We start from the raw sequence: 216,523 nt of genomic DNA, 5'->3' as shown, positions 1-216,523 counted from the left end.
GCGCCTGAACATAAGCCTCAATGTTTTGTTTGTCTCTTTTCTCCCAGTCTAGTAGCAATTTATAGTTTTTTTCCGGACATGTAGACACACCCAGGCAAACAAATAATTCACATTTTACCACAGCTTAATAGCCCAATTTTGTTTAACTCTCAGGGTGTACACTTAGTTTTAAATAGAATCTTACTCACCATCTAAGTTTCCCTCCATGAACAGCCAAAGCAGAGCATTGTACACATCAGCATACATATCCACAGGAAACAGGAAGTGACTTCACATGTCAGAATGTTTGTTTGTTTGTTTTTTGCTTCCATTGCGGTCTAATTGATTTTGTTTCAATTATTTCTGCATTTCATTTGTTACAATCGTTTTTTTTAAATAACTGTGATTTTGGGGTTGTGTTCAAGAAACCTCCATGTTGGAAGGCAAGAATTTCTTTTAAAGAAATGTGTGGTTAATTGGTCTGTGGGAGGAGCTAAGCCTTTATAAAGGGTCAACTTTTCCCAGTTTGAAGAGAGCAGTCTTGGTTGCAGATTTATTTTGGGAACAATATAATTCCATTGTTTTATCTATAACGTCTGCTGGCTTGGTCATCTTATTTTTGAGTGTTGTATTTTTTTCACAGCTAAGAAGAACCCCTTTTATCAACAGAACCTGCTCAATCGCTCTTGGGTTAACGGGGTCGCTGGAGCCAACCCAGCTACTGTATAGTGAAGGCAGGGTGCACCCTAAAGGGGGCCAGTCGGTTGCAGGACCACACAAGCACACACAAAATCACACCTAGAGTCATCAATTAATCTATGAAGCATATTTGTGGATTGTGAGGAATAGTGGAGTGCCTGGAGGAAACCCACACACACGCAAGAACATACAAACTCCACACGGAAAGGTCCCATATGAGATTTGAACCAGTGCGTTCTCACTGTGAGGCAAAAGCGTTAACCACTGCGCCACAGTGCAGCCCATAATGAACATTTTAATTCATTTATTCTGTCACAAGTGTCACCCAAAAATTGTTCAATTAGATATTTTGTGTGAACTCTTTGCTCATGCCATTAGTTGTTAGTCAAGCTGTATTGATTCGCAGCATCAAAATGATAATTCTGGGGCCTGAAAAATGACAAAGGAAAACGTTTTCTTCATTTTCCAGGAATGAATCAATTTCCATTATCTTTTCATTATCTCAATCACATGCTTCCAACATTATTAATTCACTTGAAGTTCTACTGTGACGAGTTCAAGTTGCTAACTTAAACTCAAGCAGGTGCAAAAGGAAACTGTCTATCTAACAGATGACAGTAATGTGGCCACATTTCCTTGACCTGATGGGGACTTCTACTGAGGAATCCTTCCCATGATCGTAACAGAATTATGCTAGGACTGATGACAGGCAGCCTATCCTTAACTTTTGACCATAGAATGGATCTGTCTGCAAACAGCTGCAGAGGAATCGTCTTTAGTGCTGCACATCTGCTTAACCCTTCAGTGACGTGCGGTGACGTCAATCCATACCTTATATGCATTTTCCAATTATGCGTCTGTAATATGCCTATTTCTCTGAGCTGGTGCTTCATACATGTTTTTGAATACTTTTTTAAACCTAGCTGGTGTAAGGTTTTTAATAATTTTGTGTGGGATTTACCTCACTAAAAACCTTTTGTCAGCTACGTGCCATCATAAAGTAACTGCGCTGTCCGTATTTTCTATTCTTTACCTGCAGCTAGTACATACTCACTACACAGCTTCTAGGCAACCCTTTGTGCCCCCACTTCCCTTGTGATGGGAAGTAGGGCAGGCGTACTCCAAGCCAACAGTCCCACCCACAACCCAGAGGCAAATTTCGAATGAACTACTGCCACTCGGTGTGAGCTATGTGCTAAAAAAAATCCTGTTTAAAAACTGTAAAATCATGATTAAAAGACGGAGTGGGACTTTTATTATCTGTTTGCTCCATTTTTGATTTATTACATAAATAGGAAAATAAGAAAAAAAAGATACATTTTAAACTCGTCTATAGTGGTTTATTAATCATTATACCATGGTCCGGTTGAATACTCGATTCTGATTGGCTGCTGGGTGTGCATTAAGTAAGGGTTAATGGCCGACGAAGTGTGCAGGTATTACTTTTTAACGCTCGCCGTCCGGAGCTTCGCGTCGGACGGTTCAGATGCGCCGCATTACGTAACATATAGGCCGCGTCGCGCAGCACCACCGCTGCAGTCAAGATTCGGCGATATGTATATGCTGATCATTCCAATGGGTTGAATAAAGCATCAGTTCAGAGAGAAAGTTCTCCTCTTACCGCTTGTTTTTGTCCAAATGATGAAGCAAAAGTTTGTTTTAAAGAAGCCGGCGCAGTGATACAAAACATTTAAGCTAGCTGACCAGAACTTCTTTTTTTACCGTGCGGTTATCAGGTTTTAATGCATACCCAGCAGCCAATCAGAATCGAGTATTCACTCGGACCATGGTATAAAACCTGATAACCTCCGCTTTGCGTCGGGCGGTTCAGGCTTCGACGGCGTGCTTTAAAAAGTAACAACACACACTTCGGCCATTAACCCTTACTTAAATAAAGCTGTCATGGTCCTTGTTTCCACCTGTGATGAGCAGGCAGGTAATCTGCATTATTTCCCTTTACCTGAGTGACTGTAAAGCAGGTTCTTCCAGAACCTTCATGATCTCAAGTCCTGTTTTTGACCACATCTCTGTTTTGGACCACGGAGCTTGCCTGCCTCTTTGCTGCACCTGCGACTAACCTTTGGGTGAGAATGCATCCCGCTCCCTGAGGATATGCAACGAATCCCATTCTCAGGCCAATCATCGTTACCCCCCCCCCCCCCCTTAATTTTTTCACGGATGTGCCTGTCTTCCACTTCCTTTGTACCAAACGCCATCTGCTGGACTAAGGACTTATATCTTTAGACTCGAATTACCCGGTACTTCAACTTTTCTTATGAACTCTGAGCAGTGTGAATTCCGGGATCCCTTTCTCTCACCCTGACTAAAGTGGCAGTTTTTGTTTTTTAACTATGGATTTTAGTTTGAAAAACAAATGAACAAATTATACAGGGACTGGACATGACCTAAAACTGCTTGTCTTAAGCAGATATTGACGTAAAAGATGTAAAAAATGATTCACTGTCCTTTAAGCAGCCTGATTTGGCCTCTTTAAATAAACAGGTTTTTAGGTAATGACCGCAGCTGTCAAATTTTCTTCGTTTAGATTTAGTGTGAACAAACAATCTGAATGTTTTAATAATTTTCCTCAATAATTTAAAAATCTCACATTTCAAACTTTGTAAATTCCGTTTATGAGCATTTATTTGTTTACATCTAAGTCTGAAGCACCAAACATACTCATTTAATAACTTTTGCAAGCTGTTGATGTAGTTGGGACAAAAAATAACTAATAAATGGTTTATAATTCTGATTTAATAATAATTTTTATACTATTATGGATTTTTCTTTGTTTATTTGTCCTGTTAATTTTGATTTGCACCTATCTGTAAATAATTATTTCAACATTACCCTCTGAAGTGCTCCATGAGTAAATATATCAAAAACAAATTTAATCTATTTCTTTTGTGTGTCCATGCAAGAACCAATTTGCAGAATCCTTTTAAGAATAATAATAAAGTATCAGCAAACACAATGCTTTAAAAACAAGCACTGCATCACACTTTGACTATGAGGGCTGTTGCAAATCATCCAAAGTGTTTGTAGATTCCTGGTTATTATTAATCACAGGGTTTGCAAAGAATCAGCAGTCAGACCTGTCAGGGGGGGAGAAGGTTGATAAGAAACAATGGCTGAAATAACCAGAGGGTCTTTTAATCTGGAGTAGTAGACTAAAAATGCTTAATTATTTAATCCAGCTGCAGCAACATTTCACCATAACCCATAAAAAACACACATTGGAACAGAGTCAAGATCATTAATTCTGGTGCAAGGAAACATGCATAATACTTTTAGTTAATCGCATGAAGAGTTTTATTCTGATTAAAAACACTGGCATTAAGTTCAAGCAAACCAGCTATGCAATGCCACATGGGACCTTCTTTCATCATGCATAGACTGTCAAGTAACATACTTAAAAACATGAAAATAAACTATGAATTAAAAGAGTATTTCAGCATGTTTTCAAATTCATAAGCAAGAAACATGTTTTACAGCTTTTAACAGTTTCACACAAACATATCCAAACAAATAGACCTTTTTTTTTCTTTTCTGTAAACTGTACTCATCCATCATCTGAGCTAATGTCACATGAATATACTGTCTTTGACAAAATATTATGTTAATGTATTATTCACCCCAGGGGTGCATGTGTTCAACCCTTCATTGTTTTTACTCCCCTTCTTGTCCTCTTTCATTTTTCAGTGATAATGCGTTCCATCTTTTTCACATTATGACATAACTGAGACAGTGTGCTGGGCTCTGTGCAAGATGGATTTAATCCAGTGCTACATGCAAACATTGATGTGATGTGGGAGTCCTGAACGAATCGTTTAATACTCGAGTGTCACTTTATTGACTTGTAAATCCCGATTCATGACTCATTAACCCTTTAACACCGGAGTTCTAGCTCCAGCATTGACATTCTTTTGACAACCGTAACTATTCAACTGTTTACGCAGTTGGCGTAATTCCAGCGGATTCTGAGGCGGAAAAAAAGCAGCCTTGTGCAGATATGCAACACTTTACAGTATTGAGGTGTTCACGCAATCGACGAAAACCAGCTGATTCTGTTGCAGAGAAAAGGGGGTTTTGAACTAGAATGCAACACTTTAGCATTTGTGCTGCATGTCAGCGCAAAGCTGAGAAACGAAACCGATTCTTTAATGGTCAGATTTGGCTGATTTAAGTTGATTGTGTAAGGTCAAAGAGCGTGTGTTATTAGGGTGTTGCCAGTGACATTTCCTACGGTGCAGGGGTAACTGCCTGTTAAAGTTAGCAAACTAACTGTCTCTGTAGAAAAATATTTAGCTCACGGGGAAAATCAGCAGCTGGTTTTAACATAACCTAATTTTCCTGCCTGCTCTGAACTATAAAGAAAATTAATGTTTCTCTTTTGAAATGTAATGATTTTTTAGTTTTTTCCTCCCATGTGAAATGGATTGGTTTTCTTTTTTAACCCTTGTGCTATGTTAGATGACCCCACCCTTACATTGACGTGTTCTCCCTATGACAAAGGTGGATAAAGGTGGAAAGATTTCATGTAATCCATGGACACCAGTGAGGATCACAAATCGTTGAAGAAAAAAGGTTCAGCGCACTGTCTAATGGGTCTAGATGACCCAACTCCCAATGTGAAAGTGCCCAGGATAGCACAAGGGTTAATCATTATTTCAGTTGCATAAATAATTTGGATTTGAGAACAAGTAAAGCTTGTGTGAGCATGTCGTTTTCACGCTCTGGGTAGCTGACTCACTGACTCAAATGACTCAGAGATTTCGATTCACTTTTCTGAGTGACTCAAACCCAAGTCAATAAAAAGAACCAAGTGAAGTATCACTGCATTGCAATGCTAATGTAATTACTCTTAATCATATTTAGGCTTATATATACACATAATACATTATACATTAAGGGACTTTCTGATGTCTTCGATTTCCTTAGTTGCTGGGCTTTTTCTTTGGGACCATGGTTGGATCGCTTTTGTAATAAATCATGCTAATTCAGTTTTAAGATGGTGCTAATTGCTGGGTGCTACTAGTGCACTACCGTGGTGTTGACCTGGTATCAGAATTTTTTTTTATCTTAAGAGCTTTGAATAATCAAGTATACTACAGAGGTCAGTAAAGAACATTAGACCATTAAGCTCTGTGGTGTTACTCCAGGTTACAATGTACAGAATGTCCACATCATGAGGGAATAAGTTATGTTTTTATTTAATACGTTTAGCTTTTTGTTGTTGCAGAAATGTCAAAATGGGTTGCCAAAGCCTTTGAATTTAGAGGCATTATTCATTGCACCTCCATATAAAAACCCTAGGTTCCATCTTCCTTCAACCCCCCATCTCTTTACTTTTTCTCTTCCTCAACTCATCTGAATACTATCATCCTCTCTACTGGTCAGAACAGTGACACTTCCATGCAGACTGCGTTTGAGAATGGTAATAAGGAGTCTTGTCTGTGCGTGTGCAACAAAAAGTTGATGACGATGATGCATAAAGCTCCAGAGAAAAGGTGGAGATTACTTCTGAGCATAAGGGAATGAAATACAGAGGGAAAGAAGGATGGGGGAAAAAAAAAGGAGACATTGCATTTAAGTGATAACGTGATAAGACTTAGTGAAAGAAAGGGTAAAATAAAAAGAAAACTCAGAAAGGGGTTGGCGTATGAAAGACAGGAAGCACTAAGAGAGACAGAGATACTACAGTCAAAGGTGTGAGCATGTCTCAGGATGCCCAAGTTGTTTTGGATTGTGAAAGAAAGGATGAAATGAGATGGATAGGATGTAATCAGATTTTCTGTGGTGTCTGCACGTTTTGGGAATCCCAAGTTACTTTTTGGCTCAGGCAACAAATTGAGAGTAAAACTACAAGCAGAGATGACGGGTGAAAATGTAAGATAGTATTCAAACGTGTCCCCTTTGGAATATTTTCTTATAAGTCATAGAATGTGTTAGTAGACTAAAAGAAAATCAGAGAAAAATGCAGCTGGAGGGGACAGTACAACAGATGAATCACTTACAAGACTAAATATAAAGTTCTAGTAAAATTCCTGTAAGAACAATATTTTAAAGTCTTTTAATTGTGCAGTTTTTAGACGAAATTGAAAAAAACCTGCAGTTTTCTCAGACATAGTTTCTGTAAAGCGGCAGTAGTTCATTGGATGTTTGCCTTTGAGTTGTGGGTGGGACCATTTACAAAACCACCCCTTCCCTCCTTGTTACTGAGAGCTCTCTGTTTATATGCTCTCCTTCTAGGTTCATGGCCTCTCACACTCCCAAGAATTAGTGGTGCAACAAAAATGGCGAGCACTATCGAAGCTGTCAGTTTTGAACCAGATACCAGTTCAGACGAGGCTTAGTTGACTGGGTGTAGGATTGGCGTGTAGGAAATCAGGGCTGCTTCCCAGGAGGTGCCATGAGCTTCATCCAATGTAGGTTCTTAGCCAAGACCCTAGTGCCTTACTGTTTAGCAACAAGGGGGCCCAAGTTTGGGTTCCCTTGTTCTGCTCCCCAGTCCGGATTAAATACAGGGTTGTGACAGGAAGAGCATTCGGTGTAAAAATCTCTGCCAAACCACCTGTGCGAATCAGTGAATTCAATTTTATTTCTATAGCCCAATATTACAATAACAGTTGTCTCAATGGGCTTCATACCAGTAAGTGTAAAGTGAACATAAAATCATAAGAATCATGAATGCGTAGATTTCAATAGGAAAATTCTAAACTGAACAAACTAAAAAGACTGAACTAAACTTGGCATCCCTGCCCTTAGACCTCCATCATGGTAAGGAAAAACTACTAAAGGAACTATAGAAAAAAACTCCACAAAAAAAATGGATTTCGGAAAAAAAGGCAGAAAACCTCAGGGGTGTCCACATGAAGGAAGGATCCTCCCCCAATGAAGGACAGGCAACGTACCAGTACTCTTAGAGTTAAACCGTTTACCATCACCGCGCTGGTCCAAACCAATGTTTCTCTCTCAAGGAACAGACAGAGTGGCCACAAGTGATACAAATTTCTCCTTTTTGGCTAACTACACCCCATGGGACTTCCCCCTGTTGGGATCAGTTGTCAATGTGTTATAACCTTCCTGTAAATACAGGGTCTGATTCTAGCAATACTTATTGGTTTATCAGATGTTTAATGTGAGTTGTAGCGGTGTGATGCAGAAGGGCATTAGGAATGATCAAATAATTTCCTTTAAGTTTAAAAAAAAAAACCTTCTGCAACACTATATAAAATGTTCTGAATAGTCCATTCATATTAGTGCACACATTATTGCTTCTGTGTGTTTCAGAAAGCTTAGAGACTAAATTATTCTCTATGTCTAAATAAAATATCGCTTTACCATTACGGTCAGGATATACATATATCTTGGAATAACTTCTGTGGAGTTGGGCCTTCAAAAGCGCAGTGGAGGGAGACACCTTCTAAAGTGAGGGGGTGGCAGTGAAGTTGGACAGTGTTGGCGTGACAAACCTGACAGTTATAATTCTTATTTAAAGTAAACTTAAACCCTTTACATTTTGACGTTGTTTTTAATGCACGTAATAAGTTGTGAATTACATTAAAATAACAAGAAGAAAGTGAGAACGAATTTGTATATATGAACAGAAATATAGGAGAAGTGTATATTTGGAGAAACATTGATAAAAACCTAAAAGAATAACAAGTACATTTCACTAAAAAAATTTAGCTCAAATTTTATAGACATTAATAAAATAATGTCAAAAATATTACAACTCCTAAGGGGCCTAAAGAGAGTAGAAAGAAAGTTGCACTAATGTAGTCCTACCCCCTCGTGTATTTTTTTAGATTAGTAAACACTTCTTGTTAGACTGAATATAACCTACTTTGTGGCATTCCAATTAACTTCCATTTGTAGTTATTTTATATTTAACATTCATCCTTCCAAAATTATGGCTAATTCGATTTATGGCACCCAATTCTTTCCATACAATAAGAACTCCTTTGTAATCTACTTTATAAAAACAAATAAACAACATTTAAAATGGATAAATAGTGAGGTTAGGAAGTGATCTTTTGTAAGTATTTCCCAAATTCTCATGACAATACCCCAGCTAAGGCAAAATCATTGAGCAGTACAACCATTGACTGCCTATGAGGGTTGGATCAAGTGAGTGTGATGTTACCCATAGAAAAGGACTTACTATGAAATCAATTTAGTCGCCGCATTTTATTTTGGAAGTAAACAATGTCAAGAAGCAGCGATTAGTCTGAGTCAGGCAATATTTCTATGGCAACCACTATCACCAATCAGGAGTGAGCTGGCTGGAAGGTCACACCCCTTACACTTGAATGTGGGCTTCAGGGAATCTGTAAATCAAACGTTGATTGCGTAAATGATCAAAGAGTTACCCTGAATTTATACGGGCCGGTCTGCGGTGCATCTCCGTTGCGTTGCATGGGGAGTCCATCTCAATTGGTTAAATGTCCGTCAGTTAATTTACATGGATTATGTTGTTGTCTCCCGTCTGTCCTGCCTCCTCCCTGGCTCCAAACTAGGAGTGGCCTGTCCTGCCACCCCCGTGTCCAGTAGTTTGTCGCAATCACGCACTAGGTCCTCTCCTTCATCACTGAGTTCTTGCAAAATACATGTTTTATATAGTACATGTTATTTTTTCGTACTTACAAAAGTAAACTGGCGTCATCCATGGAAAAAAATGGACGCTGGTGCTCTCTGCTGAGGTAACGTGATATCGCGTAGGCACGTCACCTTAAATATAAAAAAACTTTTTTTTTTGAAAGTACAATGGAAGAGTTTTTTTTTTTTTTAAACCCAGACCTGGGCGTGGATAGCAAACATGACGGATGCGATGTAAATATTCTGATTGATTAACGATTGTTCAATTTTTTTGTGGCAGCGCAACGCATTGCAATGCAAAGAGAAGTACTGCAAACTGACCAGTGGAAAACAATATGTCAAAGAACATGTCATTTAGGCCAGTGGTCCCCCGGGGTCATTTGGTACCGGGCCGCACAGAAAGAAAAAAGAACTTACATTACTTCCGTTTTATTTATTTCGGAATCTGAAAGATGTTTTATTTTGAAAAATTGCCCGATTCTCTGTTACATCCATCTATGTCACTCTTGACGCAGGCCAAGGCGCTCTTCTCGGTCACGTCATAGGTTACCGCTAAAATAAAATCCAGGAGCTAACAAAATTAGTAAAATAAAAACGTCTTTAGAAAGTTTGTTTGCCATGGGGAAAATGGCCAGCTAGGAGACAGAAGAGGAGCCTTCCATTACTAAAAAAAGAAAGCAACATTTAATAGGTAGCCATTCTTTTTGAGTGTGGGAAGTCCGTGAAATGTTTGCCTGACATCATACCGGTCCGCGGCGTTAAAAAGTTTGGGGACAGCTGATTCAGGCACCACAGAAGACTAGCAAAGACTTGAAAAAAAGCTACTTTTTTTGCATCTTTGCCTGTGCTCCTTTTAAAACAGTCTGTTTTGCTTGCGATCAGGCATAAAGTAGTCAACAGTTTTAGTTATACAGCACTTTTCAGACGAATTCTATCACTGAAATTGAACTTTCACCACACATTTACCACGTACACTTTGACAAATTATACAAGTGTAAACCTGAAGCATTTCACCCCATTCGTCAAAACATTCCTTCCTAGAAAGTTGAAATTTTTATGAATACAAAGAAAATGCTGTATGGTATACAAAAACACAGCTGTAAAAGTACAGCATTGATGCTGTTTGATGTGTTTTTCCCTCCTTCAAGGCATAAAGCTACTGTATGTGTTTAAGGAACACAACTTTTTATGTATCAGAACAAAGTAACTGAGAACATTGTTGATTCTGTTTTCATAATTAGTCTGAGTGTTTTTGACCACTAATGGATTCTCAATGGAAGTTTCTCTAAGTGCAGCAAAGAGCACAATCCTAATGATTGTGTGTGCGTGTTTGTGTGTGTGCATGAATCCAGCTACACACTCAGCGGTAACTGGAGAGAGGAATGTATTGAACGAGGCGCAGAGCAGAGACAGAGGCTCTAATTGCAGAATGCTGTTGTTCCCCCTAAATGACTGGAACATCCTAATCACTTATCACTGATTACATTTCTCTCTCTGTCTTCATGCATTCGACTGTTCTCATTTCTTTTTTATGAATAGGTTGTTCTTACTGAATGCAGGATGCCTGATTCTTGTGCTTTGTTACCTTATTGCTAGGAGATTAACCACAAACTTGGAGGGCCAAACGCCTGCTGTTTGATTAAAATTATATGGATGGAACACAAAGGGAAATCTCAACCTGCACAGGCTCCACTCTGCATAGATTGTCCTCCTGTGGAATTGTGTCAAGCTCTGGGCAAACATTCTGGTGGCAGCTGAAGGGATTCATTTGAAGGATTTGATGGCCATAGGAGTGGACTCATGAGTAAAAATACAAACTGCGTTATAACATCAAAGCACAAACAATAGGGTAATGTTGGTCAGGATATACATTAAAAGGTTTAACCCTTTAACACTCGAGGATGACGCGGGCGACACCTTAAAAACATGCGTCCTTCAACGAATCGTCATTTTTCAACCGTGTACACGATTAATGTGAGTCAGCGGATTCTGACATGGATATGAGAGATGTTGCACTAAAATGCAACACTTTACTATAGTTAAGTTCGTACAAGTGTTGCATAACGGCACAAAGCCGCTGTTCTCTGCAACAGAATCAGCTGATTTTCATTGATTGCATAAACACTTCCATACTGTAACTTGTTTCACATCAGCTATTTTGGAATGACGTTAATTGCAAAAACGGTTAAAGAGTTACAGTAGTCCAAATAATGTCGAGCTCCAGTGTCAAAGGGTTAATCAGTATACATGAATAGAACACTAGCATGCAGTCAAGAGCGGAGTTGTGTGTAAAAGCCAAATACAATGCCAGTATTTCCAACTCCAGGACCCGCTGAATTCCCTTTAGGGTTCCTGGAATCAACCCAACTGCTCTTTGTCGAAGGTGGGCTACAACTACAGTCTGTTGCAAGTCGACACACACCCACATGTAACCCTAGGAACAATTTAGAGTAATATATGAAGCATGTTTTTGGACTGTGGGAGGGAGCTGGAGTACCTGGAGAACATGCAACCTCCTTGATTCAGGGGGCCTTTTTGTAAACTGTAACTAATATCCTTGGAAATAAAATCTGTGACACATTTTGTTTTGTGTTTTTTATTTTTATTTTTATTTTAAACTGCCATTTTGGAATTAGTAAATCCTGCTCAAATCTGGTTTTCAATTTTTTTTAATGTTATGTGGAAACTATGAGTTACACTCCTGCTGAGAATGTGTCAGTTTTAGACTAAGTTGTGCTTCTGGCCATATAGGGGTGGATAAATTTGGTGCTTATTATTTTCCATTTAAGGAAATTTACAACAACACCTACTTTTTCAGGCATATGTGTTGTGTACCCTGACTTCACTCACAGATAGCTGGGATAAGCTTTAGCAGAAAAAAGCCAGGAAAAGGCAGGTATAGAAAGTGAATGCATACTTTCAAGCACAAGTTACGGGAACAAGTGGTATTTTTCAAATTAAAATGCGTTTTACATATAACGTCCATAAATGTTTTTCATTTAAATAAAGTGAATGAATTGCCTTCTGAGACTTGTATTGCAGAAACTTCTCTTTTTTTTCAAGTATATGTCATTTAACATTTTCTTTCTAGATTGGCAACCCCCCCCCCCCCCCCCCCCCCCCATAATTTCTGTATTTTCATCTATTTCAAATTTAATATTTGAGTAAATATTTGGCAGGTCGAATGCAGCAGAGTATTTAAATAATTAGAAGGAGAGGCCAAGAGGAAAGTCATTCAGGCATTTTTTTTAAAATATCTAAATTGTTCTTGCTCAGGCAAAACCATGAAATTCCCCTTTAAATCCCACCAACTTTAAACACATTTTGAAATTTTGTTTTTACTGCATCTCTTTTTATGAAGAATTATACTGTAACTTTAGATGCTCACATGAAATTTGGTCAGTACACAATTTGGTTTCAGTTTTAAAATTATTACAGTAAAAGGAGGTGGTGTCTTAAAGATCACCCACTGAAATAAACTGAATTTTTGTTCTTTGCTATTAAGCTATTTTATAAAGGGTAACCTCTATTGGAAACAAGGTCACATTTACAAGACAGAAAGAAAAATGTAGCCCGTGTGCATAAAACCAAAACAAATAAGATAGTTTGACTAGTAAATTAACAAAAAGCATACATACATGGTTTCTAGTATAATTTATTTATTTATTTATTTTTTTTTTTTATTCTTTTTTTTTTAACTTGTCCTGTCCAACAGCTAGGCAGACAGATGAGAGCTGAGGGCCTCTTGGGTTGGACATATTTTACTTTAACAAGAGGGGTTATTAATCTTCAGACAAACCAAAGGTATGTCTGAATAAACCCCTTTTGTAATTGAGGCCAAACTTTATTAATTTCAAACATGTCTGAATATCTTTGGTGTTGGACCGGACGGAAAAGGAAAGAGGGGAAGAAGAGAGAGGGACGTTAGAGAGAGGGGGGGTAGGGGGTGATAATAGGAGGGGAAGGGGGATAAGACCATGAAGCAGCATAAAGCAACAAGTTTACTGGTTGTTAATCATTATGGTAAGGTTCAAATGTAAAAAAAAAAAAAAAAAAAAAAGGGCGGAGCCTGTCCACACACACACTCAAATGTTATAAACACACCTGTTAGTTGCAAAAATGTCCACCTGTCGACATGTACACAAAACAGATAGTGTTCACACGCATACTTATGCCTTAAAACCAACTAGTGTGAAATATTTCAGTCATTCAGTCTGTTGAGCTAACACCTGTGCTCAGGTGAGTGTTTATGTTCTTCTAAAATGGATGGTGGAACGTGAAAAGAAGGAGGGAGAGTGCCCAGCCATCCCCACCCCAAGACCCCCACCGCACCAGCAGCGGCAGCCGGAATCCCCCCAACGCCACACGGGAACCGGCAGGGAACAACCGCCGCCCGGGCGACCAAGCCCGCCACCCAGGCCAGGGCCAGCAGGGCCGCCACAAGGCCCCCAGAGCCAGAGAGCACAGAGGCACGGAGGGAAAGAGGGCGCCGCCCCAGCCCAACCAGAAGAGCAGCCCCCCCGCCGCGCCGGGAGAACCCAACGCAGGGCCCCACCGGAGAAGGACGCCCACAGCCCCAGACGAGCACCCCACCACCACCCAGGAGTTCCGGGCATCCCCCCGCCCCAACCCCAGGTACGAGCCAGGACCCCCCAAGGGAGACCCACTCCGCACTCCAGGCAGCCATCCGCCCGGCCCACGGTTGGTCCAGGGAGGAGCGAGGCAGGGGCCCGCCGCCCCCACCCAGAAGGGGGGAACCCCGGGGAAAAAAGAGGGCCCACAAGGGGTGTTGTAAATATGGCCCGACCAGGCTCGGCCACAGTTGGAAATTTAGCGGGGCCCAGCACTCAGGAGCAAGGACCAGAACCCACCCCCCAGGGACACGAACACCCCCGGCTCAGATGTAATGTGAACCCCCCCACCGCGCGGAGAGAGCACCGCCGGGCCCAGGAAGCCGGCACCCCGGGGACACAGCCGCCGTTGCAAAGGGGCCCGTACCCCCCACCAGGGAAGAGGCAGGGGACAGATGGTCCTAGGTCCCACCTTCCTTGCAAAATGTGTGTGCGTGTATGTGTGTTTGAGAGAGTGTGTGTGTGCATGTGTGTGTGTTTATGTTGGGATGTATATATTGAGGGGGGAGTGGTGTGTGTACTAAGGGGGGTGCGGTTAAAATTGGCGGGTAGGGCACTAAGGGGACGTCTCCTGATTACTCACAGTGACGTCCCCTCACCCTCCCCACCAAGGGGCCCTAAATGTCTAAGGTGCGGTTAAAATTGGCGGGTAGGGTGCTAGGAGGACATCCGCTGCTTGCTGGCAGTGATGTCCAAGCACCCCCCCTACCAAGGGCCCTACATGTCTAAGGTGCAAATAAAACCGAAAGAGGGGGGGCCCACTCCATACGGCAACCACAGGAGGGGGGTCAAGTGGTTTCTAGTATAATTTATATACACATTTTTTTTGTAATGATTTTAATCAGGAATAGGAAAGCAGCAAAGTCTTGCCAGTTTATTTTCCTGCCTTAAACCTGACTTTCATAACAAATATAAAGCTGGTATCATATCCATCCAATGAGAACCTAAACCAACACTTGTGTCACAGAATGAAACAGAAAATAAATAGTGTAGCACTTAGCAACAAACCAGCAGATTTATGTTTCTGTTTATATATTTACATTTTGTTTTATTATTTCAAACTGATAGAAAATCAACATGATTTAAAGCAATCAAGGACAATATGCAAAGTTCCAAAGGAGCTTTGGATGAAGTTTACCAGCTTATTGAGTCTAAGCCTGTTATTTTATTTAGCATTTTAATCAGCACGCTTTCGAATGAGATTTTCTTTTAATGAATTTTAACAAAGTTAATAAAAATGCAGCATGTATTAGAAAATCTGAAAAAACTGTCAGTAACTTTTTTTTTGCTGAACTTAAACATTCGGCGCGACATAGTAAAACGTCTTAGTACTCAGAAGAAGTAGTTTAATGATTATGTTGTCAGACATGTTGCACTACAGTAGTTTAATTCTTCTTTTGAGTGCATCCAAGATTAACAACTGAGGCAGACAGGACATGCATTTCTTCTAGACCACAAGGGAGGAGTAGAGGACAAATAACAGCAGCTTCTGCACTTTTCTTTTGCTGCATGCATCCTCATGTGAAAATCATCACATGAAACCAGTTAGGAAAGGATTTTATCACAGTATAAGAAACAAACGTAAAGGTTAAAGGTGTGATTCTTTATATCTAACGGTTAACCAAAAAGATACACAACTCATAATCGGTTTTTGGTTATTTTCCATGGCAGATTCCTAATTTGTGTTGAGGCCAGTAGGTTACTATAGTTTTCTTTTTTGGTCTGTTTAATCATCATCATGCTCTTTTCTCAATGGCATTTTTTCATCTGTTCCTGATTCCTAAAGATTTAAATAAAGAAATGCAACTTCTTTATTTTAATTTAAGTTCTTTTATATGTCCGCCATCATATAAAAATTGCCACAGGAACAAGTTAAAAACAACAAAAACACAATTTTCATTGAAGTTTAATTCCTTGAATGAACAGGCAACATCACTGCTGCTAACATATAGGTTCGAAGAGAGTGTGTTATTTAGGGGGTTTCTGCGTCATCCCGGTGCTAAAGCGTTAAAGTTAAAACTGTCGTGACTGTTGTTTAAAGTCAGTAAATATTGTTTTTTCTTAAATGCTCTGATCCTTTCAGGTTCAGATAAAAAAATGTTTTAAATATATATAGACTAAAAGAAACTAAATGGGAAGACAGGCTTTTCCAAGATTATTAAGGAAAGTGTCTGTTGCTATTGTAACTGTTAGAACGACAGAGAAAAAAAGTAATATTACGAGATTTAAAGTCGTATTTTTATGTCCTTTTTCTCGTACATTTATTAAATTTACTAGAAACATGACATTAATTTAGCATAGTCATAAATATATTACTTTAGTCTTGTAATTTAACAGTTAGGCTTTTCATAAACTGACCCTAAAACTCCCTTGTAGACCAACTCCAATGAAAATGGTGTTTTTATCAAATTCTTCTGTTTCTTCTAAAGAAAATTAAAATTGAAATAGCTTTTCTGAGTATTTCTTTATTCAAATTGTGGTGATCAGAAGCAGATGAAATAATGCTGTTTGAAAAAGGTTTGTGGCAGTGATGTAAAAGCTATGGGTAAGCTACAAGCTTCCTGCTTTGCTCTATTCTGATGCATCCACTTGTAGACAAATAGATTCATGTACGTCTTTGTTTTCCTTGCCTGAGATGGTATCATAACTCTGCAGCTGGATAGCTCAGATATTGCTCGCCATTTTTGTTGCAATGCTAATAATAGGTTGGGGTGTGTAATATAGGAGGAGAGTGCAAACAGATTGGAGTGACTGAAAGTGGGGGCGGACCTGCCCACAACTGCGAAGCAAATTTGTAATGAACCCCTGCCTCCCTGCAGAAACTATGTCCTAGAAAACGACAGGTTTTTTGATTTTGGCTAAAAACAGCACAATAATAATTAAAAGATCACAATAGATCAAGAAATGATTGGAGTGGGACTTTAAACAAACAGTGTTTCCAGCATACATTTGGCTTTTTTGGGGACAAAGATTCCATTTGAATGTCCATTACTCTTGGAACCAGAACAGGACTTGAAATGTTTCTCCTTCTCAAAGTCAAAGTCCTGTGAACAAAAAACTGACTTTACAGGTCATTAAATAAGACCACATTGACACACAGTCAAAACTTTGGCCAAACCAGTTACTGCTTGTTAGTTGAGGTAATGTTTATGTAGCATTGTGCCGACCCACACCCACACAAGCACACAGATTTTTAGACATGGCTCAACTTTGGTGAAAAACTGTTAAAAAAAGAGCGGCAAAAAAGAGTGATCAAGATGTAAAGTTATATTTGAGTCAGATGTAATAGCTGTAATTATATTGGCGATTTGGCAGACTGAAGTTTGGCTCTGTGGTGTGTGTGTGTGTGTGTGTGTTGGGGTGTCTGCACTCGAACAAAGGGCCACTTGTGTCAGGGGCCCACTAGCTGCAGCTCTTACCGTAATGATATTCCAGTTCTGCTGTTTGCATATTGCATATTCTGCCAGTGTGTGTTTCTGTTTGCAGGAGGGAAAATGATTTGCATGCTCCACCAGAAACCCCCCCTCTCACACATGCAGCCACACCACACCCACTACACTGCAAACCATTTTATTTGCAAAGATTTTGTCATTATTTTGGAAACAGAAAAATTGACCCACGCTCCAAGAATAAGTGTTACTTTTATATTTGAAAAAGACTTCTTGAGATGGGCCAACTTGTACGAAGATCGTGTTCTCAGTTTGTCCCCATCGGTCCAAACTGACTTATTTCCACTTATTACACTAGTTTTTGTCACTGTAATCAATATGAACTACAATAAGTACATAAAAACTTAAAAAATACAAACCATTGAGGTTTGGGCTATATTGCATTCAGTTTTCAGTGAGCCTTTTTTTAAATCTTATTTTTCTCTTTTTTAATGCTTATGTAGAACTCTGAGTTTCTAGATTTTGATATCTAATACAATTTCTTGATTTGAATAATGACTTCCTGCATGAACAGATCATTTTGCTACTTTCTAGAGATTTTCTTCTTAGGATTTGTGCTATTTTCCTATTTCAGGTTACCTGTTTTTTTGCAGTGGCAATGTATCCTTCATACACGTGTGATTTGTTGTCACTAAATAATGGAGTATGATATTTATGTATGAGGATGAAAAGGTTCAGGGTGGGCATTTCCAGACTGATTAAGTGTGAGCCTGGATCCAGAAGTAAGACTGCAAATCTTTGCTGTCATGTGTCTTTTTTTCTAGGTCTACCTAGCTCTCCTCTCCTTTTCTCCACTTTAATCGCTTTTTTGGGCTCAGTTTTACATCATTTTTCTCATCTCCTCTTCTTCTTCTGGATGACTGAGTTTAATCTGTGTAACTTTTACTTCCAATTTAGAAACAAAAATAAAAGGGTTGTGCATGAGTGTATGTGTGAGAGAGCGATGGAGACAGAGAGAGGGAAACCTCATGATGTATGTGTCATCTACATGCATTTTCCAGTAAGAGGGAAGTAGTATGCGAGGTGACTTGCCAGTCTGCTCTCTTTCACATTGCTGTTATTTAATCCCTGGACATGTGATTCCTTTTAGTCTGCGTACGATCCAGCGCAGAACACCACTCATCTGTAATTCTGTGTATTATTATCCAATTGAAAAACTGACAACTACTAAGTCAGATTCTGTAGCCAACAGTGAATTGATAAAACTATTCTGATCAAGAACAAGATTTCAGGTGACATTTTATTTTGTCATCTTACAGTACTGTCCAATAACAACAACAAAATTGTCCATTTCTAAATCTCTGTACTTCTTGGACCTTATCCATCCTTCATAGCTGTGTTTGTCTGTTCTCATTAAAAGGAACCAAACAACAAAAAAATAAATGTGAAAAGTTTAAAAATGTGTTGCACCACAGGCCAATCATCTATTAAACCACATGTAACCACTGCGACTCAATGGGAATAGATAGATAGATGCATAGATCTTTATTTGTCATTTCAGAAGTGCTCTTTGGTCCATGCAACATTCATATACAAAAACTAGGTTGCTACAACCGTGTGCACTGCCTAATCAACCAAAAAACTAAAAAATAGCAGCAGCCCTCCTAAGTCCTAAACAGTGTATGTCACAATTCACTTCTTTTGTTTTATTTTGTTCTCATTTTTTCTTTTCCTGTGCAGGCTGGCTGTGACAGTCACAGCTGCCTGTACTTTGATAACTAGCCTCACTGCAGTTAGGGAACTTTCCCTCAGTCCTCTGTGTTGGCTCAGCATGTATCTTGGCTAGTTTTTGTATTTGTAAATTATGGGTTTTGTAAATAAACTCTAGGAACGTTTTCACATCTTCACTCAGGGTTCACTCTTGCTTGCCAGACCATGACAGTGGAATCAAAAAAAGATAAAACCACAGTTATTTATTATATATATATATATGCATGAGTTACTGTTTCTTGCAATATATTGAAACAAAAAACCTCACAGAATAACCTCCATGGCTGATAGCCACAGGGTTGACTTGTGAGTCCAGAAAAGTCTAAAAAACAGACAAGGCAGCAACAGAGAAAGACAGAAGTTGTGATGTGGACTGGGAAAAAAAAAAGAGATTCCGCAGAGATTTAGGGCGAGTCTCCAAAGTGGAGAGATTAGGAGACAGAAACAAGAGAATAGAGAAGTTTTTCTAAAAAAAGGAAGGGATACAGAGTTGTCAACCAATCTATCACCTAAACAAGAGTAATGTTAAGGCCTTAAGGGTCTTTCTCCCACTTGATGGATGGTTTTGTGTGTGCATGTCAGGAGTGTGTTTCTGTGCATGAAAGAGAGACTGTGGGAACTGCTGCTGCCTCTTGTGGCAGAAAATGGTGGAATTAGGACTGTTTTTGTGTGATCTTTGCTGTAAGTAAAAAAATATATTCAGTAGATTCCTTTTCTGTTTCTCAGAGGAGGTTTCATCTCTTTAGTGTGTATCTGTAACACTTTGTTAACTTTAATTATTCTTATCTCATTTTTATTTATTGCGTTTTATGGGGTCAAATTAGGATAAACTGAAACCAGATTATAACTTTGTAATTTTTGTTTTATTATATTTTTTCAAATTCTGAACTTGTAAATAAATATGGAAAATTTTAAAAACAAATTTTGTAATTTTGAAAAATTACATCTCTTAAATTTGAATTAATAGTGAAAGCTCAAATAAAAAACTATGAACCTGAAACTGTTACAAAATTTGTTTCATTTGTTTACGGCTTCTTTTTTGTATTTTCCATCCTTTTTCTCTTTCTCATTTTCTCCTTTTTTATTTTCAGTCCTGAATTTATAATTTCAATTTGAACTTTTCAGTTTGGGTGATTACCGTAATTTTACGTTGGGGTGGGGGTTTGAGCCCATTGGACATTATCTGCATTAGATGACAGATGTTATGGGAACATCATTTCTGCTCCCAAACAGCGTGTGTTGTCGATGATAATGCTCTCCCCAATTTTTGTTCATAGGAGGAAGGATGACCTCTTTGACCTCTGTCAATACCAACTAGAGTTTAATTACTAAGTACTTATTTATTTATATAATGTATTGAGATAATCTTTTGTTACTGACCAAATACTTATTTTCTTTAAAATAATACTAGCATAAAATAAATCGTACAAAATAATTTTCTGGATTCAATTTTAAACTTTCCCTCCCACAGTTGATCATAGGTATCTTTTTCAGCAAAACACAAGCAGAATCTACGACTGCCAAATTCTTTTTTGCCCCGCTGTTCTTATAAATCATTCAGACTTTTTCAGCCAGTAAAAGTCATTAAGAGCTTCTTCTGCATCCTTACACGCCAGTGATGAATTTTAAACCACAAATCTTAGTTTTTTTCCCCCCCTTTTTCCATCTTGATGTCTTTTTTCATTCGTTCCCTCTTGACTTCTTTTAGAGTTTGTAAATCATGTTGAGTTTAAAACTCCAAAAACAAGTTTGGTCTTAGATACTTGGATACATTTAAGTTCTAGTCAGTTTATTATAAATCTGTTTGTTTTTCCTTTGTAAAATTTAAAGGCTTGTTTTTCTCATGAATTGAACCACAAAAGACAACAGAGCCACAAAAAAAGACACATGCATGAGAATCCACAAGAAATCCATTGCCAATCATGCATTTTCACACACAAACACAGACACACATGTGTGCTAAAAGAATCACAGATAAATGGTATTTCTGCTTTAAATTAAGGAGTTTTTGCTCGGATCTCCTCTTTCCCAGAATCTTGTTTACCTCTTTATGTTTGCATGAAAGTTTTTTTTTTTTTATGATGATTTTGTTTGATTTTCTAAAAGATGTTTGCATCTTGTTTACCTTTTTCCCACTCATAGATTATTTTAACTCAAAATAACAATACTTTACACTTTACAATGTGGTGGCATGAATTACTTTGTCATTTGGTCAGGTATTTACCGAAATCCTGGCAATAACATTTTCTTATAGGCAGAAAATATTATATGCCCTAAAAAAATATACATGTATTTTATAAAAATAAAAAAAAGGTGTTGTCAGAAAAGTCTGGGAGTGTGGGGGTCCTACGCCATACCTTTGCTGTTCTTCTGCACTGAGATGTCTGAGGTTTTTCCAAGGATCTGCTGCAGCTACTTCTCCTGTTGAGGGTAGTTTCATGGTTTGGCAGGTCCCTGTCCCTCTGTCTCCCTCGTTTGGTTATTTTTGTAACTGCTGTCCTCTGGTTTCTTTCTGCTGGTTTCTGTTTTGTTTCCATGGGTGTGCTGGTTCACTGGTGGGGACTCCTGACACAACTCATCTACACTCACCCTGACTGTATTGAAGACTGGTTCACCAGCACCTATACCACACACCAGTCCATCAGCTAACGTCTTGTGGTATTACGCACATAAAGATTAACTCTGGTCTTAATTATATTACTGTTCCAGTTTTTTTCTTCATCTTCTAGCCTGACCTACCTCTTGGACTATCTTCAGTTTTTGGACAGTACTGGGCACCTGCCACACCAGTTTCTGGACTTCATGACCTTCCTACAGAGATCAATAAACTGCTCTCCCTTCCTCACTCTTCATTATGACACAGATTGCTCCAATCACCATGGGAACCACTGTCACCTTCACCTTTCAAGCACACTCCATTTCTTCCAAGAATCCTTGGTATTTCTCTAGTCTATTCCTCCTTCCTGATGTTCGCTCATGTGGCATCCATCTATCTTCATCCATTCTCCTCAACATTGTAAAGCATTCACTCAAAAGTAAGATGGAACAGCCAAAAATAACATGGGATTTTATTGCTCTCAAATAAAACAAAGACGACATCAACTGTTTCTGGAAGAGCTTGTTACCGCTGCTGTAACCAACCTCTCCAGTGGCGGTTTTACACTGACTTACTCCCCGGGCATAAGTCGGTGTGCCTCAGGAAAAAGTGCCCCACTTCTATAAGGTTTATCCCCTCGCACAAGCTAATTAAACAAACATTTACACATTTCCTTCTTAATGTCATGGTGTCGTAGACATTGCAGACCCAGATGTTGAAACCCGTAAGTAACTCGCTACAAGGAAGTGCTTGACAATGGTTTATTTTACCAGAGTAAAATAAAGTTTGTAGTTGAATGTGATAATCCGTTCCTTCGTGGAGTGATCCAGAAGTCCTTAGAGCTGATATCGCTGAGGACAGCAGAGCCAGAGAGAGGAGACACGTCGGACTGTGGAACCAGAGGGAGCGAGGCGTGGGCGCTGAGGACAGCGGGACCAGCTTGAGGCGAGGAGTGGACACCGAGCATGGCGTAATCAGCGTGGACGAGGAACCAGCGTGACCATTGGATGAAACCTGAAGGTGAGTACAAGACGAGGTAAGTAACATGAACTTGGTAACTAGAGCAAAGACTAAAAGGCCAGGCATAAGCGCCGGCATGAGTATAACAGACTGGCGCTGGATACTGGTGAGAAGCTCCCTTATGAAGGCCGGCAGGGTGATGAGGAGATGAAGGTCAGATGGTTCCAATCAGTAGAGCAGGTGAGAGGGGGAGGTGAACTGACAGGCACCGTGACACTTAAATTTTTATTCTTGCCTTGCAAACATAGAACAGAAAACTTTAAAACATAAACCAAAAAATTTGAAAAATATTCTAAGCAGGATTTTAGCTTTTGAAATGAAAAAATAAGCTTCATTTGTAAACATCAAAATAATTTGCACAAAAGAAAAAAAGGAACAAGTTTGACCTGTTGCATCACTTCCTATTTTGAGTATAAATGAATAGAAGAAGCAGAAGCTTTATTAATACGGGAGAAAATTAAAAGCGGCCAGCTGCTTGCATTCAACGCACACAATAAAATAAAGAATAAAGCTATAAAACTCACCTATATTAAAAGCTATTACTTAAAAATAGTAAATTATTTAATATATATAATAAATCCATAAAATATTCAGAAATTAAAATCTACTACAGTCAAACCATAAACATTTTAAAGCTTAATATTCAACGACCTTCTCAACTTTTGATGCTCAGTCAGGGAGTTGTACTTCCTCAGTCTGTCTGTGGAGCTGCGTTGGGACAGTAGTTTACTGCTGAACACGCTCCTCCTCCCGGTGAAGGCCTGGTGCAGTGGGAGTGATGAAGGATTGGTCACAATGGCCCTGAACTTAAACAAAGTCCTGTGCTCCGCCACGTTCTCTGCTGGGGCCAGTTTCAGTCCAACCATGGAGTTCGCCGTATGGATTAACTTGTTCAGCCGGGAGATGTTCTTCTTACTGGTGCTGCACCAGCACACCGCAGCACAGAGGAGGGCACTTGCTACCACAGACTGATAAAACGTGCAGCAGTTTGGAGCAGATGTTAAATGAGCACAGCTTACGAAGGAAGTACAGCCTGGACTGGCTTTTTTTTTTTTAAAGGTGGTCTGTATTGGTAATAATAATAATATTAATGGATTGGATTTATCTGCGCTTGGTGGTCCAGTCCAGCTTGTTATCCATCACGACCCCCAGGTACTTGTATGACTTAACCAACTCCACGCTGTCTCCCTCAATGTATATGGGTTGAGGTGTTGGAGGCTTTCTTCTGAAGTTCAGGACCATTTCTTTGGTCTTCAGGACATTCAATTGCAGCTGATTCTTCCTGCTCAAGGCCACAAAGTCCTCTAGAAGCCACCTGTACTTCCCCTCCTCTCCCCCTTTTATGCAGGCCATACTGGCAGTCTCGTCTGAAAACTTCTGCATATGGCAGGTTGAGGTGTTATGGCAGCAGTCAGACATAGTACAGATTAGGAGACAATACAGTTCCTTGCGGTGCCCTGACACTGTATATGAATATGACTGGGTAAGTATGATGTGTACCATGCTCCGGTTAAAAAGTTTGTGCTGGGCGGAGCTTGACGGTGGGTACAGTTTTATTTAAAACCAAGTGTGCACCCAAACAAAGTTGACTATATGGTTGGGTGAAAAACAAATGATTTGTGTGTGGATGTGCAGCGTGCACACATAAAAAAGGTGGGTGTGTCCGGTGCAAACTATAGAGACATTGCTGATGGACTGAGAGATTAAAAAAAAATAAAAATAAGGCTGGGATTCAGGCCCTGTCCTGCAAACTTTGACCCCGCTTTGTCACACTATCTATCCATCAAATTGATCGATCACGTTTTCTTGAATATGTAGCCACTACAGGGTCTGTGCATATGGACAGTGCCAAAGTCCAACCCACAGCGGTTCCAACAGTGCGAAAAACAAGATTTTGTTTAAATATATCATGTAGATAAAGCAACAACAAAAAACAGTCATTGAAACTGAATACAACTTCATGTTACATGTTTTTGCATTTTTTTTCTTGAGATATTAAACTTCAACAAATGCTTCAAATTATTTTAACTTTTGAAAATGTCGATACATACAGCGCTACAAATGTTTGCTTCTTTTTTCAAAAGTGTTAACAAGCAAGAACTATATGAACTTTTTTGTATCTGCTTTAAGACTGCAGCACCCGTAAAATCAACTGCACAGCATAAGGAGTCATTTGAAGAAGAGGCTCTCAGATCACAGAGCTCAGATGAGTGTATGCAGTCACTTTGGTGATAAGGATTCATTAAAATGTATTATATTTCCTGTTGTGTAGGGAGCAGACCTGAATAGATGCAGCATTTCACTTTGGGATTCAGTCTCATTAAAATATAATAGCACTTTTGCCATGTAGAGGCTCAGCAAAAGCACTCTGTGACCTGTGTAGAGCTTTTGATTATCAGAAAGAAGTTGTGCTTAAACCTATGACAGAAATGTCTTTCATTTCAGAGTCAAGCACATTTAAAAAATTTTTTTTTTTTTTTTTAACTTTCAGGATTGATCACCAATTGTCTATTGATATTTTCTTTTCCATTGATTATTTTTGTGTACTCTACAGCTGTGGTCCCAAACACCTCGGCAGCGGATCGGTTCTGGTCCGTGGATCACTTGGTACCAGACCGAAAAAACACAGCTTACATAAAATCCTTTATTTATTAGCTTTTTTATATTTTTTTATGTTGGAAAATTCCAATGCATCCGTCTTTTTTTACCTTAAAGGGGCAGCTCCAACTAGTAAAATTACTATAAAATTACTCGTTTGTATCATATTCATTTGGTTGTACTCATTTGTCTCACCTTAAAAGGGATGAGGCTAGAGTTGCGACCAGTTTTATAGTTAAGGGTAATGTTGAGCAAAACTATTTCACATTTTAATGGGTTGTAGTTGAAATCCAGTGTACAGAAACAGTTACAGCCTAAGATCCTGCTGCTGTCCTGTTACTTGGCTAATATCTAGACCCTGTCAAACAAAACAGATGATATACTGAGCTGAATCCGGTTCCAAAGTGTGTCCAGACTTCTCTGTGTTCTGTCTTACAGAGACATGGTTTCATGGTGACACGCCAACTCAGCTTTTCAACCACTGGGTTCAAAGAGTGCACCAAGCAAGAAATAAGTGGAAATGGTCACAGCCAATCTCCATGAGTGATTTCAAACTGGAAAAGTCCGTTGGTGCGGACCGAGTCCGGTTAATTTGGTCCAAATCGAGTCCTGAACCTTGGGTTGGTCTGTATTCATACTGCCTTCGACCAGACTATTTTGTTTCAAACCAAAGCTTGTAAACAAAGCCATGTAACTAAAGATCTCTTCAGTCATAGGCCAATGCAGGGCAAAGCAACGAAAGAAATTCCTTTTGCAATACTTGTCGGGATAGTTCACTTATTTAAACTTTATATTTTGCTGACCAAATCTAGCCACAGGGGTTGCAAGCCAGTTACTTCTGTGCCGGTCCCAAGCCCGGATAAATAGAGAGGGTTGCGTCAGGAAGGGCATCCGGCGTAAAAATTGCCAAAATAACCATGCGAATCATCAACAACACTTTAGACATACCGGATCGGTCGAGGCCCGGGTTAACAACGACCGCCACCGATGCTGTTAACCTACAGGGTGTCGGTGGAAATTTGACTACTGTTGGTCGAAGAAAGAGGGGAGGCAGAAGGGTCCGTGGCCAGAGAGAGAAGGGAAAAGGCAGGAACATAGGTTTGAGAATAGGGACTCTTAACGTTGGCACAATGACAGGGAAAGGCAGAGAGCTGGCAGACATGATGGAGAGAAGGAAGGTAGATGTACTGTGTGTGCAGGAGACAAGGTGGAAGGGCAACAAGGCACGTAGTATTGGAGGAGGATACAAACTGTTCTATCATGGTGTTGATAGGAAGAGAAACGGGGTAGGAGTGATTCTGAAGGGGGAGTTTGTAAACAGTGTTCTAGAGGTGAAAAGAGTCTCAGACAGGATGATGAGCCTAAAGTTAGAAATTGAAGGGGTGATGGTGAATGTAGTCAGTGGGTATGCGCCACAGGTTGGCTGTGAGTTAGAAGTGAAGGAGAGATTCTGGAGTGAGTTGGATGAGGTCATAGAGAGTTTTCCCAGAGGAGAGAGAGTTGTTATTGGAGCAGACTTTAATGGGCATGTTGGTGAGGGCAACAGAGGTGATGAGGAGGTGATGGGCAGGTTTGGTGTGAAGGAAAGGAATCTGGAGGGACAGATGGTGGTGGACTTTGCGAAGAGGATGGAAATGGCTGTAGTCAACACTTACTTCCAGAAGAGAGAGGAACATAGAGTGACATACAGAAGTGGAGGTAGGAGTACTCAGGTGGACTACATCCTATGTAGACGAGGTCATTTGAGAGAGGTTAATGACTGCAAAGTGGTGGTAGGAGAGAGTGTAGCCAGACAGCACCGCATGGTGGTGTGTAAGATGACTCTGGAGGTCAGGAAGAAGAAGAGAGGGAAAACAGAAAAGAAGACCAAGTGGTGGAAGCTACAGAATGAAGAAACTTGTGAGGAATTTAGGCAGAAGTTGAGGCAGGTCCTGGGTGGTCAGGATGAGCTTCCAGATGACTGGGAAACTACAGCAGAGATTATCAGGGAAACAGGTAGGAAGGTGCTAGGTGTGTCATCTGGAAAGAGGAAAGACGGTAAAGAGACTTGGTGGTGGAATGAGGAAGTACAGGAATGCGTCCAGAGGAAGAGGTTGGCTAAAAGGAAGTGGGATGTAGAAAGGACTGAGGAAGGTAGACAGGAGTACAAGGAAGCGCAGCGTAGAGTGAAGAGAGAGGTGGCAAAGGCCAAACAGAAAGCTTACGATGAGCTATATGACAGGTTAGACACAAAGGAAGGAGAGAAGGACTTGTACAGGCTAGCCAGACAGAGAGACAGAGATGGGAAGGACGTGCAACAGATAAGGGTGATTAAGGACAGAGATGGAAAGGTGCTAACAACCCAAGAGAGTGTACAGAAAAGATGGAAGGAGTATTTTGAGGAGCTGATGAACGAGGAAAATGACAGGGAAAGAAGGGAGGAAGATGTGGTTGCTGTGGAGCAGGAAGTAGCAGAGATTGGAAAGGATGAGGTTAGGAAGGCTCTGAAAAGGATGAAGAGCGGAAAGGCCGTTGGTCCTGATGACCTACCTGTGGAGGTATGGAAGTGCTTAGGAGAGACAGCAGTGGAATTTCTAACAAGGTTGTTCAATAGGATTTTAGAGAGTGAGAAGATGCCTGAGGAATGGAGGAGAAGCGTTCTGGTTCCGATCTTTAAGAACAAGGGTGACACGCAGAACTGCAGCAACTATAGAGGAATAAAGTTGATGAGCCACACAATGAAGCTGTGGGAAAGAGTAGTGGAAGCCAGGCTTAGGAAGAAGGTGGAGATCTGTGAGCAGCAGTATGGTTTCATGCCCCGTAAGAGCACCACTGATGCCATTTTTGCTTTGAGAATGTTGATGGAAAAGTACAGAGAAGGTCAGAAGGAGCTGCATTGTGTGTTCGTAGATTTAGAGAAGGCGTATGACAGGGTGCCGAGGGAGGAGCTGTGGTACTGTATGAGGTCGTCTGGAGTGGCAGAGAAGTATGTCAGAGTAGTTCAGGACATGTATGAGAGTAGTATGACGGTGGTGAGATGTCCTGTAGGTCAGACAGAGGAGTTCAAGGTGGAGGTGGGACTACACCAAGGATCAGCTTTGAGTCCTTTTTTGTTTGCTATGCTGATGGACAGGCTGACAGACGAGGTAAGACAGGAATCTCCCTGGACAATGATGTTTGCGGATGACATCGTAATTTGCAGTGAGAGTAGAGAGCAGGTGGAGGAACAGCTAGAGAGGTGGAGGTTTGCTCTGGAAAGAAGAGGCATGAAGGTCAGTCGTAGTAAGACAGAATACATGTGTCTGAACGAGAGGGATCAAGGTAGAAGCGTTAGGTTACAGGGGGCTGAGGTGAAGAAGGTGCAGGAGTTTAAGTACTTGGGGTCAACAGTCCAGTGTGATGGGGAGTGTGGAAAAGAGGTGAAGAGGCGAGTGCAGGCAGGTTGGAGCGGTTGGAGGAAAGTGTCAGGAGTGTTGTGTGACAGAAGAGTGTCAACAAGACTCAAAGGAAAGGTGTACAAGACAGTGGTGAGACCAGCTCTGCTCTATGGGTTAGAGACGGTAGCAGTGAGACAGAGACAAGAGGCTGAGATGGAGGTAGCGGAGATGAAGATGTTGAGGTTCTCCTTAGGAGTGACCAGGTTAGACAGGATAAGGAACGAGTACATCAGAGGGACGGCTCATGTTGCCTGTGTTAGCGACAAAGTCAGAGAAGCCAGACTGAGATGGTTTGGACATGTTCAGAGGAGGGATAGTGGATTTATTGGTAGAAGGATGTTGGAGATGGAGCTGCCTGGCAGGAGGGCAAGAGGACGGCCAAAGAGGAGATATATGGATGTCTTAACAGAGGACATGAAGTTGGCTAACGTTAGGGTAGAAGATGTTCATGATAGAGTGAGGTGGAAAAGGATGATTCGCTGTGGCGACCCCTGATGGGAAAAGCCGAAAGAGAAAGAAGATTTTGCTGACCAATTACGAACAACTGTATCAAGATCAGGTACAACACTGTTTACTTGCCACACTGATATGGCGGAGGCATGCTGTGAGGCAGTTACTGAGGAATCGATTGAGGAATCATATAGATTGTCTGGTAAACAGTGACAAATGTTTATCACGTTAAAAGTTGTTTTAGTGACCCTGCATTTATCCAATCACATTTCAATGAGTTGCTATGTCTCATCATCATGGATACTGTCTTCCTACTTTGCCTACATCCCGAAATGTCCGGCTATGGTGGTCGTTTGGTCCAGTTGTTCCGCTCTGAGCTCGGAGCATATTCAGATTGAGAAAAACTCAGTCCAATTGGAAACAAACCGAGACCACCTCCAAAGATAGTTTATTGAGTGGATCTGGGTCCCGGACCAGGGTCAGATAATCTTCGGAAACAAACTCTGGTTCATGTTGAACGAACCAAATATGTCCAGTCTGAATACACCTATGATTAACCAAACCTGCACCACCAATCTGGAATACGGCGGTCCCTCACAATAACGCAGTTCACTTTTTGCAGTCTTGCTGGTTCATGGATTATTTTTGCCAAAATTGTGCTTTTGTTTTAACATCCCATTGTGTTGTGATTGGCTGTAGACCATTGTCACTCCAAAATCAGGAGGCCTTCAATCCAGTCAGGAATCCAATATTTATCCGACAATAGCAACAGTCTTATCCATAAGTTTAACAGAGAGACAGGCAAGATGCAGCTATGCAAACAGATGACTCCTTACAAGCAATCAGCTTGTAGTCCCCCTTTGTTTGTATGGTGCTTTCACTTATACAAAGAGTAAAAAAAAGCTATGATTTTCATAAGCAACAACAAAGGATGGAACAGGATTCTGTGACAAACCAAACTCTGGCATCTGTGCTGAACATGTGAGTCTAACCCTACTGGTTACAGTGATGTGAACTTCCCAAAACCAAAGAAAGGAGCTCCCACTGCTGGTGAGGAAAAATCTTGTCCAGCTCAAAAGGTGTGAAGAACTGCCCTGCTAAAGCAGATAGGACAGTATATTTGTGCTTTAATGATCTCCAAGACTGTTCAGAAATTAGGCCATCACAAATCAAACATAAATTAACAGAAAGAGGCCTGCTCTGGATTTGAAGAAACATAAGAAATGTTGTGAAATATCAAAATGCAAAGGTAACAAATTTGTATAAATCTTCCACTTTTCGTGTTTTTTTTCTCCTCATGCCACTCTCCCTGGCCATCTCTTTGCCCTTTGGTGTCACTTCTCTGTTCTGGCATTTAGAAGACAAATGCTAGTGTGTCACACCTTGTCACTCATGCCTCACACAATCACACCAACACACACACACACACACACACATGCATGCATGCATAACCCCCTCCCACCTTCTCCCACACATACACACTTGAAGGGCTAAATGCTAGAGTGTCAGCCGGCCTGTCAAATGCAGAGTCACTGCGTAGAGACCTCTCAGTCTGGCAGGACACAACCTGACACGCAAACTCACACGCTGCGACACAAATAACATCCGAACATGCAGGGACACCCAGCCAGACACTGTGAGAAGGGAAATTAACAATATGCAAACAAGACACTCACCATGTTTTGTTGACACCTAAACAAAGCGAACACAATTATCTCAGCTCTCCATCAAGCACACACATCCACACAAAACAGCGTCAGGTACAAAAACAAATACAAATTCTTCTGATTTTAGGGTTTAAAATAGATTGATAATTTTTTTGTAATTTTACGTCTCGTGTAATATAGATGGACAATTTCTTTTGCAGGTAAAAAGAATTTCTCAGCAAATTAAGAACTATGTATTTTTATTGGAAAAACATTCCTAAATGTGGATGACCAGCTTTTTTGTAAAGAAAACTGACAAATAAAACATGTGGAAAGAAAAATGCATTTCTATTATCTGTGGAAGACAAGATAAGACATTTTTAGTATTCTTTAAGCAAGACAAATATTTGACTGTTTTCAAAGCATTTTTGATCTGATCACTTAATCATTTTATTTCAAAAACTTTTTTAAATTCCCAAAGTATTTCTTAGCCCTTGTGCTTTCTTAGATGACCCCACCCTTACATTGACGTGTTCTCCCTACCATGACAAAGGTGGATAAAGGTGGAAAGATTTCATGTAATCCATGGACACCAGTGAAGATCACAAATCATTGAAGAAAAAAGGTTCAGCCTACTGTCTTGTGGGGTCTAGATGACCCCACTCCCAATGTTAAAGTGCCTATGATAGCTCAAATTGTTCATTTATGGCTAAACTGATAAAGTATATATATAAACTATGATTTCATAGAGGACAGCATTGACATTTTTACCATAAATTTATGTTAATTGTACTGTCACCTCACATCTAGAAGTCGTGGCTGGAATTTCTCTGAAGTTTGCATGTTACCGGCACACATTGGGGAATTTTCCCTGGAGACTCCTGCTTTTTCTTTAAAATTTTGATCACTTGAATAGAAATTGCAGCGTCATATAGTTTCAAAGTAATGCAAGGAACCTTGTAACCAAGAACCTGAGTTAGTTTTACCGAGACCTACTAGCTAGCCAGCAGAAGGGAGCCCAGTCGCAAGAAGAACTCATACAAAATTGGTAAAAAATCTTAAAATATTTAATAATTAATTAATTTAATAACCAAAAAAATAAAAATTAAAATTCTGGGTATGAAAAGATGGAGAAACAGATAGAAAATTCCAAGCAACCCAGGAAGAGGACAAGGCATAAAGGAGAAAGCATTACCAACTTGCACAGAAACAAATCAAATGTTGAATGCAGAAACCAAAATCAAGAGGCAAACATAACAAGTTGTGCTTTCATTTTAAGATGTTAAACAGGTCCACACAACCCATGTCATAACTCCGAAATGCTATTTTGGTCCCCATTTCAGGTCCCAGGTCTTGAATTTTTCTCATGCTTCTCCTCTGGATTGCCACCCAGAACAAAGAAACACTGTCAATAAACAGTTGAGGTCTGCAACCTGCAGCTTCAGAGCGGCATGCGACTCTTCCATCTCTGTGATTATGTTTTAAGATTGTCGTGATGCCTTTAAAACCATCCGAAGAGCAAGAGAGCAGGAAGAAGAGAGGGGCGTGAACGCGCGGCGTGTCTGCGTCTGTGATCGTGGAGTCTTTTAAGGAATGAAAAGTATGAAGGTAAATATGCTCCAAAAAGAAGGCACTTGTAGATTTGATCTGAGAACTTGTAATATTGAATGTGAGAACTTGCACACCAAAAATCTGCATCTGTGTGTAAAAATCTTCTGCTGTGAACTTACAAATTCCTATTTGCATGTGTTCATTTAGAGTTACAACTTCAAATCTGTGATTACAACTGCTCCAACGTTCTTCTGCGTGTGCTCGAATCTGCTGGTGCAAATCACAAGGGCGCTACAATGCAGATCTGTGTCCAAAAATGGAACTACGGGGGGAGGGAGGGTAAGAGGAGGCGGAGTCAACCAATCAGAGTGCAGCACTTAGAGGACTTGGTAAAGTTAGAAAAGTCTTCACAGATTCGGACTTCCTGCTTCAATAACTCTTCTGATAAACGTTCAAATGTGTCAGCAAGTATCTCAATCATTTTGTATTAACACAGAGAATGAACCACAAATGCATTTCTAAAGAAAAAAGTCTGTTTTCTTCCTGCATTTTGATGAGAAATGATCTCTTCGAAATGCAGACATGCAGCGAGATGGCGACACGGCATCGCCGTGCTGTGCCGTCTACGTGGCAGATCCACTAAGCCGCCGTGCTCCGCGGAGGAAGGAGAGGCGAGGATCCTGCTGACCGAGCAGGAAGTCCGAATCTGTGAAAACCTTTCTAACTTTACCAAGTCCTCTGAGTGCTGCACTCTGATTGGTTGACTCCGCCTCCTCTAACCCTCCCTCCCCCCTTAATTCCATTTTTGGACACAGATCAGTTTTGACACAAGTTCCTCGCAAGGAATGTGACAGTAGTCAGGGCGCAGTTGTAGCGCACTTGTGATTTGCGCCAGCAGATTCGAGCACACGCAGAAGCACATTTGAGCAGTTGTAATCACAGATTTGAAGTTGTAACTCTAAATGAACACATGCAAATGGGAATTTGTTGGTTCACAGCAGAAGATTTTCACACACAGATGCAGATTTTTGGTGTGCAAGTTCTCACATTCTATACGAAAGGTTCTCAGATCAAATCTACAAGTGCCTTCTTTTTGGAGCATGTTTACCTTCATAGAAAGGTTCTTCTAAAAAGACAGTCAGTGGCGATTTCGTAGGGGATACATGAGCATCCCCCCAAAAAAATGCCAGTTTTTTATTTTTTCCCCACAGTTTTCCTAGACTAAAACCGCCCATTCATATAAAATTAATTACATTTGCGTTAGGCCGTCCCTACTATCGTGTTAACTTGCTGCTACGATGACCGTATTTTGCACTCTCTGGATTTTATGAAAAGACGAAGAAAAATAGAAAGGAGTCTGCATCAAAGTGAATGTGTTTCCATCATCTCACTCATCTTAACTCTGGGTGTTTGACAGATGGAAAAGTCTATTCTAGGTCGTGGAAAATGGACAAAAGATCAAACGAAACATCAGCCTACAGTTTAGAAAGAAGAGGAAGAAAAACAGTCCAAGGATAAATGAATGCAGGCAGTGTCCAAAATTAATACTTTTCATGTTACTGTTTAAGGGGTAATATTTTGAGCAACATTTGGCTAATGAAGGTTTGCACTTAATTAGACTAGTCTTGTTTATTTGCTCATTGGTGGATTTCATCTAAGCTTCTCTACCGTTCTCATATACAATCAATGCTTCAGATTCAATGAACACAATCGTTTGTCTTTTTTTTTCAGTCTTATGTGACACTTACGCACACAAACAGAAGAACCTGTCCTTTAGTTTCCATTGATGTTCATTCATGAAGCCAATGAAAATAACCGGTATTAAGTATTGTATTCAGCTCAAGAAACAAAACAACAGAAAAATGTGGCAATTTTTACCAGAAGCCAGCCAGCTTTCAAAAAGAAAACACAAATTGATGGTTAAATGTGAACTAACTACATACTATATCTTAATTATAAAATCCACAATTTCAGTATTTTTTACTTAAGTTTTATATTAAAGTAAAATAAATCATGTTTTGGTTCCCCCAGGGCATCAAACTAGCCAGGACCGCTTTAAAAATGAATGAAATGAGGCCATTCACTGGAAACACTGGGTTTTCCAAAGGGTGTTGCGACTCCGTGTGTTTTCATTTCTGTGGGAAACTAATACAAATGGCTCTTTGAATGGTAAAGGTTTCAGACCCCTGCTCTAGCCTGTGTAACGCTAAGATTCCTGTCGCCTAATTTGGTCAAAAGTTTTAAGGATAGTATAACTACTGGTCATAATTTTGCCACAGCAAAGTCTTCGACCCATTGACCTGCTTCATCCTCTGATGGTTCCGGAGATCCCCAGGTCTCACATGTCTTCAAAACCTCTTCCTTGAAACATTTTGCCATTCAAATACTTTATAAACTCACTTCATCCTGGTCACTAGGATGCTGGATCTTATCCCAGGCATTGTTGGGGTAAACCCTGGATGGTTGGCCAGTCCACCACAGAGACAAACAGACTCACATTTACGCAAAAATGGCAATTTAGAGACATCCAAGTGACCTATAAAGCATACGTTTGAACCGTGGGAGGAAGCCGGAGTGCCAAGAAAAAACCCACATGTGCACTGAGAACTGTAAATACCACAACAGAGAAAGTTCCAGCCGGGATTCGAACCAGGCTCTTCACGCTGTGAGAGCTAATCATCACATTAACCAATGTTGTAGTCCAAAAACCATTCATTTTAAATGTTGCATTTTATCACTTTAATATTTTAATCTCTCTACTACTTTCTTACTTGAAGGTGCCACACGCCCATAACACTAAGGTTAATGTCACTGCAATGTTATGATCAATTTTGTTAACCATTTTTTGAGCAATTATACTTCTGCCATTTTACCTTTTTTCTTTTAATCAATGAAAACCATTAGCTTGGCTGTTATAAATCATGGTACTGTACCACCATCAAAGCAATAAATTACACTCGGGTTCATTGAGCATGCAAGTGGACGTTGGTCAGCAGCACAAAAATGACAAAAAAAAAAATGTTCCTGTTTTTTTAGCCTTTAAATTTACTCCTGTAAAAATGTCTCAGTCCTGTCGACGCTCAAAGGTTGAAAACAAAACTGCGCGGCTGTGACAAAGACTGTGAAGACATGAGTGGGGGGAGGTGGAATTGACTGACATTGAAGCTTTAACAGGATGAACTCAAATCCCTGTGTGTCAAACATGGCACAGGGCAGAAGAGGTAGGAAATGAGGGAGTGTGAGTGATAAGACAAAAAAAAGTGGAGCAAGTACACAAGGCTTTGTCTGATGATTTTATGAAGGATGATCAATCACAAGCATCGTCAGTAGCACAAATAGAAGGCAGTTGTGAATGCACCACCGGCTATATACATAAAAGACAACTGCTGTCACTGAGCAGTCACTTTGGGCATAAATGCACCACTATCAAGTGTATATGCGTGTGCCTAAATAGGAAAGAAAAATACATTAGAATAATAAAATTAAGTTTTAGCTTTAAATGCTCAAATGAAATGATTGATTTGTTGACTTTTTTTTCATCCAACTCACTTAAGTCGGGTCACCTACCATTTTTAAAAAGTTTTTGCTTTCAGATCCTACTTAGATCCTTAAGTGAAAAAAACACCTTCTAGAAAACCTCCAGAATCCACCAAAATCTCTAGCAATTGAATATGAATATTCCTGTACAGAAAAGCAGCTTTACAGGTTCATACATCAACAAAGCTGGTTTTCCTACTAATCCTTTCACTAGATATGCTCAAATGAGGTATTTCTTTATGTTAAGTAGGGGAATTTATGCAATGCTCCCAGCATTTATTTGCAAATAAAAAAAAGGTAGAAGGTATCGTCAATTAAAACTAAAACAATATGTGGACTGTCAGAAACCAGTGGCATAGGACCCAACATGCAGGAGATCAGGCTTGGTGGCAGAAACTTAAACTTTTAATACAAAGCTAAACATTACAAAACTAGAAGAAAAGGTGACAAAGCAGATAACATGGCAAGACTGACCGGAAAACAAGACACTTAAATACACTGAGGGTAATTACTGCAACTGAAAATGGCTGTGGATGATTAACAACACAAACCTGGTGTGACTGACGGGAAAACAACTCAAAACAATAGATGATTAAAACATCAGTGAAACACCAAACTCAAGTACACAATCATCACATTAACTACCCAAGTTTACCTGCTAATCACGTGGTGGAGTTGTGGGCAGTGTGGCAGTGTTTAGTTTCAAACATCTGTGTTTTTGTGAACAAAAGCTTATGGCCAGTCATACTCCTATAAATTACCCTATGACTTACCCTATGTATGTATATACCCTATATATATGTACATATATACCCTATGTTTATGTATATATATATATATACAGTATGTATATATACATATATCACTTTCACCTACAAGAGCTAGTTATTTATTACTAAATGGTGAATGGTAAATGGTGATTTGTATAGCGCTTTCTACCTTCCTCTCAGGCCCAAAGCGCTTTAGAGTCACACACACATTCACACACTGGTGGCAGCTTTGCTGTCTAACACTGGCACCAACCATTTCACCAGAGGCAAGGTGAGGTTCAGTGTCTTGCCCAAGGACACTTTGACACTTGGGCGGACAAGGCGGGAATCGAACCTGCAAGCTTCCGTTCAGAGGTCGACTGCACCACGGCCTGTTTGTTAGTATATTTTTAAATTTCACTTAATTGCTGTATTATTTAAAAGACAAAAACCAAGTGTTTCCTTTGCCCGTTTTCCGACTTCTGCGCACGTTGCTGTTGTCCAGTGTGAACACCATGGTCTAAACGCAAACTCAAGAATGCGCATTCAGCCCATTTCAGAACGTGCGTCACATGCCCAGTGTCAACATAGCATTAAAAGACAAAGAGAAAGAGTGGCTGGACTGTGGTGCTTTGTCTGTTGTTTTAATCTGTCTGTAGCGTTCACTTTGGGAGCCTCATTGAACAGCATATTTTGCTGCCCCCGCGACCCGGTTAAACGGAGGATGGATGGATGGATGGATGGATGGATGGATGGATGGATGGATGGATGGATGGGAAAGATTTTGTAATTATTTAATCCAGGCCAGGAACATCAGCAAATTTAGGATTACTGCAGACAGCCTCTTGGATTTTTATTTTGGGTTTGATATGTTTTCATTACTTGGAAAAATCCTTTCTCAATACAGGTACAGTAAGAAAACTAGCAATTTTCTTTCACAAACACACATTAACCACACTCATGGATGTCTTTCCTCTTTAGCACATGCCAGAGCTGTAATGTTCATTATAAATATTCTCATAGTCCCACACAAAACATCCTGCAAACATCCCTCAGGCTCACACACACTGCTAAAACAGTCTCTTTCCATGGTTAAACTGTGATGAATGGGGCTCAGTAGAAGTCAATGAGTTAGCGCAATGCCATAATTCAAATCAACACACTCATAAACACACATAACAGCAACACACACTCAACCAAATATTGGCCATATTTCAAGATTTATGAACATAAACACTTGGAGACACACACATACACACATTTGTGCAGAGTCAATGATACCACAGTGAACCATAATTCATTGTGCAGATTAATGCCCAGTCTGCATTATAACTGAGGAGGCTCAGCTAGTTGCCAGTGTAAATGTGTGTTTATGTGTGTGTGTTGGGGGGGCGGGGCGGGGGTTAACAAAAAAAAATAGACCTTATATAACAAAATAACAGATCATCAGCATTAATATTACAACCAATTTACAGTTTCCTGTCTGCAAATGTTTTATTTACCTTCTTTTCCCTATAAATAGAGCTAATAGAGTTGTTGACATTGAGTTTTGAATTAGCATGTTTGTGAAATACAATTACATACAATTAACATATTTTTCGGACTATAAGTCACCCCGAAGTATAAGTCACAGCAGCACAAAAAAATATAAAATAAAAAAAAAGCGTAATAAAGAAGAAAAAATCAAATACATGTTCCTCTGGATGATAAGTTGCACTTTTGGGAAAAACCAACAAGAGCGGCATAATGCTGCATTCACACTGAACGCAATTCACGCATCACATTTGAGTTCCCTGCCTTTCTTGAATCACATCAAATTAACAGGAATCTTGTAAAAAAATAAGCTTGACGCTCTACAAAGGCTTTTAGCTTCATCACTATATGGAATCATTGACTGTATGTCTCTTTTACAATGCATGGAAGACACAAAATGTTGAGCGATCAGGTTTATTTATTTTGTAGAGCTCAACAAAAGCACCGGTAAGCACATGTCCATATCTGGATTGTTGATATCATTCTGTGTTTCTTTTCATAGTGAGGTTCACTCTCTGCTGCAGGAGCTGCGGACAGCGCGTTCAGCGGTACTTCTGTCTCCCAGTTTGAGGGCTTGCTGTCCCAAATTAGTCTGAGGAAGGAAAAAATACAAACAAGAATAATATTGTCTCAACACATCACACACACACACCTGACTTTCTGTTTGTGCCTTTCTAGAGGATAAACTGTATAACCTCTGAGTAGGATTTGTTCTTTGCAATAAAAAGAAAACATGAGTTATACAGCAATCTAAACTGATCCTTCACTCGCACTGCACCATAATCCTTTTGTTATGCAGAGGCATGACTGTTATTGAAGCAAAAAAGTCCTAAATTTGTCCTAACTGAGAATGTTGAGGGAAGAAAATGTCAAGAAAAATAATAAATCCAGTATATTGTATTTAAATTGTGATCCTTCAATCAAAATTCTTCAAGTAGTTGAAATGGAAAAAGAGTGAGGCATAAAAAAAGTTTAGATGGAAGAAAAGTAATTTAAATCAACATCAATGTCAATTAGGAGAAGGCAATTGTTAAAGTAGACCTGCCATTAACATTATGTGGATCAAACTTCATTATTAACTTTTATTATTAGGATGTGGCTTTTTTGTGTTGTTTGCTGCAATCACTTTTAGCATTAGAAGTCTGTGGAAATTTTTTCCCCATCAGGACTACAAAAATGCACACACACTGACACACACACTATCTTTACCATTGGAGATAAAACTAATTATTCCAAAGGAACATAAGTATTATATTTGGTTCACCTTTGTGTTACTGTTTTCTCCCCCATTTCTCTGCTCTTCTCTCCATCAACTAGATAGTACATTTTTTTTATTAAATCTGCCATGCCTGCTTCCATCAGTGCGAGAAATGAATTTGACCATATTTTAAAGTTAAGGAATTTGCAATGAGACAGGTTGGAATACAGAGAACCTGTGCACATAGCTTTTATTTTTAAGACTCTGCACCTCCTGTTTCTTTTACATTTTTACCATGTTACCAGTCGATTTGTTATTTGTTATCTTTTAGCACAAAATATGTTGGGTTTTTTGTATCATCTTTTTGAAGTAGTATTTTTTTTAAACATTTTTAAAATGACACGCTTCTATCATGTACTCAATAGTTGGACGAGGTTGTTGGGGTCAATTGTTAACACGCCGCCGGCGTTTGGGGGGGTCGACGCTTTCTGGCTCCTCTCTCTCTGTGTGGGGTGGGTGGTGCTGGGCCTGGGGTGTCGGCGCCTCCGGGGGTGGGGCCCCTTTGCTGGGGGGGGGGGGGGGGGGACAGCTGTTTGACCACCGGGGGACAGTCTACCAGCTGTCCCCAACTTACCCCCTTCCTCATATAACCTCATATTAGGGTGAGGGGGTGGGGGGTCTAGCCTGCGATGCGCCTTGGGGGGGGGCTACTTGGCAGTGGCCCCCCTCCTATGGTTGCCGTTTGGAGTGGGCCCCCCCTCTTTCGGTTTTATTTGCACCTTAGGCATGTAGGGTCCTTGGTAGGGGGGGTGCTTGGACATCACTGCCAGCAAGCAGCAGATGTCCTCCTGGCACCCTACCCGCCAATTTTAACCGCACCTTAGACATTTAGGGCCCCTTGGTGGGGAGGGTGAGGGGACATCACTGTGAGTAATCAGGAGATGTCCCCTTAGTGCCCTACTCGCCAATTTTAACTGCACCCCCCTTAGTACACACACCCCTCCCCCTTCAATATATACATTCCAACATAAACACACACACATGCACACACACACCCTTTCAAACACACATACACGCACACACATTTTGCAAGGAAGATGGGACCTGGGTCCATCTGTCCCCTACCCCTTCCCTGGGGGGGGGGTGCGGGCCCCTTGGCAATGGCGGCCGTGTCCCTTGGGTGCTGGCTCCCTGGGCCCGGCGGTGCTCTCTCCGCACGGTGGGGGGGTTCATATTACACCTGAGCCGGGGGTGTTCGTGTCCCTGGGGTATGGGTCCTGGTCCTTGCCCCTGAGCGCTGGGCCCCGCCAAACTTCCAACATGGCCGAGTCTGGTCGGGCCATATTTATAACACCCCTTGTGGGCCCTCTTTTTTCCCCGGGGTTCCGCCCTCCTGGGCGGGGGCGGCGGGCCCCTGCCTTGCTCCTCCCTGGACCAACCGTGGGCCGGGCGGGTGGCTGCCTGGAGTGCGGAGTGGGTCTCCCTTGGGGGGTCCTGGCTCGTACCTGGGGTGGGGGCGGGGGGATGCCCGGAACTCCTGGGTGGTGGTGGGGTGCTCGTCTGGGGCTGTGGGCGTCCTTCTCCGGTGGGGCCCTGCGTTGGGCGCTCCCGGCGCGGCGGGGGGGCTGCTCTCCTGGTTGGGCTGGGGCGGCGCTCTCTTTCCCTCCGTGCCTCCCTGCTCTCTGGCTCTGGGGGCCTTGCGTCGGTCCTGCTGGCCCTGGCCTGGGTGGCGGTCTTGGTCGCCCGGGCGGCGGTTGTTCCCTGCCGGTTCCCGTGTGGCGTTGGGGGGATTTCGGCTGCCGCTGCTGCTGCGGTGGGGGTCTTGGGGTGGGGATGGCTGGGCACTCTCCCTCCTTCTTGTCACGTTCCACCATCCATTTTAGAAGAACATAAACACTCACCTGAGCACAGGTGTTAGCTCACCTTTGCACTAACAGTTTGCATGATTGAATGACTGAAATATTTCACACTAGTTGTTTTTAAGGCATAAGTATGCGTGTGAACACTATCTGTTTTGTGTACATGTCGACAGGTGGACATTTTTGCAGCTAGCAGGTGGGTTTATAACATTTGAGTGTGTGTGTGGATAGGCCCCACCCTTTTTGTACTACATTTGAACCTTACCATAATGATTAACAACCAGTAAACTTGTTGCCTTATGCTGCTTCATGGTCTTACCCCCCTTACCCTCCTATTATCACCCTCCTACCCCCCCCTCTCTCTAACGTCCCTCTCTCTTCTTCCCCTCTTTCCTTTTCCGTCCGGTCCAACACCAAAGATTTTCAAACATGATTGAAATTAATAAAGTTTGGCCTCAATTACAAAAGGGGTTTATTCAGACATACCTTTGGTTTGTCTGAAGATTAATAACCCCTCTTGTTAAAGTAAAATATGTCCAACACAAGAGGCCCTCAGCTCCCATCTGTCTGCCTAGCTGTTGGACAGGACAAGTTAAAAAAAAAAAAAGAAATTGTTAACACGCTTAAGCATGCATTTTACTAGAGAAAAACCTATAATCTTTAAAAGCTCCAAAACTCTAAAACAGGGGTGCCCACACTTTATGGCATATAGATATAGATATATAGATAAAGAGAGAAACAGAGTTTTGGAGCTTTAAAGATTTTACATTTTTCTTTAGTAGAATGCATTCTTGAAGTGTATGTTAACAATTGACCCCAACAACCTCGAATATATATATGTATATATATCTATATATATATATAGATATATATAAATAAGATGAATAATTTTACAACTTTTTCCTCCTTTACTGTCACCTATAACATATGCAATGCAATAAAAAAAGACTAAAACCTTTAAAGGGGAAAACATAAAATAAAAACCTTAAAATAAACTTGTTTTGATATAAATTTTAGCTTTTATTTAAGCACTTAGTCTTATTGTGTATGTGTGTTTTAGAGAGAGTCTTCAGTAAACTGCCCCAAATCTGACAGGTTGCAAGGGCATTTACTGTGCAAAGCCCTATTCAGATCAACCCATAGATGTTCAATGGAATTCAGGTCTCCACTCTGGCTGGGCCATTCCAAAGCCTCAATCTTGTCCGGTGAAACCATTTTTTGTTTATTCAGATGGTGCTTTCAGGTGTTGTTGTGCCGAAAGATGACATTCTTCTTCCTCTTCAGCTTCCTAATAGAAGACTGAAGGTTTTTTGCCAACACTGGTATTTAAAACTGTTCACAATTCCTGCCACCCAGCCAAAGAATAACAGCCCTAAAGCTTGATGCCTTCACCGCTATGCTTCACTGTAAGTATGGTGCTATTTTGATGATGTGCAGTGTCGTCATAGGCCAAATATACCAAATCAGATCAAAACACATTTTCCCACATCCATTTGAGAGACTTCAGGTGTCTTTTTGCAAAATTGAGCCAGGCTTGGATGTTTTTCTTTTGAAGATAAGGTTTCCGTCTTGCCACCCTTCCCTGTATTCCTGTCATGAGAAGAAGACAGAGATTGTTGTCACATGTGTTACACAGCCAGTACTTGCCGGAAATTCCTGCAGCTCCCTCAGTGTTATTGTAGGCCTCTTAGCAGTGTCCCTGACTAGTTTTCTTCTCATCTTGTCATCAGTTTGGGCTGGACGTCTTGATCTTGGTAATGTCATTGTTGTGTCGTAGTTTCTTCACTTGAGAAGGAGGCTCTAAGGGCTGGGATGTCCAGGGTCTCTCTAGGAAATAGCTATTGTTCATATTTTTGGCTGATTCTACATTTTTGTGCTATTACTGGTGTGGAGGCCATTGAGAAAACTGTGTTGTTATACAGGGCTGTATAAATAAAATTGAATTGAACTAAATTGAATTAAAATGAATTGAATTGATGGCAGTTTTTAGTGTGTTCCACGATATATTTCTTTCCCTGGAAATTCTTTTGTAATCTCCACCTCACTGACATCTTTGATATTTTTGGAATTTTTCTGCGGATCAAGGCTTGTGCTGAAAGATGGGGCTACAAAAATGTCAGGCAAGCCTTCTAGAACAGCTATATTTTATTTAGGCTTGATCCGAAGTTTTGTGGTGATAGGTTAAATTAAGATCTACCATTTAGATTTACTATTGACATATACACTCACTGGCTACTTTATTAGGTACACCTTGCTAGTACAAGCTTGGACATCATGGATGGTCATGGATTCATCAAGGTACTGGAAACTCCTGTTTCATCACATCCCAAAGAGGATCTACTGGGTTGAGATCTGGTGACTGTGGAGGCCATTTGAGTCCAGTGAACTCACTAGCTGCGTTTACATGGGCAAAAGTAATCGGAAAGAATGCCTGCTCGGAAGGAAAATGCGTCATGTAAACACGCCGTTCGGAATAGTCTGCCCCGGTCAGACTCGTTCTGATCAAAATTTCTTTCCGATCGAGATAGGTGGGTTGTACCGATTGTTTATCCGATCGTGGAGCATGTAAATGGTCATTCCGATCGTGCGTCACTAATGCTTTGGTTTACGTCATGCATAGATGGTGTTTCGCTGAAAGAAAGCTTTGGAGTGCACACGGGACCGATCAGCTGCTCTGCGGACACCCCGTGAAAAGCGCCGCTCCGCTATCGCCCCGCTCTCGCCCCGCTGGCTCTTCGCCTCTCTTACACCCCTCATGAGGGAGCTCTGGGCTCGGGTGCCAGTGGACCGAGTGAGCAGGGCAGCCGGCTTAATAACTTTCTGTTTGAGGGGAGGGAGGATGCTTTGTTACGTGTGCGTTTGGTTGTTTTGTTATGTGTGGGAGAATTCAGACTGCGAGCCGTCCCGCCGCTCTGGGTTACCGGCTGCAGGACTCAGGAGAACCGCGTCCGAGCAGAACTCGGGCCGCCAGCTCACAAAGCGGCTTTGGGGCGGTGTGTAAACTTTTCAGAGCAGAAATAAATGTCGCTCAGTCCTTAGAAACTGTTCAAACAATCACATGGATTTGTGTTTCCAGTTGTGTCCCGACAAAATAAAGAATGATGTTATCCCCACACATTCACATGCAGCCAAGATGCAGATTGCCAGATGCAGACAGCGTTTCATGGTCCTGGATTTTTTGTCCACGAGGCTAATGTTGTTAGCCCGTGTTAGCCTGTCCTAGCCCTTCTTCCAGCTCTGTTCTTCCACAAAAAAGCACTGACCATACGGATTAAATAAAATGACATTAATAAAAAGCACGTTTGGAAGATCGTCTCGTCTTACCGAGCTGCTGCATGAATGAATGTGGCAGCTGTTTGTTTACAACGGGACCTATTTCCTCTTCTGGGATTTTATAACACTACTGCGCATGCCCAAATGATTTATTCCGACAGAAAGTGTGAGCCATGGGAATGTTTGTTCTAATCGGAAAAAGGTTTTCTGGGCCCATGTGCACGGTTGAATTTTAACCCGACCATTGATCTGATCAAGATATTTTGCTCATGTAACTGCGGCTTTTGTCATGTTCAAGGAACCAGTCTGAGATGATTCCAGCTTTTTGAAATGGCGCCTTATCCTGCTGGATGAAGCCATCAGAAGATGATAGACTATGGTCATAAAGGGATGGACATGGTCAGCAACAATAGTCAGGTAGGCTGTGGCATTGGAACCACAGCCTAGCAAGGGGTCAAAAGTTTAAGAAAATATCCCCCACACCATTAAACCACTACCACCAACCTAAACCGCTGATACAAGGCAGGATGGATCCATGCTTTCATGTTGTTGATGCCAAATTCTAACCCTACCATCTGAATGTCGCGACAGAAACTCATCAGACCAGAGAATGTTTTTTCAATCTTCTATATTCCAGTTTTGATGAGTCTGTGTGAACTGTAGCCTCAGTTTTCTGTTCTTAGCTGGTATGAACGGCACGCTGTGTTGTCTTCTGCTGCTGTAGTCCATCTGCCTCAAGGTTGGACGTGTTCAATTCAATTCAATTCAATTTTATTTATGTAGCCCAAATCACAACAACAGTCGTCTCAATGGTCTTCGTACCGGTAATTGTAAAGTAAACATAAAATCAAAAGGATCATGAATACATAGAATTCAATAAAAAATTTCTAAACTGAACTAACTAAACAGACTAAACTAAACTAAACTGGGCATCCCTGCCCTTAAACCAGTGCTTCTCAAATAGCGGGGCAGGTGGAATCAAAACTAATTTTGATTCCACCTGTCACTCTGAAAAGGCTTTTTCACAGATAAAAAAATCAACACAACACACGAAACTTCCCTGATTGAGAGCCATTTTGCTGATTCTGTTAGACTCTTTGTGTCTTAACTGTCAACCTACCTACAGTCTATGTCATTATCTGGGATTTTTGGCTCAGTTTGAGGTTCTAATGTGATTTTAGCTTGGAATCATTTTGAACAGAATGGAAGGACTTGCACTGTTTTAAACAGGTTTCTGAGGAAGGGCCATCAATCTGAAAATGCTGCCAAATGAAATGTTGACTTTCCAGAGACGTTAGGGTTTTGTCTGTCAGCAACACTTAGTGTGTGTGTTGCAGTTTCAGAGTTAGCATGATTTCTAGCTGGCACACATGCATTTCCCCCGTTAAAAAAAAAATGGTGTGTCTCTTTTGGTCAGGGGCTGTTTGTTGTTAGAACCTGGCAGCGTGTGATCTTTTAGGTGTATTTTCAGGAAAAGGCCTGTCAGACATGATGACTAACGTAACCCTTATTATTCACTCCCACACACACACATACACACGCACACACACACACACACACTTGCATGCAAAAATTGCAAGTTGGCAGGTTAAAGCAGTTAGCTACTTTGAAAACAGAGGACTCATTCAGAGAGAAAGCACCTACTTTTAAAACAGCTAAATAAACGCACACACATGCACACACACCCACAGAAAAAAGGCAGTTCCAGGCACACTGTTGGGGTGGGGGGTGGCCAGGGTAATTACTGATATTACTAGCAAAGAAAATTGGAGAAAAAGACATTCTGAAAGGGATAAATGATTGAAGAGTGAAAGAAACAAGTTCATGACATCTGAATTTAACTGAGGAGCTCTTCCCCAGTTGTATATGCATGTTTTTTGTAAAAGACAGATGATGCATGTGGAATAGATTTTTCTTCAGGCAGCAATTAAAATATGCAAATCCTGCACGTGTTGGGGCAAAATCTAATAGGCTATGCTTAAACGAGCTTAGAGATGATTGATCATGAATATACATATGTAGAGATGGATAGACAGGCAGACGGTGGTAAAAAACCAAAAAGACGCTGTGTTTGTGCTGAGCTCTGGTAACTGGAAACTGTGATTCAGGTTTATAGAATTATTGACATTCTTATCCTGATCAATGAACATACCTGCTGGGTGCCTGATGCCCAACATACTTGGGCTGATATATTAAATGCTTTGGTGCTTAAAAGTCCAACAAGCCACTAAATCAAGTTATTCAAAATAATATGAAAATGTAGGATTATTTTGAAGATGATCCATAATCTCATGTGACTTGAAATACAAATGCAGATAAAATCTTTGTCAATGTGGCAAGGTAATACATACAACATGTAGAATATTCAATTGGTACAATTTATTCTGATTCTGGAATTTAAATCTGATGGCAGTTATTTTTTGCATTGGCGCAGAGCAAGAGAAGAAATAAAAAATGCACAATATGAAAAAAGGTTTTGAAAATAGGCTTGCAGAATAGTTTTCTCTTCACGTCCCAGACGAAGGTGTAAGGTTGCCATCATAACATGTTAGCTGTAACTCGTTATCCATCTTTCCTTGTAACCCTTGTGCTATCAGGCACTTTAACATTGGGAGCTGGGTCATCTAGACCCACTAGACAGTGCTCTAAACCTTTTTTCTTCAATGATTTGTGATCTTCACTGGTGTCCATGAATTACATGAAATCTTTCCACCACCTTTGTCATGGTAGGGAGAACACGTCAATGCAAGGGTGGGGCCATCTAAGATAGCACAAGGGTTAAAGACACTGTATCAAGAGGTACACACTTGCTTCGCCATGTTAAAACCCATTTTACAAGAAAAAAAAACAGCTACTCCAAATATTAAATGTTTTAGTTTTTTAGACAACTCTTAACATTGGTATTTTGTGATGTTCGTTTTCTTTTAAAAATGTTAGATTTTGTGGTGAGCAGCTTACGAAGCAGCAATTCAGATTCTCCGTGGTCCAAATTACATTGGCCTTTCCACTGTTTATGCTTTGACACAGAATCAGTTAACATCATTTGTGTTAGAAAGCTTGTAGGGTTACATCATTGCCAAGTGACATTTTATGTTGCTATTTTGCAGTTATATAGATACTTTTCCAGAAATAAGCAGCTCAAAATATTGCAAATTCATATTCTTCTCTGCAGGCAGGGAGACCATGCACGGATATATTAAAGCAATAAGAATGAAATGCCATCATTTCTATGCAAGAACTGTCGGTAAAATAGGAAAATGGAAAATAAATGGTGTAATCCTTAGAAAATGTCACCAAATGAAGAAGATCAACGAAAATAGGGAACCTATTTCTGAAGCAGTGACATTTTAGTTGAAATGGGTTGGTTTAGGGTTTTTAGGTGTGTGGCAATTTCGGCGCATTTTCAACACCAGCAATACTGGAGTGTTGAACAGAGTTTAGGATTTGAGATTAAATTAATCTCGTTTTGGAGTGATGGGTAGACCAGATTAGTAATAAAACAAACCGTTTTTTGATTAATTATATTCTTATATTTGGTGTACTGGTAAACAAAGACAATCACACATGTTTAATTCAATTCCACTCTATGGGGAACAGCTGGTATAGAGAGTGTAGTTCACCAGTCTTGCCACAAGGTGGGGTAGGCTCCATGGTCACATGGTAGTAGTATAAGTGCAGTCCCAGTACACTACTGTGAAACACCATGGCCAATCAGATCGCTAGTTGCTCATGCTGTCACTGTGCTCTTATTGACATATTTGAATGCCACGATAGTGTACAAGTGTTGTGTATGTAGAGAAACAAAGAGTGACAGAATGAGTGAGAATGTCCTCCATTTACTCCTGTTGGTCAATAAGAATGGTAAGGGCTAAAGGCCATTTGCTAGTTGTATATGGTGGCGAAACTCATGTCGGATCCAAGCAGGTTGTGAAGTTGTGTAAATAAGATGGATAACTGGAAACAGAAATCCTTATACACATCTGTTTTTTACCTGTTGTTGGTGTATTGAGTTAAATAAACCAAATGTGTTTGTTAAGGTGTAAGACAAAACCTGTGTATTCCTGAGAACCACCATGACTAAGGTAGGGGCGAGTTCCTCCAGGCTCTTTCTGAGCTTTAGTTAACAGACTCTGCTAATAAAAAACATATTTGGTAAGCTTGAAATGTTCAACATTAACTGTATTCCTTTTAGTGTGGCTCACTGTCATCACCATATTAGGCAGACATTTCTTCTAAAATCTGGGAAGAACAGAGATTAAGAAAACTAATGTGAAGCAATATTTCCACAAAAACTTACTGATATCAACTTACTTATCTTATTAAGGCTGATTTCCACTAGTCTGTCTGTGGTGCATCTCTTTTGTGTTGACACAAAAAATAAACTGTTCATTAATCAATCGGAACGTTTACATCGCCTCCGTAATGTCTGCGTCTGACATCTATCTCTCTGCAACGCAAACTTCACACAGAAGTTCTGTTTTTAGTCCTCTTATGCCTCAATGTTGCGGCAGAAAGCTGGAGAAATGAGAAACAGGTTCAGGTTGCAAAATAGAAATTTCGGTTGTACGTTCAAAATAAAACTCTATAATTGTATTTTATATTTAAGGTGACATGCCCACGCGGTAACGCACGTTAACACCATCAATGCGACAAGTTTAATTTTGGAAGTACAAAGCATAACATATTTTTAACCCAAAACCTGGATTTTACAAGGATTCAGTGAGGAGGGAGAGGGGATGGGACCCGATTCCTTAAGTTTTGGTTGAGTGAAGAGAGCAGGATGAACTACTTGAAACGGGCGGCAGGACAAACCGCTCCTCCAGAAGCCAGGGGGGAGGGGGAATCAACTGGAGACCCAAAGGAGACAATGTAAACTAACTGACGGTCATGAGACGGACTCCCCACGCAGCGCAACAAGCCAGATTCCAGCTCAGATGAGGAAAACAAAGACGTACATGAATCGATTTGTCTGCAAGTGGATGCATTGAAGTGGCCTGCCCATTGTAGTTTGTATATAACAACACCAAGCCTTTTCAAACAGCATTTTTCATCTGCTCCATATTTAAAACCATTTGAATAAAGAAATACTCAGTGACACAGTTTAAGTTGAATTTTCTTTATACGTGTCCTCAATCACACTACAAGAACATGTTAAATTTTATTATTTATTTTCCATAGGGCGCACTGGATTGGAAGGCGCGCCATCAATGAATTGTCAATTTTTGTCATACATAAGACACACTAAACTATAGTGTGTGTGCCGGTAATTTTGCGGGGTCGTGGCGGAAGCGGAAGTAGTCATTTTGCAGGAAGGTGGAAGTGGAGCTGAAACGGCAGAGTCGGAAAATTGTCCCGTTAATCCTAATAATGTTTGTTTCATACCATCTAGGCAACGGAATAGATCCTGTTGGGCGGACCCCATTTGTGTCAAAGCGTCCGTTTGACGTCCCAACACGATGCCCTGCTGGTTAACTGCAAGGCAGAGACCTTCCGGGTCAGCTGGGTACCTTTGATGAATATTACAGGCCTCTCTCATCTTTTTATATGAGACACACACACCTTGATATGCATTCTAAAAAAAAGGGAGGCTCTTTACAAAAAACACTTCACAGCTAAGCACAGCAAACGAACAACAATGATGGGGAGGAAGACGGCATCTCTGAAGAAATAAAGCTGAGCTCCAGGAAGCCTCCAACCAAGCCTGGGGACCCAGCCGCCCTAACCTTTGCAATCCTGCCTGCAGAGACTGCATATCCTGGGTCTTCCCCAGGAAGGTATCCAGAAGCCATGCGTACCAGATGTCTGAGCCACTTCAACCCCTCTCGATGTGGAGCGGACAGCCTCTGTCGACGCCTCACCAATACGCCTGTCAATCTCCCGCTTTGATCTTTCCTAACTTGTGAACAAGACCCCTAGATACTTAAACTTCTACACCTTTTTTATGACTTATATATGACATATTTTATTTTATTCTTATACTTATTTTACTTTATTCTTAAACTCTTAGGTATAACTTAGATTTTTTGTTGTTTTTAGAAACAGAACAAATGAGGCACTGTCAGAGAACATTTTTTAAATTTCATTGTGCGTGTGACAATGACTATAACAAATCTATTCTATTCTATTGTATTCTACTCATCTGAGGCAGGAGCACTCCACCCACCAAGAGCTGGCAAACTACCATTCTCTGGTTAAGAACCATGGGCTCAGATTTAGTGATGCTGAACTCTCATCCCAGCTGCTTTACACTGAGCTGTAAACCGCTGCAATGCACGCTGGAGGTCAGGGGTCGATGAAGCCAACAGGACAACATCATCTACAAAGAGCAGAGACGAAATCATGTGGCCCCAAAACTAGACAACCTCCAGCCCCTGGCTGCCCCCTTGAAATTCTTTCCATAAAGATAATGAACAGAACCGGTGTTAAAGGGCAGCCTGCCGGAATCCAACATGTACCGGGAACAGTTCCGACTTACTGACCGCTATGCGAACCAAGCTCCTACTCCGCTCATACAGACACCGGACCGGACCACAAGGAGGAGAAAGAGGCAAAGAGACAACTACAGCTGCAGTCACTTTGGGCCAGTTGTTCAAAGGTAAGCTGATCGGACTTTGGTGATGGGATTGGATCAAATCATGAAAATGGGTTGTTCAAAAGGGAAAGAAGGAATCTGAAATCAGATTAGATCACAGAATCCAATCCTAGTTCTAATCTGGATCAAACCTTCAGTTTGTGTTGTTCAAAACTTGTCAGTAGGATTTGGATGACTTTGATCCAAAAAAACTGGATTATCCTGATCCCAACAGTGGGTAGGATTTAAAGGTGGATTCCAGGAGGGAAATGTAGAAAAACTTTAAAATTGGTCAAATAATACATTTGTTTCATTTAGTGTTTAGACTTTTATTTATATTTTGCACTTGACTTGTGTAACCGTTGTAACAGTGATGAAGTAGATACAGTAGACATAGGCTACCAATTAAGCTATTCAGTAAAGTAAAAACAACCAAAGCAGAACTGCAGATCCGCCTCCTAAAAGCAGAGCTTGGAAATGCTGGTCTCTCCTCCTCAGATAAAAAAACTCCCTGAAAATTCTTTATTTTGTCAACTATTGGACATTTAGCCATTTTGATTCAATGAAGTTCATTGTGTCTATAAGTTCTATTAAGCACTTAAATTGTTTTTTTTTTTTTATCAGACACTGGGTTTGTTTTGTGTAAAACCTACCGACATGTTTCGGCGGAATGCCTTCCACCTTCGGCAGGGTCGTCATCAGATGGTGGCGTGTGACGTCTTTAAAAACAGCTGATTTGTGACTGAGGCGGAGTCACCTGTCAAACTTTGACAAGTGACTCCGCCCCTTGATGTCCGTCTTTCTCTGGAGGATGTTGCTCCAGGTGTGAGAGAGCAGGAAAGCCCCCTCATCCCGGTTCATGGAAGTGTGGGCTCGTTTTCTGATCTCCACCGCCTCCATGATCCATCTGCGGTGTCTGTTGTCTTCGGTGCGGAGGACTTTGGCCTTTTCCCAGTCCATGATATGGTTTTCTTGTTTGCAGTGATCCGTTATGGCTGATTTCATGTTTTCTTGAACTGCCTGTTGTCGTCTGGCTCTTGTTAGTATTTTGTTTGTTTCCTTTTCGCATTCTTTTTGATGTTCTGTTTTTCTTGTGATGAAGGAGCGTCCTGTTTCTCCGATGTATGTTTTATTGCAGGTGTGACATGGGATTTCATAAATGACATTGCATTTTTTATTTTGTTCAATCTTATCTTTTGGGTGAACCAGTAGTTGCCTGAGTTTTTTATACGGTTTCACTGGGGTGCTGATGTGATGTGATGTGATCAAGGGGCGGAGTCACTTGTCAAAGTTTGACAGTCACAAATCAGCTGTTTTTAAAGACGTCACACGCCACCATCTGATGACGACCCTGACGAAGGTGGAAGGCATTCCGCCGAAACATGTCGGTAGGTTTTACACAAAACAAACCCAGTGTCTGATAAAAAAAAACAATTTAAGTGCTTAATAGAACTTATAGACACAATGAACTTCATTGAATCATTACGAAAAAGTTTCGGACAATTATGCATGAGAGAACTCCGGCGTCTGGAAAAACTGGAACGTAAACGGGCGCGCCAGAGGAACCATTTGCGGTTTAACCTCCGCTGCCGGGATGAAGGGATTATTCCAGCCAGTCTCAACATAAAGAACCCGATCAGAACCGACAACGCAGAGCGGATGATCAAAAGAGTGCGGAGGGCTTTGGTCAAAGAAAGAATCCGGTGCACAACGAACAAGATCAACATTTTGGAAACACAGCTGGAGCGGGAACTGCAGGACTTCACACAGCGACACTCGCTTGACAAAGAAACAGAGGAAAACCTGAGAGGACATCTACGCAACGTGCACAGCAGTGAGTACGAAAAAACAAAAACACGCCACATAGAAAAACTTGAAAAACTAATAGCCAAAGCAGGAAAAAAGCAAGAACTAAAAAATACCATAAATGATAAATGGATTTCCAACCTATCAAAACACACACTATCCGAAGCTGAACGCAGTGCATTATCACACGGATTAAACTACGCCATAACCCCAAAACAGATCCCGCATGAGGAGTTCATCGTAGCCACCGAATTAGCATGTGAAAAAATACAGGACCCAGGAGAAAAAGCAGCACTACGCAATGAAATAGCAGGCATTCTCAAAACCGCAAAACTACCACCTAGTAACATAACCAAAGAAGAAATGGCAGCCATCCACAATCTGAAAAACAATAGAGAAATCACAATACTACCAGCAGACAAAGGCAGAACCACAGTCATCATGGACACAGAACAATATGAAAAACAAATGAATGAGATGCTTCAAGACCGGAACACCTATGAGGTCCTGAAAAGAGACCCCACAGAAGCAAAGAAGAGAAAACTCAAGACTGTACTCAAACAGTTACAGGAGGAAAAGAAAATAGACAAACAAACCTATAACCATCTCATACCAACAGCCAGCATCATCCCCCGGATCTATGGCACTCCAAAAATACACAAACCTGGAGCACCACTAAGGCCCATAATAGACAGCATGGGATCAGTAACATACAACCTATCCAAATTCATCGCAAATATTTTGAAACCCCTCCTAGGAAACACAGATTACCATTGTGAAAATGCAAAACAGCTGGCAGAAGAACTCAAAAACACAAAGATGGAAGCAAACGAGATATTCATTTCACATGACGTAATATCATTATTCACCAGGACTCCAGTAGAAGCCACACTACAAATAGTGCAGGAACAGTTAACAGCAGACAAATCACTAAGGAAACGCACAAACCTTACAGTTAATGACATTACACAACTCCTCCAGTTAATTACTACATCCACGTATTTCCAATACCGCAACACAATTTACAGACAAAAAGAAGGCTTTCCCATGGGCGACCCACTATCAGCCACAATGTGCAGCTTTTTCATGGAGGACCTGGAAAAGAGAGCAATAACATCCGCACCAGAGCACTGCCGTCCAACCTTGTGGAAACGCTACGTCGACGACATTCTGGAAACGATCAAAGCAGGACACACGCAGGAGATCACAGACCATTTGAACACGATGGACGATACGGGACAAATCAAATTCACACATGAAGAGGAAAAAGACAACTCCATCAACTTCCTGGACATCAACATCAGACACATGGAAAACAAAGACATAAAAATAAAAATACACAGGAAACCAACTCACACAGACCAATATTTATTATGGACCTCAGAACATCCTACCACTCACAAAATATCTGTCGTAAGAACCTTGTTTGAGCGTGCAGAGCTGGTAACGAACGGGGAGGACAAAACGGAGGAGAAGAAACACATAAAAAATGCACTAACCAGGTGTCAATATCCTCAATGGGCCATAAAAAAGGGACAAACACAGGTGGAGCAGAGGAAATGCAAGGAAGTAGAGAAGGAAAAACTGAGGAAAAAACCAGAAAACAAAGGAATGGTTACATTGCCATACATCAGAGGAATCACAGAACGCATCCAAGAGCCATGAAAAAGCATCACATCAGCACCCCAGTGAAACCGTATAAAAAACTCAGGCAACTACTGGTTCACCCAAAAGATAAGATTGAACAAAATAAAAAATGCAATGTCATTTATGAAATCCCATGTCACACCTGCAATAAAACATACATCGGAGAAACAGGACGCTCCTTCATCACAAGAAAAACAGAACATCAAAAAGAATGCGAAAAGGAAACAAACAAAATACTAACAAGAGCCAGACGACAACAGGCAGTTCAAGAAAACATGAAATCAGCCATAACGGATCACTGCAAACAAGAAAACCATATCATGGACTGGGAAAAGGCCAAAATCAGCTGTTTTTAAAGACGTCACACGCCACCATCTGATGACGACCCTGACGAAGGTGGAAGGCATTCCGCCGAAACATGTCGGTAGGTTTTACACAAAACAAACCCAGTGTCTGATTAAAAAAAAAACAATTTAAGTGCTTAATTTAGCCATTTTGTTTAAGAAGTTTTCAAAATATCCACAATGTATTTGTTAATGTATATTTGTTTTTTTTATCTTTTGTGACTCAGATGAGGGATCATAAAAGAAATTATGAATGGAAGTGGATGTTTGTTATTTTTGTGTTTTGTCTCAAAATAACAAACTCTCACAGTGACCCCATGTTGGCTCTTCTACCTGTTCTTTACATAGCTGGTAGCCCGTGTTGTGATATGTTGTCCCATTTAGAGCACAGGTATTCTGGATTTGGTAATCTTGAAAACTGTGTATCTGGATCACGGTGATCCAGTCCAATGTTGCTTTGAAAAACCGGCATAAAAGTAAGACTTGATCCTGCATAGGAAAAAATGTGATTTCCAAATCCGGATCATTTTGATCCAGATTAAACTTTTTGAACAACTGGCCCTTCATGATTAAAAATAATTATCCTGAACGTTAAACTACTGACACTAAAGAAATAGATACTCTTTTAAAATCCATTGCTAAAAGAAAAAACGAATTCATTGGAGGCCAGAAACAGTAGTAGCTTGTTGGCCAGATTTCTTTTCAGTACCAAACAACTCAAAACATGTGTCCTAACAAACAAAACTTGAGAAAAAAGCAGTAAAAAAAAGAAATAAAAAGCAGGAGGGACAAAACTTCAATGTATCCTTTCATGTGATCTGTTTACAATTTCAAAATCAGGAGTCCAAATTCATCAAAACAAAGAGTTGAAACACTAATCCGATAATAGAAGCAATGTTGGGCAGAGAGATGTTTCTGGATTATTTCGATTTTTACTTGATTGCTGAAGTGAAATGTGGTCAAAGCCTGACACAATGTTTGATTTAGGCAGATTTCTTTATTTATATTTTGAGGGGTTTTCTCCAGCTTTATACATTTGCCTGCATAAGTGTGTGGAAGGTTGCCTTTTGCTTAAGAGGGAGGTTAGAAAACGTTTCACGGCCTCTTTGATCACTTTTACTAGTAAGCATAGGAATAGGCAGACGTTAATCAGCTAAATACATTTAACTGACAGAAAATCAAGAAAGCTTTGATGTTTCTTTATCTTGGGTGCATTTGCTATCTATAAATATTACAGGAGTACAGATTTGCTGTTTATAAAAAAACTGCCGGTTAATAGGTGCAACGCCTAAGAGCGATACATTGAGTTTGATGACTCAAGTAAAACTGCAAAAAGGTTTCTTCAATAGAGACGTGGTGTAAATGAGAGGTTTTCAAGATGTCAAAGAGTCTGTTGACCTGATTTCCTCCGGCAGTTTCTTCCACAGCTTAAGGGCACTGACTCCAAATGCTCCTCAGACGCTCTTCGAGAACCGATGAAAAGCTTTTGCCAGAGGATATCAGCATATGTACAGGCACATATGAAAAGGAAAATGGCCAAATTGGCCTAAAATGTAAATGTTTGAGGAGGAATGACAACTAAATTTAGAAATTATTCAGTTTCATGTGAACACTAAAAAATGAGATTTAAACCAAGCACGAGTTACCTTTTTACTTTTGTGATCTAGATCAATTTAAATATAAACATGTAGAGGCTTGGAAAAAGTTCCAAATATCGTGAACAACTACAAAGAGGGTACACAAAAGTCTTAAGTTAACCCTTGTGTTATCCTAGGCACTTTAACGTTGGGAGTTGGGTCATCTAGACCCACAAGACAGTGCTCTGAACCTTTTTTCTTCAATGATTTGTGATCTTCACTGGTGTCCATGGATTACATGAAATCTTTCCACATTTATCCACCTTTGTCATGGTAGGGAGAACACGTCAATGTAAGGGTGGGGTCATCTAAGATAGCACAAGGGATAAAAAGTGACAGCCTTACAATTTTTTTTATTTTCTTTTATCTTCATTTATTTGTCACTAATTTGAGTTTAGTGCTATTCCATAACTGCCCACTAGTTGGCACACATCGCAGAGCTGTACCGACAAGATGAAGGAAGATTAAATCCTCTCATTGTGAAGCTACCAGCAGCTCAATATGTGTGCTGTCTCTTTATTCTATACCACAGCTTAGTAAAGACTATATGTCAAATGATCTCTAAACTTTGAGTCTGAAGATCTCACAGACAACATGATTTAATATAGTGAGAGTTAAAATATCTGTTACAAGGAAATGTACTGTTTTCTCACACTGAGGCGCTAAGATGTGATGTTTCGTTATTACGTGGTTTCTGAAGGTCGTGATCAACACCGTACAATTTACACCAACACACTTTTAACAAAAGAACACTCCCTAAAGTCTCAATTCCCTGAACACTGACCATTCTCATCATTCAACCAATAACTGAACCCTATAAGTCTGAACCACGACAACAGGCTGAAGGACAGGCCCCAGGGCCAACAACACTGCAGGTCCAGAACACCAACACCCACCCGGCCAATCTTAGTCTGTTACAGTGTGTATAAAAAGTAAACTGTGTTAAAAGCGAACCAGCTAATGCTAGTAGTCCAGTCATGGGCAATAAAAGGTGCTAGAAGCTAGTTTAAACCCAAAAAATGGTACAATGAACTTTTTTTTATGTATTAAGTTGAATAACTTATGAAACGTGTTTCATTCACAAACACATAATGTGTCACTGAATGTTCATGAGGTTCAATAACAGGCACCAGAAACGATATTGGGAAATTGTATTAGCTACATCACAGAATGTTAAAGACTTTTTGCTATAAATCATGTATATTATTATAATTATTACTATTACTATTATAGTTATTATTATTATTTGATGTTAAAAATGTATTTTTTTTTACAATTTAATCATAAAAATATACAAAAAAACATGAATATTTGTCTTGTTAAAATACATGATTGTATTACAAAGTGTGTCCATTGAGAACATATAGCAAAAAAGGCTAGAAAGGATGATTTTCACATAGAGAAATATAGGATTTTAGAGTATTTGAAGTCATATCATTGTTGTATTGCTATTGGAAATGTTTGTATTTTAAATATGGAAAAGGATTAATCCTCTCATCCTGTCTCTCTATTCTATACCACAGACCACCTTCCCTCTGAGCCGCAATTTAGAGGGACAAAAAATATAACTACTTGACTGCCAAATTTCTCTGTTTTATGGGAACATGTTTTCAATTTACTCAAAGCTGAATTTGTCCTTTTCAAAAGTGCGTAGCTATAGTGCAGTTCCTACAGGCATCCACAAATGTTTCACGTCGGCAATGGAAACTGAGGCTATCTTTGTTATTGCTCCCACATCCTGTCTGTATTTCTCTGTTTATATTCACTCTGAAGTGGTCATACCTACCATTGGCTGGTGGTGTTGATGCTCTAATGAATAGACTGCTTTCATGTGGAAAATGGAAATTTAGAGTTTGCCTGTCTTCATCAGTCCTCATGTTATTTACCCAAAGCATTACTCTTCATCCATACTGTCATCTTCAATCAGTTTGGATCAGCCATCCAAATATTTTTCTAGAATTAGCCTCGAAATGTCCTTTTCTGATCTCTTTCCTTCATTTATTTTGTCTTTTACCAAACTATTGATCCTCTCCTTCATACCTAATCAACATCACCAAATATGCTTATCAGATTTTCTTCCTTCTTGTTTTTCTCTGTTGTTGGTTAGCTTTAAAGATAAATGGAGTTGCCACAAAGTCATTGGTCTCCATACTGTATTCTTCATGTGTGAATGTGGTTTTCTTTCTTTACTGTAACAGCAGGATTCCAACACGCAGGGCATCATGCTGTGCCCTTCATCATATTTGTTTGCACCGGTCTTAAACAGAGCGCTGTAATGATTAAAATCATAGATCAAAAACAGAAAAAACTTGTTACAAGTTCGTCATATAACAACCTATTTATATTTGCAAGAAAATTGTGTGCCATGCTGTGGTTACAGGTTAGCTATGAAGTGTTTTTCTGTAAAAGAATTTCCTCGTATAAATACAGATTGAGATTTTTTTGTTTTGAGACTTTTACTCTGGATTTTTGCATTCATGCAGCTTTGAACATATTCTTTTATGCAAGTATGGCTTCATTACACCACAACTAATATCTACAATACTGTAGGAGCTTTTTTAAAACTAATTTTCACTTTTTTAATTTGGCTTTGCAAGTACAAGTCCTTGTCTGTTTTGCCTAATGGCCTGACTGGAACAAGAGCGTATTCTAATAGGACGGTTTTTACTCTGTATAACTAAGACACGTTTGCCAGAATATAAATATATTACAACCACAGGCTTCAAAATAAACAGTATATTTATTTCTGCTGCTGCCTTTGGCAAAGTCACAGGAAAGAAGTATTGGTCAAAATTTCCTCAGATGTCAGATCTGTGGGCTTGTATGGTTTTGTAACAAACAGGGCAGTGGGAAGAGCGCTTGTGTGTTTCTTGTTTTTGTGTGCATGAGACTGCTTTGCTTCTGTGTTGTGCTATTAGTTTAGACTCTTTTACATTGAAAGTTATTGATTCATTTTGTTCTGTAAATCAGTACATAAAGACTGTAGCTTTATAAAAAATTAAATAAAACAAAGATGCACACTTAAACATTTCTCCAAAAATGGAGCAGCGTGTACAGCTGCCAATAATTTGTCTGTCCTGGAACCGTAGTAATCAAGAACACACATGAACGTACCTGCACTCACACATGGTAAAACATATGCAGCAGGAACGCCCTTCATTAGGGCTGAGATTAGATTTGAGGGATTTAATTAGATTCATACTTTTGACCTTAAGCATATATATATATATATATATATATATATATATATATATATATATATATATATATATATATATATATATATGTGTAAAAACAAAAAACGCCCCTCTCACCCTCCGCGGGTGGTTTCTCCTCCAAGCTCGGGTCCTCTACCAGAGGCCTGGGAGCTTGAGGGTCCTGCAGTATCTTAGCTGTTCCTAGCACTGCGCTTTTCTGGACTGAGAGGTCTGAGGTCTTTCCAGGTATCTGTTGTAGCCACTCCTCCAGCTTGGGGGTTACTGCCCCGAGTGCTCCAATTACCACAGGCACCACTGTCACATTCACTTTCCATGCTTTCTCCAGTTCTTCTCTGACTCCCCAGTATTTCTCCAGTTTCTCATGTTCCTTCTTCCTGATGTTTCCATCGCTTGGCACTGCCACATCCACCACAACGGCTTTCCTCTGTTCTTTATCCACCACTAAAATGTCTGGTTGGTTCGCCATTACCATCCTATCAGTCTGGATCTGGAAGTCCCAGGATCTTTGCCCCTCTCATTCTCTACCACCTTCGGAGGGGTTTCCCATTTTGACCTTGGGGTTTCCAGTTCATATTCTGCACCTGTATATTCCTGTATATTATTCCTGTATAATATTCCAGCCACTTGATTGTGGCACTCCATGTATGCTTTCCTTGCCAGCATCTTACATCCTGCAGTTATGTGCTGGATTGTTTCAGGCGCCTCTTTGCACAGCCTACACCTTGGGTCTTGTCTGGTGCGGTAGATCTGAGCCTCTATGGCTCTGGTGCTCAGGGCTTGTTCCTGAGCTGCCAGGATGAGCGCTTCAGTACTGTCCTGTAGGCCAGCCCTTTCTAGCCATTGGTAGGACTTCTTGATATCAGCCACTTCAGTTATGGTCCGGTGGTACATCCCATGCAGGGGTTTGTCGTCCCATGAGGATCTTTCCTCCAGCACTGTATCCTCTGCTCTCCATTGCCTGAGACATTCACTGAGCACACTGTCAGTTGGGGCCTTGAGCTTGATGTACTCATGAATCTTGGATGTTTGATCCTGGATAGTGGCTTCTACGCTCACTAGTCCTCGGCCTCCTTCTTTGCGGCTAGCATACAGTCTCAGGGTGCTGGATTTGGGATGGAGCCCTCCAAGCATGGTGAGGAGTTTTCGTGTTTTAACATCCGTGGTCTGTATGTTTTCCTTTGGCCATCTTATTATTCCTGCAGGGTATCTGATAACTGGCAGTGCGTAGCTGTTTATTGCCTGGGTCTTATTTTTGCCATTGAGCTAGCTTCTCAGGACTTGCCTTACTTGTTGGAGGTATTTAGCTGTTGCAGCTTTCCTTGTTGCCTGCTCCAGGTTGCCATTTGCCTGCGGAATTCCTAGGTACTTGTAACTGTCCTCGATGTCTGCTAATGTTCCTTCTGGGAGTGAGACCCCTCCTGTGTGGACTGCCTTGCCTCTCTTTGTCACCATCCGGCTACATTTCTCGAGCCCGAATGACATCCCAATGTCAGTACTGTAGATCCTGGTGGTGTGGATCAGGGAGTCAATGTCACGCTCGCTCTTAGCATATATTGTTTTCTTTGTGCTGCCAGGCGTTCGTGGAGTGCGGTAAGCTTCTTTAGCCAGCAGGCATGTATCATGTCAGGGCCCTGGTGCTGTCCAGTTGAGACTGAGACTCTTTCTTGGATGTCTGCCTATATATATATATATATATAGTATATAAGTATACAATTGCAGTGTAGGACCAAACAAAAATCCAGAAATAAACACCTGCAGGCATCAAACAAGAGCTTTGCAATCAGTTCAGCAAATGAAAAAGAACCCATGATTTGTTTATATCTTTGGTTAATAAGATCTAAATCAAATATAAATACAATACCGACGATATATCAGAGACCTTCGGTTCATTGAAAGGCGCCTAACAAATTAAATTTGTTATTATTGTAAAACTATTATAAAATGCAGTAATGTTAGTGGAAAAAGACTTGCTGGTTGGTTTGTTGTAATTTTTACAAAATAATATTAAAATTATAAAAAGCACATTATATTCTGACATGTATTCTATTCATTGAGGGGCCTTTTTTTGCCAAAGGATAACTTTGATTAATATTTGAGTTTGAGGGAAATGAAAATTCTTTTAAACAAGTTAACCCTTGTGCTATCCTAGGCACTTTGACATTGGGAGTTGGGTCATCTAGACCCACTAGACAGTGCGCTGAACCTTTTTTTTTCAATGATTCTTGATCTTCACTGGTGTCCATGGATTACATGAAATCTTTCCACCTTTATCCACCTTTGTCATGGTAGGGAGAACACGTCAATGTAAGGGTGGGGTCATAGGATAGCACAAGGGTTTAGGCATTTTTAAGAATCAGATTGAAATGAAAACCACGTTGTTGGTGTTTTTAACATGCACATTTTTTTTCATAATGGAGGACATGTAAAAGAATTTAAGATTAAATCTGCACTTCTGAATATTTACTCATTTAAATCGCGTTGGACCAGGAGCAGATGATGTTTGAAAAAGCTCAGACTTGTGAAGCAGCTATTGCCGTGGGTGGACAAAAGTATTGCTTTCTCCGCTTCTGATCAACTCTATGCCAAGGAGATGTGTTGCAATGCAGATGGTGGTCACACCGGTTACTGACTGGTTTCTTAAGTCCCCAGACCCTCCCCTAATAAAACAAAACATTTCAGAGTGGTCTTTTATTGTGGCCAGCGTAAGGAACACCTATGCAATAATGCTGCTCTCTAATCAGCATCTTGATATGGTACACATGTAATGATTATCTCAGGAAAGTGCTCATTATGACGGATTTAGACACATTAGACAACAATATTTGGGAGAAATGGTTCGTTAGTGTTTGTAGAAAAGGTGTCAGATCTTTGAATTAATCTTATTACAAATGAGAGCAAAAACAAGTGATGCATTTATATTTTTGTTTAGTGTTAATGCATTTTTTTATGAGCTGTTTACTAAATATCTGTAAATGTTACTATTTCAGAAGTAAATATGCCAAATTGTTTTACCAGCTATAGTCTAGGGAAGTTATTAGGCAGCAAAACAAACAGAGTACATTTGATGAACAGCCTGACAAGCTTTAAATGATGGAAAAGTAAGAGTAGCTTACCTTTAACATCCAAAAGATAAACTATATCAAACAAAATTTAATAAATTCAAAATGGAAACTAAGGCACCAGAAACAAAAATAACTTGTTTTGCTAGCTGTTATACAACAATTCAAACGTTAATTATTGCAGAACAAGAGACACAGACTCAGTAAAATGCCTCGGGATGACTTCAGGATCTCTAAATCTAAAAGAAGCAGAGAAAAAAAGGGGAAACTGAGAAGGAGATAAGCAGGGATGTCAAGTAGGGATGAAAATAAAGGAAAAATTCAAGGTAAAGACTATGGAATTCAGACAAGGGTTAAAAAAAACTTAGAGCAGCGGATGGAGAAGTCAGAACTGATAAGTGATTTTACTAGTGTAAAAGTTTTACCTCTACAATTTTTACTAACGTGTTCACCATGATAAGCATTGATTTAGTAAAGTGAATTGTGGGACACCCAAAAAGGGACAATCAGAGCTTGTGACATCAAATGATGCTCCAACACCCATCGGAGGTACCAATAGGAAGACAAATCGCTTCATTGGGAGCGCAAATCTCATGCCCCATCCTAGAAAGCTAAACTATTCCACTATGCTAAGCAGTTAGGGCTGAAAACCTTTCATTTTGAAGTACAAAACTTATCACACTGGTGCCAAATAGTGATATTTTGAGAGATAAAACAAAGAGCTCTGAACTCTTTAATTCAAGAGTTGTCGCATTACCGAAACTCCTCAACCGTCTACGTAATTACTACAATTCTAACAGATTCTGAAACCGAGAAATGCAGCTTTTCACCAATATGCAACATTTGAAGTAGAAAAGCAAGTAAAGCTGCTATTCTCTGTGTTAGCCTCAGTTGGTTTGTGCTATTTCCAAAAAACTGTATTAATGTTAAATTTTGCATGTCAGTGTAAAGCCGCTTCCCTGAGCTTCAGAATCCATTAGAATTACGCTAATTGTATAAACAGTTAAAGAGATTTGATAATTCAAAGAACATGGGGCTAAAGGTCTGGTGTTAAAGGGTTAAACAGTTCTGCTTGGTGTGGCACTAAACCATTGACTGTATAAAAGAACTGGACTGAGTGTCTGTGACGTCACCCATGGAAAATGACTTGCTTCCGGTTCCAACAAAATTAAGTAAATTCAGTCGCCATATTGTCGATACGGCTGTCGCCAAGTCTGAACCAGACGTTGTCAGTAAACAGTGATTAGTCCCAGTCAGTCTGAGTCATCGTGTCCATGGCAACCAGCAGTTTCACCATTCAGGTGTGAGCATGTAAGAAGACCACACCCCTACCACTGAAAGCGGGGTCAGGAGAGTGTGTCACTCAAATGCTTTGAACATTCGATGTAACACCATAAACTTTAATTGAGGCATCTGATTGGCCAGTTTATAACATGAATAACCTAAACTACAGCAAAAATATCATTAAAAACAATTGGGATTAGTAAGAACTGTTTTTTTTTTAAATGGTAGCAGAGCAAGAATGGTTATTCTGGTTATTTGGGGTGAATAAATTGTTTAATTTTAGTTTGAATATGTCTGTGTGGCCACTTCACCTTAATTCTGTTTCTTTTATGTTGTTATTACTTATATTTAAACTTAACTGCAAGTTTTTCAAAAGTGAATAAGGTCTAAATATTGAATAAGTCGTTTAATCCAGACATTATTAGAAACTAGCTCTTTCTTTTACACAGATAACTTGAACCAAACACTGGAATCTCTGACTTTAATTCCTTTGATCTCCAACACAAACCTTCAAGGTTTACCTTAAAATTTGCAAAATTGCTAACAACAGATGTTTGCGTTTGTTGTGGTTCGTGACAGTTAACAGCAGTGCAGTAAGAGACGCCATTGCATTAACCCAGTGCATCATGGGAGATTGTTAGGAATGATTAGAAACAGAATAGTTAGACACTCCCTTTTGCATTTTATTAAACTAACTTTGACCTTTTATTACATTAATGGCTTAACCTCGATTTACTATGTATTATCATCTCAAAATTATATTACACTCCAGACAGAGCACAACCAAGACTATTGTCTCGCAACATTCCTTTAACATCCTCCCTTTTTCATCTTTGTGTGTTCTGGCAAATGTCTGCAAGAGATCTGACACTTTAGGTGCTCTGACCTTCGAGCATCTAGCCTGCAACAGTCTGTGGGTGTGTTTTTCACACCATGATCCATCGAATGAGGTCCTGAATATGCAAATGCAAGGTATATATGCCAGGCCTTTTGCTGAACCCCTTTGTTCAGACTTTGAATGCACTTTGTTCATCTGTCTGTAACCCTGCGTACAAATCTGTGGTCTTTGTGCGGAGTTAATCTACAAAAGCTAAGTAGCTGTCTCTGAGTCGTTATTCATTATTTCTGTGTGCAAGAAACTGACAGGGTTACGAACTAATACAAATACAGTCCTTTCTAGAGAATCCAGTTTCTTCACAGAGATGTAGTGAAAATTGGTTGCAATGATGCCGGACAGACTCGCGTCTCCGAGCTTCATTATTTTATTCACTTTTAACACAGATGATCCTTGATCCATACGTATCACTAGTCATGGTTCAGCACATGTTCCGCTGACTGTCACCCTCCAGGCGCTTAATTTAAATCGATTGTCTGTTCACACCTAACGCAATTTAAGCATTAGTCGTGTCCTCCGCCTTTGTTTTAACCTGCGTCAAAGTTGCAGCTGGACGCTTGTCCAAAAGTGTGTTTAGAAACACGTGGAACAGCGTGGAAGCGAGGAAACGGCAGGATGCTTCTTCAAACAACTCGTTGTGTGGACGGCTGACCACGACATGCCAGATCGCGCGGTGGAAGAAGCCACCATACAAGCAAACGCCAGGACAGACAGCGGAGGATTGCTGTGGGAGGAGCAGGCGCAGGACCGACAGTGGAGGAGTCCCTTGGAAGAACGCCCACTGGGTGAAGCAGCTCTGAAGTGGTGATCAGAGAGAGACGCCCTGTGAGACGGACGATCGAGCGCCGAGGAGCAGCGGAGCCAGGAGCCAAACAGCGGTCAGAGGGTGAAGCCACGTCGGAACCGAGAAGGGTGTGGTTATGATCTGCCCTCTTCGAGCTAAGTAAAACCCTCTGTTGTTTTTTACAACAGAGGGTTGTTTTTTTTTCGATAACCCAGGGAGATTTTTTAATGTAGTCGCCAGGGCCGTATTTTAAATATTGCTAGTATTCATTATGTAGTAGGTTTAGGGGCTGTCATCTGGACTTAGTTTTAAGGTTAGAAGACGTTTCACCTCTTATCCAAGAGGCTTAGTCAATTCTAAATAGCTGGTCGTAGAGCTGGTATATATGCCCTCATGTGGGAGGAGTCAGACCTGAAACTGGATGATATTGTCAACTTAGCCTGCATGGTTTCGGGTCGTTAAAAGTCCTTTGTCCTTAGCTGGGGGTTGGGGAGCCAGTGACTCCCTCCCCAAGCTGGTCATCTCTTTCAGCTGTTAACGACCCAGGTGGATCTGGTTCGGCTTGTTTGGGTTTCAGAACACTGCCATAGATGGATGGAAGAATAAACCTGAGACCACCATTCTTATTAAGAGAAGGTTTATCCTTCTTGACAAAGATGGCTTCTTTCACTCCTCGCTCAAACCATCCTTTCTCTCTGGCTAGAATTCGGACTTCACTGTCCTCGAACGAGTGGTTTGTGGCCTTCAGGTGGAGATGCACTGCAGACTCAGGTCCACTCTGCAATGTTGGTAAAGCCGCTTTTGTAGAGGTTGTTTGGTTTCTCCTATATACTGTTCATTGCGGTTCTCTTTGCAGTGGATAGAGTACACAACATTACTCTGTTTGTAGCTAGGAATTTTGTCCTTTGGATGAACCAGTTTTTGTCTGAGGGTATTAACTGGTTTGAGATGAACTGGGATGTTATGTTGTCTGAAAATACTTTTTAGTTTTTTAGGCCTGAGATATAGGGAATTGAAAAACTGTTCCCTTTCGGCTCTTGTTCCTTCTTGTTTTGTTTTCCTGTATGTAGGGATCTGGTGAATGCCAAGTTGGGATATCTACAAGTTTGGAGGGCTTGACGGATATGTTGCTCTTCTTTTGTCTTTCCATCAGAGCTTGTGGGCACCTCCTGGGCTCTGTGTTGTAATGTTCTGATAACGCCTAGTTTGTGCTGTAAAGGGTGGTTTGAATCAAATAACAGGTACTGATCTGTGTGAGTAGGCTTCCTGTACACTTCAACCTGGAGCTGTCTGTCATCTCTAATGATCACTGCACAGTCTAGAAAAGCTAGGGTGTTGTCCTTTGTGTCTTCCCTGGTGAACTTGATGTTCTTGTCGACTGCGTTGATATGTTCAGTGAAAGTCTCCACTTCCTGGATCTTGATCTTGACCCAAGTGTCGTCCACATATCTGAACCAGTGGCTTGGAGTAGTACCTGGGAAAGAGTCCAGGGCTCTTCTCTCGAATTCTTCCATGTACAAATTGGCCACAATGGGCGAGTATTCATTATTTTACGAATTGCATGGTTTTGTTGATTTTATTCAGCTTTGTATTTAGCTTGCATGGTTTTATTGACTTTATTCAGATTTGTGTTTTAGCTTGCATGGTTTTATTGTTTTTTTTAAGCCTGGTGTTTTAGTTTATTTTAAGTTCTCTCTGGGTTTTTTTCTGTTCTTTAGAGAGGCTCCTGGCTCCAACGAAAGGACAGAACCAAAAAGACTCCGCCAACATTCCTCATTTATTTTTAATAAACTCTTTGTGCTCCCCTTTTGAACTGGGTCCCGAGTGTCATGTCTCCACACACATCCAAATCCAGAACTCTGCATGGCTACACATTGATCACAGTGTGTGATTCCATTATGTGGAAAACTCAAAGTGAAGTGTCTATATCTCCCCAATACCATTGACTCACTATCCTTAAAATTGGAAAAGTGAAACAAACACTGTATACAGCATCCACTATTTTTTTCCCCCCAAACCTAATGTGAAGATTGTATTTAAATTACAGTATAAATAAAAACTATTTCACAATTGAATTATAGCCATTTTCTATAAGCAGGAGTTGGCCTTGATCTGGTAACGATGAGTGTGGAACAGAAGCAACATTTGGAACAGCTGGTGGGAACAATTACACTGTGGAAGTCCTAAATGTTTCCCACCACGCCCAATCTGATTGTCATGCACTGTCTGTTCACTTTTCCATCGAGCATCAGGTAAGTGACAGTTCTCTGCCTCCTTAGACCTGCTGCTTCACTCCATTTCTCTAGTTTTTCCTTGAAATTCTTAAAAATAAACAAACTTTCTGACAAAAAATGTACTCTAGGGAGCTGACATGCTCATAAGAATGTTTCTGTGCTGCTCATTTTTTCTTTAGCCCATCTAGCAGATTCGGGGCTTAGCCTACCTAATTGGGCTCCTATATTTTAGAAAATTATTCAGTTGTCTTCCTGCCAGCATGAAGAAAATTTGTCCTATGATGAGAAAATTTACAATTCTGTGGCGAAAGGACGGCGAAAGGTGATGTCTTTTAGCAGCACAGTTTTATTTCAGGGTTTAATTCATACTTTTGTATTTGCCTCCAGTTTCATAGACACGTGGTACGTGTTATTCCTCCTTCCATCAAAACTCAGAAAATGTATGAAAAAAAACTTTGAGGCAATTACCTAAAATCGGTCTGCACAGAAGTGTGATGATCAGCGCTCTTGTCTCACAGCAAGAATCCTGGCTCTTTTTTCCCCGGGGTTCCCCCCTCCTGGGCGGGGGCGGCGGGCCCCTGCCTTGCTCCTCCCTGGACCAACCGTGGGCCAGGCGGATGGCTGCCTGGAGTGCGGAGCGGGTCTCCCTTGGGGGGTCCTGGCTCGTACCTGGGGTAGGGGCGGGGGGATGCCCGGAAGTCCTGGGTGGTGGTGGGGTGCTCGTCTGGGGCTGTGGGCGTCCTTCTCCGGTGGGGCCCTGCGTTGGGCGCTCCCGGCGCGGCGGGGGGGCTGCTCTCCTGGTTGGGCTGGGGCGGCGCTCTCTTTCCCTCCGTGCCTCCCTGCTCTCTGGCTCTGGGGGCCTTGCGGCGGTCCTGCTGGCCCTGGCCTGGGTGGCGGGCTTGGTCGCCCGGGCGGCGGTTGTTCCCTGCCGGTTCCCGTGTGGCGTTGGGGGGATTTCGGCTGCCGCTGCTGCTGCGGTGGGGGTCTTGGGGTGGGGATGGCTGGGCACTCTCCCTCTTTCTTGTCACGTTCCACCATCCATTTTAGAAGAATATAAACACTCACCTGAGCACAGGTGTTAGCTCACCTTTGCACTAACAGTTTGCATGATTGAATGAATGAAAGATTTCACACTAGTTGGTTTTAAGGCATAAGTATGCGTGTGAACACTATTCATTCTTCAGACATACCTTTGGTTTGTCTGAAGATTAATAACCCCTCTTGTTAAAGTAAAATATGTCCAACACAAGAGGCCCTCAGCTCTCATCTGTCTGCCTAGCTGTTGGACAGGACAAGTTAAAAAAAAAAAAAAAAAAAAACAATGGATGTCAACAACAGTGTTGTCAACAGCGGAGCTCTTTTTGCATTATTACATTTATTTTCACAAAGGAGTCAGCACAATTACAATCTTCTCATTTTGAGAAGGCATTGGAGCAAGGATCGTCTGTATACACTGTTGTGGAGTGGGGATGTTTATGTGCTGGGGCTGCGCGTATGGAAGCGATTGTGTAGCATAAATAAAAAGAAAAGTCAAAACCAGAAATGCTTTTTCATTTTCAAAATGAAGCTGCATTTTTGACTCAAAATTTAAATGAAATAGCAATCCACCAAATTGCTTCTTCATTTCCTTCCTCAACACTGCTTATTCTGTCACTTAATTAAAATGATAATGAAAATGGTATTTGAAATTTCATTTTCAAAATTTTCTCTGCTAAATGTGTAGCATAATTCATTTAGAAATGTCTAATTTGACAATTAAAATGGATTAATAGAAACGCTTTTTAATATTCAAAATGAAGCTGCATCAACTGGCTGTCCTAACTGATGGGAAGTAAACCTTAACTTTGGCTTTTTCCCTCTGAAAGGATACTTTCCTTCCTTAGCAAGTGACAGTTGGCCCTCTTCTTGATGACTGCTTTCTGTTTCAGGCTGACTGAGACTGGCACCTTGAGAACATTCATCTTTGGCTCATTCTCATCTTGATATTTAGCTGCAGTGTTTCCTTGATCAGTTGGAGGTTCCAATTCACACTGACGCTCCTGATGATCTGTTGGCCATCCTGTGATTCCTGTCCAGTCATCATCATCCCCTCTACAGTCCTCTTGCTCTGTTTGTAGAGATCGTCCTTTTTCTGGGTCTCTTTTTGTTTTGGTCTGCTCATAAGGGTTCTTCATCCACCGGCAAGAAGTTGCATGGCAAGAGAAGATTTCTGTGGACCACACATACTCGACCTCTTCCATTTTCAGCTTTGATCTCATACACTGGACTGTCCTGATATTGTCTCTGTGTCACTACAAACAGTGTCTTCCCAGAAAGATCTCAGTATCCCTGGTCCTCCCTTTTGATTGAGATTTGTGACCAGCATTCTGCATCCTGGCTCCAGCTCAGCACCATAAACCTTCTTGTCATAGAATATCTTTCCTCGTCTTCCCTCTTTGTGTACTGTCTCTGAGGCCAGCCTGTAAGCATCACTCAAGCGAGCTCGCCACTTCTCAGCATAATCTCTGTGTGAATGGCTTTGGTCTTTTACGGTGAGGTCAAAAATCAGGTCAATTGGAAGTCTGGCATTCCTTCCGAACAACAAGAAGTAAGGTGCATATCCGGTAACTTCGTTGCGTGTGCAATTGTAAGCGTGGACTGCTTTTGCCATGGATGGTTTCCAGTCAACTTTAGCTGTTTTGGGAAGGTTTCGAAGCAGGGCCAGCATTGTTCGATTAAAGCGCTCCACCTGACCGCTCCCCTGAGGATGGTATGGCGTAGTCCTCAACCCTTTGACTCCACTGTGTTGTTGTAGTTTTTCAAACAGCTTATTTTCAAACTCGCTGCCCTGGTCGTGATGAAGGTGGGTGGGAAAACCAAATTTCAAGACAAAATCTCCAAATATTTTTTCTGTCGCTGTTCTGGAAATCTTGTTTCTGCAGGGGTAAGCCTGGGCAAACCGCGTAAAGTGGTCCATCACAACCAGGATGTATTCAAATTCTCCCTTACATTTCTCCAAATATAAGAAATCAACAGAGATCAGTTCAAATGGGTAGGTGGTAGTAATGTTGACGAGGGGTGCTCTGGTTGCCTTATTGGGGCGCTTGTTTTTTCAGACAGCTGCATCCCTGAGCTACATAGTGCGCAATGTCCTTCTGCATGACCCCACCCTTACATTTAGGTGTTCTCCCTACCATGACAAAGGTGGATAAAGGTGGAAAGATTTCATGTAATCCATGGACACCAGTGAAGATCACAAATCATTGAAGAAAAAAGGCTCAGCGCACTGTCTAGTGGGTCTAGATGACCCAACTCCCAATGGTAAAGTGCCCTATGATAGCACAAGGGTTAATGAGGCAAACCTGTGTTCCAGTATCCCACAATGCTTTTGTTTCTATGCCATCCAACAGACAGGGCTCAGCTCCTGAACCTCATCGGAAAGACGCATATAATTTCCTAACAGTGACTGTCTCGTGTATCTGATCTTGGGCATTAAATGTTACTTTGGTCTCCAAGTGTTTAATACTGTCTGTGAGAATCTTGTGAGTGCATTGTTGCAGTTTGCTTTGTTGACCAGGTGTGGGCTGGCATGCTACCACTGTGCTGGCCAGCATGTCAATTTGCTCTGATCTGTCTGAAGGTCTCCTCTGCATTCTACATCCTTTAGACAGGTGACTGCTCTGTCCACATTTAAAACGATGGTTACATTTTTACCCCATGTTTCTGTCCTGACAGTCTCTGCAGCCCCGTTTCCTTACCTCATGGCGTGGTCTGGAAGGTCGGTGTGAATTCTGGATGGCTCCTTTAATTTCAGCAATTTCCCCCTTTAACTGGCTGATGATCTCTAGAAGCTCAGTTTCTTTTTGGCTTGATGTTGAATGTGTTTTTACAGCTTTACTCTTTGCTGGTGTGGGAGATGGCTGTCTGTGTCTGCCTACTGCACCAATTGTTGTTTGATGGACCGGTGGTGTCTCAACTTTTACTTCTCTCACTCTTGGTTCTCTGCTCTTGAATTTTTGTTGTCTCTCCCATTCCAAACTTGCTGCCTCATTTATCTTTGTTATTAGGACATCATTGGTGATGGACGGATCATCTAGATAGTTTTTAATCTGATATTTCACATTGTCACTGATTAAGCCTGTAGCAACAGCTCAGTATCAGTTCAGCACTGTACTGTTCATCCGTGCCTGGTTCCTTTCATGAAGTCACTCCTTCAGTTCTATTGCACGGAAAAGGAAGTTCTGTGGAGACTCGTTGCTTTCTTGGGTGATATTTATCAGCCGATGATACAGATCTTCCTTGTAATGCCCTCGCAGGATTTTATGTAGCTGTGGGAGTGTGAGGTCTGTTTTAAATTCTAGCCTTTCACGGAGGTTTAAACCAGGACTGATGGCTTTCACGACAACTTAAATAATTTTTTGCCTCACTGTGGCTTCTCTTAAGTCCCTTTTCAATATGATGGATCAAGTTTGAACATGAGAGTTTGTCTTTTTAGCCTCGTTCTCCTATTTGGCCATTAATACTGAACTCGCGACGGATCGTCAGTTCAGGTGGCGCCACTGCTGTTGGACCAGTAAAGTCAAAACTTGAATGATGGCTTTGTGCTTGGGAGGACGTTTTGTTGGTCAGCCTTGACATCTCTTCCTCTAATTTCTTGCTTGCAGCCTCAATACGTAGCTCTAAAGCTGCATACTGCTCTTTCAGACTGGTTAAGGCAGCTGTGTCTTGACTGATATCATCCCTAACTTTCGTTTGGCTGTCTCTTTCTTTCACTTAATTTGCACGTTTAATTAAGCTGTCATGGTGCCTCTGGCAGCTCTCCTCCCCCTCCCCTCTCTGCTTGGTTCCTGATTCGTCTCAGCTGTGTCCACTCACCTCATCATCCACCAGACCTTCAAAAAGAGATCCCGAACCAGTATTTGTTGCCAGTTTGTTGCCCCAGATGGTGCCTAGTCTGGTCTCATGTTATTTCTAGTCCATATGTTCATGTTCTCGCCTAACGTTTTTATGCCTCGCCTTCAGGACATTCAGGCCACGAGTGGCCACCTGAGTCTCCTGTTCGCCTGACCCGAAGAACCTCACGGAAATCCAAGAACCCTCAAGCCACGCCACGAGCCAACTCTGACCTCCAGCCACATCACGAGCCATAGCTACCTGCAACAAAGTCATCTGTCGCTCTCCAGCCTCCAGCCACATCAAGATCTCAAGCAACTCCGAATAATATTAAAACACTTACTTACCATCATACTCTTACCTGTGTTTTCCTTCCGGGTTCCAGCGCCTGGGTCTGCCTCGGCTAGCTTGCCATGACATATGCGGTCCAAATATGCATGTGCTGCCTCCTCATTTTCATTCTTTGTCATATCAACTGCTTCACTAATGGCTCAGATCAGCGTATGCTTTCTTGTTTCTTTCTCAGTTGAGATTTCGGCTTGAAAACCAACACTTGCAGTTGGTCCAGCTTTAGCTGCAGCAGAACTTCACTCAGCTGGTCCTGTAGTTCTTCCAACTCCATCTTTGTGTGTTGTCCTCCAATCTCCGCTCTTCAACAGCCCAGCTGATCCCACTTCTGACACCAGTTTTTGTTGCACTCTTGAAAGGGTGACCCGGACAAATGTGGCTTTTTTTCAAAAGTTAGCCTTTAGTGAGCAGCTGGAACACAAACAGCACACAGCCAACTTCTGTCTCGGTGTCTCATTAAACAGGCTCAGTAGACGCTGCTCTTCAGGCCTGCTCTATTCTTGTCAGTAATACCCATCTCATTCCCGTGTAATCATGGTGTTACCCACGTTTGCAGAGCTTCAACTCCACCAATGCCAACTCGTTTCTGTTTTCCTGTTAGCTTTAGCTGCTAAGTGCTAGCAATCTCGGTCATTCCGTTTCAAAGCATCATGAACGATTAGCGACACAAACAATATCAATTTATTCTGCGAACAATATAAACGGCCCAACTTCCTGTATTGTCTTCGATCTGGTGGTTAATTTCCTGTCTCTGTTTCACCGTTATTTTGCCTACCTGGAACACATACAGCACACAGTCAACTTCTGTCTCCTTGTCTCATTAAACAGGCTCAGTAGACGCTGCTCTTCTGTCCTGCTCCATAGAGGAAATCTCTAAGTTGAGTGCCGTTCTATAATCATGAGCATCACTGATTTTACAAATAAAAGATAAAAAACAGAAAAATATGGATGTGTATTACAAATTTGGCAACATTTATCCCTTACCCTTACACATGCAACTTGCATAGTCCTTACAAATACCTCACGATGATGAACTTACCACATGCACAACTATGGTATGTTTCATTTTCATAACGACCCTTGAGGTGGCCGCTCCTAAATACGACCCTCCACAGGCCCAGATGACAGGTCTATCCCCCATACAGGTGTAAGTGATAGCTTTCGAATACTATTAAAGTACAAGTAGAGTTAAAAAGATTTATTATGTGTGATTTGATTTGATTTGATTTGATTTGATTGATGTATTCATTTCAAGCATTGTAGTCAAACCAATAAAGAATGTACCCAGATTTATCAAACTCATCACAGAAATGATGAAATGTATAAAAGAAAAAAACAGAAAATAAAACAAACAAAAGACCAAAAAAGTCACATTTGCTCAATTAAATATAGTGATCATTACCGAAAAACATGCTGAGCTTGATTAATTGCTTGAAAAGGAGTGGGAAGAGGCGATCTTATATAATCCCACCCCTACTGAGTTCATTCATTTTATAGTTTTACATAGTTTTTGTAATCTGGTTCTGATCCAATAGATTCTTTTCAAGTCACAAAATCCAGTGCCTAGTAATTATTATCATGAAGGAAGATTATCAATAACGGTAACCGTTATGTAATAATGATTGATTACTATTAGAACACATTATCACATTAAACCAGTAATTATTGGTAAACATTGCAGATGAATTAAAAAAAAATCAATAGCTCATTGATTGTAATTTAAACATTTCAGTAATCATAATTGCACATTATTATGCAATACTCATTGGTTGTAATTAAAAGATCTTTGATCATTTCACCACAATAAAGTTCTCTCATGTATTTGGAATTATTCAAACACTTGTTGATTCTTAACTCTTTTCCTTATATCACGAAACCAGAGTTTCTTTATAAATTTTCTTGAATATTTGGATATTTGGACATTGTTGGAGCTCATTACTTGATCTGTTCCAAAGTGTATCTACCGCTAATGTGTTTTTTCCATTTAAATTACTAGTGACCCTCAGCAACATCTATAAAAACTGTATTAATCAGCATCCACACACCTCTTTACTGCAGCCTTGAAAAGGCAGCGATAACGCTGGCCTCCAGGTCCTTGGGGGCCAAAAAGAATCACAAAATAGAAGATTTGGCAACAAAGCCAGCTAGCTAACACATAGCGGCCTATTAAGTGTTCTTAGCACACCTCTGCCAGAACACTGGTGGAAAGCCTCTGTAGTCAGTTGATTTTCCCTGCTTGGCTTCAATAAAGTTTTACTCTATTCTATTCCATTAGATTTTTAAATAAAGGTTCAAATTCTCTTTAAACAAACTATATTTACAAGCATTTTTCAATAATTTTCGTTTAAATCGGGATCGAGGGGAAAAAATGAGAGAACGGCAGAAAGAGTTGATGGATGCAGCAAAAGGGGGAGTGAAAGAAGAAATGATGCAGAAGAGTGACAGCTGTGGGAGCTGGGGAAGGAGGGATTAAGGGAGCGCAAAGAGACTGAAGAAAAAAGGAGAGAAAGACAAGGGATGCATTGTACTGTGTGGCAGCCCCTGGTTGCTGTTTTTGTTGGTTACCAGGGCAACCACAAGAGAAGGCTGATGAGTTAACCAGATGGTTAGAGACTTTTGGAAGAAGCAGAGTGTGTTTTTGTGTTTTCGTGTGCACATATGTGCAAAGCTCAGCTGTTGCTGTGATGTTCAGGCCGTTCAGAGTCTCTGGTGACTGATGATGAGTGACAGTTCTTCATATTTCATATTCATATTATAATTTCTTCATATTCCACCAGCAAGGAAACAAGAAGAGCTGGAAAAACAAATGTTTTTTTCTTCGACCATTTTTCTGTTTCTTTTCTGGCATATAGGAGTGTGTAATCTGTTCTTTATATGGTGGCCCTGAAGTGCAAATCCCACCAACAAATCACTCAGAGCAAAAACATATTAAAGATCACACAAATAACCAAAAAACGACATGATCAAAACAAAAAATCAAAGCAAAATCCCAAAAACCAAAACTTGATTTCAAAAAAATGAAGTGTAATAAAAATGAAACATTTCAGAAAACAAAAGTAATTCCCACAAATCAAAATAAAATATTAAAAACTAAACAATAAGAAACCAGAAAAGAAACAAAAGAGAAACCTCTACTACAAGCTTCAGAATTCCAAAACAGATAATTGTAGGACAACTCCAGGCCTCGAGGGCATTACTCCTGGATGCTTTGCAACATATCTTGGTCTGGTATGTTCTAATTGGCTGGACACACTTGAGCCAGACAATCAGTCACGAGTATGACTTGGATATCTCTAAATCATGAAAACTCACCAGCCGTCGAGGCCTTGAGTTTCTCATCCCTACTTTAGATTGTTGACTCTGGGTTCTTAAAGCCCTTTACTTTCTCCATCTATGGTAACTGTTAACTCACCATTCCATACACCTGCTGCAGCTGTCCTCCATTTCTTCTTCTTTCCAGAGCAAACCTCCATCTCTCTAGACCAGGGGTATCAAACTCCAGGCCTCGAAGGCCAGTTTGCTGCTGGTTTTCCAGAAATCCTGCCTTATCTACCTCTAATTACCTGAATCAGATGTGTTGGGCCAATGAGAAGCTTCAATGGGAGGTTGGTTGGAAAACATGTTAGGCTGACCCTTACTGGCCCTCCACGTTTGGATTCTGACACCCCTGCTCTAGACGTTCCTCCCCTGCTCCCTGCTCTAGAGGTCACAAGACCATGTTCAAACATCACGGTCCATGTGGACTCCTCCTGTCTGACCACATGTGTCAGGGAGGGCTCACAGCTGATCCACCTCCACCCTGAACTCCTCTGTCACACCTACAGCACATCTTACCACTGTCTTACAGCCCTCTTGCATGTCCTAGGCAACAAAAATTACCTTCTCTACCCTTCCAGTTTTCCTCATACAAATTCACTGCTCTGATCTCAGAATTACAAAAACACCCTGCAGCTCTTTCTAAACTTCTGTGTCCTTCTTCACAAAAATCCTCAAGGTAAATATTGTATCTGTGGTCCTCTTAATTGACATGAAACCATACCCACGAATGCTCACCTGTGACATCAGCCAAGCTTCCATTACTCTTTCCCATAGTTATTTGAGGACTCATCAGCTTTATTCGTCTGTTGTTTTCACACCTGTGCATGTCTTCATTGTTTTTAGAAGACAAGCGTGTCCCCAGAAGGCGTGTGTATTCTCCAGGTATCCTTTGTTAAACAGCCCAGTCTGAAACTCTACTGGAACTTCATTTGAGCTCATCCATACCTCTCTAGTACCTTGTCAGGACCAACTCCCTATTTACTCATCATCCTCTTCAGTGCCTTCCTCACTTCATCCTTAAGATCTGTAAGGATGAAACAAATATCATTTGCTATTTCCTGCTCCACAAAAGCTACCAATTTATTCTGTGCTTGCTGTATGTTTTCTTATTTATCCACCCTTTTAAAATACACCCTTCCATCTCTCCATCACGCATATGGAAACCGGTCAACAGATTTTCATCCCTGTCCTTGATCACCATAACCCCTTTGCACATCCTTCCGATCTATGTTTGTTTGCTCTGCTTCCTTCAACGTGTCCAACATATCAAAATAAACAATTTTAATGTCCAGTAAATCAGCAACTATTTGTTTCTTACTTTCCTTATATGTTAAAATTATTGTTAAAGGATGTCAAGTAAGGGACTTTTATTTTATGATGTCCAATAAACAAAGAGTTCAACTGCAGACACGTGAAGCTGCAATAATAGAGTAAAATGTGCAAACTGATTATAGACAAAGCAACTCAGTTAAAGGTGCGTTTCTGTATGACAATGGTGCTGTTGATTCATCAAATAAAAATAAGAGAAAATAGACAAATAAGATCATAATCAGAATAGTATTGATAAACCAAAACTTACAGACAGTGAGGTCTCTGGCACAAACAGGAGGAAGATGGCAACAGATGACAAGACTGAATTTGGCTGACACAGACTTCCTGTCATAAACACAAACGTACCTTTCAAAACAAAAGTCTGAAAGTAAAAATGGCAAATTTCATCAAGTGAAAAAGCAAGGCAAAACTAACTAGGGGTTAAACAGCGTTTTACAATGTTATCTTTCTGTTTTAGTCTTACCAATTGTAGAAGCAACACTGCCGCTCACATCCTGGATGGTGTCAATCTCTGCAATGAGGCTCCATGTTTGTTAAATCATAGTTTGTCTTTGCGGACAGACAATTTCCAAAAACAATGCTCAAATGAACCTCTTTACTTTGAGAACACATACGAGAAGAGAGGCATCCAAAAATCCTCACCCAGAGTTTATTTAGGCATTGGCAGGAACAAAATCTGAGGCCTACGGAGGCTGAACTGGCTGGACTGGCTGGGATAGAACATATTCTAGAAATGCAAAGCTGTCCCACTCTAATCCATAGTGAATCTAAATTATTTAAATTTCCAATAAATCCAATTTATACATTGGTTTTGTGTTAATGCTTGGGTGTTTTCCTGGAATTTTGAATTTCGATGTTTGCTTTCATGTTTTGGAGTCTGAGAACTGGATGTCATATTGTTTTCTGCTGGAGGATAGTAAGAAAAGAAAAAAAGCAAGCATCTTTATTTAATTCTCTTCCCCATTGCTTATTTATGTGAAGCATGTCGCCGGTGCTGCACTGTGTTTGGACGTTTGTGTGCACCGGAGAGTGCAGGTTTTTGTCAAGGCTAAGTAGGAAGAGAATTTTATCATTTTAATGTAAAAATGAAAATGGGTGTGTGTATGTGGGGGGGGGGGGGTATCTGCACTGATGTGTGTATCTTTGTAAAAAGGAAGAGAAAAAAAGACCAAGGAACATGAAAGAAGATACTTTGTTTTTTGTTTATATGATGATTAATTTTTACAACCTGAAGGCTCAAAGCAGAGAGAGAAGAAAAGCACACAGCTGAGGTTAAGGGAACAGATGAAGGTGGTAGAAAGACAGGGATGAAGGGGTAATAATGTATTGAAGACAACTAAATAGAAAGAAAAAAACAAGAGAAGCTGACAGTGTTCTGGTAAAATGAAATAAAATAAAAACAAAAAAATACATTTCTTTATCTTCATGCTTTCAATGGCTAAACATGCATTCAAGGAGGCAGAGAAGTCCTGCAGGGATTGGATGAGGTGCACTCTGGACAGGTCACAAAACTAACTCAAACAGACAGACCGTAGAGATCACGCTCACCGTGACAAACTCCAAACTTTACTAAGGAGGGAATCAAACCCTTTGGCTGTCACAGTTCAGAAAAATTAGTAAAAAGTTTCATCATGTCCAGCAACTTTCTATGTATTGTTTAATGCTATGTTCACTTAGGGCATGTAAAACCATTTTTGAACACGTGTTTAGCCGATGGTGTTCATATTGGCCAAGCAGGGAGGGGCTTCTTCTTGTTGTTCGTTTGCTACTGTTCACGAGCGCATGGCCGCCACCTACAGCTGGAAGAGGCTTGATGTGAAATGTCAAAAGTGGTGCAAAATCTTGTAAATCTGGCTCCAGGCTTTTAATTTGACAGCTCCATTACGATAAATGAAAGACTTGGTGTCCTAGAATTCCACAATTATTATTTTTTCCACCAAGATCAATTTTCAAACGGTTGACACTTCTGTGAATCAAAGGGGACGCCATGCATCCCTCACTGCCAAATCTGACCCAATGATTGGTCAAAGGTGGATCTGGTTTAACTTCTAATGTATTTTGTTAGTAGAGCCCCAAAACGGTCATAGAAACTCGATTAGCCATGCGTGAACGCAAGATTTTGAAAAAGCTGTTCATTGGACGATAGCTGGAGACTTGATTAGCAGTGTTTATAATATTGTTTAAATGAAAGGTGGTAGGCAGGGGCAGAGCTACAGAGGAACAAGCTTTGCCCCCCCGACTTTTGAGTCAATATTAGTATTATCCTTGATAAAGATTAAGAAATCATCAATACAAGCATTGAAAAAATAACAAAAGTAACATTTTTAAATGAAATAAAAACAACAATAATAATAACTGTTAGTAAGATGTATTTTTGATCCTTTCATTTGTAATGGCCTTCCACTCTGGTGTTTCCTTCCAAAGTCTTCTGCCCTCTCCCGCCCCCTTTTATAAAATGTTCTAGCTCCACCCCTGGTGTTTGGTCGTGTTTTTTGTAGTGGGTTTTTCCAACTAATTACTGTTTTGCTTTATAATGCTGTTACTTTTGCTAAATTAACTGTTTAAACTAGATTTTCTACCTGTGAATTAAGGAATTCAGCAGAGTTCTGAACTTAGTAAAGGTATGAAGTTCAAATACTGTGTTAATGTCTGTGCAATGGAAAAATAATCAAGTCTTCCATCCAGTGTTTTCCATTCTCTGCATTCAGCAAACGAAGACATAAATCTTAGGTTGAGATCTCAATTTCAATCACATATATACAAAAAACTTTATCAAAATTCTACAAATGCTGAAAATACCCACAATTTCTCAAGTACGTACAATGTTTTCATTAAATCATAATTATGTGAATAAACAGAAACCAACTCACACGATAAGTCATTTAAAAACACGGCAACAGATGTGAACAATAATTTGATTTACAGAAGATTCATCCAAATGTCTGCCACAGCACTAGCGCTCATCATCATCTATCAAAGGATGATCTTATTCAGGCCATGGAGCGGCAAACTCCTTACATGTGGAAATGACAACGGATGAAGTGATTTTGGGAAATTGTGGTTGGTGATTTTACATTGGAGCTGTGGATCCAATTCTGCATGACTCGCTTAACTTTTGATGAGCTGTGTGATGCTGTGGAACCTGTGAAAAACTCTTTACCAGTAGACGAATTTTAGTATCAGAAATCCACAATCTTATAGGCAATGGAAACGCAGCTACTGTGCTGCCCTCCACAGGCCAGCAATATGAAGGTGTTGGGTGGAAAAAATACTTGGTATCATTCCAAATCAATGTAAATCATCTGATTCTGACAGAAAAATAACAATATGTCAAAGGTCATTTGTCACCTGCGACTTCTCTGATGTTAAAGGGTTTACTAGTAAAATCAAGAAGGCAGGAGATGAAAGACAAAGCAGAACTAAAGTTTGGCCAAAATTGGACATTTTAGCCTGCTTTGACAAGATATGATGCTTATGCGGTGATGCAAGTAAAAGCATGGGAGTCAGGCGGAAAGAGTGTTGGCGAGAACAGAAAAAGAAAGCAAAAATCCTAGTGAGAAAGATTTGGGGGGTGCACAGCAACAGAGAACGAGTGTTAACACTATGGGAGCAGTAGCAGCAACATTCCTGGCTGAACAGATCAGTTGGCCTGAGGAGAAAAACAAACACTAGAGAGGAAACCATGTCTAGACTGCTGCTAGACACATAGGCTACATATTACAGAAACACACACTCAGACAGTGTGAAGAGAAAATACACACACTCACAGACCAACATCAACCTGCTGGTTAAACAAAAAGGTGGGCCACGGCCAAGCGCTGCCGAGAACCTGTATAGGAGGTATAGGAAAGATTTAAAAAAAAAATAGGAGGAATAAAACATACACAGAAAATCAAGTGGCATAAACAGTTGATTCATGTTTATTATTGTATCTACAAAATACCAGAGCACGGAGGCAGTCCTGCCAACGGGCAGGTGGGTGAGGTGGATAATGTCATTACCAAAACGGAGGTTTCCGGGATTTCTTTTTCACTTACGTAATTCAATGTTACAGACAGTTTCCTATCATCCAAAGAACAGGACAAACTTTTCCCTCTTCATTGTAACACCAGATCCAGGTCGAAGTACATTCATAACCTTATTTTTTTATGTTGAGGTAATTGACAGCAGCTCTGACAAATAATGTCTTTTATCCCTTGATGCCTGAATTTATCTCCAGCAATGAAAACAAATCCCTTATGCTTTTGCTTTCATGTAGATGCTAAATTAAGTTGAGTTTGGAGCAGGTTTGATGCACATTTGCATCAGTAGACATGAAGGGGTTAACAGCGCTCTGGATTTTCTCTTGTTTTTTTTTTTTTTTTTTTAAAGTGGTGGACATTTAGAAGCCTTCTTCCTTTTAGCTGCCATTGATCAGGTAAAACGGAATTTCTGCATCACCAACTCCTCCCATCCACGAAACGGAAAACCGTTGAAGGAGAAAGTCAGCAGCCTGTGGGAGTTAATGCAGGACCAGTCTGAAGCCACGCTGCGCTGGTCACTGGTGAAGGAAAGCTGTAAGGGTTTTTACTATTTAATGTACGTGACTGTGGAAAAACTGATTCTGGAGCAAAAAAAGTTATGTCCAAAAAGACCCATCCATTCATTTTCTGAACCTGCTAAATCCCCTTTGAGGTCACAGGGTTGCTGGAGCCTATCTCAGCTAGTGTTGAGGAAGGCGGGGTACACCCTGGACCTTTCTTTTTGTTTGTTTGTTTTGTGTTGTTATTAATACACAACATATTAGCAAGTTATTAAATTTTCACTATTGTGTGTAATTTTATTTTGTTAATCAGTGGCCACAAGTGAGGTTGCCTACAAATTTCTGAAAGCTGGTTTTGTGACCTTTTAGCTTGGGTTATATTTTGTTCACACAGGTCAAGACTAAGAGTCATTCTCACACCAAAATCGAGTAATCCTCTCTTTCTATTGCCAGGAGAAGAAAACGTGAAGAAAAGCTTTGAGAAGAGGAATTCAGAAACAACTTCATGACATTTAAAGGCTACAAGAAGGACCTGCAGTTCCAAAAAAATAAAGATTGTTTGTGTTTTTGCAGTTACAAACTCAATTATAAATAAATAATAAGAGTTGGTTGTGTCTTTTATGGGTGTACCATGCCCTCGTCCAGCAGTTGCTGGAAAATGTCCTAGCAGCCAGATAGGGTCATTTAGGGGGTTCAGAATGGATGGATGAGAGTTTTAAATAATTTTAATGAATGAACAGTTAAAAAATAAGTTAAAACATATATATTTGTTTCCTCTTAGTTCATTTGTCTTCTAGAATTTGTACTAAACTGTAAAAAGTATTTGACACATTGGAAAAGTAAACAAATTTGGTCTGTGTTAGGGTTATGTAATTAACATTTGCTTACACGCTATTATCACCATGATATGTTCGTGTCAGTTTTATCTTTTAGTAAGAAAACAATGACCTGAAAAGTTCTGATTATACATGAATATGATGTTCCTGTACTGCTTGATTGAATGACCTACTTTTATGTTATCAATCCTGGCCACCAATAAAACCAGACTGAATACACGGGGAAGGCAGAACTCCTCTGTGACAGTTCGCGCTGTCACAGACCGATTCTCCTTCTGCAGAAGTCTGGCAAAGGTTCTCATCTCCTGTGTGGTTCTTCTCTTTATTAAGGAAAAAGTCAGAACCCTGACAGTCTGTGTGTGCATTCTCAGTTTGTGCACACTGGAAACACAAGAAAATAAACGGCTGAAGAAATTTACATGTATTAGAAAATATATTTTCTGTGCATCCAAGCACCTTATGAGCTTCTCACAGTCCACCACTTTAATTATCATAGCAGACAACAAATCTTTGGGCTTAAGATTATCAATGAAAATGTAAACCGGATTTCATTCCCTTACTCTGACTCTGGTTTGAGTTGACACAAGTAAACATTTAACCATTACAACTTTTCATTACAAACGTGAAAAAAGAGTATTGTTATCTGGTTATTTGATGAATAAAACAACTATTTTCCATTATGTTGCCCCAAGCACACTCATATTATTTAATAAACACACAATGCTGCATTCTGATTGCTTTGATGATTAAATCTGGTTCCCTGGGCTGTGGAACAGTGGCGTGGGTTTACAATCAGCAAGTTGTGGGTTAGAGTACAGGTGTAATTATAGTCCATTAGTGCCAGAAAGCGCATTCCAGTGGTCCCACGCTATCATGGGATTCACTTTCGTAGCCTCGTAGATTGTTCCATGCATACTTATACGTTGTTTTCTTTTTTTTTTTTTAACAGGAAATCCTGTTCCCCGTCCTAATTGGCTGTAGACCACTGTCAATCAAATTTCCTCTGTGCCATGTTTCCCATACAGTACAGCAGTGGTCCCCAACCTTTTTCAGGCCACGGACCCCAAAGAAACTTTTTAAACCTGTTCTTTTTTTGAGCTTTTAAGCTGCCCAGTGGCCCACGGACCGGTACCGGTTTGCAACCCGGGGGTTGGCAACCACTGCAGTACAGGATACGTTTGGCTTGCAAACATTTCACTCTATTTTGCTGAGTGGCATACCAGGAACACCACACTCACTGTGAAGCATGAGAATGGAAACATCATGGTTTGATGTCGCGCTTCTGCAAAAGTAACTGGATAATTAATCCATGTTAAAGCCTCAGTCACTATTGCCTTACGTGTGGACACGGGCTGTCGGAGGGCAAAAAAATTAGGAAACCTGTGAAGGATACGCAAGTGGCCCGCACAAAATAGCAATGCTGTAAACTTTGAGATTGGTATTTATTGTAAAAACATGTGCTGCTGTACAACTTTATAAAAGTTTCCCCTCTTAGTGAAAAATATTCTCAAAAATGTTCTCAAAAATAAATAGCTATTTATGTTTCAATGACAAAATAAAGTACAGAAACAGCTGAATTATGAAGTCACTTTCACATTGCAGTCTGAGCTTTCAAGTTCTGTTTTTTGCTCTCTAGTTATAGTTTTACATTAACTGTAAAGTTCTCTGCTGTGAAATTCAGAGGAGGCAAATGATCAGATTTTCCTCAGCTGAATAAATCATTTTTTATTGCTAAAAATGCCTCTATCCAATAAAAGTGATAGGACCAGAGTCACTGTAGCACTGTGGGCCAGAACAGGATCCATATATAAGGTGCACTGACATTTTATGAAAATAAATTAGTCTTTAAGTGCACTTTATAGTGTGGAACACACAGTATTGGGATAATGTTGGGATGGAGGTCTTGGACATCAGAAGTAGAATCTAGTCAAGACCAAACAGGAACAGAGTCAATCTTAAACGTTTTGACACAGGCAGGAGCCAAATGTAACAGTCCTCATAGAAGATGAATGGTAGCAGCTATCTGTGATGTCACATTAGGCCCACGCTGAGCTGCTGCAGGACCTCCCAGCTGTTAGCGTGAAGACTGCGGGAGCTGCTACTCGCTCTGAAAAAGAATCTTGATCCACACTCTGCCTTTACCTAGTGAATACTGAGGGCTTAAATACACGCTCAGAACAGAGCAGGGTAATAATACACATGCAGACAAATCTGATATCCACAATCTTGGGATCCTACTTGGGAACTTTTGGGAACTTTTGTTTTGAAACATTGTTCCAAGCTCTGTTCAAACATTGTTTCATTTTGTGTTTTCATATGCAGTCCATGGACTGTATATAAGAACTGGACTGAGTGACCCCTCCCCCCTCATGTTCCAAACAGGAAGTACCCACTGGCTCCAAGAAATAAACTATGGTAGGGGTATGGACGTCCTGTAAGCTCACTCCTGATTGTTGAAAGTGGTTGCCTCAGAAACTATGACTCAGACCAATCACTGCTTACTGAGGTTGTCTGCCTCCAGTAATGTGGCGTCCGTATTATGAAAAATTGAAATGACTTTGTTTTGTTGGAGCCGGTAGTAAAGTTGTTGCACTTGCTTCCATGAACGGCAGAATTATAATTCAATCAAAGGCAACAGCGTGGAAATCTTGTTGATCTGAAGACGTCACATGTACTTTCACACAATGAAAATTATTTCCAGGGCTGCACGCTGTACAGTGGTTAACGCTCTTATCTCACAGGAAGGAACCAAGCAGACACGAAAGGTGTTATTTATATGTTAGTTATATGTCATTACTTTGCTCCTCCCTTTACACAGACACTCTTACACACTTTCTTATCACTGTTGCTACTTTAGTCCTAATCTTGTTATAAATAGCAAAAAGGCATCTGTTGTCTATCCTGCTGTATTTGTCTGTGACGAAGTAGCGTCACAGGTTGCAGGACAGCGCCTGAACATGAGCCTTAGTTGTTTGTTTTTTTCTGTTTTCTCCCAGCCCAGTAACAGTTTATAGTTTTGTGGGACAAATCATTCACATTTCATGTTTTGTTTAATTCTAAGGGTGCACACTTGGTTTTAAACAGAATCTCCCTCACCATCAAAGTTTTCTTCCACCAACAGCCAAACCAGAGCAATGGACACATCAGCATTTATATCCACAGGAAACAGGAAGTGACTTCACATGTCAGAATTTTTTTTTTCTTTGTTCCCCTTTTTGTCTAATTGATTTTGTTTCAAACCTATTTCCGTATTTCAATTGTTTTTTCCTGTTAAATATCTGTAAGTTTGAAGTTGTGTTGATTCTTCCAGTAATTTGTTTTAAGGAATTGTTTGGATAATTGGCCTGTGGGAGGGGCTAAGCCTTTATAAGGGGTGAACTTTTCTCAGTTGGGATGGAGCAGTCTTGGTTGCAGTGGTGGCAACAAGCTCTTCCAGAATCAGCTGAATTCTTTGTCTGATATTTTTTTTTGGGGGGGATCAATAAAATCCCATTTTTGAAATTTTGAGTCTGCTGGCTTGGCCATCTTATTTCCGAGTTATTTATTTTTTCGCTGCTGAGAAGAACCCCGTCACATTGTCATTAGGTCCCTTAGAAGATCAATTATAGCCTGAAGCTTTGGGTTTGATCAATTTTTAAACTGATAAATTCTCATCAATAAGTAATTTATCATTCCATTGAGGTCCCATTTTGATCATCTTTTGATGTATTTATAAAATCGTTCATGGTGCTCTCTCCTTCTATGGTGATCAATATTGGAGATGTCCAATCGTACAGTTTTGAGCCAAATTCCTCAGACGAGGAAAGCAAGGATATGCATGGATCTATTTGTCTGCAAGTGGATGCATCAGAATGGAGCGGAGCAGGGAGCTTGTGACCCACCCAGCGTACATCATAAATACACTTTTTTTCAAATGGCTTTTTACGTCTGCTCCCGTTTGTCAGATAAATGCATCTAGACATTAAAGAAAAACACAATTATAAACAACAGACCACAACAACAACCAAGTTTCTCATGGACAAGGGAGAAAAACAAGTGTGACAGAAAACGTCTACCACGCTTCTCTTCTCAAAAGTCTGCCGCTCCCTGTGCTGCCTTTATTAAGAATTCTAGTGGGAGGTAACAAATTCAAAACAAAGAGAAAAGTTCATTAGGGGGTGTCATATAATGACCCCTTTTGGTGGATTCAAACTTCAAACAGTATCCCTTATCAACTCAGGACAGTGTGTCGTAAAACCCCCTTATCCTTGCTGGGAATGGGATGAGAAGCAGATGAACAAACACACAACTGTTTTATAAAAAGATAAAGAGGTCAATCTGAGTAAACATTTAAACGAATACATTTAAACAATGATAATAATAAAACAATTTCCTTCACACCGTTTCACAATCATTAAACCCTTGTGCTATCTTATTTTTATTTATTTATTTATTTTTTTTAACTTGTCCTGTCCAACAGCTAGGCAGGCAGATGAGAGCTGAGGGCCTCTTGTGTTGGACATATTTTACTTTAACAAGAGGGGTTATTAATCTTCAGACAAACCAAAGGTGTGACTGAACTTACCCCTTTTGTAATTGAGGCCAAACTTTATTAATTTCAACCATGATTGAAAATCTTTGGTGTTGGACCGGACGGAAAAGGAAAGAAGGGAAGAAGAGAGAGGGATGTCAGGGGGGGGGGGGGGGGGGGGTGATAGTGAGAGGGGGGGGGGGGGGTAAGACCATGAAGCAGCATAGAGCAGACAGGTTTACTGGTTGTTTATCGTTACGGTACAGTTAAAATGTAGTACGAAAAGGGCGGGGCCTGTTCACACACACTCAAATATTATCAACACACCTGCTAGCTGCAAGAAATGTTCACATGTCAACATGTACACAAAACAGATAGTGTTCACACACGCATACTTATGCCTTTAAACCAACTAGTGTGAAATCTTTCATTCATTCAATCATGCAAACTATAAGTGCAAAGGTGAGCTAACACCTGTGCTCAGGTGAGTGTTTATGTTCTTCTAAAATGGATGGTGGAATGTGTAAAGAAGGAGGAGGAGCGCCCAGCCACCCCCACACCCAGACCCCCGCCGCAGCAGCAGCGGCAGCCGGAATTCCCCCAACGCCACACGGGAACAGGCAGGGAACAACCGCCCCCCGGGCGACCAAGACCGCCACCCAGGCCAGGGCCAGCAGGACCGCCGCGAGGCCCCCAGAGCCAGAGAGCAGGGAGGCGCGGAGGGAAAGAGAGCGCCGCCCCAGCCCAACCAGGAAAGCAGCCCCCCCGCCGCGCCGGAAGAGCCCAACGCAGGGCCCCACCGGAGAAGGACGCCCACAGCCCCAGACGAGCACCCCACCACCACCCAGGAGTTCCGGGCATCCCCCCGCCCCAACCCCAGGTACGAGCCAGGACCCCCCAAGGGAGACCCGCTCCGCACTCCAGGCAGCCACCCACCCGGCCCACGGTTGGTCCAGGGAGGAGCAAGGCAGGGGCCCGCCGCCCCCGCCCAGGAGGGGGGAACCCCGTGGAAAAAAGGGTGGCCCACAAGGGGTGTTATAAATATGGCCCGACCAGGCTCGGCCATGTTGGAAGTTTGGCGGGGCCCAGCGCTCAGGGGCAAGGACCAGGACCCACCCCCCAGGGACACGAACACCCCCGGCTCAGGTGTAATATGAACCCCCCCACCGTGCGGAGAGAGCACCGCCGGGCCCAGGGAGCCGGCACCCAAGGGACACGGCCGCCATCGCCAAGGGGCCCGCACCCCCCACCAGGGAAGGGGTAGGGGACAGATGGACCCAGGTCCCCCCTTTCCTTGCAAAATGTGTGTGCGTGTGTGTGTGTTTGAGAGGGTGTGTGTGTGCATGTGTGTGTGTTTATGTTGGAATGTATATATTGAAGGGGGAGGGGTGTGTGTACTAAGGGGGGTGCAGTTAAAATTGGCGAGTAGGGCACTAAGGGGACATCTCCTGATTACTCACAGTGATGTCCCCTCACCCTCCCCACCAAGGGGCCCTAAATGTCTAAGGTGCGGTTAAAATTGGCGGGTAGGGTGCCAGGAAGACATCTGCTGCTTGCTTGCAGTGATGTCCAAGCACCCCCCCTACCAAGGACCCTACATGTCTAAGGTGCAAATAAAACCGAAAGAGGGGGGGCCCACTCCATACGGCAACCATAGGAGGGGGGCCACTGCCAAGTAACCCCCCCCCCCAAGGCGCATCGCAGGCTAGACCCCCCACCCCCTCACCCTAATATGAGGTTATATGAGGAAGGGGGTAAGTTGGGGATAGCTGGTCGACTGTGCCCCGGTGGTCAAACAGCTGTCACCCAGCCCCCCCCCCCCAGCAAAGGGGCCAGGGCCACCCAGCCCAGGGGCCCCACCCCCGGAGGCGCCGACACCCCAAGCCCGGCACCACCCACCCCACACAGAGAGAGAGGAGCCAGAAAGCGTCGCCCCCCCCGGAGCAAGCCCAGGCCCCCACCCCCAGACGCCGGCCCTAGAGGAGCTCTGGTCAGACCTTGACGGGACCGAGGAGGCCAACCGGCCGAGGCAACCACTGATTGCCCTTGTGCTATCTTAGATGACCCCACCCTTACTTTGACGTGTTTTCCCTACCATGACAAAGGTGGATAAAGGTGGAAAGATTTCATGTAATCCATGGACACCAGTGAAGATCACAAATCATTGAAGAAAAAAGGTTCAGAGCACTGTCTAGTGGGTCTAGATGACCCAACTCCCAATGGTAAAGTGCCTAGGATAGCACAAGGGTTAACACAGCAACGTGTGAAAAAGCATCCAGTGCTGTTGCTTTCGTTTGAGATTTTCTGCACACCAGAGCTTTCACCTTGTGCGGGGAATTCTAATATTTCAAACGTGGATAACCAAGTACCAGACACGATTACTTGCTGAGTTCCAGCTCTTTTCTTCTATGTCTCCCTCTCAGATACAGACACACTTGACTGAAGTGCAATCCATGTGCCATGAGGGCAATAACAAATTCACACAAACAGCTCATATCTGATTTAGCCCTCCGTTTCATCGACCGTTCTTAAAAAAAAAGGAAGTGATTTGGTGACCTGGTAGATAACACCTAAAATCCCCATGGGGAGAATAAATGGTGGGAGTAGGGACAGAGAGGTAATCCACTCCTCTGAAGTGCAGAGCACCTCACTAAAAAGAAAGAAATGTTCCACTGTACACGACACAACCACAAGGAGAGGGTCTCTGAAACGGATGAAAATCCGGTGAAAACGGTGTGTCAGAGCCGCTCTGTGTCTTCATTTCACCAGTCCCAGTCAGCCGCATACCTTTTCGGTCTGCTACAACACTGATCCGAAAGTGATGAGGTGTCTGTTTTTGTAATAATTCTTGCATCAAAGCGGATGAACAGAGAAAGGAGAGGAGCTTGAGAGGCAAAACAGAACAGCCGGTTCAGAGAAGAAGGAACAGAAAGTGCCTCTCCATCTCTGCAATCCATGGAAAGAAAGCGTCGTGTGTGCCAATCTGCTTATTTATGCGTGTTACATTAGATGTGGCAATAGTGCCATCTAGTGTTTGAACACATGTATCTCTCACTGCAGAGCATATGAGAATGCAAAGTAATATTTTTGAAGCTTTATGAAGCCGCAAGTAGGTTTCTGATACTAGTTTTGTTATTAAGAAAAAAACTAAGAGTATATGATCCATCAGAAAAGCATTTAATCATCCTTTTATCTTTCAAAGCTCAAATGTATTTGTATATGAGTGTAGCTGTGAGTGGATGCTGAACATAACATTAATTCCTGGATGTCTTCATATGCTCAGTTTGATGCATTAAATTGATCATGCATGTTGTTTGTTTTGAAGCTGATGCTGGAAGTACACTTTTTTGCTATTTTGTTGCAAAATATAAAAGTCGTTCTCTTGAACAAACTTTTTTACCCTTACTGCCACACCTCAATTCTCATTCTTCCATTTTACTAACCTTGAAACAAACACCACCTACTGGCCAGTTGTTGTTTTTTTTATTTTTATTTTTTACTTGTCCTGTCCAACAGCTGGGCAAACACATGAGAGCTGACGGCCTCTTGTGTTGGACATATTTTACTTTAACAATAGGGGTTATGAATCTTCTGACAAACCAGAGGTATGTCTGAATAAACCCCTTTTGTAATCGAGGCCAAACTTTATTAATTTTAATCATATTTGAAAATCTTTTGTGTTGGACCGGACGGAAAAGGAAAGAAGGGAAGAAGAGAGAGAGGTGTTAAAGAGGGGGGATAGGAGGGTAATAATAGGAGGGGGGGGGGTAAGACCATGAAGTAGCATAAAGCAACAAGCTACTGGTTGTTTATCATTACGGTAAGGTTCAAATGTAGTACAAAAAGGGCGGGGCCTGTCCACACACACACTCAAATGTTATAAACACACCTGCTAACTGCAAAAATGTCCACATGTCAACATGTACACAAAACAGATAGTGTTCACACACGCATACTTTTGCCTTCAAACCAACTAGGCGGTGTGTCCCCCCCCCCCCCCCCGTTAAATTGGCGCCCCGGACAATTGCCTGTATTACCTGTGCATAAAACCGCCACTAACAACCCAGTGTTAGTTCACCAACACTGGGTTAGGGTACTGTGTGACAGCATCACCTGCACATCCCAAGTGCATGCCACTTATATCATCCTTACAAAAACCTCGTGATACACTTACCGCATGCACAACAATGGTTCTGCGGAGAACAACGCGTCACGTGACGGTTATATCGGCAAGTTTAAATTCATTACAATATCAATGAATTATGTTTCATTGCTTTCATAAAATTAAAGAAATGTAATAAAGAAATACGATTTTTTATGTCATTTTTATTTTGAGGATTCGAACACAAAAAAATAAAATGGAACGTGCGTGCCCTATGACAGTCAGCTTGCGCTCGGATGACAAAACAGCTTCAAGCATTTGCGGCACCTGGAGTCTTTCATTCAGTTCGTTTATGTGGCTTGTCACAGTCATATCCACCAAAAAGTGCAGCTTTTCGAGCCACTCATCTGCCAGTTGCGGGAAGTTCAGGTCTTTGCTTTTCAGGAATGTTTTCACGTGTTCGAAACAGACGACAAAGTGACGCAAAACGTCCCCCCTGGACAGCCATTGGACTTTGTTGTGTAGCAGGAGATCAGAATATTCGCTTTCAACTTCATCAAGCAATGCACAGAACTGACGGTGGATCAATTTACATCAGCCACCTGCCTAGCGGTCCGCTAAAAGTTAAAAAAAAAATTTAAAAAAGCCCTGCTGGTAGAAACGTGTGTCGCAGGCTATGACGCAAATCTCCGTTGACAGAAATGTTGAAATTTAATAATGTAGTGGCGGTCATGTGCATTTTAGGTCTGTTAGCAGCAGGGGATTGTGGGGTGCGGTCTCCTGATCTAATTAGGGCTCAGCATGAGCGTTTCTGTTTGCCCACGTTTCTTGTCATATGTCAGTTTTGTTGTTCCACCTTAGTTTATTCTTCCTGTTATGTTGTTTCTTTATGTTGCACCATGAGTGTGGGAGGGGGAGAGGTTGATGAGCCCTGTGCAATGTTCAATGTTGTGTGCGTTTAACGTAATTGGATTGTAAAGCCAGGAAGGGGACTGCGTTTTCAGCTTCTCCTTCTGCCCCCTTTTCTCTGAGACTATATGAATGCATGTGGTTTATGGGACAGGGACAGTTCTCCAGCACAGCCAGTCAATAGACAGTTCAATTTGTTGACAGCTTGGCTCCCGTATATCCCGCTCCAAGTGACGTACCTGCTGGGCGTCACAATATTTATTCCACACATTCTTACAGCTTTGGAAAATGTTAAGAATGTTTGTATTAAAAACAAAAATATATTTATCTCCCCCATCTTTTTACATTTTCAAACATTTTCAAAAATGCTGGAGGGAGCCACTAGGGCAGCGCTAAAGAGCCGCATGCGGCTCCTGAGATTGCGGGTTGCCGACCCCCGGTCTAGTGGGTCTAGATGACTCCATTCCCAATGTTAAAGTACCTTGGATAGCTCAAGGGTTCCAGAAGCCACACGTGCCTGAAGGGAAATGCAAGACACACCTGCGCTCACCATAACCCCTTGTGCTATCCTATGGGGTCAAGATGACCATTGACGTGTTCTCCCTACCATGACAAAGGTAGATAAAGGTGAAGAGGATTTCATGTAATCCATGGAAACCAGTGAAGATCACAAATCATTGAAGAAAAAAGTTCAGCGCACTGTCTGGTGGGTCTACATGACCTCACTCCCAATTTCAAAGTGCCTAAGATAGCACAAGGGTTAAGATGCAACTACCTGCAAAAACCTGCAGCACCTGTACATGGGTGTACATGTGACTAAAGCTTTAGTTGGGCAATACCACCCAAACGTGAGCACTGGTCTATTACTAGACATCATCTTGAAGTTCATGCAACTTGCCTGCCAGCTTCGACCACGAGTCAAAGATGCCATTGTCACGTCTGAACCGCGTGCATGCCTTCCTAACAAATCTACAAGACCCACAAGAGTTTTTTTTGTTTTTTGTTGTTTTCTAAGCCCTTTAACACTATCAGCCTTTTCATGACCAACCTTTTGGGTCCTTGATTGAGGATTGCTTGGCTGGCAGACCAGAATGTGTGTGTTTAAAGCTCTGCCATTCATATGCTATGTTCTCACCGGGCTAGGAAACAAGCGTTCAAGAGACCACTTTCAATGAAAAGTCTATGTAAACATTCGTACGTGAGCATTTCCAGGCTTCTGCGTTCAAAACTCTTGTGATCATGCGTCACTAGAAGTCCGTTTTTGAGTTCTACGTACACAATGCACGGCCATTGAACAGACGTTAAACGGTAAACCAGTTGAACTTTGACCAATCCGGGGCTCGGATTTGGCAGTGATGTATGGGTGGTGTCCTTTTCAAAGCACAGAAGTGCCAACTATTTGAAAATTAATAACCGTGTTTTGTGCCTAGTCGGAACTATGACACAAAGTTTTTCTTATATTTGAATAGAGCTGTGGGAAAAAAACAAAAAGCCTGCAGAAAGATTCACAAGATTTGCATTGCTTCCACATTTCATACCAAGCCTCTTCTAGCTGAACGGTCTATGCGCTGGTATCTGGTAGCAACAGCCCAGTGTGAACACCATCAAATGGTAAAAGGCCGTTCAAGAATACCCCTTTTGCAAAGACGCTTATCAAATGCCCCCGGTGTGTGTGTATGAAGCAACATAGGTTGAGTCATGTTATCTTCAGAAGTAATCCGATTACTCATATGACATTAAAAAAAGCAGTTTTTCCAATCTTTAATGCAAACAGCAGGTTTAGGGAGCTTGGAAAAATCCCAAAGAAAAATATAAGAAGGCATTTATAGGTAAGGGAAAATATAGATCATAATAGAAAAAACAACTACGATCTGTATTGAAATAAATAAAAATGCTTAAATTTGCAACTATCAATACTAAAAATGACTAAATGACAATCTTTTAACACACGTCCAGTTAAAAGCTCAAATATTTCTGATACAGCAGTGTTTACAATGACTGAGGCAAATTAGGGAGACAAGTGTGTTTCACAAAGGTGGTGCTTTTATGGTCGGCAAAGCCACATGTGTAGGAGTGTACAAGAAGCAAAAAGCAGCAGTGTGGCAAGAACATTGATTTTCAAAAACAGGAGCATTTTTCACTTCAGGACAGGGACGTTTGTTTCTTTTAACAGTTTTAAGTAAAAGTAGGAGATCAATGTGACAAAAAAATGTTTTCACACAAGACGTATTGGTTCATCGAGTGTAATCAGGTTTCATGTTAGACATTTAGCTGCCACAAAGTTCACTGGAATGTGACAGAAAATAAATAACATTGGAAAAAAATGACATAAAAAAAAACATATCGTCTCTCCCCACAAAAATAAAATCCCAGAGGAAAACCAACAAAATAACAGCAAAAAACAGGATAATGTTAGCATTTTTTTCTAAGCACTTGTCTACAACATTTCTGAAGCAAACTGACGGGATGTGGTTGGGTCTCGATGCCTGGAAAGATCAGAGACACAAAGAGGGCAAAGAAAGAGTCAAGCAAGGTTTCACCACAGCCCAAACAAATGCTGCCTTTCTTATCTCCATGGCAACACGAGGTCTGATCTGGCCTTTAGGTCTCTCAAGTGCAATGATTATTGATGATATGCACCACTTTCTCTTTTCGAAAGGTTTAGTAAGAACAGTTCAGTGAATCCTTTCAGTTGCAGTTTTTTTTTTCATTTTGTGTTTTCTTTTTTCTATTCTTGCTCCAGTTTCTAAGAAAATAATTGGTCCAGTGAATACAGAAGGTGCCGGGTTCGTTCGGGTTTAAACATTTAATTACAGTCATAAACAAAGTCATAATTGCTAGGTTCTTTGGGAATTGGGGGCGGGGCGTCTGGAATCTGGATGTTCTCTAGATCCAAGAGCCGGAGCTTCATCTCCATGGAGAGCAGGGTGTCCAGGTCAGATTTGGTGTAATCGCTGGTCATCTCCTTACCCAGGAGAGCATTTAGACCATCAGTCCACACGCAGTACTGAAAAAAAGGAGAAAAACTTAGTTGTATTTATTATGTCTACATTTTATGCTTAAATTAATTAAGATACTGTATACTATACACAAATGAAATCATAAGAAAGTAAAGATTAAAATAATCTTATTATTAAAGTTATTTGATAGAGAAAAAAAACGTGAAAACATGTACAGAAGCTGAGAACGACATACCCTGTTTTTGTGTGTGTGCTCTTTTTCTCGTGATAACATCCACTATCTGGTTATCACCAAAAAAACAACGTTTGTTTGGTCGTGATAACGAAATAAAGAATATACTGTAGCGTCCCTCTCTCCCTGTCCATTAATCTGTTTTCAGTCTATTTGTTTTGTGGTTACTCCAGGCCGTAACCAACGGCGTACAGTTTATACCAACACATCTCAACAACAGCAGAAGAAACGCTCCCCAAAAGTTGTTTCTTTTGAGGCAATTTTTGATTTATTACGCTACACAAACACCTTAATTCCATCTAATCCACCAGCCCTCCCTCCCTTTCTTCAGCCAACAACTGGACCCTATAAGCCCAAACACTCAACAACAGGTTGAATGACCCAGAGCCAGAGCTACTAACAAAAGCTACGCAGGCGGCTGCAGTTCAGTGATCCTGCGGTTGTTGTCAATTTCATCAGTGACCAGATGAGGGGATCGGACCGTCAACGCCAGGGGTCTGCAACCTGAGGCTCCGGAGCCACATGCGACTCTTTTATTCCTCCACTGTGGCTCTTTAAATTCAAAGACAAATGTTAAATACATTATTTTTTTGTAGTTTTAGTTCTTTTTGTTAAGTTTACTAGGTTTTGTGGTGGAACATTATTAGAATGTGCTTAAAACACACAGTATGTTCTGCAGCACAACAGTATAGTTGCTGTCCAGAGCCAATGAAAGTACTTGAAGTATAGAATAAGATTTTTATTTATTTAGATATGTTTCTAAAAGTAGAATTTGAACTTAATGTAGTCATGCTTATATTTAATAGTAAAAGGAGAATAAGGATGATGGTGTACCACAGTTATAATGATAGAAAATACTATCTTTGACTTTCCTGCATTCTTAGTTCAAATAAATCCGCTGCAGCAGGAGGATCTTATTTGACACAGGGTGTATTTTATTTTGAAAAGAAACTTGTATATGCTGCTGTTATAGTAAAATGAAATATTTATATATAGGAAAAATATAACATTGAAATACTATTGTAAATATCACAAAGCTACCTTTTCAGAATGTACGGCTTAATGGCCACAAAAACACAAGTTAAGTATATTTTTCTAAACAATAGTGTGGAGTTCGTGGATTTTGCTTCCATAAGAAACTGACCTAAATGGCTTTTAACGTTAAAGGTTGCAGACCCCTGTTCTACGCGGTCACAGAATTATGCATGAGAGGGGCAGGATGGAATCAACTTGTTTTCTTGTAATAACGAGATAGTAGATGTCGTTATCATGACAAAACAGGGGGGGGGGGGCACAGTAGAGTAGCTCTTGGCTTCTCTATCTTAGTGACTAGAATTTTTCTTCTTAAAATAAGAATACTTGGTAAAACCACTTTTCTTACTCTAATGGCAGATTTTCTTTTGCTTATTTGAAAAAAAATCTGCCAAAGGGGTGAGAATTTCTGACTCATTTCTAGGAGGCTTGTTTTTAAAGTGCAGAGGAAGCTGTTGAATTCTCTCAGACCAAATCTAGACATCATCAATCTAAATGAAGCTAACCAGCATTTTTTCATTCTCCTATGCTTAGGGGTAAACAGGGCAGAGACATTGCATCGGTCGTGTGCAATGGAATACATTTCTATTTCACAATTAATAATTTAACAGGGGTGAGAGAACATTTTTGTGACATTTACAATAAACATTTTGGTGGGAATGATCTCTGAGCTGGTGTCAACAGTCATTTCCACCTGGCTTACCTCGTGCTTGTCAGGAGCAATGAAGTTCAGGTATTCATCTGACTCATATAGAACAGAGAAAGCCAGCTCCAGCACCTCCTGCAGAAAGAAGAGGCAGAGGGTAAGGAGTGGGAAAAACAAATAGTGGACGGATTGACAGTACAGGGCAGAAGGAAGTGAGGGACTCCTCCCCCTCAAGTTCCAAACAGGAAGTACTCCAAGAAGCCAAAATCCCATAGACTTCTCTTAAGAAATAAACAGCATTATATTTGTCAAAAAAACCCATTCTGCCTGAAATGACTTGGATAAACACACACACACACACACACACCTTGTTTTGCTTCAGGGCTCCCTTTTCCTTCATGTGAGGACAGTCTTTGCCGGTGATAACAGCTTTGATGTCAGCCACAGGCACTGCAGAGAGACCCAACAACAACAACTTTATGAAACCGGTGTCATCACAGATAGAAGGTCTTGTCTGTTTGAGTTTTTTAGATTTTATAGATTTATCAGGATCTGTCATTTCTGAAGTTTTCTGCATCTTCAAATGACAAATGGATGGCTCCAAAACTACTCAGCATTTTTGCTGCACCGGTAATGTTAGGTTGTGAGGTGTAAACAGAGAGCTCTCCGAAATGGGGGGGGCTGCTCCATGAAAATGCTCGCGCCTATCACTTGGAGATAAATTTCTAATGAACTACTGCCGCTCTGCAGAGACCATGTCCAAGACAATGATACAGGATTTTTGATTTTGGCTCAAAAACAGCATAATCCAAATTAAAATTTCACTAGGAACACTTTTAAAATAGATCAAAAGATGATCAGAGTGAGTCTTAACATCTCGATGCATCTTTGCAAAGTTTGTTTTGGGATATAAGGTCTTAAGGCTGTTGCCACAGCAACAAAATTGAATCGGTTAGTTCAAAAGGGGCCCAAGTACAAGAGGTTTGTTTTTCCAGGACATAATTTTAATTGCATAGGTTAAAGGGAGGCTACATCAAATGATTAAGACTTTATCCAGATTTAGCACCAGCTCATAGCTTATAAATGCTATAATATAAAGCACCTCACTTTTATCATTTCAGAGGACTAGCAAACTAAAGTCTCTGGACTTGGGCCCTTCTTGAATTAAACAGGGTCGCTGCCATATTGGATAACTAGTGCTGCCATCTATGGGATAAAGCTAAACCCGTGCAAGAGAGGCCCAAGTCCAGGAATTTTGCATTACAGTGATCCCTCGCTATAACGCGGTTTACTTTTCACGGTTTCGCTACTTCACGGATTTGCATCGTGCATTGTGTTCTGCATTCTGATTGGCTAAAAAGTCACTCCGCTTCTTCTCTACCTGTGCGTCAATAACGTTGCAGTTTAATCTGAGCATGTACGTAAAACAGCTTTTCAAATTTACATTACGTACGTGCAAATTCTCTTGCAATTTCGAGTTTCTCTAAACCCCATAGAAAAAAGAGCGACAACAACTGCCTATCACTATGTCCTTCTACCGAACAAACACAGCTGCACCGCGGGCTTTAAAAGAAGAAAACACTGCAGAGCGGAGTCAGGATGCAGCGGCTCAGTCTGAAAATCAGTGAAATACACCTGAGTCACTATTTGTCTGACTGTACTTTGTATGTTTTTCATAATCATTTTAAAATTTCTCCCGTTTAATCCTATTACTCGGGTCGCGGTGGGCCGTGCTAATCTTAGCAATTTGAAGCCTTCTGTTCACATTGATGATTCAAATGATTATTTGACAGTGCAGTACAGAAGTTATTTGTTGAAAAAAACTTTTCTAAAGTACTTTGATTTGTGAAACAAATGCTTGAGCCTGTAAAATGGTTTTTTCTTTCTTTTCAATCTATAATAGAGTATTTAATTGTATAATAATTGTAAGAAAAAATAAAGGTTTCTACTTCACGGATTTTGCCTATCATGGGTTCTGTTTGGAACGTAACCCCCGCGAAAAACAAGGGTTTACTGTATAGAATTTTAAATGTCAAGCATAGTCAATACATAACAACGGACCTGGGACTTTTTTGCACATTATCAGATAGCTTTTCCCTTGAAGACCAAAGCACATATAATATCTCTATTTCAAAAAATTGTGGACTTGGGCCACTTTTGAACTAACCGATTCAACTGATACTCTAAAACAAAAGTAAAGATCAAACAAGATACAGAAGTTATTTTTTCTAGTCCAGATAACACTTTTGTCATTTATTGCAAAACAAATGACAAAAACAAACAAACAAATAAATATTTCATGAGTGTCCTTGACCATTTTTGCCCAGTGAGTGCCTAGTAACGCCCATTCATCAAAAGTATTGGTCTGTCACGTTGAGAACATTTACATCTCTAAAATCTTTTTTTTTTTTTTAAATCAGTGCTACAAATAACTAATATATTTTCAGCAGCAAACACTATTTTATACGTTGGAGCTCTAGACTGATCGAATTACTTTAAAACACATATATTACAACAAAAACAAGTTCACTTCTTAACGAATGTGCAAATTTCAGAAGATATTTAAAACATTACACTTTTACTATTAACTATAAATTGCCTTAATATGGTTCTTACTAAACTAGTGCAGTTTTTCTCACATACAGTGTTAATAAGCTCAGAATAAATCAGTAAAATTGGAGAAAATGAAGCCTGGTGCACGCCTGCAAGACACAACACAGGTGAAAGAAATCCAAATACGCGCACTGTAGACTTTCCAGAGCTATATATTAAGTCCATTTGAGATGCTCATAATGACACCAAAGTCTTTTCATAACACTCTTTCATAAAATATTAGTCACAGTAACCACATTAGCCATTTTTGTCATTTCCTAACGTGCTAAATTAGGTGAAGCAACAATCGGGACACATGCAAGCATCATTTGTTGGCGATTTAATACCTGGGCCTAAGGGGTCTCTACATCTGCTCAATTTTTTTTTATAAGAGTCATAGAATAATAACTCTGTAGTAAAAATGAACTAAATTGTAAGTCAAGGAAATAAACTACAAAAGTGCCCAATTTAGTGGAGTGTGACACATGAAACTGGGTTCCAACATTTACAAACAATACTTCAACTTTCCTTAGCTACACAAACTCTCAATACATAAGAATATGCAAAAGAACAAACAAACCCCTCAACTTTAATGTAAATTTGTAACATTTAGGACTCACTGACACTGCATAGAATTAGCTGCTGGTGGATTAAAAGGACAAATGATGGGTTTCAATTGAATTGGATGAAAATATGGTTGTGGGTTTTGGTATGTTGACTACTGTGGGTTCTGTAGAAACTGTATGGTGATGCTTGGCTGATAGTTGTACTGACAAAGGGAGGTTTAAGTGTACCAGCCAGTATGTCTATCTCTTTTATATCTTAGTTTAGGTACAGAGTTGAGCTTTTTACTTGCCTATCTGGGTTCTCAGCTTGAGGCGATTCTTCTTCATCCTCTGGCTGATGTTTTTCATGATTTGATGCATTTTTAATTTGCTCCTGTTTTTCACCAAAGATTTGGGGCGTAACCATTAATCGACTTTATCTATGTTTGTTTTAATTTTTAAAGTCCTACGATGCAACTAGAGTGACCTGTCGAAGGCAAGACTTTAACCCTTGTGCAATCTTAGATGGCCCCACCCTTACATTGACGTGTTTTCCCTACCATGACAAAGGTGGATAAAGGTGGAAAGATTTCATGTAATCCATGGACACCAGTGAAGATCACAAATCATTGAAGAAAAAAGGTTCAGCACACTGTCTAGTGGGTCTAGATGACCCAACTCCCAATGTTAAAGTGCCTAGGATAGCACAAGGGTTACTCAAATCAACCTATACAACCTATATAATATCAAATCATTTCAAAAGGAAATAAACTTAATTTTATTAATCTTGGTAAACAAAACATTTGGATTGAGAAACGGTAGTTTTATTTCACCAAAAACAACATAGTACCATCACAGTGGACAACACACACATGTGATAGCAGCAAAAACTGATCAATCCATCATTACAGTCCAATGTGTGGAAACACTGAATTTTGCAAGGACGTGTCCATACAGTGTGCTGGAATGTTCTAATAATGATATTTTAAAATATCTTATAATTTTGCAAAGATTTCAAGTGGGGCACTCACATTTGTCCTGTAAAGAGTCGTGGGGCACCTCTCCCTGGGGACTCTCTTCCAGATCCCCGTAGTGCAGGACTTTATGATTCGGGGACAGACGACAGTACCAGAACTTATCTAAAGAAAATAAAAAAATAAAAAAGACAAGAGTGACATGAGCAGCAGCTTCCAAAAAGCATCATATGGACCCAGATTCGAATTAGTCATCATCAAGAAAGGGAGTTTAGCCGGAAGTGAAAGTGTTGTCTGGAGTCACAACTAAGAGCCAAAAAAAACTGAGTTCTGATATCAAAACTGACATCCAATGACGATCAAATGGTTAACACATTTCATCTATGAGTGTTAATTTTTAGATCAGAAGCTGCACAACATTTGAAACCTTTTTGTTAGAGATCATCCAAGTAAATTTAAAACAAACACAAAAGCGAACATGGCTTAGATCTGGGGTGCCCACACTTTTTTGGCATGTGAGCTACTTTTGAGACGACGATGTCTTAAAGATCTACCTATATATATGCATGTATGTATGTATGCATGCATGTATCCATGCATATATATATATATATGCATGCATACATATATATATATATATATATATATATATATATATATATATATATATATATATATATATATATATATATATATATTCATTTCTAACATTGCTGAGGATGACAAATGTACAGCCAATAATCTCAAGGACGTTGACAGGGTTTGTTTGTTTACTTGCTCCATCTTGGTTAAAACCAGAACTGAGAATCACTGTAAAATATTTTGGACTAATATGTAATATTAGCTAGTTTAAAACCTCCTGAGAGCTGTTTTTTGGGTAGTGAGCAGGTATAGGGATTTTGCTTTATATGCTTTATAGTATTCAAAGAATACTAAGCACACATTTGCATTTCTGTGTATTACTTATATCCTTGTGATTTAGGAGCAGATGAAAAAATGCCATTTGACAGCAAACAATGAAAAGGGAATAAAGAAATAAGAGGAACTGGAAATGTCTTGAATATAGAGCCAGAGCCCCATGCCTATTAGTGCTAAGTGTGTGAACATTCTTCCACCTTGTCTTCTGCGGCTGCTGATTTTCCTGAAGCAGGTTCCATCACACAACCTGTTGAGTCTCTGCTGTTTGATCAGCTCCATGATCTCTGGCTGGATCTTCTCTCTCAGCTCCCTGAAGATAATCAAACACATAGACCAGGTCAGAACTCCTGTTAACCAATTCCAGTAATAGATCATAAACAAGAACCAGCACCCCACAGGGTCATAGGAGAATGCAGACCAAATAAGGGGTTTTCGTGACTCAGCCGTGGTAGTCCCCTTTTTAGAAGAAAACACAACATTCTCCTGCTCAGAAATAAGAGATTTATCATCTTGGAGGCTGATCAGAGAAATGTTATCCAGCTTTTTACATCTGATATTATTCATAAGGCTATGGTTAGGATTAATTATTCATCCCACAGCCTGAGCAGCGCTATACTACTGATAAAACAGGATCATCTTAAAGTGGATTAAAAATCAGATTACAAATTTTAGAAATAGACTATGTCAGAGGTGGCCAACCCTGGTCCTCAAGAGCCTCAACCCTGCCAGTTTTCCATCTCTCCCTGGACTGCTTGATGCTGATAACCTAAATCAGGTGTGTTCAGTCTATCAGGATGTGAAATCACTTGAGTCAGCTAATCAACAGCAAGTTGGTGAGGGAAAGCTGGAAAACAGGCAGGATTGTGTCTCTTGAGGACCAGGGTTAGCCACCCCTGGACTATGTAAATAAGACTAGAAAAAAGCAGAAAGAAATATTGAAGTTTTGAAAACTTGAAATCAAAGTTAAGCTAAAATAAATACAACACATTTTTTAAAATTGTACATTTAAAGAACTATAATTTCAATTCTTCTCTAAGAGTTCTGGTACATCGCCTGTCCTTAATGTGGACATCCCTGAGGTTTCGTCTTTTTTTCCGGATTCTGTTTGGTTTTTAGGAGTTTTTTCTTACCGTGAAGGAGGGTCTAATGGCAGAGATGCCAGTTTAGTTTAGTCTGTTTAGTTAGTTCAGTTTAGAATTTTCCCATTGAATTCTATGTATTCATGATCCTTATGATTTTATGTTCACTTTACAATTACCGGTTTGTAGACCATCGAGACGACTGTTGTTGTGAATTTGGGCTATAGAAATAAAATTGAATTGAATTGAATTCAATTTGCGAAAATACTAAAAACATAATATTAAAAAATACTATAAACCCCAAATTGTTACTACATGAAAAAATACATACCGTAAATTCCAGACTACAAAGCGCACCCGATTACTAGCCGCACCCACCCATTTTCACGTGTTTAACTACTTTTATACATACACAAGCCGCGTCGGAGTACAAGCCGCATGTATTAGGCAACATTGTCATCCTGACAGATCATGTCCTGACTCACAGAGCAAGTGTGATTCATTAGCACACAGTGGGTGGAGTCAGTTTTTTCTCAGGCTCATGTATTTGAGTATATCTACATCTGCCAAACAGTATGCAGCTCTATTCTGTTCACAAGTTCCTCAGTTATGGTTTTTTTTATTATTATTTTTTTTTTTTACTTATTGACAATCTAGGTATCATACATAAAATTACAAACAGTAACCATATAATCAACATTACATCCCTCAGTTATGATGAGGAAATTTACATCCGCGATCCCCCATTTCCCATGAGTCTTAGGGGCTAAAGGCGGGGCCAACACCCGGCTCGCCATTCTGTTGTACGTGTTTAAGAATGAGCAAGTATCAGCAGTGCATGGAGGGGTGAACGGGTAAAGCTCTCCTTCCGCTTGTGTCGCGGCAGCGTTATGGGAGTAACAGGGCTGGTTAAAAAACACGCTAGTAAAATAAAGCAGCGACGACTGAAAAGCGCGCGCCTCAGCGCGATACGCGTGCCTCCTCGCGGCGCGTGGGTCAGAAGTTTCCTTCCACAACAAACACTTGCTCCGCGGACGCCTCGAGTAAGCCCTGGCTGCAGCCTGCAGAATGACTCGACGCCTCCGCGCTCCCGCGTGCTCCTTGTCTCCCCTTCTATCTACTCCGACAGCTCTGGCCAGGGCGGCTTCAAGGAGGAGCGCTTCGTCCCCATTGCGCCGGTGAACGGAGCAAATCGTGTCTGTGCAGAGCAATCGGACTTAATACTGTACGTTTTGTGTATGAGGGGCGGATGCGTTGTTACGTGTGGGAGCCTTCAGACTGCCATCGGCCCCGCAGCTAACACGACACGCAGTCTCCAGCTCACACGGAGGCTGTGAGCGTTTCAATGCAAAACTCCGCTCAGTCCTTAGAAACCGTTAAAACGATCACGTCAATTTGTGTTTCCAGTCGTGTCCCGACAAAATAAAGGCTGATGTTATTCCCACATATTTACGTGCAGCCAGCCGAGTCACTATGACTCAGAGGTAAATTCACTCCGGAGCATGCGCTGTTCTCTCCGTAACGCAGCTGACCGGTTTTTCCAAACCCGTTGGTGATGGTGGATTTTTTCACGCTGCTTTTAACGATTGCTTTTAACTTGAAAGCTTCATCATATTGTAGCGGCGATCTCGTGCACGTTGGGTCTAATGGCACCAAAGGATTCTGGGATGCGGCTGGGCATGCGTGTTTCGTTTTGTTGAACCATGACTGAAGTGTCTAAGACCTGAATACAAGTCCATGCTGTTTGGCTGCTTAGAGGTGTGTTGAAAAATAAATGACTTGTGTTTGGTGTTAAAGAATTCAAACCATTCACTGTGTCCGAAAATACGTAGACGGCGGCCGCCAATTAAATCCATAAATTAGCCGCATCACTGAATAAGCCGCACGGCTGTAAGCGCAGGAAAAAAGTAGCGGCTTATAGTCCGGAAATTACGGTATTTTTAACAGCTGCTGTTTTGTATTTTCAAGGTCAACCAATAGTTTAGGTTCTCTCATTCTTTGCTTTTAGTCCTTTATTTACAATTTTAATTCAAACTTTTTGTGTATTTGAGTTGAGCCTAATTTTACATTTACAGTTACTGGGTATTATTGACATCAGGGGACAGAGGTTATGGTGACATCATTTGCTATGTTTCATAAAAGTGTCTGATGTATCACCAATCAATCAATCAATCAATCAATCAATCAATCAATCAATCAATCAATCAATCAATCAATCAATCAATCAATCAATCAATCAATCAATCAATCAATCAATCAATCAATCAATCAATCAACCAATCAATCCATCTATCCATATTTAGAAGCTTTTTCAACTCACAAGATGGGCCGAGACTGGAAGTCTTCCTGATTCATCCTCTCAGACTGGCGTATTTTCAAGATTTCAGTGTAGCTCAGGTTCTGCAGGCGACTCTTGAACTGATCCAGAGAATTAGGCTTGAGAGAGAGCGCTCGCATGATTTGCTCCCTCACCACCTGCATTACCTGAAATAAAGAGGCAGCGGGATTAGTTCAGAACGGATGCAGAAAACATCAGATGGAACATCTTTTCGAGGTTCCAAAGAAAACTTTATCTCCCGTTAGCTCTGTAGATGGAGGCCTGTGAAATATGTAGAATGACAGGACAGGACACATTTTGCTATTTAATTATGCTCAACTGAAGTCAGAAGTAATGAGACTGAAGACCAGACCAGGCCAATTAGGATGAACATACATGTCTGTTATTGGTTGGTTTTGTTGCACATTTGTAACGCTGAGCTAAAAGTGGAAAATGCAAAATAAAGGATGGGATTAACCTGCCTTTGAGAAAACGTTTCCAAAAACAAAAATGTGAAGAAGCGCAATATTAACCAGTTTTATGACGATCACAAATGCAAACAGATGAATATTTGCTACTACCACCAACACATTGTAAAAAGCGCAGATGGAATTTTGCCAGTAAACATTTCATATTTTTATTTGCAACTTTAAAGGTATAATTTTTAAAATAGTTTTTTATTTTAGGATACTTTTATTTCAAAAGTGTGACTTTAGGTGACGTTTTAATGGCACAAATATTGCTTCATAAGAGGGAAAATCCCAATGTCAGCAAAACTGAATTATCCTACGAGCCATCGTTCAGATATAAGATAAGGCAAGACTCACCGATCACTGCCTCTGCCTTTCAGCTGGTTCTCAAGCAAAAGAGCCATTTGTACCAAAAGTGCCCCACAATCCATCATGGACAATAAATCTTTGGTAAATCCAACAAATTAGGATTCTATTCTTTCTGACCGGTCAACATTCCATGAGGATGCTAATGACATCACTTAGCAGCTGTCAATCAAATGCACACCCACAACTTGGACTTATTTGGGGAAATATAGAGATTATCTGGAGGAGACACATCACAAGCTGTAATTAAAGAAAAATTACTAAAACCAAGTAAAAAGTCCATCTTGCATAGTAAGAATAGGGAGATCATTACTGAAGTACATAAAACATACAGGTGGGCTGGGCAGTAAATCGATTTTTCCCCCCAGCTTCCTGCTCTCATTGGCCTCCGTTATTCAGATTAGGGTCAGACGTTAAATTAGCAACTGGCAAAAAGAAAGTTGTTCGCAAAAAAGGAACAGTTTCTTCAGTTATGGAACTAGTTTGACTTTATGACATCGTGAAACACACCGCATAATGCAAAATCTGTTTGAAAGCTGTTTGTACCAAAAGTAAAAGAAATTGGTTTCAGGATACCAAACAGATGCACTCTGTCGAATAGAGAAAGTGCTGCTTTCTATGAGATGCTCAAGCCAGCGATGGCTCACAAAACACCCCTGCCTCGTTGTTTGAAAAGAATTTTTACAACTTTTATTTAGTTGTACTTTGAATTCAGGCCAACTCCCAAAGGAGATGTTAAAATAAAAGAGTTTTTGTTAATGATATTCTGTCATTTGTAATTTTTCAGAAATTGAAGGGAGGTAGAAAAAGATTTTATTTTAAGGCCATTTCACCCGCCTCCAAAATGGCAAAAAGAAGGTTAGAGTGTGCAGAAAAACCTCCAGCATCCTTTTTTTAGAGGGTATCAGTGTTATGGGAAAGTTAGGGGATTGGCGATGGAATTCTTATGCATTGGCCATCCATAGGCCCACTATCCAGATTATCACCCCCCAATTTCACACCCATGATGCATTTATTTTAGACTTGGCTTTATAAATAAGAGAGGGCTCTGAGTTGCAGAAGCCCCGACGTTACAAACGCTCTCTGGTCTGGGTTAAATGTTGAAAATAAATTACATTCCCTAACGGTGCCCAAAATTGGGCTTTATCTTACCTTTGACCTGGTTACGGTTAGGATAAAATGGCAAGTTTCTAAAGTATAGTGGCTCAGACTGCACTTACATTGGTTTTAAAATCCTATTTTAAGAACACATCATCTGCAGTAAACCTTGAATCCATTGAGCGTTTCAATCATTACAGCTAGACGCTCTCGCCTTAGGGCGGACCCCGCCAAGCCGGACCATTTCTTGGAGTGTGTCCTATGATTAAAGATAAAATACACTGTGTACATGTTTTAGTGAGACCTTTGGCCTCTAGTCAGGCTATTCTGTGAGGTAGTTTGCTTTGTATATCTGTAGCTCCTCCACAGTTAAGGCCGTGTCACACAGCAACTACATACATTTTGCGTAAATTACACGGATAAATATTGATCATAAGTGAATGCACATGGATAAAGTGAGAAAAGTTGTGTTTCTTTATGTGAAATTTTCATAGACGTATTATGAATGAACCACATTAAACCATGGAAGAAGTACAACTGAACCATGCAAAGAACACAAATCAACGTAGAACATGAACCGTGAACGATTATTGCGCTTTTTATATGCAATTCATTAGTGATTCATGTGTTAATGTATTATGTGCGTCGTATGCGTGATAAAATACATATAGTTATACAACTATGGTCTATGCGTGAAAAGTCTCTTAGACATACATGGAACGGTCGTAGAAAGCCACAAATTTGCGTATGCATCTTGTAAAAATCACCCACAATTGTGTAATGTGTGAATAGAAACTAAATACATGTGAACTGTGTAATTCTCAAGCGACCAAAAATGTTGAACAGTTCAAAACCGACTTTACGTTTTGAGACCCTCAGCAGACATCTGCGCACATCAACAAATGACGAACGCAAGAAACGCTTCTGAATTACGTAAATCACACGTGAATCACGAAAGACCGAAGTTTCATATATGGAAAATGCGCAAAATGTACGTAGTGGCTGTGTGACACGGCCTTTACAGTTGGTCAAATTACGTTTGCTTTAACACATTACCAAATTAATGTCAATAATCATTTTAACCCACTTTTTGTATTTTTTGTTTTAAACCTTTAAATTTAATGGCAAGGTCTTTCCATTCCAGTATTCAGAAGCAGTGATGAGCATCCCGGCGCAGACCGGATCTTTCTAGATCATTACTGTTCAGCAGGATTGTTCTCTGCTTGCAGCACATTAATAACTGCGATCTAAAGTCGGCGCCATCGCAAGCTTGTGATTATAAAATAGGAAGCAACATCTTTAATCTAAAGAACCAGTTTTGTGAAATAATGACAGTTTGATTTAACAAATCCATAAATCCAATTAGGCTCCAGCATTGCACTTGTGGAAAACTGAATCGATCCGCGATCAGACTTTTTAACTTTTAAGTATTAAACCATGACAGCAGTTTGTTTTAATAATAGGGTACTCTGGGAAAAGAAGCATTTGCCAAAGAACAATCATGGTTTTAATGAAAGAGCTTTTATTTTTGATGTTGCTCAGGATGGCTTTAGCTTTGACTTGAGTTGGCTCATCCGTGCTCCAGTTCCTGACCGTTTACCTCGCCTTTGCTCCTGCTCCTACACCTGGCTGTGTTTCCTGTCTCCGGCTCGACTCGCGCCTTTGACTGTCCCCACAACCACGGCTGGATGAAGCTCGTCTGCTGGACTTTTATATATGTAGTTATAGATTTAGATAAGTTAATTCTTCTCTAAGAGTTCTGGTAAATCGCCTGTCCGTCCTGGGGGAGGATCCCTCCTTCATGTGGGCACCCCTGAGGCTTCTTCGTTTTTTCCGGAATCCGGTTTTTTTGGGAGTTTTTCCTTACCGCGAAGGGGGGTCTAAGGGCAGGGATGCCAGTATAGCTTAGTCAGTTTGTTAGTTCATTTTAGTATTTTTCTATTGAACTCTTTGTATTCGTGATCCTTTTGATTTCATGTTTTACTTCGAAGCCCATCGAGACGACTGTTGTTGTGATTTTGGGCTATACAAATAAAATTGAATTGAATTGAATTGAAAAATGTAGATTCCAGTCTGGTAGAAAATGCTTCACTTTTATTTCTAACACAATAAAGATGACATCTAACACATATTTAATAATTCAATTTTTCATTTAGTACATCATGAACTGACTACAGTTACATGTAAACGAAAATAGAACCCTTGATTCTACAATTAAAAGTGATTGGTCTGAATTATCATTTCTATGGCAACCACTCCCGCCAATCAGGGGTGAGCTTGTTGGACGTCCACACCCCTATAAACGAAATCTGTCAATCGAACGTTTCGAACGCTCAATCACTTACTTTTACTGAGAGACATTTTGAGCAAATTGATGTTTAAACACAATTTTGCAATCAATTAAATTTGAATTTATTACTTACATTTTGCAGTCAACAGTGCAATTAATTACAATTAATCGCAAAAACTCCTTCAATGAACCAGCACTAGTTAATTTGGTAATCATAATTTATACAAGCTTGCCACAAAGAAATCTCCTATTGTCGACCGCCCCACCACTGCACTACCAATTTTGATTGGAAGATTGCAGGTTCGATCCACGCCTTGTCTTGAAGTTTCCTTGGGAAAGACACCGAACCCCACCTTGCCTCTGGTGTAAGGTTGGCGCCACAGCGCAGCCGCCACCAGTGATTCAATATGTGTGAATGGGTGACTGGGTTTGTGACTGTAAGGCGCTTTGGGCCTTTGAGGAAGGAAGAAAGCGCTATACAAATAGATGCCATTTACCATTTAGTTGAATTTAATTATAAAAAAAAGTGCACAGATTTAGATTAGAATGGATATATTCTAAATTTTAGCTGAATTACGACTCCTAAATAAAGCTGCTTTTAGTGTTGGCAGCTGTTAATTTGAATTTTTGGATTTATAACATCAGATAAAAGTGTGTATTTATCAATTGTGTGCGTCAACAAAAATCATTTTGGTCTCTACAAAAGTTAGTTGCACTAATCTTTGCCAGCAATGCCAACTGTGCCATTTGTGCTCTCCTTGAACCCTGCAGGCTGTGTGACAACATGTCTGAGGAAACACAACAAATCTCTACCTGTCAGACTCACTTTGGCACTATGAAAATGCAGAGCATCAAATGCTGCAGATTGAATTGACTACATTTAAATTACATTTATAGCACAGATTAGTGGACAAATGTACTAATATGCATATCTCTGTACCAAATTATTGCATATCATGATTATTTAGCTAATTTAGTCTTCAGATCTGACATAAAGCTGCCCTGAGGCAGTAGCTCTGCCTCACTGAAGAGGGCACACAAGGGCTCACGGTTGTTCGTTATTGATGGTTGCTAATAAAGTTAAAGTTGATGTCTGTCATTTTGTGCTTTGCTCTGACTGACCGAAAAATGGCTAAATAAATATGAACATTTTACAAAGACTGTTTATAAATCTACTGTGATCTGATAATGTAAATGTTGATGGTTTATAATTTAAAAAAAAGAAAGAAAATACTTTTTTTTCTTCACAGAAATTGCTCAAATGCAATGCATAGTGGTTTATATTCGCCAGTCTAGTGAGCATCGATGATGCACACTAGTTTTTCACAGAGACTGAACTGGATTTACAATCGGATTTATCCCAATGGGAGATTCCCACGCACCATTCAGTCTTTAATAATATCAATACAAATACGTGGGTTTTTTTTCCTGCGGGACGGGGGAAGACACAAAATCAATCCGTCTCTATCATTCTGCGGGAATAAATTCTCAGATTTTTGCGGGACGGGGCGGGAGTGTAACACATACGTTGCGGGAGTGGGCGGTAACGGTCAGAAATTCGGCGGGCGCGGGATGAAGAAAACATTCCCGCGCAGGGCTCTACTTTGTAGTTCTTCCTTCCAATAATACGACTGCAGCATGAAAACGGTTATAAAGAAAATGGGACACCTTCTTCCTCTAGCCTAATGTGCATCATGATGCAGACAGAGGATGTGAGCAAATAAATAATTGATTCAAGCCATTATAAAACAAAACCGGGTAACTATGGCTTATTAATGATGAGGACTTTGGAAGCTATCAAGCACACATGCATATATGCATAGAACCACTGGACCACAAGCAGCTTCTTTATTTGGATGTGCCGACTGAGGCACACGCTGTTCTATGGACTACAGCGAACGACAAAATGATTTTACCCTCTGATGAAAACACATAAAGGCTGAAATAATAAGCAGGGAGATAACTAAATGTTGGGTGCACAACCCTTCAGCCGAGAACATTTAATTCCTTAAATCTATTTTTAAAGATTAGAAGGTTAGATTGGACTTTCTGATAAATAAATAAAAGGAGAAGCTTATTTGTGAATTCCTATGCCTATTTTTTAACAATATGCTTATAGCTGAAACAGCTTTGCTCTGTCAGTCTGCCACTAATGACTCATGATATCTCTACTCTTATTAGTGAGCTTAGTACTGACGTTCTCCACTTGAGTGGCCAGCAAAGATAGAGATCAGACATCTTTGTCTTAGGCTGGAAGAAATAAATACTTTGGCATTAAAGATCTAAGAAAAGAACCAAAAAAATTATAGTCTGGCATAAAAACCAGCTGAGCATTTATATATCATATTTTTTACATAATTGCTTACAAACAGGTCTAACACTTTTGCAGTCATGCCCAAGAAGAATAAAAACACATGAACAGGCAATAATTTAAAACTAAATATTCAAAACTCTTTAAAGGGCTTCTATCATGCAAAATCAACTTTTTGAGCTTTAAAGTGTACTACAATGTTCATTCATCACGAAAAACAACCCCAAAGTGGTATTTTTATCTATTCATGCATTTCTGACTATTCCTGTAAAAACCTGTTCTCTGAACATCAGCACCTCCCAACCCACGACCCACGAAAACAAGTGGGTCCTCACATTGTGATGTCACAAAGTGAGGAACAGCCCCTTCCAGGAAGAGTCTGTGGTGCCAGAACCACCACCAAGCTAATCCACTTTCGCTAGCGGTGATCAGCAAAGACGCTTTTACTTTTATATATACAATCTGCAAATCCATCTTTGTAAAAGTTGCAAATGTTGCTTGTTTTCGTGAAACAAAGACACGCTGCCGAGGCAGACTCTAGGCTGATGTCATGAAATGGGCGGTACCCACATGGAGCGAAAGGCGGAGCCTCAGAGATCAAGGCGTCTTACTTCTGGGTTGGAAAAAGAGCTGCGAAAATAATTCATATTTTTTATTTTTAAAAATGGTTCTTTAGTGTGCTCGAGGCAATACAATATCAGATATAGATATAGTTTACTCTGAAATCCTTAAGAAATGCCTGATATAGGCCCTGAGTCAGCTAGACAGAAATATATAGACTGTCTGAGTGCAACAATGGAGTTAGAGATCAACTCAAATGGAAATGCTGTTTTTGGTGTTTTTAACATATGGCATTTTTCTAATGGTGGAGAACATGCATTTCAAAAGTTAAACCAATAATTGCATTTCTGAGAATTTCTTTATTCAAATTGCTGTCAATCTGGAGCAGATAAAAAACAGATTGAAATAGATTGTACTTCCGTAGAAAATACGCTGAGCGAGCCACAAGCTCCCTGCTGCGCTCCATTCTGATGCATCCAACTCGTAGAAGACTAGATCCATGTACGTCTTCGTTTTCCTCATTAGAGCTGAGGGGCTGTAAGCTAGCACGAGAGTGAAGAGGAGCTCGCAGCAACGAGAAAGGAAAGGGGACGGGGTTGCTCATCATCAATGGTCACCTACAACTCAGAGATGAATTTCTACTGTTGCTCTGCAGAGACTATGTCCAAGAAAACAACAAAGGGTTTTGCTTTTTGTTTTTTGGTTTAAAAAGACCCCTGGTAATACTTTTAAAATAGATCAAAAGATGATGTGGGTTTTAATAATGCAAGAATGGTTTGAATGAAGGGTAAGGAAAAGGTTAAAAAGAAAAGGCATAGGAGGAAGGTTTTGAAAGGATGAAAATCAGGACAGGAGCTCTCCTCTTCAAAAGACAGCAAGTCTTGGTTGCACGATGGAAAGGCAGATGGGGGATGTGCAATGTCCCTGTCGGAACTAGTTTCATGCAAAACAGGACAGCAGCAGTCAAGCCACCATATGGATGCATGGGAAGTGATTTCCCTAGACATTTCCAGCTGATGCTCTCAAATCCAGACATGGCAGCCGCCCAAAACCTTTGATGCTCATGCTCGCATTATTGTTGTCACATTAGTGCCTGCTCAACCCACCAGCAGCACTCTTAACCATCAAATATGCATGCACAAAACCCTTTGAGAAGAGCTGACATAAAGTCTTCGTGTTGAAGAGAACAGTCAGAAATTATTTACAGCATTTAACAAGCAATCATTTGTAATTATTTAACAATCCCAAAAATAGTAGCTCAAACTACATCTCAGCAGCTTTAACCACTATCTCATATCTTCTAGAATTTGGACTATGACAATCCCTTTAATAAAAATTCCCAAACATCGATGATAAATCAGAGTATGGCTCATTTCTGCTGAGTTCCGACCAAGGTTCCGACTATTCATGGCTGTTTTATTAAGTATTATAGAGTGCCTACTAATAATAATGGATATTAAAACTATTGCAAAAAGTAACTTGCAAAATCCAACTTGGCAACTAAAAACTGTCAGTATTTTATAAAATGCCCCAAATCATTGTTTTTTTTCAACTTCTTTTCTACAAGAAAAAGTACAATTTAAGTTTGAATACTTTCATTCATAAAACAATTTCAAACAATTTTTTTACGCATAAGTTATTTATAACTGTGGATGTTGAAGCTCATTTGCTGTATTTGTCCACAATTGTTTCCTAAAGCAGACTTAGATAAACTAGAGTCCAACTAAGATTTTGCTACAATTATAAGCAAACAATTTTTTAATCTCACATCACAAAAATGTATTTATAAGGCTTATAAACATGGCATTGTTGGGTTTTTTTGATAAATATTTTGTCTAGATTGCTGAAATCTTAAACTGGATATATGACAGCAAAGACTTGTAATGGTAATTTTATTTTGTCTGTATGGCCTGTATTGTTCGATCTATTTATACTGTATCTTCTATAATATATAATTAGATCTTAGACATCGCTCAAAAAGGCCTGAAACTGAGATCTAGATAACAAGTCACATTTGTGCACACATTTCCCAACTGTTTAAAGAAATGTAAATCAAGACTTTAAAGCGTAAGGCTACGTACACATTGGGCATTTGACACACGTTGAAGAACGCACTAAAAGCACATTCTTGAAAGCGAGTATAGCCTTTGGTATTCACAATGTACAAGCAGGTAGGGGCTTCTTCTTCTCTTTCTACTTTTTACTACAACATGCTGACCAACTACAGTTGGAAGAGGCTTGGTGAGAAATGGTAAAGCGGTGCCAATCTCTTGAATCTTGGTCCAGACCTCGTCTTTCACAGTTTTTATTCTGATATAAGAAAGACTTGGTGTCCTATCATTCCACCCAGACACAAACCGCATTTATTCATTTCTCCTCTATGAACAATTTTCAAACAGTGAGCACTTCTCTGAATAAATAGGGACGCCATCCATACGCGGCTACTAGATTTAAGTCTCTGATTGGTCAAAGTTCGACCTAGTTTAACTTCCAAGCCGCGTTCAACGGCCACCACGCCTTTTGCACGTAGAGCCCAAAAACTAGACACTTAAAGAGTTACCCGCGAACAGTTTCGGAAAACGTGCATTTACATCGACTTTTTAATAAAAGTGCTGCTTTTATTTTATTTATTTTTTAAAAAGTACTGTCCCTCTTTCCCACTCCCCTCCGGATGAGTGCTTTCAGATTCCAGTTGGCTCGTCTGTGCTCCTGTACCTGACCGTGTACCTTGTCTCTGGCTTGCCTCTACCACTGCTCCTACACTTGACTGTGGATCCTGCCTCTGGCTCGTCTCGCGCCCCCAGTCGTACCCCCACCCATCTGAATGAAGCTCATCTGCTGGACTATTTAAATATGTAGTCGTAGAGTTAGATAAGCTAATTCTTCTCCAAGAGTTCTGGTACACCGCCTGTCCCTCCTGGGGGAGAATCCCTCCTTCACGTGGACACCTCTGAGGTTTCTTCTTTATCTCCGGATTCCGTTTTTTTTTTTTTTTTTTAAGGAGTTTTTCCTTACCGTGAAGGAGGGTCTAAGGACAGGGATGCCCAGTTTAGTTTACTCTGTTTAGTCAGTTCAGTTTAGAATTTTCCTATTGAATTCTATGTATTCATGATTCTCATGATTTTATGTTTACTGCACAATTACCGGTGTGAAGCCCTTTGAGATGACTGTTGTTGTGATTTTGGGCTATACAAATAAAATTGAATTGAATTGAATAGAAAGTGAATACAGTTTAGTGAAACATGAAATCGGGGAATGTTCATGTTTCTCTTAGTCCAGCTGTTCAATCTAGAGCTAGGCCCTCAAATATTCTGTTGAAACCCTGTGGCTAAAACCCAATCTGATGGTGTAAGGAACAGCAGTAGTAGTATTAGTGGTATTAAACTCCTCTGGTGATAAAGAATGGGTGTTGGTAGTGTGGAGTAATCTCATTCACAATAACAAAACCCAACCCCCCATCACACATACAGAGGAGTACATCCATTGCTTGGTGCAGGACAGCATATTGTTGTGTTAATGGTGGGGACGGAGTGGAATTATAATCCAGCACCTGATATTTGGACGATAAAAGAAGACTAATCTGGCTGGAAATCTAACCTGCTTACGCCTCGCTGAGTCAACACGGCCCCATCTGTCCCTCCTCCCTGCTCTTCCCCATCTTTTCCCTCGCCCCATGCCCTTTCTTCCACCCATCCTCCTTCGCAACCAGGCAATGACAAAAAAAAAAAGAATAGACGTTCTTCCTTTTCTAGCACCTCCTAGTCTCCGTCCTCTGGTTTTCAGTACTTACATGTCAGCTCCATAGCTCAGAGTGCGTCTCTCCACAGTCCTCCTGGACGGTCTCTTTTAGCTATTAGTGGGGAGCAGGGATGGCGAGAGCAGACGGCTCATCAGTTCAGCTGGCTGTGGCGGTTAGCTTTAGCTGTGATAAACGAAAGCTCGCCTGTCGGATCGTCTCTTGAACCGCCTATTTCTTTTGCTTCGTCTCACTGTTTTAGGGTATTTTTTTTTAAACCTGCAGCGTTCCTGCTTCCCTCTCGGAATTTTTTTTTTGGTTTTCTTTTCAATATTTCTCTAAAAAACTTGATCCATCTGCAACCTACTGTAATTTTCTGTCTACCTCCGTATTCCTCTCTCCCTCTGTGACTGTAAGAGCATCAGTCAGGCTGCTCTGCTTCACTTATGTTGATCTCCGGGCTTAGGCACTGATTGGACCCACACGACAATCACAAGCACCAATAGGGATGCAACGATTGAATCACATGATAAATGTGTGTGAGTGTGTGTTGGGGAGAAAAAGAGGCTTAGATGTAGGAGGAAGGGCAGAGGAAGATGGGGATGGTGAGTGGCTGCAAGCCGCTACACTGCTGAGAGATTCCCCCCCCCCCTCTCTCGCTGTCAGAAAGTGGGGGGGGGGGGGGGGGGACACAGGTTTAGGCATGTCAGGCAGCCCGGCAGACGCCTCTGAGCACCAACGCATGTAAGCATGTGGAAAGAGGGGCTTCATCTCATTGAAACAGTGGAAGAGTGGTGCAGCACCGGGGATGTAATTGAAACAAGGGTTGCTATGGAAACAGGGAATTTGGCTTATGACAATCAAAGCTAAGCCTCAGGAGGATCGGACTCGCCTTCATGAAACACGGCACGCACACACGCTGCTGGCGTTTTTATTGAGCGCTACATTCACAAAAGCAACACGACAGCTGCCTCTGTCTGAACATCAGAATCTTTGAACAAGGATTCAAGCGCGCATGCGATGTGTCAGCCATGCAAAGCTTGACACTAAGAGTCATCAAGTTGGAAATATCCCCATTCCCCATAAGACCTCAAATGTGTCTGCGCTCCACACATGAATGCTGTCAGCCACAAATATAGACACTGCAGAAGCTGGGGATGCTCTCAGAATCGTCCCTGATCTCTACTATTATCCTCCCACATAAGGATGCTTCTCGTCTGAAGTGGATACTCCCTCTAAATACTAACAAAATGGAATTTGAATAAGCAGCATCCAGTTTTAAATCTCTGTGGAGCTGGACTGTCTACGGATTCAAATGAAACTGAGGTCTCATTTCTTTATAAGTCAAATAACTGACAAACACGTATCAAAGATGTATTCAAGTTCAACAAATTGCAGACAGAGAAAAAATGAGGCACTCTGACAGTTGGATGCATTCATGTCCTCCTCTCCAATTATGTTTTGATGCATTTTCAAAATGTTCCCAGTGATCTTTTAATTACGGTTGTGCTGTTTTAGCCAAAATCAAAAAACCTGAGTCATTTTATAGGACATAGTTTCTGCAGAGCGACAGGATTTCATTAGACATTTGCCTCTGAATTTCAGAAGGGACCATTTCAATCTGCATTTTTCCGTTTGCTCCTGATTAACAACAATATGAATACAGACTTGCAATTTTAAAGGGCCTATATAATGCAAAATCATCTTTTTTGACATTTTAAGTGTATTAAAATGTTAATTCTTTATAAAAACAACAACAACCCCAAAGTAGTATTTTGATCCATTCATGCATTTCTGATTATTCCTGTAAAAACCTGCCCTCTGAGCCCCAGCCCCCCCCCAACCCACAAAAACATGTGGGTTCTCACATTGTGATGTCACAAAGTGAAAACCGCCCCTTCCAGGAAAAGTCTTCACTTCCAGCACCAGACTAACACACACACACACACTTTCTCCACGGAGCTAGCGATGATCGGGAAAAACTCTTTCATTTTATAAACACAATATTCACATCCATCTTTGAAAAAGTTTGGATGTTGTTTGTTTTCGTGAAACCCAGACACGCTGCAGAGGCCGATTCTAGATTGACGTCAGGAAGACGCGTCACGTCAACCCAGCTTTTGCCCTTCACGGGTTGATGACTTGAAACCAAAACAGAGGAGAATCTGATGCTTGTCCTGAACTTTATTATATTTTTTTTTTGCTTGGGGACGGTAATAAAAAGTTCCTTTTCATTTTATTCTGATTTTTATTTTTTCCCTCCTCTGATTAATGCGGGACAGCAAGTCATCAAATTGGGTGACAGAGAGACAGAGTTACTGCTGCAAGCAGCCGTTTTCGGATGCAGCTAAACATAACATACGGTTAAACCAAAGCAGGTTTGTGTAAATTCAACTTTCAGTTCTATTGCTCACAGTTTGTATTTGCTTTGAGCAAAGAGTGAACGGCACCATTTCATTTTAACCTCCACTCTCCAGGACAAAGTGATGCCGCATACCTTGTTAAAATCTTCATTCGTGGCTCTCATCTCTTTCCAGGTCTTGTTGAGCAGCTGGATGCAAATGCAGAAGAATTCCGCAAAGGAGCGGTCATGGGTGAAGAACATGGGATGGAAATCATGGCAGTTTTCGCTCGCTGTGGATGAAAACAACAAAACCCGTTAACCAAATGCCGGCATGAAAGCTGCAGATTCTGAAAGCAAAAGTTTCATTTTGTAAAATTTAAGAGTGACAGAAGATTGTTTGTTTGCGCTTGTTGTAATTTTGTAAATTCAGTTTATTTTTCTCTGTTGCTCATACATTTTTTTTTTGTATGTTTTGCAATAATTGTTGCCGATGTATGACTTTTGATTTCGATTAGGGAAAGTGCAGCAAACAGTTGCCCAACAATCAGAAAAAGAAGCAAAGGGGCTGTGCTTCTGTCAGGCTCCAAAGGGATTATGTTCAAAGTGAATAAAAAAAATAATAAATTCAGCCATTTGCCCATCAAAAATTGTGCCACTCTTCAAAATAATATCAAAATTTTCTTTAATCCTAAAACCATCTGAACAAAAAAAACAACAGTTTTACCAAAGCAGATGAGATACTTTATCCTGATGATAAGAATGGATTCGGTACTGATGCAAACACGCAGAGTGGATACAAAATAGTTTTAGGACCCCTTTGACCAAGATTATGACTGAGTATTAGGACCACCGTAAAAATAAATAAATAATACATTTACGAGAATAAACTCATAGAATTAACAGAAAAAAAGTCAAAACTGTATAAGAATACAGTTGTAAATTTATGAGAAAAAAACGTTTTAAGAATAAAGTCGTAATATGAGAAAATAGGTCAAGAATATAGTCATACAACTATGAAAAATCTTACTAAACTAAATTCGTAAAATTATAAAACAAAAGTCAAAATGTGCGAAATGAATGTCGCAAAATTATTATTTTTTTATTTCTAAATTTTGAGACTAAAGTTCAGAGAGAAGAAAAAAAGTTACAAAAAAATTATGAGAAAAATTACAAGAAAAGGGTTCTATGACTGACTCCACCGGAAGCAATTCCTTTTCTATGGATGACCTGACACTCACTCAGTCCAGGTCTCATATACAGCCAATGATCTGAACCTAACAGGCATCTTAGCAACAATTTGTTGACATTTAATAATCCTTTTTTGTTTATTTAAATACCTTGAATGTAACCAGTAGGTGACTTGTTACACAAATATTGTTTTTCTCCAATGGATGAAAAATGACCATTGAATTTTCAATGCATATTAACTCAACGGCTGTTATGTTTATGGTGACTTTTGAGTAATCACACAGCGGTCATTTTAACTATGAAAAAAGAGACTTGACATGCAAAAAAAATCACTTGTTTATTTTGGGACACCTTTTTAAAATTAAGATATTAATTGCATGTTAGTATTTATGGTATACGAAAACAATGTGTATCTTATTTAGAGGGCGACAGGGTGGGGGTGGATTTGGGGTGGGGGCTTTTATTTTCTTCTTTTCTTTCAGTTTCAACAATCTGAAATGCCACAGCTGAGTCACTCACCACTGCATAAAAGCACTCTCAATCATCCACCTAAGTGGAGATGGAGCGATCAGAGTGGAAAATCTTTCCACTGTGGTTAGACAACTGTTTGGGTGTTACTGGTCCTCAGCAGTCTTTCTTTTCATTTTTAACCAACTTTTTCAGCCTTCTTTTGATAATAATAATAATAATAATAATAATAATAATGGATTCGATTTATCTGCGCTTTTTCTTGGTGGTCAAAGTGCTCAGTCCATTCTTCATTCCCTCCTCATTCATACTTGGTGATGGTAACTACTGCTGCTCTGGGCTTGACAGACAGAGCCGTGGCTGCCAGTTTGCGCCTACAGTCCCTTTGAACATCACTGGGATCATTCATACACATTCACACACCAGTGGAGGCGCACTGGAGGCAGGGAGGGTGAGGTGTCGCCCAAGGACACAGCTGCGGGAAGCGAGGATCGCTCGGTCGTTGGACCACCTGCTCTACCGCCTGTACCACTGCCGTCCCCACATAAGATCAGATCAGATAAGATGATAACTTTAAACTAGAAGACTGCAAAGAAACCTGAGCAAAGAGGTGCAGTCACACTAAAATATAGCTAAAGGTAATGTGATTTATCAGCAAATATTATAAACAAAACTGTTTTCGCCAATTTGCAAATAAATTTGCCATTAAACTAACAATTGAAGTATTTGCTACAACCTGTAGCTTGCAGCATGCCTGAAGAAAAGCATGTGAATATTTTCTCCAGTGTTACCAGGGTCAATGCGACTGTAGACCCATCAGCAACTTGTGCAGCTCCAAAAACATTCCTGTTGATCAAGTTGTGACTCCTATGTGGGGTGATCAGATAGTGGACATAAGCAACAGTGGGTGTGGGGCAAAAGGATAAAGGTTCCAGGTGACAAAAGAGTGACTAAAGAGTGTCAGCAGATGTTGTTAGTTCGGCAGTGCTGCTACCAGGACAACTGTCTTGATGAAGACCAAAAAGGAGGTTCTTGGATATTATCGAGGAGGACATGAAAGTGGTTGGTGCGTGAGAACTAGATCAAGAGGAGACGGATAAATAAAAGCTGAAAATTCACTGAGGTGACCCCTAAAGGGGGCAGCCTAAAGGTAAAGTAGAACAAAGTTACATGTAGCAGTAGCTGCGTGTCCATTCCACATACGCGCAAACCTTTATCCAAATTTGAGAAGGGTCTAAAAAACACAATTACACTGTTTCCATTAAATTATAATTTTGCAAATAAACACAAACCAACTCACGCGGTAAGTCATTCAGAAACATGGCAAAGGATGTGAACAATACTTTGCTTTACAGCAGACACATTCTAATTTCTACCACGACACTAGCGCTCATCATCATCTATCAAAGGAGGCGTCGGCGTCTTATTTAAGCCATTGAGCGACAATATCCGTACACGTGGGAGCGGCTACGGATGAAGCCATTTTGGATAATCATGGTTGGTGATTTTACAGAGGAGCTGCATGAATTTTGCATGAAGTGTTGGATCAGTTTCTACCAACAAGTGCATTGCCATCACTTTGTGAATTTCACTATCTAATTCATTTAATTTGAAAAAAGTTGATATGCCTCAAAAATCTCTTCCTCCAACCGCAAAAACCTTTTTTTTTGAAAAATGCGAGTTTTTTCGTAATTGTCGTGTGACCATCAGATGAATTTATTATCGCAAATCCAATTTGCGCAATTTCATAGTCAATGGAAACGCAGCTTCTGATATAAGCATGAGCTAAATGAAGGAATTTAAAATGAAACAGAAATGATCAGATAAAATGATTGAAACAAGTCTTGCAAGCAGGTGAGTGTGAAGCTATATTTACATTGGGCATGTAATGCGAGTTCAAGAGCACGTTAGCATGCTCTTGAACGTGTGTCACACGCCTGGTGTTTATCATATGGGGTTCATACTTCCTCTTGTTCTTTTGCTACTGTTCACTAGCGCATGTCTGCCACAACTTGGTGTGAAATGTTGCAAATCTCTGTAATCTTGCTTCAGGCTTTTTCTTCACGGCACCTCCGTGAATTAAAAGGGACGTCATTCATATGTCCGTTCCAAATCAGAGTCCCTGATTAGTCAACGTTAAACCTGGTTTAACTTTCAACGAGCGTTAGATGGCAGCACGCTTTTGTAAGTAAAGCTCTGAATGATGTGCGTAGCTACGCGTGAACCTCAAGAGTTTTGAAGACGGAAGCCCAAAACACACACGTTTACCTACATTTCGGTGGAAGTGGTCACTTAAATATGTGTTGCCGAGGGGGGTGTAAAGGAAGCTTAAAAGTCTGAATGATTATGTTCCAGTGGATTTCACTGATTTTCAACAAAAGTCCATATTTAGTACTTACAGATCTGAACACACTGAAGCACATCTAAACAGCCTCAGATTGCTATTCGCACATAGTTAAACATATCTGATTTGAGAATTTGACACCACAGGCCTTTGCAAACAATCTTTTGTATGTAAAAATATCAGTTCCCTGATGCAAGAGAGCATGTTTGATGCCATACTTTGGACCCCAACTGTCTAATATTATTCTGGTGAGAGGTGTCAGCTTCATACTAGGAGTTTGTGGGGGTTTCAACACAGTCTGACCACAAGAGAGCCGACAACACCTGTGTATGAAGGTAAAAACGCCACTTACAGCCCTCATACTGGTGACAAATAGATCCTGGGTTACCAAGGAAACAAACGTGACAGCTCATGTGCATTAACATCTCTGGATTTCTAAATATCGCCCACCCAGATGTGATGTCAGCACTTCAGACAGAGCTGACAGAGATGATTTGCTGGTCAGGCTTAATGCCAAATATAACTATGGTACACTCTCTTACTGCCCAAAATAGCTTGCAGAATAACTTCACTGACAGTTGTGCAGGTCTTTTCATGCAACACTCATGCAGTTTTAGATGTTCTAGTAAAGGTTTTGAAGACAATAATGTCAAGATAGGTGCTCTATAAATAAATTTGAATTGTTTTCTGAATTTGTGTTAATGTGCTTTATGATATGAAGGAGGCCAGAGCTTTAATCCTGAGGGAAGCATTTGGATAACAGCTAGAGGGACTTGCTGCATCCAAATCAACCCCTGACATAAACACAGGCTTTCAAACAAATAGATAATAAGGACTCAAAAAGCCCAGTAAGTGTTTCTATGAGCCCACAAGAGGTCAGGACAGATTAGAAATGTTTCAATAACACAAATGAGAGAATTTTTCTAAAAACAAAACAGCTTATGGTCAAATATTGAGACAAAAGTAAAACAAATCTCTGCAATGCAGTAAAGTCAACATGTCAAAGGAAAAGTGCACATCCGCTTATTAGTGAGCTAAAAAATGCCCCTTTCTTCCCCACACAGAGCAGCAGGGGTCAGTCTGAAGCGGAACAGAGTCCAAACAAGCCCATTCAAACAAGAAAAGACAAATGAAAAGGCCATATCAATTTGGAGTGGACACAGGCACAGCATCTTCTCTGCACAGCAGGTCTACCACTCTGTTGGACTAAGAGGGACTCACCAGGGGAGCGCTGCAATCCTACATAATAAACTCCCTGCAGCACAACTATCACAAGAGACAGGAAGTGTTAGAATTTGGGAGTCGATTTAGCTGCTCAAATATATCCCTTGTGCTACATTGTGGGGTGCAGATGACCCCACCCTTACATTGACGTGTTCTCTCTACCATGACAAAGGTGGATAAAGGTGGAAAGATTTCATGTAATCCATGGACACCAGTGAGGTTCTCAAATTATTGAAGAAAAAAGGTTCAGAGCACTGTCTAGCACAAGGAGTAAAATGTATCCTTTAGAGTAAAGAAGCTCAATGTTTTTGTCTGAAAATGAGGGGGAAAGCAGGTGAAGACTGTTGGGGAGAGTAAGAGGATGTGCATTTTTGCTGATTAAGACTTACGCAGCTCGCCCACTTTTAGAATCTCACAGAGCATCTTGGTCAGCTCGATGCTGCTGCGGCCGAACGGACATTCGTGCTTGTCTTCTCTGCTGCTATTCTCCAGAACAATCTAGAAAAACATGCCCGAAAGAGAACAAAAGTTCAGTCAAAAATTTATTACATTTCCAAGATGGTCTGAATATTCAGTGGAATAAATTGTTTTGTTGCAGAAAAGGTTTTGACTACAGTGGTCCCTCGCTTCTCGTGGGAGCTACGGTCCATAAATAGCGCTCAATGAGTGAAATCCACGACGTAGGATTAACAACGATCTGAGGCAGCAAAGCCCCTCACTACATAGTTTGACTTTTCTCAGACAGACCCAATCATTTTTAAGCATTTCTCTCTGAAAGTTCAAACCTTCATAGAAAAAAAGAACAGAATTATAGAATGAAAATAAAGATCCAATCGCAATTGAATATTTATGTAGTCAAGACGAACGCATTCTGTACAGGAGATACGGCACGGAGAAGATTGATTGGCAAGGCCAACAGCTAATCAGGATGGAGAACACAGTGGCCTGAAAAGCAAAATTGCACTGGAGAAAAAAAAAGTAGAAACAGCAAGACGACGAAAGGTGAACCACGATATAATGAAGGACAGCTGTACTTGGTTGTGGTTGACTGTGTGTATGTTATGCTACATTTACACTGGGGCTAACACTTTCATTGAAAGTGCTTGTTAAAGTGACCACGTCCAATGAAGAGTTGATGCAAACACATGTATGTCCTCTCTTTGGGCTGCCACTTTCAAAATCTCTCATTCAGGTGTGGCTATGCAAGTTACTAATAGAAGCCAATGAACACGCATTGCAAGTTAAACCAGGTTGAACTTTGACTAATCAGGGACTCGGATGGAATGAATGACGTTCCCTTTCATTTCTTGAAAGTGGCAACTATTTAAAATTTGATCATGAAGAAGAAATGAATCATTGAGGTTTGTGCCCGGCTGGAATTCTATGACACCAAGTTTTTCATATCTTGAAATAGAGCTTTAAAATACAAAGCCTGGAGCAAGATTTGCAAGAGTTGCACCAAGTATCTTCCAACTGTAGGTGGCGGACATGCGCTAGTAAACAGTAGAAAACAATAAAAAAAGAAAAAGCCCCTCCCTGCTTGTCCAATGCAAACACTATATCCTAAAAGTAGGTTCAAGAATGTGCGTTGTGCATGTGCGCGTCACATGCCTGGTGCGAATGTAGCATCCAAGTGTTTTGTGTACCTACCCTTATGTAGGCATCCTGGTGATGTCTCGCAAAATAGAGCATGTTGTCCAGAGCCAGCATCCCAGGAGGAATCTGGGTAAAATCCACAGCTGGATTGACATGATTCTGAGGGAACACAGAAGGCGCCCATGGTTAAGTAAGTCCAACATTGATTTATTTAGGCGATAAAATGTCAGACACACTGTGACAGTAACTGTTACTTGAAATCGGTTCATTTCCCTTTTCTTGTCTTGCATATTTTGTTTGTCCAACCATTTCTTATCTAATCAGACCTCTGCAAATATTGATGAGGAGCTGATTTGCTGAATCAGAAACATAGAAGGAGCAAAACATGTAAGAGACATTTCGAAAGCACAGTGAAAGAGCTAATCTCATCTGTTGTATTAGGCTAAATCTGTCCCAGCTAAGTACATTAACGAAATGTCCTGTACTGCACTGTTGGCCATAACTTAATTCATGTGATTCCGTTTGAAAGTGATAGGTCGAGAAAACGGATTGATGGAAGATTTACACAGAGAAGTGCGAGTTCTGGCTGTTCTCACGGGATATCCTCAGCTGAAGGCTACTGTTGCAGTGGCCACTCCACTGTTAAAGTGCACCAGGTCTGTCATTCAAAGAGGATAGGCCAGCATACTTCTGCTTGATGCAATAACTCAACATCTACAATTACCACAAGACACCACTCGCCTTTACCCCAACTTCAAAAGCACTTCAACGAGGGATCATATTTGTGGGAATCGCCCTCGATCAGGATGGTCATCCACAACGAACAATAAGGTAGCCGATTGATCCTCAAAACAAATCTTCTGCTTGATGGTTTTTCAAAGAACCACTATTCATGCTGTTCATTTTCCATGAGGGAACGTACATTTGTTTTGGGCTCCGTCTTTCCCTCCTGAAAGTAGGGGTTGTCTGGTGTATTTGCTTGGTCCAGAACTGAACGGGGACGGTTTGGCGAGTGCTGGTGGTGGTGGTGGTGGTGGTGGGGGGGGGGGGGGTCTACTAGCAGACTCAGGTGTTAGGTTGAGCCGTTCACTAAAAGCCTCATTGGTGGCTACAGCCAGACAGTTCTCTTACTCTAATCTGGACTGAGGACACTGCAGATGGGTAAAGGATTAAAAACAAGCTAACACCAAAGAAACCAAAGATTTAGCTGATTTTTTTCAGTCACAGTGAAGAATCAGCATACAGATCAAGTCACTAGAAACTTCATCCATTTATTTAGTTACTGATTTGACTTACGACTAAAAACCCTTTCTTTTTAAAGACCAACAAAAAGTGTTAAACTTACAATAAAACCCAGCTTTTTGTAGTCACGGGTGTACATGGACTTGCGTTTCTCGATGCTGCCGCTGTTATTGGGTTCACACTCCACATCGAAGGCAATTCTCCGCAACTCAAAGATTATGTCTCTTTGAGCCTGAAGAACAATCAGAAAGAAGAAGAATCAAAAATACTGGCCATAAATTCACATAGCTTTTGGAATTTGCATATTTAGAATAAAAAAAAAAAACACATCTACCAAGTTTTATTTGTATAACAAAGCACTAGTTTTTACTGACCTGGTCCTGGGGATCCATCTTGGTCATCATCCGGTCTTCCAGCAAGTTGAAAGTGAGCACCTGCAGCACATATAGCTGGTGTGCCATCTCATCATTGATGGGTGTGGGATTACGGATCACATTCTGCACAAAATGGTAAACTAGTTTAGTAAGCATGAAAAAAGGTCAGAAGAAAAGGGAAGTCAAGGATTTTTGTGGAATATACAGATAGGGAAGCAAATGAAGCAAAATAGTAGACACAGGTGTGTAAGTAAGAATATTTAAGAGTGTCATTTTAAAGGTAAAACATGCTGTTCTTCGAGTTTAAACAACGGCTAATAAAAATGAACTTACAGTAAGAATGATGGAGCGCAGCTGCTTTTGGGCCAGAATGTGGGCCATCTCCTGTAGAAAGAGACGAAAAAGAAGAAGAAAGAGACAAAAAATAAAGAAATTTAATAAAAGGTGGGGGGTAACAAGAAAAACAATGATGTAAGATCATAAATATGTTGAGGTAAAAAATTGAGATTTGGGGATTCTCTACGCTAAACTTTAGACAAGCAAGGCAAACGAAAAGGCCTGCGGCACACTATCAAGTGTGCATGTAAAGGCTAGAAAAACAAAAGACCGTTCTTTTCGGACCATAAGGTGCAATATCAATGGCCTATTTCCACACATAAAGTAAAACAAAACTGTGGTATAATGTGGTTTACTACACTACCCAGAATTCCTAAGGACTGCAAAAGGCAGCAGGGTATTGGTCAGAGGAGTCTATGTCTGTAAATAACTTCAATATTCTAGGAAACTGTTGTCATCCATTTGTGCCTGTTTTATCTGCAATATCTAGGTATTTGCAACATATACTTCAACTTTATTGAACTACTTCACAATAACTTGACATTAATTGGTTGGAACACATAAAATACAAACAATATACTTATGTTTTCAGTTCATTATGATAAAGCAAGGCCCCTTATTATGGTAGCCATAAGACTTAGCCATTCCATCCAAGCGTGCAGTATCGTAGCCAACCACAGTCGTACCTGAAGGATTTTTGAGTGGCGTGTATCAGATAAAACTAAAATTAATACATTAGATGTATGGGATTATATGGCGATCTGTCAATTTTTGAGAAGTGTGAAATAGTTTAAACGCGCATTATGGTCCGAAAAAACATGGTATGTTAGAAAATCGTCTAAAAAAAAAAAATTTAAATACAGGAATTAAATAAACAAACTCTCGACTTCTACAATGCAAACTACAGAGTGTGCTAGTCAAGGGTGCACTTACTGTCAGAGGACAGTCTAGGATGTCCACAATGTGCTCATCATACTACCATGTCGTGTGCAGTGAAGAGACAAGGTCAGAGACAAAGAGGGTAAGTTGAGTGAATGTAGTGGTCCAAAAAAAGTTTGAAATGATGTCAGGAAAAAACGGATTCAAGATCTGATTGTTTTGGTGCTTGGGACAAAGAGTGGATGGCATTTTCAGCAAAACAGTGGGGCAAAAAGTATTTGGCAGTTGCCAAATTGACCCACATCATAATGAACATGACGGCTTTCCACTTGTACACCAACTTTGATACCTCTTCTCTGAGATTTTTTTCTTACATTTACCAGTGCCAGATGGCCCGAAGAACCTATATTTAGATGAGGAGGAGGAACACAAATGGTAATGGAGAAAATTTGTTTGTAGTCCTCCCAAGTGCCAAAGGATTTTCCATAGTCACTTTGTACCAAACCTACCGGTAAGTTCTTTGATTGTATGGTTGTACAGCAGAGGTGCTTGACCTGGGACTGATATAAAGATGTAAGTGATGAAAACGAGAAGAGAAAAAAAAAACAGAGTAAAAAAAGCCAAACGCAGACACCATCATACTTTAAATAAGTAAGCAGGTGAGCAAGAAGCTTGGTGAGAATAGAATATGGAAAAAAAGCATCATTCAGTGACAATTTCCCTCAATTTGGGGTTCCATGTAAGATCTCACTTTGTGGAATCTTGGGAAATGTGAAGAAACAGTCCAGCACTACATGGGGGGAACTGGTCAATGGCCTAGAGAGGGCTTTGACCTCAGACAAAAAGGTTGCTAATAGTAATGTACAACAATGTCATGGTTACAGTCCTGCAGGGCTCAAAGGTCCTCTAGTTTGAGAACAGCACATTCCCAAGCCTTTTTAAAGTTTGCCAGAGACCACCAGGATGATTCCTAGGACAATTGGTAGGATATCAAGGATCCAAAATGGAACTCTGTTAAAAATCTGACTTTTACTTTTTTTTGAGGGAAAGAATGCTGAGTTGGATCCCAAGAACACCACTTTGAAGCATGGGGGTGGAAGCATCATGCGATTGGGTTATGTTTCTGCAAAGGGGACAGGATGATTATGGAAGAGATGAATGGGGCCATGTATGGTGAGATTTTGGACAAAATCCTCTTTCCATCAGTGAGAACCATAGGAAAAAAACATGGTTGGATCTTCCAGCGTGACAATGATCCCAAACACTGCCTGGGCAACAAAAGAGTGGTAGTGTAAAAAAACATTTCAAGGTTGTCTTGTCTGGCATTGCCATTTATATTAAGTATTAAAGTACCGTATACTTTTGTTAATGACCAAATACTTATTTCCTGAACCCTTGAACTAATAAATGAATTAAGAATCATTTATGGGATTTCCATGTTTCTTTTTTTAATCCATTCCGTCTCTCACAAATAAAACGTATCTATGATCAACTTTACAGATCTCACCTAATTTTAAGAGGATGACTTTTAAGTTTGGGGACTGCCAAATACTTTCTTTGCTCTGTTGTACTTAGTAGTCAGAATATTAACTTTATGAATGGTCGAGTTGCACAAAAAATGATTATTACCACCAATTGTTACAAATGAGTACATCGTTGAGCGTTGTGGCTCTGACGTAAGCGATAACGTGGTCAGCAACAGGCTTGTTGTAAATGACAGGCAACCATCCCAATTATCACCTTTCCCATAAAAACAAAAATCTTATTACTTGCATAGATTGAGTCATTTACAGACCAAATATCCATCCATCCATCCATCTATCCATCTATCCATCTATCTATAAAATTTCAACATAACAGAGAAGGACACCGCTGATTGCCATATGAACTGATAGTACAGGGTAGATATGCTAAACATGAACACTTTAACCTCACCTGTCTCTTCTCCTCTGGGGCTTTGAGGAACAGTGCATTGATCACAGCAACCGTATAAGTCTGAATGTCCTGGTCAGTCCTGCAATCCACAACCCCAACCCCCCCAAAAGAAACATATTAAAGACAAGATTTATAAAACAGCTCAGAATAGTTAAGAGAAGACAAAGCAACATTATTAAAACCAGGAAATATAAAATACATTAAAAAAACAATTTTTTTAAAGTAAGGACAAGTAATGGTTACTCCATCTACTTACCCCTGGAGATGAGGAATGAGCTGTCCAATGGTGATTTCTTGCGCCACCTTGTGGTAAAGATCCTGACTGTTGAGCACCATGGACTCTAGGATGGCCAGGGAGCGCTGCAACACTGCCGTGTCCATGGCCGACTTGTTCACAAAGCTGGCAATCTGCACAAAAGAAAGCAGGAAATATATCCTAAATGATAATAATATTAATCACTGAAAAAGGTTAAACACCTAGCATAACAAATAATAAGTGAGTCAACTTAAATGATTTAACAGGTAAAAACCATTGGCTGTTTAACAGAATTGGACTTAAGGACCCTTCCTCCATTGCATACCAGATAAGAAGCCAAAATTCTATAGAGAAATATACAACAATTACTTATTCCATTTGTCAGAATGATAACTATCACATCCTGATATTGTTTCTGTAGTTCAAGTTATAGACTGTCTAATCAGATGCCTCAATAAAAAAAGTCTACATGTTCTCTTGTCCAACGTTAGAAACAGTTTTTTGACAGATGAGCCCGATTTTAATTGGTAAGGGTGTGGCCTTCCAACAAGCTCACTCCTGATTGGTGAGCATACTTGCAATAGAATGACGACTCAAACTGACGCCAACCAATCACTGCTTACTGACAAGTTCCGGTTCCATCATGGTGGCGTCCTTATTGTGAAAAAATGGCTACTAAATTGACTTTATTTCGTTGGACCCGGAAGTTACACACATTTTTTATGAGTGACGTCATACTCACTCGGTCCAGGTATCACATACAGTCAGTGGTAAAAAAGCAACAATAAAAAAACACTGACATTAAAGCATGACTGTCAAACAAGTCTTCCATCCTGCATGAATATGATGAAATTATTATTTTTAAAGATTTATTTATTCATTAGATACAGGGACAGCACATATTAACAAACATTTGTGTAAATATGCCAGAGTTAGCCAAAGGGCAATTTTTCATCTGCAGTCCCTAGGTAGATGTTAAAATCACCCTAAAAGATCCAAATCAAATAACATATTTACATAAGATTACGTCCATATATAAAACCATATTTTCAGTAAAATTAGCAGTGAACCAATTCTTTAACTGTGTCTTAAATGAATTATATGTGTTTTGATTTCTAATAGTTATTGGGTTGAAGGTCCACTCAGTAGCAGCTCTAGCAGAAAAAGCAGTCTGACCAAAAATACTTTTTCTACAGGGAACGGTACAGTCTCCTTTGACTGCACTCCGAGTTCTGTTGTGATCAGCTATCTGGATGGTAATGAACTGGTGAAGAGGAGGGGATGATAAGCCATGAATGATTTTTTGTACATGAGACAAAGATTTGAAAATTCAACCACGTTTTCCCAACGCAGTAATCCACGTTTTTGTAATATTGGATAATGGTGAACAATGTTGGGTTTTAACAGTTTGTTTGTATAATGTTTGCAGAGGTTTTGAAGATGTGTTACAAGCCTGTGACCAGACATGGCATGATGATTGTTTTTTTATGCATATCTTTTTGGGGCTGACCTTCTTGATGAAAGCCACAGAGAAAGTATCCCACGAGATAATTCCATGATCCATCAGCTCCACAAAGGCCGTTAGAGTAAAGGACAACAAGTCACCGAAACTGCAGGACAGCACAAACAGACCACAGGAAACATGTTATTATCAGATGACTCCAAAGCCCAGATGGCCTGACAGGGGGGGGGGGGTTGGCAGAAGCAGAGACGTAGCGGAGAGAACAGTTCAATGCTGCTGCAAAGAGTCAAAGAAACAGAGGTAAAGTTAGTGGGAGACAGGCCTACAATAAGAGCCAAAAGAACACATGCTGGGCGCCATTTAGTTGGGAATAGGAAGCTACATTATATAGAAAAGTCATGTAGTTCCACTGGTACCATGAATCACATGGCCTTAGAAAAAAACAGCATCATAAACAACTGCATGTTCTGATGCTACTTTGGCAGTTTCATGATTTCATTTGTGCTTTGACTCGCCTTTTGACGTTCCATACCTCTTACATAACTCTAAAATCCGATTCTGCAGAATTTTCTTACTAAATTGAATTAAACTTTTAACTGTCTTAACCACATTTGGCATTAGTTCAATGTTACTCCCTTTGCCAAAAAAACTGTAAAAATTTGTGGGTAGAAAAGTATCCTAATCTTCAGGAGTCTTAAAACACGCACGTTCATTTCCGTAAAGTTACTTGTTAGGTAATTATGTCCATGAATTTAAATAGAAAAAAATAAAAAAATACATACTCTTGCAGTATGTGTTCATAATTACATTTAAAACATGTTGTGAGGGAATTGTTCGGAAACAAAGCTGTAAAAAGGTAACTGTAGGCAAATTTGAGTGCTGAACTTTGGAAATTCCAACATTAAAAGAAAAAAAGCTGCGATGTTCAGCATTACATTAATTAATTAAAAAGTTGTTCTCTCAAATGAATCATTTGTGGCCAAGTAATACTATTTTGTGTGAAAAAATGTTTATTTTGTAGGCACACATTAGCATTTTGTGGCCACAAAAGTTGGGATTTTATCTGCATTTTTAAAAGTGCAAATTAGCAGTTTGTGCACACAAATTAGTATTTTTCTAGCACAAATTAGCATTTTGTGTACACAAATTAGTATTTTATTCCACTCTTACTTAGTGTAACAATCTGTTCCCATAAAATGCTAATTCGTGCACAGAAAAATGCTAATTTGTGCACATAAAATATGCTCATTTGTGCACACAAATTTATATTTTTCCACACTAACTAGCATTTTGTCATTTTCAACTCCTACTATTAATTTGTGGCAAGTTGTGTCCAAAAACATAGCCTACTAATTTGTGCTCACTAATAATAATTTGAGGGAACACTTAGGTCTTTGTTTTTTTGTAATGTCCAGGGCTTGTTCATTAGCACAGGTTTTAATCTAACGGTCTTGGATGAGTAATGGATTAACGACACCTCATAGATGATTGTTGAAAATTCATTATTAGTAACCCACAAGTATAAGACTAAAAGACTTTTGCAGATGGTATTGGACAAACTACAACTTAGGATAGCAGATCCTTACAATACGGAGCCCTCTAGGGGCCAGTTGTTAAAAAGAACAAAAAATCGGATAAACTGTACGCACGGTTCATCTGATTTTTTTTTTTTAACCACTGGCCCTTGGAGGGGTCAGAACTACAAAATAATAAAACAGGAAAACTGATTTTTGTTTGGCAGATTTGAACAAAAACAAATATATGTAAGATTATTTTGTGATGATAAAAACTATAAAGTCAACAAGAAGCTGAGGAAAAAGGTCATAGGTGCAGAGAAAGCCCCCCTCGCCCTGAGCACCATTTTGTAAAGATCACCAAGATTTAACATGAAGTAAGCAGTGACTTTGAACAAACTTTAAAAGAATTATGCTTTAAATTGGTCTTCTTCTTTTCTTTTCTTTTTTAAGAAGTTGAATTAAAAAGTAAATCTTGGCCTTCTTTCAGTCTGTGCTTAAGAACCTGAGAGTTATTTTGACCACATGCAACACTCATTTAAGAACGAAAGCCAGTTAGTTAAACGAGTCGGTTAAAAACTCCCACAAGGCACCACGGTCGGTCTTAATCATGCAGACGCAACCAGCAGGTGAGGAAGAGCAAAGGACATTGTACGATTGCGGGGGGAGTGGGAAAGGGAGGGGCTTACCAGGGCTTCATAATCTTCTGTAGTTTCTGATAGCGCCTGCAAACATTTGAAAAACTTTGGTGTCACATTTGGTAAGAAAACAGCATTAACTTAAATTCTTAACAAGGACGGAACAGGGAACAACACACATGAGTCCAAAACCCCGCTGGCAGAGACCAGAAAGGAGTCTAGTCTTCCATCAAGTCAAACTGACTGTTTTTGTAACAAAATGAATCACAGGTTAAAACAAAACAGAACTTCAATAGGCTAAAGATAACTTGGTCTATTCGGCTACAGGAAGCATGCGAAGCAGAAATATTGAGGAAAGAAAGGAAAACTCCAAGCACAAAAAAGGTATTTATATATATCCAAAAACAATTTATGGAATTGTCTTAACCTGGTAATTATAACTAATCAGTACTTTTATTTGAACTTGTTATTTGTATAAAAATAAATATTTTTTTTTATTTCTGTAAGTTTTGAATGTTCATATGAAAAATCTAGAAAAATTTCAGCATCTTCTTCACCTGAAAGGAACCAAAAAAATATATTTATAATAATAATTGTAAGCAATTTTTACTTAAAAATGCATTATAAATGTATCAAATCCATGGCTTAATTTTTCCTTAAAATCATTTATTGTGGGGGTGGACTATTCAGTTTGTTTATTTATTTATCGAAGCATTGATTGTACGGTATATGGGAACCGGACTGAGTGACCCCTCCCCCTTTGCGTTCCAAACAGAAAGTACCTCTGGCTCCATTCTATTCATCAGAATAACCATTCCTGCTCTGATATCTTTTTTCTTCTTCTTTTTTCTTATTCTTTTATTGATATCTTTTAACATCTTATTGATAATTCTTATTTTTTCATCCTTTCCTTTAAACGTTCAAAGCATTTGATTGACAGATTCTCCCATGAATGCTTTTTAGATGGTGGGGGTGTGGTCTTCCAACAAGCTGGCTCCTGATTGGCGAAGTGGTGGCCATCGAAATGATGACTTACATCTACTCTAACCAATCACTGTTTGGTTCCAACATGGCGGTGTCTGTATCGCATAACAAAAAAAGCTGACTTCATTTCGTTTTCTATGTGTGACGTCACACAGCTCTGATAGTTTTAAAAACTGTTTTCATAACCAAACAAATATTGGTTGGTACTAAAATTTAGAGAATATTTTCAATTTCTAATTTAACATGAATAAAGTGGCAACTCGAAAGTAATGATTTCTGCTCCTTTGAAAACTTGAACAAGTTGCACATCATCTATTGGTTAAAACAACACTCTTACCTCAGTCTGACACTATTTTTTTCAAAAAATAAGAAAATGACACCCATTTTCAGAAGAAAGAATGGAGGCCGTCTCAATATCATGTGCCAGAAAGCTCACGTTTAACTGAAGAAATGCTGCTGTTCCTTGTTTGACCAGAAGATGGTGATATCTGTCCATGCCTTGAGACGTTCAAGAGGACAACAGCACAAACTGGCTTTTCACGTGGACACTTCACCACGTGTTTGGCAAAACTGATTAAATCACAGTGCCGCCCAGCCAACAGGGTACTTTAAGACCCGCTGCTCCTAAATAATTATCTTGCACCAGGTTTCCTGGCAGATGCAATGACGCGCGTGTGTGTTTTGTATCGTTATGCATATCTATGAATCGTAACGGTGAAGCAGATCCACACAAACACGCCATTCTCAGTGTCTCCATAGCTGAATACCCAGCAATGCTGATTTACATAAAGTAATATTTTCTCAAAGGGCCAAGAGCGCAGTGGAATACATTAACGTCTGTGCTGCTTCAGTGATTCTGTTTAGAGAAATTAAGATATTTGAAAAATACTCCTAAAAAATAAAACATGAGGCTTTAATTTAAAAAAAGGAAGTCTTGCTATAATAGTATTGCAAGCAAGAATAACAGCTTTTTATGCTCGTCTTACTGTCTGACTAGTAAGATGAAATTTGGAACATTTGTGCACAAACATTCAATCTGAATAAATCATTTCATGATCTCTTCCTCTCTTCCTCTTCTGTTGTGGGAAGTTAGATAATGAGAATTGCAGGAAGCAGAAAAAGAAGCCACTGAGAATGCCTGGCAGCTGCAAGCTTGTGCCACATGTCAGCTTGTGAAAGCGTCTACATTTGCACAGTCTCATCTTCGCTTTGTCTGCCTATAAGAGGCACGGTGTGCTTCTGATGCACAAGCACAAAAAGAAGTGAACCCACTTTTCACTCCCCAGGCACCGAGGCTGAGAAAATGTCACCTCAGCATAATGGATTCTCACTTTATCCTGAGAGAAAAGGTTCTCCAGAGCCTTCAGTCCCCCTTTAAGACACTAAAGTTTCAAAATGACATGCCACTTGAGTGATAAACATTTTTCTCTAAATATATCTAAACATCAAACCCTGATGAGGAAAATGTGTCTGACACCTTTCTACGGCAAACTTGGTCCAAAGTCTTCCTTCTTGGACATCCTTGCATCAGGTTGATGTGGTTATAGTTACAATAATAATTCTGCAGAGGCTCACAAAAAATGTGGACATGAAGCTTTGAGGTTTTTTTAATCAGGTGTTATTGTGCAACAAATGTAATCCTTCAGCTTCAGTATTGACATTCTTTCGGCAACCGCAACTTGGCAACACTTTACAGTACAGTTACGTATGTTTTAGCGGAATCAGTCTGTTTTTTTAGGCTTGGAGTTACATGTATTGTGAACATGCTAACACGGCTAACGTGTAGCGTGTTACGAAAAGGTCCTGGAGTTTCTGTGAATGCAGTTAATTAAGTCTGACTCAAGGACTTATCTCAGACTCTTTTGTCTCACTTCATGAGCCTTATATTTTATCAAATAAGTTCAAAAATAGACCATTTATTCGCCTCTTAGTGCCGAAAAAGCCGTACATCTGTTCCACAGCATTTCGAGCTGAACAGCTGCACTACTAGATTTAAAATAAAAATTGTAGCATAAGTTAATATTTTCATGAGGGATACAGAAAAGTGCAACTCCAGAACATCACCTTTTTATGCCAACATGCAGATTTGTGTAGATTGTTTTTTGTTTTTTTTAGCGATAAGGCGCGAGGAAACTGTAAAGACCCACTCTGATGATAATGGTGTTTTTGTCATGTTCTTGGGCCATTTCATATAAAGAAAATTAAGTTGAAAAAGTCTTTATTCAAACTGTTGTGAATGGGGAGCAGATGGAAAAATGCTTATTTGTGACGTAGAAAATTCAGCATCAACAGTCCCGTTTACAATTTCGAGGGGAATTTTAATTGCAGCACTGCAGAGACTATGTCCAAGACAGAAACACGGTTTTTGTTTTTATTTTTGGCTAAAAAAACAGCATAATCGTAATTAATAGGCCATTGGGAACACTTTTCCAATAGATCAAAAGATGATCAGTGTGGACTTTATATAGGCTGCAATTGTACCAATTTGCTAAACTGCACTTGGCAGACAGCATATTTTCACAAATAAAAGTAATCAGTTTTTAATCAATTAGTATTAAGAGTATTAAGAATTTAGGGTTCAAAAATATTTGCAACATTTATCGGCTAAAGACAAAAGCAAAAAAAACACACGCAAAGACAAAAAGACACAAAGAATTGAAATCTCCTTTGCCTGAGAGGAAAAATGCATTAACAGCTGCAAAAGTGGGGCAAAAAGACCTCTGACTTACTCAGTCCCACTCTCCACCATCTGAGTAAGAAGCGAGATGCCGTCCAGGTTAATGAACTCCTGTGCAAAGGTGATATCCCGGGAGGCATTGGCCAAGTCTTTCAGCGCCTCAAGCTTTGCATCCATGCTGGACGACTGGATTCGTTCATGAAGCTGGAGTGCGGTCTGGTACTGAACGGTAAAAACACAAACAGAGATCAGGATGTGAACACAAATTGGAATTAGGTTGTGAATAAAAAACACTCAGACTTACAGGAGAGGTGGTTAAGCGGAGAATAGAGCCATTCTTGATGTTGTTCCGATTCTGTGAAGAATTTTCATGATCCAAAAAGTTAAAACCACATCCTTCCAGCCTTCTGCTTTCCTCATGATGCATATTTTTACTTATATTAAATAAAATAAAAAACCTTTTCTGTTATGTAGAAATTTGTTGAATCAGCAATCTGCAAAGCAAAGTTTTCATTGCTTCCCAAGGACCACCTAGAGGCATCAAATTATGAAGAAAAAAACCCACATAATTTATTATCATTATGGATCTTGTAGGATTTTCATAGGAATTTTATTTATTTTAAAATGCATTTTTAAAAGCAACAGTGCAGACTTACCCATCACAAACCTCCTTTATGATGGCTGAGAGAGGCTTTTTCTGTTGAAAAAAACAAAGCTACATTTAGTTTGCCCTCTTGGCTTGACTTCAGAATTCAGAGTTTAGCTGAGAGTGGGCTGAAATTGATATCCAAAACAGGAATGACAGAATGAGAAGTTGCCTTCTAGGACCGCTTTTCCACGGGAATGTATGAATGTGGGAATTCCGATCATGTCTTAAGCTCCTTTCATTCATCATGACTGTGTGTACAGGCATTTCTGTAAACCAGAAGAGGGAATTATGTCTGTCATTTTGAAAACTGTAAAACTCCTAAATGATTTCCATTAAAGCAAGTCTCATTTACAATTACATTGAAATATTAAAATAAAATAAAGTAACAGATGTGAATTCTGATGTAACACAGATAAAAAAAAGAACAACACTGACTGTAATTTTCAACAAGAATCAAATTTTCAATTGAAAAAGTTCAAGAATAAAAATAAAGCCTACAGACAAGTTTTAAAATATAGATTTAAATATTTGGTAAAGTTTTACCATAAGATTCCTTAATAATCTAGTTATAAGACATTGACAAGCATTAGTAATCTGTTTTATGGCCTTTATAGGATAATATTAGACTTTCATTAGCAATTTTAGATATTCTACTTGTGCCTCATAAGTGATAATATACTGCTATGAAGACATTTACAGGCATATCTAAGGCCTTTGAGACATTCATAAGACTTTTGTTGGCATTTGTGGAGGTCTTACAAATATGAATGAGGTGAATGAATAATGGACATATATAAGCACTTTGAACGTCTGGAAAAGCGCAGATAAAATACAGTACTACAATTATGTTTCACTTATACATTTCCATGCAGCCCTTACCAATTTAGTATCAAAAGTATCTTTAAAACTGAGATTTCTGAATGTATTATTTCTTTGATTTCGGTAGATATAGAATCTTTTTGCTGTGAAAGGACACAACTAAGTAAAAAATATTAACCAATTTGCTGCAATTTGGATTTGAGCTTTCATCACATAAAATCACACTTAGAACTTTAAAAAGTCATTTGTAATTTTCCCCAAAGCATATACACAAGCATGTTTAATGTATAGGGCTAAGTTCTGTTTGAAAAAGAAAATATAGACAGACATCTATATAGACATATGATTCGTCGAGATTAATATGTAAGAATGAAAACCTAAAAAAGGTCATCTGGGATGTCTTTGTTCACTGAATTAGGATCCAAACTGAATTCATGGTCTAAATTGAAAGCTAAAAATGACCTTGTATGAAATGACCCAACAGTGATTTATAAAAATGTATACAGCAGTAACAAAAGAGTAGATTACTTTATTAACATGAAAGATTTCAATACTCTGCCAACCTTTTCTAATCCCACCAATACAACTCAAGAAATAATCCTTTGTTTCTGCTTTCTTTTGCAACATGTAAACCCAAAGAAGCATCAACAACTAGGTATGCTGCGACACAGACATAACCGCAGAAAAACAATCACACAAGACAGTTTGCACCAGTGTTAACAATAAACACAGCTAAACAAGTTTGTATTTTTGAAAGGAATGCCGTTTCTATTGGTCTCAAGGCATCAACTCTCCATAGCCGTTACTCGCGAATCCATACGCTACAGCACTGTCTATTGTTAAAAGAAAGAGGAGGAAGAGGAGGGAGGTGACGCTGAAAGACAAGAAAAGAAGAGGCACAATGTGAGTTTCACCACAACAACAAAGGGAGGAGGAGAGTGTGGGGGAATGAATGAGAGCAAAAGCAATAAGGGACAAAGAATGGCTGGAGAAAACAGGTGGGACAAGAGAATGATAAGAGAGTGTGGGATAGCAAAGGGAAGAGGCAAGAGGATGAATCAAGACCTTCTGAAAAGAAAAGGCAAAAACGGCTCATCTTTATTATTTAAAATCCAAAAGTGAGTAGGGGTCCTTTCAGCTTTATTCACAGGGTTATCCGCTAAGAAGACCTATCATTCTGGATTGAAAGATCAAAGGGACATCTTAATCCAAGGTGTGTCCGCTAATTCACATTTGTTGACAAAGTTGTAATCAGTCGGTGTGCCTATAGAGCTACATGTGGTCACTGTGATGTTTGGTGACATGACGGAGAGGAAGTGAAGGAAAGAGTTGTCCAAGGAGGACAGAGATAAAGTTATAGTCAAGCACATAAAAGGTTAAGGTTATAAGAGCTTTCAAGCAGCTTGATAGTCCTGTGACAACAGTTTCACATATTATTCAGAAATGTAAGATTTATGGGACTGTAGGCAACCTCCCTAGACGTGACCACAGAGAGAAATTTGATGACCAATCAAAGAGACGGAAAATACATATGGTAACAAAAGAGGAGAGAAAAACTTCTAAAGAGTTCAAAGGTGAAGTTCAAGCTCAATGAACATCAGTGTCAGATTCCACCATCAGTCCTGTGAGCCAAACTAAACTCAAGGGGAAACAACCCAGGAGGACACCATTGCAGAAAACAAATCGTAAGAAAGCCAGACTGGAATTTGCCAAACTACTTGTTGATAATCCGTTAGTTACTGGGAGAATGCCCTATGGACATCTGAGACAAAAAAATGGAACATCTTGCAAGGGTACATAAGCTCCATGTTCACAGATTCAAAAAATGAAGCATATCAAGAAAAGAACATGGTCCCTCCTGTGAAATATGGAGGAAGCTCTGTTACGTTTTGGGATTGCTTCGCTGCATCTAAGTAAAATGAAATCCCAAGACTGTCAAGGGATTATCGAGAGAAATGTGTTGGCCTGAGTCAGAAAGCTTGGTCTCAGTTCCAGGTCATGGGTCTTGCAATAGGACAATGACCCAGAGCACACCGCTACAAACACCCAAAACTGGCTGAGAAGAAAATCTACAGTGGCATTCTATGACCCTTGATCTATTTCTAAATCCTATTGAGCTTCATTAGAAGGTACTGTTACATGCTGTCTGGAAAAAGCACTCTTCAAACCAACAGGAGCAGTCTGCTCATGAGGAGTTGACAGGTGCAGGAGTCTCATTGACAGTTTTCTATCAGTGATTCCCTCAAAAGGTTATGAAGCAAAATATGAAGTCACGGGTACCACCATGACCTCCGATAGACTGCCGACTTGTCTCGGGTGTACCCAGCCTTTGCTCAAAAGTAGCTCCATCAACCCCTGGCCTTCAATTCAAAAGAGATTCAGCGGCTTCAGAAGATGCATGAATGGATGGATGGATGAATGGACAGACGGACGGTTGGACAGACAGACGGATGGATGGACATGTGGATGGATGGATTTACGGATGGATGCACATGTGGATGGATGGATGGATGGATGGATGGATGGATGGATGGATGGATGGATGGATGGAAGGACGGACAGACGGACGGATGGATGGGATGCCATCATTTTGGTCTAGGTCTGAGAATCTTGTTAAATTGAATTGAACTTTATTTATTTCACAAGGAAAAATTCACTAATCATGGCAGCCCAATGAAAACAGTACAATTACAGCTCACCAAATATCAGGTAAAACAAACAAATAAGCAAATAGATACATAAATAATTGTCCATGTTTGTGCATATTTGGATTAGGAGCGTCCTCTGAGCCCCCTTGTTTACATAGTTGAACAATTGGATGCTGCGGCTGCTTTAGTTGTCAAATCTTTAATTAAGGGCCCTTCCTTGAGTTTAATTGGACAAATTGATGATAAGAATGCCAGAGCAGCATCTTACCCTGATCATGTCCGCCCTGCCCTTTTGAGGCATTGTTTACAGTGTAACAGAACACTGTTCAACAATCAGGAACAATATAAGGTTCAGAGTTTATTGTCATTTGTACATGTAGTACAAGTACATAAGATGAGGCATGCATAGATTTTTTTTAGGTCGTGTTAGTACCTACCTGGTCAATCTCCATAAGCTTGGGGAACGCCCCCGGCCATTCAATGGCCACCTTGACGATGTCTGCAGGTGGCGGCATGGATGCAGCGGGAGGGTTTAGTGTAAAACTTCTTGCCTCACTCCTCAGTCAGTACTACTGTAGATGGATCATAAAAACCTGCAGAAAGTAAGAAAGTAAAGGCAAAAAGAAAAAAAATAAGGCATAGGCCAAAAACTGGGACAAGTGAGTAATTTAGGATGTGGGTATTGGAAATTTCAAAACTCTGCAAAGAATGAAAAGCAAGAACAGTGCTGAAGGATACATGAGACACTGAAACAACAGTGCCAGGGGGAAGCTGCAGGGATTTGTTCACAGGAAGTATAAGGGAATGTGGCTCCCCTTATTATAATACAAATAAATACTTGTGCCAAATTGTGTATTGACATACACAATTTTTATCATTCCTAACAATTCTGAGGTCAAGCTGCAAAACCAAAAAGGAAAATGGACCCGTTCTGAGCAAATTCCTTTGATTTCAAGACATGACAAGAATTCTCAAATCCAAACTTGGAAAATAAATAAATGGTAGTGTGGGATCTGATTGAAGGGCAGCAGGTCAAACATGTGGTGGGCGGGGTGGGTGGGATCGCGGAGGACTGCTGGTGGTTATTTCTTTGGTAGTGTGACATTGACATGGTCTCGAGGGGAGGGTGCAAGAAGCAGCCAACAATTTTCTGGGCTGTGTTAATAACCCTCTTGACAGGTTTCTCTCAGTTGCCCACATTTCTAATAAGTCTACATTGTATGGCATATCGTGTCATTCACCATGATCAAACTATTCATGAATTCAATTGTCACAATATTCTGTAAAAACAAAATGAGCGAGCACCAGGGTAACTACACTTTTGTAAGCTCGCCATAACATTATTCAAAATTGACAACTTCTAAATCCAACATTTTTTCCCAAATCGCTTCCCTATGATGCTTGAGGAGTTAGGAAGGGATAGGTCGAAATGCATAGGAAGACGTTAAATTTGTAAAAGGTACTAACAAAAGTTTTTTTTTTTAAGAAATCCAAGATGGTCAAAGCCAAGGCCAAGGTCAAAGGTTAATGAAACTTTGGATTGTAGACTGTATGAAACTTTATGCCGCTTCTTCAAACAAAAGATTTCGTTTCCTATAGAATCTGCCACAAAATGGCGGACAAGTCGTTTGGTGACTGTGCAAGCCTAGTGCTGGGTTGATAAAATCAATTAAGCGATCTGATCTGATCCAAGCCTAATATACTGTAACGTCCCAGCTGGTACGTCACTATAACCGAACTGCTAATTAAGTGGCTTCATTGGAGAGCTGTCCCTGCCCCATTCACCGCACAACCCCGGACAAGCTCAGAGAGGAAGAAGTAGGCAGAGAAGCAGATCTCCTTTTCAGCATCAACGCCCATTTATTCGAACACACCACAAACAGCCAAACAGCATGGATGTCACTTGTGTTCCCAGCTCTCCCACTCATGGTTTTCACACCAAGTTTCCCCACTTCCCATGGGTCTTACGGGCTGAAGGCGGGGCTAAATCCAAGGTCGCTACAATATTAATAATCGATCTATAAAAGTAGTGATCGATCTTTTATGCCCTTCCTTTTGTGGTGACCGTGGTGCAGTGGGAGGGCGGTCGACTTCCAATCGGAATATTCCAGGTTCGATTCCCGCCTTACCCGCCCATGTGTCGAAGTGTCCTTGGGCAAGACACTGAACCCCACCCACCTTGAATGGGTGAATGGGTCTGTGACTGTAAAGCGCTTTGTGCCTTCAAAAGAAGGTAGAAAAGTGCTATAAAAGTATATGCCATTTACCTAACGCATAACACCATGTAAGTCAAAGTCTGCTAGCTTGATGCTAATGCATAATGGAGTTTCCCATAGGATGGCTAATGCTAACACTCGTTCAACCTAAACGTACATTAATGACTAAATGAACAGCTTTGTATACTCACAGGCATGGATTTTCCAAACTCTTTAAAAAAAAAAATTATAAGTAACCATTTGTGGTCTAAAACACATTTATTTGTGTAATGCTACACCGTGAGCTCCACCTAGTCACCAAACTGAAATGCCCTCCAGGACAGGCAGAACATTTCTTTTTTCAATTTGAGCCACTATAGAGCCTTTACAATGTTAAAGATCTGCTCATTTTTGTTGGAGCTTCTCCATTTGAGAAACCATGTAACTGTATGGTTTTAACAATCTCATTGGTTTTTTATTTCAATAATAACATTTACAGTATGTGAATTGTATCAGATAAATATGAAACATATTTAGATTATTAATGTATTTTTATACAAATATGTCTTCACTAATAGTACTGTATAAGGCCAGAAACGATTAATTAAACAAAAAATGTCACTTTTGCATAGTTGCCATTGCATAGTTGAATTGTCTCTGTACAGGAAATGTGCTATATAAATAAACTTGCCTTGCCTTGCCATGCAGAATTATACCGTGAATGTTTCGTACTATTGAATACGCACATCACCAGGTTTTGTAAAAAAGGGTGGGAGCAGACAAGATTTCTCTTCAACCCACTCCTTTTCAAGCACACTGTGTTGTGGGTGGGGGGCTTGTCGGCCCTGTCCTGTGGGGGGGCGTTCAGGGGGGGAGGGGGGGCCATTATTGGTACGGGGCGGGGGGGCTGAAGGGTCGGGGTCTCCGCTGAGGCAATCGGTGGTTGCCTCGGCCGGTTGGCTGCCTCGGTCCCGTCAAGGCCTGACCAGAGCTCTTCTAGGGCCGGCGTTCGGGGGTGGGGGCCTGGGCTTGCTCCGGGGGGGGGGCGACGCTTTCTGGCTCCTCTCTCTCTCTGTGTGGGGTGGGGGGTGCCGGGCCTGGGGTGTCGGCGCCTCCGGGGGTGGGGCCCCTGGGCTGGGTGGGCCTGGCCCGTTTGCTGGGGGGGGGGGGGGCTGGGGGACAGCTGTTTGACCACCGGGGGACAGTCTACCAGCTGTCCCCAACTTACCCCCTTCCTCATATAACCTCATATTAGGGTGAGGGGGTGGGGGGTCTAGCCTGCGATGCGCCTAGGGGGGGAGCTACTTGGCAGTGGCCCCCCTCCTATGGTTGCCGTATGGAGTGGGCCCCCCCTCTTTCGGTTTTATTTGCACCTTAGACATGTAGGGTCCTTGGTAGGGGGGGTGCTTGGACATCACTGCCAGCAAGCAGCAGATGTCCTCCTAGCACCCTACCCGCCAATTTTAACCGCACCTTTGACATTTAGGGCCCCTTGGTGGGGAGGGTGAGGGGACATCACTGTGAGTAATCAGGAGATGTCCCCTTAGTGCCCTACTCGCCAATTTTAACTGCACCCCCCTTAGTACACACACCCCTCCCCCTTCAATATATACATTCCAACATAAACACACACACATGCACACACACACCCTGTTAAACACACATACACGCACACACATTTTGCAAGGAAGGTGGGACCTGGGTCCATCTGTCCCCTACCCCTTCCCTGGTGGGGGGTGCGGGCCCCTTGGCGACGGCGGCCGTGTCCCCTGGGTGCCGGCTTCCTGGGCTCGGCGGTGCTCTCTCCGCACGGTGGGGGGGCTCACATTACACCTGAGCCGGGGGTGTTCGTGTCCCTGGGGGGTGGGTCCTGGTCCTTGCCCCTGAGCGCTGGGCCCCGCCAAACTTCCAACAGTGGCCGAGCCTGGTCGGGCCATATTTACAACACCCCTTGTGGGCCCCCTTTTTTCCCCCGGGGTTCCCCCCTCCTGGGCGGGGGCGCCTCGCTCCTCCCTGGACCAACCGTGGGCCGGGTGGGTGGCTGCCTGGAGTGCGGAGCGGGTCTCCCTTGGGGGGTCCTGGCTCGTACCTGGGGTTGGGGCGGGGGGATGCCCGGAACTCCTGGGTGGTGGTGGGGTGCTCGTCTGGGGCTGTGGGCGTCCTTCTCCGGTGGGGCCCTGCGTTGGGCTCTCCCGGCGCGGCGGGGGGGCTGCTTTCCTGGTTGGGCTGGGGCGGCGCTCTCTTTCCCTCCGCGCCTCCCTGCTCTCTGGCTCTGGGGGCCTCGCGGCGGTCCTGCTGGCCCTGGCCTGGATGGCGGTCTTGGTCGCCCGGGGGGCGGTTGTTCCCTGCCTGTTCCCGTGTGGCGTTGGGGGGATTCCGGCTGCCGCTGCTGCTGCGGCGGGGGTCTGGGTGTGGGGGTGGCTGGGCGCTCCTCCTCCTCCTTCTTTTCACATTCCACCATCCATTTTAGAAGAACATAAACACTCACCTGAACACAGGTGTTAGCTCACCTTTGCACTAATAGTTTTCATGATTGAATGAATGAAAGATTTCACACTAGTTGGTTTAAAGGCATAGGTATGCGTTGGTGAACACTATCTGTTTTGTGTACATGTTGACATGTGGACATTTTTGCAGCTAGCAGGTATGTTGATAACATTTGAGTGTGTGTGGACAGGCCCCGCCCTTTTTGTACTACATTTGAACCATACCGTAATGATAAACAACCAGTAAACCTGTCTGCTCTATCTTGCTTCACGGTCTTACCCCCCCCCCCCCCCATCTCACTATCACCCCCCCCCCCCCCCCCCCCCCCCCCCTCTAACATCCCTCTCTCTTCTTCCGTTCTTTCCTTTTCCGTCCGGTCCAACACCAAAGATTTTCAAACATGGTTGAAATTAATAAAGTTTGGCCTCAATTACAAAAGGGGTTTATTCAGTCATACCTTTGGTTTGTCTGAAGATTAATAACCCCTCTTGTTAAAGTAAAATACGTCCAACACAAGAGGCCCTCAGCTCTCATTTGCCTGCCTAGCTGTTGGACAGGACAAGTTAAAAAAAAAAAAAAGAAAAAAAAAAAGCACACTGTGTTGTTTTATGTCTTTTTTAAACCAGTGTTGTGTTGATTTTTCATTTGTGTTTGAAATAAACTAACCTGAAACTGAAACTGAAACAAATATGTCCAAATGTTTAACGTGTGTATATTCAAAATTGAATCAAATTGAATTCAATTGAATCAAGTAGATTGAAAGAATCGGAAAAAAAATTTAATCGATTCTGGAAATTATTGGTGATACCCAGCCTTACTGTGGTCATCCCATAATAAATTCAAAGCATCCCTTGTACATTACAGACAGTAATGCTTTGGTTTTGTAGATGGATTTTGAAATATATTCTGAGCCTCATTAGAGATTAGATTCCAATTCAGTTTTTTGCTAGTTTCTAACTAAGGTTTCTGCTTGGCTAAGTAATCTATTTTGAGGTTTGAAAAACGGGAAGCAAGACATTACATTTAGTTTTCACGTATGGAAGTAGCTCAAGTGTGTTAAGTTTGGACTTCCAGTAGTTTAATGAACAGATGAATAAATCAATGGGAAAATATGACAATTGAACAGAAATGTTAATGACAAACCACAATTAATAATTTTTTTGCTACCACCCTGTAATTATTTTATAGAAAATGTCAAAGTGAGGTAGTTCCTCTGTTTGATATTTACTTGATAAACAACTACAGAGAAAAGGAAGTGTGATCAAACTGTCAAATTCTACATCTCAAATTAGACGAAGCACAAATGAAGTGCACTAACAGACCTTTTCACTCATATGAAAATGGTGTGCATCCTGAAATTAGTTGTTATTCAAAAATTAATATTTATTTAATGTAAATCATCTTCTGTGGACAAAATTGTTAAAAGTGTAATTTAAAAAGTACAGAACTTCATAAAAACATTTCTTAAAACAGTTGTCATTAGATAATACAGAGCTAGTCCTGGAGGTACAAAATAAATAACAATTGCTCAAAAGTCATGCATGGCAAACTGAACAATACTGCGTCAACATGCTTTCATATGCATAGCCTACCAATACATATGGCTATTGAGTGGAAAATGCTGCAAAGACTATATAAAAAGCCCAAAAAGCAGAGCATAAGCATTTTACTTTTCCTGGCTTTTAAGAAAGCAGTCAATGTACACATTTCATTTTACTGTCATTAAAAAATGGGCTCAGACTAATTCCTGGGCGAGCAATAGGTTATATACATTCTCTGCACTAAATTTTATGCTAAATGAGCACATGCATTAAACACGTGCAAACAAAGCTAATAGGTTAGAGTCTTATATAGATCATGCATTCCTTTGAAGATGGCACCCAGACTTAGTCTGACCTGACATATGTGAGTCACCCATAATTTTCAACAATCCTTTTTTTCAAGGGACTGTTGCTATGGCAGTGCCTGCATCAGTCCCTGCATCAATGGCTTGCAATGTGAATGCATTTTATTTCTCAACTCAGTGTCATACTCCAGTCACATTTGTCAACTCAAGCAAAATTAGTAATTTACCGCTTCTGCTGCGAGCTACAACAGACAGATACCAATAAGTATGCCCATTTAAAAGCAGACTGGTTTCATAATGTATCTTAAATGCTTCCTGAGAGTCAGTGACTGAGAGTCAGTATCAATGGTTACAAGTTTGCATTCCCTAATTTTTCAGTTAAAATTGATGCAGATCTGATATTTTTTACCAACTACTGTCCAGAATTTTAACTATCAAACCTTCATTAAAATAGACACTGTATAGCATAGCTGTCCAATCCTGGTCCTCGAGATTGGTCCTCGAGATCCCTGCACGTCTTGCTGGTCATCACCTGGATCAGACGTGTTTAATTTATTAGAATGAGGAGTAACCTGGCTCCAAATACAGTAAATTCTGACTCTTTACCACGACAGATCTGACACAACAAACACTGCATCAATCCCCATCTCAATCTTATGTTCTTTCCTTAGTCGTTGGCAAGAGACCAAGATACCTAAACTCCTCCATCTGGCGTAGGAGTCCACCGAGAGACAACACACTACCTTTGTCTAGTCAAGAACCATGGTCTTAGACTTGGCAGTCCTGACCCTCAATCTAGCCACTTCACACTTGTCTGTCCAACACACACTGGAGGTCTTGCTTCCATGAAGCCAACAGGACAACATCATCTGCAAAAAGTAGAGAGAAAATCCTGTGGGCCCTGGCTGCGCCTAGGAATTCTGTCCAAAAAGAATATTAACAAAGCCAGTGACAGAGGGCAGCCCTGTCAGAGTTCAACATGCATTGGGTTAGGGTCCCCACAGGGTAGGGCCGTAACAAGGACTCCATAATTCTGATATTTGCTTCATGTACCAGACTAGTACTAATATTAGTGATGTAAGAGGTCACTGATTTGTGATCCTTATAAACATAGTTAAGTATACCAAAAATAAAAAACTTAAATACACTCAATGTATTTGTTCTTAAATGGAGAATAATGTTCATATAATATAATAATATATTAATATAGTAAGGTTCATACAGGTGTGTTTATTTGTGTGTGTGTGAATTCCCAACATCTTCCCTTCTAGGTACCCAGATGACTTAAAAATGCAGGGCATTGAGGCTTATTGATTTGAAATGCACATACACACTCACACACATGCACACACACACACACACAACTATGCTGTTGCTGATAGCCAGAGAACCTCTCTTTAAAGCATTATAAGATGGAATGCAGAGACACAAGTCAGACACACTAACAGCAAGACTAAAAATGTTCCATCGTTCATCAGTTTAACAGATTTTTATCAGGAGCTGACATGCCCTTGGGAAAAGTCTCAAACTACAATTTACTCTACAGTGTTTTGAGCAATTATTTTCTTTAGTATAGGAAGAAAATTGAGTTCCTGTTTGTTTCCCATTTAGTCCCTCCAACATTGTTACTTCTTATGGACCTCGCTCTGCCAGAAAGTCATCATTAAAGAAATATCTATAAGGGAATCTTTAATATATAATATATTTTGAAAATGTTCCTTTACATTTACTCGATGTTTTAATACGTTTTATGGACATTTCGTGTCTTGCGCTTCTCCAGACTTCTTTTTTGTTTGTGAATACTACACCCAAAAAGAAAAAGAAAATTTAAAATATTAGCAAACATTTTTATTGACCTCTCACCATCCATTTGAGACACATGTTTTGGCGACAATAATGTACCGTACACCAGTGATCCCCAACCTTTTTCAGGCAACGACCGGATTCATGTCAGACAAGATTTTCATGGACCGTCCTGTATGAGGCTGAAGTGGACGTCCGATTTAATTTTTCTTTTTACCTAATAGTTTCTCTAAACTTTGAGGATTAAATAAAATAAAAATATCTGTTTAAAACTTTATCTGCACTCTAGATTCCATGTAGTACCCATTCAAATGTGATCTAGATTTTCCCCAAACCCATAACTGTTGAAATGGAAGCTAAAAAACTGGATGCCAACTTCAGCCTTGTCCAACTTTTTAGGTGCGACGGATAAATACAAAAAGAGTAACTGTCACAAAAACTGGTATTTTTTTAAATATGATAAAGGTGAATCCACAGTTTGAACAACTTTATTAGCAGCATCCTCATAACATTAGACAGTCAGTTGCTGAATATTATGCATTATTATTATGGTGTGTGGAATATGGGTTGAGGTAAATCCATATTTAGAGTAAAGACTCCTGGTTTATGTCTATTAAATGCAGCTTTCTTTTTTTTTTTTTAAGTTGAAGGCTCTTCCGTTTCCTCACTGGCTCTTTTTTGCAAAAAAAAAACCTTCCAAGTTTTTTGCCAGCTTGGGGGGGTTTAATTTAGCAGTCGGCACTTTAAAAATGTAGCGGATTGAATTTTTCACCTGTGACCGAGCAACTTGACAAACAACAAGAATCTAGTTTTACAAAATACAAGTGATTATGAATAAAACTAAAATAATGAATATTGTGTTTTTTTCTTTTTTCTCTCTGGTACCAACTGTCCCCGGGCCAGTACCAGTCTGCAGCTCAGGGGTAGGTGTGGAGCCTGGAATTGACCAAAACAAGCCCCAGCTAATGTAACCAGAGACCAGAGCTGCTCAGTTACAATGACCACAATTCCTGGAGATTAATGAAGAGGATCCTAAACCTCATGTTGCCTTCAGCAATCGTATCCACTGCCAGAGGTTGAGATGAAGGGGAAGAGGTGGGGACATGGAGCTGAGACCAGGCCTGTGATTTGTGGGGCAAAGCTCAGTTTCACCTCAATAATTTATGATGTGTAATGTGAGGGTCACACCATCTGTAATCAGAGGAGGAGAGGAAGGAAAAAGAGAGGCAAGTATGTGTGTGTGGGGGGGGAGGGGGGTGAATTAGCAATTTAAAGAAATATGAGAAGCACCAAGGAGAGAAAGAAGTCATAAACATTAGGAGAAAGAAAGAAAAAGGCACAAGATTTAAGATTGACACAATGTTTACTGGGTGTAAGTAGGGGGAGACGCATGAATTAGAATAAAAAAACAACAAAAAAGGCAAAAAAACATGCATATGAGCATCAGGGAGACTTAAGAACAGTGGAATTTTATTAGAATCATCCAAGCCACACTGCCCCAACTGTTAATGTCCTTGAGATGATTTTTTTTGTTGATAAAATGCCAGTTCATCCACCCCCTTTTCTACAGGAGCCTGAATGATGTGAGGGGGGGGGGGGGGGTGAAGTAGCACTTTCTGCAGACACAGAGATTAACTAGAAATTAATAAAATAAAAATAAAAAAAAGATCTCAAAGGCTTCAAATTTAGCTTTTTGTATATTGGCAAGAGTCTGGCGATATGATATGTATCCTGATATTTTACCGAAACATATTTTCTTTCTTTCTTTTTTTTTTAAATATGACTTTGAAAAAACTTTATTGTCTTCCACTGTAATAAAATGGTCAAATTCAGTTTATTTAATGATCATAATGTTAAGCACTGCAACTGTATCTCATATATAAGTTGCGTTTACCAAAGCAAATTCATAGTGCTTTTATTTTGGTAATTAAAAATATAGAAAGGGAACAGTCAACATTGTCTGATTTGCAAAAAATATATATTTTTCAGTGTAAGAAGAAACAAATAATGAATGAGCCTTAACCAATAAGTTTCTTTTTGGGAAATAAAATGCTGTTTATTTTTTGAATTGCTTAATGTAGCTTCTCTAGTGCTGTTAAACAGTTCAGGAGCCTGAATGGTACTTCAAAAATAAAGGAGGGGGGGGGGGGGGGGCACTGATTTTTTCCAGAAACAATAAAGTGTGATGATGAGGCAGCATGACAGAACGAAGGAAAGTTGCTTTAATGTGACAAAAAAGGGGCTTCGTTTACATATCTGCCTGTGCTGCACTTCTTTGCAGCCAGCCACGCTTCTCACACGTGGAAGTGACTGGTAACGCTCCTCGCCACGATCTGACGATGTCAGCCTTTTTTCAGAGCATTGTACACATCCCTTTGATCTAATAGGTCGCTAAACTAGAATCTGTTGCTGGGAGGTTCAGCAGAACTTTGGCCCGCTTTGCCGATAACATTTTAGAAGATGCTAAGCGCGTTAGCCGCTGCCGTGCTTCACTCGTATTTACCTGAGCCACTAAAAAGCACAGCAATCCACATTTTTATATCTTACTGGCAGTAACATGGCTCAGAGTTTCTGTTTGGTATCCATTCCAACTTAAAACGAAGTAGTTCATGTCTCATAACAACAGAAAAAGCTGCGTCTGGCTGCAGTCTTCCTGTTGTTTTGTGCGGAGTAGAACTGCTCAAAAAGGCTCCGTGTTCTCTGCTGCCATCTAGCGGTCGGAGGGTGAAGTGGACAACAAGAGTCAGAAGGACACTCAGGAATATTTAAATAAATATCGTCCTGGCAACATTTTGAATCGATACAAGTATCGCCAAATGAACTTTTGCGATATATTGCCAAATCGATTTTTTCTTACAACCCTATTCAAATTACACATTAAATGAAGTTTAACCCTTGTGCTATCCTATGGGGTCAAGATGACCATTGACGTGTTCTCCCTACCATGACAAAGGTGGATAAAGGTGTAAAGATTTCATGTAATCCATGGACACCAGTGAAGATCACAAATCATTGAACGAAAAAGTTCAGCGCACTGTCTATTGGGTCTAGATGACCCAACTCCCAATGTTGAAGTAGCTAGGATAACACAAGGGTTAAATACGAGTCGACCCTGTGGATATAAAACGTTTTATTCTGAAAAGCTCCATAGATTATCAATTTAACTGCAGTGAAATGGCAAAAAAGGACAAAAAAAATAAATTTACAGTTGAATGTCTTACGTATAATTTGTTTTAAACTGTAACTCATCACAAAATGCATCTAAAAGAAAAAAAACGTAACTATATGTGAAATAATAAACAGGAATGATAAAAAATACTTAACCGATTGATGGCTGAATTTATTTCCAGGTCTTAAATTAAGCTAATTTTGGACTTGAAGTGGGTTGATAAACATTTGCATGATGGTGTCATGGGGTTAATTTAAATGGGACCTGGAAGTCACTTTTTTAACAAGTTTTGTGGTGAGTTTTGGTTTATATCAAGCAGAGGCATATTATATTATTCCAAAATGTAGTATATCTATTTAAAATATCAACATGAATTAAAAAAAAAATTTGGAAAACATACATTTAAATGTCTTTAAATGTATATTCTCACTGTGTGCACCTTTTAGAATTTTTCCACAATAAGACAAAAATGCACAAGAACAGGGGCCTTTTATTAAATGACTGTGAGGATTTCATTTAGACAATAATTTCTAAGTAGCTAAGACATAAAAGAAATCCTTACAGCTCTGACTTCTATAGCCCACCTATTGGACAAAAGTCATGAAAAATTGCCATACTGAGTAATTTAAACAACAGGGGGAACAGCAAGGAAAATGTAGAAGTGGTCTAAATCTGGCTCCAGGCTTTTTCTTTCAAAGCTCTATTCTGACATATGAAAGACTTGATTCTATATACCGTAATTGTGGCACAAACCAAAATTATTAATCTCTCTTCCATTATCGTTTTTTTAAATGGTTGGCACTTCCATGAATTGAAAGAGACGTTGTGAAGGAATTTGTTTTATTATTATCATTGCTTAAATGTATTTGGTTAAATGTATGTTTAAATGTTAACTCAGATTGACCTTTTTACCTCTTCTGAAAACAGTTGTGTGTTTGTTCATCTGCTTCTCATCTCCCACCCAGGATGAGGGGTTTACGACACACTGTCCTGAGCTGATAAGGGATACTGTTTGAAGTTAGAATCCAACCAAATGGGTCATTATACGACACCCCCTAATGAACTTTTCCTCTTTGTCTTGAAAATGTTACCTCCTTCTTGTGTTCTTAATAAAAGGTGCACAGGGAGAGGCAGACCTTTGAGAAGAGAAACGTGGTGGACCTTTTCCAACACATTTGCTCCTCTCCCTCGTGCATGAGAAACTTGATTCTTGTTGTGGTTTGTTGTTTATAATTGTGTTTTTCTTTAATGTCTAGATGCATTTATCTGACAGACGTCATCCATGCGTCACTACCACAACCAAGTTGAACTTTCACTACACATTTCATTGAATGTTTTGTATGTAGAGCCCGAAAACGGTCTTGAACACTTGCGTAACTTTACACCGGGCTTGGTGGAGTTTTTAGAAGGATAAAGAATTTAATGGATTAAGTGGTTTAGTGTGTAAAGTAAAGTTTAGTTGACGTGCTTGTATGTTCTATGGTTATCTGAACAATGATTCATATGTTGCACTAATATACCAGACCAGGGATGCTCAAGATGTTGGAAACGCTGATAATTGGAACCTCCCTCTCTGTGAACAGCTGCATAGACAGCTAAATGCAGCATCACAGGCGGGGACCGCTCCACCACAGCTAAGTGGTGATGCAGTTTCCCATCCAGAGCCGCCGACCCAGAGGGAGAGGTCCCCATTTATGCGATCTACCCAAGTGTCCTTCACTCAAAAAACTTTCACATTGAAAAAATGATGGAAAAGGATTTCCACCTGATTAGATAGCTTTACTTGAACAAAAATTAATCATATTGGTCCTTCTTAATGCACCTAGGTTGGGTCAACTTAATGTATTTAGGTTGAGCAAACTTAATGTATTTAGGTTCAACCTAATAAATTGAAGTTGATAATTGACATTTAAATACTACAGTTGGACCCAACTTTAACTTAATATTGTTGCTCACTTTAAAAAGAAAAAAGTTGATCCAATTTAAATGAATCCCTCAGTTGGTTACACGTAATTGAATGAAGTTTATTCAACTTAAATTTGTATGTCTACCCAACTCAATATAATATGTTGATCTAACTTAACTTTTTTGTTATTTTTTATTTAATTTTGTTTAAACAACTAAAAGTGACACACTTTTCTAAAGTTCAACCAATGGGCCTTGTAATTTCCATATCAAAGACATGAATTACCCAGCAATGTCTCACATTAAAAAAGCAGGAGCTCACGCGCCATAAACTCTGTCTTTAGTCTGGAGACATTAGCAATATACTGCACAAGGGGGTGGTGATCATCCTCTACCAACTAACTAACTAACTCATGGTGCAGAAAAAAAATAAACATAACAGTTTAAATTGCTAGTTAAAACAGAGCAAAACAGCTAGACAACAAAACCCATGGACAAAAACTCACACTTAAACCCCAATCTGCCCAGATAGGCAAAGAAAATGGTATCCCACAATTCCTTGCGATTACTAATGTAATCCAATAGGCTCCGTGCACGTAACTAAGGAGTTCTACTTCCGCCGGCTTGAGTGTGAGGCCGACCATTTCCGGTTTGCGACTTCTATAGCAGTGACACGGCAGATTTTGATTGCGAAAGATGGCATATTTCACCCGTTGTCTACAAGGTCTCCCGAAAATCGACGTGAACGACATCTACAGGATTGTCGACCAGTGCGTGGTTACATGGGCAAAATATCGTGTAGAAAATACTGGAAGGGAAATGTGTCCCGTTGTAAACAAACCTTTGCTGTCACATATATTTATGCAGCAGCTCGGTACGAGGCGATCTTCCAAATGTGCTTTTATTAATGTTATGAATATTTTGAAGCGCCTGTTTGCTCATCATTTTATTTTTAATCCTTGTGGTCAGTGCTTTTTTTGTGGAAGAAGTACAGAGCTGGAAGAAGAACCCAGTGTTAGGATAGGCTAACAACACGGGCTAACAACATTAGCCTTTTGATGGACACAAAATCCAGGACAAACCATGTGGGAAATGCTGCAATCTGCATCCTGGCTGCACGTAAATGTCTGGGAACAACATCAGCCTTTATTTTGTCGGGGCACAACTAGAAACACAATTCCATGTGATTTTTTGAACAGTTTCTAAGGACTGAGCGGCATTTCTGCTCTGAATAGCTCACACACACTGTGTGCTCTGCTCTGTCCTCGCGAGTCCGGCAGCCGCTAACTCAGAGCGGCGGGTGTGCTCGCAGTCCGAATTCTCACACATAACAAAACAACAAAACGCACACGTAACAAAGCACCCTCCCCTCAAACACATTAATAAATCCAGCAGCTCTGCTCAGAGAGGTTCACTCGGTACCGGTCCACTGGTACCGGAGCCCGAACGCAGAGCTCGTATGCCGGGTACAGGGTCCGGGTCCGGGTCCGTCCTGGGGGAGGATCCCTCCTTCATGTGGGCACCCCTGAGGTTTTTTCGTTTTTTCCGCAATCCATTTTTTTGGGGAGTTTTTCCTTACCGCGAAGAGGGGTCTAAGGGCAGGGATGCCAGTATAGCTTAGTCAGTTTGTTAGTTCATTTTAGTATTTTACTATTGAACTCTTTGTATTCACGATCCTTTTGAGTTCATGTTTCACTTCCAAGCCCATCGAGACGACTGTTGTTGTGATTTTGGGCTATACAAATAAAACTGAATTGAATTGAAAATTGAATACAGACGTCAGTGGGCACGCACGCCTGTCTTTTACCCGAAATCCGCTCCTATTTACTCAAAACTAGCAACTCAACAAAACTCCCCACAACAATAACACGACCAACAGGAAGTCGTCGGCCTTAGACTCGAAACACGGAAGTTAACCGGAAGTTCTATCGTGCACGTAGGCTATTTAATGGTATCATGTTGGATCAACATGATTGAAATTAGTAACTGTTAAATTGATTATTTGTATGTACAATCGACATGATTCATTCACGTATGATTTACCGGTACAGACATAAAATTTTCTGGTTGAAATGACAAGTTACATTTCCTAAAGTTATTTGGCTGGTAATTTCCTTTTTTTGAATGTTGAAGATCGACCGGTCGATCGCGATCGACGTAATGAGCACCCCTGTACTAGACCTTTATTCAAGGTCAGGGATTCATCCTATGTTTCATGACACTAAAGAAGCATCAATGTGTTATGGTAGTGAAGCGTGCACATATTCAGTCTTATTGTTATCGATTCCATTATTATGATTTGCCCTTGAGGATGAAATGTCCGTTCAGGTATTTTATTGAATACATTTCTTCCAAAAGTGCGACTTATACTTCAGAGAGACGATTATTTCTTCTTTATTGTGCTTTTTTCGCTTGCTGCGGAATAAATGGTATATCCATGGAGTAAGACAAGTTGAACCACCTGAATACTTCCGCTTTGTTTCACGTGAAACATGCAGCAGACAGGAAATGTTCTCGTCTTTCAGCAAAAGCGGCTGACTAAACAGTTTCAAATAACGGAAGGAGACAAACAAAAAAAAGGGGGAACAGCTTAAAAAAAAAAACAACAACACAACTTTCAGAGCCTACCAAAACAGGAAGTGTGAACCATGCTCCAGGAAACGGTCTGTACTCCCCCCACCCCCCACCCCAGACAGGACATCCTGTCAAACGTCAGTGCTAGCAGCTCAATACCATTCGGATCAGCAGTTACGACTGTTAAAAGACATTTCATCAAGTCAACATTCAAACTTAGCATGTGCACAACTGCTGTGCTACAATTGAGCTTACGCTGTAAAGCTGAGCATGGCACCAGCAAACCAAGCTGTTGCAAACATGTGAGTCAGACACAATTATTTACATTTTCTACAAACACTGACAAACATGCTGGAAAGACAAAACCATAATTACATTCCAATAAGCATGCACTTTCCTGAGCCAATACAAAATGACAATGTACTTCAACTTCATTGACATCAACTAAATCACAAGGCTTCAAGTCTAAACCCAACCAAAATGTTGCTAACTGACTGAATTTGCTTAGATTAGGAAGTATCAATTTTAGTCAGACTAAAGTGTTAATGCTGCAAACATCTAACGACAGAAACGGTGCCTATTAGTGAAACCTCGACAAAGAAAAGAGGCCGGACAGCACCTAGAGCCACACCCGGAGGCCTATTGCATGTTGTGTTGCACGAAAATTAAAAACAGCATCCAATAAAGGAAGACTCACCGCTACAGTTTGACCAGCTGTCAGCTTCTCTATACGGCCAAAAGTTGGATCTCAAAATGGAAAAAAAAAGCAGAAAAAACAACTGCCTCCGTGCAAGTCACTTAGACCCACCTTTTGGCATCGTAAGCCAAAGGACTTCACAGCCTTTTGTGAAGGGCTGCATCAAAGACAAAGAGTGTGCAGAGAGCAACAGGAGGAGGAAGTAGGCGTTTGTCGACAAAAGAGGAAACGACTTGATTAAAAAGGCGGCAATATTTCAAAACCAAAACTAAAAGACAAGTTGAGAAGTTCACACTAAAAGAATGATAGAATGCATTGAAAATATAAAAGTCAAAGCCATAGTTGCCTAAGTGTACATATAGAGTCCCTAAAACATGGTGTAAAAGTTAATTTGTCCACTGAATGCAGGATTTTTAAGACTAGACAAGTGCATGCAGATAAAGTGTATCAAACAACAAAGTAAGGCTGATTTCTTCAATAGAAACTGCACATGATCCCAGTTTCACAAGTACCTCAAGTTTCCTCTTTTATCACAATATACTAAAAACAGGGACTGACAGAGGAGCAGTTAAAACCTTTGTGCATCGGGACTAATCTTTCTAATGCATGACTGAAGCAATGTTTACACCGCCATTAACGCAAGCGACCACTTTCAATGATGAGTCTATGTCAACGGGTGTCAATGCGCATAATCGGGCTTCCGCCTCATGTTTATGTGTCAGTGCGCGAGTTTCGAATGCTACATTGACACTGGAGGCGAGTTTCAATGTTTCTTCAATGTACAGACGCGATCTGAGTTCCTGCGAAGCCATTTGGGTGTCGGGCGCAGCAATCAGCAACTCCGCTTTGGGCACGTGACGATTTCAGTGACTCGATCAAAAGGCAGAAAAATCAATCCAACGTGAGGATTTTTGTCCTGAACTTCCATCCATTTAGTCAGCATTAATCTACTCCCTTTTAGTAAATCTGTCCATTTTTCTCAGCAGGTTGTAATTTGACTATAGTTAGATGACATTAAAAGGTATCTTCATACCATTTAGGAATTACTTTTGTGAAAAATGTCATTGGTGGAAACAAAAAGAATTTTATTCTCATCAGCTGGTTTAGACTATAGCTCTCCTCATGGGGGGGGGGGGGGGGGGGGGGCTTTTTCAGCAGCATTGTGCTGCTGAGCTAAAGCAAACAGAAACAAGTGATTTGTGATAGAACAAAAGTTCAATGGTCCTTCAGAGGCATTGCCTCAAAAATGTTGAACTTGGAGTAACAAAGTTGTCATAGTCGTCAACACTGATAGAGAAAAAGTTATCCTTCTTCACTGCTTTCAAATCAACTGAAATAATGCCACACAGATGCCTGAATATGGATGTAAAGGGCCCTAATTTTCATGCCAACCTTACGCCGTCAACGCTTGCTCCTACTTTCTCCTCTGTAGCTCTGGGCGAAAGCACGTCACATGTGGAGACCCACTACACTCATCTTTTTAGCTCTTTTAAAGCGTTTCCAGTGGTCTTTTAATTGTAGTTATGCTGTTTTCATGTCATGTTCTAGGACATAGTTTCTGCAGAACAGCAGTAGCTCAAATCCATCTCTGAGTTCTAAGGAGGGCTGTTGGCTAGCAGTAAGCCCACCCCACTCCCTGTGATCCATAACTGAAAGCTCTTTTTTTTAAATGCTCTTCCACTAGCCGCTTACACCCCCAACCTAACATTACTGGTGCAACAAAAATGGGGAGCACTATCTGAGCTATTCAGCCGTACAGTTTTGAGCCAGAGTCCAGGTCAGACGAGGAAAACAAAGACGAACACGGATCCATTTGTCTGCAAATGGATCCGTGTTCACGGAGCAGAGCAAAGGGCCTGCCCAGTGTATTTTTAACATCCAAAATAGTAAAGTTTTAGATTCCCGGAATGTTGCATTTTTAGAAGTGGATGACTCATTCGGGCAATATTCGGGCTCATGTTTTTGGAGTAAAGATGAGCTTGTTACAAACCCACATGTGGCGTTCTCTTCCTTTATGTAAAAATATCTACCACAGACCAACAAATGGTTAAAAAAAATCCTGGTTTGATGATTAGGTGTAATCAAGTTGGGAAGAAGTTTGGAGAAAGTTATCTTTTTTCATTTCCTGACAACCTTCACTACAAGCAGAGTGTGAGTAATTATATATTCCTTACAAATAACAAGGGGAAATGGGCAATTAACAACAAAAAGTTGGAATCGAGCTATTTTGGAAGCCAGCGGTTGTGTTTTTAATTCCAAAATGCAGAAAGGGTCAGCTGAAGGCATCTATGAATGAGTGTGAGCTCACATTTCAGAACTGCTAATGTTGCATGCAAGCAGTCATAATGTAAGCCACTGTCAGATCACAGCTAAATGATAATGGGCCCTTGAAATGGAAAGTTGTGTCAATAATTGGTGGGGCTTACTTTATGCCCATAAATAGCTTAAGTCAATTATTTTGTTGTTAGTAAAAAAAAAAGCCCCTCTCACCCTCCGCGGGTGGTTTCTCCTCCAAGCTCGGGTCCTCTACCAGGGGCCTGGGAGCTTGAGGGTCCTGCAGTATCTTAGCTGTTCCTAGCACTGTGCTTTTCTGGACTGAGAGGTCTGAGGTCTTTCCAGGTATCTGTTGTAGCCACTCCTCCAGCTTGGGGGTTACTGCCCCGAGTGCTCCAATTACCACAGGCACCACTGTCACCTTCACTTTCCAGGCTTTCTCCAGTTCTTCTCTGAGTCCCTGGTATTTCTCCAGTTTCTCATGTTCCTTCTTCCTGAAACTTCTTACCAACTTGATTACACCTAATCATCAAACCAGGATTTTTTTTAACCATTTGTTGGTCTGTGGTAGATATTTTTACACAAAGGAAGAGAACGCCACGTGTGGGTTTGTAACAAGCTCATCTGGACTCCAAAAACATGAGCCCAAATATTGCCCGAATGAGTCATCCACTTCTAAAAATGCAACATTCCGGGAATCTAAAACTTTACTGGAAGAGATAAATGAATAGATAATTGTATTTCTCTACTCTAGGAATCACTACATGAGATTAACAAATGAAAGAAGACTGGGTTACCAAACCTTCATATGGAGTCAACAGCCACAGTACAAATAGAAAAGCCAGTGGTAAAGAGCAACGGTCCAGCTATAGCAGAGCTTAAATGGACTAAACAATTCTCTGTATCTCGCAGCATTAAAGTGATCAAACAGATTTTCTTGGAAACCACCGCCCACAGACAGTGCACTCTTGTATTTATGGTATGATGTTTATGGTCACACAGGCTAATGTGCTACAGATTAGTCTAACAGTACTATTATAAGTTAATGGTCAAACAAGCTAAACTCGTTTTCATAGCAGATAGGGGACAGGTTCATAGAGAACCAACGTGAATGTGCATTTCCGCATTCCAAACCACAAACAGTAACACATGCAGTATGATTTAAAAAAGAAAAAATACAACTAGTTTAGTCACGTTTGATTTGAAATCCAGTCCTAGCCAACTATTAACTTGCAAAATCTGTTGCAATGGTTAGACTGTTGCCCATAAATTTAGAGAATCTGGAAATTTGGTCTGAATTTATTTGTAGGCAACACATCCCAACATCATCCAAAAATCCCAAGAGTAAACTAAAATTGTTCATGACAGCTCATTACTGCTCTCTGATCGGTCTCTGTGCAGGTTATTTTAGGATATTTAAGTGCTTATGAAACATTTTCCCAGGCATTAAACGACCTGTGTATTTTGATACCCTACACTTCCTGCTTGTGCATGCATTTAAGTGTGTTGCATAAGGTGAAATATCATCCTTTTTTTTCCTCTCACTCTTCCATGTTTAAGTGAAAAACAATAGAGTTCAGCTCAAAGCGTGGCCTTTTTTTTCCACTTTGGATTTAAAAATATAATACCATACTCGGCCGTGACATAACTCAATATCAACCAGCAACAAGGTCGGCAGTGAAAGCTTTATAATCGAAAATTAGGTGTTTACCTTGGAAGTATTTTTACTGTCAGATGCGGAAAGAGCGAGGGAGTGTGAAATAGTAGGAGAGCCCACAGGCCTAATGAGTCATTGACAGCATGACCTTCTGCTCTCAGGCCGTTCGGTAGAAGAAGCCCATCCAGATCAAACACCCACTCTCTGCAGAGCGGTTCTGTTACACTCATTAATAAAAAGACCAGCATTAAAATACCGTGTTTTTCAGCATTCACCTCAAAGGTTTATAAGAATGCAGAATTTCTTTTTTATTCATTTGAATTTTAATTATGAAACACTGTTTCCTACTGAAAAGATCTCATAAGGTAATTGAGGTTAATTAGTTATTTACCTTAATTACCTCAAAAGTGATTTTGGCTTAAGAATACGAAAAAAAAGACAAAACAAAACAAAATAACTAAAGAGAAACAGAATCTAGCTACTTTTTATTAAAAATATTCAACCAAATGTTTGATACTGAGAGGATTTTCTCAAGAGTGATCCAGAGTGTGGGACAGCATGGTGGAGTAGAGACCTCTGTGAGGGTTTGTCTGTTCTACCCAGCACGCATGGCTAACTCCCCACATGCCAACAACACTCTTCATTGGTAAAACGATGACTAAACTGACTGATGACTTAGGCGCAAATGTGAGAGCGAGGTGATGTTTATCTGTGGGGCCCTGTGACAGACTGGCAAACTGTCCAGAGTACATTTCACCAATGCCCAAATGGGATAGGCTCCAGCAACCTTGTGACCCAAAACGAGATTAAGCGGGTTTGGCAGATGGATGGATGGATAATCCAGAGTGCTTTTAGTATTAACAAACATTAGCACAATAAAAATGTGGATTCAACTGATAAAAGTAATCTGACTCATCAGATGTAAAGAAGTTCTAAATGTACTTTAGTACATTGTATGTATAATGTACTTTAGCCCACTAATTGTGGCCTTGTGAAAGAAATCAGATTCAAATATTTAATGTTTGTTTTTACAATAGCATTTGAAATTATTACAAATGCTGAATGCTTATATAGCGTTACCGTGCCTTAAGGCCCAAAGCGCTGCACAGTCATGGTCCCATTCACCCACACACACACACACACTGACGGCAGCTCTGCTGCCGAAGAGTGGCATCAACCTTAACCCCCAGGAGCAAGGTGTAGTTCAGTCTTTTGCCTAAGGACACTTCAACACACGGGTGGGAAGGTGGGAACCGAACTTGTGATCTTCTGAACAGAGGTCAACCGCTCTACCTCTGCACCACGGCTGCATACAGAAATGTGAAAAACAACAAAAATATCTGAATTTTTACAAAATTAAATTATGTTTTGTCTGCTAAAAAGTTTGATTGAGCTCATACCATAAAAAGAATAGTAAAAAACTAAGGGGATTTAGGGGTGATGGGTCGTCGTGAAATTGAAACTAAGTCTAGTTCCACACCACAGTTGGACCAATAAATCTCTGATACTGTAACAAAATCTCTAATTTCCCTCTTCAATATGCTTATGATTTATATAGTGCTGTTACAATTATTCACGTCATTAGACATTCATAAACACGGATGTGAGCAATAGTTGGATTTACAGCAGATACTTTCACATTTCTGTGTGTGTGTCTCATTACATTGCATTGGAGACACGGATGATGTTTAGAGATCAGATTTATTTATTTTAAAAAGCACAAAAGCATCGGTAATCACGTTTTCATGTCTGGGTTCATTCCCATCCTGGTTCACTCTCCGTTCATCCTGCTGCAAAAGCCGCTTTCTGCCACTACTTCCTGTCTCTGTGACCCACATTCGTTCAAGAGGGGGAAAATAAAAACAAGAATGATCAATTTATTATTGTCTTGATGAAAATCCGAAAAATATCATACAATTTTGGATGCCCAAGCTTTTTTCCTCGCCATTCCGCAGCGATTCACCAGACATAGCTCCTAGCTCCGCCGCAGAGCTCTTTGGTTGTCATGCCGGCATTCGGGCAGCTGGCTGGCCGGTAGACAGACAGCCAGCTGCAGTATGGGATATTGTAGTTTAGGAACAAATAGGAATAATAATATTCAGGACTTGTCATCTATTAACATACTCGTTAGCAGTTGCTTTACATTCGAAGGCTAGTAGGCTACATGCTACCTAGCCTATCACTTGTCCTGTCCCCTTAAATGCGTCACAGTTACAGGGCCAAGGTGATTGGTCGAGATGCAAAATGGGATATGTGTGATGCATGATGGGATACATAGCATAATTATTTCGAGGGAACGGAATATTAATTTGTGGGAACAAGATATTTTTTGTTTATCCATAGCTGCGTTTACATGGACAAAAGTAATTGGAGAGAATGCCTGATCGGAAGGCAAATGCGTCATGTAAACATGCCGTTCTGAATACTCTGCCCCGATCAGACTCGTTTGGATCGAAATTTCTTTCCGATCGAGATAGGTGGGTTATGCCGATTGTTGATCCGATCGTGTTGCATGTAAACGCTTCATTCAGATCGTGTGTCATTACTGCTCTGGTTTAACGTCATGCATAGACGGTGTTTTGCTCCAGAGAAAGCATTGGAGCTCAAACAGGACCGACCGGCTGCTCCACGGACACCCAGTGCGAATTACGGACGCCTCTGCATTCCACCCTCGCCCCGTGGGCTCCTTGCCTCTCCCTTCCCATCTTCTCCGACACCCCTCGTGAGGGGGGTGCCAGGGAGGAGCGCTTCGTGCCCCCTGACATCCGGACCCTGCGTTGTCCGAACGCGGCTGCCGGTGGACGGAGCGACCCGTGTCTCTGAGCAGAGCAGCCGGACTTATAGCTTTGTGTTTTAGGGGAGGGGAGGATGCTTTGTTACGTGTGGGAGGCTTCGGGCTGCCATCCGTCCCGCAGCTCTATGTGAACGAGCAACTGAAATCACGAGAACCATGTCTCCAGCTCACACAGCGGCTTTGGGCGGTGTGTGAGCTTTTGGTAAAAATGGTAAATGGCGTATACTTATATAGCGCCTTTCTTCCTACAAGGACAAAGCGCTTTACAGTCACAGACCCATTCACCCAGTCACACACACATTCACTCACACATTCACACACTGGTGGTGCTTTTCAAAGCTTTTCAAAGCAGAAATGTCGCTCAGTCCTTAGAAACCGTTCAAACAAATACGTGGATTTGTGTTTCCAGTCGTGTCCCGACAAAATAAAGGCTGATGTTATTCCCACATATTTACGTGCAGCCAAGATATCTTCATATCTTATTTCCTGCATCGATTTTATGTTCATCCAGGCTAAATATTGTTGTTAGCGCATGTTAGCCTTCACCTAACCCTTCTTCTTGCTTCGTTCTGCCACAAAAAAGCACTGACCACACAGAAATAAAATGATAAGGGAACAGGTGCTTCATAATAACCATGCTAAATAGATGTATGTCGGCTTGTTTACATCGGGACTCGTTTCCGATTCCGGTATTTTCAAAACTACTGCGCATGCTCAAATAATTTATTCCGACCGAAAGTGAGACCCATGTAAACTTTCTGTTCTAATCGCAAAAAGTGTTTTTGGGCCCATGTACACGGTTAAATTCTCATCCGACCATTGATCCGATCAAGATATTTTGCCCATGTAACCGCGGCTGATGTCAGGACACGGGCTCCGTAAACAAAAAGACTCAGACTGGTCACTTCAGCAGTCGCTTTGCACCGCTCTTTCACAAGTACTTCAAAGCTGTCATCAAGCTCACACTTCACCTTTACACTTAACCCAAATCCATTTTACCAGCCAATACAACTGACAGCACCGTGTTGGCTCTGTGTTCAACACTCTTTAACCTGTGTTTGGCTTCTTGCAATAACCATCAATTTTGCTTTATATTTTAATATAATCGGCGTGCAGACAAATAAAACCACAATGGATTGCTTGAGTCGCAGAGCTTTCCGGAACCTGCTGTGACTGACTTAAATGGAAGTCAAGGAAATGTTGTTTTTCTGACTTGGAACGACTGGGTGCACTGGTGCGACCTGAGATTTTTAATCGGTCACACCACTAAAAAATTAGGTCGCATGTGCAACTAAATTAGTCGCACTCCAGAGCCCCGAACATGCAATCCTCCCCACTAACAGCAGCAAGATTTAAACCAGACACTTCTAGCTGTGTAACAGCAACACCACTATAAAATGATATCACCATTTGGTTACTTTGACAAGTACAAAAAAAGTTGAATATAAATACAGGAATACACAGCTGATTAAAACCCTCATTTTGTGACAAAATTTGTTAGGTTTTAGCTGAAAGGTAACTGGTAAGCTGATGTTCAGACAGCTAGGTTCTGCTTTGTTACATCATGCCCAAATCCTGTTGCTCACAGCACTAGCAACAGTGACATTTGTTATATGGAGTTACATTTGATGTGAAATGTCGGCTATCCAAGGTCAGGGAATTTCCATTACAAATCCCAACCGAGACACCAAGCCAGACTGGATTTCACTCAGGACCCAATATATATAGGGAAAGATGAATGTAGCTCCTAGTGTCTCACCAGAACAATCGTGTTCCAAACTTTCAGAGGAAATTTTCATGAAGGCGATATGAAAAGTATTTGATTTGAGCATCTCATAAAAAATGACAATGTAGAGGACAGAAATGCTAAGTTGGTGTTTGCAATGCTTTGTTGTTTTTGTTGTCTTTCGGTTTTATTTGCACCTTAGACATGTAGGGCCCTTGGTAGGGGGGGTGCTTGGACATCACTGCCAGCAAGCAGCGGATGTCCTCCTAGCACCCTACCCGCCAATTTTAACCGCACCTTAGACATTTAGGGCCCCTTGGTGGGGAGGGTGAGGGGACGTCACTGTGAGTAATCAGGAGATGTCCCCTTAGTGCCCTACCCGCCAATTTTAACTGCACCCCCCTTAGTACACACACCCCTCCCCCCTCAATATATACATCCCAACATAAACACACACACATGCACACACACACCCTTTCAAACACACATACACGCACACACATTTTGCAAGGAAGGTGGGACCTGGGTCCGTCTGTCCCCTGCCTCTTCCCTGGTGGGGAAGCGGCGGCCGTGTCCCCGGGGTGCCGGCTTCCTGGGCCCGGCGGTGCTCTCTCCGCACGGTGGGGGGGTTCACATTACATCTGAGCCGGGGGTGTCTGGTCCCTGGGGGGTGGGTTCTGGTCCTTGCTCCTGAGTGCTGGGCCCCGCCAAATTTCCAACTGTGGCCGAGCCTGGTCGGGCCATATTTACAACACCCCTTGTGGGCCCTCTTTTTTCCCCGGGGTTCCCCCCTCCTGGGCGGGGGCGGCGGGCCCCTGCCTCGCTCCTCCCTGGACCAACCGTGGGCCGGGCGGGTGGCTGCCTGGAGTGCGGAGCGGGTCTCCCTTGGGGGGTCCTGGCTCGTACCTGGGGTTGGGGCGGGGGGATGCCCGGAACTCCTGGGTGGTGGTGGGGTGCTCGTTTGGGGCTGTGGGCGTCCTTCTCCGGTGGGGCCCTGCGTTGGGTTCTCCCGGCGCGGCGGGGGGGCTGCTCTCCTGGTTGGGCTGGAGCGGCGCTCTCTTTCCCTCCGTGCGTCCCTGGCCTCTGGCTCTGGGGGCCTTGCGGCGGCCCTGCTGGCCCTGGCCTGGGTGGCGGGCTTGGTCGCCCGGGCGGCGGTTGTTCCCTGCCGGTTCCCGTGTGGCGTTGGGGGGATTCCGGCTGCCGCTGCTGCTGCGGTGGGGGTCTTGGGGTGGGGATGGCTGGGCACTCTCCCTCCTTCTTTTCACGTTCCACCATCCATTTTAGAAGAACATAAACACTCACCTGAGCACAGGTGTTAGCTCACCTTTGCACTAACAGTTTGCATGACTGAATGACTGAAATATTTCACAGTAGTTGGCTTTAAGGCATAAGTATGCGTGTGAACACTATCTGTTTTGTGTACATGTCGACAGGTGGACATTTTTGCAGCTAACAGGTGTGTTTATAACATTTGAGTGTGTGTGTGGACAGGCTCCGCCCCTTTTTTTTTTTTTTTTCTACATTTGAACCTTACCATAATGATTAACAACCAGTAAACTTGTTGCTTTATGCTGCTTCATGGTCTTATCCCCCTTCCCCTCCTATTATCACCCCCTACCCCCCCTCTCTCTAACGTCCCTCTCTCTTCTTCCCTTCTTTCCTTTTCCGTCCGGTCCAACACCAAAGATTTTCAGACATGATTGAAATTAATAAAGTTTGGCCTCAATTACAAAAGGGGTTTATTCAGACATACCTTTGGTTTGTCTGAAGATTAATAAACCCTCTTGTTAAAGTAAAATATGTCCAACACGGGAGGCCCTCAGCTCTCATCTGTCTGCCCAGCTGTTGGACAGGACAAGTTAAAAAAAAAAAAAAAAAAAAAAAACTGAAAGAGGCCTCGCCGTATGTTTTTGTTCTAACTTCTGGAATAACCAAAAGGCCGGTATCAGAGGACCTCAGGGTCTTTGCGACGGCTCATACTTTAAAATCATGTCAGATAAATATGAAGGCCCGAGACCATAAAAACATCTATAAACCAATAAAAGAACTTTAAAATCAATTCTGAATTGCACAGGGAGCCAATGCAGCGATGTTAAAATGGGTGTAATGTGTTCCTGCCCCCTGGTCCTGGTCAATACGCATGCTGCTGAATTTTGCAGCAGTTGAAGGTTCGATATCCTTGTTCTGGGAAGACCAGAGAGCAGGGCATTACAGTAATCTAGTCTGCTGGAATAGAAGCATGCATTAGCACCTCTGTGCTGGCAAGAGAGAGAAATGGGGGGACCCTGGCTATATTTCTTAGATGATAAAATCCTGTTTTCGTGATATTTTTAATTTGTGGGATGAAATATATCTCAGAGTCAAAAATGACACCCAGGTTTCTCACACACTGAGAAGTTTTGTAATTCTTTAGTTTAGATAAAACAACCTCTCTCTTGTCCTCAGAACCGATCATTAAAACCTCTGTTTTGTCCTGGTTTAGCTGTAGGAAGTTCTCTGCCATCCATGACTCAATGTCTAAAATGCATTTTAAGAGTGTGTTGACCGATAACTAAAAGCTTAAACTGCTGTCGCTTCCTCACTCCCCACTTCTGTATTTACTTGTGACAGCAAGGTGTCTGCTCACCCCGCCCATCCTGCAAGTTTCTGTCACGTGTAGGTGAGGTCACGTCTCTGCGCCTGTGCAAGACACCTCTGTTTGCAACATGGCGCAGCACTCACATGTTTGGGCTTATTTTACCGCGTCTGATACCAGCGACTTGCTCGCTGTTTACAAAATTTGTTCCACAGGAGTGTCACGAGGAGGGAAAAAAGGTCAAGCTTCAAGATTAAACTTTCTCTTGCACGTTATTATATCGGGCATTATTGAATTGAAAAATATATTTGTTACATTGGTATTTAAGTTCAAGTCTTAGTATTTGTTCTGACCATTGAAATGCACTGTCCTTTGTTCAAAGATGTACGGCAGACGGAAAAGGCTAATAAAGTGTTTGAACAATCTGTTGTTCAATTCATTTGCAGGTAAAACTAGTTCTGCAAATTTGTTGGATACATAAGAGCCATTCGCTGTTATTTTGTTAAAAAATATATTTTTCTAAAGTAAAGTGAAGTAAAAACATATTGGTAGAGTTTTGGTATCGACTACAAGAGGCAGGAAAATACCGGGTATTGGTTGTAAAAAGTCATCGTGCAACACTAACCCAGACCATGGTATAAATACATAAATAGTACATCAGGTCTATTGACCCATTACATCTAATCACCTTTGACATTTTGGTGCTAATAATAACTTTTAAACAATTCATTAGCTACAAAGCTACCCATGTCAAATGCATCTTTGAATGCAAACACAGTCTTCATTTAATGAAATTCAGTAGCACAGAGGATTTTCGCTGAAGAATGTAATAACCGAAAGGTCATATTATCATCATCATATGTCAGCTTCTCCAAAGCGCCTTTAAAATGTGTTGGGATCTGATTTGCTGATGATGGCTCCAAATGTGAAGAACCTACCCTCTACTAAGAATGTGTTGCTTTGCTCTGATTTGGATGTTCCATCCCCTGTTGGATTGTGCTAGCCTAGATGTGCAAGAGTCCCAGAACAACGGAGATTGATTCTAGGCTATTTTTACATGTCCTACTTGAACTGAATAGCTGAAAGAAATGTCAACCACCAAACAGGCTTAACAGCCAAAAATGACTATAATCATTTGAAAGCTAATAATTGGTGGGAAGGTTGATGTTTTAGTAACCTTTCAGATAGGAAAAACAAACCCAGTGAGTAGAGAATGACTATGGAGAGAATCATATGATGCTACAGGTGATCACAAAGAGATTTTTGTGCATGAAAAGGTGTAGGTCTTTGCAACAGGTCTGGGTTATCAAAAGGAAGCTGGATCAAAGGCCTTAAGTGAACCTTTCCTTGTTCTATAAACTCAATTAGCAGAGGGACGGGGTTTCCCCACGTGAGAGTTGCACACAAACAGAAATGTTTCTGTTAAAGTCTCACTCTGATCATCTTTTGATCTGTTGTAAAAGCGTTCTCAGTGGTCTTTTAATTATGATTATGCTGATGTTAGCCTAAATCAAAAAACCTGTGTCATTTTCTAGAACAGTTTCTGCAGAGCAGCAGTAGTTTATTAGAAATTCACCTGAGTTGTGGGCAGAACTGTTGGTGTGGAGTTAGCCTGCACTCATTTCCCATCATCCATCTGTTTACACTCTCCCGGTACTACAATTCACCAATACATGATTTTCATCTGAGTGGGTCTTTAAGTGTCTACGTTTATAACACAACAAAGATAGGGAACAGTTCTCGGAACAAAGAAAAGATGTCACTAATGCTGCAATTACACTGGCGTCTTTGACTTTCATCACAAGGTTCTGCGGTCCATAGAAGCTCTGGAATCAATGAAGGTGTCTGTGGTTCACCTCTTATGCTGCATTTGCACTTTCAATCTTCGCGTCTGCCACCTCTGTCTTGACACACGCCGAATTTTCTGCTTGATACAAATAAGAAAAACATCCTAATGTTCAGGAGGAGAATGATCAGATTCCCCTTCTCCCGTTGATCACGTCATCAACGCACCATTGGCCAAAGCTGAGTTCCTTTTTGGTTGACGCAACTTCCCCTAAGTTCAGATACTGTATTTAAATCCTGGAAACATAACAGTGCACCTATCAGAATTTCCGCTGCATTACAACGCCACCCAAAACATGCTGCCGATCATACTCCACATGCTGCAATTATCAAACCGCGTTGCAGGACCTCACATTGAGACTTACCACCCCTGATGCACGAATGGCGTTCTGTCTGAACACAGCTTTATTATTTCCATTAAAATATCTATTTACTCGATAAACACAGGAATGGATCACTCAAACATGAAAAAGGGTACCTCAGGAAAAGGGTTTTCTCCACTCTGATAAGTGCAAAGAAAGGATTCAGTCACTTAGCATCTACTTGCTGTGACTGGCACAAGTGAGGGGGAACAAAGGAGTCATTGAGGCCGTCACACACACTCTTCGTTACACTCACCCTTTAGCATGCCAGCTGTCTCTCCATCCCTTCCCACAACCCCCCCCCCCCCCACACACACACACACACTTCACTCCTGCTGAGGCTATATGTCAAGGCAAGGCTCAACTATGTGCATGTCCACATAAACACTCACACCACCACATATGCCCTGGGTGGATTCAGGTGCACAAAACCTGCTGTTCCCCTCCCTGCTGTTTGCTCTTTGCCGCTCTGAATAACTGTCTGACTGCACTGCTGGAGGTGCTACGGTATTCAGAACCCACCAACAGAATCATCAGTAGCCACAGTGCAGACAGGCCCTTACCATGACATGTGATCAAAATCAATGCTGCTGTGTGGATAGTTTTTTTTAAATAATTGCTTTAAGAACTGTCTCATACATCACTCTTATAATTCTTTTTGCTTTCATCTGCTTGCTTTATTTGTGCAACCTCCACATCCCACATGCCTACTCACCACAGTGCACTCCCCCGTCCTAACGGATGCCGTTTTTGGGCTGGCCCTTTAATTTTCTAACCCTCAGCCCTGCCTTCAGCTCCGGACTCTGCTGTTATGCTATTTTTTCCGTGAGTCCCTCTATTTTCTCCCATTTAAACTCACACCCGTGCCCTCCCCCTTTCTGTTTTTACCCACTGATGATGAGCATCAGCGCTGCCTTGACAGCAATGCCCCAACTACCCTCCACCCAGCAGTGTGGTGACTGACCGATCCTACAGATCATCATCCCATCTGGATTCCCAGAATAAACCCAACTACAGCCATGCGCATGGGCTTCATTGATGGCTGCCTTATTATTTTAAAGTTGGTGGGTAGAAATATGGGTGGGGGCTCTGGGTAAATGAAAAGGAGTTTGGCTATTTTCGGACTCTTTCTGCTTTTTATGAGTTAATTATATGTAACCCACATAGCAAAGAGAAGAACAAGGAAGATAGCGGGGAGCATTCCAAGGCCGGCCTTTCACTTCTTTGACTTTGATGACTTTCCAATATGCAATTTAGCCAAAGAATATAATAGTTATAAGAAATGTTTCACTTACCCCTAAAGTCATGTTGCACGCATAAGATTACACCCCTTTTACTCCTCTCCACACTTTTTTTCTGGAAACAAGCTGTTTTTATGCACATATCAGGAGGAAGTGGCACCCCTTCCACCCACCGTTTAACTAAAATCCACCTTTATAGTCCCACTATGATCAGCATTAGATCTTTTGTAAAAGTGTTCCCAGTGACCTTTTCATTTTGATTAAGCCATTTTGAGACAACATTTCTAGGACATAGTTTCTGCAGGGCGGCAGGAGTTCAGAAATTCATGAAATTCCTCCTGAACTTTGGCAACCTCACCTCTTCCCCCTTCCAATCCCATAACCCTTTTTTGGTTATTTGTGAAAAAAATATATATATTTTGGAAAACAAAAGTACTTTCCAGAAATCAAAACAAAATTTTAAAAAAATCAAACACAAGAGAAACTGGAACAGGTGGGTACTATCGCCAATTGGATGATGCAGTTTGTCTATCATTTTAAGTTATTTGGCAATAAGAAATACTGGATATGCTCAGTAGTAATCATAAAACTTTCAAAAAAATGTCTTTATCCAATCAGCATGGTCCCTTCAGTCAATGGCAGCCATGAAACGCCATATGTGATGCTCTGTAAAAGACACCCAGTTCCTACCAAGAAAGCTTATTACCATCCAGTTGTTGGTCATGTGACTCATTTATTTTAAAAAAAAGTGTTGCAGTTTTGCAAATTATGTCAATTTTGATTCACCTCAAAAACCACTTCCTCCAAGTGCGAAAACCTTTTTTTGATAAATTCCAGTTTTGTTTTTTATTTTTTTTATTTCCATTAGGTGAAGTTACAATCGCAAATCTAATTTGTGCATTTTATTAGTCAGTGGAATATAGATATATATATCCTCCATCGTTAGAAAAATAAAACAAAAATATGTTAAAAACACAATTTTTAACAGAAAGCCACCAAAAATGTTCCAAACTAACTGTGTTCAGAGAAAGTGCTTCATTCAGTAGAACTCCCATTATAGTAAAAACCTATCTTGGTATTTCCTGTGCCTTTCTTCAGCTGCAATCTGTGCTGGAGAATGCAGTCAAATAAGTCACACAGATGCAAACACACAGCGTTAAGCCTCTGCCACAGACAAAAGAACACACACAGCAACAAGCCCTGTAGGCAGCATTTAAACCAGCTTGTCTGCCATTGTAATACCACTCTTTTCTCAACGGATAGCCAACGGACAGCCAACACACACCAACGCTGCACAGCCCGATGTTCGTTTCACAATTCAGCATAGCAGTACAAGATAACGGCTTGATAAGCCAAACAAAACTGTGATGTGAACCTGTACAGACTTGTGAAAACTGCACAAATTTAGCCAGGTGGCTGACAGATGGGAGATCAGTTCACAACAATAAGAACACAGACCAGCCCAATGTCCAACAAAGCTTAGTCTGAGGGATCCGAAACTATCCAAAATGTTTAGTCTAGAAATCTATTCCAACAGAATGGCTGGATAAACTGGCAACACAGTCTGTTACACATGCCCTTTAGGACAAAAGTCTATTGTTTTTTTAATGTCCACAAACCTTGAAAACAGAAAAAAAATACCATAGCTTCATGAAACTAGTGGGTGGCTAGAAAAATCCCTTTGAAATTAAGAATAATTGCCCAAGCTTTTCAAATTCAACCATTTCACACTTGGTTTTCATAAAAAAAAAAACAGCCCAAGTTTTTTATTTCTATTTCCCTCTGATTAGAACTACCTTTTACTGACTAATTAGGTCCATCCAATCTGCTTCTACTGGCTTTAACACCGAAGCTTTAGCTCCAGTGTTGACAATTCTTTTGACTTCTGTATCTCTTCAACTGTTTTTGCAATTAATGTAATTCAAGTGGATTCTGAAGAGGAGGAAAGCAGCGTTGCCCTGATGTGCAACAGTAGTAAAGTCCTTACGCAGTCAACGTCAATCAACATAATTCTGTCATGGCGTCGGCTGATTCACGTTGACCGTGTAATTAAGGGTGTGACCATAACCGCATCACCGCAGGGTTTTTTCTTTTTCTTTGAAAGTTTTTTTGTTGTTGAAAGTTCTGCATATGGTGCGTGATTGGAACTATAAGAAACACATCAAACACATTCATCTTTGCTGATAATTTACTTTTTCTGCTAGTCCTGTGTTCAGACTTTACGGGCTTCTGGGGGAAACCTTTTATTACTGTTCTCCTTCACTCCCTCTGCGCTTGCATGCGTTCCTTCTACTTACACACGCGCACAGTTTCAGCAGCACATACACTAGGGGTGTAAGAAAAAAATCGATTCGGCAATATATCGCGATAGTTCATTTGGCGATACTTGTATAGATTAAAAATGCTGCCAGGACGATATTTATTTAATTATTTCTGAGCGTCCTTCAGTCTGACTCTTGTTGTCCACTTCACCGTCCGACCGCTAGTTGGCAGCAGAGAACACGGAGCCTCTCTGAGCAGCTCTACTCCACACAAGACAACAGGAAGACTGCAGCTAGGGGGCAGCTTGTTCTGTTGTTATGAAACATGAACTACTTTGTTTTTACCTGGAATGGATACCAAACAGAAACTCTGAGCCATGTTACTGCCAGTAATAGGGCTGCACGATATGAGGAAAACTCGCGATATGCGATATTGGTAATTAATATTGCGATAACGATATAAATTGCGGTATATAAACAAATAGCAAAAAAAAAAAAACATCATTTCCATTTCACTGCAACAGTTTAAAAATTATACTCCAAATGACCCTTGTCGACATAGGAGGCAAACACCAAACATAAAAAGGCTCATATGATTGATCAAAAACGTAAACGGGTCCTTGTGATTGGTTAAATGCATAAAGGGATTTATTTCATTTGTTCAATATTTCAAGCTGCCATGAGTTTGTTTTAGCACATTTAAGGTAATCATTTATTACGATTTTTGCCGTCTTTTGCGGTATGCATATTGCACAGCTTGATTTCGCGATAACGATAAATTTGCGGTATATTGTGCAGGCCTAGCCAGTAACATATAAAAACGAGTGAAGCACGGCAGCAGCTAATAGGCTAATGCGCTTAGCAACGGCAAAAATGCTATCGGTAAAGCGGGCTAAAGTTCTGCAGGACCTCCCAGCAACAGATTCTAGTTTAGCGACCTGATGGATCAGATGGATGTGTACAACACTCTGAAAAATAGGTCGACATCATGGCAATCAACGTTACCAGTTACGTCCGTGTGTGAGAAACCTGGCTGCAAAGGTGCAGCACAGGCAGAGCAGACTGATATGTAAACAAAGCACCTTCTTTGTCACATTAAAACAACTTTCCTTCGTCCTGTCATGCTGCCTCATCATCACACTTTATTGTTTCTGGAAAGAATTAATGTGTCCCACCCCCCACCCTTTATTTTTGAAGCACCATTCAGGCTCCTGAACCGTTTAAAAGCACTGGAGATGCTACATTAAGCAATGTTGAAAATAAACAGCGTTTTATTTCCCTCATAGAAACTTATTGGTTAAGGCACATTCATTCTTGTTTTTTCTTATACTGAAAAATATTTTGTTGTGGAAATCAGACAATGTTGACTGTTCCCTTTCTATATTTTTAGTTACTAAAATAAAAGCACTATGAATTTGCTTTGGTAAACGCAACTTATATTTGAGATACAATTGCAGTGCTTAACATTATGATCATTAAATAAACTGAATTTGACCATTTCATTACAGTGGAAGACATTAAAATTCAGGTAGAGTTTTTTTCACAGTCATTTTTTTTTTTTTAAAAGAAAGAAAATATGTTTTGGTAAAATATCGGGATACGTATCGTATCGCGGGGCGCGTATCGGGATACGTATCATATCGCCAGACTCTTGCCAACCCACACCCCTAACATACACATCCTCATTCTACAACGGAAGTTTCCGTCTCGTGAGGAAATGCGACAAATTTACTGCGTTCTAAGTATTCATTTCCATGTATTCATTTCCATTACACGCTGTGTGCGTTCTTGAGTGCGTGACACGGCCGCCCGCCGAAGGATTTTGTGTTTGTGTGTGTGTGTGTGTGGGGGGGGGGGGTATTACTGTTCTCCTACACTCCGTAACACCAAACATGAACGTGCGCTGTTAGATTTCAGTGAATATTACTACATGTTTTGTTTGGGAACTATTTTGTGCAGCGCAAAGTTACGTGTCTGTATAAACAAAGGCGGATCCTCCTGCCCCGCGTTCTTCATGGGTGTCAGGCTTCATGGCCAACGGAAAGGTGACAAAGTGTCTGCAGTTTCGTTTATTACTGGGCAATAAATAATATTCTGAGAAGATGACTGTACCAGAGAGCACAGGCGAAGCCTCGCGTGAAGCTCAGAGCGGTCCGCTGCAGAAGAATCAACACGCACCCCAACACACTTCAACAACACCTATATAGTTAGTTCATTAGTTAGATAGGTAGTTGTTACTGTTATTTGTTAATAAAGAATACTGGGTTGTAATTGTTTTCATTTGCGACGCGGTCGCGGATAACCGCGTCTGCGCGCCCCCTGCTGGTTCATCACCACGGTGATCAAAAATCTCACATCGTCACAGCTCTACGTGTAGTCAATTGAAGAGTTATGGTACGTCAAAGACTGTGTGTTATATAGGTGTCGCTGACAACATCTCCAGTGATAAAAGGTCATCTGAGGTAGCAAGAGAGAGGACTCCGCCTCAAAAAAAGGCTATTCCTCCGACGTTCTGCCTGCTGCTCCAACTACCAATCAACATATGAGGACCAGAAACTAGGGAGGTTGCATCTTAAGGGCAAAATAAATAGAAGAAGATGAAAAAAAAAAAAAAATAATAAAAAATCAAATGCGGTTGAAATTTCTGAAAATGTTTAATAATATAAAAGAAGAAATATCTTGGAAACTCTAACAGATAAAGCAGTGAAAGCTTTTGATGTTCTATATATGTGTCTCAAACTACTTCAGAATCAGTCCAAGGCTTGCAGTTCCCCAGTAAAAGAAAACAGACGAGCCGGTGACCTTAGTGTGTGTTTGTGAGAACCGTTCCAATCCTCCTTGGTCTCTTCTCTCTGGAGGTAGCCTTGACAAATCAAATGGAAAACACTGCAGTGTATGACACAAGTCCCCACTTGGTGACAGAATAGCTTCAAATCTTTTATCTCAGCCCACACTTTTAAAATAAAAACTTATGTATGTAGCTATAAATTATTGCTTCTCTCGTAGCAGCTCTGCTCTCTAGTTGAACAATCAAACTTAAAGCAGCCGAAAGAAAATTAGTATGAAAAAATGTCAGGAAATACTTTAACTAGAATAAGCAAATATGAATGAATTTTTTGAAATATAGGGCACACTGGATTATAAGGCGCACCGTCAATGAACGGTCAATTTTCAAACTTACGGGCACATTAAGCAAGACAAAAAGAGTCAGCGATAGGTCCATCAGACTTTACTTCCTGCATTCACAGCTAGCATACTATTTTCGTATATTAATAATATCTGTAACTCCCAAACCTGTTTGCAATTTGTAAAAATAAATAAATAAAAACCAGACCAATAATGCTAAAACAAACGTTACTGTGTCTATGCAAACTCCCAACCTTGTTTATATCAAAAACACAGCTATACATTAGCTGCATTAGCACATTTACAATAACACACTTGTTTGAAACTTGTAATAAAAAAAATAAAATAAAATAAACAGGCTTATTCTGCTAAAACATGTTATTGTGACTATGCTAGCTCTCTACTTTGTTAGTAACACGTAAGAAGAACCAGTTTGACACTGCTACACATTAGCCACGTTAGCATATTTACAAAAACATGTAGACTTGTTTGTTTGTAACACCTACACATATGAATATTGCATTTGCTGCTTAAAAAACATGTTACTGTGACTATGCTAACTCCCAAACTTGTTAGTACCACATCAAAAATACAGCTACACATAAGCAACATTAGCATATCAACAATAACACGCAACCTTGTTTGCAACTCACAAAAAAAGGCTTATTCTGCTAAATCGTATGTTACTGTGACCACGCTAACTCCCAGACAGTCTGTCACAGCTACACATTTGCTATGTTAGCATATTTACAATAACACACAACCTTGCTTGCATCTCTTAAAAAAAACATACAATATTTTGATAGAGCGTCATGTACCTAGAAAAATTGCTTCAACATCAATAAGCACAACCAGAATGAATCTATATATAAGGCACTCTAAATTATAAGGTGAACTGTCACTTTTAAATATAGATAGATAGATAAATAAATAAATGTGAAAATAAATGTGTCTTATAGTGCGAAAAATATGGTACTTCACTTGTGATTATGTCTCAATGTAGCATTAAGCCACTAACCTGAGACAGATGTGAGGTTGGAAAGTATTTTTAGGCTTTCAAACAAATAAGCCCTTATTATTGTAAGTCCATCAGATCCCCTGAAGCCTCCACACAAACCCACATAAAGCTTTTTTCTTCATTTTTTTCTGCTTGTACTCTAAAGCAAATGTTGATGAAAATCTGGAAACAACTCATATTTGCACTGTTTGCGCTGGATTGGTCTTTTTTCAGTTGGGATTACACACAATAAAGAAACAAATTCAAACAGAGTGGAACATGATAGGTAAACAGCAACAACATGATGTCATGTAACACTTAAAGTACACAGCAACACACATTTGTCGAGCAGTTGAATAAACACACACATTTACAAAGGCGTCAAATGCTATAATTGAGCTGTGATGGCAGTAAAAATGGGTTTAGCACTTTGGTCATAGTGACAGGTCACAGCTTGGTAAAAGGGGGATGCTTCAGACAATAACACACAACAGATAACCATGCACAAAATCCATAAATCACACACTTCTTGATGTTGTTCAACTCCTAAAGTAATTTCACCGCATTGGAAACATGGATGACTCCAAGGTTTCCAACTTTTTCTTGCTCTGCCTCTGCAGGTTCTGATGAAGTTCTAAGGTGAAAAGGGTCCTCTCTTGGTGGCGCGATCACAAATACCACAAGCACAGATGGACACTGTGAGAGAGCTGCTAATGCCTGGCTCTGTGTTTACCGAGCTTTGCAACTGCACCACAGCTGGAATGCAGCAGGAGTGAGCACACAAAGGGATGAATATCACTCTCTGGGTCACCCAGGGCCACTCCTCACCACACGGAGTTAAAACAAATAAACAAACAAACAAAAAAACAAAATCACTCCTAAACGTTTTCTAATACAAGTTAATCTGCATTCAACTCAATGGCAAAAAATAAATACATTAGCACACCTAAATGTACACCTATGTCTGTTGGTTAGTGTAGCATCTTCCCTTCCCACTTTAAGTAGCGTACATGCCGTTTTAATCGACTTCATAAAAGAGGCAACAAATATGCAAAGCAACATTCATCACATTTGAAACTCGCAAATTAAAACCGTCAAGCCGCAGAGTGGCTTAAGCACAAGCATTAACTGACAGCAAGGTTATCAGGAATACAATAATTTTATTATTTTCATTCATTTTAATAGATTCTGTAAAAAAAAACTCATAGAGATGTCATTTTTGTAGGTTTTAATTAATATTTGAATGTGGCAATCCAAAGGTTTTGGGTGCAAATAAAGGGGAAATTGGCTGAATATCTAGGACACTGCAACTAGGAGAGGAGGTAAGAGTTTCATTTCCCCACAGGACCATCGGATAGAGTAGAAAGGTTTGTATTTGATAAGGAGCATATGAAGAGCAGATCCCATAAATGTCAGAGAATGAATGCGGTACAGAAACCAAGCTAATGAGTGAAGGCTAACAACAAAGGTTCGGAGGTGAGCTGGGAGAAGAGAGGAGTAAAAAATTGGCAAGAAGGCATTTTTGGAGGTGATGCAAGTCAGGTAAAGAGCAGACACATATACACTGGGGTTCCCACTAATTAAGCTAAGAAAGGAACCCAATTTTGCCAACAATCCTTCTTCCCATTAAAATTAAGTTTAACCCTTTTACACCGGAGCTTTAGCTTCAGTGTTGACACTCTTTCGGCTACCGTAACTCTTCTACCGTTAAACACAATTGTAGTAATTCCAGCAAATTCTGAAGCGGAGAAATGTGGCTTTTAGCCGTTATGCAACAATTTACATTAGTAATGTGTTTCACATCGGAGCCGCTTTTTTGCGCATTAGATTGACACTGATTGGACGAAGAGTTACAGCAAATGTCAAATAGCATGTGTTTTTTAGCTGTCACCGGTGACATCTCCGGTGTTAAAGGGTTAAAGCACTTCACTTCATTTCGGTTTGTCTGTTATTTGAATGTTTCGTCTTTGCAGTTGTGATCTGGAGTTCCTCCTGTACATTTAAACTCTGATCAAACTTGTTTATGCACATATTTGCACTCTTGTTGAAAGATATGGGTCCCTCAGGTGGCTGTAAAACGCAAACGGTGCGTCACTGGCATGCTTTCATATTCAAATTGGACAGCCTTTGGCCCAGAGCTTAGCAACCAATAAACCTCACCATGTGTCCTTTGGGAAGAGTTAACAGAAAAGAGATGACTCATATGACTGTCTACCAAGATGTTTAAAAAACAAAAAGTAATTTCTGAACCCAAACAGAAGACAGAACCAGAGACCACAGCCTGTTAGTTTTATCATTCAAAGAATAGTTTTTACCCTTTGCCTTTATCTTCATCTATCCTAAAAGGATGACTAAGACACAATGAATGGGGGAGAAATACAACTCATATACACACTAATATATATACACACTAATATATATATATATATATATATATATATATATATATATATATATATATATATATATATATATATATATATATATATATATATATATACACACTAATATATATATATATATATATATATATATATATATATATATATATATATAACCGGAATGACTAAACTTTTTGACTGATCTAATAACTGTTAACTAAAACAGATTTTTATTTTGCCATTCAGACCTGCTATTTTTTTTTAAATATTTGAACAGGAAATGTCAATGACACAAATTTGTCTAAAGGCTTTAAATGAGTATTTTTACACTCTTAAGATGGCTGTTGGAAATTTAACCTTTTGTAGGTCTGTGATGCAACAAGATGGAGTGATGAGGTTTCATCATTCCGCATCAATAGCTGAATGCACAGTCTATGTTTCTGTGGAAACTTAACAGATGCAATAACAACGGGCTCTTTCAGCCAAACTGCTGGGGCACAATCAATGGGATTTGCACGGGAGACACATTCACAAAGCAGAGGAATACTGTTGTGGGGGGAAAAAAACGGCTGTTTAGCTAAAGGTAAAGAGAGCAACCCTAATGACATTGAAAACTATGGCCTCAAGCTTCACATCCTGGAAAGTCAATTAATCCCACTGCCACCAAAGAATCGCTGAATTATGTTCCTGACAGAAAGTCAGACATGAAACGTCCACCTCATCCGTGCCTCATAATCAATCGTTAAAAAACATATCAGTGTTCTGCGTCCGACCATTTCTAAGGTATCTTTGCGCACATTATTTGTTGAGTTGACATGATTGTGTTGCCATGAACGAGGTGCCGTCAAAACTAGGATGTCTTTAGTGACTAACCAAGCATTTAAAAGGGCTTATTATGTGATCAGACGTTGCCCCGAGGAGCTAAAGGCCAGAGAAAACATGACACAGTGTTAGGAGGAAGCATCTAAGAATGCAGCTGGCTACTGTTGTGGTCTATTCTATTCAGCTACACCGGGTGATCTGAGTAATGAGGCATCCGATCATGGACAGGCAACCTGTATTTTTTTTGTTTTTACACTTTTTCTTCCATAGTGACATTTTGCATTTTCCCCCCTTGCAACAGATGAGAAACCTTCCTTCTTGATGTTCATTCTTGCAGCTAAAAGACAAGATAAAATCCTGGAATAATTTTGTGCTCGGAAGTGTACAAATAAACTTTTCCGGAATATTTTTTTAACGTCTAATGGTTGAGATATCAGTTTAACCTCAAAAGGAGTTTCACATGACCCTGTACTGCCTTTGGAACCTTTTCTTATTGGCATAGAATTCCCAAAGTTAACACTATAGACGTTACAAATCCAGTCTGGATCCCGATATGTCGCCATGTTAGAGATATACACTTGGAAACACCAAAAAAAAAAACATATAGACAGCCAAGTGCACAACAAAACTTGACCATTTTGCTTTAAAGCTGGTCTAGAATAGTCAACGAGTGTCAGTTTATGTTTCGATATCGCCAAGCTGGCAAACCCCAAAATGATGGGGTGACAACACCCTACAGACTGCATTTCCCTGCATTCCTCTAAGGAGGGTCTAAGGGCAGGGATCCCAGTTTAGCTTAGTCTGTTTAAATGGTAAATGGCGTCTACTAGTATAGCACTTTACTACCTTCCTCAAAGCCCAAAGCGCTTTACAGTCACAAACCCATTCACCCATTCACACATACATTCACACAATGGTGGCGGCTCTGCTGCCGAACACTGGTGCAAACCTTCCACCAGAGGTAAAGTGGGGTACAGCGTCTCGCCCAAGGACATTTCGATACATGGGGTTGCAAGGCGGGAATCGGACCTGCAATCTTCCGTCGACCGCCCCACCGCTGCACCACAGCCGCCCAGTTTAGTTAAGCCATTACCTATTGAATTCTGTAACTTTATGATCCTTATGATTTTATGCTTACTATACAATTACCGGTATGAAGGCCATTGAGACGACTGTTGTTGTAATATTGGGCTATATAAATAAAATTGAATTGAATTTCACAGAACTAGGATCCTGTAGGTTTATTACTTCTCTCCAAACAAATGATAACTATAACATTTTCATGTGACAAGTGAAAACGTGAAAATATAACTCAAAATAACGTAGGTGCTGTACAGCTTCCTAAAGTTATTCTGAATTTCAAAGGGCTGTGACGCAATAGCATGACTGGAAACCATTCAATTATGAGTCTTCATACCAAATTGAAATAAAAAAAACTTGATTTGTATTAGGGTTGCTTATCTTTTGATCTACTGTCAAAGCGTTTTCAATGGTCTTTTAATTATGATATTGCTGTTTTGATCCAAATAAAAAAAAAAAAGAAACTGTCGTTTTCAAGAACAGTTTCTGCAGAGCAGCAGTAGTTCATTAAAAAATCATCTCTGAGTTTTGGACGGGACTATTAACGTGGATTGTCGCCACCCCCCATTCCTATCACCCCTACCTCAGAGCTCTCTGTTTACACGCTCTCCCGCTAGCTTACAACCCCTCACAACCCCAACGTAACATTACTGGTGCAACAAAAATTGGCGGGCAATATCGCAGCTATCTGTACGATTTTGATCCAGATGCCCAGACATGGATGTACACGTGGTTGTGGCCCGCCCCTTGTTTTTCCTGCATCACAAACACAATCTTTTCCAAACAGAATTTTATCATTTTCTACTGATTCGTAACAAGTTGAATAAAGAAATACTTAGAAATGCTATTTTAAGCTTAATATACTTTATAGATGTCCTCCATCATCAGAAAAATCCCACAAGGACAAGTTCAAAACACAAACACTATTTTATCATTAAAGCGATAAAACCAGAGCTGTGCAGGTTGAGGTCTTAAGAGTTTTACAGTAGTTTACGTCTGACTTCTCTGCATCTAAAGCACACGTGTCAAACTCAGGCCTGCAGGCCAATTTTGGCCCGCAGTTTAATTATTATTGGCCCACAAGATCATATCAAATGTGCATTAGAGCTGACCCGCGGATACTGCAAATCCCACAATGCTTTGGTAGTATGTTGGCGCCCAGTCGAAAACGGCAAGCGCTCCTTTTTTCTGTTGACAGTCACTGACAGCCATGCTCCAGTCGAATCGGATGAATTAATGTCACCCTCAACAAAAATGGCCAAACGAAAGATGGACACCAGGAGCTTTGAAGACAGATGGGAGGCAGATTATCTGTTCACGAATATAAAGACAGACCTGTTTGTCCTGTGTGGAGCTAACATGGCTGTAACGAAAAAATATAACCTAAGAATATGAAAAGGTTAAACATTACATATCAGTTACAGTTCATTTTTCAATTAATATTGAGTTAGACCCCTGACTTTACTTCTCTGCTTCATTTTGGCTCACTGTGAATTTGAGTTGACACCCCCTGGACTAAAGCAACAACTGCATATCAGGTTGTATAGTCCCAATGTTAACAAATAAAAGGGTTGTTTTGAAGGGTATCCTTGATGTCCTTCATCTTGTCAACAATGCATTTCATGCTGAAGTCCACACCTATTACATCAGTGTTGCAGCACAGATGAGCAGTGATGCATGAATCCTGGCTTTAGATCCTTCATAATGGCCCATGCTCTCTCTCATTTGCAGCAGTCTGCTCTGAAGTTGAAGCCCGCAGACGGCAGCTCTGTCATTCGGTGTGGGGAAGAATGAGTAGCCTATGCCTGATCTCTGCCAGCCTCACTGAATCATGCGTGAACTTTGACGAACACCAGCTTCCTCTCGGCGTTTCTGCGGGAAACCTCGAAGCGGTAAGTTGGTGGAATCATCCTCTCCCACAACTTGAAATCTCTCTTCTTATTTTTTTTATTATTCAGAGTTGGCGGCTATGAATCAAAGCAGGATGGCGCGCGGGTGCATAAAGGCCACTTCACAAAGTAGCGACAGGAAACACTGAACAATGACGATTCAATGCAGCGCACGGACGCCAGAGTGAGAGGCGACGAACATCCCCGCAAAAACACAGCAGCCCGCCAAATCCCGCAGCCGACAAGGTTCATGCGGCGTTTACTGACCTGTCGAAGCGAGGACTCTCCCTCCACTGATGTCCGGAGTTGGTGCGCGTGTGGCGGCTGTGCGTCACTCAGTGTTTTCGCCCACCCTGACTCTCCTCTGTCTGTCGAACTAGAGATAGTGCTGATGTTTCCACTTCCTCCTTTCTTCCGCCGTCTGCTGGCTGGAGCGGTGATGATGATGATGATGATGACCAAGGAAGATGAAGACGCTTCTCACACACATCACAGAAAATATGACTCCACTTCAATTTGTTTAAATTAATATATTTATATTTACGTCCACATTGTGCATACATTTAATGCTTAAAACTAAAAAGGATCAATATGTTATTCTTTAATTGATATTCTTAATTACCTAAAAAAAAGTTCCCCAATTATTTTTTTTCAACAACAAAATAAATTAGGAAAGATTTTATACATTTTCCTTGAATCTCTGTGCTTATTTTTTAAACATCATGTCAGGAGTTTTGACATGTTCTTGTAGAATTTTTTTGACAATAGAGGACATGATCAGAAAATTGAAACTTTGTTCAAGTCATTGTGAATCAGGAGCAGACCCCCCCAAAAAATATATCCTTTTGGAAATAGCTTGTTTGTAGCCGGCTTCATTCTGATGCATCCACTTTTAGACAAATGGATCCATGTTCGTCTTTGTTTTCCTCATCTGAGCTGGAATCTGCATCAAAACTGTACGGCCGGATAGCTCCAATATTCCTCGCCATTTTGGTTGCAACACTAATGTTAAGCTGTGGCTGTAAGCCAGCGGGAGAGAGTGTAAACAACGGGATGATGGGAAATGTGGGGAAGCGTTTAGTCTGTCAACAGTCCCGCCCACAAGTCAGAGGCTTTCTAATGAACGCCTGACGCTCTGTAGAAACTGTGTCCTAAAAAAAACGATGCCGGTTTTTTGATTTAGCCTAAAAACGACATCATCTTAATTTAAAGACCACTGGGAACACGTTGACAATGGATCAAAAGATAATCAGAGTGGAACTTCAATATTCTGAATACAATGTTTAAAAGTAAAGGAAGAAAAAGACACAAATGAATTTTCTGTCCATCCATCTTTGGAACAATTGATCTCTTGTGTCTCATACATATATGTACATATATATATACATACATAAATGTGTGTGTATATATATATATATATATAAATATTTTATATATATACTTATGATTACATCTTTTATTTGCTGATAAAAGTTCATGTGAGTTGGCATCTCAGCGTGCCCTTTAAGTTGTAGTGTTTGTATTTCTATACTTTATTCATAAAGTATTATTCCCACTCTTATGTCACTTGACTTTCTCTGTTTTCTGAAAAATGTTTTTGGAGGGAATGTTTTGTGACACTGCCTAAATTGTCTAAATGACTGATGCTTCACAATCTTTTCCCAGTCCTTCATGGCACTAAGGCTTAAACACCATCATCCTCATTCGCATTGACCGAGTGCTTCAAATAAAAAAACTTGCTGACTGGATTCTGTCGACGTGGCGCCGCCTGCCTCCAAACAGCATCTGTGACTAAACCTCATTTGAAAGATTCATTGTGGTCGTCGAAAGGGGAACTCATCAGTCAGAGCAGCAGAAACCGGCAGGAGGCAACGGCAAAAGTGGGCACACCGAGGGAGGTTGAAATGGGAACATGTAACTCCGAATCCACCACTTTAATTCTTCAAACGTCATTTTCTATCCTCCTTTGATGAATTTCTTTTTTTAAGCGCACGCTCTACGCTCTTCAAACCCATTCGAGGCACTGAGAAGGCCCCAGACTCAAATCTAAATAAGAATCTGGTTAGTCCGCTCAATGTCGGTCTACTGTAATTGCTTGTCTTCTAGGGTCATTAGGAAAAAGGAATGTTTCCAGTTTATTTCCACAGCAGAGACATGTTTCACTTATGAACAAAAAAAAGTGAAAGATTTTCCAAATGAAAAGCCATTTTTAGAACTTTTGCTGTTTATGTCTGAGTTACAAACCCAGACATGCTATCGGAATCAGTAATATTTATGTGTTTCTGGGAGAATTTGATGAAAGGAAACTGTTCATTAGCTCTGAAAAGGTCAAAAGGTACATATTAAAACAACCAGGAGATGAAAATGTTCAACGTTAATCCAAAATAAAACAGGGTTTTCATTGGTTAACATTGACTGAAAGGAAGATTTTTTTATTCTCAGAATTTCAAAAAATGAATTCTCATTTCTCAGTGGCATGCCATAGTAAATAAGCATTTATGTGGAAAACATTCAAATTGCAATCTAGTCTTTCATTTAAACTCTCTACAGTTGATGTGCTTTAAACACTACAATCACTTTAATACAGGTAAGCCTAGCATGCAGAGGAAGCAAATCTCTTTAGACGGTGTTTGCTGACACACAATCTCCTCAGAAACTGTGATGGCGGATTATCTCTCTTACTAGCAAACTCCATTTACATCCACATATATGCTTTTACAGACCTATTTCCAGGCGGGAAATACTTTTTTTTAACTCACCATCTGACCGAGCGGACTGATCTAATAGAGGTTATGGATGCAATTTGCCGTCTTGGCTCAAAGGAGTCACGAGCAGAGGATAAATAGGTTGAAGTTCTAGTTGAAGTTACTTGCTTGAGTCTCTTTTCACATTTAAAGCCTGTAAAGTTCGAGCAGACAAACCAAACGTATTCTTAATTCTTAGTCGGAATCAGATGAGTCACTGGTTTTAGAATGCTTGTGCTTCCTTTTTGTCTTCTTCTTTTTCTTGTCCTTCTTCTTCTTGTCCTTCTTTTTCCTCTTTTTGCTACGTTGGTGGTGGGACGAGGAGGAGGAAGAGGAGGAAGAGCTGTCTGAGTCAGAGGAGGAAGTTGTGTCTTGAAGCAGTTGCTGTAGCTGCTGGATCCTATAAACAGAAGCAGAAAGGAGAGCCGGTGGCATTACCTTCCAGTCCAGTGAGCTAAACACAGCAGACAGAGGATCCAGATGCTCAGTTTGTTCCAACACCTGCCTTTCCGGACTGCAGATGGGGGTCATGGGAATCATCCTTTCAGGAAATGCTTCTACTTTTTACTCTAATGTAGATCACCCAGAAACATAATCAAAAATGTTAACAGTCAAAGGAGGTCATGTAAGAAGAGCTTTTTAGGTAAATACAACTTGGGCTAATGATTAACTATGTAGCCACAAGAGGGCCTGAGTCTGGGTCTCCCTGTGCCGGTCCCCAGCCCGGATAAAATACAGGGCTGTGTCAGGAAGGTCTTCCAACAGAAAATCTCTGCTAAACCACCTGTTCAGTGAAATCCGATTGGCTGTGACGAACCCTGAAGGGATTTGTCGAAAGGTGAACAACATTATCATTTGCTAGCTGGGTGAAAATGGCTGGAATTCTACTAAAGTTGACAATAACAAGTGTTTCAGTGAAGATGTGCACCAACACTAAGCAGTCCAGTTTCCCGAAGGATGTTCAGGTTGATGAAAATGAATCCAGCGAGACTATTTTGGTCAACATTTATCCATAAAATTCATACTCTTTAATACAAACGGTTATAGTTCATAGTTCTGGTTTGCTGCCCCCATATGGGGCTTTAAAGCAGATGACTGTGGGGTCTCTGCCTTGAGTTTCTTTATGCACTCCCATATTTGCTCATGGTGATAGTTGAGAAGGGCATCTCAAGATTTCAATCACAATTTTGGTCAAAAAGCTGAAATGTTCGTTGTGACCTAGATCAGTGTTTTTCAACAGGTGTGCCGTGGGAAATTCCCCTCCTTCACTGATCTAAAAACATTTTCCATCTCCAGGATATCAGCTCTGTGTTCATCAAAACAGGCCCTGATAAAATGATGAAATATCGTAAAATACTTTTTTCTTTGTGTTTATTTGATTCTATTAAAGAAATTTTGATAAGAATGACGGTACCGCGATTTAGCTGCAACTATAACTGTTTTGGGAAAAGTCCCGCCCCTTTAACTGTCTCCACCAATCATTCTTGGAGGCTCAATCACACGTCATCAGTCTGACCAATCAGAGGTGGTTAAAGTCTTCACTTCCTTGTTCTGATTCTACTCATAAAGTCTCTCAGTTCCAACAAAAAAAGCAGCTAAAGCTCGTCTTTAGCGGTGTAGCTTTCCACAGAATCCGGTATCAGACTGTGGAACAAGTGAACAAAATAATGAAGCTCAGAGACGCTAGTCTCTGAGGCTGTTCGGCGGCTGTTTGCACTACATCTCCCATGATGCACTGGGTGAAAGTGACAGCGTCTCAGCGCACAATGAGTCTTCATTGTTAAACGTCTTGAAAGAACAACGAACACACATCAAACAGTTTTTAAATCTTCTAATTTAACTTTTATTACATTTTTTAGAAAAAACAGCTGCAGCTTCCAGCTTTTCTGCCACAATTATCACAAAAATGCATGTGAGATTGTGGAGGGTCTGTAGATCAATACAGACTATGAGTTTCTCCTTTGTTTTGTTTATTTGGATGCTGGGGTGCCGCAGGATTTTTGTCAAGGTTAAAATGTGTCGTGGCTCAAAAAAGGTTGAAAAAGACTGACCTAGATAACACGGGCGCCGTTGATGCAATCAGCGTGAATCAGCTGGTTCTAAGGTGGAGAAAAGCAGCTTTTGCGCTGATATGCATAACAGTACGAACTAAGAGTGTTGCTTATCCTCACACAGCTGTGTTCTCCTCAATTGACGTCGATTGCTTAAGCACTACATCACAGTGAAGTGTTAGATATCAGCGCATTGCTGCTTTTCTCTGCCGCAGAAGCGCTTGCATTACATTAATGGCATTAACGGTTGAAAAGTTAACCGCACCATTACTGATTTCTAAGGTGTAAAAGTTGGTCTAATGTACCCTACTCTGTTTTTCCATTAGCTTCTGTGGCAGCTCTGAAATAAGAGTCAAGGCACATGGCGGTGCACATGAGTACATACCTGGTTTCTTTTTCGTTTCTTTTATTTTCCCGAATCAGGTCATACATGGGGTCTTCGTGTGCCTAAAAAGATAAACCAAAATGTACCGAGTAGGAGACAAAGAAAAAGATAATAAATTATACTATTCATTAGGGATGTCCGATCCGATCATCAGAAATCGGACCTGATAATGTAGTTTCAGACCATTGAAATCGGATGTTGTGTCCCGATCAAGAATCAGACATTTATTTTGTTATTATTTTGATCGTTGTATACTCCTAGCTTATTATTACAGATAAATACTCCACTAGAAGTCTGCATATCATGAACAGATTCATTGCCTTAAAGCACAGCAGAATACAGCACTAATTTCAGCCAAGAACTGTTTGGACATCAACAGATTTGGACTTTCCTTTTCTCTTAGTAAACATTTAAAGCCTTTGTGTTTTGTCTTAACTCTAACAATGACCTACAAGGGCATTTAAAAAAAAACAAAGGTTTTTGTTTCTTTTAATGAGAATTGCTCTCTCCCTGCTCCCAGCAGAGACGGCAGTGAAACGGCTACAAAGTGTAAACTCTGGGAAAAGGTGACCAACGAGTAAATCCATCAGTAATCTCTCAAAAACAACTAAAACTAATAAATAGTTACACTGATCCTCATCAACAACTACTTTGGAAGAAAGTCATTGTTTTTCATCATTAAGAATTTTTAATGGAGATCACTAATGATCAAAAATGTTCAATAGCACTGAAGACTTTAAAGCTACAGTCTCCAAACACGACTAATTATCATCTAATCAAAGATAACTACTTTTTTCTGGTTGATAATTACACTATTTTTACTTGATTGTTGCTCTGTTTAAGCATTAAAAAATAAAAAAAGGTAAGTAAAACAAAAATAGAGGAAAACCTGGTTCTGTTCAGAAAATCTGTTCATATTTGAATGTGTTGCAAGCAAATGAAATTGAATTTTAACATTAAAATCACAGGACTCTGAATGAGATCAGAGCCAAAAAAAACCTGATTGGGACATCCTTACTATTCATATAATATACAGAAAACTGTCACAGTACTTTCTTGCTAACCGCACTGAGTAAGCACTGTCACGACTTTAAAAGAGTACGAGGGAAAAAAGAACGCTACATTTATAAGAGACCGAACCTTCCTGTTAAGTGTTGCTACAATACAAACATAGTTGAGAAGCCTGTGTTTGTTGTGTAAATTGTGGTTTTAAACTTCACTGTGGTTATCTGACCCTATGACTTTAGAGTCCAACAGCCCGTTAAAAAACGTACCACTCTAAACTGCTCCAGCTTCTGGTTTCCTTTAATAAAAAAAGGACATTCTTTATCTCCTGTCCGGTGACCATAGCGCTTGCATCTCCAGCCTGTAGAAAAAAAGAATAAAAAAATTAAGTAAGTCCCTGCGTGTTAAACAAACCCAACATGTAAGGTAGTAGCTATAAATTTGCAAAAATGAAAAAGAAAAAAAGCTTTAAGAGTATAACTTTACTAAAATTACTAGTATTTAAAACTTCTTACTACGCACCATTACTTTATAGCTCTACTTCACCAATCACCTAAAAAATGTCAAACTCTGACTTCACAGCTATGTCGACAGAAGAAAACGTGTCCAGACATTACAGAAAGGTTTGCATTTATAACCCATGGTTGCATGTTTTGGAGCCATTCCTAGTAGAACGTAAACCATACCCAACTGTATAAAAAAATAAAAAACATTGATCAAAGTGAAACGATAAAGTGAAACCTAAAACGATAAAATATTTGCATGGCACGATATAATGTGAATGTCGTGCCAAAGACGTGTATGTACATCCACATGAACAAAAGATCTAGGATGTTGTGGTTGAGGAAGGAAACCCAGATATTTTATACGTCAACACAACACAAATACAGTTTTTAGGGTTATATCTTCTAAAAATTCTATATCCACTGCTACGCCGATGACACCCCACTGTGTCTTTAGTCATCTCTCATAGGTTAAAACCTGGTTTTCCTTCAACTTTCTTAAACAACAGTGAAAAAACAAAACTTCTCTTGTAGCATCTTTATTTTAATGATAGATGCAACTTTTTAGTATTTTTAAATTAGTTGGAATTTCTTGTTTTTTAGTGACCCTATGATGCACTTTTTTAATTAATTGCACATTTTTTAGATGTATTTTTACAAATGACAGAATAATGCAATGTTTATTAGTTGCAAATTAAGTCGCAGTCAAGCACTTAAGAGCACTTAAAATTTACCCCGGTTTTAATGACTAAAGTTATCCCTACATTGATGTAATAAAGTCAGGTTGTCATTCTGGACAATCCATTATCAATTATTATTAGGGCTGCACGATATGAGGAAAACTGGCGATATGCGATATTAGTGATTAATATTGCGATAACGATAACATTTGCGGTAAATAAACAAATAGCAAAACAACCAAAACATCATATCAATGAAACACCTTTTTCATTGCAACAGTTTCAAAATTACACTCTAAATGACATAGGAGGCAAACATCTAACATAAAAGGGCTCCATCTGATTGGTCAACAAGGTGAAGGGGTCCATCTGATTGGTGTAATGCATAAATGGATTTATTTGATTCGTTAAATGCTTCAAGCTGCCATAAGATTGTTTTAGCACATTTAAGTTAACCATTTATTGCAATTTTCGGTGTCTTTTGCGATATGCATATTGCACTGCTTGATATCGCGATAACGATAAATTTGCGGTATTTTGTGCAGGCCTAATTATTATCAACAACTTTACCCTCTCTATATTTTCCTACTGCATAATATCAAGTAACTAGTTATTGGTCCGTGCTGGTCTGAGTCCAAGTTTCTATGGCAACCAATCTCACCAAACAGGAGTGAGCTTGTTGGAAGTCCACACCTCCACCCCTTGAAAGCGAGCATGAAAACAGGAAATCTGTCAAACGGTCAATGTGGGGGCCAGCACTCAGCATCTATTTATATTGAATGATAATAATTTGTAAATGAAAGCAATTAAAATATCCAAAGTATCAACTTTTGTTAAAAATGAAACTAACAATGTGCTTGTAGTCAAAGCAGCAGCCATTCAAACATTTTTAATACTTTACACCCAAACTGGAAAACATTTGTAAACGAAATGTTTTTGCCAAAAACTACATTTATTAACACAAATGATTTCTTCTGTTAAACAGAATCGTTAAGTGCTAAAGCTGTTGCTTTCATCTGTAAAAGGAAAGAAGTTTGTCACAATATTAGGCTGAACATGTCACGCTCAGATTCTACACATTTCTGAACAGGTCCTCTTTGAGTGTTTCCATCATACCAAGCTACTGAAGCTTCAAGCAGCATGACAAAGTGTGGGCGGAAAGAATGAATGGGCGCTCTCTGTCATGTCAGAAAGACAGAATATAAAATCTATAAAGCCGGTATAAATGTGTGCCACACTTGTCAGGAAAACAATGGACATTATTGTTTGTGTAGTGTGTTTCTTTTGTTACTTAGAAGTATTTCGCAGACACTTTCATCAGAAAGATTCTACAGTTTTCTTGCTATTATAAAAAGAAACCGTTATAAATGCTAAAGACTGAAGCCCTTTACAATCTTTAACTTGGGTTAAAAAAAAACAATAAATTGAACGATTTTTTGCTTTGCTTTGCTCTGTAACAGAAATATTTCTGTTTTAAAATGTATTTAAGGGGAGCACACGCAGCACCATTACTGAAAATAGAGTTTCAGATGTTTTTACCATGTTCTTGTGGCATTTTTCTGATGATGGTTGACATTACGGAAAATTCAGCCTAAAATTGCATTTCTGAGTATTTCTTTATTCAAATTGTCATTAATTAGAAGCAGACAAAAAATGCCATTTGAAAAAGCTCGTAGTGGTTAAGCAGAAGCTATGATCAGCAGCTCCCCGCTCTCCTCCATTCCAATGCATCCACCTGGGTAGCTAACTGGATAGCTCCAATATTGCTCGCCATTTTTGTTGAATAATGTTAGGTTGGAGTGTGAGGGGCTGTAAGCTAGCAGAAAAGCCTGTAGACAGACATAGACAGCCCCACTCACAACTTGGAGGCAAGGGTCTTTGGATTTTGTCTGAAAGTGGCATAATCCTAATTAAAAGACCACTGGGAACGATTTGGAAAATATATCAAAAGATGATCAGAGTGGGACTCTAGGCATGGAGACAAATTTCTGTGTTATGGTGTTACGTACTAATATTTTAAATCACATCCTGAGCTTTTGTGTAAAAATAGAATCAATATTTAGACTGTGCATGCCGCTTGCGCATGTTCACTTCACCATTGAAGAACTCGGCGTCGCTTTGGAAAATGTACAGTGTTAAAATATGGGTAGCGAGGCTTACTGGGATAGCTTATACTCTGATTTCCATTTGGAAAAAGGTACAGTGGACTTGGCAGACATTTATGAGCCAGCGGCAGCTTTTTCATGACTTTGGATCGATTTTACTGCTTTGTGAAAGGGACAGGAAAAAATTAGGCCCCCAAAACCACCCCCTCCCTACACATCGAGGACACTTGATGAAACGCACGACGTCCGTCGTTACAGACCCGAGTCCCACACGTCACATCGGGACGGACAATGTTAATGAGCGCTCACAGGTTCAAGCCCCAATACAGAATTATAAACGGCACTCGGCAGATGTAAAGCATGTAATAACAAAAATTGAACAATCTTCTAAAAAATATTAAGAATTGTACATTTCAACCACTTGAATAATGTCCTGTGACAAATTGATGGTGTTTAGAGCACAGATAGGGAAGATGTACCAAAAAAAGATTGATATACCTACCTGTAATTACTACATTTTTCCATTGTTTTCTATCCACAAAACACAGGCGAGACAAAATATTAATAACTTGCTTTTTGGACTATTTTATGTATTGCTGTGTTCTGAATTGGAAGCTCTATCATTTCTGGTCACCAACTTTTATCTCAGGTAGGGACCACAAGCCCACAATTATCTACGGTCAAGAGAAAAAATGTGTTGACCAGAAATGATAGAGCTTGAAAAAAATCCAGTCCTATTGATTTCCGCATAGATGAGTGCCTTAGAAAATAAACTCCCATAACTACTCTCTGTAGCATTAATTGATTCTTCATTGTTGGGCACTTTTTGGGTATTTATTTTACAAGTGGATAACTTATAAGTATTGTATACTCACACTGCATCACCTTAACCTCTTTACCAAGAGGCATCCACAGTCCCCTGGTGGGAGCCTGCGCCAGGAAGCTTCTGGCTTCTTCATTTCCTGGTTCTGCAGGAATACAGTCCTCTGGTTTCTCCTCATGTTCCTACATGAACATATTTGCTGTCACCATTAAATGACTCAATCAATCAATGCACATTTTTTTTTGTCATTTGTATACATACGCCTCTGAACTACCTTAATAAATCCTGGAGGGGGCTTTTCATAGCTGCATGACAAAAGAATAGACCGTGGAGTCATTTATTGTAAAAGATTTTAGTTAAGCAAAAGCATCATTTCTTTCTTTCTTTTTTTTTTTTAGAAAAATAAAAAGTAACTCTTGTCACTTTATTAATTCAGATTATTACACCCTTTATTGTAGAATTAAAATAAAACTTACAAAGTCTCGATGTGCTTCAATTTTTGGACCTCCTGGGTGAGTTTTTTCGTTTGTTTCTTGAGTGTTTCCAAATCATGTTTAGAGTCCTTGTGTTTCTTATGATCTCGTCTTTCCCCTTTTTTTTCGGACTTTCGTTTTCTGTCTGACATTGTAAGAAAAGACAGATAAATTTTTCTTGTTCTTTGCAAAAAAACAAAATAACTACTTATATGCAACGTGAAACATTTTTTTGCTTTAAGTTTTTACAACCACGCAAACATTAAGCTAACCTAGCAAACATGGCATTTGCACTACTTCCTGTTTTTCTTCTTCTTTCGTCATGGCATCCAACGGTTAGGCACTTCCGCCACCTACTGTCCAACAGTGGAACTTACACAAGATTTACTTCCTGTGCCAAGTTTGTGTAAGTCTAGCGCCATTGACAGGCTGAAAAATCAAAAAGCTATGATTTCACGTTGTCTTTACTTTTTTTTAACACAATCACAATAAGGTATAGATTCTTAAATTACGTTTCGATTATTTTATGTTTACATTTTTGTTTTAAAAACAGCTTTAAAACAATTTATGGGGTCAATCATTTACAAAGTTTATAAAAAAATTTTGGATACCATCAACTATTTACCATATTTTTATTTCTCATTGAAGGTTGTTTGTGATTACCAAACCTTTAACTTTTTTTTAAATATAATTTCCTGTTACATTAGTTCAGTGTTATTATGGTATGTAGAAAAGGCCTCATTCCTATGATTTCTAAAGGCAGACAGACTTATGTTTATTTAAATGTACACTTTATGCCATTCAAGTTTTAAGGCAGCTTAAGTGGTTCCTTTTTTTATACAAATTAAAACACCATCATAAAATAGGATGGGCAGTACAATTATAAATAGAAAAGGCTACAATTTAGAGTCACAGTTAGTTTATTGTCAATGTGAGGTATTTCAACACATGCTGCTCCTTCCATGACATACGCAAGTACAAAATGTGTTAGATGTACATTTTAAACTCCATAACAATCTGATGAGAGAAGGGAATTTTCACAAACATATCATCAACTTAAAGTTTTTTTCTGTGTGAAGATATTAGATAGATGTGCCTGTACAATGTAAACAGCTTCTAGTGAATATCATTGTAAAATACACTCACGAATACTACAACACACAAACGAAACGGAGCATGTGAAAAGTACTCCAACTTTGTTACCCCGGCATATTCATCTTTTAATCATCTAAGATTAGCCTGTCCCATTTCAACAGGAATATGACAATGTCTCTTAAAAGTAAGAGACATTATATAAAAAGGAAAATGATCACAGATTTTGAAAAAATAAATGTAAATTTATATTTTGTTTCTTAGCAGCTGGATAAAACTTCCTCAAACAGCTAAGACTGACATCGTAAGTGAGGAAGGAATAGTCCTCACTTAAATCAAAACAGGGAGTGGCGTTCTATAGCGTACAGGCGCCAACTGCCCTCGCCGCCACCTTTGACCCGGCCTTACTGGCTGAGTGGCTCCTTCTTCCTCCCCTCTTCCCTGGTCAGAGCTGGACATAACAGATTGATGGGGGGGATTTTTTTTCAAAGTGGGTCCATAGCAACCATTCTATTTTTTGGTCACTCGGGGGCATCCAACAGATTTTTGTACTTTTTGGAAGAATCTGCAAAAGTAAACTTTTGGATTTCCTTGGCAACGGAGGTTTTTTGTTAACCACACCCACATTCCTAATATAGTTGTAATTTACGTGATATCATTTCACTCAGCTCAAGCCAGGGATTCGGGTTTTAAATTGTCACAATATTTTGGTAAAAACTGCAAGCAACAACACCAATCTTTTTTTTCAATTCAAGATGGTGGCCTTCGACTTAGGTCAAAGAAATTTCTGTTGATTTTAGACTTTGGCTGTGTCTGAATTCCCTCACTGCTCACTACATAGTGCACAATATGGTGTCATTTTGGAATGCATTTTGTACTGCTGTCCAAAATCTACAAATTTAAAATCCAGTGCCTACAAAATTTCCAAGAAGTCTGTGCAAAAAACCAGAGTGCATCCAAGCTCACTAGATTTTGGCGAATATAGACCACAATGCATTGCCTTTGAACAATTTTTGGTAAAAAATGTTTTTGCTGGCTTACTATGTCAAAAGTCGACTTTTATCAGGTTCTAGGTGGGAGCAAATCTGTATGATTATGACGTTTTTTGCTCAAAGTTGCAGGAAAAAACAAAATGGTCGTCCAGAACTGCTTTGGGACATAATTACTTTCAAGACGCATCATCTGAGCGACTAACAGAGAAGAAGATAACTAGATCCATATCAGGGGTTTTGGATGTCCCGTTGGGCTACCATGATTATTTGTTCCTCCACACCGACTTGGAAACTGAGGCTAAATCCTTTCTTCTCAGCCTGAGTTGTGAACAAGCTTCAAAGTCTCTTTTTTTTTTTCAAACTAACTAATGAAGACATTGTTGGGGATCCTCAGAGTGAGGAGAGAAAGTCTTTCAAGCCGCCTTTCTTGGTGTCCTGGTTTTCATCTCGCATGAGAATCTTGCTGAGACGCTGGAAGACCCAGTTTTTGGATTTCGATGAAGACTTGGAGGAAGTGGAGCTGGACCCCGAAACGGTGGAGGAGATGGAAGATCTGGAGGTACAGAGGAGAAAAGTCAAAGGCAGCTCGGAATCATGGGAAGCCATCCAACTCACAGAAAGTACATAAAAAGACTTTAAATTCAAATTGGACTTTTTTTGGACACTTTATCATCTCAGAAAGTATTAACCCTTACTACTCCGGGTCTTTTGGAGCTTTTACTTCTTTATAATTTGCTCTAATCTTTTCTTTTTTTGAATTGAAGGTTTCTTGTGGCAACGTTTGATGTTCATCTCTGTGGTACAAGCCCAGCTTCTTTTTATAGAGATTGTTTCAATACATTGATCAGGAATTCTAAAACGAACCTGAAACAGCTAAAAAAAAAAACTTTATTCCATTAAGTAAATGTTGACATGTATTTAAATGTGAAAATAATAAATAAATAATCACAAAAAAAAAGATCAAACTGTTAAAATAAAATGGTCAAAATCCAAAAACAAAGTAAAAAACAAGGTCAAAACAGTGTAAAAATTAATATAAAAACCAGGCAAACCTAAATATACAATAGCAGCGGTTCCATGGACAAAAGTAATCAGAATAAACGCCTGATCAGAATAAAAATGTAAAACACGCCGTTCAAAATGCTCCGCCCCGATCAGACTCATTTAGATCCAAATTTCTTTCCGATCGGGATAGGTAGCTTATACCGATTGTTGATCCGATTGTGGCCACTACTGCTCTGTTTTAGGCCATGTATAGACGGTGTGGTGCTCCAGAGAAGAATACCATGTCTCTGAGCAAAGCAGTCGGACTTCTAGCTTTGCGTTTACAGGCAGGGGGGGGGGGGGGGGGGGGGGGGGCTTTGTTACGGTGTAAAGGCCCGTTCACACCGGGACGAATTTCGCCGGCGATTTTCGCCGACGTTTAACGCCTCGTGACTAAACAAAGGGCACCAATGAGAGTGTGCACACCGACGCGAAAAAACGCCACGCGTCAAAGCGTCAAAAAAAAAAAACGCCTCGGGTTCGTTTTTTTTTTCGAAATCTATTCGACCAATGAGAATGGCGCTTTTGCACACGTGTCTGGAGCTTCTGAAGTTACAGTAAAACACAACTTGGGGGCGCTCAAACACAAAACTGCCTTGCTGAGCACACTTACCAGCGAAGAAGATAGACGCCAAGTAGCGTCTCCACTGCCGCGAAGAAATAATGACGGACATTCTAAAATATCCCCGAACCAAGCACCAGTTGGAGCTACTGGTGCTTGAAATATTCATGTTTTCTTTGTATTATTCTGACAAGCGCGTAAACACTTGCTCTCTTCTTCTGAGGGAAAAGCGACTTTAAGAAGCGTAAAGTTGCGCAGCGCCACCTTGTGTACAGGAGTATTTCTGTTTACATTAAGCGCCATCTAATGTCAGGGAAGGAAATTGCATTTTCGCTCGGCTCATCGTCAGCGAAAATCGCCTGGGTGTGAACACAAAAAACGTGGCGAAAAACGCTGGCGAATAACGCCTGGCGAATATTCGTCCCGGTGTGTACGGGCCTTTAGGCTTCAGACCGCTGTCTCCGAGTGTCTCGGAGCAGAGGAGCGGCTTTGGGACGGTGTGTGAGCTGTGAATGCGGCAATGCCGGTCCCGCACAGTCATGAGAAACCGTGTAAACAATCACATGAATTCATGTTTCCAGTCGTGTCCAGACAAAATAAAGGCTTTTGTTATTACCACATACCTGCGAGCAGCAAAGATGCACATTGCAGGATTGCCCGCACAGATTTTTAAATTCATCCACGGCTAAATGTTGTTGGCTGTATTGACCTAATCCTAACCCTTCTTCTGGGTACGTGCAGCCAAATACGCCCATTTGGGGTTGATAGTAGTTGAGGAAGTTATGAAGTTAATGAAGTTATGTAGTTAACTTGTGCGCTTTACCGTGGTGTCTGAGCGGGAGTCTTGTCCTTGCCGGGAGTCTTCAACATTGACTTGCTGGATCTGCTGCCGGACTGCGGCGTCTTGTGTTTGCCCGCGCTCCCTGGTGTGCTGTAGTTCTTGGATAACGTGGATAAAAAATCCCGATTCGCGCCTTGATGTCTGGATGTCTGACTGCAAGCGTTGCAGGTGGCCATCTGAGAAAAAGCAACAGGAGGGAAGTAAAGATCTTCAGTCAAACTGCACTTTCAGTTTCCAGGTCTCACATGGTCATGTCCAAGCGGCGTATGACTTTTGTTTGTTCTGTTCATTCCTTTTTTTTTTTTTTTACAAACAACCAACTTTCATTAGAAGCTGTATGATGCATGCTCCTCACAAACTCCAATGGAAGCCAAACCTTGTACTCATCACTGTAAGGAAACAAATTTGTGTTTTAAAAAAATTGTGATGGTTTAAAGATCATTGAATGTTCATGTGGAGAAGATAACACAAGAACGAATGCCATTTAGATGAAATATGTCCATATACAAGTACTTGTATGTATGCCAGAACATTTTGTTATTTAAAATTAGTAATGGAATTTTCTGAATTTCTACTGTTGATGTGTTTAATAAATTATATTAGAACCTTTGTCAAAAATTTGGAACAACTCCTTCAGTCAAAAATCTGTCATAATTACATCCGTTAAAAATCTTTCACAATTACTTCTGTCAAAACTCTGTTGGAATCACCTTTACCAAAAATCTGTCAAAATTAATTCTGTCAACAATCTGTCAAAACTACTTATAAAATCTGTCAGAATTACATCCATCAAAGATCTGTCACAGCTACTTCTGTCAACATTTTTTTAATTTGATTTTGATTTGAAATGGTTTATTTCAAATCAAATAAGAATAAGACACAACAACAATACCATCATCAGTTATACATTCATACAATGACGAATCAAACTTAGGACATAAAATTAAATATTGCTTAAAAGGGAGTGGAAGGAAGCAAACTCATATAATCCCACCTCTGTTCTACTGTAACCTTTTTATTACATGATTTATCAATATCCGGTTCATAACTTTTATCAGACAGAATTAAGAATCCTGAAGTATCACTAAAGCACATGACAAAGATGAATGACTTCAGTTATTATGGAAAAAATAACTTTTAGAAATCAACATGGGAAATGCAGATCAGTTATTCAAAATATATGCAAATTATGTTACTTGTAAAAGTCATGTATATGATTAATAAAAATAATACTATATCAGTAAAGTAGACATAACACTGTTTCAAAAATTTTCTTAGCAAAATTTGATCAAGTATCAAAAATTAAAGTATGTGCAAAATTATGTTACATTAGGAAAAATAATGAGTCAATTTTTCAATTTTTTGAGCAAGTGAAGTAATATCCTTAAAAATCTGTCAATTTAACTATTTTCAATAATTGATTAAGCATTTTTTTTAATAAAAAGACAAGAATCTGTGATCATTACTTCCGTCCTAAATCTGTCACAACTACTAGTGAAAAACCCAATGTGACCATTTTTTAAGCATTTTCTTCTGGTCACGGCAGCAAAATTAGACATTTGGGACAATTCCAAGGTACAATTATCTATTTATTGAATCCCTGTGATCTAGATATCAGTTGCATACTGTGAAAAGTCTCTTCAGCTTGGACTCTCATTGAATCATCAGTAGTTACAGAGCAACTGCAAAAGACTGCACAAAGGTCTTTCTCTAGACTTGAAATAAAACCCAAATCCCACAACCATGAAGTTGTTAGAACACCTAAATTGAATTTTTTTTATGGAATCAAATTTTTTTAGCATATCTGATTCAAGCTGTTTAGAACCCAAGATGGAGAACTCACCGAAATGAATGCAGCCATTTTTAAGGTTCCGACAGAAAGTTGAGCGTCAGCGACGTCGGCCCACAGAGATCCTTTCAACGTGACTGTGTGAAGAGTCTGCAGCACAGACCTGCATGCCCCGCTTTATACTGACCAGAGCCTGAACACGACCCAGCCGGATTTACAGGGGGGTGTGGCTGAAGGACTGACCAGTGCTTTGGCAAAGGGCAGTCCAAATAAACGCGTTTGAGGAACAAATGCTAAATAACATTATTGCTAATGCACTTTTTATGGATTACATAAGCAAAAACCCAATTAAAAGAAGAAAAATAAATAAAGAAACATTTTATCTACTAAAAGACAATTTTTTGAATGATTGTATTCCAGTTACTCATACATTTCACAAAATACTGACAATAATGCCAACTAGACATGTTTATTTGCAAAAAACTAATACATTCTGCATTTTAAGAGCACCTTTTTTCTATATAAACATATACACTAGTACAGCTTCAACATTTAAAGTGCTTATAGATTTTTAAAATGACTAGTGAAGAAGTGCATATTAATTAATTTGATTAAATATTGGAAAGTTTTTACTCAAATTTGTAGTTGTAAATTTTGAGTATTTTTATGTTAAAAGTACTAACATATCTAGCCTATTAAATTTTACTATAGTACATTTAGACAGCAACATAATACATTTAAATAAGTCACTACATGACTTAAACAACTACATTTAGTATCTTAGCCTTCTGTTAATTCCACCTCTCAACTGTTTCATCACATGGTTGAGAGCAAAGAAAAGAGAAAGCATTATAGTTATGAATACATGTTAGTAGATAAAGTAGCAGAGATTTTCACTACTTCTGGTAGTTGACAGTGAACAGTTGGACTGGTCCATCTAAAGCCTTAGTCACGTGGACCAGTACCGAGGGTGGACTTGTAAGGGTGCTGCAGGTTTTTGGGTAGTCCAGGCGCGTGGTAAGTTTAGACAGTAATGGCTGCATCTTAAGGTGACCACATGTGTCTTGCGGGTCCCTTAAGGCTTGTGCGTCCACCTTAACGGACCTCATGAAAATGGAACGTACCATTGTTGTGCGTGTGGTAAGTCTATCATGAAGTATTTGTAAGGCTAGTGTAAGCTGCTCGTCTTAGGATGTACGGATGATGCGGTTGTACGGAGCCCTAATGCCATACTGGAGTCGTTTGTAAGGTCTGAGTACTGGAGAAGGGACTTCCGGGACCGTATGAAGCAGTGACGGGGATCTGTCGGAGACCTTGGTGGAATATAAGATGATCTACTTGCCCCTTCACCCTTACTTACCCTTGTGTGCTGTAGGTTGCCACAAGGTTTTGGTACCACCCATCACCTGCAGCCGGCCGGTAAGAAAAAATTTGTTCACAAACTTTTTTGCTCAATGGGCTTACCGAGCGGTTTACGACTTTGATATTTCTTGCGGACCACCTATGTGCCCTGTGCAAGTTTGCCCATTTTTCATCAGCAAACTGTCTGTATCCACCCATAAGGGCAGTTGTGACAAGTGGTTTAGACGGGATGAAATTCAAAAAGACAGCTGGCCTCAGATTGATGATTACTGCTAGAAAGACATCATGCAACACAAGACTGCCAAAACGAAAGATATAACAAAAAGGAATCTAAATCATTTATCCCAAATGAGTTAAACAACACATGTTTTAATCAAACAGCAGCAAACGTAAGGTAGGCAGAACATATCTATATACACTAATGCTAGGGGGGAGGAAAAAGGTAAGCAATCCTGAGAACCTGAGATTCAATCCAAGCCATCACGTGTACCCATTTAATTTATGTTAATCCTTTGACATGATGTGTATGCACTTGAAGAGAAGAACATGTGAGCTGCTGCTAGGAGAGATTTGATTTCCTCATCTTGGCTTCCTGTCAGCAAGTAAACCTGTGACCAATCAAGCATATGGCAAAAGTGAAATGTTCAGGGCGACCAGAGGATAAGCCGCCATCTATACACAGCTAGAGGTATATTGAGGCCAAGGTTTTTTTTTTTTAGTTAGAAATAGAAAATCTGGGCTGAACATACGGTTGGGGAAAGAATGACAGGCATGTGACTTTAATCCAAAGCAAAAGCATTTTGTCCTTTAACCTGTTTATTGTGCCAGTGGGTCAGCATCAAGCCTTCAGACAGGCAAAGACACGTGCTCCTTCTGCTCTACAGGCTTCTTGTTGTTTAACCCCGTTTTGACTGATGGCAGCAGCTGCTTTTCCATGACACATATACACAAAACTTGATTGAAATTCTAGAAATGTAGAAAAAACACAATATCGCAATTACACCGTTTCCATCAAAGGAGACGTCTGTGGCTTATTCAGGCCATCGAGTGGCAAACTACGTGGGAGCGGCGACAGACGATTTTACATGGTTGGTGATTTTACAGAGGAGCTGTGGATCCAACAATTCTGCAAGACTCACTCAACTATTGATGAGCTGTGTGATGCTGTGGCGCCCACTGTGCAGTGTCCGAGGCAGCCAGTTCCTACCAAGAAGCGCATTGCCATCCGGTTGGGTGTCACTTGACTCATTCAATTCAAAAAAACTGTTTCCAATACAGTTATTGAGAAATGTTCCAATTTCGATGCGCCTCTAAAGTCGCTTCCTTCAAGCGCAAAGACGTTCTTTGATAAATGCGAGTTTTTTGAAATTGTTCTTTCCATTGGGCAAATTTATTATCGCAAATCTAATTTCATAGTCAATGGAAACACAGCTACTGACAGACACATTTAATCATAATTACACACGAATGTATCTGTTGAGCCCATGAGGTGCAGTGGTGTCAAGCCGTTATAGACCCATTTCAATAAAAAATTGTAATTTTGGTCTTTTTAAACATGTTTTTGTGGCAATTTTCGGTTGATGGAGAATATATATAAAGAAAGTTTAAATTAAAATTGCATTTCTGAGTATTTCTTTATTCAAATCATTGTGAAACAGGAGCAGATGCAATCGCTTTGTGCCAATGGTCCCACCCACAATTTAGTTTAAAAAACTTTTTTTTTTAGCTTTGACTGAGCAGAAAACTTTTCAAAATATCTTAAAAGTAACATCATTTCATAATAATTTCATGGAAAAGAATGGAAATCCATATTCCAGACTGTCGAAATGACATATTTAACCCTAACCAATAGGCGCCTAAAAAAGAGGCGTACAATGTCAACAACCCCCACATAAATCATTTCTGCAGATGGAGTTCTATCTTTAGCACTCGCTCCATAAATAGTATGCTTCCTGTCATTCTTTCTGCTGCCAGAGATTGACCTGAAAAGAATGATCCGCACAAGAGGATGAAGCCGAGCAGGGTAAGGGGTGAGTGAAAGCATTAGATGCACATTAACATCCCGCCCGCGCACAGAAAACCGTTCGTGCGAATGTTTAAAAGTGCTAAATGTCAGCGGTGAGACAGAGTATTAATACGTGCATGGCCGAGCGTGTGAAAGTCTCTGTGGAGTCAATCGATACAAATAGAGTCAAAGCAGGAGACCAATTGAAATATCAATATTGGCAGGAACATATTTTCTTTTTAACAAGCTCGGTTTACTTTGAGTCCAGTTAACCACGTTATTTAGATAATCTGAATTTGAAATCAGACGGGCAGCAAAAATTGGCAATTTTTAGGAAAAACTGGCTTTTTGGGCTGCAATAATCCCAAAAAATGCCTGAAAGATTCTGATTTATGGGGAATGTTATTAGTATTTATGGGGATGACTTTAACTCTGACAAACCATCTGATAGAAAGTAGAATTCCATCAGGAGCAGACACAGAAGAAAGAAAAGGAGAACAACAAAGTATCTTTCTTAGCACCATTTAGGGGATTTTCATCTCCTGTGAGCCACAACCTAACTTTATCCTATATCTGCTGCAAGAAAATCTGAAAAAAAATCTGATTTAGAATGCTTCGAAGACAGTCCTTCAAAAAGCTGCTCATGCACATCAAAGAGAACTAAACACGCCATAAAAACAGGAGATCTACAACTACAAGAATGAATACCTGTTCCTCATGTGGTCATGTTCTATTTGACTTGACTTACTCTAAATGAATGAGTTATTTTAATCACTGCATTTGGAAGATGTAGCACAACAAAAACCACTAAAGGATGCAGTCATTCCAATGGTTTCCCACTGCCTTCATTTCTCACAAGTCTTAACAAACACGTCTTTATGTTACACTCATCCAAAGGAGGCGCTAAGAACACACAAGACCCATTTTTCCTGCTCATGTAGTGTCTCTCTTCTGGTCAGCATTGCTATTCTATGTCAGACCCTGTGGGCTAAAGAAAGACAATCTTTCCTAATCCCTCTTTCTTTTACTGCTTCCCCGCTGCCTCTTTGAACTCAGATGAATTCCAGCTTTCTATCTGTGGCTTTGCTTGTTGCCATGTGGTCTTCTGAGACATGACTGGCCTTTGACCATGAAAACAGAGAGGAAGAATACCTTGGAGGACATTTTTGTGGTGGATTGGCTTCTTGATGTCATTTTCAAATAGAAGCATTCTCTATTGTGATAACTACTGAGACAAAGGGGGCAACTCACGAGTGTAATAGTCAATAAACCACAGAAAGGCAATGCTTGACCAGTATCAAACCGCAAAGAAAAGAAGACAAATAAACTCAGAGGAATAAATAAGATAAACTATTAATTTTGCTGCGTAACAAGTTTGTTTTTGTGTAGTAGATTCTGATGAATCTGGAATATTTCTCTCATCATCCTACATGTACTGTTTAATGGAAAAAAGGGTTTACTGCTCCAAACATTTTTATTAGATTAAACATCTAAACATTTACAAGTGGAAAGGAAAAAAAGTATTTCTTAGCCACCAATTCTGCAAGTTCTCCACCTTTAAACAAAAAGAGCAAGGTCCTTAATGTTCATCAGAGGTTCACTTCAGCTGTTAGACAGAAAAACAGAATCCAGGAATCTTAAAAAGCTTTACACACTGATGATAATTAGTGCATTTTTGATGTAAAAAAATTAGTCTTTTACTCGTCTGTTTTGTGTTTGGGTTACAAGCAAATGTTTTTCTATTTTCAAACTTTTTGACTTGATTAAGTTAGTTAGCCAATTTCTATTTAGCAATAATCTAATCATAAGCATACCACGAGGGATTCATAAAATCAAATTACAAACATTCATCAAATCATTTGAATTTTTCAGATCACAGTTGTTATCTTTTTTCTTAAGCTGCTCCTCTTCCTCTACCTTTAATTTTTCTTTTCTCTCCTGATCTTAATTCTGTAGCCCTTGTGCTATCCTAGGCACTTTAACATTGGGAGTTGGGTCATCTAGACCCACTAGACAGGGCACTGAACCTTTTTTCTTCAATGATTTGTGATCTTCACTGGTGTCCATGGATTACATGAAATCTTTCCACCTTTATCCACCTTTGTCATGGTAGGGAGAACACATCAATGGAAGGGGGGGTCATCTAAGATAGCACAAGGGTTATTTACATCTTTCAACTGTGTTCAAATGTTGAAAGTCAACACATATACAGTATAGGTGGATTGGCTTCAGACTGCCACACTGAACCCCACCTTGCATCTGGTGGTAGGCGGGCGCCTGTGTTCGGCAGTGGAGCCGCCAAGAGTGTGTGAATGTGTGTGTGACTGGGTGAATGGGTCTGTGACTGTTAAGCGCTTTGGGCCTTGTAGGTAGATAAGCGCTATATAAGTATAAGCCATTTAGGCCAACCCCTCTCGCCAATCAGGAGTGAGCTTGTTGTAAGTCAACACCCCTACAAATTTACAAAAAAACCTGTCAAAAGTGTTGAAATTTGGACGTGGGGGCCAGCAAGGACCACGTACTTTTATTAAGACATCTGATTGGTCAGCTTATAACTACAGAAAAAAAATGTATGTAAAAAAATATTAGCAATAACATATAAAAAAAAAGTAGCAAAACAAGAATACCGTAATTTCCGCATTATTAGCCGCTACTTTTGTCATAAGCTTTCAACCATGTGGCTTATTCAATGATGCGGCTAATTTATGCAATTTTATGGATTTTTTCTAACGACTGCTAGGGGCGCTAGAGCAGAAAAGGTAAGACTGAGACGGGGGAATACGGCATATTAGGGGTGTGCCAAAATATCGATATGGTGATGTATCGCGATATTTACTCCCGTGATTGATTATCGATACATCTTAATCAAGTATCGACCTTTTATTTACGTTTGAAGACCCTGTAAAACGTTATATTAATCATCCTTTGGTAAGACGACACTTCGGAGGGTCGATATGGGGCGCTCGTTGCGAGATTGGCTGTTGTGGGCGGACAAGGAAGAATACACATTCAAACAAAGATGGCGGAGGGGAAAAACAAGGAGAGTGGCGCGAGCAGCAAGTTAAAAGACGCGCCAGCAGCATTTAAGCTGCATCACCCGGAGTTGTGTGAGAAAGCCGCGGCTGTTGCTGGCCTGAAGCCGACACAGTCCGGCGTGGATACCTTTTTCCAGGCGAAGCTACCACCGTCTTCTGCGAGAGCTGGGGCAAAAGCAAACAGGATTGCTGTTTAAATGGACAAGGGGCTCCGTCCCTGCAGCGAGGTGGAGAACGAGGGTTTTTATTGAATGCATTAGAGCAATGCTTTGACATTCCCTCTCGGAAATACTGAAAAAAAATTATCCCTGCACTGTACGCTCAGACCAGAGCTATGGTTGAGATGGAAACAACAGAAAGAGTGGCATCTTGACGCTAAAAAGCCTGAGGTTCTAAAGAAAAACATGAACATATAAACATACATCACATGCAGCTGTTCCCCAAACGTTTTGTTCACAAATATGTTTACTTTTAGATGCACTTTAAGTTAATGTATTTTATCCCTGGTAATTTATTTTGAAAGCAGTTTATGTCTTACTTATGACAGTTTATGTCTAACTTAAAGGAAAGTACCGTCTTTCTTTGTAAATATATCATGTGTTGAACCTTCCCTGCTATTACTTTTTGTTCTTTCTGACGGTGGTCAGTAAATGCAGGGGAGATCCTATCCGCATAAGGCGGATCTTCCTTTGGTTGTTCACTTCCCCGTTGGGACCCTCAGAGCCTCCAGAGCGGGTTAATAAAGAATCATTCACTGTTCTTCTGGGGGAAAACTTCTTTTATTACTGTTCCCCTTCACTCTGTATTTCAAACATGAACGCCCACCCCCAACACACTATTGCTCCGTGCTCTCAGTCCCTCTTGCGTTGCAAGCGCCCCCCCCCTTTCTTACACACGCGGTGCGCGGTTTCAGCACATCCACATCCTCATTCTGCAGCACATGTTTCAATGTGGACACATGCGGCTTATAGACATGTATGTACAAAATGGTTTATCCTTAAAAAATGTAATGGGTGCGGCTTATAATAAGGTGCACTCTTTAGTCCGGAAATTACGGTAGTTATTCTGACAAATATAAAGAGACTGAGTGGTAGCCGTTTTAATTTCATAAAAAAAAGTCTATAGGATTTCAGCTTCTTGGAGTCAGTGGGTTCTGTCAAACAGGAAGTACCCACTTGCCCACTTTGGGAGGGGGGAGGGGTCACTCAGTCCAGCTCCCATATACAGTTAACAGCAATAATACATAACACCAAAGAGGCTCTGTGTGTCCCTCTCTAATCAATGCTCCCTGTTGCCTGGGAAGGTTACCCTTTGGTTGCACGCTGCATCAATGGGATTCTCAACTAAAAGGCTTCATGTACAGAGTGGGTCAGGAAGCGTGGAACATGTTTTCGATTTTTTTTTCATTTGGTGAGGTCTATTACGGAAATGGAGAGCAGGAAAATAATGTAGAAGGGCAAGGAGAAAGAATGGCAGAACTAAAGAATTCCAGCCACAAAGGCAAACAAAACTAGATCCAACGCAACAGTTTCTAGAAACTAAAGGCCATTTTAAATCAGTTTTAGAATGGTTTAATCACACATTGTTTTGATTTTCTTAGTTACAAAAACCTGCAATATTATTCATCTGTATTTTTTAACTGTTTTTGTTGTGTTTTGCGTCCTCACCAGTACTGAGGAAGACTTTTGGAAGCGAAACAGTAGCTTCTTCTGCATGACGGTCAGCTTCTTTCCTCTGGCCTTTCTGAGCAGGATGCTCTGCACCACTGGCGACGGACGCCTCTTGGGCCGAAGCCGAACTCTGACATCATCGGGTTTCAGCCACTGACAGCAGTACTGACACACAGAGGTGCTGTGCAGCAAAGAAGAGAACGTTTTGTTCTGAGATGGCCGCTGCCTAGAAAAAGAGAAATGTGACGTCAGAAATTCAATTAAAAAAATGTAAAAAAAAGTTCACAGGCAATTTGAAAGGAAAATTCGATCATGAAATCAGAGTGGCTGCACGGTGGCGCAGTGGTTAGCGCTCACAGCCGGAAGGCCCCTGGTTCAAGGGGGCTGGGGGACCTGAACCAAAACAGCAATGGGGGACCTTTCTGTGTGGAGTTTGCATGTTCCCCCCGTGTCTGCGTGGGTTTTCTCCGGGGACTCCAGCTTCCTCCCACCGTCCAAAAACATGCTTCATAGGTCAATTGGTCACTCTAAATTGTCCCTAGGTGTGAATGTGAGAGTGTGTGAATTGTGGCCCTGCGACAGACTGGCGACCTGTCCAGGAAGTCCCCTGCCTTCGCCCATAAGTGACCGGGATAGGCTCCAGCAGCCCCGTGACCCCAAAAGGGAACAGACGGATTAGAAAATGAATGAACGAAATAAGAGTAATTAATTTCTTCTCATAAAGACATTGACTATAGCAGCAATAATCCTAAAAAAGGTACATACACAGACAGTCAGGCCCAAACAATAATGGATTGAATTATCTGTGCTTTTCCAGACGCTTAAAGTTCTTACAGTGTGTCCTATTCATGCACTCCTCGTTCATACTTGGTGATGGTAACTACTGATGTAGCCACAGCTGCCCTGTGGAACAATGCCAGAGGCGTGGCTGCCACTACAGCCCCTCTAACCATCACCGGGACATTCATACGCATTCACACACCGGTGGAGCCACGTTGGGGGCAGGGAGGGTGGGGTGTCTCGCCGAAGGACACGGCGGCGGTTGACTGGAGGGGAGCAGGGATCGAACCGCCAATCTTTCAATCATTGGCTGACCTGCTCAACCACTTAAGCCACTTCCTGACGAAAAAGACCCACTCTGATCCAGTTGTGCTTTTGGTGTTTTTAACATGTTCTTGTGGCATTTTCCAGATAATGGAGGACATAAAGAAAGAAAGATCAACTCAAAATTGCATTTCTGGGCATTTCTTTATTCACATTGTTGTGAATGAGGAGCAGATGAAAAAATGCAGTTTGTAAAAGATCAACTTTGTGTCATAAAAACAAAACTCTGGGAGGGCCACAAACTCCCTGCTCTGCTCCATTGGGACGCATCCACTTGTAGACATATAGATCCATGTATGTCTTTGTTTTCCTCCTCTAAACTGGAATCTGGATCAAAACTGGTCGGCTGGATTACTCTGATATTCTTCGCCATTTTTGTTGTGAAAGAAATTTGCGCAACCCTCAGAACTAAGCTTAAAATAAGCCCCACTAAGATTAGCTGAGGGCTTAAATTAGTAAGGGGGGGTTGTGTGATATCCTGCTGCACGTGTGGCACTGACAGACGGGAGCATGTCTGGCTGTTTATGGTACGTCATGGTAGCATGTGGTTGAGTTTAATCTAGTCCAGACCCATGAACGGCTGCTGCAGCTGGCAGCAATGTCTTGCAGAACTCCCTTCCGTTTATTCTGAACCATGACGGGATGTTAGGTGTACAGTTGGATGAGGTTGGATGCACCATGTTGTAGTCATACCATTGACTGTATATGAGAACTGGACTGAGTGACTGACTCCTCCCCCCTCGTTTTCCAAACAAGAAGTACCTGCTGGCTCCAAGAAGCCAAAATATAATAGAGAAAATTTTCTCTCTTTTTTTCTTTACCTTGTTCTTGCTATTCCGGATTTTTTTTCATTGTTATTTCTATGATTCACGTTATTCCTGTTATAAACTGACCATTCAGATGCCTCAATAAAGCTGTGGTCTCGTATCGAACGTTCGAGACGTTTGACAGATTTGGTGTGGCCGGCTTTTAAGTGGAAGGGGTGTGGACTTCAGCTCACTCCTGATTGGCTAGAGTGTTTACCATAGACGTTGACTCAGGCTGACTACAACCAATCGCTGTCTACCGACGATGTCTCCTCTTTTCCCGTTGTCAACATTAACAATATACAAACGAAGCTAATCTTTTATTATTATTATCTGTCATGGTGGAGGGAGGCTCGAGAGCCGGTTGGACCCAGACGCAGAGGCGGAGGCATGAGGATCAGGGCTAGTGGGTTTAATTCACAAAAAAACAAACAAAAAGCGCTGCAGAGCAGGATGTCAGAACAAAAACAAAAACTCACTGTGGCGTGGCGTGACGAGGAACATGGAACATGGCATGACATGAACACCAGACAGGAATAATGGACCAACCCAGGAGGAAGGCAGAGACAAGACTTATATACAGACAGGGCAGACAAGACACAGGTGAACACGATCAGGGCAGATGGGGACCAAAGGAAGTACAACTCAAGAAACAAGACAAGACAGGAAACCTTTCAAAATGAAACAGGAAACAGAACCAAACAAGACAGGACAAGAACTAAAGCGAAAAACAAGACACAACAAACTGAAACCATGACAATTATCATTATTATTTTTGAATTACAAGTCTTACAATCTTGAAACAAAAATGTATTAATTACAAGAGCTAATCTTATCCAAACTGCTAAACTGCCACAATGTTGGCGAAAAGAAATGATGTAAGATTTGCGCAGATAGGGTACAGATAACAATTACAGATCAGGTAACTTTCTAAAGGGTGACGTCACACTGACTAGGTTCACTTCTTATGTACAGTCAATGAGTTTTACATATGACTCAGCAGAAATGTAATGACATTTATGTTCTTAAAAACATTTAAAAAGGAGAAAAGGTTTTTTTCTAAAGAAACCTTTCTAGGGGGGCAAATTTCTAAAGTTCTAAGTTGTTTATTAAAGTAAAGCATTTGTTTGTGTGTCACATGTTCCCTCAACATGGCATAAGTAAATAAAAACATTATACACACACCAAAAAATAAATAAAAATGATCAAAACACACTTTTTTCTCTTCTGCGATGTCAAATATCCTTTCTAAAATCTAAACCACAGCCATACTAAATTAGTGCCATCATTTCTCCTTTTGGGTGTTGAGACGCCACGAAATTCTGAGCACTTAGCATCGACTGCCAATAAAAATGGTATCAAAACAAGAACAAGTCTACAGATAACTAGTCTGTTGATATTATGAAAGAATTTACATTTTTTATTGGAGGAAAATAAAAAATAAAAAGGTATTACTGTCAATTGTAACTTTCTAGGTTAGACTGCTTGGTCATAAAAAAAGTCAAACCCTGATTTACCGGTATTATATATATTTTCTTAACTCGTGAAATTTCACTGATTTAATTATTTATTAAAATCAGATTTATTTTTCTCACACAATAATTCAGAAATGCATTGCTAAAATGCTTGGCTAAAATTGGTATTAACCTTTTAAAATGAACCCTCAGGACTAAAGTCTGATTAAAGAACAAACATCTAAAAGTTGTGTTCTTCACCAACTAGATCAACATAAAAACGAAGTTAAATGAAAAGAAAAAAAGTGAGATGATGCCAGAGGGCTCCTGAAGTGATCATAGTGTTGAGTTACATAGAAGATATGCACTCACAAGTTCAAAAAAAGCCTTAGCGCCAAGTTTGGGAAAGGACTGGTTTGAATTATTTTGCCTGTCACAATTCAGGTCAAAAGGAGGTCAAACTCTGAATGATGGAGCAAATAAAGCCAAAACAAAAAAAAATGCTTTTATTTTTAACCTACAATGCATTTCCTTTCAGTTTAAGACCATTAATTATGAATGTTATTACTAACAGAAATGACAAATTTAGACAAGCACTTGGATAACAGCAGAATCTCACCAAAAACATACAAACACCTCAATTATCCAAGAATCAAGACAAAAATAAATAAATAATATCAGTCAAAATATTGAAAACAAAAGCAGGAAAAATCCTTTCAGGATTATTGAGATACAATTGATGTGAAACAAATACCTACAATATAGTTTTATTTGTAATTTTATGAATAATGAGCCTGAAAACTGTCCATAAAATTATATCTTTGCCCATGAATATTATCTGTCATCACTCTAAATTTACAAATATTAGGCAAATATCTCAAAAAATAAAAACTGTTGAAGTTCACATTTTGCACCATGCTGAGTTTACTTTGAGCTTGTTTCTATTATAGAACTGCTGGGAAGAAACTAAAATTAAATCCATTAAGTTTATTGGATCTCGTGATACAAACATGAAAAATAGACCCAAAACACGACTCCCTAATGACAAAAATTACCTTGATCAAACTCTGCCCTCCTGTGGTCACATTATGTAACTACACACAGCTTGTGGCAACATCCGTTTTAATGTTCGTATAATGTTGGATGAAAAGAAAAAACGGGTTCTTACATTAAAAACCGGGACAGCTCCGGACACGTTTCCCGATACAGCAAGGAGGCGTCAACTAGAAACTTCACGGACAATTCTTGAGAAATACTCATCATCAACAACCGGAGTTCTGGATTTACACGTGAAGAAGTGAAATTTCAATATAAAAGTTCGCAGGAATAGTTCAGGTGGTCCAGACGGTCAAAGAAATTTCGTCTGTGAGCACAAGTTGTACTTATGAATCAGGAATAAATCGTGTTACTAAGGGAAATACTTCTTTCGCCAGCGCATTGAGATGTGGTCGCATATTTGTTGCGTAAATTGCGGTGCATCATGGGAGTTGGAGTCAAAATCGTCGTATGTTACTTGTTACTATACTTTTGGACATCGGAAACGGAACAATTATAATTTGGGTTATTTGAAAGCTTTTCATAGTTTTTTTGGGTCTTAATATATTTGTTTTTTGGAGGAAATGTTATATCTAAAGGCATTATTTATGACTTTAAACATCCAAACTCCCTTTTTAACCGTTTAATGGTATAGCCCATTTTTTTGTATTCTTTCATCGCTGTACCCTAGACCAGAATAATTATTTAGGTGCTGCAATAAGCTTAATAGGGAGAAAATGATGTTGAAATTATGTAATAAAAAATAAATAAAACGTCTTAGTGGGGGTGTTCTAGATGCAAACGTGAAAAATGAGATTTTTATACATAAA

General features: G+C 40.3%; 3 protein-coding genes and 2 long non-coding RNA genes across 11 annotated transcripts; 2 read left to right on the top strand and 3 right to left on the bottom strand.

The window, feature by feature from the left end:
• Window positions 1–54,853: 54,853 nt before the first annotated feature.
• On the top strand, window positions 54,854–83,503 carry LOC144995338 (uncharacterized). Of its 2 annotated transcripts, XR_013658901.1 has the most exons (3): window positions 54,859–54,943; window positions 71,689–71,731; window positions 72,976–83,503. It is a non-coding gene; the product is annotated as an uncharacterized LOC144995338 (long non-coding RNA). The 2 variants fall into 2 exon arrangements; XR_013658900.1 differs by lacking the exon at window positions 71,689–71,731 and having other exon boundaries at window positions 54,854–54,943.
• Window positions 83,504–94,469: 10,966 nt separating this feature from the next.
• Window positions 94,470–186,552, bottom strand: elmo1 (engulfment and cell motility 1 (ced-12 homolog, C. elegans)). Of its 6 annotated transcripts, none has more exons than XM_020707074.3 (23): window positions 186,401–186,552; window positions 142,865–143,020; window positions 138,968–139,008; window positions 138,770–138,842; window positions 138,616–138,666; window positions 138,364–138,533; window positions 134,702–134,737; window positions 132,547–132,646; window positions 131,037–131,188; window positions 130,781–130,859; window positions 128,900–128,941; window positions 127,964–128,014; window positions 127,631–127,753; window positions 127,360–127,488; window positions 126,069–126,173; window positions 124,808–124,916; window positions 119,348–119,484; window positions 106,022–106,185; window positions 102,820–102,932; window positions 101,762–101,869; window positions 97,961–98,043; window positions 97,651–97,728; window positions 94,470–95,730 (listed from the first exon to the last, which is right to left on the bottom strand). In XM_020707074.3, the coding sequence occupies exons 2-23, from the start codon at window positions 142,940–142,942 to the stop codon at window positions 95,530–95,532; spliced, it is 2,223 nt and encodes a 740-aa protein (XP_020562733.1). In that variant the 5' UTR covers window positions 142,943–143,020; window positions 186,401–186,552; the 3' UTR covers window positions 94,470–95,529. The 6 variants fall into 6 exon arrangements, with proteins under 6 accessions (XP_020562733.1, XP_020562732.1, XP_078811101.1 ...); XM_020707073.3 differs by lacking the exon at window positions 186,401–186,552 and adding an exon at window positions 159,104–159,282; XM_078954975.1 differs by lacking the exon at window positions 128,900–128,941.
• LOC144995337 (uncharacterized) lies at window positions 185,977–187,694 on the top strand. The gene is made up of 2 exons (XR_013658899.1): window positions 185,977–186,136; window positions 186,203–187,694. It is a non-coding gene; the product is annotated as an uncharacterized LOC144995337 (long non-coding RNA).
• An 834-nt stretch (window positions 187,695–188,528) lies between these two features.
• On the bottom strand, window positions 188,529–197,654 carry rp9 (RP9 pre-mRNA splicing factor). Its single transcript, XM_004073806.5, has 6 exons — window positions 196,906–197,654; window positions 196,704–196,734; window positions 196,482–196,611; window positions 192,588–192,679; window positions 191,314–191,375; window positions 188,529–189,277 (listed from the first exon to the last, which is right to left on the bottom strand). The coding sequence occupies exons 1-6, from the start codon at window positions 197,052–197,054 to the stop codon at window positions 189,073–189,075; spliced, it is 669 nt and encodes a 222-aa protein (XP_004073854.1). The 5' UTR covers window positions 197,055–197,654; the 3' UTR covers window positions 188,529–189,072.
• A 150-nt stretch (window positions 197,655–197,804) lies between these two features.
• rmp24 (ribonuclease MRP subunit p24) lies at window positions 197,805–216,154 on the bottom strand. Its single transcript, XM_004073974.5, has 4 exons — window positions 215,827–216,154; window positions 211,292–211,520; window positions 201,416–201,609; window positions 197,805–199,539 (listed from the first exon to the last, which is right to left on the bottom strand). The coding sequence occupies exons 1-4, from the start codon at window positions 215,919–215,921 to the stop codon at window positions 199,377–199,379; spliced, it is 681 nt and encodes a 226-aa protein (XP_004074022.2). The 5' UTR covers window positions 215,922–216,154; the 3' UTR covers window positions 197,805–199,376.
• Between the last annotated feature and the right edge of the window lie 369 nt (window positions 216,155–216,523).

Source organism: Oryzias latipes, chromosome 11 (assembly GCF_053564925.1).
Source record: "Oryzias latipes strain Hd-rR chromosome 11, Olatipes_Hd-rR_3.1".
Taxonomy (NCBI): Eukaryota; Metazoa; Chordata; class Actinopteri; order Beloniformes; family Adrianichthyidae; genus Oryzias; species Oryzias latipes.
The sequence above is the reverse complement of the archived record's forward strand: the minus strand, read 5'-3'. Positions and strand labels throughout refer to the sequence as shown.

Bases quoted from the DNA above. Each gene is read 5' to 3' on its own strand.
- elmo1 (XM_020707074.3), bottom strand. From the start codon at position 142,942: ATGCCGCCACCTGCAGACATCGTCAAGGTGGCCATTGAATGGCCGGGG. The intron at 128,942-130,780 runs GTGAGGTTAAAG...ACGACATGGTAG, and splicing joins CCCCAGAGGAGAAGAGACAG to TATGATGAGCACATTGTGGA. The intron at 128,015-128,899 runs GTAAGTGCACCC...CTCTTTCTACAG, and splicing joins TCCTAGACTGTCCTCTGACA to GAGATGGCCCACATTCTGGC.
- rp9 (XM_004073806.5), bottom strand. From the start codon at position 197,054: ATGTCAGACAGAAAACGAAAGTCCGAAAAAAAAGGGGAAAGACGAGAT. The intron at 196,735-196,905 runs GTAAGTTTTATT...TTTGTCATGCAG, and splicing joins TTGAAGCACATCGAGACTTT to CTATGAAAAGCCCCCTCCAG. The intron at 192,680-196,481 runs GTGAGTATACAA...TTTTTTCTACAG, and splicing joins AGAGGTTAAGGTGATGCAGT to GCTGGAGATGCAAGCGCTAT.
- rmp24 (XM_004073974.5), bottom strand. From the start codon at position 215,921: ATGATGAGTATTTCTCAAGAATTGTCCGTGAAGTTTCTAGTTGACGCC. The intron at 201,610-211,291 runs GTGAGGACGCAA...GCTTTTTCTCAG, and splicing joins AAAAGTCTTCCTCAGTACTG to ATGGCCACCTGCAACGCTTG. The intron at 199,540-201,415 runs GTAAAGCGCACA...CTGTACCTCCAG, and splicing joins ACTCCCGCTCAGACACCACG to ATCTTCCATCTCCTCCACCG.